The sequence below is a fragment of the Lichenostomus cassidix genome, chromosome 2, assembly GCF_008360975.1.
Source record: "Lichenostomus cassidix isolate B80296 chromosome 2, HeHo_3.0, whole genome shotgun sequence".
NCBI lineage: Eukaryota > Metazoa > Chordata > Aves > Passeriformes > Meliphagidae > Lichenostomus > Lichenostomus cassidix.
This window is the reverse complement of record NC_139482.1, coordinates 140,897,252-141,185,609: the sequence shown is the minus strand read 5'-3', so window position 1 is coordinate 141,185,609 and position 288,358 is coordinate 140,897,252. Positions and strand designations below refer to the sequence as shown.

General features: G+C 40.8%; 3 protein-coding genes across 6 annotated transcripts; 1 reads left to right on the top strand and 2 right to left on the bottom strand.

Annotated features, from left to right (window-relative positions):
* Nucleotides 1-116,443: 116,443 nt before the first annotated feature.
* TRIB1 (tribbles pseudokinase 1) lies at nt 116,444-122,033 on the bottom strand. Its single transcript, XM_085053559.1, has 3 exons — nt 121,393-122,033; nt 120,726-121,018; nt 116,444-118,681 (listed from the first exon to the last, which is right to left on the bottom strand). Exons 1-3 carry the CDS (start codon nt 121,696-121,698, stop codon nt 118,213-118,215), a joined length of 1,068 nt encoding a protein of 355 aa, XP_084909685.1. The 5' UTR covers nt 121,699-122,033; the 3' UTR covers nt 116,444-118,212.
* A 9,017-nt stretch (nt 122,034-131,050) lies between these two features.
* On the bottom strand, nt 131,051-260,507 carry NSMCE2 (NSE2 SUMO ligase component of SMC5/6 complex). 2 transcript variants are annotated; one of them, XM_085053560.1, is made up of 7 exons: nt 260,372-260,507; nt 256,696-256,843; nt 233,435-233,541; nt 199,255-199,408; nt 135,062-135,147; nt 134,619-134,725; nt 131,051-131,473 (listed from the first exon to the last, which is right to left on the bottom strand). In XM_085053560.1, the coding sequence occupies exons 1-7, from the start codon at nt 260,483-260,485 to the stop codon at nt 131,353-131,355; spliced, it is 837 nt and encodes a 278-aa protein (XP_084909686.1). In that variant the 5' UTR covers nt 260,486-260,507; the 3' UTR covers nt 131,051-131,352. The 2 variants fall into 2 exon arrangements, with proteins under 2 accessions (XP_084909686.1, XP_084909687.1); XM_085053561.1 differs by lacking the exon at nt 131,051-131,473 and adding an exon at nt 143,050-143,099.
* Nucleotides 260,508-260,553: 46 nt separating this feature from the next.
* On the top strand, nt 260,554-285,335 carry WASHC5 (WASH complex subunit 5). Of its 3 annotated transcripts, none has more exons than XM_085053557.1 (29): nt 260,554-260,683; nt 261,523-261,796; nt 263,366-263,511; nt 264,555-264,639; nt 264,912-265,012; nt 265,956-266,148; nt 266,702-266,854; nt 269,389-269,502; nt 270,052-270,223; nt 271,056-271,183; nt 271,496-271,625; nt 272,436-272,548; nt 273,206-273,372; nt 274,003-274,078; nt 274,770-274,880; nt 274,994-275,134; nt 276,547-276,627; nt 277,290-277,391; nt 278,022-278,201; nt 278,615-278,739; nt 279,135-279,297; nt 280,058-280,160; nt 280,271-280,350; nt 281,673-281,776; nt 282,225-282,354; nt 282,476-282,572; nt 282,981-283,134; nt 283,756-283,843; nt 284,910-285,335. In XM_085053557.1, exons 2-29 carry the CDS (start codon nt 261,611-261,613, stop codon nt 284,964-284,966), a joined length of 3,480 nt encoding a protein of 1,159 aa, XP_084909683.1. In that variant the 5' UTR covers nt 260,554-260,683; nt 261,523-261,610; the 3' UTR covers nt 284,967-285,335. The 3 variants fall into 3 exon arrangements, with proteins under 3 accessions (XP_084909683.1, XP_084909682.1, XP_084909684.1); XM_085053556.1 differs by having other exon boundaries at nt 260,554-260,692; XM_085053558.1 differs by lacking the exons at nt 260,554-260,683; nt 261,523-261,796; nt 263,366-263,511 and adding an exon at nt 264,129-264,306.
* The last annotated feature ends 3,023 nt before the right edge of the window (nt 285,336-288,358 follow it).

The following is a 288,358-nucleotide window of genomic DNA, read 5'->3' as shown; positions in this document are numbered from 1 at the left end:
ACTCTGGAATTTCATCCTGAATGCTAAATGGTGGCTTTTCTCTGGAGTCTGAGGGATTCTGTTTCACACCTTGGCTTCCTCCTTCTGCTGATGTTTGTCTGAACTACAAAAACACATACAGCAGTACCATGTGTACAAAGTAATTCCTCTGGCAACTCACTAGCAGCCAATCTATGACTATTCAGTCAAGCACTGCCTTTGCTTTACTCTCGCAGCCTTTAGAGTCTTGGAGCTTGCTTGGATCTAACTTCCTGGGCAAAATAACTCTCTGGTAGTAAATACAGCTCACAGGCTTCTGGGCCTCCAAGGGAGGGGAGATGACCCCACCAGACACCTTTGCTCAGGAGTAGCTGGCTGTGACCACACAGGGAGTGTCAGCCCACATCTGTGAGCAAGAGATACAAACAGGAGAGGGTAAAACAAGTCTGCTCTCACCCCAGCTGTGGCCATTTGAAACCCTTTCCATTGGGCCTCTGGGGCTTCCTCAAAAACTGGGAATGAGGTGCTGTAAAATCAGGATCTTCAGTGTCAGATAAGAAATTGTAAAATAAATCATCAAGCCAAAGAGAAAATGACTGTTCCTTACTCTTACCTATGGCAGTTCCTCTTCCTAACCCCCTCCCCTCAAAAACCCTACAGCTGTTGAACCTGCAATTTGCTTTAAACTGGGCATTGCAAGCAGACTGGGTCGACTGGGTCGTCCCAGTGCATCATATTTCCAGGCTGTTTTGCCACAGGGGGGCCATGCCAGCACCACCTCCCTATAGCAGTAAGCTGAGTGAACCCAACCAGAATCAACCCTGGCTCACACCTGCTCTGCATCATTACAAAATACCCATTCACCTGTGAACAGACACAGCAGCAGATTGAGCAGATGCTCAGTCAGAGCCCTCAAATTTCTAAATAAGTGCTTTCCTTGTCTGCAATATTCTTTCAGAAGCAGTACAAATAAACATTTAAGGATGATAGCTAAACAACCTTTCCTCATGTGACTTAGCACTTGTTCTAAATTGAATTTTATGTGTTTGTGTTATACACATTGAGGCAGGGAGGAAAAAAAGGAAGTCATCAGCAGAAAAATCTTTCTTAACTAAATTTTACTCTTTTTTTTCTATCTGTAAGTGAAGCCATTCACTTCTGTGAAACACTGACAACAGCTGCTTTGCACCAGTTCATAAGCAGATTGAAATCCTCATGAACCAGAGAAGAATACGAAAAAAAGAAAAAAAAGTTACTTACCAGTGTGATCAAATTCTTGATTAAATCAGAGCCAAGTGTGAAGTGAAAGTGACTGCAACGGGGCTATGTCACAGCCATGAGGTTCACACAGCTCATCCTGTGTTCCTCAGCAGAACACTGAGCAAGTGGATGCTCAGTGACTGCCACAAAAGGTGGGCTTGAAACAGATGTGAGTGGTTGGAAATTCATGGCCTGTGAAATGCAAGAGGTTGTGCTAGATAATCAGAAAGGACTCTCTAGCATGGGAATTTATTAATTTGTTATAACATTGCTCTTGGATTAGCCACAAGGCCCATCAGGTCACAGAATATGCTGATAAACTTGACAAGTAATCAGAATATATGATTATTGGAAAATGTTCACAGTTGTTAGAAATGAAGCGAAGATGTTCATACATGGTAATTGAAGACTTGGCTTTATGACACCAGATAATTAAAGCATTACCCATTTACCCTTTATGGCCAGTATATTACCATTTATTTTTCAAATGCTTCAAGCTACTAAATATGATGAGGAATTAATAATAAAAGAAATAAAGCGGTAAGATAATTCTACTAAGCCAAGTTTCACATATATAATTGATGTTCATTCCATTACCAGGGGCCAAACGTTCCTTGTTTCACTGACATGAATAGTCCCATTGCTATAGTGGAAGTACAAAGTAGGATTCAGCCTCCAATGAGATGCATATGTGGTATTCCAAGCTTGAATAATATTGTACTATTTTAAATGGAAGATAAATTCTCAAGGATTGAAAAATATTGATGTGGCCCTGTCACTTTATAGAATTACAAAATTAAACATGGTCCAATATTTTGAGTGCAGGCACTTTAAAGCAACAGCCATTACTAGAAATCTTTACCTACATTTCTTAAAGAGTTTGTTAAGAATGCTTGGAATTCTTAAAGTATTCACAGATAATACTCATTTTTCTTTGGCTGAAAAGAAGTATTACAAAGTAAAACCACTCCTGGAAGCTTTTATATGACACTACGTAAGGTAACCAGTGCCCTTTTCGCAGAGCAAAGGTTTGCACCTGTTGTTGTTTTTGTTAAAATCTGATCCAGTTTCCTTGAGGATAAAACAAGACAAACTACATAAAAGCAAGGAAAAAAAGATTGATGCAGCATCTGTCTCAGATAATAGCTCTTTTCCTGTAGCTCACTGCTTTTTCTATTTTTTTCCTTAGTTTGAGCACAGCACTCAGTTTTACAGCCCAATCTGAGACTTTGCAGAATTGTTGTTGTATCAGTCTTGACAAAGTGTTGCTTGTCCAGACTCAGAGTGATGGTCCTGGCTGGCAGATTCAGGCTTTAAAAAAAAGAAAAATAGAAGGAATTAACAGAAGTGATGAAACAACAAGAGCAAGAAGGTGACAAGAGGAAATTCAAATCCTGTGCTCTGGATGATATATGTTAACAGAAGTTTAAAGCCTGCAAACACAGCATATGAGGCTCAAACTGAGCATCCTGGTGAATGCCAAAGCTGTGTGATTCCCCACTGCTGTACAGAAATTTCCCAAGGGAGCATATTAACTCCATACTGAAAAGGAGAACTGAAATCAAATCAACCATCCAGGGTCACACCACAGAGACATTCTTCTTCTCTAAATTTAGTGAAGAGCATGAGATTATGAGTTACTTCATCCATCTGTATCTTTCAATACACTGTATTTCAAACCATGTATCCCAGATCAGTGGAAAGCTAGCCTGAAGGACGATCTATGTATCTTATGGCACCATTCTGAAAAATTTAATAATTACCTTTTCCTAAGGGTGTTCTCTGAAGCTGCAAATAGCAGTGACTGAAAGAAACTGTAAAGTGTTCAGACTTGCAGGCACCTTCCAGAAATATTACAAGCCATGTTTTTATGTCTGATTAAGAAGAAATCTTTTTGTGTTTCTTTCCTAATTCTAGTAGTAGAATCCAAATGTGCTATTCAAATAGGCAGCCCTTATACTTGAAAAGGGATGCAGAAAAGCAGGAGTCTTAAAAATGTCCTGCATGTATGTGAACTGAGGAAAACTTACATTTTCAATGCTGGTACTTTTTGACACCTAAACTCCCTGATTAAAGTCAACCTGGTTTCAGAAATTCTGAGTTCTCACTACTATCCCTAATTTCAATGCTAGCTTCCAAGATGAAGATCCGATATAAAAAAGAAAAATCAAAGGCTAATTCTGTCGTATCTGCACATGGTGTGGCTACTCTCAATGCCAGGAGCAGGCAGGGCTCAACCAGCTCTTCAATAGTCAGAGCTTTGCACTCTTAGTCACGGATCCATGTTTATGCTGAACACCATAACTATATCCCCAGAATTCTTGATGTTAAATTCTGAGTTAAAATGGAAATAGATGCTTTTCCTGCTAAGAACAGAGGCAAATCAAAATGAAGTAACAAAATGAAAGCTTCATTGCTGTCTAGCAAAGCTATTTTGTATTAAGAATTTAGTATACAAAAATGTAGTCATGTTGAGCAAAATATTTGGTATACTTTGATAAGAAGCCAGTGGTAATGGCTTTCTCAGATAATTTAATTTATTTTATACCAATTGCAGAACCTAACAAAACCACAAATTCTTGGCTTTGCATGCATAAAAGAAAACGATGAAAACTGCAAAAGGCCCTGTGAGTTCGCACAAAAAAATCCAGAAAGAATGAAGGAAAATATGAGTAGCCATAAGGAAGCCAAGTGTGTGGATAGCAACACTGAAACTGGGCTAAACTTTACATTTGCACAGGAGCAGCTGTCACTTGCAGCACTTCTCTAAGAAATTTATGAAACAGTTTTGCCTTGGTGATGGGCTACACTCTATCAAGGTAATGAACTTACTTCAATGAGTCTATCTGACCTCCCCATCTTTTCCAGAAAACAATAAACTACTAGTGTCAGGCAAAGAACACAAAGGATGCCCTCTCAGTAGTTACTTTTATTACACTGGCACCAAATAATAACAATTTGAAGCCCAAGCAGGAAGGAATTCTTACCCCAGAGGACTCATATCCCAAGGGTCTCACTTCTGCAAAAATTCATATAGAAATAATTCTTTGGATTTTTAAAAGTAACATTGGCTTGCATGACCAGAACCTGATATGAGACAAGGGTTTTCCACCTCAAATCTCTCTCTCTGTCTCTCTGCAACAGATAACAACTTTGACATCGCCACACACACAGAGGTTGCTCTATCCAACTGCAGATCCAAGGTTGCAGGTGACCTGTGACCTAAACTGAAGTTCTGGGATTTCTACATTTCTGTGCACATTTTTTAAAAATTCCACTGCTGAAATTTTCTGCACTGAAAGTCAGGAGATCTGCAGCAGGTCTGGTCTACTTTCTATTTATATAGTCATAAATCAGGAGTAACAGCAAGGAAACAGTTGAGAACACAGGAGGGAGTGGGATCAGTTTGTGATCATCAGGATTCCTTCAGGACTTTCCATTTTATTTGTTACATTTATCTCTGTCATTTTGACATCAGAATACACAAGAGGAATAATCTGAAGCAACAAGGGACTTTTGTCTCCATTATTTGAGTGATACAGCAGTTAAGAAAGAACCCTTATTCCTTTGGCTTATAAACACAGAACCCACAGCAGTTTAGGAACCTGAAACACCCTGTTGTAGATCTGTCCTTCATTCTGAACTCTGACAGAGTGCAGCCACTCAGATCTTCAGACCTGCCCGTCAGGAAAGGCCTCATGCCCCTCATGAGCCCATGGACTAAATCGCATAAATTCTGATGTTATGAGATTTTCAGAGATTTAACTCAAGCCTGTACTTCAGACAACAGCCTTCCCTCACTTTCCTACAGGCCCAGTCTCACAGTTAGCTTCAAAATAGACCTGCCTTTGGAAACATGTAGCACAGAAAGCTACTCCATTTTCCCTGGTAGCTTAGGGGCCTGAACTATAGCAATGAGACATCCATAAACAAGTCTTTGCTATGCTCCAGTTGGAGCAAAACATTGGACCCAAAGGGCTCTGTTATTGTGTCTATTAAGCATTCCCAGCTAAGGATTTCTAAAGCTCTGCTGAAGCAACTGTTAAACTTCACCAGAAAACTATTCTCTGAGCCAGAGAGGAAGGAAAACTAAATTCTTGAGAAAGGATGATTCAAGACCATGCTCCAAGGGACAATGAATTCTTTACAAGAAGTAAAATAGGTTCACAAGTGAAATTTGTCATTTCTCCTCCAAGAGCCGCAAGACCCAGGGTTGAGTTTCTGAGCAGTCTCAAACCTGAGTCTCTTAAAAGCCTTCAGGCCTGTATAGCAGAACACTTAACAGTCCACCCTCCAAAGGTCTTGGGTTTGTTCCTGATAGCTTTACATGTAAAGATCGATCCAATTACTAGTAAATCACTCTACAGAAGACCACAGAAGAGAGAAACAAAGGGGATAGCTGATCAGAAAGCCCAAGTGGCCATAGTTCCGTGACTTTGCATAGCCTCAATGTGACTGTGGATGTCTTGGGATGTAAAAGCCCAATTTGTGGCTGCAGGAGCTTTGAGACTTTCAAAAATTCCAAAGCATTAAATTTAGGTACTCAGTGCGGTTTTTAAGGGATCACTTTTCTGAAGACTGCACTATCAGTGGTTCTGTAGGTGGTCACTGTTTAGGTGTAGGTGGCCACTTGCCCAGCTAGCAGAAGACCAGGGTTTATTTCCTGGTTTCTCTGCCTCGTCTGAAGCTGGGCTTCTCAATCTTTTCCCTGTAACTGCATTTAGGCAGTGCCCTCATCCATGAGATGGATGTGGGAAACAGATTTGAATTTGCTAAGGGGGTTACCCTATGTGTTAGAGTGCTCTGACTCCTCTGCTTGCAAACAAACACAGGAGTGGTGTTTACCCCACATTACTACCCTCTGTGTTCTGTGGTGCAGTTTGTGAGAATGTATTCCCTGGGTGAAATCCTCCAGCTAACACTGAGAAATAAGAAAAGAGTTTATGACTTTACATGGCACTAGGATGGGAGATAAGCACTGAACTCTTCAGGTCTGACAAGTCAAGACGTTCCGAACAATATCCATCAGTTGATGGTTGGATTGATGAATGGATGGATGGATGGATGGATGCATGAATGAATCAATGGGTCAATCAATCATCAGGATAGAGCCTATCAATTTAGACAATAGCTGAAGTTTTGAAGATGGCCTTTTCAGATTAAGGCCTTCCAGCCCCACCCAGTTTCATGGCATTGTAGTGTCTTGGCTGTCTATTATGACACCAGGAGTTTGGGAGAGGGAATAAAGCTAAATAACATCATCCTTCAGAGAAATCTCCCGATCTCTGGACCAGCTTTCCTCACCTGGGTCAGATAAAAACCCAAAATCTTCTGGGTAACAGCCTGAGCAATAGTTTTCTGAATTTCATGCCCAAACAGAAGATTTTGGGGGGAGGAAGAAACCTTCATTAGGGTGGAGTATTTCTGGCTTTACTATAGTCCTGGCAATAAATAACTCACTCACCACTCTGCTGGCAAAGTGCAGTTCCCCAGGCATTCTTGAAACTGTTACAATGACATATCTGGTAAAGTCTTCAGTCCACCTCAAAAATTTAAAAAGACATTTATTTTTCCCCAGTTCATTCTGTTGTCAGAAGACAAATGCAATATTCCACAGTTCTTCCAACTAAACAGCAAAAAAAAGCCCAAAAACCAGCTATTTGGTATAGAGAAAATTATTTGCTCTTCTGTTTTATCTCCTTCTCCCCTCTTTATTAATCTATAGCAAGGTAGGGAGCATCTCCTCTGCCTTCAGTATCAACACAGAAAAAGAGAGAGTTGAGAAGACAATGCATCTCACCTTGTTCCTCAAACGCAAACCACCTTTCCTTTCTTCCTACAATAAGGTAGGGGCTACATCTTCCCTTTAGGGCATGTTCACTGCTAGTGTTTTTCTTCCAAGTTACCTTGCCCATCTGTTTAATGAAAATTTCCTCTGTTCTCCCTGTTTCTAACCTCAAGCTACAATAAACTAGCTGAGTTTAAGAACAAAGACTGGTAAACTTTTACTCTGTGGTCCTCAACAGTTCCTGTGAAGCTGAATTCCCACTCTCAAAAGAGCCTTAATTTCCAGCCTACTTTAGCTGTCTCATGTTCCCGCCACAGCAGGCACTGCAGATGTTCACACAGATTTTGAGTCAGTTTATTTTTTAAAACGTATCTTTGTGTTGCTGCAAATCTTCAAATTACAGATAGGAAAATCACAATCCACCTTTCCCATGGAGTCTGAAATTTCTGACTTATCTACAGGTTATTTCACCAAAAGCCAAATTCCATGCTGGGGGAGCCTATTTCCCTTTCCTCTTTTCTTGCATAAATCCCAGACTATGCAAATTCAGTTCAAGTTCGCTTTATACTGGTTACTGGCTTCACTCCCATTTTCTCCAAGTTTGTGCAAAATTGAGAGGCAGGTTTGGCCTGTGGGAGTTCCCATGCAGCCCTGCATGAGCATATACTTCAAGGGACGGTCTGAAAACACATTTCCAGTGACAACCCTGCCAAACTTTGAAGGTAATGCTAGACAAGTTCAGTTCTCTTTTCAACCCAACCCAAATGCATCTTGAAAGAGACTACATAGCCGTCTATGAAAATATCACCTAGTTTATTGTCGCTGTTGAGCAGTTAGCAGAGTAATTAATGCATCGGTTCTCAGTGGCAAGAAGGAATGACCTTTATTGTTTTGATTTCATCACATTTATAGAGTTCTCAAAAGTCACCCAGATTGGTCAGACAGAAGCCTTCCCCCAGGCCTGATTGGCCAGGCCTGTACTGCCCAAGTTCTGGGACACTGTTCCAAAACATCCAAACTTTATCTTTATTTACAAAACACAAAAAAACTTCCCATGGGAAAAACTGTGCTAGCCACAGTTTATTGTTAGAGATTCCTATTAAAAATATCGAATGTCAAGGCATGCAAGAGAATTTTAGGCAGTCTTTGGGGAAGGGGGGGTTGGTCCATTTTTCAAGTTTTCTGTGATCACTTTCCATGTATCTTATCTGCAAAAAGTGCGAAATTCTGAGTTCTGTGTTTGCAGTCATTAAGGAACTGAAAGTCACTGCCAAAAGAGTTTTAGCTGGGCTACCAGAAAAATGCAAGATGCTGGTCCTGCTGGCAGACATTCTCTGCTGAGCACTTCTTTCTTGCTCACACTGGTGCTGGAAAGTCCAGTGGAGGCAAGTACAACTTTCTCACAAAGTCATGTTTAACAAATCCAGTTTCAATTAAAAAAAATAATGTTGCACAAGTGGAACTCAAAACAGAAATAAAAAGTCATCTTTGCCTTTTATTAAGTGATGATTGTTAACAACTGAGACCAAGCCCTCCCAGTTCTGCCTCTTCTTGCCTGTGGACCCTGCATACTCCCGACATACATTTGTTTCAACACTGCCATTCAGGCTAGAGAGCCTACTTTTGCTCACAAGGAGACTTGCAGAAAGGCAAAGCTGCATTTTTATCTGGGACACAATTCTTCAGCTCCTTTGTCAAAGAATTCAATATTTCAGTTGTATTTTTCATTTCTGAAAACCATTTCTTACTTCTGAATGATTTCCACTGAGGGTTGAAAACAAAACCTCCATATTTCAATGTGTTTATCTTTTAAGGAGCCTTCATATAGGAACAACTTATAGGGTCCTTAAAATTTTCCACTATTATGAGTGAAAGACAGTTGAGTGAAGGAGTTGGAGCAGAAAACCTTTCTCAAAGCATCTGTTCCAAGACAGAAACACAAAGGAAAGCTCTTGTGGTTTTTGAGAGAGTGTGGGGCCAGCTGGTTTCCAAAGATCATTATCATCCACTTTATCACCATTGCACTAATGGGTTAAGTCCGAATCCCTGGTAGAATCTGAACTATGTATGTTAGGTTGGGGTGCAGAATCAGGACAAAGTTTTTTAAAAATAAAAAAATATATTCAAATAGAAACCCAGCACCCAGTTCCAAAAGATGCCTTTGAGTTAACTTCTAAAAAATAATTGATGCAAAATCCCTAGATAAGTGCTGAAATGCCAAACTCATCTGCTGCTGTCATTGGGCTAATTATAGTGGTTTCTGAACCTCTGCAGTTAAGCAAATGACAGGGTTTCTATTATAAAACTAATTTTTAAAATTCATCAGTGAAAAAACAGCCCTGCTATGAACAAAAACTTACAAGTTAAAAAAATTACATGATTTTGCAGACATAGAAAGCTTGTTTTATAGCAGGAGAAGTAAAAATGTAGCTAATAATTTTGATTAGTAACTAGTTTCAAAATATCTCCTGCTCTGGATTTACATCTAGTATTTTCATGATATATTTTGCTACATAACCCAAACATTTATATTTCAGTAAGTAGGACTGAATACATTTTAAATGGTTTGAATACAATAGCTAGGAAAAAAAAAACAAAACAACAAACAACACACAATTCATTCTAGTAGAAATAAACAGATCATATTTCAAATAAATGTTCAAGCTTACACAATGGACCTCTAAGGCATCCACTATTATTTTTCATATTTTGCATTTACACCATTTGAAAACATCTCCCTAAGTGTTATGCCCAGCATATTTACAAATAATTTGAATATAACCTATATATATTTTCCACATGGCAATATAATACAGATATGATAAACAGTCCTGTCTGCCATGCCTTTCAATATTGGTGTAATCTTCTGGAGTCAAAGAGTGCCAGTCTAAAACATCATTATCTAAATGTATGCTGATAGCAGGGCTCTCTCAACAGCAAGGCCTGAGAGTCTGAGAGAAATGCAGTGAGTCACAAACCCACTGCTTCTAAAAAGAGATTTTCTGCCTAATGATCCCTTACTGAACTTAGCCTTTTCCTGTGCCATGAGCAACCAACAAGCAACATATTTAGGATCATCTCTTACTGATCTCGTGTTCCATCTTGAGCTGAAATTCAGTTTTCAGTGACAGGAACTAAATCAATGCACAGAATAATTTCTGCAAAAGCATCATGCACTGACATATTTCTGACCAGCAATTCAAGTAAATAGCACAGGACTGCTTTTTAATAAGAGTGTATCTTTCAGTAAGAGTGTATCTTTGAAGGACCTGGACTGCACAGTCAGTGTTCACTGGTATACAACTTTCTAGCACCCTAAAAATACAAAGAGTAAAAATAGATCTTTTATTTACTTGCTGTTCTTTTCTTGTGCTTTACAGTTATTTTTTAATTCATTGTGGAAAAAAAACCTCGAAGTGACTCCTCCAAAGAATACTCCTTCATGCCATCAATCAGCCTGCTCCTGAAATTCAAACATCTGCAAGTCCCAGTAATTACATGAACCCAAAACATTCCTCTAGCAGCCTCCACCCAATGAGCTGGTGGCTCTTGCAAAGAGACCAGCATTCTTAGAAGAGGTTACTAATGTCTCAATAAGCTAAAATAACATTTTAATTATCAGGAATTCCCCTTAATATAAATATATTTTTGATTTTTAAAGATTTATCTGTATGTTTATCAAATTTTTTTTGTGAAGGAAGATACACTGAGCCTGGTGAGACCTCAATGATTTTACTTTATATACCTCCACAATTTATGGTTATCTGTTCCAACAATACATTGTGGCGCTTATTTGTTCAAAATAAGTGCATGAAGAGAAAACAGGACAAAAATAAGGCACTGGACTAACAGGTCATTCATCACAAAATTAAATATTCTGAAAATCAGGGTCTACTTTTAATTGCAACACCAGCCCCGTATGTTTATGAGTGTTATTTGTGCACTAAATTATTTAATAATTATGCAAAAAGCCCTGAAATTATGCAAGTTCAAAGCCATTTCTCTTTAACCTTTGTCCAGCATGTAGAGTAAGAAAAATACTTGCCTTTGTGCACTTTTTCATATTCTCTGAAGACTGTAGGTTCACTTTTTCATGCTGACATTAAAGTACCAAGTATGAACAGATTTTAAAGTGTTCATGTACTAAGTAGGGTTCTTGCCTTTTCTTGGTGCCCAGTTGACAGTGGTTATTCCTTTCTCTTGTTTTTCAGGGTTATTTTAATTGACTACTCTAAGGATCTACTCTCCATCATAAACTGAAGAACCAAATCCTGAGTGACAGGTAATCTGTCCCACACTGAAGCAGATTGTGATGAGATAGAAAAGCTCCTGCTTTTTTAAAATTTGTACTGAAAAAATCTGTTTTGTTTCAACTATTTCCTCTTTGACAAGCTCTCTGTGCATGTCCTCAGGTTCTTTGTGATTTGCTGGAGTAGGGATGTTTTGGCCAACAGCAGATCCATTTACCAGACCTCCAGAGAAACCTCAGAGGTTCTCTGGCTGGCCAAAGGTCCTCTGCACAAAGCTCACTGATCAAAGCTCCCTATATAACTGTAGCTCAGGGAAGTTTCTAATCAGGTATAAATGCTTGGGGTTGGGTGCAGCTCATCCATCCTCAAGCCAAGCTGAAATAAAAACCACATGGATGAATGTGGTAAATGCATTCTTGGCTAGGAGGCAGTAGCAGGGTGTGGAACAAACTGTGTCTGAGAGAGCTCATTGCTGTCATCCTTGCTTTTGGTGGTGATTATATGTTCCTGTTCTACCCCACAAACAGGGCAGTAAGGATGCATGAGACATGCTGGACTGAAAAGTTATGAGTTACAACCTAACACAGCAGGGTAAAGTTTTCCCCAGAGGTCAGCCTTATACTGAAATATACCACTTTTATCACCCTGAGCTTTCTGTGTGGAAATCCTGATTTATTAAAAAGTACAACAAGTGAAACCTCAAATTGAAATACTTATATTTGGATCAATACTTATATCTAACTCTATTTTCTTTTTGAGATCTTTGTAAAATACATCCACTACCATCATTCAAGTAAAAATTAAGATGTTTATTTTGTTGAAAAAGAATCCCTCAAGAAATCCAACATTAAATATGTATAAAATTTCCACTCCACTTGAAATTTCAGATTTGCTAGTTTTCCAGCACTCTGCAACAAGTTTTGAAACTGCACCCTTTCCCACAATATAGGAACTCCCATTTTTGCTCTGATCTACAATCTCTTACTTGACATAAATAATACACATATACCCCTTTCATACAACTAATGAACATGGACAGAATGTCAAAAAGAATAGATTATTTTATAGGTGCCATCATTGTGTTCAGTGTTGCCACCGAAGACATCCAGGGAGCACACAAACAATTCAACAGCACGGATGGACCAGTGCACCATAGACCAGTACTGGTGATAGACCAAAACTGGTCATGGTCCAGTTATATTTTCTAGGATGGTGACAGACAGTGAGAAAATATTTACTCCTGAATTGAAACATGAAGAGTTAGCAACAGCCAAATAACAACTGGAATAGGAATTTCCTGGTATCACACTATTTCCTGGCTACCCTAAATGAGCCACAGGCCCAAAGGCTCCTATTTCTAAGACTCTTTCCATACCTTGTCATTTCAAACGCTTTGACAATGATATAGCCAAATACAAAGATATAGCCAAATATACTGGAGCTAAATATGAGGATCTGTCTCATAGGGGCCATTTTGTAGACATAAAATGGATCATCTTTGCTCTTCAGTGGTGGTTATGTTCTTGCTTACCAAATACATTAATTGGAAACCACAGGTTTTGACTCATTTTAATTTATGTGACTGACTAACAGATTGAACACAAGATGGGTGATGCCAATTCCAGCATATGAATATTTGCCACCTGGATCCACTCCATTTCTGATTTAAGTAGATTTTTCAGTGATAAGAAATGAAGCTGCAACTTCTGTATCTTTGACTCAGTAACCACGGAAACCAGCATTAATTATATGTATCACTAAGTTTTAAATGTATTCAAATTTAACACATAACTCTTAAAATATTGAGGTTGTTTTTCTTTTTCTCTCTCACCTTAATATGTTACAGTTTGCCTTCTGGCTTATTTGGCTTATAAGCAGTTTCACTCATAAAAAGATAAAAGTATGTAGGTGAAAATTACATTCATTTTCTTTTATGTAACCAAGAGGTAGAGCAATGTAAATGTTTGATCACTCACTTCCTACCACTGCTGTAATCACATGTGTGGGGTTACATTTCATGTTAAGGAGGTGCCATTTCCAACAGTGAGAAAGCAGCACAGTTCTGCCTCTGACTTTATGGAATAGCAACATCTCCATGGAGGAACACAGTGATGGCTCATGGAAACACGAATATGAAGGAAAGGACACAAGGAGGAAAGAACCCCATGATTTTCTCATTCTTCCTACTGCTGTACCATGACCCCATAATAAATGCCAGAGGAAAAGTTGATTTAAACCTCTGAGAAAATCTGCATTCCCAGACTTGCAAATGACATTTTGGTTTAGTGAACTGCCAAATTCCTAACCCTGTTTGTTCTGTTTTATCAAATTCCATTATTGATGCCCGAAGGATCCTGACCTGCATATTCATCATTTAGGCCATGAAATTTTCAGAGACACATTCATCCACTTCATACCTTTTTCCACAGCTAAATGGGCATCTGCTATCATCAAAATGGGATGTGGAAGCACCAGAGCACTGAAAGGCAAAGGCTGTTAGACCAAAAGCCTTTCAGTTATCATCCCTTTTTAGTCCATACCAATAGCAGAGTATGGAAATGCAATTCTGGTGCCAGAACCCAGGTGGATGACAATGATCCAGGCTTGGACCAGAGCTTCTGAGTATGACCACAGAAATGAGCTGAGAAGTATCTGGGACTGACCCCCGCAAACAGAATTCAATCATAGCAGTGTTAAATTGTGAGGCACAACCTCTGGATGGTTCCAACAAGAGCCAGTTTACAGTTTCCAAACAATTCCCAGACACAGCTCGAGTTCACACAGATCCAGGACTTTTTCCAATGTGTAGTTTGGGTGTGGCTATCCTACTGTGGAGACCAAAGGCATCTATTAGCATGGACACAGCCCATAAGTGCCAAAAACCAGACCCAGATATGATATATCAGTATGAAAGGGACCACTGAGGTAGAAGTTTAACGTGAAGCTCACATGGACTCAGTCATGCAGAGCAACAGGTTTAGTTCTCCATGACATCTGGCTGCTGGTCTCCATCTACATTTCACAAAACTTTCTCACATTGATATCAATCAAACTGAACTGAAGGAACTGCACAGGAGCCTCAGAAGGCTACATCATCCTCCAGGACTCTGTGTTGTCTGACCAATTCAGTGTTTATAACCAGCCTGCTCAGGGAAGAAACTACCCTGGAGTCAATCAGGGACAAAGGTTGTTTGGGTACTTAGGGAAAGGTCACTAGTTTTCCTAGGCTCCTTATCTAGTCAATGCAGATACAGATCCCTCCAGAAGGTGATTTGAATGAGATATTGAAATTCAGCTTCAGTAAAGGGCAGTTCAGGGCTGTGAGCCTCTTAAGACAGGCGAATTTCAGGTGCCTCCCACCACACTTGAATTCCTCAGAAGATTTTAAGATAGAGTTAATCTTTGATCATTTATTAACCTAAATCAAACACTTTGCATTTCCTAATCAAACTTCAACAAGCAACTGCTACTTTAGAATGTCACCTCTAGGAGATGAGACAGAGAAAAAAGAGGAATGCCAAGTGAAACTCTTCTGTTAAATGGCCACAGGCAAATCGGCCTTAACAAAATCTGATATCCATAGAGAGTTTGATCCTCTGTGTTTAATAACACCCAAGAAATCCAGGAAGGAAGAAATACCTGAGGCTATCAACTGAAAAGAAAAAAAACCAAAATAATACTGAAAGGGTTGTCTTATTTTACCCTGTCCTGTTTCACAGAAGTGACTTTAGATCCAGGTGCTGTTTTCTACCTGGTATTATTGTGCCAACATTGTAAATCAAAGATCATGTTTATCCAAAAACAAAGTACCAAAATTATCACTTCTCATTTCGAGAAAATAACAAATTTGAGAAGCAGAAGTAGATACCCCTGAACCAAAGACAGTAGCTAAAAATATACCTTTTCCTTCTTATGCTATTGATTCCTTCACTGGTGTTGATATGCAACATTTATCTTTGGTTTACTTACTTTTATTGGTAGCTTTCAAGACACTAAAATGTGGGCATTATAATGAATCCCCTGAAGCCTATAGGACCAATTTAGTAACCTCTGGAAATGACATAATAGGACTACATAGACCTTCTTATTTATATTATAATAGTTCCTATTGCTAGTGGATGTTTTGGAGACAATTTGGTTCAGTCCTTGTGCCAAGCTGGGCCAGCGATGATTTGTCTTTGCTGAGAGTCAGGGCATTGCACTGGTATGCCAATTGGCTAATTAATTCCTGAAAATACAAGCTGCTCTAATTAAAAACCCAACACATTTTGAAATAACCTGAGTTCCACATGGGGTAGCAGTAGTTGTCACCACTGAATTTTCTCCCCATTTTGAGGGGCCAAATAAAGTTAATGGCCTGATGGTTTACACTCAGCAGCCACAGAATCCAATTTCTTCTCAGTATGTATCTCCATGTAAAAATCAATTCAACTCAGATTCCTCAGCTTAAGAAAAAGATCAGCTGGAAAGGAAGTATAATACTTCTATACTATACTGTCTATACTATCACAGTAGGTGTGAGGGGGAGAAACAAAGAATGACTACCAGCTGTTTCTTACTATACAAAATTTAGAATCAACTAATGAAGTTACCAGGCAATAAGATGCAAATAAGCGAAAAGAAGTTGCCTACCCCTGAGAAACACACACAAAGTAATAATTAAATTACACAGCTCATCACCACAGGATACAGTGGTTTATAATCAAGTTCAAATAGGGATGAGATAAATTCAGAGAGAATCCACCAAACACAAATGACCCAGATGTAGGATCTCCTCAAACACAGTTGTTCTACTTACATACTTGCTGTAAGCATTTGTTACCAGCCAATGACCAAGGCTGAATGGTCATGGCAGGAATTGTACCTGTGGAGTTGCAACTATGGTTCTCTTAGTTTGTCTTGGTCACATCCTCAGAGCTTAAGAATGAGAACTAGTTGTACTTAGTGCTGACACCAAGGGGACTGCAAGTTAGTTTTAGAGACACATTTCCCTCACCCAATGGATCAAAGACCTGACTATGCAAACCTATTCCTAAAATACTCCCAGATGACCACATACCCTTCTGCAAAACCACTGCAAATGCTGTTATGTGGTATCACCATGCAAAGCTTTCTTATTGTACTTAAGAATTTTTAAAAATCTCCATTGGTGGGGTCTTTATTTTTGCTGTTTATTAAACATTTTCTTCTATACTACTAAATCATTGAAGTCCTAAACTCACTCCCTTATTATTTGTCGAAAGAGAAAAGGCTAAGGGGAGAGGGGGCAGAGAACGGGGAGACAGTACAGAATAACTTAGTTTGCCTTCCCTTTACTTAATCAAGAGGGCTATCTCTTTAAAAATCAACCTCTTTGTTACTACAAGCTGCTCTGTACACAAAATCATTCTGTTGTTCCTGGAAAATAACACCGACCTTTCGTGAATTCTAAGGCCCAGGATTTTCCAAATATTTTAGATTTTTCTTTTTTTTTTTTTTTTTAGATTTTTAACAGATTAAATACCTTACATTTAGCTATACTTATACAGCAAAATTGCTCAAATGAGATTTAATGGGACTAAACAATAATGGTATAATGGTGTCTGAAATGGAGATTGCTGAGGAGACTAACTCAGAAGGATTTACCTTATGAGTTCTAGTTCCATTATTTCCTATTCACTACAGGTTGGACTGGCTGCCAAGACTCAGGGATATTAACCCAACTTCTGAACTCACCCCTAATTATCTCCAGAATATCTGACAGCCAACTGAGTGCAAAACTCATTGGTATTTCATCCTATTACAGGAGAAAGAAGTGGGCCTATTGAACTGGTTTCTTTGTCTAAGCACAGTACTCAGCATCTGCATGAATTCCTATTCCCTTCCCCACAAAGCAAACATTGCTTTTGCAGCAAGAGGGTAGCAGCCCTACTCTGCAGTGCAGCTCAGTACTTCATGCCATTGTCTGCAATACATTCTCCTATAAAAGCAAGCTCGAGCCCACCCCTGCTTGAAACTCAATTTAGATAGTGGAATCCTAACAATCCATCCAAAAAACTGCCAGAATCCATTGTAATACAAGACTGTTTCAAGGAGGATTTACAGGTAGAATGTCTGTGGTAGATGGTTGTGTTACACATCTGTGAATTCCCATTGCTGTGCATAATTAGGAGTATTTTCATATGATGCTGCTTTTCACTGTTCTGAGGCACTCAGAGGATGCCAAGCTACTGTATCATAAATCACATTGTTGAAGCAGATGGAGCTCCTTGCTCAGTTAAAACTTAGAGTTAGGCTTAATTAGAAAAGCCTGTGCAGAATATTCTTTATTTCTGTAACAACTTATCAAGTTCTTTATATTGCAAAGCAATTCAGATGAGAGGTCTTTTGAAATGTGTTGCTAATAAGCATTTTTACACTGTATCTTGCAGACGGCTCGGTCACTATACACTGAATTATTATTTCCCACCCTTGTCCAGGCACAGTTACACTGAAATTTTCCTCTCTCTTTCCATCTTCCAGAAAAATTACACAAGTGGCTGTTTCTCTAGTATTGTCCACATAAGGATCTCAGAACTCTGCCCCTGTGAATTATCACAACACTTCTTCAGAATACTAATCTCATTAGCTTTTGAAGAAATTGAGAGCAAAAATATTAACATGAAGATTCTTTAAAAGTTGCTGAAGGTTTGGCTGCTTTTCTTTCTCAGCTCACACTGGCCTCATTTGCAGAAGCACAGGTGAGCCACAAACATGAGCAGTGAACACTGTGAATGCTTCAAAGCTTAGTTAATTTTGCAGAGCTCACATTGGGTCTGTGTTGGTACCCTGACTAAGCTGGTGCTGCAATTCAAACCTGTAAAACATCATTCTGTAATTTTTGGTCAAGGGATGGGCTGGAGAATCCTACACGGTAGAAAATCTGTTTGGTATTTCAAAATCATTTAGAGAACTTAGTACCCACATTGGTTCAGTTTTGCGAGGCTTCATCGCTCGGTCCTGTGGTTGTGTTTGAGAGGTTAGAGCCTCTCCACAGCACAAACCCAAGCTCAGCTGGGTGCGCCATGGTGCAGGCCAGCCCAAAAAATCCCTCCTTGCCTGTAGCAGCAGCACACAGCAACCAAGAGGCTCTCCAAGCCGAGTGCTGTGGAGCAGCTGCAGAGACACAGCTTCTGGGGGAAATCACCTCAGATCCTGCACAGCTAGAGATTATAAAACCCAGTTAAAATCAATGCTAAATGCAGTTCCTGGCTGCACTTGAGTTCTAGAAATAAGATGCAGAGAGACCTGAATTGGATCCAAAGGAATCCAATTTGTTTATTGGTCTTGGTGATGCATTAAGCTGAGTTAGAGAAACAAACAGCATTTCTGGATGCTGAAGCAATGCACCTCAGTTAAGTAGCCCTGCCAGAGCCAAGCAAACTCTTCCTTTGTGGCACTGAGAATCCACTGCTTGGGTACAGGGCAGGGCAACTGAGAGTCAATGCAGAATGTTGGTGCTGCACGTAAAGACTTCTCCCTCCTCCCATCTGTTCACCACATCTGGATGAGGAACCATCCCTCCAAAAACTGGGATCTGTGATCCAACTGTCTCTCCCCCTCAGGCTTCTCTGAAATTTAACACATTTCCACCCTCACAGCAGTCTGGAGATGCAATCTCTTCAGAAGCACAAAGCTGATAAAAGTGACAGTAGCAATGTCCTTCTTCCCCCACCCAATCACACCAAACATAACATTTTGAAACAAAATTGTGTCAGTGTTAGGAGCAAGATTATAGGATACAGGTTGCTCCTCATTCCATTTAAACAAACAGGAGATTTTGTACCGGGATTCTGAGCATGTACTTTCCTTGGCAGAACAAGTATTTTGAGACTTCTGCTCTATTCAGCCCTTGAGGATCCATTTGCATTCAAGACAAAATTTCTTTCCTCCATTTCATGCTTCTGCATATCTGTACATGGCTGCAGCAAGGCCAGCATCCCCTTAAGGGTATTAGACCAAGCCAAAAGCAAAAGAACAGTAAGAAGCTAAAGCCCAGTCAAGCAATCAAAACAGACTTTGCGCTCTGGTATTTCCCAATTTGGGTACAAAAATACATTTTGTACCCAAAAAAAAAAAAAAAAAGAAAAAAAAAAGCTATGTAAAATATTTTAAGAACTGCTGGGAAAAGCAAGCGGGTGAAACAGGCAAGTGCACACAAGCTATCACAACAACCCATCGTAATCATGCTCTTCTCATGTTCCTGCTGTGACCACCTGCAACTTGTTAGCTACTCTCTTGGCATGGGAGAAATGCCAGTTTCTAGCCTCCCACCTTAGCTTCTTCTGATGTAACTTAGGAAATTTTGTCACATACTACCATAGCCTTTAAATGCACATACTGTATCTGACTCACCACTCCTGACCCTTCCAAAAAAGGGTTATGGCTCTCAATTTTGGGATCTGCTTAGCAGCAAAATCAGCTGCTGACAGAACATGATGCATTCTATTGTGATAATAGCTGCAAGTTCCCCACACTCCTTTCTTAACGACTGTACTTGTCACCTATTGTCCTGCCTTCCCTACTCCACATAGTCCTAGCCACGCCCCCAGTTTTCCCTATTGGTTCCTGTACCCTAACCCCACGTGGCCCTGGCCACTCCCTCGGGTTTTCCCTATTGGTTGCTGTACCCTAACTCCGCCCCTGTACCTCCCCTGTGCCCAGAGGTCACTGGGCCTGTGTGCTGTCCCTGCCCCTCTCTGTTTCCCTATAAAACCCCTTACCCTCTGCCATCTTGCTGTCTATGCTCCACGTGTGTTTATGCTCCACATGTGGCTGTGCATGTGAGGCCTTCGCCCTCGAGGCATCTCTGCCTCGGGGAGGTCGTTGGCCTCTGCTGCACCATGTGAATAAACATCTTCCATGGACACAACGCATAGACCCTCCTTGCCTCCTTTATCACCGCCGGTTGTGGAAGCAGACGAACCAGAGCTAGCCTTATGGCTCCCCGGCCGGTGAGAGCGCAGTGTCCAGCCCTGGGACAGAGGGTTTGGAGCACTGAGGCGCTGAACCGGGCTGGGTAGAGAAGCTCTAGGGTAAAGTCTGCTGTAACATCCTTTAAACCGCAACAGCATTCAACAGTACTGAAGCCTAAGGGAACAAAACAAAGGTAAGTGGCCAAGCAAAGCCTATAGAGGTAATAAAGAAACAAAATTATTTACATTGGAAGAAACTACAGCAACTTCTCAAAAACAGATCTGTGAACAAATTAACTTCTCATCAATCATGGTTAGGAGACTGAGAGGTCATGTACCAGTCGCTACTTCAAATGTCAGCCTTTCATAATTCACTGAAGCCACAGACAACTTGTGTTCCAAAGTCTCCAGAGACTCACACCATGGACATAGCACCACCAGCTGTAAAAGTCAAATTATCTGCCTTTCCAGTTCACATCCTCATGAGCAATGGTTCTTCCACATTCGGAGATTTTGTATAGCAACTTCTTTCTTCCATTGGCCTGTTATCTTCCAAAGATCCCCACTGCTCCTCTTCAGGACAATACATCTGCGAAGAGATCTAAGCTGTGAGTTCACAGCACCCTGGTCTCTCTAATATTGTTAGTGACTATTGTCTTTTAATCTTTATAGCCTTTTCTTGCTATGGCACGTTCAGAGGCCTTGTCACAGCCTGATTTCTCTCCCTGGTCATATAAATTCTTCCTCTTCCAGTTTTCAAAAGCTAACTACAAAGATTTCCCACACGTCACCCTTCTTTTCTGGTAAAATATCTTTCCCTCCCATTGTGCAGGAGATGTGTACTTTGGTCTCCTCCACCTGCTCAGAGCTTCTACCTTCCCACTGTGCAATTACGCTTCACAAACTGCTTTAAGCTCTGCAGCAGCAAACCCAAGTGCTGAAAATCCCAGCAAACATCACTGAACAACTGCTTCCTCCAGTGTGAAAAGCTCATAAATGCCAGATATGCCACTATGTGCAGTGTTATCTGCATATCTCCCTCTAGTCTTCACCTCCAAAATAATCCCCCCACCTCTGGAACAGCAGAAGATGCTTAACATCTAGAGCCAGAAGCTGCTTGCCACAAGTGTCAAATTAGCAGTAGAGACTGAATCCTGCTGAGTTTCACTACTTTCAAAAGCTGTGTTCCTCTGTATCCTCTGGCTTTCAAAAAGAAATCTCACCATTCACCCATTGTCCTACCTCATCAATTCTTTTTAATGAATTAAAGCTGTTCTTGCTTCTTCTTTATTCCCTCACAGCAAAGCTCCTTGCCTGAAAAACTATGGACACATTTGCTCCTTATATGTTATGATTTCAAGGTGTCTAGAAGGGCAATTTTAAATTTTCCTTGCTCTATACAGCACCAAACACAGCAGGTCCTAACTTTGTGCATCACTAAGCACTGCACAGTGTAAGCCAAATAATGAATAGAGCTGTCAATATTTAACTTACTGAGCATTTCCCTGGGGCCTCAACACACCTCTCAGAAAGCCCTGCTTAGAGGTTCTTTCACAATGAAGAAAACCCATCCATTTGTTCAACTCATTTTTTTGACTTTTCTGTGGTGTGACCTGCAAAACACCAAAATGATACTTCCATATCAGGTTCATCATCTCTGAACATGAGACCCTCAGCCTTTTCACTCTCTCTCAAATCAAGGCAGCTCATCGAAGTGTAAGACTCCCTAATCTAATATCTTCAGCCTTTTCTCACCACACATTTCAAGTTCAATTAGTGAGAGTGGAGAGGGGACAGTACTGACGTGCAGGACAGGCTTGAACAAGCTTTTTCCCTTTTTCCCCCTGTTGTGGTTTAACCCCAGCTGGCAACCAAGCCCCAGGCAGCTCCTGCTCGCTCCCCACCAGTGAGATCAGGGAGAGAATTGAAAGGGTAAAAGCCTGAAAACTCATGGGTTGAGATAAAGGCAGTTTACTAGGGAAAGCAAAAGCCATGCACACAAGCAAAGCAAAACAAGGAATTAATTCAGCACTTTCCATGGCCAGGCAGGTGTTCAGCCACCCCCAGGAGAGCAGCGCCCCAGCACACATAACAATGACTAGGGAAGACAAGCACCCTCACTCCAAATGTCCCCCACTTCCCCCTTCCTTCCAGTTTGTATACTGAGAATGATATCATATGACTTGGAATATCCCTTTGGTCAGTTTGGGTCAGTTTGGGTCCTGGCTGTGTCTCTTCCCAGCCTCCCATGTACCCACGACTTCCTCATCAGCATGGCCATCTGAAAAGCAGAAAAGGCCTTGGCTCTGTGTAAGCCCTGCTCAACAATAACAAAAACATCTTTATATCATCAGCCCTGTCTTCAACACAGATCCAAAACACAGACCCACACCTGCCACTGTGAAGCAAATTAACTACCCCAGCAGAAACCACCGCACCCCACAGAGTCTGTGCTCTAGAAAAAGTGGGCAAGAGAGATATTTTAATGAAAAGGTCCCTTCTTCACACATATAATTACATCTATGTAATCCTTAAGGAGGTCTGAACATTCCAAGGACACCCAGACTAGTCTAATGGGCAGGAAAAATTACCTGCCAACAGGCTGATTCAGAGAGATGTATTCTTTCACTGAAAAATGAAAATTTCTTCAAGCTAGAACAGTAATCAGATTTAAAAAAGCAGACCCCATGAGCAGAACAAGGCACAGGAAAATAATAAACAAGGGGAGAGAGAAACTTTCTTAAGAATGCGTTTAGCAACTATGCTTCAAGGTCTTACTGAGCAGGGTATGAAATGTAACACAACAGGACTTTTCAGCTTGAGGCAACAGGGAAGGCAGGGAGGGCTGATTCTGCAGGTCCTACTGCTCACTGATGCTGTGCCAACATTCAACAGGGAAAAACCATGGAAAATAATCCCCCTTCAGCTTGGAGCTTAAAAGTCCATATATGAGGCAACTTCAAAATATATTAAAGCTCCCCACATAATTTCCAACATAAAGAAAATTAGGAAAGTCAGGCTTTGTCTTAAAGAATCACTTTCTTCAAATTGAGAAAGTGCTTAAAGTTGAAAGAGTTGTGAGCTAGATTCACAGTGGAAACACACATAACCAGAACTTTTGAAGTGAATTGCACTGAGTTTCCTCTGATGAACATCTACCTCTGTTGTCCTGGTTGCAAAGTCCTGTTTCAAGGACAGATCAACATTTTGGTACCCAAATATGCATTCATCTTTATATGTTCTTTGTTGTAGCTTCAAAGTAGAATTACACAGTCACTGATAAATACAGGGACTTATTTTGCCATATGTGGATGCCTGATCCTGCATAAATAGATTTTTGTTTAACAAACCCTTTGTTTCTTGCTGCTTTGTTGCCCAGGGGTTAATTTTGGCATGCCACATGCTAAGGGACATATTGCTTTGAGTCAGAAAACAGCAGGGATGCTGTTTGTCTGGAATGCAAAGAGAATGGAGCCAATCACTTTCTTATCTACAGAAAATAAAGACTGAGCCCTGTGCTTTGCTGCTGCTCCTGTTCTGAAGGTGGCACTTGGTCTGCCTGGTCACAAAAAACACTGCATTGTTAATGCTGTGACTCAGCCCACGTGTGTTCACTGCAGAGTGATACACACTGTACAACACTGAAGCATGATATCCAGGGGGAGATTCTATCCCATTGGATGGAACAATTAGTGAAATTTTGCAAACACAGCTCTATCCTGAAAGAAGTCTGGCTCACCAGGGTACCATGGGAAACTTGCACAGAATTAGAAAATACTTCAATCATTAAGACTCAATGCATGTTCCCAACTGTCCATGCACAGGGTGACACCATAATGAGTTAGGTCCTAAACAAGACAAGCAAAAAGGCATATATTAGTGGCAAAGAAAATTCTAAGACTAGCCTCATGACTTAGGAGCTGCTAGTGGATTTGTTCTGCCAGCCTTCCAGGTCATTGCACATCAGCCTGGTTCAGGCTGCCAGGCACAAGTAGATCTGAGCTGCTCATGCCCACTAATCTTATTTCCATGTACCATTAGACAGCTCTTAAGAGATCCCAACATCCATGACACTTTAACAGGAGAGAGCTACAGAGCAGGGGTCTAACAATAAGAAAGGGAAAGCTCATCCTGTGCCCTCATATTTATCCAGACAAAGAGATTGCAGAGACAGGTCTTTGGAGAAAAAACAGGAGTCCATCATTTCTGCAGTGTGTGACAACATATTCTGCCTAGTACAAGGGCAAAGTGGCATCAGAATACTTGGAAATGCCACATAGAAAGGGAAATATTAAGATTTCCAGGGTGTGGCCCTCCAGGCTTTGTTTTCTGATGCACAGATTGGAGGTTTTGTGGCACCAGCCTTGTAAAAAGGTGTGAGATGGGACCAGGTGACCTTCACCATTTAGGGAAAAATGGTTTTGTCCTTCAACTAACAGCTTCTTTAGCCAACAGTCAGTTTAGCTGCAGTAGGGAATTAGAAGTGGCCCACATGAAGAATGCCCCTCATAAGGAATCCAGGCAGAGCAGATCAGCCTACGGCTGTATGACTCCCCTGCTCATGCCAGGCCAGAAGCCCTGCAGTTATCAGACAATTCTGCTGCCACCAGCTGTGCCCACAAAAAGCAGCCTTTCTTTGGGACAAAGGGGCAGGATTGTTTCAGCACCACACACATTCCAGCACATGACAGAGAGAAGGGGAGGGTTTACCCACCATCTCCCTTCTCTGCCTCAAGTACTACATGGAGGTGAACCCTGTCTCACACAACTCTCACCAGACCCCTGGATCCCTGCTCATAAGAGAAGCAGCAGGGTGGTGGAGGCAGTCTCTGAAAGTTCCATGTCTCGCTTTGTCCCAAAGAGAGGGCAGGAAATGGGTTCAAATACTTCCAGGGTCCCTCTTTGTCATTCCCCCTCTTCCCATCTCCACCCCTGTAGCTTACACCTACAGAAAGGAGACTGTCCTGTGTTCTTGCTTCATGCAGATATTCATCCTTCCTTTGTCAGAAGCCCTTAGCTTCCTTCTGTTTGAAAACAGCTTTCAGGCTTTCTGGTCGTCCCCACAAAATGCAATCCAAATAAAAAATTCCTATTTCCCTCTCCTAGATTTCTGCCCAGGCTGGTTTTGAGTCCACACTAGCAATGCTAGCACAGACACAGACTGCACAAGTCTACTCAGTTCATGCAAAAGCAGCCAGGCTAGAAATCCTTTAGGATTTTCCTCCAGAACCTGCAGAGTCTTAGCCCTGAACATTTAAGCCAAAGGTCTGGTATTCAAGCGCATAAAGAGGAAAGAATCAAAGAGGTGGAGGTGGTCCCTTTTTTTTGTCTTTTGGGGCAGGAACAAGTATATAGAGAATGAAAACATAACAGTGGGAAAAAGAAGGCTGTATCTCAGGATCTCCTTGCTTGAGTGACTCTAAAATGGGAGAATATGGCTATACTGGCCCCCTGCAAGTCTTGAAAAGGTAGGTAGATTTTGGACCATGCAGGAAATCAGACCTCAGGAGACAAGAATGTGTCTGCAACAGAGCTCAGAGGTTGGCTGAATGGTACATGGTGTATTTATTAGGTTCACAATAGCCTCCAGGCTCATCCCTCTTTCCAGTCCATGTGCTTTCTCTCAGGTGTTTGTAGAGCCCAGAGCAAGTCTTGCTCCTTGGCCCAAATTACAGCATGTAGCATGCCAATTCCTCATGTTCTCTGCTGACTAACATTGTCTGGAGAGTGAGATCAACAAAGAGGAGTGAAGTGTCCATGTTTGACCACAGTGAAGTTCCTGTCACCCACAGCTGCCCAGCTCCAGCTCTAGTTGCATTCCCATTCCCCAGCACAAGTACAGTGACAAAAGTCTCATGCTTTGGGTCATGGCCAAGCGTGAGCCCTCCCAACTGCCCTGATTCACAGTCTCACCCCCTGGGAAATGCACATTCTGAAGGGCAAACGCCTTCAGGGCCCTGGAACCATGTCCCCCAACTGCCTGCCCTCTCTGTCATCTTGATACAAGGCATTCCCAAGCAATGTGTAAATCCATACTGCCCTCACACACCTTTCATTAGCCAGCAGTTTGCTTATGAGAAATATCCACCAAAGCATTGCCATGGCAGCAGACATATCCAATAGGACTTCTGCATGCTCCTTCCCCTCTCCAGTCTATCCCTATCATTCCCTAGCACCTTCACAACCCCATCTGAAGCAACCACAGCCCTGAGACGTGCCAGGAAAGCTGACACTACAAAACCAACTACTTGACTTTCAAAGGCGTCCTGCCTGTGGGGAGCTATCAAACACAGCTGTTCTGGGCATGCCAGCAAAAGCAGAGTGAAGCAACACCATTACTAGGAGTTTAAATCCACCTGATATTGTTTTCAAACAGCCATTTTCCTGGTTGATCTTTTAAACATTTCTGAAGATTTCTATGCTGTCTGAATAGAAACAGCAGCAGCTCCCAGTCCTGAGCAGCAATCTCTGAAATCACACAGCACTGCTCTGAATTCAGCCTGAGCACAAGTGTGTTCAATCTCGAAGGGCTGGTGGACCAGCATCTATGACCCAAACTCTGCTCACAACTTCATTTTATATAAAAAGCCATTGTTTTTCATATTTCTTGAAGCTGCTGGGTTCTCTTTCCTGCCTGCTGTACACATGCAGTACTGAATAGCTCTGGGGGGGTATGTTTACCCTGTAGGGTAAACCCAAAAGGACAATTCAATCGCTAGGAAGCAAAAGGGTTTTACCGTGGGGCAAACCTATCTGAGTGTCACTGACTGATGCCCAAATGGTACAAAGGGTTTAGTCCAACTCTCATTAATTTCAGGGACAGCTTCTTGGCTAAGTTACACACACTCCTTTGAACCATATCTTAAGGCCTTCATCCCCAAAGGAAAATAGCTCTTCAGGCAAAAATTAATGCAATGAATAAAACATTTAAGCAAGATCCTTGAGACTTTATTTTCCCTGTGTGTTTGCCCAGTGGGGGTCTGGCATAAACATGCAGGTCAGAGACAAAGCTGCAGAACAAATAATTGCTTATTACTTCTGCCAACCTTAGGACTAATCACTACATGGATATCTGTACCACTCTTTCTGCCTTCTGCTTCTGACCTCTGCTTTAGCATGCTCTTTAAACAGAGGATTTTGAAAATGAGCTTATGTAGCTTGTCACTCTCCTCTTCCACAGCTTTACAGAGAGCTCAGCAACAAAGTTCTTATGTACCTTCAAAACTGCCAGCCCTGAATATTAACCCATTTCCCATTTTACCTTCATACTTCAGAGTTCTTCTGCACTAGAAAAGAACATCAGTAGACATTTAATTCCCTTTTCGTAATAGAAAAACATATTTCTCGTTCCTGCTGTTATGAAAAGTAACAGATGCAAGAAGCAAAGGTTAAATGTTTAGTTTCAGTAGAGTCTTAGACGTCCAGCCAGTTATCAGTACCTCTTTCTTCATGCTCTTTTTATTTCTCACGTCTTTATTTTATTCCCCCTTCACTTCCCCTGCCAATACAGGCCCTCTCCTACAGCACTGCTCCCTGGCTTAGTGAAGGAAACATTTTGCTGACTACTGAAGAAGAAATTCTAATTCTGTTTTCTTTACAGAAAGACTGGAATAGTCTCCTGAGGAAAGTGCTAGAAGGCCAATTGATTGAAACAGTTAAAACAAGGTATCATGTTTTTCGAGAACAAGTGGGGAATACTCTACAGAGAACAGTCCTTAACTGGCAAGAACTGTTAAAACGAAATGTACACAAAGTGCCTGATGACAGTGGGGTGATGTGGTGGGGTGATGTGGTGGGGTGATGTGGCTTCCACAGGGATTTTCTGCCAGGGAGGGGGGGAATAGCTGCCATGCAAAGGAAGATGTTTGTATCCTCCCATCATCACTGCCAGTGCACAGGGTTGAGGGGACATGACACAAAGCAGATGCACCCCAGCATGTCTCTTCCCTCCCCTTTGCAGCATTCAGACCCTCTGGATCCCTTTTTCCCCCCTGGTCTCCTTCATTTGTCTCTAGAACATGTGTGCTATACTGACACATCAGCAATCCTAACTTTTCTGATCCTGACACCATCAAATTTTGTAATTAGAGAAAAATATGAGAAGAAAAAAAAGAAACTTTAGCTTGTCTACCACAGTTTGCTCCTCCCAAACCCATTCTACCTCCTCTATTTTTGGTGCACTTCAAACTCCTTTTGGAAAGGATTATTCTGGATCAGTACAAATAAACTCTGTCATAGAAAGCCCCTAAAAACAGAAAGACAAATGAAAAGAGGTAAAAACTTGTAGATAGTGCTGTGGAATCAATCTGATGCAAAGTATTCATTAGGATCTAGAAGAGGCTTATCAAAACCAACATTAGCAGGGGAGGTGGTGGTTTTGCAAAGAAGTTACAGGACAGAGAGGAGGAATCAAAGCACAGATCTGCCAAAATCTCACCCACCAGGCATCAAGATCCCCTGAGCTCACTCCTGACAGATTCTTACCTCATGCATGAACAGGACAGTGCTGTGGCTTCTCTCCAGCATCATGGCCTTGTCACACGAGACTGCTAGTGACTCAGGTTCACCAAGCACCTGCACTGGGGACACAGTCTTGGTGTACAAGGGAGGAGCACCTGGAATATGACATCTAGTTGAGCCTTACTCCACATGTGAAACCTTGTTTCATGCTAGTCCCACCTCCAGCCCATTTTATGACAAGATACAGGATGTCTCACCTGCTGGGGGAACAAAAACACACCAAAAATGTGAGCATGGAGCTGTCCCAGAGATAACACTGGATCCCAGACTCAGTATTTCTAAGCAGTGAGTGATCTGTCTGACACTGGTACAGCACAGGAGACCACCCACAAAACACATGAAGATCAGTCAGGCCCAGCAGAAAAACCAAAACTGTAATTAAAGTGAATGCCTGAAGAACATAAGTTCTGTACCACAGCACTGACCTTACAGAAAGTCTTCCTATAATTAAATCAAACTCAACAGCAAATGTTTATGCCATACTGTAATTGGACCAGCTGCAAGTTCTGCAATGATGGAAACCCTTTGAAAAGGTTAGAATTATAATTCTGCAATATGAGCCTATTAATGGACATTTTATCATTTAAACAGTGAGTCAGGAAAAATACCTTTCTTTCTTTCGGTCTCTTTCTTTCTTTCTTCATTTCTTTCTTTCTCTTTCTTCCTTTTCCTGAATTTTGCTGTGGATGCAGACATTGTGAGCAACAGTCACTCATACTTTTTTTTATTTGCAAACGTTCCTCTTCCTATGAGAATAGAAATCATGAGGCCATTTGAAAACAGGGCTTTAAGGCTTAAAAAGTGGTAGTGTCTTGCACAAAAAAGAAAGCTTTGGGAAAAAAAGCTCAAAAGCAGTAGGGTTTTATACTGAATAAAAGCTAGGAATAATAATACTTTTTTTCCTTTCTTTTCTACATGCCACTTTGCAACTTCAGAATTTAGAATTCAAAAATTATTCCTAGCTAAATATAGCCCTGCATTCAGCCCTAGCTGAGGTTAAGGTGTTTCTGCAGGGAACTCCTATTAGTCTGCCATATTCTCAAACCACATCAACAGACAGGTTTTTGTCATTATTAACGTGTGGAGCTGCATTTCCCAATGTTCTTGTAGGAATATGAATCACACTGACATTCAGCAGGATTTGTGCTCCTAGATAATATTTGAAAATTCTACCCATAAGTATTTATATTCAAAATATTGCCTGGAATATATCTCAATAAGGCCACTGTCCCAGTTGCACAGAGTAATGACAGAGTAACATAAATAATAACAGCAAAACCCAGGCATTGCACAGGTGAGCCATGAGGGTGGGTCTCACTGAGGAGGAAGGATGAGCATGGTCCCGTGTGGGATGACAGTGAATCAGCTCACTACAACCCTGACAGACAACAGCAGAGCAGAAATGGCCAGCAACAGCTGGTATTTCAGTGGCATTTCAGCCTGGCACTTAGTGTACTAATTACAGCAAATGGCAATATCCTGTTGCAATAGGACAAGGGGTAATGGTTTTAAACTGAAGGAAGGCTGAGCTAGATTAGATATAAGAAAGAAGTTTTTTATGATGAGGGTGGCAAAACAGTCGAACAGGTTGCCCAGAGAGGTGGTAGATTACCTATTCCTGGAAACATTCAAGGACAGTTTGGATGGGGTTTGAGCAATCTGGTCTAGTGGAAGATGTCCCTGCCCATGGCAAGGGTGGGGTGGACTAGATGACCTTTAAAGGTGTCTTCCAAGCCAAACCATTGTATGGTTATATGGTTATATGGTTCTCTGAAATAACACAGCCCTTCCTTGTAAAGCTCAATCAAGGCTCTTGCACTCCACAAAATATGTGTACGTGGGCATCAGCAGGGCTTTTACCCCACAGGCAGGGCCACAGGAAGGTTGCAGGAAGGGTTGGCTCCATGGGGCCACTGTGACACCTCCTGACTGCAGGACTGGGCTCAGTGGGCTCACATTTGTGCTGTTGCACAGGACTCTGAGAAATAGTAAGCCAGAAAACCCAGACTTCCAAAGGTGGAGTTGGAGCGGAAAAAGGGAATTTTGCAAGGCTTCAGGGATGCACCTGAAGTGCTGCATGCTGGGATGGAGGTCTTGAAAATAGGACAGCTGGGAGATGGCAGCAGCAGAGGATGAGGTAAAGACCAGTTCAATGTCCCTCCAGATCGCCTTTGGATGTCAAAGCAGAGTTTCAGCAGTGAAACAGAGACCACTGTAGGAAAGCTTTCCTATAAGAAAAGGAGTCTGGAGGAGAGGTAAGTAAATCTATGTCAAATGTGTACAAAAGCTGTGGAACTGGAAACAGCAACGCTCTGGGTGAATTAGCATCAAGGGATCTGATAGTCATCTGGAAATACTTGTCTATGATTTATATCGCCTCAAAGTAAAGTGAGAAAGACAAGAAGTAGATGCTGCACAAATATTTCTCACAGGTGGTCAGGATGAAAACCCTCAGGAAGAAACTCTGGAGACCCAAAGAGACCCAGAAGCTAAAAGCAGTCATGTAGAGCCAAGAGAAGACTTTGATAAGCAGCTGTCCTATGTCAGAAAACAGCCTGGACACACAACACACATGTTCCCACAGAAAGTGCTTCCAGACTTCCATCATATCTCCTGCCAGGATGTTGCTGTCTTGCGAGCAAAATGCACCTGCATGGACCACTCTAGCAGGGCAGTGAGAGCAGGAAAGCTAGTTCCATGGAAAGACATTTAAAAAACAGGAAGTTTCCTCTGTAAAACAGGCATTTAGAAATTCAGCTTTGCCCCTGAAACAAAGACACAAAGTTCTTTACACAAAGCAAACATGCCAGATGTTTGTGCAGATATAAGTGCAGAGCAGTGGTGCTTGTCAGTTATAAGATGCCCACTTTGGCTTAAGGGCCACATTCCCTGCAGCATTTACCCATGTTCTGGGTTCCCAAGAGTGGTCTGGATCAGCTTAGCCACAGTAGCAGAGTTACAGCAGCTTATGCAGCCCACAGTAAGAGTCATGGCAAATTCACCTGAGCTGGCATCTGCTGTGACTACTCTACAGCTGATCCAAAAGTGAGCACATGAAAAGCTGCTGAGTATCTGCATGATACTGCTGTAGTGTCCTGGCAAAATTTCCACAGAACAGTAGTGGATGTCCAACAACATAACATCCATTTGTTAAAAAGCAGTAATTTCTGTTTCCAAGTGTTGCATTATTTTTTTATTTACCATCAAGCAAGAGAGACAGGATTCAAATTTACACGTGACTGACTAGATTACCTGACTGATCCACTAATTTCCCTTGGCAAATGAAATGAACAGAAATGTTAATGCTGCACAAGAACTGTATCAGGTATAGCATACCCTTTTCATCTGGACATTGCCTGTATCACATACAGCAGCAAATGGGTTTACTTTCATTAAAGCTCAAGCTTCAATAAATCTGTTGCTCTAGCAAGACCTACTCTGTGTAAATTGGCTTGAAAAAAATTTAAACCCATTTTTTTTCTATTCTAGTTTGCAGCTCTTCCTAAGCCAAGTGACATCCACAGTTTACAGAACCCTTTCCCTGAACACCACAGTGCTAGAGCATTTCCCAGCATTAAAACACCTTTGTCTCACACCTACCACTGCTATTAGGGGGCAAGGTTTTTATATGAGCTCACCAAGCCAAGATGTCAAGCAGACCAGCCATGCTCTCTAGCCATGCTTGATGCACTATATTTGATGCAGTGATTCTAAAACAGCTCCTGAGTGAAAACTGGACCGATGCCCACATCTTAGCACAATTGCCAGGCTGATGTGACCCAACTGGGTTACACATGATTTGGATACATACTGCAAGCACATCACCCTGTTGCAGTAGAAATAAATTTTCACAACTACTATTTGACAGGGGAAGGAGTGTGGTGAAAGGGCTGGGTGGGGCAGAGTTAAGATTACAGTAAATGGGCTGTAATGTCACAGGCAGCAATTGCAGCCATGAGATCAGTTATGTGCCATTAAGAGTGGTAACTCCTCATTTCCTTGTTTTATTCTGGGTCTGCGTCTAGCATGTGGCTGCCTGAACAAATCAGCTTAATGGTGTTTCTCCATCTGTTGGGATATAGTGTGATAAGCTTGTATAATTTGTAAGTTAATTATTTACATATGTTCCTGAAACTGGAGGAAAAGAGAAAACCGTATGCAGAGAATGAGCAAGGATGGAGGAGAAGCTAAGGGACTCAATGACTGCGTTCACCTCTGATCTCACTGCAGCTCAGGGACAGCTTGGTGGTTCCTAAGGATTTTCAGGAAAATAATATGAGTGAAAGAAAGGAATCCGAAATGCAGTCATTTTGTTTCCAGCTAAGAACAACTAATGCTGAAGGGGCTGAAGGATTGTTACCAAGTCCAAAGTTACCCTGCTGAAGCACCAGGCTCCCACGTCTGGAAAGAGGGAGCAGGGGGCCATTGGCATCCCATGCTCCTACTTCCCACCACAGTTCACCACCTGAGGGATCCTGCTCAGGTATGTCCATGGGCCAAACCATTCCTCTGATAAAGGTGCTCCTGGCAAGAAGGTGCTTCTCACTGGCAGTATATATGTTGAAACACCTATCCATTTCATTTTCCATCATTTCCAAATGCAGCATGTTCCCAAGTCTGGTAGAGCAGACAGACTGATTTGGGCCACAGCTGCTGTCCCCTGCAAACACCAGAAGTTTAAGAGCCTCATGTGTCCAATCTGCTTTTAGTCATGGATTTTGGTCACATTTAGCAACAGCTTATGTCCCAAGTCAGGGAGAGGTGGAAACTTATTTTCCAGTTTTCTCCTTGACATCACTTGCCAGAGGGATGACTAAGATATCTTGCTTGTTCCTCACTCCACAGATTACATCCAATGTGAAGTGGAATTTTAACAATTTACCAAAGCTGCTATAATTTCAGAGTTTACCAAAAACAGTTTCTGTGAAAGAAACATATTCCCATCAAAAGAAAATATTTTCCCTAAATCTTCTACAATTTGTTGTTAGCTAATTTCACATCACCCCACCCCTACCCTATAAGTATCAACCTTCAAGACCACTTTGTGGTCAAGAGAAGATGCATCTGGACCAGACTACCCTGAGATGGTACTGTGCCTTGCCACCACACATTATAGAAAATTCTCATAAGAATTCTAGCCTGTGAGAAACAAAGAAAGTATATATAACTAAAATTCCCACTACAATGGTATGTCCCTGTTTGAATTTTACTCTTAATGCAGATTTCCAACCAAAACCAGTGAAACTCATCTTTAACCAGTCAGAACAGACAGCTGACAGTATTTGCTGTAATTCACTTTTCATTGCTGGGAATGAGGATCCTGGCTGGTTCTGACAAACAGACGATGCTGAGGAGACAATGCCACGATACTAGAGAGATTTTCTGCAGTTCTTGCTCAGAGAAGAAATTTTTAACAAGACAAGTAGCACCATCCTCTGGACATCAGTGGGAATCCAGCACAAAGCAAACAGGCTTGGTTCTTCAGGTAGTGTCAGATTCAGATCTCACCATCTGTGGAGTTCCTGGTCTGTGCAGCTCTTACTGGAATTCAGCATGAGGTCTCCATCCACCCTGTGCTCCACAGGCTCAAAAATTTAATTCAGTATAAAAGAAAAGCCACCAGAGCAACAGATTAAAGTTATAAGGAAGAAGAAATCAGCTGAAGAGATAAAGCCAAGAAAAAGCAATATATATCAGGCTGTAAACAGAGGCCTTCTGAGAGCTATTTACCTGTTTTACAACCTGTAAATCACTATCACATTCTCCAGATTAACACAGAATTACTGAGTCAAAGTATAGCACAGAATTTATTCTGAGATTTACATTAAGGAAGGTTTTGACTATGCATGAAGATAAAAGAAAATCTTGGGGGTTTTTTCATATTTCATTCAAGAATTTAAGGACCTTGCAGAGAAAAAAATCCAAATGCTGGGAAGACTTACAGTTCAAAACAATTTCTCTGTCAATAGATTTTAGGAGATCCCAATTTCTTTATAAGTTATTTTGATATTTCTGTTTATTTCTAATCTGTTTGCATGCAACTGTGTAAGAACAAAGTAAAAACCAAGCCGTTTCTTTTAAAAAACAGCCCTAAAAAAATGAAAATTTATTCTTGAACAGAGATATCTGGATTTTTAACTGTCATGGGACAAAAGAAAAGATTCAAATCATCACCCCAGCTGGAAAAATCAATGGAGAGGTCCTGGCAGTAGTTTATCAGAGAGCATCAATAATTCCTTCTTGTCCCAATGATGTCTCTAACAGCATTTTAAATGAAGTAACATGTTTAAATGACAGACTTTGAAGCCTGATATTGCTTGTGCAAGATACAGAAGCAGAATTCATGGAAGAGGCAAAATTCACAGCTCTTCAAGGCACAAGTAGAATGCTAGATAATTCATAGACATTGCACTAGGGGACTTCCACAAACCTTCATTTGCAAAATCTCAGTGCTCATTTTATAGCTGCTACAAAACAAAGCACCTATTGCATAGCCAGGGATAATGACAAACCTAATTCAGATGGGACTGTAAGATCATTCCATTAGGTTTTCAGACAGTGTCCTGAAAAGAAAATCATTTGGAGTTCTAGGAAAAAAAACCAAACCAAAGATCTTCTGACTTGCAATACAGAGCAGAAAGGATATATGGCCTTTAATTTCCCTAACTACACTGCTAGTGCTGAAATCTGAATGGGAATAAGATGATCAGCCTGATAGCTTGGTGTCTTCCTCTGTTTCACAAGATCAGATCCAAGTAATAGCATCATCCTTCTCAAGAAATATAAAAGTATTTCACATCAACTGGAGTCTATTCTGGGACATGTCCTTGTAGATGCTGCGTCTCCAGTTTTGGTGACAGCAATGGGAACAAAAGATGTTCGGCTGGACCCATTCAATGAAATAGCACTCGACTTTTCCTCACAAGGAGTTCTCTGTATTACTGATGACTTCTGCTCCCCCATCAGTACTTCCTATGTAGATGTCCAGCACAGATCAGGCTGGGGTTTGGGGATGGCTCCTTATAAATCTACTTGGGTCTTTGTGCAGTCACAATAATTGATTATAGCAACAGATAGGACTGTGGACCAAACTTGCAATATCTTTTATGTAGGACCACATCCTGGCTATAGGAAAAAAAGCAAAAAGCTCATATTCACAGATGCAAAGGCATTTTGCCCAACTTTGAACTCACTCCAGACATTGCAATCATGAGCAGAGCTCAAAGCACTGCAGTCCTGGCCTCTTGCCAGCTCCCTGCCCAGGGCTGATAGCACAAGCTGCTGCTGGTGGTGACACAACCTCTGAACTGGTCCAGCCGTGTGTTTCCTGGCACAAGACAGAACTTCTTGCAGCACAGATTAGGAAAGCTGAAGACAAGGATTGTTGTCAAGGACAACTGCAAACCACCTGGGCCTTGCATGGAAAAAAGACAGTTTCTCAGTTCTGCTATTCTTTTTGGGTGCTTGTGCACTAATAGAAGGGAGCACACATATCTGTATGAATATATCCAGACATACTGTACCTTCCTCTCACCAGAGGAGCAGACAGATGGCTCTCCCAGCGTCCAGACAGTCTCCTGTCCAAGTGATGCTGCTTCTCTCTTGATGCTGAATGAATGAAGATCCACTGGACCATTCTTCTCCTTGTGCTCCAATCCCATTCTGGAGTGAACTGCTTTAGTGATATGATCCTTATATCTACCATTGCATGGAAATAGAAATGCGTGTCTTCCTCCACCTGCAATGTAATCATCCAAGAACACCCATCCATTTCTTACATGTAAATTCCTTAAATGGAAACCAGCTCAGAGCATGATTATTTCTTCATACAGTCAGCCTAAAAATAAAAACCTAAAGGTGAGGGATTTAAAATTATATGTGGTGCAATGACTGCAGTCATCAGAGCTAAAGAAGACAAGAACACAAGAACTTGAGCTGCACAGTAGCTTCTAGAGAGATGAATGTACTGATAACAAAGCTGAAAAATAAACACATTCTTCTGTCTCACCTTTTCTACTAAAGATGCAGAAAATGTGACAGGTGCCCCATTGTTCATATAATACCTGTGTATTCTTCTGCTATTGACGTTGAGCTCCTATGTACTGTTACAATGCTTAAAGATGAATTTGTTTCAGTTAAGTTAAAAAGGCAGCCTGCCCGCTTCCCATTTCTTAAATGTTACTGTTGTTCAGCCTTCCTTCACAATGGTTTCCTAAAACCCCTCTAATGGTTTGGTAGTTGTTTAAAAAAAAAAAGAACAAAAATCATTTTATTGCCTTTTTTTTTCCCTATAATGTTTTGGCCACTGAAATAGAATCACAATCCCTGAACCACTGATTTGGGGCGATAACTATCCTTAACCAGTGCTGGGAACCTTTGGGCTCAAGCTTCATGGCTCATTACACACTGAAACATGAGAAAATATGATATGGCCTGTGGCTAGCACAGGTCTTTCCCATGAGAAGATTCTCTTGTGTTTTATAAACAAAGATAAAGTTTGGATGTTGTTGAAACAGTGTCTCGAGATTTGGACAGTTCAGGCCTGGCCAATCAGGCCTAGGGGGAGGTTTCTGACTGAGCAATCTGGGTGACCTCTAAAAAGTCTATATATATATTGGATTCAAAATAATAAAGCGCTTTTTCTATGCCACGCTGAGAATCCGGGATTTCTTCTCTGCTAGCGGCTCAACAGCGACAATGGCCTGGAGAGATGAGGGGCTCACTCATTTTTCTCTATGAATGACACCCCTTCCACGTGGGAAGAGGTTGCATTGAGTTCTGTGCACAACTTATACACAGCTCAAGGACCCAGCAGCTTTTATCTGGCATGCTGTAGGATAAAAGCACATAAAATTCTTTCCCCCATTTCAGCAAACCAGAATTCTCCTTTCTCCAGTCTCCTGCTGTAATGCATGCATTGCACTGAAATGGAAAACCAGCTGGAAATCCAGTGATCACAGATATTCTAAAAATGTTCCAAATAATTTCTGGTTTTGTGTCTGGCTGAAATGAGCTGCAAATACTTTTTACCACTTTTCTAAGTATCTAGAATTTCAGTGCATCATAGTAAACATTATAAATTAGAGGGACTGTGTTTGAAATATTTGTACTAGCAAGAGAACAGGGAATGTAACATGTGTTTCTCTTCATCCTGGAAAGGACCACTGAGCTAGACCTGCCTTAGCAGGGCCCCGAGGTTCAGAATATACCATATCCAAAAGCCCTGATTTTTCTTTGAAAAGCAGACTGGAGCAGCTTTGCCTTCACAGCTCCACTCCTGGTCCAGTGCTGACCTGGATGGAGCTGGTAGAGGGAATAGGGAAAAGGAGGCACAGGGAATGTGATGCTGATGAAAGATCATGAGGTCTTTGATCCAAAAAGCATTACCACTTCCCCAAGTAGGATGTTCTATGGTGTTTGTTCTCCTATCAAAAACTTCACCTTAACATCTCCCTGAGAAATTGCAGCAACTGATTTCTCCAAAGGTACCCCCAACATTCATTTCCTCCACTACAATTCTACAATTTAGAGCTGATTTTCTTTGCCCTCTCCAAAACAGCAGTTTGAATTTCTCCAGTTTTATAATGTTACATTTTATTGTCTACTGGACAAGAAGTTTTAAACATCATGATTCTTCCCTTGCATTCATTGCACAGTTACTTCAAATGGAAATTTTTAATTGCTAAGTCCACTTTTTCTCTTCATTGCAGACTGCCCATTCACAGGGTTTTTTGTTACTATTGCAGGCACAAAACTCTAGGTGATGCTAGTAGAGTTGCTGTGGTATAAGAAAAGGCTGAGATTTTCTCATCCTAGAAAACTCCTGTAGCTTCATATTGTGACCTTTTGTAAATCCTCTCCTCTGTGCTGGTCTAGATATATCTCCAAATGCATGGTATTTGAAAAGCAAGAACTCTACATATGCTATCATTATGCTTATTTTTGTCAAGGTCTGTGCTACTCTTTGAAACACTTACAGTAGGCCACAATCCAGCATACTCCTGTAAGGCAGAATCAATTTCTAAGGAAACAGATTAATGTACTAAATATATTTGCATAGTAGTCTGTACAAGCACATTAGTGAAATTTTCAGCAATGAGCCATCTTAGTATTTTCCATGAGCTATTTTGAGCAGAGCATTACTACAGCTCCTTCTGGGGCTGTTTCTGTACATGCAGTACATCAGTCTGATGTACTCAGTGAGGAGAAAGGGAGTCCCATAGTAAACACTGGCCAAGAATCTGAATCCTTATAATTTTGCCAGGCTACTCCAACAAGCCTTTTTCTCGTTCTCATAAACAATAAGATGAAAAGGATTTATCTGTTTACCAACTTCAGCTCAGAATTCCTTTGAAATGTCTGTGTCTACTCTAGGGAAGAAGAAAAAGTTAATACTTTCCCTAACTTCTTTGCATAAGCCTTTGTGTTAATATTCTTCAGCTATTTTTTATTTGTCAGGTCCCTTGAGGCCATTTCTATGTGCATCTAAGCACACCACAGCTTAAACACAAAGGTTTCCCACTTAGTAGTAGTACTGGCAATTCTCATATTGTCAGTACTAGAAGCATTGTGTCCTTTGACATTTCAGTGACACATTAACCTGGAATACAAATGTGAGCGGACAACTGATTCCATAACATAGTAGATTATAATTTTCTTGGAAAAGTGGTTCAACATTTTTAAATTCTGTATGCAGCTTTTCTGCTGGACAGGCAGAATTTGCCATGATTACACAGCTTTGAATGAGGAGAGCACTTTACCATGAATGTTATCTGACAAATGATTACTGCAATGCCTGGAAAAGTCCACTTTAAGTGAAATGTCTTCTATAAGTTACCTGGCCTTAAGGTGACTGTTGCTTCTGCTACTGCTTAGTAGGAGGTACTGATTTTAAACTGCAATGAACTCATTAATCAGACCCATTAAAACCAAACTGTGCCAGCACATCACTTCACATTGAGTGAACACTATACACTATAAAACAGGATGTAAATTTGTAGGTTCCAAATTTTTTTTAAAGCATATTTACAAAAATGGCAGACAGAGGATTGTCAGACTTACTCCAGATCCCCACTCCATGAGGTTGCTCCCTCCCTGCACATCCCGTGGAGGAGCCTTTGTACTCCCAGAGAAGAGACCTAATACACAGAGGCATAAACTCCCCTCAGGAGGAATGTATTGTTCTTCACTGATTGCCTAAGCCTCCTGTATTAGAGACCCTTGACTTAGCTATGACAGGTTAGGCACCAAGTTCTCCACTGCCTCCACAAAACCGTGCTCCACTTTTCTCTTAAAAAAAAATAATAAAAGAAATGAAGAAGAGAAACCGCAGTTGGGGTTACAGAGCTAATGTATTAAGCACAGTTTGAGTTAAAGATTTTAATGAGAAAAATTAACTTAAGCAATCAATAAACCAGATTTTCTAGCATAGTTTGAGAAACTATGTTCTGGATAGGTTCAACTCTTCTGCTTGAATACCTCAACTCCAAAATTTATTAGGGTTTATTAAAAAAGTCATCAGCCAGGTTCATGCTGTGACTGTAGCTTTTTCCTAAATTAATGGTGAACTACTCTCTGCACTCACACATTTTCAAAATGCTATTTCAATTATAGTGATATGACTTGGGGGGGGAGGGGGAGGTTAATAGACCTGACATGTTTGATGAAATTCATGAAAAGGAGTACACTTTTTACAGCAGCAGGCTCCATAGCATCAGTTGCTCCATAATCCCATATTGCCTGGCACACACGAGGCATGTAACTGCAAAGCAACACTAAGGAAGGATCCATTCTGTCCAAATCTTAATTCACTACTACCTATTAGCATGTTTCAAAAGCTTTCTGAATCTGAGTCTCAGTTATAAATTAAATAGTACTATGGGAGGATGAAGGGGAGTTTGAAGTTTTCATTTAAATAGCCTTTGCAGGTAAGATAATTCAGGCTCGCTTTTCCCTGGTGCAGCTGTGTGCAATTTCCAGTCAATAAGCTGAGCAAACGGCCTCTGCTCACAATAAAGCAACCAGCAACAGCCGCAGCAACTGATAAAGAAGCAGAAGCATGTCCTAGCAGGGATTGCCCTTTTCCACAAAAGCCTTCGGGGCCAGGCTTATGCAGGGGAGACCACACACAGACAAGGGAGGCAACAAGTTCCCTGTGGCCCCAGGGCTCCTCCTCCTCCCAGCAACACTGGTTTGGCAGCTGGCATCCTGGAAGAAACCAGCACGAGGTACAAGAGGTGTCAGCAGCCTCCCGAGTCAGGCACGGGTGACAGCATGGAGCCACCCTCTGAAGGGCTGGTGGGGCATGGCATCTCTCTGAGGCCGAGAGCCCTGTGCAGTCCTTTCCCACCATGCACAAGATGCCTTTCTTCTGCCCAGTTTCCTTTCCTGACCCCTTGTCAGTGACCACTCTTCTTTGTCTCATTCTTTTATTCAGTTTCTCTTTCGTATACTTATAAATTACTTATTAATATACTTAAGATTCAGCAGGCCTAAAGCTCCCTTGCCATTAAATGAAAAGCAAAAAGACAGCCTAGCATGGCTCCTTTCTCAGCTGGTTCCCACTCCCCCACATCCTCCTCAGCTGTCTACATGTGCCTCCTCTAAGGCAGTGAGACTTTGTTGTCTCACTGCTTTGGCACAGAAAAGACCCAGATAATCGTCAGCAGCACTATGCAAGTAAGTCAGATGCGACCCAAGAATGGGGTTTGCAGTTGGGATGCCCCATGAGCAGGATGCAAGCCAAGAATGAAATTGCCTGGGTTCTGGTGCCATCCACCACTGGGCAACGAAGCACTCAAACCTATGATGAGACTGCTGCCTTCTTGTCCCAGCAAAACATCAGGTGCTGACTCTTCCATTATGCTTTCTCAGACACTTGTGTGTTATGATACAACCTGTACTTGTGCTTGCAGTTATGAGTCCTAATCAGCAGTGAGGATCCAATCCAGTGTGTGGTTCCCAGGCAAAAGTCACAGCAAAGCTTGGAGAGGCAGGATCAGCCCCCTGGGAGTTTCAAAAACAGCACCCTTCATTAATTTCTCAGTGGCTGTGGTTTTTAAAGGAGAAAAATCATCTCTTTCAACATCATGGTAAAAAAAATAGTGAAATACAGACTTTGAAGTGGTGGGGAAGCACCATTACCTACTCACAGACAGCAGTCTGGTGTTCATTACATTTGATAGGGAGGCTGCATGCAGCAAATGCGTGTAAGGACACGTTTCCTACAGAGAGCAGGAAAAGTGCATGCTTCACACTCACATGCCATATGAGCTGCTTGTCACACAAGCAGGCTAGCTGGCTCCTACTGTCCCCTGCTCTGAGGAGACAACTGCTTATCCCTCTTTAACCTTCCATCTTTCTGAGGTGTCCCAAAGTTGGTTGAGAGTTCATCATGCAGACAGGTGGATTGTCATCCAGCTTTGGTTTTCTCAGTTCAGCTTCTTCTACCAAAATTTGCTTCTTCCAGCGTTCATCTCTTACCCACTTGAAACGCCGAAGTCCTTGATCTAGCTATATTTTATGTATCCTCAGTCTCTGACAGCATAATCAGTAGCTCTGAGTTTTACAAGGAATATTGGATTCATCATGGACATCCCTTATCTTTTCTCTGCTCCTACTACTGTTACGTTGTCCACCCATATGTTTACTACAAATTCTATAGTGCAGGTGGGACTCCCTGAAATACTAAGCTGGCTTTTAAAAGTTAAAAGCTGGGGCAGGTCTAAAGAAAAAAAATTAAAAATCTATATTTAAATGGTCTAAGAAATTCCAGTTCCTACTAAACAATAACAGAATATTAGTTGAACAGATGATGAGTAATAGAAAAAGAAAAGGGTTTAGCTTTATTTTCACATTTCCTGGTTAGTCAAAAGTTTGTTTTCTCCCCTTGGAGACTGCATTGGCATTGTTTGCATTTGATACTGTAGTCAGCCTGCACAGCCTGTTACCAAAGACACTCACAATGATATAGTCACTCAAAAAAATATCACAAAGACATCTCACAGGGAAATATTGCAAATAATGAGAAGACTATGACTAGGGCTTGACATATTGGACTATTCTCTCATTTTCTTGGCTCTGTGGGTTACATGTTTCCCTCCTACAAGCCTGGCAACAAACTCACCTTTCCCACGCAGCCCTGAACAGCCATAATCCTGCAGACCTGGGGACTGCTCAGTTCACTTGAAAATTTCCAGATCAGAGGGCGTGCATTAGGGATACAGGGGAAAATCTCCAATGTTACATCCAGTGTTAGGATGTAAGGACAGCAAGATCATTACTTTCCCACAGGGTTCCCCACTGGAGCAGATCCAGGGAGTAGGATTAACATGCTTCCTGTCTTCCCCAAAAGTGAACCCATCCAAAACCTCTTCAATGCCCCTGTCATCCTCTGCCAGTCCTCACCAAGCCTCCCCACCTGCCTGTGCAGAGATCTGACAGGCTGCGGAATCTCAGGGGGTTGCAGGGAAGCAATTACAAACGAATTTTGGATTCTGGATGAAAGAGTTTGACAACAACTGCTCCAGCCTTTCTGAGGGAAACACCAAGAAGCCAGATCCTAATCTCCCAATCCTGTCCTGACAGTGTGATCTTGCGTCAGTCACTGCCATCTGTGTGTTCAGATTTCTCAGGCACCAAACAAAGCCTGGCTGTGCTCATTTACCTACAAAAGTGTGAGGATGCAGAGTGGATTAATTAGTACTCATGCAGAACTCAGAGAACAAAGTAGCCTTATGCTGCTAAATACCTTCAAGCCAAAGTCACGTCTAAACAGCCAGGTTCAAGGATGGATTTGGTCTATCATTCCCAGGTATTACTTTTCCTCTAAATAAGAATTATTTCATCCTTTCCCAAGTTCAGCACTGATTCCACGAAATAAGTATTAAAATTCCTTTTAAACTTCTTCGATAAAAGTAGAAAGATTAAATATGCACATTCAGAAGGTTGCAAGAACCATTCCAGTAATGCTCCTGTAACAGAACGGCTCCTGTTAATTACTGTATTATCTGTTCTATATACTCTAATTGTCTCCCTATGGAATACTGGGGGGGAAAATGCAGTTTTGTAAGAACCTCACAAGTGGTTGGGGTTTTACCCCTGGTTAAAATAAAAATAATTTCAACAAATTGTCCTTTCTCGGCTTCATTGGGATTCCGGCAGGATCTGAGCTCCCCCTGCTGTTTGGAAAAAAAAAAAAAAAAAAAAAAAAGCAATGCATGGCTGAGCTTGATGAATTCCTGCAATTCCTAATATCGAGTTTCTCTGGCCAAGGGGAGGCTCTAGGGATCCCGCTATTTGGTCTTTGGCTCGGGCTGCCTCATGGAAAGAAATAAGTAGCTAAATATCAGTAAAGGGCCGTTCTTACAGTCACACCACTGAATATGGAAAATATTACGCTCAGGAGAGAAGATAGCTGTGCGTAAAAACAACCATTTGATGTATGAGTCAGAAGACGAGAACATTTATACGAGCCCAAGAAGGTGTTGACCTTAAACCATCCTCTAATCTGTGGCCAGAAGTGGATGCAGCCCTTTTATAGTAGGCAAAGTTCCCAGCAAAGTCCTAGGGCCAGAGCTGAGCCTCTGTGACACTGAAATTACTACGTCCTTTGTGCAAAGAGCAAGTCTGCCCATGGAAAGATGTGCTTTATATATGTGAAAATATTCTGATCTCAGGACCTTGGAAAAAAAGCCCAGTGGCCCTGCCAGAACAGCCCTAAGTCAGTAGGGAGCAGGTCTGCGCTAGGGAATCTAGAGTTTGGGGATGCTCACCCTGACAGAATGAAGAGTCAGGTTATCATGAGCCAAGGGTTTCAAGTCCCATTATTAAAATGCCTCTGGCACCTCGGTGTGTGGTATGAATTCCCCTTAGATTAACCACTCATTGCCCTCAGACTTTTAATTCTCTCATCAAAGAGGCAGACACCTCTGAACTGCTCTTCAGGGGAGGCTAAATTAGATGCTCTGAATCACCCTCTGGAAGAGCCCCTTGTGCAGCCCAGACAGGGAGAACATGGCAAATCCTGAGCCAGCTGAGATGCACCAGTGCCTTCAGTACCAGCCCTTGATCTCTTCATCTCATTTAGTGCTTTTGGAAAAATAATGTCTTTTACTGCTGGTAACCCCAAGGGGGGAAGAAAAATAAAATTTAAAAAATTTAGAAGTTAAAAGAAAAAAAAAAAAAGAAAAAAAAAAAGAATGGCAAGTTCTTCTAATAAGAATTCCCATCTGCTAAAATATTTTCCTGTTTTTCTGGTTGTATGTCAAGTCTCATTAGCCTGTGTTAATGAACTTGTTCCAGGCAAGTTTTGGCGTAGTTGTTGTTTGTGGTTTTGCCTAACACATGTGAAAGGACAAGCTAAGTCTGGCTCTTTTTCAAGTAAGTTTAACAATCAGAAGGGTTGGGTGGGAATACAAAAGGAGAAACAGTTTACACTTTGCAATTCAGTACTTATTCTGTAACATTGAGAAAGAAAACATTTAAAGCTGTGCTCTGCACTTTGATTTGTCCCTCTACGATGGCACAGGGATGAATGACACTTTTAACGGGGAGTCAGTATGGTTTTGTCTACTTTTGAGTTCTGTTTTAAAGAGCAGTAATCAGAAACTATCTCATAAATCCTGCTGTGCTCTTGATGCAGAAAGTATTTACACCAGCACAGACATCTAGACAGAGCCTTGTCATTCCTAGAAAGTTTCAGTAGATTTGACATCTTTGTGCTGTAAACAGAAAGGTCACATACCTCTTTTTTGGGGTAGAATTCCCCAGCTTCCAAGTATACATGGCACAAAATAAGCCAGGTATGAACAGCAGAGGTATCCAAATGAGGGCTGCCAAAGCAAGAGCTTGGCATTATCAATGTTTTCAAGATCTCACCCCAGCTACCCCAGCCACGGCATTCCTGGAATATCAGCACCAGTTTCTGAAGGAAAGAAAGTTAATGACACTAAGGAAAAACTTTGTCTACTGCAACAGAGATGTTCTGCAAGAGAAATTGAAATCTGTAACAGCATCTGGATGATAACAGAGGGGATGAGTCAGCCACACATTGCTACTGCTTGCTCTGTTTATGTTTCCCATACTACTTTGAGTCTCTCCATTATTCATTTTTATTTATTTTACAGCATTGGGATTGCAAAAACTGAGAGCTGTTACAAAAACAAGGTCAATGCCCTGCTGAAAGCAAAGTTTAGCAAAACTATCTGTAACAGCTGATTCTGCAATCCTCATATTGAAAGGAATTGTGAGAGCACAAAAAAACTACCAGATCACAAACTTCAAGTGGAAGTCTAGCTTGATCTTCATCTAACTACTATATGCACCAACAGAAAACTAAATAAGCAAAGGTTTTCACATCTCTATAACCAGCCAGATGTGCAATATGCACCATGTGGGACAGCCTGTTAATAATGAAAAGCTAAATGAAATCTGCACCACTCAAGAGACATGTTTGAAAAGTCTGTACTACTGCCACTGACAGCTAGCAGTTACTCTGGTCCTAGAGAACTGTCTCTTCAGGACAAGTTTTTGAGGCATATTTCTTTGTTCCACCATTATCCAGGTGACAAACTGCTGGTGGAATAGGAAGATGTTTATTCCTATCACCATGTTTCTACCTGTGTTCTAACTCCTGCCTTATAGTCCACTACCATGTTTTCAGCTCCAACAAGTATTTCTCAAATCAATTTAGCACTGTATTAATACCCATCAAAATCCCTTGGTTTACCATCAGGCAAAGAACATCTTTCCAGCCCTATTCCTTCCTCCAGCACAATGGCAAACAGCACCCAGTAGTTTTCTCTTACCACATCTTAATTCATACCTAATAGGCTCCCTTTACCATTTTTTCTACCCACCAGCCTCAGCAGGCACTACAGGTGCTTAACCAAGACCTGAGAACTTTGGCCACATCGCAACACTATCACACACCTTTAACAGACCAATAAAGGTGGCTACACCGCACGGCATATTGGCAGCACACGGAAGCACCAGGAAAAGCCCATAGCATCCTCTAACACAAAATTGTTTAACCTGCCCCAGAGCAACACCACTGTTCTTTACTTAAACCCTTTGGGCAGTTGCATCCAAGTTTCCTAAAACCTGGCAGTGTAAACACAGCTGTGGACTTGCGTTCTCCTGAAGCCTCATTATTGCAGTTCAATTATTACTGGCTTTTCTCCTCCAAGTTTCCAAATTACCTCCAGCCTCTATGTTGTTATAAACTAATTAGGCTTTAATAAGTCAGAAAAGAAGGCAGATTAGGATAATGAGGCCCTGTGATTGATTACTGAGACTGTTGTGGAATATACCAGGTGAAAGGCAATGAAGGAGAGAGTGGATATTTGCAAAGGCTGGACAGGGTTAGGAAAACAGACACTCAGACTAACCCTGACAAATATTAGCCTTGAGTTAAGCTCAGGCAATTCCTCGTAAAAAAAACTTAGCATAGATGCATCATTCTCTTGTTGCAATGGAAAAACCAAAGACTTGGACATACAACGTGTGGGCCCTCAGCGTCTCACCAAACGTGCTCATCTCTCTCACTTGCTGAGGTAGCAGCCTGAGGGGAGCAGTGAAGGCAGTTCTCTGTCCTTTACATCAGCCTGTCACACAGACAGCACAGGAACAAGGAAAACACTGAGCCCTCCTCAGCTTCCCCAGCCTTGAGAGCTTCTAGGGAGGCTCTGAGCCAGCCAGAAGTATGTTTCCCTGCGGCCCACTGCACTGAGTGCTTGTAGCCACCCAGCCAGAAGGTCTTTAGCAAACACCCCAGAACAGAGCCAGCTCTGTGCTCGTGCACAGACGAGCCGTGACTCATGCCCTCTGAATTCAGGCATGCGATTTTATTTCCCACATGATAATAAAAGGGTAGTAACACTCAACTAGTCAGCTCATCCCATCAGCATAGCAAAGGCTTTATTTAATAACCTAATCCAGCTCTGAAATACATCCAGTTTTAAACCAGTTTAAAATAAAAACTTCTCCAAGCAGTTATGGATGAGTCAGTTTATCATGTTGCTTTAAGTGAATTTTGATAAAATGTTCAAAGAAAATTGCTGTCCCTGTGTGAGGCAACTCTGAGTAACAGGGAACGTTTTCAACAGACAGCCACATTTTGAAAAACACCCTAAGTAATTAGATTAAACCAAATAATTTCACCCACCCTTTCTTCTTTTAATGTATCCTCAACACATCTGAAGATATTTAGAACCCTGTAAGTGTTAGTCATATCTGGGTAGAATATAAATATGGTTCATTGAAGCTCTGGTTTATCAAACCCTTGGGTAAACCTGTACAGCAAAATTAAGAAAGAGGGAAACTCCGTATGCTGTGAAAATTTAAAAAAAAAAAAAAATATTTATTCCAGAATTAGAAAGTTCCATTTGGCAACATTAGGATTATGATTACTTAAATATGCCAAGATATCGGTCCCTTGACAAACACATTAGAGACAAATCCTTTTAAGAAGCCAGCCCTATAAATACATAGATTTAACAGGAAGCAGGTAGGCATTGATGAAAAGGAACCTCTTATCCAAGAGCTTTCTCTGAAAAGTATAGCAACAAGGTGTGGCTGTTTGATAGGATGAACTCAGGAGCCAGGACTAAGTCACTGAACCTACACGTTGCAGTAATCGACAGGACAAAGGTTTGCTGTGAAATATAATTGCAATAGCCTACTCTTAGAAATAGCTCTTAAGTAAAGGTCTGTGGGGTCAGAGCACTCAGCTAAGGCACAGAAAAACTATTGTCTATCCCTCTCCAACGTGCATGGTTTTGGGCACATCATCAAACACTACTTTTATTCTGGATCCACCACCCACATTAGAAATAATTGTAAGCTCAGTTCAAAGTTGCGAATATGAACATCCCTGTTCTGCTGCCACATAAGCATCTGAGGTCATGACCCCACATCTTTTGACAAAATGCCAAGTTTTGTGAGGCTGAGTTGCTTCAAACTTTGTTCAAACCTAAACCCAGAATCCAGGTGCTCAGTCACAGCTCTTTCACAGACAGATGAGGTTCCTCAGGGAAAACTGTAGCACCTGATGCGCTTCTTCCAGAGCAACAATCTAATGATTTACACTCTCAGCCAGTAAGTGGGAAGTTGAAAGCTGAATTATTTCTTCTACTATCAGAAACAAAAAGCCCTGTTTGTCCCCTACAAGGATACACATTGAAACACAAACGCTCTGAAACAGAGGTACAGATGCACTTCTACCCTAATAGATTGGGAGTTTGCCTGCAAAGAACAGGCTGGGTTTCAACCTGGGGACAGTTCTGAACAAAACCATTGATTCTATATGCTCTTTCTCAGCCAGCAAGAATAAGATTATCTTCTGCACAGTGACAAGTCTTTAAAAGAACAGAAAGGTGCTATGTTGATACAGCAGCCTGGATTGAGATATTCAGGGCATTTTTCAATGGTATATTATTTGCAGATTTGCAAGACTGGAGGTTCAGGAGACAACAGCTTCTCCATAGCTGCTAGACTAGGTAGGTGATATCCTCAAAGTCCTTTTCTGATCAGAAAAATGAGAATCACAGTAAAAAATTAGAAGTGTGTGCATTTCCCAACTTTGTGGTTTTGTCCCTACTACCTCCCCTCATTTTGAAGTGTTTCTCTGTAGGCACAGGGTTACAGGGAGGCACTTGAATGAACACTTCTGGGGCTTGGGATTTACCACCCACCCCTGTTCTCAGCCTCCTTGACTAATGAGCCGTAGGCAGCTGCATGCTGCATACATTGACTCTGGGCAATTCCCTGCTTAATATACCAACTCTTTGGGGTCATCAACTTTTCTGTGCCTCAGTCCTCATCCAGAAGTGCAGCATAGCCATGAGGGTACTTGTGTACTAGGAAAGTGTTCCCAGGAAGGAGATTCTATGGAGATGCTAAATCCCTTTTTCAAACCCTTCTGATGCATTAAAGACAGTGACAGCTTTGGATTCTGCTCTAATCTCTCTTGTCAGTTGACTTTTAGATTTTTAAGCCTTTTTCTGGGTCTCTTCTTGTAATCCTCCTCTTAAGAGCAATTACAGAGTGGTGGGACTGACTCATGGCACTCGGCAGTTTCTGCAGCACTGTTACTAAAGGGCCACACTTTCTCTGCAATGAGGTTGCTGCGATGCAAGCAGTGAGCTGCAGTAATTAACGTCAGGTAGATACGAAAGGAAAGGGTTGTTTCTATTTGTGAAGAAGCAGGTTTGGCTGAGGTTCTGCTAAGACAGTTCCCACACTTGAGCTGTAAAGCAAATGCAAATGTTTCATAGTGCCCTGAGCAAATTTCCCAAAGTTCAAGCCAGGCCAGCAGGATGGCTCCTGTGAAGAGCCTTCCTCCCCAGCTCCTCCTCAGTTTCTTTGCTGCTCCTGTGCAAGAGAGAGAGGCACCAAGAGCTTCCTTTTCCTGGTGGCCTGCTGAAAATGTCTCCCTTCACACAAACCATGAAGAGACAAGTGAAAGTGTGGACAAAAGCTCAAGCTTTTTTCCATGTATGTAGGGATGATTGTAATTATTAATCACACAACAGCAGAGGTAAATACGATAACTTCATGACTCAGGATGTGCCTTAAAGGTCATTCTCTGTTCCTATCCCAAGCCAAAGGAGAAGAAGGAAAAAAGCCTGTTGTATTCATGTTCTTATTTCTCTCTGAGGTGAGTCACCCTACCAGTTAAACGCTATAAATGACAAACATTGGTAAATAAGATAGGATTAATGATACTTATGACTCAACTGAAATAAACACACATCAATCACAGCTCAGCAGCCTGAAAGAACCTTATGAAAAGAAAAAAAACTGCTCAAATCAAAGACAAGATGATGATTGCAAATCTGCTATTAATAAATATTTTCTATGACAAAGCATTCCACACAGTATTTATATTTCATTATGCACAACACAAACCAAGCGACTGAAAACATTACTCATAACAATTGTGGAAAAAAACTGTGAGAACTCTTTTTTCATTTCTGCTAGGGCAATGCAATTGTGTCTTTTAAAAGCAACAAACTTGCCTTCATATAAAACCCTTTTGTCCCCTGGCCTGGAAGATTAAGCTTCATTCACAGATTTGCACCTGTTTTCTAATGTTAAATCAGAGAAATAGCCTGAGTGACCAGGCAGCAGAGAGTGCCCAGCTCCCTAATTCAGCAAGAAACTGCATGGCATAGTAGGTGTACAGGTGTATTCCCAGTGCATGGAGGAAAGCCTGCAGCAGCTAGAGGTTGACAGATTGGCTCTTTAGCTGCTGGTGAAAGGACTGTAGGCTTTCAGCCCAAGGACATCCCAGGTTTCAGAGCAGAGCAGCTTTCATGGTCTTTGACTGCATTGCTCTTATGGCTCCAGACATTCCCTAAGGAAAGAGCATGAGGAACAGTGGCACAGCACAGTGGCAATGTTTTTATCACCAGCATGTTCTCAGGATATGCTCACCTGTGCACCTGTGACCTCCCCTCTCCAGCAATGGACTGAATAGACCCTGTGCTTCCTACACATGCTCTCCCTCTGTATTTTCATTTTTCCTAGATTAATAACTCTCTCATTCATCAGATAATATTTTTGTCCCCAAGTAGTGTCTTCATCTAACAGGGAGAATACAAATTAAAAAGACTGAGCCAAAATGAAGCCTAGATATAACAGGAATTGATGTGTGGGCTTTCTTGCAGGAGGCAATCATTTTTCTGCTTCTGAAAAAAATCTCTTCCTGATAAAGTCTGGAGATATAAATCTTGCCTCCCAATACGAGGCTCTCACTGAAGTCACCAGCAGGTGTTTGCAGACAGAGGGTAGAATTTGCACATGGGGAAGAATCATTTGCAGTTTGCTTTTCAGAGCAGTTAAGCCTGATCTGTTGGAGATATGTTTGTGAGTCATCTTACACTCACTCACTTTTCTCTCCTTCTGAACAGTGAGAAAACTTCAGTCTAGTAACCACATATCTGCTCTGCAGCATCTTTATGTTTTCTTCTCCAAATACTTTACAGGCAACTTAGAGAGAGAGAAAATTTGCACCCAAATATTGAACAATTTTAGGCCTGATCTTGTGGAACAGAACTTTTCTTCTTGATCATGTATTCCAGAGTGTTTTCATTTACCAGGAAATAAATATAGAGAAAGTTTAATGTCTTTGGGTGTAAATCAGAAATGACTCAAAGGAAGGCTCTAGAGGATTATTTTGTCATTTCTGGCGGTATGTGCCATATATCACATAAACCACAGACTTCAAGGCAAAACTCTGTGCTCATCTAACATGGTATAAATCCAGAGGAGCTCAGCTCAACACACCTGAGTCTCCCCAGTACTAAATTCATCCAGCTGTATTTGTGATTTAGAAGCTGCAAAGCAAATGTCAGTGCTGAAAATGTACTGAGGACACCAAACAGCTCTGCAGTTAACCTTGAGGGTGAACAACTCCATCGGGGACCTGGCTCTGTCACAGGCTCTGTTCTCTAATTTCTTCAATCCCAAATCAATTCTGCCTCTTGCAAGCATACGTTAATCACTTTTCCACAGTTTCTCTCATTTATAAATTCTTTATTACAAGGACAGCCCCTTAGTAGGAGTTAAAAATCTCTAACTAGGTGGAAAAACATCCTTTTCAAGTGCTCTGTTATACAATAAATGCAAGTTAATCTCTGCATGGCATAACTCTGACATTGAACACTGCCCACCTCCTTGCTCTGCTTGACATTAAGTGGCCTTCTCCACAGGCTTTTTAAGCATGAGAACTTTTAGGAGGTAAGTATTATTGGCTATGTGGCCTTGTAACAAAACTCTCCTTTGGAACTTCTGAATGCTTCCCTGGGCAATTGAAATAATTTCAATAGCTCTGTGTCTCCCCCTGAGTTCATACGAAAACAATTAGGTTCTGAGAAAGCATCTACACAGCTGAGCTTACAGTCCAAAGGAATGAGGAAATCTCTCCTCCAGCTGCTGTGAATTTTATGTAAAATGATCAGTGAGCACAGTCCCAAATATAGCTTCTTCCCCTGAAAATAGTTTCTCCAAGTTAATCTCTGGGACTGAGCATTTTGCCATAATTTCTTTCATCTACTTTGATTAAATGATTCTTTATAAAAAGTTTGGGTTTTTCTGAATGCTCTGGATTATTATCAAATCATTAACAGACACTAAATGGAGTTACAAAAAATAGCCATGGTACAGGAAGATGATTAAAATGCCTGTCCCAGGTAAAGCATTATTTTCACCTTTGGGGGGACGTACCACATAAAAATTTGCAACATGAAGAATTGAACACTGATAAAATGAAACAAGTGGTCTATCACACTGGCACAAATGTTACAAGGGGCAAAGGCAGTCACTGGGATCCCATACTGTGAAACAAGTATGTTCAAGCCAAGATCGGCTCCTGCTGCTGCCCTCTGACCTCACCCCTGGTCTCCATCTCACCTGTGCCACTGTGCCTCTAAGAAGCCCTCTCCATCTTGGTAGTCCCTTCCAAAGAGGAATGGATCACATAGCTTGCAATATCAAAACTAATTTACTCCTTGTAATCTCAATTACTGGATATACCAAAACAGTACAGCTGCCCCAGGGTGCACTTGAATTTTGCCTGGGTAACTCTTCTCCTCAGAAGGAGTTGTGAGGACATCTCAGGGCTACTTATGTAATTCGTTTAGCAAACCTCTCTGCATACCAGAGTTGATCACTACATTTTTTCACAAAGTAAAATTTCAAAATTGAAGTATTCTTGTCAAAACATCAGGTTTGAGAAAGTTTTTTTGCAAGAGAGTCATGTCATTTACATCCTGGTTGTTAGGAGACTGGGCAGATGAAAGAGCCAGGTGAAACTCCTTTTCCTGCACAGTTGAGGAAGAGCTGCAATGAAATCTTTTGACCAGGAAGACAGATGGGACTTAAACAAGAGACTCACACTCCAGGCATCGAATGCCTTTTAGATAAGGAACAAAAAAGCAGTCTGACACCTTGAAAATCACTGCAAAACAGAGTAGTCATCTTCTAAGTCAGTTGTGCATATGCAGCAGCCCTGAGTAAAGTGGTTTCATGCAGAGAACAGTAATTGAAAACAGCCATTGAAGTGGTAAACAAAAGCAGAATGCTAAATATGAATGTGCAGTAAGTGATGGTGTAGGTTTTCCTTCAATATTAAGGATTTAAACCCCACAGTGTATTCGCAATAACCCATTCTTGTTTTTAAAACATTTTGTTCCAGATAGCTCAAAACCCTACTCCCTCCTGGCAAAGAGAACAATAGTATTCTATTGGAAGCTGAGGATAACTTGTGTTGGGTGAAAAATTCTGCAAAGTTCAACCAAGGCGCTCACAGGCAAATGGGGTATGTAGCGAGAATAGTGGGTCAGAATCTTTTTCACTTCTTGTCTAAAACAGAGCACCTCCAACAACACAGAGCCCCATAGCAACATGCTCGGGCATTGACTCTGCACTGAGTCAGAGGGAAGAATGCCATTTCATGACTCACCAGCACCACTTATGCTGCATTGTATAGTGCTAAATAATCTAATCTGTCTATCTAGTTGAGGGCCTTTAAAGAGCACTAGTATGCAATGTAAAGAGTTTTCATTGGCATACATGAAAGGCATTAAAGTCTGGATCACACTCAATGGAAAGCTGCCATCATTTCCACTGGGAGTTGGATCAGAGCTTATATATGCAATGCATCGTGTTTGGGAAAGCTCTCTGGGGGGGGAAAAAAGAGGCTTTTAAAATCAAAAGGTAACAGCTATCAAAGACAGTGGTTTCTGGACAAAGTTCTGTTCTCAGGTATTCTGCATTATCTGCAGATGCAGATCTCTCTTTGATGTCGATGAGAAACCAGCTCATCAGGGGAGCCCCACACTGACAGCCACATCTCTCGCAGAGAACGCAGAGGACAGTTGGTCCTGAGCTCCCTGGACAGGCATTGGGTTTCCCGGCACTTTCCTGCAGGTGGCACTGCTAAATTTTTTAACAAAAGTGAATTTTGTGAGCTTGAAGTTCTCAATAATTTAGTAATCTTATGTGAGTGGAAAACTCAAACCGCAGGAGCCATTTCCCTGTCCCAGCAGCATGCCTTGCAGAGGCACAAAGGAGCTTGTGTCTGATGTTCTATCCAGTGAAAGTCCAGGGGAAAAAGAAATATAAGGACAAGACTTGTACTTGTGTCATCAACTGAACGCTTTCCTGCTAGGAATTTAGAGCAGATGGAGAATTCTGGATCTAATTTCCTGTCAAGATGATAATTTTAGGATCTCCCTGCCTTCTAGGTTACACAGTAATGTGGTGTGTCAGAGACGTTCCTTGCCTCCAGTATAAAACTTGTGCTTCTCTTTCACAGCCTGGGTTAAATTAGCCATGCTGCCTACTGTTGACTTCTGCTAGCATTTCCAGTGCCTCACAAACAGTGCTGTGAGACTACTGCAAGTGCCATGTTGCTCCTTATCTGGCAGAAGAATAATTTCTTCTTTTCCAACCCTACTGACAAATCTCAATATTTGCAGCAAATTAAAACAGTCAATCAAGGATGAAAAAATAAAGAAAGGGGCAGTGAGGAAAAAAGGCCTTCTGGAGAGCAGAGGATAATCCACTCCAAGGATTGTTCACCCCTCATCAGCCCTGGGCATCCCATCTCAAATCCCTATGCCACAGGATCTCAGAGCATCTGCACTCAGTGTACAGTTAATGAGGATACAAGAACCACTTCTCAAAACATCTCACCATGCAAGAGCCAAACCCAAGTTGTCAGTTGGCTACTTAGCAAAGGGCTGGCACTAGAAGGGCAGTCCCAGACAAATCCAAGCAAGTATGCAAATGTCAGCAATACGTATCATTTCTTCTGCTAACACTATTTATTTAGTATCTGGTATGTAACTTGTTCTTTGAAGGTCAATACTTTTCTCTTTCAATAGTGTGCACAAATTCACAAGCTTTCAGAGTCCTGCAAAAGTTTGAAGAGCATCATGTGGCAGGAAGTTCTAAGCGTCAGAAATTATGTTACAAAAACATCTCTGTCTTGCATCAGTTATGGATCTGTCACCATCAGTTTCCTTGATCCTTTTTGTCATCAGATGTAAGGAATAGTAACTAGCAGGGACACAAGCCTTTGGAACATCCTACACAGAAAGCCTTGCTCCTGTCCAGGCTATCAGTCCACAGAAGCTTCCAGTTTCTCCCCAGAGTGTCTGCTTTCTTTACTATGGGAAAGGAAGTCAGGCAGGAATCTGAGCATGCCAAAATTATCGTTTCTCTGGTGGCCATATTCAAGGAAACACGGATGTAATAAGCAGAGGCAAGCTTGTATCATGACTGCCCTCTTTGTTCCTTTTCATACCTCTTCTTTTGTAAATGGAGGATCTCTCAAGCCAGCTTCTTATGCCAGCACTGAAAGGGGAGAGGAAAAATATTCCTTCTTCCACTGTTTCAGCTGTACTCATTTGACAGGCACTCAACCCAAGGACGCTTCTTGCCTTCCAAGGTGAAAGCTCTCAAAAAATTAATGCTGATGAATCTTGTAAATTCCCACTTTTAACTATCATCATGGGATTCAAGTATCTGGAGAAGAGATTTGACTTATGAGAGATGGCAGCATTAGCAGCTCAAAAGTTCATTCATCCTCAAGAGCATATATATCAGCTGAAGTGAGTTTCAAAGGACCGTTCACTTAAACTGATTTACAGGTACACCAGCAGACACAGAGACACTTCATTCAATGACATAATTTTAATAGGCCAGGAGCATTTTTGCTACTGCAGCCAAGATCAGGATATTTTCATTTGGTTTGTCAGAAGGGAAGCTTTACTTTGCATGCATTTAGCCTCAGGAATAGAGTTTTCTGACAGTATTGCCAAGAGCACATCATTTTTGCAACAGAGGCAACACTGGGAAAATCATGTGCTTCACTGGCCTTGTCTTGAGCTCAGAAATGCTTTTGTAGCTGTCTCAAAGGACCTGAGCCAAAGTGTCCAGCACAGGTGTTCTGAGTGGCCACATGATTTCAGCACTGCCCTTCTCTGTCCTGAGGCAGAGGCAGCTGCATTGGGCTGCTCATGCCTGCCAGCACTGGGGCAAGGTGCCCAGCTCCACCTCCTAGGAGACAAAGGTGCCTGCAAGACTGCATGCACTGCCATCACATGCAACACTTTGGAAGAGGCTCTGGAGAAGGTGTAAAAATGTTGTATTTGGATATATTGGGTTTCTTCTCAGTCCTGGGGATCCCAAACTACAACAAAACTAATAAAACGCTTCCCAGGCAGCCAATGGTGCAGTGCATCAGCTCACCAGAAAATCACACTCCTAAAGCAGAAGTATGAGCAATGCTTGTGCAGGGCAAGGCTGACGGTGACACGATAGGAGAGAATTTGTAGAGGGAAAGGGTAAATTGCATAACATTCCCACCTCCTCAACAAAGTCAGCACTTCATGGGAAAAATGAGGTGGAACAGTTTTATATTTCTCAGGTGACATTTTTTTCCCCACATTAGAAAAGAGAACTTTTCAGTCCTGGCATTTTCACCTCCAAACTGAGCCTGTAGAAGAAATGTTCAGCTGCTGACTCAGACAAATGTCCAATGCTTTCCATGGGAGTTTCACCCAAGCTATGACTGTAGAATTTGGTCACTATACTATATGAAGTCATTTTAACTCACAACTCATCTATGCCATTGTTCATGTAATAGGTTGCCAAAGCCCATGTTATTCTGATGTCTCCTCAAAGCTCTTTAAGTCAATTCAATTTTTTCTCTATCCCAAGGGTGGTGGGCAAAAAATAAAATAGAGAACTGCAAATGTGAAAGCTAATTTCTCATTTTAACTTCTCAGAAGAGAACAGGGTTTAAGTGTAGGAAACACTAAATATTGCTAGGTAGGGACCGTTTTTGTGGGCTTCTTCTGTAACAATAAGCATTTTGCTGAAATTTAACTATTAGTACCTGTATACTATTGGCTCTGAATCAGAATCATTGGCCCTGTAAAGGATCCCATACCTTGCTGTCACATTAGACTCATGTCAAGCACAATGCATTCACATCATAATTATTCTAACAGCAGAGACATAGTCAAACTTGCTCCCAGATACACAGGGCTCAGCCTGACCCAGCTGATCATAGAAATGCTTCACCCTGGAGCAGGGCGGGGGGGTGGTGAGATGAAAGAATAATTTTTACTCTAGTTTGCCTCAGATGTTTCAGCACTGGGGTTGTTGTACAGCAAGACATAATCGGGTACTTGGATGGCAGACAGCCATGGCCCTCATCAGCAGCATTGAGGTGAAAATTATCGTGCTATAATTCAAGCCCTGTCATGCCTCATTGCTTAATTATACAGTTCTGATTACAACGGAATCATTTTTCTATAGTATGTCCCAAGCTGACATCACTTTGATTAACAACTCATTTATCTGATTACATAGTAACTCAATAACATTTTGAATTGGAAGGAAACCAGGAAGCCCTTTCATGCCCATTCAGCTTCCTAGCTAGTGTGCATATAAGTACCCTGTAATTTTATCTTCTTTATTTATAGCTTGAACAATGTTTTAAGGACCTGGAGAGTGGAACATGCAGTAAGGTACAGAGATTTGAAGATAATAAAAAACCTAAGAGCCGTGAGAGAAAGAGATAGACCCTACAGGGACCTTTAGCATTCCTGCAGTTGGTGCCATCTTCAAGCCTATATACCTAACCATTTGTTCCAGAGGGACTCAGAGGCCCCAGGTATGTCATAGCCCTATTATGTTCTGAGCAGGCCTCTAATTGAGGAGAGTCTGTTTCAAAGAACTCACAGTCTTAGGCTTTGATTCAGCAAAGAACTGAGGCATTAAGTCTCTGACTTTAGGCTTCATTATCATACCTCCTCTTGCAACACCGACTCTTTGTTTTATGACTCCCAACGATTCCCATAATACGGTGCAGTTCAAATCTTCAAAGTGCTATAAAATATAAGTAAATTAAGCTTTAAAACTGCCCCAGTGAGATCAGCAGACAGTTGCTTCAGAAGCAGAAACTGAGTCATAGAAGTATGAAGTGACTTACCCAAGGCCCTATGTTAAATCATTGATAGTAAGTGAAATAGAGAAATGTTGGTTCCTAAATCTCTGTTAGCCCACCACACCTTGCTGTTTTTTCTTGATTCATCCATTTGCTTTAGGAGCTTCCTACATATGCTGTTGGAATAAGAGAAGATGGCCACTGCAAATGACCGTCTAGCCTTAGCCACGGTAGGATCCAGGGCAGAGAACTATGGGCCATAGAAAGCACATTTCAGCAGAAAGGCTGCACACCAGAAAGGGCTGGTTAAGTGAGAGCAGTATGGCACAGAAGTGCACTCATTCCATTGAAATTCCCAGTTGGAGTCAAGGTGGTTGACATAGCCATTGCTTGGTTCATTCCTCCTACTCAACTTGAGCAGCACTTCAGGGAACAGGAATGTCCACAGCAGTGGCTGGCATCTGCCTGCAACCCAGAAGGCTTTCCATTGCCCCATGTCCCCCTACCCAAGCTAAGGCATTGACCAGGACTCTTAAAAAAAAATGTAATCCAAAATTGTTTTTTAAATAAGATCTATGACAACTATGAAAAAAGCTGATTTTTCATTCCAGCTTGTTCAGAACAGTTTTGATAACAAAATCATGCTTTTCTACATTCCACTCAACAGTTTTAGCTGATAAAAATAGCACTCCAGCTTGTAACATCCTGAACAAAGGGATGTCTGCTGCACATGTTAAAGTGGTACTAACACTGCCTTGTATGTTGTTCATTGTCAGTTCATGATTATTATGACTTCTTTTACCCCTTAAATAAAGCTCTATTAAATTTCCAAGGCATTTCCAAAGTCAATTTATGGTGAACATATTCTTATCAACTCTGCATATAAATGTGGTGGAGGCATTTCATAATTTGATATCTGCAGGCTGCTCTGAGTTGCCAAGGCACAGATCAAGGCTCCCATGGTGTGATGTGCTGCACAAATGCATAGGAAATAAGCCATTTGCTGTCAAGGTTCATAACCTGTGTGACAGATCCAGTGCAGCAGGTGTGACTATCATGTTCTCCAGTTGTTTCCTGGTCCAACGTCTGTTTATTGACCTCCCTCCAGTTAATCTGTGAATACTTCCCATTTCTCTCCTTAACTACACAGACATGACATGCAGCCTACTGCAAGAGAAAGATAAAGTTCATCATGTGGATACTCCACTTGCCTGGAAATGTTTTCCTAAGTGCCACTGTGTATGCATTCATGGCAGATTGCAGTTGAACTGAACACAAAATGGCAGCTGCATGAAGACAACATCCTCTAATACATTTAGAGGGATAGCAGGAAGAAAATCATCAGCATTTTACCATCACCACAGCATGAGTTCATGCTGAAATGTAAAAGCAGGGCATGATCAATTTTATTAAAAAGCAGCAGGAAGAATCCACAAGAACAATTTCTAACCTGCTACAATAACACCAGGAACAAATCCCCACTGTACAGCCCATTGCAGTAACAGTTACTTAGCTGTACACAAAGCCATCTGGCTTTGGATTTTGTCCACAACCCAACAATCACGATTTGAAAGGCTGGCAAATGTCTCAGGCCAAAAGTTATCCAGCTCTGAGCAACTCTGGGCAGATTGGGATTATGGAGTGAGAATCACCATTACAGATGTTAGGATCCACAGATCGTGGTACAAATCCAAACCCGTCACTCATGAACACCCATCCCTCCCCAGATCTGAGCAAATTTGCAGTATCCTGAAGGGCTGAAGCCACTGCATTTGTTCTAAACATGCTCTGCTTTCTAATGGGGAATAAAAGACAAATCGCAGTGAAAACATGATTGTGAAAACTGATTGCAGGACCCGTCCTGCTTCACTTCTAGCCCAAGGCGTCAATGCTAGGGGAAGACAGCTATAAACAAACTGCACATAATTATTCCATTATTACAGTACATGCCTACTGCGTGGGTGGGAATTCTTCTCTTCTATCTCTAGCATGTTTCCCTGCACAGCTTCCTCCACCCCCCGTCATCTGTTCAATTAAGTAACCCAACCAAAGGACATTACCTCAATGTATTCACAGGGCCTACCAAAGCAACAGCAGACAATGTTTGAGGAACTTTCAGACAGGTGTGCATTCGTCTGATTAACAATAATAGTAATAATAATAACAATAATAACAGCACTCCCACAACCTCCACATTCTTTACTTCTTTTCTTTGCCTTTCCAGCTATACCAGGTGTAAATAATTTGCATTTTATTATTATTTTTTAAAGAGTAATAATTAGGAAGGGTGTGAACATAGAAGCACACTGCATCTGGCTACAGTCTTTGCCAAACTTTGACTCTTCCTTGCATTCCAGGGTTAGGGTCAGGGAATTAAGAACTCTTGTAATGTGGTGTTATAGAAACATGTACCTCTCAGCCAGGCCCTGATTCTTAACTCATTTATATGGATGAAAGTCAGGGTATCTGCGTCAAATCAGCTGAAAAATATAGAGCTGGAATTGTAAGAAGAAATTTTCTTGTTTCCTTTTTTTGGGAAAAAAAAAGGGAAAATAGAATAAGAGCTTTCTTGTGGAGAGGTTGAATTTGCATATTTATTCTCACAAGTATAGAGTTTTGTTTGTGTGGTTAAGGACAAGGTGTGTTAATTGGGCAAGAATCTACGCATGAGATGGTGACCAGCAACCTCCCTAGAATATCCTAGTGCTTCCGTCAGCTGAAAGGCTTGAGTAATGAAACACAAGTTGGATAGGTCTTACTCTTTCTGTCGAAAAATGGGCTGAACTAACTCTTTGTAGGAAAGATGTTTCCTGAACTTTTATGACCCAAGTCTCAGTGGGCCTGGCTGAAGCAGAAGTTTCAGCTCTCAGGAGTACCACTACTGGATACTGGAAATCCTAATTACTGAATAGTCCTAAATGATTACCTGAATCAGCAGTGTTCCTGAATATTTTGTCACAGAAGTTGTGATTTTCTTCCTCCACTTTGACTAATATCACACCAGCTAGGATGGGTACCTCACCCCACAAGGACAGGCTGCAGTATATTTGCCAGCCTCCCATGCATCTCAGCAATTTGACATTTCTTCTATGTTTGTTGACACATTAGAGACCTTGTCCAGTTTCCAAGCCCTTGAATTCACACTCAACTTTCAGCTTCATAGAATGATAGACTGATGTTATCCTACAATAGCGGGGATATGAGGCAACACCTTGGCTGGCACATCACTGCACTTTTCAGATCTGTACTCCTGCAGGGTAGGTGGGTCATTAACTTCTTCAAAGACTTCATTCCCCTACCAGCTCCCTTCCGACTGAGCCCTACTTTTTATTAATATCTCCTTACGGAGAAAATGTTCATTTCATCACTCCAGCTCACTCCACATGGACTGTCCATACTGCCATTGTCCTGGATAAGGTGCTGCCATTTACAGCTGTGCACAGTGGAGGTAGGAAATGCTGTTTTCACTAGTAAATTATGGTTCCTCCTTTCTGCACTGCTGTAAAGGATTGTGCAAAGCAGAGGGCAATGGAAAGACAGTAGCCTGTTCCCTTGAAGGACAACAGAACACACTGCATCCTGAATGTACAAATCAGCTTTCTTGCCCAAAAAGGAAGAAAACAGGGCTCATGAATCTTTCTGATCCTTCAAAATCTTTGCAGTCAGAAGGTTTTGCCCGTAAACATGCATTACGCTTCTGAAATAAACAGAAAGTTAAGGATTTTTCTTCCTCGTCCAGCACATTCCCATTTTGTGAAAAGAAATAGATCTCAGTACAGAGAAGACAGTTGTCCTGACTTCTGCAGAGCTACTTTTCTCCACCAAAAGAGCAGTATAATTAGCCAGTCAGGATTTGAAATACAGTTTTAGCCTCTAGATAATTTTGTAGAAAAAAAAATTCCACAGCATTTTAAACTGTAGTGAAGGGACTTATTTCTGTTCAGATAAAGACTAAAATTTTGTGCTTTGGAGTTTGCTAATTAGCAAACAAGACTTGTATTGTTTACGAGGTGAACTAAATTTGTGGCAAGACTGGTCAAGGAGGGTGTGACTTTAAAAAGGCCTGCTTTGCAAAGGGCTTCAGAAGACATCTTACTATCACTAAGATCTTCAAAAATGCTGCTCAGCTGACATCTAAAGCTACAGGCAACCAAGTTCATGCCAGAAGCAACCTCTTCCTTATGACACTATCAAGTTTTTTGATAGCATCTTAACTAATGCTCGAATCCTGTCTGGGCAGGACTGAACCTAGATATTCTCCCACTTGTCTCCAAGGCTCCAAACCAATAAGTATATTCTACGTATATTCTGTACATGGACCCAAATTCAAGGCCAGGCCTTGTACAGAAGACCATTGGTGAGACAGTGATTTTATGTTTATCACCATCACATTTTAAGTCAGTCCTAGGTGATTGCTTTTACAATAGGAAATATCTACATTTATTCCCTTTCCCAACAACTCAACAGGTGGAAGAATTAGAAAACAAGTGTCTTGTGTCCAAAATGATAGACCTAGCTCTGAACACCTTGGTACAAGTGAGAAGACATGTCTCTCTCCTCAGTGGGCAAGGATTCTAACACCAGAAGAGGTCTTCATCCCATACAGTCTATACCAAGACTGTTCTGGAGGAAGCTACCCCATTCAAGAGCCCTAACTGTTGAGATCTCCTCCCCCATCTTTGCGTGGTAAGGAAGTCTGAGTGGTGAACACCCCAGGGTCAGGGTGCCATGAGACTGCAGGATGCCTGGACTTTGGGCAATGCAATGTCTGTGAGCCCACAAGGAGTTGGCCCAAAGGGCCTTGGTAGTATTTCACAGAGAAATGAAACAGACTCTGACCATTGCAACATTTGACATCAGAACCTGCAAAGTCAGCTGATTTTATGAGAAACTTGCTGCTGAACACAAGTGTTAGCAACATGTGCTTTGTACTTACACGTGCTTTGAAACAGTAACATCTTAAAAACCAAGCTGAAAATGTTGGTAAATGATTCATTTTTCTCTTTTCCACTATTTTTAAGAAACTACTTTGCTTGTTAGAGAAAACCCTCTCTCAACAATCTCTATTGGTAAACTCAGTGAAGCACATAAGTGCCCTTTTCTTCATTTAACAGCCTCTTTCAACTCCTTTTTCCAGCCTGCCAGTTGACAGAAGAAGCTAAGAGCAGCCGATCCAGTACACTAAGAACTTAGTTCTGATCCTGAGTCTGACACCAGGTTACTGCCTGACCTTCATCTCCACGGGCATCCATTTCCCTCTGTCAGCTCTGTTGTCCCTCACTCTTGTTAGACTAAATTCTTCTACAGAAAGACTGCTTCTCATTAACATGAACTCTTTTACTTAGATTAGTAGAAGCCTGACATAAACCCGAGGGTTTAATGCTTAAATGATGTAACTGTCCACCTAGGGGAATTTAAAGAAGCCAACTACTAATGATACACTCAAAGTTGATCCTCAGGCTGGAACTTCTTTAAGCTTTGGAGCAATAACAAGAAATAACTCCTAACGTTTCATTTTTATGTCTTGATTTTCCAGTTCTGATACAAATGCAGCCAGCAGTAGCTGGATTTCAAGGAGGAGGCCTGTATACTGCCAAGAGAAATGATTTTTTGCAACCCTTATCATTCCATTTACAAGAGATGCCCAGAAAAGAAAAGAAGTTAATAAGCATCTTTTAACACTCAGCGGGCTGCAGGAGAGGCTTCCTGGGAGCATGTGAAGTCTGCACTGTCTCAGCCTTGAATGCACTGTCTGTTAGAAGTGAATTGCACAAGCTCAGATTTCCTCAGAAAACAGCAGTTTGTTACTGTGGGCCTGCAATAAGTTGCTACAGCACTGAGAAATATTCCAGATAAGCAAAATCCTCAGAATGTAATACAGTGTCTTTGCTTTCAGGAAATGTTACAGTGCTGACCCTGCTACATCTGTGAGTCAGGTTTGCATGGCAGGCAACTGGTTCCCGCGGGTGGGATTTCTTCACTCTCCAGAAGTCAGACTCCAAGATCTGTTCTAATCATCATGGGCTCACTATTTTACAAACAGTGAAAAAATTCACAAGCAATTTCACCCCAATTTCTTCTTCCCTTTGACTTAATGCAAAAGATAAAAGTTGTCGAGGTCAAACACATATTCATGTACCCTTGTGCTCTTGACCCAGTAATGGCTTCCTCACACATCCTCAGCACTAAACCTTGAAGCTGAAACCAAGGCCATGATGACTTCCCATTCTGATGCTTGTGTTCACACTGCTCAATTCAAATGCATCCACACATGGTTTTTCAATCTGAGATGCAGACATATAAACTGAAATGTAGGTCATCACTCCTGCCTTTGTATTGTGTGACTGATGTTTTAAAGAGTTAACTTGGAATGGGAGATTCTTAATACTAATGGATAAAAGTTTAAATTATAGCAATAATCTTAAAGTGTCCACATACCAAAAAACAAAACCAAAGACAAAACCAAAATTAAAAACAAAACAAACAAACAAAAAACAATTACCTTCATTTGACTCCTGGAGCAGCAATACTGCACTTCAATGACCACAACTGGAAGAAAATAATCAATTTTTAGGCAGATTCTTGATTTTCAATTACCTTTAAGCAGGGCAGCGCCAAGGCAGAGGGTGAACAAGGTAACAAGGTGACAAAGTGGTTAGGTAACAAGAAAAGGTGAATCTGAAGATTCAGCACTGAACATGCTTTTCAACAATGATGGAAGTCTTTTTATTACAAGACCCACAACACATTTTGCTAATAGAATAACATCTTTTTTTACTAGTCAGTCTTGATTTTTAAGTACTAAAACATGCTGTGAATTTCAAACACTCAAAAAATATATCCCAGAAAATCCTATGATATACATGTGCTTGCCATCACTGTTTGTACTGACAAAATTTGGACTGGCATCTAAATCCAGGTACATCTAAAAGTCTTTCTTATGTTGGATTTCTGAGCCATGTGCCCAGTACACAAGATAACAAAAATCATCAAAGAGACACTAATTTTGCAACCAGGAGTAATAAATCTCATAATCCTGCAGGATTTTTTTTTTCTTTGGTCAACACAGTAAGCTCTCCTTCCAGTTTGATGACAAAGGTTCTGATCCAAGTAGAAGATCCATTAGAAAATTGTCGAGATGTGAAATTTTAGTAACATGAAAGTAATTTTGGATCAATAAGACACACAAGAGCAACACTTAGAAGCAACAGTAGTGAGATCAACAAACTGTTGTTCAGCTGAACACGGCATACTAACAAACAGAAAATGTCTCACGTTTTTGAAGGATTAGGTCAGTGGTATGATTTACCCACAAAAATGAGAAAATAAGCACATAATTCACCAAGTCTCTCTCCTTCTCCAAAAAAGGAACGTGCTCATCAAATATTGAGTCAAAAAACCCACTCATTGTACTCTTCTACTCCAACTGAACTTTCTAGTCCCATTTCAGTTGTTTCCTATAACCATTACTCCGTTTGATTTCTTCTAGTTTCAATTAAGACAAAGTCCAAAAATCTCCAGTCTATTGCCTTGACTTGTTCTTCATGAACTTCACCATAGGGGTAGGACACAGAGACCCAGGTGTAGAGGCCATGGGAAGTAAAGGAGTAGGAGGAGTTTATATGAAGGACTTGTATCCTGGAGACTAAAAAAATATGTCTTTTTACTAAAAGAAAACAGGATCAAGCTGAGTACCACCTGTGTGCACTGATCCAATCCATCAGAGAGAATGATGTGCGGGGGAGAGAAATACTTAAGGAGAATTACCTCCTTGGTTTTAATGTTACCATCAGGACAATTAGTCCGGTTGACTTGCAGGCATCAAGGAACTGAAAAACTAGCATGTATTGCTGTGTTTGCTTACACAAAAAAAAAAAAAAAGAATTCCTTCAGCCAAAACAGTTACTGAGCCAAACGGTATGGCCTGTTTCCAGTAGCCAGATGAGATCACCTGCCTGACCTTTCTGACCTTAAAAGTTATAAAACATGCCTTACCTTGTAGTTACAATCATTAAGATCAGTGTATCTGAAAGTCAAGCCACTTATCACATTGTAAAATTCAGGCTACTACTCTGAAAATACTGTCTTTAGATTCTTTAGGCCAAATATCACTTTCATGAGAATATCACTGAAAACATAGTGAGAGAACCCTGTCATTCCCACCTGGTCCTTCACTACCTACTGAGGTTGTTTCAGGCTATTGCATGGTTTCTGCCCTATAATCTTGTAAACTGTCTAAAATGTCCAGACCACTGCAAAGTTTAATATCAGTTATTCATGTTTAGTGGAAGACATGGAAGACATATTTTCATTTAGAACTTTTTCCAATAATGTTTTTTTTCTTCTTTTTGTTACTTCTTCTTTTTCCCTTTTTTTACTGAATCCAAAGATACAAAGATTTTTAATTGTGGGGGAGAGGGGGGGTGAGGGGGCATGTGTTGGGGGGTGTTTGGTTTTGGCCAGGATAGAGTTAATTTAGAGTTCATTTTCTCCATAATAGCTGGTATGAAGATGTGTTTTGGATTTGTCTTGGGAAAAGTGTTGATAACACAAAGATGTTTTCATTACTCCTGAGCAGTGCTTACACAGAGTCAAGGCCTTTTCTTCTCCTCACTGACCTCACAGCCCACCAGTGGAGGAGGCTGGGGGTGCACAAAAAGTTGGGAGGGGACACAGCCAGGGCAGATAACCCTAATTGACCCAAGGACCCAAGGGATATCTCAAGGGATACAGTATGGCATCATGCTCAGCATATAAACCTGAGGGACAAATAAGGAAGGGGGAAGGATATTTGAAGTGAAGATGCTTGCCTTCCAAAGTCACCATTACACATGACGGAGCCCTGCTATCCTGGGGATAACTGAACACCTGCCTGCCCATGGAAAGCAGTGAATTTCTTCCCTATTTTGCTTTGGTTTACTTTGCTTGAATGTGCAGCTTCTGCTTTGCCTATTAAACTGTCTGTATCTCCAATCCACAAGTTTTCCCACTTTCACCCTTTCAATTCTGTCCCCTATCCCTCTGCAGGGGCAGTGAGTAAGTGGCTATGTGGTGCTCAGCTGACAGCTGGGGTTAAACCACAGGGGAGAAAGCACCAGAAACTGCCCAAGATCAGACTCTCCACTCTCAGCTGTGTGTGCTCACAATGATCCTGCAAAGCACTTAAGCACATGCTCAACTCAGTGCACAGGTATGTCTTCATTGACTTTCCTAGGACAGGTATGCCAGGTATGCAACATCTTACAGGGCAAAGCTCTTCACACAGCAGCACTCAAATGCTTCCCTGTTATAATACAGTTTCTGAAATTCTCATGACTTTATATATTCATCCAAACAGTTTAGTATCTGTTGAGTCAGGACGCCGCTTGTAACCCACTTGGGGCATGACCTCTAGTCTCAGAAGAACTGTCCTAAAGCCCTGTGAGGACACAGAGAGTTTCTGTAGTGATTATATGTCAGCGTGTGACCACTACACAAGCAAGGGAAACCTCCCCTCTCTCATTACTGAGGCTGGTTTGGGCACTAGTCCAGTTCTGCCAAGTCCTTTATCTTCCCATGTAGTTAGTAATCAGTTTGTTTCCACCTCACCCATATTTACTGTGGTAGCTGAACATCATTTCAATAAGGTAAGCAGCTCATTTTGTATTCCCTTTCCTAATTGGAGCCTTTAGGCATCAGATCATGTTTGTGCAAGACACAGTAGAATAGCTCAAAGAATTCCAGTTCTGGTTGATTCGGGTAGTAGAGAGCATGGATATCATCTGCTGCGTTTAAGATAAATTGGTTGCTGTGACCCAACAGTTCAGATGAGTTTTAGGTACCATTTTATACCACTGTGACAGAGCATTCCCATATATCTGAAGTATCTAGCATAGCTCCAGTTTCAACCTATGACTCTAAGCCCAATATAACGAATTAAATAACCAAAGGAGCCAATAATCAGATGTTGCAGGCTAAGAGGTTAATAGCAGAAAATTAGCACAAAGGAAAATGTCATTTTAAATGAGCATGTAACTGTCAGACAGTGGCAGACAAAGACTGCTGGAACCAATTAAATGCACTCTGCTAAAGAACAGAAAGATGATCAAAAATCATACCTTTGTCCAGAATGAAAATTTTTACCTTGCATTCATGAAACCACTTAGAAAAAGAAATTTTAACACTTTCAAACACATGCCATCTCCTATTTTCACCCTCATTTTCCATGTAGACAAGTATTTTCCTAAAGAAACCAACACCGTCAGATTCGTTAGCTTAAGTGACTAGACTACAAGCTGAGCAGTCCTTGAGACTCCATCCATGCTCTGCAGTGAGACAAGACTTCTCAAACACAACTCAATCCCATCCTAAGCAAAGTAGGTTTTGTCACCTGATACTTTTTTCTTTCCCTTTAATTTAATGCTGCCTTGTTCTTTTATAGCTCGAGAGGGTAAATACGAACACCACCATCCCCCGCTTCGACTTTCTCTCTCCCATTCATTAATTTGTATAACTCTTAGTCATCTCTCTCTAACAAAGTAGTCCTATTCTTTTCAGTTTCTTCCTGAGGGAAGTCTGTCCATGCTTAATTATTTTTGTTGCCTGTTCTCAACCCCCCTGTGTTTCTGCTGTCTCCTTTGTCAGGGCAAACTGCAGTTGGTAGTCCTGATTGTAGGGCTGACAATTCACACTGGCAATTCACACTATGCTGACTAGTTGTGCAAGACATTCAAGTTAGGGGAAGAGAAACTCAACATATCTTGCGTAACTAACCAAAACCATGTAAATTACTACTGAATATGCAACTAGGACTGCTCTGCTTCCTACAGCAAAAACAAAAAGGATGGGAACTTCTTGGTAGGCTTTTGTGTACATCCTGCTTCAAAGTCAAGAAGAGCTGAAGCTGTAGGAAGAAGCAGGAGTACTCCACAGGAAATGTAAATACAGTCTGAGACAGGATGCCTCACTCTCTAAGCCCCCTGCTTGACCTGTTTCAGTGTCATGGTTGTCACCTCACAGTCCCTTCTGGATCCCCAAGACCCCTGACTGCCAGCCTGGACATCAGAGCAGCTCCTACCACTCTCAGCAATCAACCCCTGCTCTCCTATTCTGCCAGACACACCTCTCTACTTGCACACCCCCTCTCAGCCCATCTCAGTGGCATAGGCATCCCATCCCTGATACCCTGCCTCATCCCTCCTCAGATCTGCCCTTGCTCAAAGGCAGTGCAGGGCTCAAACAGGCAGTATGTCTAGAGGAGGAGGAGGAGGATGCCCCTCTGACAGACCTTGCCCTAGGGAGGTCAGTATTTGGGCTGACAGGGCCAATTACCACAACTGACCATGTCCCTGACCTGCTCTTCCCACATAAACAATTTTCAGTCTTTGTTCTGAAGGACACAACCAGAACATGGGCCACACTTCTCAAAAATTCTCCCTCAGTGGCACATGAAAACAGATGAAAAGAAAATATCCCATGAAAAGAACACATCCAATGAAAATCCAGAGCTGTTGAAGCCCTTAAAACTGGCCTCATTCCCCCTTTTTTTCCCCTTTTTTCTAAAAGCAGCTGTGAGTTATTGTCTGACTGGATGGCAAATGTGATGCTCTGCCACGCTGTTGAGACCAAATGCAGGCAGAAAGCTGCTCACAAAAAATCATCAACCCATGAGTGACTTACAGGGAAAAAATGTGAGTGATTTTCAGCAGCAAGGCAGTCGCGGGTGTTGATTATTGGCACCCGCAGCGAGACAGCCACGGGAGGGAAGGCTTTCCCATGAACCAGTAGCAGGCTGGTATGTCCCTCTAAGCTGGTTAAATAACACAGTATTGACTCTGCCCCTTGGCTGGGCATCTTAGGTAAGAGTGAATTGTGAAATCCCAGCCCAATATTACCCTCTGACATTTGCTTTTGAAGAAGTTACCACAGAAACCTCAAAAGCAGGTTTCAGTGAGACACACACTCAAAAGGGGTTTGGTCCTGAACCAGCCCTGTGCGAGAAAGTGTATTTCATCCTTCCCAAGGCCCCAGAGCTCCACAAGGATCTTTGTCCCAAAGTCAAACTGCCTTGTCCCCATGGAAATTTCCATAGATGCAGTGAGAGCATAAACCCCCAGAGGGGTCTCAAGCTGAAAAGAGCTGTTTGAAAACACCAAGAAATCGCCATGCATGTTTACAAACCCCAGTCTAGGTCTGGGTATCTGACTGATGAATAGGGATGGCAGCAGATGGCTGCAGGGGTTCCCATCTTCACCTTTGAGCCCTGCCCCTGCTTCGAGACAGCTCAGCTGCTGGTGTGGCACTAATTGAACCACTGTAAATTACAGTCTGGTGTATTAAGGAGAACCAAAGCCAGTGCAAGTTTTTCTGTTAATATTACTGGTCTGAAAACTGTGCTGGTTCAACAGCTGCTTCCCAAAGAGCTGAGCCACCTTCACAGCACGAATGAACACTTCCGAGAGAGAGGTGGGGCAGACAGCCGGCGGCAGGAATCACTGCAGCCATCCCCAGGTAAGTCATCATTGCCCATGAATCAAAGGACTTACAAACTGGATCCAAGACGGGATGTAAAATATTACACATAGCTCTAATAACTCTGGGGGTTTTTGAGCCTCATGATGTATGGCATTCCCCCGTGGCACAAACTAAATCCATGACTGCATGCTTTCTAAGAAGCTTAGGAAGTGATTGTATAAAATTAGTATTAACTAGTTTCACTATTATTAAATGGAAAATTAAAGCTTTCAACACTAAGCTATTCAAGGTGTTTGCTACACGAATGCTCTGTAATGCCCTCATCAACAATAACCATCATTAAGGTTGCTCCTTAAAAGCTGGGGAAAAATGCATAATCTCTTGTAGTATAATCCACTTTCCTAGAGCAGGCATGAATTTAAAAATCTATTAAGAATGGTGTGTACAAAAAGCAATTTCCTGTAAGATCACAGAATAGCTCAGCCCTAAATAGAGCAAACCCTATCAGTTAAGTTGCAAAGCATAATCAGACATATCCTGTCCCAGATTCATAACATCAATTTATCTGTTTGGCTGACTTTGCTTCGCTTACCATGTAATAGTTTGTGGTTCCAATGTACCAGGATACTTAAGGAAACTAAAAACCATGAAGGATGTTTCCTTTGCACCACATTTTGGTCATGTTAAAAATAATGAGTTTTATTCTTCCCTTTTCTCTTATTTTTTGAGCATTTACAGGCTCCAGATCCATTGTGTTACCTCTAGCCAGGCAAACAAGAACAAATTCTCCTTCCTGAGCCCGCTAAGACAAACCAAAGGAAAAAGCTAGTATCACTGCCAGCAGGACAAAGTGCTCCTACCAGAATAAGGGGCAGCAGTTATTGCTGCATCAGAGACTCAAAGACTTGTCCACTTGCAAAAGGAGAAGAAGAGGGTAAAAGTATCCCAGGGCTACAAAGAGGCAGCGAGCTGGTAGGCAGACCAGGGAGCTTTATCTGAGTAGAGCACAATGGAGAGGGTCCCTATAGTTTCCCTATTTTGTAGATGAGAGCACAGGGACCAAATTACTTATGGTCATCTGGTGGGTCAATGGTAGGGCCAGGAACAGTTTTCTCACAGCCTCTGATCTGTACACAGAGTTTTCTAGATTACCAAATTCTACATGCAGTATCCCAAGTTAAATGATAAGGCCAGAGACATCAAGGACAAGAAAGAGTTCAGATTTGCTGCTCTGATGGGGTCTTGATTGCCTTCTTTGCTAGTAGTCACAAGAAAAGAAGAGGGGAAAGGGGCATAAGTTTCAGATTCTTGCAAATATTTGGGTGGGAAGAAGTTTTATTGGACAGCCCCATGTTCACTGAACACAGAGGCAATAAGTTCTCAAAGACAGGGCAGTCTGCCAGCGACGCACGCAAGGTTTTACTGGATGAAGCTCTATTTCAGCAGAAATTAACTGAATGTGAGATGTTTTAAATGAGACATATGACACATATTCTGATTCCATGTCAGGACAGACCTCTGGGCTCCCAGGATTGTCTGTCTTGAATTGTTCTGGGAGTGAGGCTCCCAAACCAGCCTTTTCTCATTAAAACAAGAAAAGCAACAACAATAATTTAAAGAAAACAACTTAATGATTCAGTTATAGCTCTTGGGTTCAGATTTCTGAAATTTCTATGTCAAGTGGGATGGAATGGCCTTGAATTTAAAGCTCTTTTGTGACAAAGAAATGCTGCACCAGCATATGTGCAATATTCACTAGCCACCTTCTAGACAACATGGTCAAGCTTTCTCCAAACACATATTATAGGAGGCACAGTCCTTGCTCTCTTCCAAAGACGCTGTGTAGCCAAATATAGCCCAGAAAGGCAAATCTGAAAATCCTGAAAAGTGCCAACATGAGCAGAGGCTGTGACACATCCCATATGTCAGCCCTTGGGCACTTCTGCCTATGTTCACCTGTAGAAACTGAGGCATCAGGACTTCTCATGATCACCTCAACATAGCCCTTCCCTCTCCCTCACACTCAGTGCAAAGCACTTTCCCTGAATATCCTGGCCTAGATTTTGCCATCAAATATCTTAGTGCCAACTTGCTTTTGATGAAACAGGGTCTGTTCTTTCATAAAAAGAGCTTTAAATAAATCTCCTATGTGAATACTCAGGGTATAACAAGCAGGAAAAATCGGATTTTCAGGAGCCCTCACTGTTGTTTTTCATTAAAATTAGAAGCAAATGCTCCCATTAAACTTGAGGAGAACACTGTGACCAGTGCTAAGCTATTTTAAAATATCCTGTCTGTATTGACTAAAATCTACAGTCTTACTCCAAACTAAAATCAGTTCTGTGCAAGAGGCTTAAAGGAACTAGACTACGAAAAATCCATAAATTAGCTCATAGGCTAATCATCTCTTCAAAGTCCTTCTTATTTGTTTCCTTGGAAATGTAAATGCAGCCAGAAGAAAAAGTCCTCAAGCTCATGAAAGTGCTCTCTCTATAGCTACATGAAAAAGATCTGAGGATTTAAGCAAACGATGAGTGCTCAGTAATAACCTCTTCAAAGTGTGCCCTCTATACTAATGTCCTTGATTGTGATAGTCAGAGGAATAATAAAATTATACTGACTAAGATTTGCTCATTCAAGTGGTGCCTGCTTGAAGCTAATTCTCTGCATGGAGGTCAAATTCAAGCCATTGTAAAACTAATAACCTGATAGTGCTTCAGTTGGTAGGAAACCCTGCCAATGTTTCCAAAATATATGGTTAATGCATTTCTCATGTTTTTTATAGATCTCTCTTTTTCCTATTCAGATTGTAAATGAAGAGGAATGGAGCTTTAGTCTGCCAGATTTAAACCAGCATAAAACCCTGCTTTCACAAGGAGATACCTAATAACTGGTCAGTGGCCTCTGTGAAACCAGTTGGTGGGAACATTTGGAGGAAATTTCTTAGAAGATCATTGTGTAACAGGATTTTAAAGGTCAGAGTATGATGGATTCTTCCATGATAGGCACCACTGAGATTAATGCATTCTAGCTTACATCTGTATTTCCCTTCGTATTTCCACATTTTACAGAATTTATACCATAACATCTAATCTCGGGAACGCTGGCACCGAAGCTCTCTGTTTCCATTTGGATTATTCTACATGACAGGCAGAACCAGAGCCTGTTTTAAAAAAAGCAACACACCTTCTGTTATTTTGCTAATCAGTTACATTCTCGGATTCCCTGATCGTCAAAAAACCTGATGCTCTTACTGAAGTATGAGTTCTTTCCACTCAATAAGCAGAGAGCAATGTTTTAAATACATGTAACTTTTAATATTTTTAGTCCTCTCTAGAGTAAAAACAAAACTGCAGTTCCTATTCTCCATCCCACCAAGACTGAGCTATTCTTAAAGTCTTTTACTATACAAGCGTCTGTCAGTGACTACCTTCTAACATCCCTAAACAAAATCAGACCCAAGAATTGGGCCACCCTGCCACTCTACCCAACATTGTACAAGACATTCTGAAATTGCTTCTTCAGCAAATATATAATCTTACTTACCTCATTTGTCTTTTACTTTACCTCTTTTGTCAGACAAAAGATAGCATGACTGCCCACTTAGATAGTCCTAACTACATCTTCCCAGGAAGTCTAGCAGCAGTGAAATGTCCAAGCTTCCCTCTGGCAACTGAGGCTCCCAAGTCTCCCGAGCATGAAAAGGGCAAACCCCATGCCAGAAAGCCCAATGTCACTTGATCTCCAAAGGGTTATTTGTTGCCCACATCACAGAAACATTTTCACAGTGCAATTCCCAGAGAAATCCCCTCTTTAGGACTTCTGATGCCTTTGCTCAGCCAGCTTGGAGGTCCTTGTGGATAATAAAACAAAACTACAGCATAGGTCCCACCCACGAGTGGCTCTAGGAGAGTAAAGCTAACCTCCCTAGGCACCTTTGCCATCTCTCAAGAGCCTGTTAGGAATGTGGAGTCGCATGTACTTTTCTATTTAATGGGAGAATAATAACAAGACATCTAGAAGCTTCTGCATGCTTACAAAGAAAATAAGTTTAATCCGTGCATCAGGAATTTCGTCCACCCTCTTATTCCAGCCCTTTCCACTAAAGGGTTGGCCTGAGGAAGCCTGACCATTGCCAAGGCACTTGTACTCTCTACACTGGTTTCTCTGAGAGTCCTTCCTGCCCAGATGAGCTCCTCCCGCCCTAAGATGGCAGTGAGCCATGGGCTGCTCCGAGGACTGTCCTACGGGCCCTCCGCTGGGGCTCCCGCTGGGGAGGCCCCAGCTCTGCGCTGCCACCATGTGTCAGACCCCGCTCCGCTCTCACACCCATCCCGGCAGTGCCCACCCCCAAACCGGGACTGTTCCTGGAACCTCAGCCTCCTTCCAGTCAGGGCCTCAACCTCTGCTTGCAGAGGATTCTCCCTGGCATGAAGATCACCCTCCCCACCTTTCACCGACCACACGCAGCAGCAGGATGAAGAATGTCCCTCCCTGAAGCAGCTCCTATCCCACTGACTGCTACAGTCATGTGGCTCAGACCTCTTCCGGTAAAGGGACAGAGGTTCTATGTCCCACATTCTGGCTAAGTGTCTTAAGCACAGGAATATCTGGGTGAAATTTTTAGAGGGAAGTTCTGACTTCGAATGTGTGTTCTGGGATGTCTTCTGAGTCAGGTTCGAAGTGACAAATAGGAGCAGGAGGAATTGTGGATCATGGAGGGGTGTAGGCACTCCTCTACTCAAAGCAAAGCAGAAGCAGAAACAGAAACAAAGCAGACATGCCTAGAAGCAGAGATGTCAGGGACTGCCAGAAGTTTGTTGGTAAAAGCCTGCTGCCTGCTAGCTTTATATACCTCCTAATTTGTAGTAGATTAGTTTGTTTAATGTCTGGGCTTGCTGTTCTCAAGGGCTGAGATTTCAATGCTGAAGTCATTCTGTGAATTCATCTTGACTATAATTAAACAGCTGGTGTACTAAGAGCACCATACCAACATCTGGGAGAGTCACGTTCCAGTTCCTGCTCCAAATAGTTGTTGGTTTTTTTTTTTAATGTGAAACAGAAGCCCACCATCCAGAGGCATTCATAATGATTTCCAATGTCCCAGCTGACAGGGAGTTGCATGCATATCCCAGTGTTCCACCACCAGCCAAAAGCAGATCTGAGCCCTGGCTTCCCACATGCCATAAGTGCTTCCCAGCATTCTCATCCTCCCAGACATGAGGGGATTTTTTTCATATGCTTTTTTCTGAATCAGATTGGACCATCACAGAAAGACAGGTAGAACTACACCTACCTTGTAAATCTCATTAATGAAGAAGCACACCATGGTCTGCTTTCTCCACAGAGTAGTCCAGAAATTCAAACATAGAAGTAATGAGGCATCAGAGACATTCCTGGAAGAAATGGGAGTCCTCAGATACAAAAAATGAGAAAGATGTTTTGAGGGCTTAAGTTGACAATTAGCCATTTAAATGTGCCTTTCAAGCCTATCCCCATACTTCTAGATCATGAGGATTTTTGGTGTACTTCTACTTACAGTAGCTCAGCACCTTTCTACACTACCTGTGTTTGTTTAGTAGAAGAAATACTGATACTGTTGTCTCCATACATCACCCTTGCAAGGAACTGAGCTGAGTACAAATAAGGTCATAAAAAACTGGTAAATAAGCCATTATATCTATTAAATGTGTGGATATAAGTGCATGTATTCAGGCAGGACAATTAGGTTCAAGGCATCATTATATCCTATACTTCAGACACAGATATAACACTGGATCCTGCCTGGAAAAGGTAACAAGATGAAATGGAAAGTGGTTATATGGTTGAGGGGTACTATTCCCTAGCATATTACACAATTACCCTGTTTCCTGGGGCATTATAATTAACATCACAATCTTGCACACAGAGGTAAATACAGGGAGAGTACTTTGTGCTATGTTGCCTGGAGAACTTAAAGGCATTTTTACATAAGCATTAGATTTTGACCTGTGCTTCCTGTCAAAATCCAGTGAATTTGGAGCAACGACACTGGGACAAGCAGAATGTTCAGAAATGTTCAACAACATATTCAGAGCTCTTAATGCACTTCTTCATAATGAGTGGAGCAGAGGAGGGAGAAGTAGCAAAACTACATTCTCATAATCTCTTCTTGATTTTTCCTTGGCTCCTAGAGATACAATCTTAAGAGAAGGGCAGACTAACAAGACAGCATGTGACATCTGGGTGAAAAGTTTCTTGCACCGTGGGATGGTAAGGAGCAGGCTAAGTTTTGAAAGCAGACTCTTTGACACAGGGTCTTGCATTTCGTCTTGCTGTCACACTGTTACCACACCACATCACATTGGGTGACATAACCAACAAACCCTGTTGTAACCTGCCTTAGTATATGTTATGGGAAGGCACCCTGCTGCCTGGTGCTTGTGAGCGTGCTTCAGGAAAAAGGCAATCCTGCTACTTCCCCACATTCTGAAGTGTACCAGAAATGAAGTCAAACATAAAGAGCTGCCATCCTCCTGCTCATCCACAGTCAGCACCAAGCAGTCATCACTTGTCCCCCAGAACATTTAAGAAATTCCACAGTACATAGCAATATAATGCCGTTGAAATGGAGTAACGTCCCATGAAGAAAGAGGCTGCCTGTTGAAACCTACTATTTCATATTCAAGTAGGAGGTGGTATGATAGAGCACACCACAGCAGTCCTGGCAGTGCTCATCAGGGAGGACAAATGAACTTCTCTGTGCTGACCCAAGGCATTTAAATGTTGTCCTCCACAGAAGTTTGCTCCACTGATCCTCTCCGCACCTTCCCTTCTTCACAGCAGTGCTATCAACTGGAAAGTGATACTTAGTAACTACTCAGAACCTGAGAACTTTACCCTTGTCCTTCTTGCTACAATCCCCAGGAATTACCAGTTGCCTCACTTTGTGAATGTCCCTAGTGATGACATTTAAACTAACACTCTCCTAATTTATCTTGTCCTCAGGGGATTTTCAACCCATGTGGACTGTGTTTGTGTATAACAAAATACATCATCATACCTCAAATTAAACACATTAAACTAAATTACTGTCTCTCGTACTCTTTCTCACTTTGTGAACTTCTAACTGTATCATTGTCCCTGACATCTTCATGACCACAGACTCACCTTTAAATTCAGAGAAATAAATTCTATCCCACAGGTCAATAAGCTTCTTTTTATATTTAACAAGCAGGTCTTTCACCTCCAGGTGCCAGCTAAGCCAACTGGTGAGACATTCCCTTGCACCTTGGCATAGAGGTGGATTTCATCCAACAAGAAAATTTTACTTCTCCAGTGAACAGAATTTAACTGCGAGCCATGTAGGCAAAGAGTCAAATTATTTCTCTTCTCAACACCCCCTAAAACAGTTTTTTTTGTCAACAAGAGGTAGTGGAAAGAAAATATCACTCTGTGCAATGTGATGCACAGACCCCTCTGGTATCCACTTACCCCACCAAAGGCATCATAGTGCATAGGTGAGAGCATCTGTAACACACTCATTAAAGAAGAATAGAATATTCACATCTTTAATTGTTTATAGTTTAGGGTGAAAAAATAGAGCTAACAAGATACAGGTCACATTTTCCCACCCAACCTGCATTGCAATGTACTGAGCTCCAACTTGCAGGGTTATACATGTTCTCCAGTGTCTGTGGCCTTGTTCCTCTGCTTCCTTGCTGAATTTCCTCAGTAGACCATACAGCATGACCGTGACAGAGCTGTTGGTGACCTGCCTGGCTCTCTGTCTCCAATAAGACACAGGGGCCATGCAAAGCCAACAAATCTCTGGGTGCTTTCATCAGGTGCTGGGAGCCCTTCAGTGCATCAGGGCAGGCATTTCTCTGCGTGCAGGAACAGCCCAGTGTGATATCAGTGCGAGAGGCACGGGGAGGAGAGCAGCTCACCCTCTGTGTATGCAGCGGTCAATGAAGCAAGCGGCTGTGGGCACTGGAATTAGTGAGAGTTGGGATGTGCAGCTATCTTGGTGAGAGAAGCAGATTGGATTGCAGCATGGGTTACTGTTCGCATATTTGCAGGGAGAAAGGACAGTGGTAAATGTTCCCAGGGACAGATGGACATGACCACAGCCCCAGGTGTATAACCAGGCACCTTCAGGAGCCCCAGGATGCTGCAGCCATGGGCAGGCAATGAAGGAGAGGGGTGCTGTGGGCTTGAGGCCTGGAGGGAGCTGGCCTGACAGTGTTGCCAGGCCAAAGGCCGGTAGTGGTGGAGGGTCTTTACAGTCGACATCCTTCTCAGTTTGAGGCTGCAAATGGGCCAGCCAGGGCCCTCATCAGATGCTGCTGCCACCATGACCACAGACACGAGACAAGGTTGGGATGGTGGCTGGCCCTTGGCCCACAGACCTGGCAGGGCCCTGTGCTGGTGGCACGTGTGGGGTGCTGACACAGCCACTGGGGCCAAGCAGCCATCTGCCCACAGGAGCAGGACTGGGACCAGCATCTGCAGAAAAAAAATCTCTGTCTGCTGTCAGGAGGCCTGCCCTCCTTGCGCTGAGATCTCGTCGGATCACCTCAGAGAAAATGAGTGCCTTGGCCAGCGGCCAGGCGGGACAAAAAAGGATAAGTGCAGGTGACTAAGGCTGTGCCAGACTCCTCTCCCTCCCCAGCAGCGCCTGCCCTGTGCTGCTGCAGTGCCACTCAGACCAGCCATGGGCACCCCGGGACTCAATTCCACAGGGACCCCATGACAACATTTTAAAGGTTGCAATGCCAGTAAACCATCCCAGCTCCAGCATAAAACCCTCCCAGCTGTGACAGGACCCTTCAGGACCACATACTCCCACCTACCTCAGAAGTGCCAGGCTTCATCCAGCCCCTCTCAGCCCTACTTTGCTCCCCAGATTATGCTTCTAATAGGCGGTTTTGGTGAATGTAATGGGAGAAGATTGCTTTTAATTACACTTCTAAGTTTTGTTTTCCACAGCTTTGTCCTTGTGTAGCTCCTACTGCAAATCCCCAGTCTCTACGCAGCCCAGGCTGCTATAATTAGTATTAGGTAATGGATAGCTAGCTAGTGAATTTATATGGGGTCCAAGAAGGAATGCACCCTGAATATTGGAGGCACGTGATAGTTAAGGTCTATCATTTCTCACATCTTCATAGTCTTTAGTATTTTGGGGATTCATTAGAGCAACAATTGCCTCAAACTTGTTCACTGGGCATGTGAGATGCTCATCTCCAAAAGCAGTGAAACAACACTCACGTTTTCCATCCTATTTCTCAGCAGCCTTTATTTACCAATTGCCCAGCTTTCAGAGGCAGCAAGACATACAGGAAAGGATTGCAGAGAAGGCTTACAACCTTCATTTTCAAAGAAATTGAAAATCCTGGGGTTTCTTCAAAATTACAGAAATTAAAATGGTTCAAGCAAATCTGCAAATGATCAGAGGGAAGCAGAAGTCTCACAGCAGCAGAAATTGTATTGAATGTACAGATCATATCAGACACTTTATCAATACATATCAATGCTCAGAGGGTCCCAGATCTCCAGCGTTCTAACCCACATTTTTTGTTCACAAGCCCATGTTTTGTTCACTGCATGTCCACTGCTTTAAGACTAGTACAGCTATATACTATAATAAACATACATGTGCACCTCTATTACATTGTTGTTGTCATATTTCTATCTCATACATAGATTTAAAATATTTTGTGTTCCCTGTGGGTGTGCTTGTTCTTAAAAGCAGAATATTTTACAACATTGCTGTACAGTGTTTTTACAAATAGAAGTATTATTAGTAATAGAATATCCTACTCCAATTTACATTCAAGCATCTTTTGCTTCTGGCTGGGAAAGCATGCTTGCAGTGACTTCACAACCTCTTTAACTACAGCTATACATCTGTGGAAAGATAAAAACAATTTGTCATGATTCATGGGTAACTCTCTCTGCTAATCCTAATAATAGGGTTAGAAGAAGCAATTTGCAACCTACTTTAACTTTTAGATTTAAGGATCTTCAGACTGTGTTTTTCTGCTGCTCTTCAGCAGAAGGGCAAATGGATAGTGAAAGAGGAGCAGCACACTTGGCCATCCAAAGCCAGATGTGTCAGATGAAAACAGGAAACCAATCCGGTCTAAGAGCAGCACCAAACTGTAAATATGCATCTCACTGGAAACAGGTTCTCAGTCTGCAATGTTCTGAGCATACACTCTTATGCTTCACAAATGCCTCGAGGAGGACAGCAAACCTATAAAACCAACTCCAAGCAATATCATCTTCCAAGCTACAGTCTGGCAGTCATATAAATGGCTCAAGAATGACATTCCTTCGTCCCTCACCACTGAGTCACTGATTCCCACATCTTAGCTGGGGCATGGAGACACAGTCTCTTCTGACCCTGTGTTTTATGGTTCCCTGACCCCATTAATGCCTGCACAACCCTTATAGTAATAGAGAAGGAACCAAGCATAGCCTTTGCGTGACAGTGAGCCTCTCATCCATCCTTGTACCTGTATGTCCCAGCTAATGTCATCTCTTCTTCCCAGTCCCCATTATTTACTAGCCTCATGCCTGCTTCTTGCTGCATGAGCGAGACTCCCTGGCTGGAATCCGTCTCCGTAATGCACTGCAGTCATCAAATTGCCATGATGCATCCTGTCAGTGCAGACAGCACGGAGACTACAGCACAGTAAGTAAGGGTAATGTAATGCGGCCACGGGGCCAAGAGGCGCAAGAGGAGCTGAGACTGGAAGCACAGGAAGCCTTCTCCATGAGGCATTAGAGATACTCATGCAGCCACACTGATTAATGCTGCCTCTCCCAAAATGAAATATGCCATCTCAAGGTCAGCGTGAATGAAGAAACACACCAGGGTAAAACTCCCAGCTTGCTCATACTGAAAGAAGGAAAAAAGGAGTGCAGAGCAGAGGGAAGCAAGCAGTAATAGCAATAAAGATTATAGAGGAACTTAATAAGGATTACTGCCTGTCATATAGTAAAGAGGGTAGCTTTTCCTCTCCCTTTTATTCTTTTAATTTTTTCTAAAGAAACAGCCTAGGCTGATGATTCTGCAGATGGGTACTGAACAATGAGCTACTCTCAGTTCAGGAAGTTCCCATTACAGCTAGCAAGCCATGTAGATGAAAGAAAGCTCAAGAGCCTCCACAGGAAAATTGGACAAACAGTACCTGGAGTACGGAAATTGCCTTAAATAGGGACCTCAAAGGGTTATAGCTGACCTTGAAGGCAAGTGGAAGACACTTAAATAATGCACAGATGAGGAAAGAAAGGAGTAATGCAGCACGTGGGGATTTGAACATATTTTTGCCTCTAGACTACTGGCAGGGATATTTTTAATAGTCTGTGGGGGTGAGGTTTTTGCAGGAAGTCCAAGGAGGCTACAGTAATTGGTAATTGCTTGCAGGAGATTTGCTTCAATGACTGCTGTGGTTTCATTACACCTCTGTAGAATCAGGCCCCATCATGTTTGTGAGTGACACCAGCTCACGGCACTGTCTAAAGGCAGTGGTTATTATTAGCACCCATGTACCGTGGATGTACAAGCTTTAGCCACTCAGGCCCAGCCTTTAGGAAGAAACAGCCTGTGTTTAGCTGTGTACATTTGCAATGATTCATGAGATTGTCTGCAATCGCTGTAAAAATAGTAGTTACGCAACTCAGGAGCTACTACTGAAATCCTGACATTATTGGGTCTTCCCCTCTTAGTCACACTCATTTCAATTAATTTCCATGCCGCCAAGAGAACTTCATGCAGAAAAGGCATAAACCTGAAAGAGGAACTGGGGGAGTTAGGAAATGCAGCAAAAGGGGATGATCATTTCTTTGCAATTGTGATGAGGAAAGATTGCAGCTGTTATTCCCCTGTAGAAGTGAAATGTGCAAACTCAACGAAAAGAAGCGAGACAAATCTGTAGAGACTTTTTTTCTTCTTTTTTTTTTTTTCTGCCAAGCTGATATTTTTCTTTACTTTTAAACTGAGCAGCTAAGGCAAGTCTAAAAGTACAAAGCAACCTGTCTTTTTCCACCCGTTCTTTTCCACTCAGCACCTCCTAATGCTATCCAACCCTTTCTCCACTTCTACCTGGACTCAGCGCTGCACTTTTTGCTGCATTCACAGCCTAGAGTGTGTCATCTCAGCAGTACCCTAGTGCGGATCACTTGAAGGATAGCTCAGAGCCCACATAAGCACATTAGGTTTAGCCCAGTCACACATAAAGAACCTGCCAGACCTCATCCACTGAGCCATGGTTCACACCTGGGGCCCTTGTCCCCCACACCTTGGGGATTTTCCCAGCCCAGGTCATACATGTCCACCACAAAACCACAAACAGACAGAGAAAAGAGAAGGGCACCTTTTAGTGCTCACAGCTACTCTAAAAATCTTTCAAAGAAGAACCTGTAGGGCCATAAGATGAGCCCCTTTCCTACACAGGCAAAATAACTACAACTGCTGGTAGATCCTTTAAACACATGGGTATTTGGGGGAGGAACAGCTCTCTACTGTGAGAATCACACAGGGTAGCCCACAGGACTAGGCCATCAGGACAGGGGCACCTTTGGCAGAAGAATTCTGTGAATTCCTGTTCACTCCCATATTAACTCAAGCCTTGTGCTGTTACATATGCACAGAATCACACTGGTGTGAAAGTTCAGCCTCAGCACTGCAGATTGGACTGGATTTGTTCCTGGTTTCTTTTACAAGACATCTGAAATCCAGCTGAAAATTACAGAGCTCTGTGCATTTGGCCCTCTGGAAAGCAAGGCTTTTGGACTGCTCTCTCTCAAAATGCCCATTGGTTGACTCTGGGGTAGAATATCATTTGTGTGCAAAGGAGGCCTAGATCAAGGCCTTCAAAAAGTTCTTGCCATAAAGTTTGATGTGGACAGTGAAGGAAACTCAAATTACAAACTGCTTTATAGGAATCAAATCTGAAGGGGTACTGCTCAAGTCCACAATCATAGTTAGGCAGGTGTTCAAAATGGAATTGAAAAACAAGCAGATGTACCTGGGCCAACTCATCAATCAAATGTGGTGCATAAGCCAAATTTGGGTACCTTATCACAATAATCTAATGTCTGCTTGAATCTCACTACAGTAGTGCCGTGGCTTCCAGATCATTTCTTCACTTTCTTACTCTGGGATTCTTCCTAATACTTCATCCTGGCATAGAAATGGGATTTCAGAACTCAAGGTGCCCGACACAAGCAAAAGCCCTGTTGGCTTCCTAATAGGTTAAGTAAAACTTATACCTCACCAAGCCAAAAGTTTACTCTTCAGGACTACATGGTAGAGGATGCAAAGAGACATGTGGGGTTTTTAGGAAAACAAGAACATAGCAATCTAGCACATATACACAAGACAGTGGAAGATCCTTCATCTGTAACCTGAGGTCTCCAACCTGCAGGTGTTAACGAAAAGGAGCATTCAAACACAGAGACACAGTCAGGACAGAGCTCTGAGTCAAAATGTAAACACTCAAAGATTCTTAAGACCATCACATCAGGCTGGGTACCTTTTACATGATCAGTGTTTCAAAACAATTTACAATATTAGATCACAGCCTCTCAGAGTGCTTGATCAGATAGCAGTGTATAAAGAATGGCCCCTGGATCTCAGGAACCTGCTGAAACAATGAGCAACAGCAGACAGCATTCAGGTGTGAAACAGGAAGATAGGACATGGGGAGAAAAGCTCTTCTCACGTGTTTCCTGTCTTTTCTAGCAATGTGATGCTAGTTAAGGACAGTGGTGTAATCTAGCTCCAAAATGCATATTTCCAAAATGCTCTCCACAGAGACAAGGGATGTAGCAGGTCAATGTTCTTGTTACCCATCTCTCTCCTGATACTGAGACAGAGAAATGTCCTTCAGAGAGATGTCCTCAGTACCCATTCAGTCTTGTCTCTAATGCCAAGAGAGGTGGTGATTTGCATATAGACAGCTTTCTACTGGAAAACTGCCCTTTATTCTAGAGCAGAGAGCAGCCTTCCATTTGTAATTAATGATCTGTGTTATGTAGTCAGCCAGCACTCAGTGCAGTGGTGCCACACAGGCACAACCATTCAGAGGTCATGTTTTTCTATTATCCCACAACTGGACTGCTGCAAGCAAGGCCTCTCAAATTAAAAAAAAATTTTAAAAAAAAAAGTCTCAGAATTGAAGAAGAAAAAGAGAAGACCATGAAGAAGAACAGGAAGGATGACAGGGAACGATACAGATTAAGAAACAGCTGGACAGTTTACTGTGAAAATATTCCCACATGTGAGACAAAGTAACAAAAAGGATAAATCTCATTTGGGCTCCACCTGATTCTCAGTGTAACAGCCTGATTGAGCTCTCTTTCATCCAGAGTACAATCATGGACACTTAGCTCAGGCAATCAAAAAGCCAAAAGTATCCAGAAACAAAACCTGAAGTAACAAAAGAAAGTACAAGATACTGGATTTTTTCTGCGTGTAAGTAAGCTTAGGTAAGGAGCAGACATTCACTGAAGCATCCATTGCCCCACATGTAGGGACTCATGTAAATGTCAAGTACTTCCTTTCCAGTCTGCTCCCAAAAAGGGTTCCCACTGATTCAACACCCAGAAGGAAATATGAATTTCCATGTGGTTTGGGTCCTTGTTCATGAGCTTCTTGCTTCAAAACTCATTGTCAGAAAGTTTTCTCCTGAAATCCATCTTCATACTCCTTTTTTCTAACTGTCTGCCATCTCCCATACCGCATATTTTCCTTCTGTCAAAGGAACCAAAAAATTCTGTTTAGCCACCAGCCATATTAGCTTTCCTTTAAAGCTGGAGTTAACACTCTTAACAAGCAACATGGGGAGCTCAGGGCAGTGGGAAAGAAAGAGAGCTGAGGTGTTCCTGGCACAGCAGTGAGCAGTACCACTGGGAAACACAGAGTAGTGGAGAGCCCTAATGAAATACATTGGCACCAGTATAAACCATTGTCTCTCTGATTACAAAATGGCTGTGTTGAAATGACTGCCAGGCCCTGCTAAAACACCAAGCTCTTATATACCACTTGTCAGCCATCATTTTCAAAGCGCTTTCAGAGGGTGGGAAATGATTTATACAAGGTCACTGAATAGAAGCAAAATTAAACCCCTCTGTGTCTGAATCATCTGCCAGCATCCTAACCACTGAGATACTCCAGGAAACCCTGCCTTCTTTGTCATGTTAGCCATCTACAGCACAGGATATAGCAACAACTACAGCTACAGCTATACAGATGGGACTTCCCCAGAGTTATCAGGACAACTTTAGTGGTGCAGCTCTGAAGCACTACATGTGAGAAGCAGATCTTCTTTTCATGTGCAGCAAAGCAATGCAAATCACAGCATATTTTTTTCCCTGAAATCTATGGAACAGAGGTGCTCAGTAAGGCCACACTAATATCATATTTACACTTAAAGTCATGAAAGCAGGAAACTAATAATTTGTGAGGTTGAAGAAAAACTGCTAACTCTGCAGTTCCATGTGGTTAATGATTTTTCTATGACCTTTCAGTTTTGCACCTCATCTTTTATTCAAACTATTTAGAGCCATAGGGTTTTCTGTGAAACATATATCTGTATCCCGTTTCTTAAAGCACTTCAAGATTAAAGTGAGATGTTTTGGTAAGGAAGTCAGAGGAAGAGGCACTTAACATTTGTCTCTAAGCGGTTTTACAGAGCTAAGCAAGGATTCTGCACAATAAGGCACAAAGGAAGCTGAGGAATAAGGCTGAAGTTCTTGGCTTGCCAAGTAAAATGTCAGGTTAGCCACTTAATCATTCAGCTTTTGGTACTTTGCTAGGCTCGGGAAATGGTTGTCTCAGTTCCCTGTACTGTGAATGGAAAGAGGTAACAATGCCAAATTACAACCTAAACTCAAAGGCAGAGCTATGGAGAACTTAGGGTAACATCTCTATCAACTATAGGAACACTCACTACTAAAGTTGGGTGGCCTGGCTTCATTCCTTTGCCCAAGGTCACCCCTCTTGGGTCCTTCCATTTGCTCAACAGAAGAATTAGGAACCATAAAACAGTTCTCAAAATACCAAAAAGTATTCTTTTAGAGGAACAGACTGAAGGACTGAACTGGACAGGATTGGTGAAAAAAAAAAGGCAAACTAAACTTTCAATAAATACACACAGTATTCAGATGGTGGGAGCTCTGGAAAGCTCAGTTTAATCTACAGGGTATTTGCACATCACATCACTTAGCAGGAGCCAGAAACTCAGGCTGAAGACATCACTTTTAATATCTCCTTGGGAAGCAGCTTCATCTGGCATCCTAACACACTAACTCCCACTGCATAGCCTCCACTGAAGTGCTGTGTATCACTCCCTCAGTGTGCTGGAGCTGTAAACTCATCCCATTCACTCTTCTGGGAACTGTTTTGCCATTAAAAAATGTAAATAATAGTAGCTAAAAAACTAACCCAGAAAAAGCTTTGAAGTTTGCTTACAAACAAAATGCCTTTATAAACTCTCCCAATTATGTTTGTGCTAAAATATTGACTTTTCAGGGAGGTAAATATTTCTTCATTGCTTATTGCATAGAAGCTCATTCCTGCTGTTTATTCACATGCCAAGGCCAGTCAGTACTGCTGCAGAGCATATAATCCCAGGCTAGAGGCTTCAGTACAGTTCCCAGCATGTTCCCCTGAAGTTAGCCAGTGGCAATACTTTCATTAACTTTGGGGAGAGCCAGGTTTTATTTTCCTGCCTGTAGTGTTTCTCTGTGCCTTACAGTGTGCTTCAAAGGCTGTTGTGGTCTTTGGAAAGACTTTTTGCAAGCAGAGTGCTGATCATTCTTGTGTCCTGTTGTTGGACAGTGATGCCTTGCACAAGCCATTCTACAAAGTTCCAATCATTTGTTTTTCCACGGTAACAATCAATTGTGGAGGATATTTGCAGCCGAGTCATTTCCAGCAAGGGCAAAAGGTAACGCCTGTTTGTGCAAGTGTAAGCCATATCCCTTCTTGGGGCTGTGCCAATTGACTATGGAGGGTAATAATTTTACCCATCCTCCTCTCCCTTATATCTTCTTCAGGGTTTTTTTTTTTCATGTCTTATTTGCAGAGCAAGGGAATTCTGAATTCTTTTTTTAATTTTTTTTCCTGCGGCTACATCTCAGAGCAACCATCTCAAATGCTGGACATGTTTAAATAAAGTACCACTATCGATGCAGAAGAATAACCTCTCCTATCTGCCCTAGCAGAAAAGAAAATACTTCCCCAGAAACAGAAAAATAAACCAACCTATTGTATTTCCCTGACAAAGTCACCTCCATATCCTCCAACTCACCTCACTCATTTCCAGCCTCCCAAACATCCTCCCTCTCTGCTAAGCCAGGAAAAGAAGGGCCATCTACAATTCTGAACTCATGCCATTCCCAGGCATGGAGAAGATGGACCAAAACTGGCTTTCTCAATCCAGGGCTCAGGCAGAAGATTGTTGGAGCCTGAGGTCACAACCTTATTCTAAGAATGAGGAAAAGCTCCTGCAGCCAACAAGCTTTTGCATCAGGTTGAAGCAGGGAGGGAAGAGAGCTACACAGCCACATAACTGCTGACCTCATGATGAGAGACACGTGCCCACTGTGTGCAGGCTTGGCAGAATGGAGGCAGAGATAGATCTTCCTCAGCCAAACCCTTCCTCTTCCCTCTCCTGCCCTCAACACTTCTGCAGTTGAAGGGGAGGGTCAAACAGCACAAAGAAACAACAGGACTTAACTAAAGGCATGTTGTAAGTCAGTACTGGAGGAATTGAACCAGCCTTCTGGATATCTGTGTTCTACACAGAGAAAGGTTTCTTGTCATGCTTTTTTCTTTTTTTTCTTTTCACCTTCTTTTTCCCTATTTTCCCTTATACATGTTCTCTGCAATCCCCATTATCACCATTTAACCAGACATGTTAAAGCTGCTCCCCTCAAAGCCCCAGCAGGAGTTTCTGATGATTCTCTTTGCCAAGCTGAGATGGAGGATTTTGGGAAAGGTGAGGCAGATTGGCTATAGTGGACTGAACTCAAAAGTTCAATGAAACACCTGCCCAAACCTGCCTGCTTTCCTGGCAGATAGAAAAATTAATTCAGAGCTAACTCCTATGAGGATGCAGTGGCAGATGTGTGAGATGGACAGATGGGCTGAAAATAAGGAGATCCATACCCTAATTCTCTATTTTTTTCAGATCACAGTCAGGAAATTATTCTGACTACTGAATTTTCCCACATTGCAATATCCCCCTTTCCCACACACTGACACACCTTTATGTAGCATCAGACTTCATGCTTGCAAACAAGACTCATCTGGGGTATGAAGGTCAGGAGCAGTCTTGTCTGCAGGAACATAAAATGGTGGAGTGCAGGATCACAACCTGGACTTCAGGGTTTCTGCAGTTATATCAGCAGCAAACAGAAAACTAGGGAAAACATACTCCTGGTGCTGAATGGAACAGGAGGCCTGATGAAAAGGGCGTGGAAAATGCCAAGGTATTTGATGCCCATTTCACTTCACTTTTTACTAGTGAGGTTTTGCCTTCAGGAATCCCAGGGCCCTGAAATCAGAGGGAAAGCCTGGACCATGAAAGACTTCCCATTGAGGACCAAGTTAGGGAATTTAAAGCAAACATGCACGAGTCCATGAAACCTGATCCCCAAGTGCCAAGGATAGTGGCCAGTGTCATTGTGAGGCCACTTTCAGTTATCTTTGAAAGGTCAAGGCAAACTGGGGTGTTCCTGTGGGCTGGAAGAAAGTAAGTGTCACTACCAGCTTCAACAGGAGCAAGGAGGTAGAACTGGGGAACTACAAGTCTCACTTCCATCAATAGGGTGGTGATAGAGCAAATAATCCTGGAAACCATTGCCAAATATATGAAGAACAAGAAGATGACTAGACGTATTCAGCATGGATTTATGAAAGGGAATTTGTGCTTAAAAAACCAAATTGACTTCTGTGGTGAGATACCTGGCTTGGTGGATGAAGGGACAATAATGGATGTTTTTTATCTTCACTTTGACAAGACTCTTGATACAGTCTCCTATAAAGTCCCCATAGATGAACTGATGAAGTACAGACCAAATAACTGTACAGTGATGTAGACTGACAGTTTGCTCAATTGCTGGATTTAATAAGTTGTCATCACTGTCACAAACCCAGCTGGAGGTCAATCACTAGTGGTATACCCCAGGGGTTGACACTGCAGCCAAAACTCCAAGATATTTGTTGATGACCTGGATGATGAAGCATCATCAGGTGTTGACCCTACCCCTTTGCTCAACTCTGGTGGGACACACTTGGAGTGTTGTGTCCAATGCCGGGTGCCCTGGCCACACTGAAGTGAATCCAGAGAAATACCATGAGGTTGATTAAGGGATTGGAGTATATGCCATATGAGAAGAGGCTGAAAGAACTGAGACTGTTCAGCCTGGAGAAGAGAAGGCTCAGAAGCATCTTATCCATGTGAATGAATCTCTGATAGGGGGTTGTTAAGAAGATGGAGCCAAACTCTTCTTAGTGGCATCCAAGGACAGCACAAGAGGGAATGCAGTAAATTCCAATAAACTGAAAATAAAAAATTGTGGTCAAACACCAGAGGAAGTTGCACAGAGGCATTGTGGAGTCTAAATATCTGGAGATTTTCAAAACCTGACTGGACATGGCTCTGAGCCACTATTTCTAGTTGTCCCCACTTTGAGCAGAGGGTTGGGTTAAGCCATCTCTAGAGGCTCATTCCAGCCTCAGCCATGATGTAATGCTGTGATACTGGATTACCTAAGATATGCTGTCCCATACACCTCAAGTAAATCAAAGCAGAAGGCTCTCTAAAAATGATCCTTCTTGTTTCAAAACAAGGGCCTCTAAAAACAATAAATGGTACCTGTGTAATTCCTGTCCTGTTTGCCTAGATTGTCCTTTAAGTTCTGCTATTGATTCTAGTGTTTCATTACATTTATTCATTTGGTTGCTTGGAGTTTTTCCCAAAGAGTAACCTGAACCTTTTCTAATGAAATTTAAGCCACTCTTACAGTGCACTATACATTTAAGAAAGATTAAGTACTCTTTCTGTATTTGGGGAATGCTGTTGTGCTGCCTTTCCATCTTCTCTAACTTGAGTACAATTTTTTCAGTCTCAGCATGACAACACAACTCTTTCCAGATTTCTGATCATTCCTATTTCCCCCTTCTGGCTTCTCCCCAGCCGACCCAAATCTTTACTGGAGTGCCCCAGACTCAACAGAATACTGAAGCCAAGGCCTCACCAATGATAAGTGGAGCAGAAGGATGACTTCATCTGTCTTGCAAGCTGCATTCCTCTTACCAGAACCCAATACAATGTCTGCCTTTTTTGCAATCCCATGACACAGCTGATTCATGTTCAGCATGTGATCTACTATAACCCAAGAGTCTTCTCTAAAGAGAACTGCCAGCTAAACAATTGTTCCCTGTCCCAAATTTGTCTAGTTGCTCTATTTCTGCTCGGATGTAGCATTTTGCACCTGCAACACTGAGCTCTTCCTTTTTGAACCTATTTCTGCAACTTGTCACAAACATTTTCAATTCTGACCATGGCTTCTAGCACACACTCAGCTTGGTCATCACCCAGCTGGTTATAGAAGAGGGTGAACCAGGGCAGAGCCTTGCAGAACTCCACCAGTACAGTTTTCTATGCAGATGGTGATTAATTTATAGTAAACGATTAATTTATAGTTAAACTATTAGTGTGCCTTCCAAGCACAAGCACAAGCCAACAGTCACTATTACACAGTGACTTATTCTAGAGAGCATTTGTCTGTCATGTCAGACTACACCAAGACAATAATCAAGATGGAAGACCCTTACCTTCTCCCCATCCCCTAAACCACTTGTCCTACTGTAAAAGGAAAGATCTGCTTTACATGACTTGCTTTTAATAAATCCATGCTGACTGCTGCCCATCTTGGGCTTGCAAACAATTCATTAGATAATTTTTTAGAGTTTTCTAGGGTCTGCAAAATGGACATCCATCTACCTCTTCTCTGCTCCTCTGTTCCCCATTTTAAATGAATAATGAGTCAATATTGCCCAAGAATGCCTATTTTATGGAATAGTCCAAAGGAAAAGTATTCAGGAATTTTTGTCAGACCTTCAAGCTGGAACTTCAGGACTGTCCAGGTCTTTGAGACTTTTATTGCAGCTCCAGGTCTCTGATCCATGAGTGCGCTCTCCTGTCTAGCAAAAAACAGAGGACATTGACCTACTTATGCATGGGTAAACTTGAAAAGGGCTTTCAAAATTCCCACCTCTACGTGTCAGTACTTAAAGAATAATGCTGATTAGCAGAAACTGATAGTTCCTGTGCCAAAACCTGGAAAGTTCAAGAATTTTAATGCGCAGGTATCTTAGTACTAGAGAGTAATTGGTTTCAAAATAATATATCTATGTCCTGGCATTTTACTATTAATCTTTTCCTTATTACTACTCTGCTTTATGGCTTTCTTGAGATAAACTGGTACATTATATCATAGGTCTCATTTATCAAATACAGTCTTAAAAGTAAATTATGCATGTTCTTGCAGAATATGTACACTTCCAAGCCAGGCTGCCTTGAGCAGTCAAACCAAATCGAGCTACTCCAGCCTTTACACTGGATCTAATCAGTTACCAAAAAGGGCAAAATCTCCCACTAAACCTTTCCCCTCTCTCACCTTTCCCCTGACTGGCAGGTTTTCCCTCCAGTTTTATACTTGATGGCTCCCTCTCAGGTTTTATTCTCCAGCAGCCCAACTGTCACTGTCCCTGTTTTCCCAGAGATAACATTTCTGTACGTCAATATTCACTATCTATCCATGTCACATTTAGCTTTAATCCTTCCTTAGATTTTTGTTCCAGGCCTTTGCAGTCAGTACCTGTTGCAATGGAGAGGAGGGGGTCTTGCAAACTTGGTTAGGCAACCTGATTGTGTTTGATGGAAGTATCTTGAGTAAACAGCTTGTTATGTACATGGCCACTTGCTCAAGAGGTTGAACATTGCATTACTCATTTACACATGGGATGTTTTGAAAATAAAACCCAATAAAACTGCCTTCTTATCAGATAGTGTTTAACTCATTCATGTTTGCAAAGGATGATTCTGAAATTCCCTTTCTATAGCTCCTTTCCATAGCTCCTTTCCTCTTATGACTGTTTATAAAAGGTGACCAAGCTTATGACTACCCCAGGGAGGTAGCTGTAATTAATCAAAGCACAATTGAGGCACTAACATCCCGCCTATCTGAAATCTCCCTCTAGTTTCAATTGAACAAGGCTTTCTTTTCCACTTCCTAGTCTAAATTGTTGCTCTGGAATGTTAAATATTTGCCACAGATCACTCCAAAGCTGGCAGTACTTCAGCAGGAGATAAAGTGACCTCTGGGAGCTATTTGCAACATTTACAAGAGGTTCTGAAATCCTACAAGGAGGTTAAAAAAAAGGATCTTTGCATAGAATAAGATTTTCTTCATGATTAATTAGTAAGTATTATATTCATTCTGCAAACAGGTAAACTGAATCAGAAAACCCTCAAATTTATCTGCATACCTAAACTAGAGCCAACTGGAACTGAAAAACACTTTCAAAGATTTGACACTAACACCATGATGCCCAATTAAAGGGCTCAAAACCCCACTGGAGTGTCTGTAAGTACAAATGAGGTCATGAGTCTGACAGAAACTCACTTCAATCCAGGATATATCCTGGTCCTGGGGCTGTGCAGAATGACCAGCACAGCAGCAAAGGGTTTGAGTGTAGTCCCCAAGTAAACTGGCTGATCAAGAGAGAACATGCTAAAATGAATCATGTTGCATTTGAAATCTTCCTTGTTATTAATCCGACATGAATTAAAGGGCAATAGGGAATGTAATAGCCTGAGAAATATGAAAAAGGCATGTTTTGCTAATAGAAAAAGTAATCCCATTATGATCCTTAGCGGGAAAAAATAAGGTTTTTGTTATAGTGCTAATTAGTACTATTCAAATAATCAGTTTAAATCACCTGCTGCTATGTTTTCAGTGCTGTGGACCAGAGATCGATAGCCTCATCCCCAGTCTTCCATTTTTAACCATTCCTGTTCTTTTTCCCTCCTGGACTCTAAAGGATTCCACTTTCTAGCTTGGCACTTTTGTCTGAAAAAATAGTTGAGTAGCCAATTTCTTTACTCTCATATCCATCGGGCCAGCTACAACAAGCCACACATTTCAGACACTGCAATAAATATAAAACAAACAAACAAAAAAATCCCAACCTAAATCACCATGGAAATAGCAAATTCAACTACTCCTGTTGAATTCTGCCAGCTTTAAACAGACCCCTGGAGCCAGGCTCTCAAGTATTTACTATGCACAATTACTGATGAGTTTTTTCCTGGTTTTTTTTTTTTATAAGAAGTTACATATTGGGTGCTAAGCACCCACCCTCTTGTAAAACCTGTCATATGCAATTAGTCCAATAAGCAACAATTGTGCAATCCTAATTACCTGCTTACACAAACTTAAATAAGTGGTCACCACCAAAGGCCATGTCTATACTGCTGAAATAAATGTCCCTGGGACCATTTCTGGCCCTGAGGCCAACTGGCATGTCTGTACAGTTAAATTCCCTTATCCATCAAGACAGAGTAGCCATATCCAACTTGTTCATTGAGAGCTGAATAGACTGTATGGACTCCCAGTGCTTTGGAATTGTTTGGAAGCCTGCTGGTTAACACCATCCAGCATTGCACAATGGAACATTTTAACTATTCAATACCATGAATGATTGTGTATCAGAGCCCAGGAATGTGTGCTGCTTAGTATACTAATATGGATATAGCCTGAGACTCAACTATTACCTGATAATTTCATGTTAGATGACAATTATTGTTTTTTATTCAGAAAAAAAATAACTGTCCCACTGTAAAACCAGTGAAGACTGTCTATGCCTCTCTATGGACTTCATTCAACTTGGGCTTGGTTGCTAGAAAATATATATATTTATAGTTCATATTGTTAGTATTTATGTTGCAGATTAGCCAAGGAATACCAGTCAGGGACAAGGACATTTGCATGAGCTGCAAACGCAAAACAAGAAGTGTCTACTTCAAAGGCTGCAAATTCAGGATATATTATCAACATGTATGGGACAGACTGCATTAGCTGATGCAGATGCTGATGGTGATAGATGGGAGCTCTCACTGCTCCTGCTAATCCCAGAGTTGGACACGTGGGAAGCACGGTGTTGAAAGATTCATTTGTGCTGGCCAGGAGCCAGCTCAAGTCCAGATGTAGTCTAGACAAATCAGGCTGTAGCTGCCAAGAGCTGGGGCTTGGGAGCTTGTAGGCAGCGCTGTGTAAATACAGCCTGGCTTCTCCAACCTGGAGCTAGACAGGCCCTGCCTGGCTGTGCCCTGTGGCCGTGCCAGCTGGGTCTCATTCGCTCGGGCAGCTGAACCCTGTGTCATGGCACAGATGTGCTCCTGCCCCAAATCGATCTCCTGCTGCAGCTCCAGCCACTGCAGGCTGGACATGTCCACATTAGAGCAACTGGGTCAGTGTGTAACCACCTGCCTTCAGCCACAGCAGATTCACCCTTTCTGTGCTATGGGCAGCACCACAGGACTGACCAGGGCACAAAGACTTGTCACTGGTGGGGAGAGCCCATGGCTAATGCATGTGGCTAATGCATGTGGCTAATGCATGTGGCTGGGACAAGTTTGTAGCTGCACAAAACTAAATTAGTATTAGGGCTTGGACATAACTGAGGTTGATTTGTGCCTGACCCACACATGAATGAGAACAATATTTTGCCATAGGCATTAGTTTTAATATTGCAAATTATATATTTTATAAAAGGAAAAAGGGAAGGTATTTGCTTTTTGTCATGCCCTTTGAAAATTATTGATTTTTTCTCTCTCTCTCTCTCTATGAAAAACAAAAAAAGCAGCAGCGAGCAATCTGGAAAAATGACACAACTTGGTAGTAGCAGTAATAGAGATTTCTGCATTCAGCATCACAGCCTTGGCTGCTGCTGGCCTACTCACAGCCTCCCAAGGCACTGATTACATTCTGCATACCAATTCATGGATTTCATTGATCTACTGCTCCTGAGAAACTCCTGATCTTGTACCTCAGCTGTGGAGCCCACATCCATGTGAGCCCCTTCCTATGGCTGCAATGTTGGGGGCTGCTGTTGGCTCCAGGGCTGCTCATTCTGCAGCCTTCCCAAGAGCCTCTGCTTCCCACTGCTTCTTCAATAGAAAAGGCCTTTTAATCTTAACTCCTCAGCTGAGCTCAGAACTGTGCATTTTGATGTTCTCCTTTACTGCTTAGGGAGGTCTGAGGCCAGGTGAGGGTTCTCAGCTCTGCCCTGCTGGCACAACTCCATTTTGTGTTCAGGGTTTTGTAGTACTGCTGCAGCTGCTGAGTTTCTGTTCTCAGTAACACCATGTGATGAACCCAGGCTTGCAGTACTTCAGAAGGACAGCTTTAGAGTTGGTTTCTTATTCCCTCTAATTCTAGTGCTTCCGAAGGAGCTCAGAGTAATTAGTATTATTTACAAATATGGCAGGAGATGTCTTTGCATGCAGCACACTGGGGTGTCTGTGCACCAGATGGAAACAGAGGAATGCTGCCACTCCAGGACTCTCCCATCAATCTGGTGCTCTTGACATTTGTGTAAAACTCTGCCTAGAGGAAAAATATTAGAGTCAGGACCCCCACCCACTCTCACAGTGAATTATCTCAATCAGGAGCCAGTACTGAGATATACATTGATTGTGTTTTAATTTAGTTTCAGGTTCACTACTGTGTCAGGGGCTGTGGTGTACTGCTTCCAGGAAAGAGTGATTCCCACACAAACAGGTACCTGAGAGGAAGGAGGAAAACTGGCCATCCACATGTGATGGACAGTATGTGAGTGTTTATCAGATGAATACAAGCACCAAGGAGGTAAAGATGAGTTTTATTCAGCCAAGAGCTATCAGCCCAATCCCTGAAAAAAGAAGCAATCAAGTAATTTCTGGGTAAAGGGATAAATAGTGCCACTCTCTATTAGTGGATGTCCAGGGGCAGGCAGGCAGGCTTTAAAACTGTCTGGATCCACTGGGATAGATATCTCAGGGGTCTAAGAGCCTGAGAAGAATGGCAGCCCTTCCTCTGCCTCCACATCAGAAGATGCAGCACATGGTTGTGATGTCCCGGGCAAATTCTGCAGCTTCATCCTAATGTGAGCAAGGGAGGTCTCCATATCCACCCTTTAGAAATGAGTCCTGGCTATTTTTTCCCACTGTGCATCTGTGCTTTTTTTCTGCATCTCCTGCCACACTGTCTGGGGCTCCAGGTGGAGGTGATTTTGAGAAAAATAGGAACAATAGGGCTTTCCTCATGCAAGGGTGTGGTGAGTGAGGGTATGGAGACACCTCAGCAAGTGCCCTGGTCCTCCAGTGCACAATGCCAGCAAAACCTCCTGCCCAGTCACCCTGCCTCTGCAGGGGTGTCTCTGATGACCAGAAGAGAGTCACAATGCTGCAGCAGCACTCCAGCCCCAGGGTCCCGGGGCTCTCTCAGCCCTGCCACATCTCCTTTGGCTATTACCATGCTCACGGTGAGTGCCAGGGCCTCCAGAAAAGCTGACCATTGCCACTATGAGATGTCCCGGGGCTCAGCCTTGTGCTCAGGGCTGTGCCAGCTGCATACCTGGGCTTTGCTGCAGTTGTACCACTGGAGGAGTTAGAGTTTCTGCTGATTTTCCTGGGCGATTGGCTGTAATTACAGCATGGAGAGTTCCTGATGAAAACAAATGCCAGCATGTATTGTTACAGGGCTGCAGCCAGGAAAGGCTTCCTGATTGCCATCTGAGATCATCGCCTCAGCCACGATGTGGGCAAGGGCTGAGTTTCAGCTCCCCTGCCCCTGAGGACCCCTGCACCCTGGGGGGATTTCTATCCACATCTCCACTGCCTCTGCTCCTGCCATTGTCCCCAGTGGCACCAGTGACAGCCCCAGAGGGACTTGCCTTCCTCAGGGGTGGGAAACAGCCTATTCATCAGTGGGGCAGGCACAGGAGCCCAGCTCTGAAGCCTGTCCTTCCAGAGCATCCCCAGCACGACCCTTTCTGCCCTGTGTTTTGGTTATTAATCATAGGTTTTGATGATTTTTTTTTTTTTAATGAAAGCAGGTCCAGCTGTCAGCTATTCTCGTTCTCTGGGTTGTTGATCCTAGGGGAGATGTCATAGCTGGCAGCTCTCCTATGTCAAGCATAGTCACTGCAGAGGAAATAAAATGAATCTTGCTGCTTTCCAACAGATAATGAAATATTTGCAAGCCAGTTATTTTACCTCTTTCCTCACTTCTTTTTTTTTATAAAGACTCCTTCACCATCACCTTCAGAATAGCTATTGCTTCTCTCCCTGCCATGCACCAGCCTGGTAGAGAGGAGCACCTGGAAGGAGAGTGCAGAGCATCTCTGCTATAACCATCTGATCCCTGAGAGATTTCTCATTTCCTCTCCTGCCTTCCCAGGACAGCACAGGGTTTTACTTGCAGCCTCACAGACAGCCCACAGCATTAAACCAGGTATCAGCTGCTGCTGACAGGCTACTGGGAAACTTTGAGACACAAGCTTTCCTCTGCCAACTGTAGAAACAAAAAACTAATGCATATAATAAATTTTACCTTATCTAGCTTCTCCCTAGGACTGTCTAATAGTCACATCATTATATCCTGCAAGGTGACATTTCCTGTGAATAGTGAAGTTGTCAGGAAAGACAACAAAGCAAGTGAAGTGATAAATTAGGAGCAAACACTTGATGAGCACATTAGCATACAAAAACTTGTTTCTTTAATCTTCTATCAAACATTTAGCAACAGGGTGTGGGGGTGTTAAATGAAGTGCTGTTCCAGTTATTTGATGGTGGAAGTTGATGCATGTGCTGGGAGGAGAGCAAACAGTCAGTGCTGGCCAGCAGGAGTAGATCTTTTCGGCCCTGCTGATGTCAATGCCTGCTCCCTGCATGGAAAAGATGCAACATGTGTTAGATAAGTGAGTCATCCAGGGTCAGGCCCAGAGCCAGCAACTGCTGAGCTCTTTTCCAAGCTCTGCTACTGATTTGCTTGATGGCCTTTGTGGGTTTTTCAGGCCAGAAATTTGTTATTGCACACTCAAACTGCCCCTTAAGAAAGCAACTGGTTTCTTGGCATCCACTGCTTCTCACAGCTTCCTAAAATAGCAGCCCGTCTCTGTTACCTTCCTGCTTTCCTACCTGGATTATGGAGACAATTGCTCCGATGTATCCTAGTGGTGTGCAAACAGATAGGATCTTGCCAAGACAAATGTGTAACGTCATGATCTCTGACTCTTTGCTGTAGCATGGAGATGTCTGAGTCACACAGACTGAAGCTACAGAAACACTGAACTCCCTGTGACTGACTTCACCCTCTCAAGCATCCCTGGGCTGTTGCTTCTCCATTAATCCCCCATTAATATCTACTTTTTTACATCTGTCATTTGGCCAGCTCTTAGCTTATACCCTATTCATCCTGTGTAATGTGAGCTCATTAATCAATCTGTCATGTGGTGGAGAAAGCCAAGAATACTGTGTGAACCAGATCTCTAATCTTGACCAAAGAAAAAGGCAACAGGTTTCTTTGACAAGACCTACCTTCCACAAAATCCTGCTGATTGGCATTGGTCTTATTTTAAACTTCTAACAGCTTGTTGTTGGAGGTCTGAATGTACTTTTGATGATTTTGTTGAGGGATACTGTCCTACTAACCAACATATTGCTCCCTGGACTGCCCCTTTTACACCTCTTAAGTCCCAGAGCTACTCTGTCAGTCTCCCATGTCTTTAGAATTTCCCTAGATTTGCACATATAAGACTTCACCAAGCATTTTAGTCTTCTCCTTTAAGACACAAAGATAGCCAGGCCAGATGATGTAAAAATGTTTAATTTTAGCAGATGCTGCCTCACATCCTCCATTGTTCCAGATGGTAAATGATGTACTCACTCCATCCGCAATATCATAACGGATGAACATCCATCTCCTTCCCAAATGCAGAATACAAATAGCCTTTTTTTTGGGTTTTTTTTAACATAGTTTGTGATTTTATCATCTGCATTTGGCAGTTGATCCATACAGCCATGGGGATGAGCTTGGGAGAAGAGGCAGCGTTGTTCCTGACATGATTACGTGAATGTTTTCTGCATTTCTTTCACTCTCTTGGCTGTTGATAGTCTATTAATCCTTTGGTTTCCTTTTATCAATCACTTACATTGTTTTAACTTGTAATTTATCATCATCGTTGTTCTATTTCCTGTGGGGTTTGCCTGATTTATACATAATTTCTTCGTGTTATATTGCTCTTTCTACATCTCTTCTAAAACAGGGTATTTCTTACTCCACATATCTATTTTTCATCTCCATGATTTCATGATTTGTTGAAAACCTGGTAGAATAGTCTTGGATATTTTCCAGTTTTCGTTAACTACTTCACATTTTACATTTATGTTCCCAGTCAACTATGCCAGCAACAGCTTTAAATATATGCAAACACACACATGCATGAACACATAAACACAGCACAACCTTTACCACTCAGACATCAGTGGACAGCAAAAAAATGGCCATGTTAGTAATGATTTGGATGAAGTGGGAACACCAAAGAAAAGACTTGGCAATGTTTTGTAATGACATCAAAGTGAGAGAGTGCATTTAGCCCACCCTCAATATGGTGAGCAGGCCTTCAGTGATGTCACTACTAAAAAAATTTCGTGATCTTTGTCTCCTGGATGGTGCTCTCTGCTGCTCTGCAGAGGTCTCAGTACCATCAGTCACAGTGAAGTAATGTGATGTACCAGCCTGTGTCTCTTAGAAGTGACAAAGTCTGTCAGTGCTTCTGACAATGACACACGTTCTTCAGGTCTGCTGACTTCACCAAGGGCACCACCATCACTTGGATTTTCTCCTGAAGAGGCTACAGCTAGAAATTTGACCACGAGGTCACAAGGGCTTAACTTGCCCCATGGCTACTGATTTTTCATTGGCAGAAACCCAATCTTTGATGCAATCTCTTCCAGTCTTACCAGGCCATACACTTGTCTATGGCTTAACTGTTGCTCTACCACCAGCTTTGCCAAATCCTCCACCTCCAAGATATTATCTTCATGGACAAGCCCAGATGTCTGAAGCATTAAAAACCATTGATAAAGTGAAGACTGTCCAGTGCCATAGATGTGGAGATCCTCCTCCCCACACAGGGCAGCAATAATATCCCCTTGTGTTTTGGGTTCAACTTTGTTTGTATTTCTGAATATAGAAACATATGGGTGTTTGTGTTCACAGATATGTCTGTGCACACTGCAGTGTATAGGCTGATAATTAGTGTTCTAATCTACTTGAATGAGATAAATCTAATTTGATTATGGTCTGTGGTACAAAAACAACTTCTAATTTTTAGATTGAGTGATTAGTCCTCACATTTCTGTCAGAAGGAGGCTCTCTTTTGAGCTAGCCAGAGCTCTTTGAAGTTTAAGCAATGAACCCCTACTTTTTTAAACTCTGGGAAACTGCTGTTGGCTGCATGAAATGATCCAGCTAACAGTGAATTAAAATCCTGGTGTGGCTTCCTCCTCTGAGCTGTGAAGAGGTGACTGGAGGACTGAACGCCCTGTTCTCTTGTGCAGTGTGGTGGTCTTTTCAGCTGCCCATCAGTATCTCATTTCCAGTTTTATTAAGTGGAACTTCACTCCATAAATCACATCTCGTTACTTGCAGTACCAGAAGGAAGACATTTCCTGCTGGTACTGGGCAAAAATGCTGTGCAGGCTTTTAGAGCTTGGCAGCTGTACAGAGCCCATCCTGGTGCAGGAGCACAGAGGTCCTGGGTTTCTGAGAGCATCAAAATGGTTTTGACTCTGCACCTTTACAACTGACCTGAGTAGAATACATGAGTCCATGTGGATGCTGTTCAATTGATTCAAATCAAGAAGGTAGGACGAGCTAACAGCAGCATGAGAGGAGGACAGCAGACAAGCTGCTCCAACGTGCCCCTGCTAGGCACTTGCCTCAGTGCCCAGGACACCTATGTGCAGTTTGGGGTTGAGTTTCTGTGTGCTTTTCAGGTTGAACATTTACCTGTCCTTCATAACCATATGTCAGTATCTGCTGCATTCCCCCCTCAGTGTCCCAAACTGTCCCCTCAATAGCACAGTAAGCAGTTGCTTTGTCTTTTGTCTTTATTAGTCCCACAGGAGACAATATTGCATTTGCTTATGACCCTGCGCTCTTGCTGGCACAGCTGTGCTCCTGCCAGAGCACGTATTAGTTCCTGAGCTCAGGGTGCTTACAATGTGTTTTGTTATGTGTTGACACAGACACACACATGCTGGTTTACCCTAATGACGTGGGTCTCTCAAAAAACTGAGAGCTAAATTCCAGGTGGCTATGGGGGCTACACAGAGTCCAAAACACTGCAGGATGTCTCCCTGCATCTCAGAGCTGATTTCAAAGGGACAGGGAAGCTAGAGCAGGGGTGGGAGAAGGAAGAAAATAAAAAAGGTGATTTACAGGCCTAAACAGTCTTCTGGCATTGGTAGTCATGATCTCGCTTTCCCTTACCAGCAAATAGTCTTCCCCTAACTGAGCTGCCCATCCTGAGAGTGTGAGGGTATGTGAGCTGCCCTTGGGTGCTGCTCCAAGTCCCTGGTCAGAGTGACACAGGCCCTGCACTCCGCTAGCTTCAGTTTCATCATTCCACACATCTCCTGGCGCAGGCAGGCAGGGGAAGCAAATCTTGGCAGCTGCCTCTGGAACCACATTAGTACTGTACTATAGGAGTTACTGCCACCGAGATGTCCTCATCTTCATCTGGCTCCATCCAAGGGAACCACTGCCCTTCCTCCAGGAGAGACCACAGTAGTCAGCAGCACAGCAGGTACAGAAAGCAAAGCCCAGCATCGAGAAGGGATAGACATCTGCTTCAGCTGGGAAGCCTGGCTGTCTACAAAGCAGCTTAAAAGGTTATCCTAGGTAAAACAAGGCAAACAAAGCAAACTTGTGGGCTTGTTTCCGTGGATACTTGCCTGGAAGTGGAGGCATCCTTTAGAAGTCTTCATAGCCGCAGTGCCATGGATTGTTATGAATCACTTGGGACAAATACATCCTCAAAGCAACAATGACTTTTTAGTCCATTGTAAGTAGCTCATGTGTTGATGTTTTAGAGAATAACATTGCTTAATGTGTTTATACTTTCTGAAGGATGACGCAAGAATGTCTCTTTATAAGGTAATGAGCTCTTGTGGAAAGATCCATATGGCAGGTACAGCATTCACAGCAGTATTATCCAGAGCATCCTGGTGTCATTTGCACAGTTTTTCTTTCAGGTGTTTGGGACACATACTTTATCACTGTTATTTTTTTTACACCAGCAGATATGTGCATGGCATCCTTTTAGAGCCTGTTCCAATTTTGCTTGCCGCAGGGGCAAAACATTTTTCAGAACTTCCAAAAATTTTTAGTAAGCTCCCTTATGTGTGTTTATGTAGCCTTTCATCAAAGACTATAGAAAGAGGCCATGTGGTCTTGTGGCTAGATCAAAGCTAGAAAGCTCCTGAGATCTAATCTGGGCTGAGCCAGTGACTCACTGGGTGGTTTTGGCAAGTCACATGATCTGTTTGCTCAAGTTCTACCCAGCTGAAAAAAGCAGGCGAGAAATACATGTGGAATCCAACCTGAGCTTTCCAGCACAGATGTATTTACAGGAAATAATCTAAATTGATATACCACACATGCAGGCTGGAGTTAATACTCTGTAACAAAGATTCCAGGTTCCTGGCAATATATATTGACTTTGGGCCTGTGGCTCTTTCTTTGCATCTGCAGTTCTCAAACAATCTCAACACATGCAGGACTACCTGAACAAGAGCCTGTATATATGGGTTAATCCTTAGGTTCTCACTCTGCAGTCATGCTTTTCACTCCATTCTTTATCTCACCTCCAGCAGTGTGTATCACACTTTGTTCACTGCACTGTCAAAGGAGTGTGTTTAGTTCTCCTTCCAGGCTGAGAAGTTGAGAGAGTTGGGGCTGTTCAGCCTGGAATAGCGAAGACTCTGGGGAGACCTTATAGCACCTACCAGAACCTAAACGGACTACCAGAGAGCTGGAGAGGAACTCCTTACAATGGCATGTAGTGATAGGATAAGGGGGAATGATTTTAAACTGAGAGAGGGTATGTTTAGATTGCATATAAAGAAGAAATTCTTTACTGTGAGGATAGTGAGACAGTGGAGCTGGCTGTCCAGAAAGGTTGTGAATGTCCCATCCCTGGTAGCATTCAAGGCCATGTTGGATGGGGCTTTGAGCCACCTGCTCTAGTGGAAGATGTCCCTGCCCTTGTTGGAGCCAGATAAGGTCCCTTCCAACCCAAACCATTCTGTGATTCTATGATTCTATTATTTTATTACTCTTTTACCAGAGTCTCTCAGGGCTCAATGTGTGAATGCACAAGTCCTCCATACATGCATACAACAGCATTTTTGCTTTGCATGGGCCTGCAGCCTGTAATGCTGCTCTCAGGTTACCTCCGAGTGGGAAAAGCCCAACTCAGCAGCTGTCTGATCCCAATCTCCTGTTAGTATTTATCCAACAATTTCTTCTGGAGAGATTCTCCACTGGCAAATAATTTCCCTCATGTGTTTTTCCCTTACACCTGTTTTGAGGCTGAGAATGCTAGGAAGGCAATCCTGATCCTAATCTATATTGTAATCCTTTCAGCCCAGCATGGGATGGTGTGAGCAATCTGTTTTCCTGACAGTAGTCATATCTGGAGGATGATTTTGTGCCTGGGGTTATGCTGTCATGTGCAACAGTGTTGAGTCACAGGCCAGGGGGTAGGAAGGGGAGTAAAAGGCTAAAAGTAAAAAGTTCCTACACAAATCTGAGAATTTCACTATTACTGAACCCCTGACATTGTCTGCAAATGTTTGAAAGTTCAGTAAGTTGGTCCTAGGGTGCTTCTTTGCTGTCATTAGATTGGGTGCACCCTCAGAGTCATGCAAGCTCATGCCTCACTACCCCTTTTTCTCCCTTCCCCAGTCTGAATAATCCAGGAGGCTGAGCTGTAGTCACTTATTGAGGCAAGGGGCAGCAGAAGCAAAGTGACCAATGGCCTGGCATCACCCACACAATCCTAAAACACAACCAGCATTCCAGGCACTCCTGGCATCACCAGGAAAATCCCCACCCTCAGGTGCTCCAGTCCCAGGTCTCCCCTCCACATCCTCACTCCTCCTCCCATCACCAAAGCACTGGTGGATTCTCAAGCATGTCTTGTGCCAACACACACCCTAACACAATGCATCATTTCCAGTGCCAAAACATCTCATGGTGCTGAATATGGGTGTTCCCATGCCTCTTAAACCTCCATGGGCTGGTTTTACTTTCAAAAATGGCCATGTTTCTCTTATTTTCACAGTCATTTGCAAGTGAAGCTGCAGCTGAAGAGCCCAGAGCATGTCTCATTGTTGGAAGTAAGCTTTGAAGATGTTTTTGGGAGCAAGAAGAAATTCAGACCTTAACTCTAAATCTCAGAAGCTGTTTTGAAGTACTAAGGAGCCATCCAGATTCATCTGCAGTGAAGGGAAGGGAGTTTTGAACTAAAACTAATCAAAGCACTTAAATGGATTAAAACCCACTCCTACTTAACACCCTGCCACTGGCCATCCTGCTGATTGTATTCTAAACCCAAAAGAAATTATTCATGTGCTTGCCCCAGGGGAAATAAAACCAGTTTTCCCTGAAAATATGCTTGGATTTACCTGATGGGCTGGGACCAGGTTTTGGTAGTGGGAGGGCAGGCTTCAGGGGTGGCTGCTGTGAGAAGCTGCCACAAGTTTTTCCAATGTCAAGCAGAGTCAATGCCAGATGGCTCCAGGATGGACTCACTGCTGGCCAAGGCCAAGCCACTTAGGAATGATAGCAACACCTCTGTGATAACATATTTAAGGAAAAATATTATTGTGCAGATGTAATTGCATCCAGAGAAGAGTGGCGTGAGAACATGTGAGAGGAAGAGCCCTGCAGACACCAAGATCAGTGGAGAAGGAGAGGCAGGAGGTGCTCCTGGACCAGAGCTGAGATTCTTCTGCAGCCCATGGTGCAGCCCATGGGGAGGCAGCTGTGCCCCTGCCGTGCATGTAAATCCACAGGGATGCAGAGATGCACCTGCAGCACATGGAGGAGACCCAGGCTGGAGCAGGGGAATGCCTGGAAAAGGGCTGTGACCCTGTGGGAAACCCGTGACCTGTAGGGAGGGACCTGTGGACCCATGGAGAGAGGAGTCATGCTGGTGCAGTTTCCTGGTAGGACTTGTGACCCTCTGGGGGACCCATGCTGGAGCAGCGTGTTCCTGAAGGAATGCACCCCATGGAAGGGTGACCCACATTGCAGAAGTTTGTGGAGAACTGTTACCCATGGGATGGACTCACATTGGAGAAGTTCCTGGAAGACTGTCTCCCATGGGAGGGACCCCAAGCTGGAGCAGGGGAAACACTCCTCTCCCTGAGCAGCAGCAGAAACAACCTGTGATGAACAGACCATAACCCCATTCCCATCTCCCTGTGCCACTGAGGGGGAGGAGGTAGAATTTGGGATGGAGGAAGGGGTGGGGGTAAGATGTTTGTAAGATTTATTTTACTTCTCATTACCTTGCTCTGATTTTGTCAGTAGTAAATTCAACTAATATCTCCAATTTGAGTCTCTTTTGCCCATGATGGTATTTGGTGACTGAGCTCTGCCAGTCCTTCCATGGGCACAACAGGGCTGCAGGCACTCCTCAGTGCTGGGCTTGTCCTTCCCATCACAGCAGCCACAGCCAGACATCCATCCCCACTGCTGAGGTTGGATCTGAACCCACAGGACTGCACAGTGCAGGCTTACAAGTCAGGGTCTGAAATTTGTAACAAAATGTCATCAAACTCCATTAGTGTTGGCATCTCCTGTGTTCTACTACATATATTAACAAATAGTGGCACAGTAAATTTCAAGATGCAGTGGAGTAATTAAAACAATAAAATCTTTAAGACTGAGATGGTGCCTTTTGTTGTCCACCCACATGAACAGAAAAAGAGATCTTCATATCTGTATCAGCTCTTCAAAAGAGATTCCTGAAAATAGCCTGGGAAAAAGCAGTCTTTCCCTGCATAGAAACAAGAAGGGGCAGAAAGGACAGAAAGTTCAGTCCTCTGTGAGGTTGTAATCCTGTCCTGCTTCTTTGCATCTTCTTATCTCACCCCTTGGTCTCCCCAAAGCCTCTCCAATAAACCTTCCACACTGGGACTCATTGGATCTGAGATAAGAGCAGTTCTTACATTTTGCATGTGGCTGAATTTCACTCCAGTGAGTAAAAAAAACCCAGCAGCTGAATTCAGTAAAAGGAACTTCCCATCTGTATGTCAAGTATGGGAAGAATCGCAACTTCTGCCCCCAGCTCATATGGCTCTGCCCTGGACAGAGAGCCCAGAACGGTGCTTTACTTTGCACAAAATGCTGACACCAACAAATACCATAGTAGTGGAAGTAACTTTAACAAAATCCTGCTGGCTAGCACAGCACTTCTGAACCCCAGCTGCCTAATTTTTTTTTAAGTTGTTTTGAAAGTTAATTGTTGAGCCTCACAAAAAAAAAAAAATTGGAGTTGGGCAAGTATGCCAAGGTTAAATTGGGTCAAATCCTGAAATCCTGACTTCAGGCCAGACTCTACAGTTCCCATTGATTTACACAGGAATGTTGCATGCACTGGAGAATTTCTCCCTGGTTTGCTCCTCAGGCTGTGCTGAATGCTGAGTTTGGATCTCTAGGTTTGACCCAGAAGGATGGCATCACAGTGGGCAGGCCAAGCCTGATTTGCTCCAAATTACAGTGGTTGTGTTATAATTTATGTCAGAGCAAAACTCCTGAGCATATCCTGAATGTAGCTGCATTATAGTACATGTCAGAGCAAAACTTCCAGATATACCCTTATGATCTGGGTGGAGACTTTCTGCATGTGGAAGCAGATACCCCAAGCATGGAAACTGGATCATCCCTGCAGAAGACTTGGTGGGGCTGCTGGGATTTAATTGCAGCTCTCTGCTTGCTCAGAGGCATCTGGTTTGAGTGAAGCCTCTCAAACTCACACCAATGGGGTAGAACCCACATGGGCTCACAGCAGAGAGCTCAGTGCCCTGCTGGTCATTCCCATCCCTGGCTGTCTTGGCTTCTGTAACTCCTTGGCATTTTTTGACACTTTCCTAGTAAAGGAGGAGCAACTGGGATTTGAGATGGCTCCGCTGGATTCATGCTGTGTGTCCTTGTCACCAAGAGCATCCTCAGCTGGCCCATAAAGAAAAGCTCCAGCTCCCTCAGGCTGCCCAGCATAGAAGCAGATATGAGATGAGAAGCTGTTTCTGCGTCATTTCCGAGCGTGCATTTTCTATACTCACTGAGAGTGATTTCTTTTTTCCTTCTTTCGAATGACTGCAGCAGTCTGAATCAAGGTTGTATCACTATCCACATACTTTTTTTGGTTTGGTTGATTTCTTCTCAACTTAACTCCTCCCTATTAGATCTTCAACTGAAGAATTTCTCCCATTGCTTTTGAGGACAACTCCCGTCCCTTGGTAGCTGCAAACATATATAAGGAAAGTGCATTATCCAGTCCATTGGTGGCTTATCCTGTTGGGTGTTTTATGTGACTATCACTGGAAGAATCACAGTGCTGAACTGCACGTTTTCTATGTTTGGCATGTGGTGAGACTAAATAATCCTGTCTGTTACAAAGTCACTCATGCTAGTTGTTTCCAAATGAATCAATAACCCTTTTAAAGCCACAGCTGTGAGACCATCTACTGCTGTGATCCATCTCCCACTGGCTTTTGAACTGCCTACAGCCATACCCAGCATCTGTAACTCTGTGCAAGTCATCCCATTGACTCCAAGAAGAGCTGGGGGTGTTCAGGGCTTTGTGTTTAAGTGGCAAACCATGGACACACTTCCACTCCCCCAGTGCTGGGAGTCCATTGAGCTGGTGTGCTTTCCGAAATGATTCATCCTGACCTTTGCTTGAGACATGCAATGGCTTCCTAGCAAAGATGAACCAGATTTCTGGCAGAAACACTATAACACCATAGCGGAAAATTTCCAGAAATTATTAAATGCACTCATTTGCAAGGGTCAAAAGATCTGGACACCTGTTTCCTGGAAAAGCAGTGAGGAGGGAGGGGGTGGCTCGACCATCACTCAGTTGTCCCAGTGTCCAAGCAAGATTAGTACCTGGGTAAAGAGCAGGTGGCAGGTGCTGAAGACAGCAAGACCGAGATCAAAGTGACAAGAAGAAGAGACATAAAGATTGTATTTCTTTTCTAGAGGCCTCTGCACAGCATAGAACAATGGAATGGTTTGTCTTGGTAGGAGCCTAAAGTATCATCTTTTTTCAACCCCCCTGGCATGGGCAGGGACACCTTCCACTAGACCAGGTGGCTCAAAGCCCCATCCAACCTGGCCTTGAATGCTGCCAGAGATGGGATATCCACAGTTTCCCTGAGCAACATGTTCCAGTGCTTCTTGAGCTTCACAGTAAATATTTTATCCCTAATATCTAATCTAAATCTACACCTTTTCAGTTTAAAACCATTCTCCCCTGTCCTGTCACTACACACCCTGACAAAGAGTCCCTCCCCATATTTCCTGTAAGGCCGCCTTTAGGCAGAGGAAGATGCTGCAAGGTCTCTCCAGAACCCTCTCTTCTCCAGGCTGAACAGCCCCAGCTCTCTCAGCCTGTGGAAGTGCTCCAGCCCACTGGTCATTTTCAGGACCATAGTCTGGAATTGCTTTAGCAGGTCCATGTCCTTCTTATGTTGGGGGCCCCAAAGCTGAATACAGTATTTCAGGTGGGGTCTCACAAGAGCAGTGGGGAATGGATGTAGGTCTGATCAATCTTGCTGTGCCTTCTCACTGTGGAGAGACTGACAGCAGCTCGGGATGTGTGTGCTGGGAGCCCCCAGCAGCTTCTTCAGCTCTAAGGTCACAGGTGCTGAAGGCAGGCACTGAGCCACCTAGACAAACCCATCCTGTAGCCGTTCCATTGAACCTCTGACAATGAGCTGGGAGACCTGATTAGCTTCAATCCCCTTTCCCCGTGCTGCAGGTGCAGGGATTTTGCCGGGAGAGGCAGCCGGCTGTAGTAAGCAATCTCCCGAGCTGCCTGCACCGCTCTGCCTTGTCACTGGGTGAGGCCTTTTCCGCTCGGGCTCTGACTCATGCCCACATGCGTGAGCAGGATGTGCATCACGGGCCAGTCCTGGGTCAGCAGCTCAGCCCTGCCTGCACTCGGCAGCCGAAATGCTGCAGCGATCCAGAGCCGTGCCCAGTGCTGGGGACTGAGGCTGCAGGCGACTCCAGCATCTCCTCTCCAGCACACCTGGACGTCCCAGGAGGGACCATCTCCTGCCAGTGGCTAATGCTGGCAGTACCGTCTGTCTGCAGGCAGCAAGGCTTGCCTGAGGAGCCTGCAGGCAGGGGGGTACCTCCTGTCTGGAGTCCAGACCCCATCCTGACACGACAAAAGCACTCTCCCTGCAAAGCCACCCCTGCCCCTTGCTGAAGGGACATTGCTCAGGGGTTTGGCTGTGGTTGGCACACACACATGAAGAGCTTGGGCCACAGCATAGCATCTAAAGGTGCTCCCTCTCCACCCAAAACACAAATCCTGCTTTTCCCCATGTGCCCAGAAAGAAAGAAGAAGAGGAGATTGAGAAAAATGTTACTAAGTCAGGAAATCATTCTGGAGGAGGGGGAGTAGTTCCTCTAACCTTGTACATGGGGAAAGAAACTATTTGCTGACTTTGCCTTATTTTTTAATTTATTGTTTTGCCAGCTGCTCAGATGAAAGGACAAAACTCTGCCTGCTGTAATGAGGCAGCCAGTCAAGCGTGCCTTTGCAGCACAGAGCATCTGGCTGGGACAGTAGTAACAAGTAGAGAATAGTCCAAAGAGTTCATGGGACACATCCTTTCAAATCCCTCCTTGCAACAGAGAAACCAGACATTTGCTTGTTCTTCCTCACATGAAAATCCGAAATCTCCTGGAGATCATTGTCTTAAGCAGACAGGGCCTTTACATATCAAGTATCACAAGACCCATGATAAAAAATCCCATGAGTTTGCTGATTAAGCCTTTCTGTGCACTGGGCTCAAGTCTCCACCACACTGAGCACTGTGGCTGTCTCTGAAGGCTACTGGCCTGCACAGTGTCACCTTTGGTCCCCAAGGGGAATGAGGGCAGCAAAAAGATCCTCCAAAATTGGGCCATGTGCTCCTCTTCAGTCATTCCAGTCATATTGCTGTTGTTTGAAGCATATTCCCCTTCCAAGCAAGGTAATTTATTGAAGCAGTGCCAAGCTCTGCTGTGGAATTCATTACTGCAGGATTTTGAGACCTTAAGGTACAGATAGAGTCAAAGCAAGGGCCAAGCAAGGCTTCCAATCATGGGAAGGTCCTTGGAGGATGATTAAATACCAAGGTGGGCATCAGTGGGCCACAGTGACATAGAATCATGGAATGCTTTGGGTTGGAAGGGACCTTAAAGACCACCTATTTCCAATCCCCACCACAAGCAGGGATACCTTCCACTAGACCACCAGCTCAAATCCAACCAGGCCTTGAACACTTCCAGGTTTGGGGCATCCACAGCTTCTCTGGACAACCTGTTCCAGTGTCTCACTACACTCACAGTAAAGAATTTCTTCCCAACCTAAATTAACCCTCTTTTAGCCTAAAACCTTACTTGTCCTACCCCTTGTCCTGTCCTGCAGTCCCTGATGAGTCCCTCTCCATCTTTGCCATAGATCCCCTGTAGGCACTGTGTCCCAGTGCTGCAGGGGGTGCCTGATGGGCACCTGCCATACTCCTGTGCACATCTTTAGGCATCAGGCATCTGAACGTGCTTCTCCTGGGGATAGATGGACCTGCTGGCCTGACAGCATCCTGCCTGCCCCCAGACCCAGGCAGCTTGGGCACGGGCATGAGGGTGGGGAAGAGCAGGGTTACCCACCATTCTTGTCAGCCAACAATTTCATACATGCACCAGGTGGGTTTTACACTTTCATCTGACGTTTGAAGGTTGTTGCCCCCTTGCTTTGCAACAGAGGCTGCTGGCTAAACTTTGTGAGCCTAATTCTGCTGCCTTTACTCACTAAAGAGACACTTGCTCACACCAGGTATCCCACTGTCCATCTGCAACGTCATTGTCATTAGGAGTGTGAGTCTTGCACAGTCTTTTGCCCCAAATTATGTGGGTATTTTGTCTCCAGCTGCCAGTACAGCAAAGGAAACTCGTGGTATTTTAGCCTCAGTGAGACTACAAATCTGACAAGTTGAGACTTGACAGGGATGTTATCACAGGGCCCAACAATGGCTTTACACTCAATTACATTTATGGTTTCTGTGATTCATCTAAATGTTTATGGCTTTTTCACTACCAGGAAGTTAAAAAAAGTTTAAAAAAATAAAATCATTAAAAGGAAAATAAAGTTCTGTAATGAACAATTTGCTGGTGCAAGGCTCTGTGTGAGACAGGAAAGAACTGAGCAACTACCTTGGGTGGTGGGGAAGAGTCATTTTCTGTGGTGACTGGAGCTATATTTGATTTCTTGGGCAATGTCAGCTTTTGCATGCTACATTCTTTGGCTAATTGCCAGCGCGATGTGTAATACTTTAGCCACACTGTTGTTACTTAATCCTTTCCTAATCTGCAATTTGCGCAAGAGGAGTAAAATCTAAGCAAAGCCACTGAGAACATCTCTACTAATAATTTATCAAACTCAACTTTTGTTGTTGGCAGGAGACGGTAGTTGATGGAGGTGAATGTTTTCCCACAACAGCGCCGTATCATAAACATGGGGCAGCTGATTCATGCCACACTTATTTTCTGTCATCCACCCTTCGTGTCACCCTGATATTTCTTCGAATGATAAGCCCATGTGTGTGCTCACAACACACCGCCGAGGTCCCAGTTTCATCTCTTTCTGCAAATTACACATTAATTAACCATTAATAACAGTGGGAGTTGCATGCAGAGATCCACACCCGCCGTGATGAGACTGTGCCCTTGGTGAGCAAGTGCCTTATTAATCACCTCCACCTCGGAGCTGAGCTGCTCTGCACCCTGCGACACAAACAGCCCCGCAGAGGGAAGCGCCCGGCCGCTCGCCAGCCCTAATCCTGCCTTAAAGAAAAGCGTTACCTCTTGCTCTATGAATTTTATTTATTTTGGTCCTCTGGGCAGTGCTTGCTGTTGTTAGAAACATGATTGCTTCATACAGTTATGTTAATGTTTGCATTTGACAGAATGTAATTGATACTTCGTCTGCTCCAGTTTCAAAGCCAAATTAGGAAATGAAGTGCAGCACATTAGCTTGTTTAGCTGGTTAAATACTGTAAATAAATACATGCAGGGCAATGAAAACTAATGAGTTTTCTTTAAGGCATTTTCTAAATAGCTGGCTTCATAAAAAGAAAAAAAAAAGATGCTGCTGTGAACTCATATCCTGAAGGATTTGTCATTTTGCTGCAATAAAAGTTGGTTCTGTCTGAAATCTGAAATCTGGATTTCACTTGAGAAAAGGATTTTGGAAGTTATGGAGGAATCATGGCAAGAACGGTTGCAAATTTCACACCACTTTTATCAACAATACTTCTGAGACATATTGCATTTAACAGAGCCTTTTTTTGCAAGGGATTAATTCAGACTGTGGTTGTATGTCAAGTTATTCTTCTCAATGCTTGCTAGAAAAACATCTTTGTAAGAAGTATTTGCATAGGATATTTCTTTGTGCTGTAAAATCTGTGCACTGCCATAATGCTGAATGCTGGGCTTTTTCCCCTGACAGAATGCATGAAAAAAAGTAGGGAAAAAAATCTGGTTTTGTATAAAGAGATAATCTGTTGAGAATCGCTTGACAGAATGCACTCAGCACTGCTGGAATAAAATGTGTTTCTCAGGTTCTCTGTCAGGCCTGCCTTCTGCATTAGAGCAGAGCTAGAGGAGAGCATTGTACTGGCTTTGTGATCCCGCCAAGGGCAATGAATCTTCCTCTTGTACCTCTGTAAAATAACCCTGTTCTTTCTCCCCTTTTCTTTCATAAATACTACATTGATGCAGAAGTGCCTTTGCCTGACTTGAAGGTGTTCTCCTAAAATCAGGGCACTGTTTAGCATAGCTAGAGCTGAACCTCTACCAGTCCTTTTTAACTGCAAATAACCTCAGCAGTATCACCTGCTTGGCAGAGATGTTGACCTTAAAACTGAGCTTGCTGAGCTGGCTGTTTTACCTGGCAGTTTCAGAGGAAGCTGGTTTATAAATTCTGCTATGCTACTTCAAAAGAAAATTATTGAACTGGTGCCTAAAATGCAGCTGAGGTATTGAGAGTTGATAAAAATGTATTTTTAGGATGTAAGATCTATCCTGACTGGGAGGTGGTTCGATGTCGGCTTAGGATGGAGACCAGGATGTTATGAAAAACCTCAATTTTTCCTGTGTTTTTAGCAGCACACAGAAAAGGACTGAAGGCTCACAGCACTTTTCAGAGAGGGCAATTTCAAGGTGAAAATGGTGACATAGTCTGCAAAATACATAAACGATTCATGTGGTCCTCAGCCAAAAGGACCATTTAAAAATAGACAAATTATGACTCTCTCAAAAAGAAATGTGTGCATTGCATAAATCAAAGTTCTCACACCCACCATCAAAGTTTAATCACTTAATATGCTGGTTCTTTCAACACGCTCTGAAACTTTGTATACAATAATACAAACGATGGGGTAACGAAGCAATAGCAATTTATTCTGCTGTACAAACGGATGTTGCATTATAATCCCTAAAGCAATACAGAGGCTGTTTGCAGATGTTACTACAATTTGGCGTTTATTTTAATTGCTCTGCAGTGTAACTCATGTGAAACAAAGTCACGGGATGACCTACACGTTCACCTACTAAGGGTGACTTAACTGCAAGGGTGGGGGGAAACATGTTTTGAAAGTTTTTGAGGTTTCACTAAAGTATGAGCCTCCTGCAGTTATTTTGAAAGGATGCATCAGGGCTCCTGTCCAAGCCTGAAAGCATGGTAGGGCAGGGGGTAATTTAATCAGCCAGGCTATGCAGTGCATATATTTTTACAAGTCTTGCAAGAATAACATCAGTAAAGTAACTTGAGATATTTTGGTGTGACATTCACTCAGCAAGTGCTAAGAAAATATGCTTACTGCACAGATCACTGGCTTCTCAGAGTGGGAGTCAAGGTACCTAATGAAAGTCAGTGCACTTTGCTTTATCACTGACCAGGTCCCTGTTCCCTCCTTTTCACTTTCCACTCCCTTTCTAAAAGCAAAACTGTTTTTAAAGTTCCTCCTGCTCAAGGAGCTGCCTGGAAGCAGTTACTCCGCTGAACAGATTTTAAGCAAAAGGACAAAGTTAAACATGAGGCAAAGTATAAATAAAAATCAAGACTCTCTTCCTCCTCCTTTCCACTTGTGAGCGATGATCTCACCGCTCCGGGTGGATTGCAAGGGTGGCTTGATCTCTTTCAGGAAAGCACATTCTCTAACCTTGATACTGCAGCTATTTATACTTCCCTCTTCTCACCACAAAGAAAAGCAGCTCTAATAATCTCTCCCTTCATTTTTAATGAGAGCAGCATGCAGCCTCTGCGCTGCCTCCCAGCAGCAGGGTCAAGCCTCTGCCCACAAGCTCCAGTTCCCTGTAACACCAATGCTCTTGGCTGCTGCCTCTCCTTCTGGCTGCTCACTTTTAGACATCCGAGATCTGATTTTCCACTGGCTGGAGCATCACATTGCCAGGCACACAGGTGCAGGATGACAGCCCTGCTGTGCCACAGCATCTTCTGCTAACAGGGCACACAGGGAAACAAAGGCACAGACTAAAAGGCAAGAGGGATTCTAAAGTTCAGAGGCAGACCTGTAACTCCTCTACACCTTGTTTATCAGAGGAATAGGATGCCCCATTTCACACAGCCCTGGGGATGCCCCAAGCCCTTTCCACCTCACAAGAGGCAGGATCCATTCCCTGTCCTCAGTCTCCCTGGGGATTCGACCCCAGGCTGAGTTGGAGGAGTTCAGGCTAAAGGCATGATGGAACACATATATAGACCATAGGGGAGCTGATAGTCTCTGAGGCCAAACCCCATTTTTTCAGATTAAACCAAACACACTGAACTGCATTTCTCTTGAGACACCGCAAGAAATGGGGACAAACATTATGAAACCAAGTTTATTAAAACTTTCTACAAGTCAGACTTTATCATCCAGGTTTCCACAGACATATACATATGTACAAATTTGACATAGTGTTTTTAGCTTTTCTGGCAGAATTTTCTACCGATATATACAAATGTACTGTTTTTCATAGAAGGGTTAAACTGTATCACAGATACAAATGTCAAGCAATCATGAGAGGTTTAGTGCAACGGAGAGCTGGAGCGCTCTGCTCTTAATGCTCATGATTCTGTCAAGTTAGTATTGCCAACAATAATTCACATTAAATTGCTCTTCGACACCTCTTATTAGGACAAAGTACAACAAAACAAGAAAACAAAACCCCAAACACTAAGGTATGTACAAAGTACACAGTCCATGAGGTATACATGGTATTCTCGCAATGCGTGGTGGGACTGCAGCCTGCCAGAGTTAACCCTTAAAATGACTCCACTCGAACTGGGTGTGTTGGGAACGTGCATCACCCACCTCACGGCCATTTCAGAAGCCGCACTCTTGCCTAAGGTGAATGGACATCTCTGCATAAACCATTGGACACATGTGAAACAAAGCAGAAATTTCAGGCAAGACTAAGCTTTACTTACCCCCAACCCAGGAAGCTAATCATTTAGATATATTCATTATCCACACATATCGGAAAGGCTATGAATAATCATGCAAAACAAAAAAAACAAAAAAAACAAAAATGGGGGGGTGGGGCTGGAGGCAATCAGCATACCTGAATAATCAACTAAGGGTGTAAGGAGATTTTATTCTTAAGACTAACTTTTTGGGGGGTGGAGGGCAAAAGAGGGGGTGATGTGATATTTTTAAGAGTTGAGCTGGCTGGAAAACATGGCCACGTTTACAGGTACTGTACAAGACACCCCTTATCCCTTTCCAGGGGAAGGCGCCCCAGCCGATAGTGTTAAGGTTTGGTAAACAGATACATTTTGGCACTCTGAGCTAACGAGACCTGCTACTTGACAAGCTCGCTGAGGGTATAAAGTTATATAGGCTACACTGTGGTAACATGAGGCTTAAGTCTATTTAAAATGCTTTCCTGGTCAGCGAATGGAATTGGAGGGGATCTGGCTGGGAGATCCACTGGTTTCTGCTTCAGAGAGAGCCACAGCAGTGATTTGTCTTACGGGTGGATCTAAGAGCTTCATGCCTCTGAAAGCAGGATCAGCTGGAGGAGCAGCAGCAAGCAGACAGCTGGCCGTGGTGGACGAAGACCTCCTTCCCTCATTAACGTGTGCTTACAGTCAGAGAGCTGCTTTGTGAGCTGGCTGCTGGGGTATGCCGAGTCGATTCCCCTTTCAACCATTTCTGTCAGATTTGTTTAGGCAGAGGTGTGCCTGGTTCCCCTCTGCCCCTACACACCGTGGCCAGGGCTCCACACCTCTGCAACCGCTGCAGGAAAGCAGAAGGAGCTGCCTTTCCATCCCACACCCTGCCAGACCTAAGACTCTGCAGCCGAGATGCAACCAGTTACACTGAAGGAGGATGCGGGAGGCAGAAGAGCCAGACAGTTCTCACAAAGCTGCACAGATCCTCCAGGGCGGGTGGGACCAACCAGCAGAGCAAGAGGATGGAAGTCTGAGTACACTTAGGGAGTGGAGATCTCCAGGTTGGCATTCACTTAGACAAGGTCACTTTTCTGACCATACTGGCACTTTAAGATGCTGTTGAGTTTGCAGACATGGAAAAATGAAACCCTATGAAGATGCCGGAGGTAAGAACCGACAAGGTTTTTGAGATTTCGGGGTTAGCAGAAGAAGGAACTGATATCATCACTGTCTCCGTGATATTCTGGGACAATTTGATCCGAAGTTCCCGTCTCCTGGTCTGTATATCCAGGCTCCAAGACTGCCTCAAACCAAGGGTGAAGCAAGATCTCTGGAGCAGTGAGTCTTTCAGAAGGCTCCCGCCGCAGGAGGCTGCGGATGAGGCAGCGGGCTTTGGGGGAGACGTGGTCAGGAATGCAGAACTGTCCACGTCTGATTTTGGAAAAGAGAGTGCTAGGGTCCGAGTCATGGAAGGGATAGCGTCCCACCAGCAGGGTATAGAGCATCACTCCCAAACTCCACACATCGGCCGATTTTCCAGAGTAAGTCCCCGTCGTGTTTAGGATCTCAGGACTGACGTACGCTGGGCAGCCGTGCTTGTCTGAGAGCGCATCGTCTTCGCCCTTGATGATGTGTGTGTCTTCCAGGCTCTCCAGACGCAGCTGAGTCCTAGGGAGGGCAGGAGAGAAAGCCACAGGTGAGGAATAGCAACACACAGTCATGAGCAAGCACAGCAAGCCCCTGCCATGGCCCCATTCTCTCTTGGTTGACACTGAGAAAGGAAACACTTCTTAATTTGCAGCAGAGAAGTTGCCCAGACTCCTGACCATGTGTAATGGAAGTGCTGCTGTGTGCATCGGGCCAGCATTCAGTGACACTCGTTTTATTTACTGGGGATTTTAACTACACAGAAGGCTCTTGAGGAACACCAAGCCACCTTCTACCTACGCAGATTGCAGTGCCACTGCAGGGGGTTAATTGGTGACACAGCACCGTTCAGCCACTATGTGCCGTTCAGGCTTTGAGCAAACAGCGTCCAGCTGCGTGATTCCACAAACCACAAAGCCCAGCTCCCCTCTGCACTGGTGGGGATCATTGCATTTCCTGAGCTTTTTATGTGATTTTTCATTTCAGTTTGTAATTTACTCTTTTTGCCCTTCTGGAGCCTTTCACCGCACCCACCACCTCCCAGGTGGAGACGGGTCCATCCCAACTCCTGTTTTGGAGGGTAAGGGGAGCTCCCATCAGCAGGGAAGCCATCAGCCAGCCCTGGAAGGGCTCTGCACTGCCTGGCAGCCTGCTGGGGTGTAGATATGTTGGCTGCAGCCTGTCCTCAGCCTGACCTCGGCAAATACCCATTGGTTCTGCAAACGGAAAATATGACTCAACGAGAACCGTGGGCCCGGGATTGGCTGCGGGAGCCCTGAAACTGCACCTGTGTGAGAGCCCGCGTCGCCTGCCATTGCTTAACCCTCTTCTTGCCAAATGTGATGCACATGACATCGCCTGTGCAACACGTTATTTCCAAATGAGCAAGACTGTGTGCAACGTAACATTTCAACAAATGTTTCATCTTCTTATGGGAGGGAAAAGCTGCAATAGTTTCCTTCAAAGGAATAGCTTTCCTTACGTGTCAACATATGGCTGTTTCTGTTTCAGAGGGGCAGTGCTGGTTAATTTTCTTATCACATTCATAAAAGGTATCCTGAAGAATCATTAGCCCAGTTAAAAAAAAACAAACAAAATCCCCTTTCTTCTGCTTCAGTAATATCACCTTACACTTTTACGATATTAAGCACAAGTCCATTACAGCTTTTACTCAGTTTTTTAACATTCCATGGGACAAGCAGCTAGTCAAGAGTCAGTTTTGCTGATTAAAAATGTCTTTCTGACTCTACCATGTGCGGTGAAGCACTGCAAGAGCAGCAAACACTCCAGGGGAACACTGAGTTATTTCCCTAATCTAAATTTAACAACTAGATTCTAAGATCTCTTCGGTGAACCTAGGCTTTAGGCTAAGTTTTACTAAAGTGATTTTCTTTGATGCAGGACTTCCAAAGCAGTGTTTAACCAAGTCCCACCTTCCCTCCTGTGTGTGTCCACATCCACGGGCACGGGGGGCATGGAAAGCACGGCAGTGGAGGAGGGATAAAAGCCTCGAAGGACACAGCAGCATCACCCTCACCAGCAGAGTGGTTCAGCAGGGAGACCTTTCTGAAGTGCTGTGGCTCCACCGTGGGTCACCAGGAACTCTCCCGAGGAGGGAGCACAGCTCCAGCTCCTCACACCTCCTGCTCCCCCCGCCGGGCTGCTTCCCCTTCCCGGCACAAAACCTCAGCCTCCCTCCTCTCCCTCTCTGCCTTTTATTCATCTGACACTGAATGAGTGGCACACATGACATCTTCTGGCGCTAACGAGCAGCCGAACTATCATCCCTTTGTCTGTCACTGGGTTTCACTGAACTTCTGCTGAATGAGAGGAAGCTCCCGGCGAGCTTCCTCTCTTTCATCAGTCAGGATCTAACGAAGAGGGAGTGCGCACCGGTTAAATCCGTGACCTACTACACACACGTGATGGGGACCTACTCGGATTGCTCGCAGGTGATGCCCGGCTGACAGGGCTGCTTCCACTCCCTGGGACGCTTTTTGTGTCTCTGCATGTGGCATTCCTCCCTCCCCACTCACCCCAGGGCTGGCTGCTGACAGCCACTTACCTTTCTTCATTAGAGAAGACAAATTTCCTGAGCTTGAGGTCACCAAGTACGATGGCTGACTGGTGGCAGTGAGCTACAGCGGAGACAATCTGCTTGAACAGCCGGGCAGCCTCCTCTTCCCTCAGCCTCTTGCAGCTCCTCACGTAGGAATGCATGTCCCCAAAGTCTTTTTCAAAGAACACATAAGCCTTGGTGTCCCCAAGGATGACTTCGACAACGCCGGTGATGTTTCTGTGTGACGGCAGCTGAATGTAAGGTCGGATCTTGTCCTGGTAGTGTTTGAGGGGGAACACCTGTATAGAGGAAATTAAACCCAAATTCATTCTCAAGGGCGTTGAAAGCTGCAGCTCGCGTAGCAACTCTCCCCAAACAATGACGAGGGAGCTGGAGGGAAGCCAGGGCTCGGCAGGACCGGCAGAAGCGGCTACCGAGACCCTTCCTCTTCGTTTTATATTAAAAGGTTGGGGAGGAAACTAACGCAAACCACCATTCCCACAGCCTTTTGGGGGGAAGGCGCTCCGAGGCAAGCCGGAGTCGCGGCTCGCTCCCAGCGCGGGCAAACCCCGCCGGGGGCTGCCGGGCGTTCCCAGCCGGGAGCAGCGGGAGGATGTCGGGCACGGCTGGCCCCGGGCTCGGCCGCGCTCCCCACCCGCTCCGCTCCGCTCACCTTGCAGCGCAGCTCCCGGCCCGAGCTGACGCTCAGCGCCCTGGACACCTGCTCTCGCTCGGCCAGCGGCAGCAGCAGGTACGAGGCGATCAGGCTGGGACCCGCCGCGCCGCCGCCGCCGCCGGGAGAAGCGGGGGCACACGGCGAGCCGGGAGCGCTCAGGCAGTCCGGGGGGCCGCATTCGGCGAGCCGGGGGCACTTGGCGGCCGGCGCTTCCTCGGCGGGGCCGTCGTGCAGGGGCTGCAGGCGCTTGGCCGGGGCGCTGCGGCAGCGGGCGGCCGGCAGCAGGGACGCGGGGCGGCTCATGGGGGGAGCGGAGCGGGCGCGGAGCTACAGGCGGGCGCTGAGCGCTGGGCGCATCCCTTCGCTCTCCCCGCCGAAACCCCGGGCCGTGTCCACCATCTGCTGCCGAGTCCGCGCTAAAGTAGTTGGAGGCTTTTAAAAAAAAAAAAATTTAAAAAAAAAAAAAAAGGTGATTCTCCTCCTCCTGCCGGCCCTGACGCACGGGGAAATGGGCGGAGGGAGGCTGGACTCGCCTGCTCCGCTCCGCCCGCTGCTCTCCGCGCCCCGGCGATGTCGCGCAGACGGGCGGGGCGGTGCGGGAGCCGCTGCGGGAGCCGCCGGGGCCGGGCGGGGCGGCGGGGACCCCTTTCGACCTTCAATAATTGTGGCGAGAAAGCGAGGTCACCTCCCTTTCCAGGAGCTTCTCGTCCGTACATTTGCAGGTTCCCAGCCCCAACTGTGGCTTTTCACTAATCTCTAAATAACCATCCGTCACCCCAAGGTTTGCATCACGACGCTGTTGTGTGAGCATAAGCGTTTGCTCATAAGCGTGGACGTAACGTGCACCATCAGAAATACTTGGCACCGGGTGTTTCCCATGTTAAAACGATCTGCTGTCCGAAAAAGGAAGAGCTCGGAGAGCCAGGCAGCAGCGAGCAGCTGAAGTGACCTGTGAGGAGCAGAGTGAGAGGAGCTCCACAAGGCTCAAAAGTGTGGGTTTAAAGGAGTTGTAAATAGACTTGCAGCCGGGACTGGTAGTAAATGGAAGAAAAAATGAGACAAAATCAGACGACAAATCATCCCTGGGGAAAAAAAAAAAAAAGCAGACAGCTGTAGTTTTGACAAGAGTGCTTCAGAAGGAAATTCTCCAGTTTTCTGTTTACATATATGCAAATTTCCTGTAATTCAGTGCTGAGGCTTCCCTGATATTAACACAGGGACCTTGCGTTTTGCTGCTCAGTAGGATGAGCTCCTATTCCATTTGGGTTTCTGCAGTCTGTACGAGCAGCAGAGACAGCCCAGGACGGCTCCTCCCCAGCCCCCCAGCTCTGGAGCCCGTGATGCCACGCGTGCAGGTATTTGCTCAGATTCCTGATAGATAACTGCACGGCAAACCCGTGCATGCCTTCAGCTACTTCTAGTGTATTTTAAGAAACACATGAAACTCTTGTGCGGGATGACTCATAGCATAGCAGTCCCATTAATGCATTTAAACATAAAACGCATATGCCATAAAGGGATATCCCAGGGTCTGCATTTCTTTCTTTATTTTTTTTTCCCCAGAAATACAATTCCGTTAATGCCTGCAGATTGTTTCTGAGTGATTCACCACAGCTCTCAAAGCACGCTATTCTATTTGGTTCCCCTTATAGGTAAAACACACGCAAGTATCCATCAGACCTTTTGTTTTACTTTTCCCTTCCTGGAAGTTTAGTGATTGGAATGCTGCTACTGGGTGAATTTAGCTGGTAGGATGCTGCATGTGTGGGCTGCTTCCTAGATCTGAGATAGCACAAGGTGCGTGTATGTGGCAGGGCGTCAGTACCTTTGGGGACCAGGGAAGGGTGCAGACACAGCAAAATAGCAATGGACCTGCCTAAGAGCACTCATGGGCATTACTAGTGTGTAACGACGTCCCCTGTAGCTCTCTCAGAACTGAGACACAGTATGAGCAGGAATGAAGGTGTCAGTGTCCTCACCCTTCCAAAGAGCCCCCTCTCTCAGCTCCTGTGTCAGATCACTGTCCCTGCTGAGGAGAAGGGCCACACTGAGGATCTGCTGCACACACTGTTGGAAGCTGCATCCTTCATCTGCCCAGCCCCTCATCCATTTAAAACCTCTGAGGTCCATGCCACAGGGAGACAGTGGCACCTGAGCACAGTGCTTTGTTCAATCCACTGGCAGCCAAATGGCTGATGGCACCCACTGGTCCTGACAAAGGGAATAAAAGCACCTCTTGTCATCCTGGCTCCCCCAAAAAACACCTGGTGTGTGAGAGGAGAGCAGAGGTACACACAGCATTGTACCCCACAGTCCTGCTGCACTCTCCTGGTGCCTGAGCAGCCTTTTCTCACAGGGATTCCACAAATTTCATACTCGGTATGGGTGTCCTTGCTAACTGGAGTACAAACCTGGGCATGCAGTTCCCCAAAGGCCAGGAAAATATAACCCCTGGGGAATTAATCCCAGAAGCACTGGTGGGTGCTCTCTTCTAGTTTACTGTATAGACAGCTGTCTGCATGTGACTGAGATGAACCACAACTTAAGTCTCCCAGGTTTTTGCAAAATGGGGGCAGTTCTTGACAGAAGGAAAGCTTTGTTGTTTTTTTTAAAATGACTGGCATGCTGTCAGGTACTCAAAGCATTAAAGTCAAGACTAAACAGATAGGTCCAATTATTATTCAAGTTAGTCTTATGTTTTGGGTACAGAACATAAGAAAACGTACACATCCAGACTCCCCTCCATCCCCACCAAATTAATTTTAAGATACAGAGAACTGATTCCCACTTTGGCTTTTCTGGTTTTTCTAATTTGGGCCAATCCCAAAAATGCAAAAAAAAAAAAAAAAGGGATGTCAAAGATGGTGTCTGATGACCTGCATGGCACTCTCTTTCTCAAAGGGCTGAAACTTGTCCTCCTTGCCCATCTCTGCCAGTGCTTGCATGCAAGCCTGGTTTGGTTAGGAACCAGTACTGAGAAGAGGAGAAATTCCAGGAAGAGGTTAGTGAAGAACTGTTGCAAGATTTCAGTATTAGATTATTTTAGGATATGGGGCTACCACACTTGCCATAGCAGCCTTGTGTTTGTTGCAGGTCACACCACTGGCTTTTAAGCATCCAGGCTTATCTCCTGCATTAGTCTCCTTCTGAAATCAAAAGCTATTGCAGGTCTTCCTTCTATTCCCTGCAGAAGCCTTCATCATTCCATCTCCCCCTTCCCCAAAAAAGGCTTTTCAGGATCTACCTGCTTAGCATATGAGATTAATACTATAATGGCAATTCCCAGTTGTGCCTGTGGTGAATTTGAGCCTGAATGGCTTGAGAGCCCTTCAGAATGAACCAGGGCAGGGTTACACATCTCCAGTGGACAGCACTGAGAATCATTGTGGAGCACAGATCAGTGCACAAATACAGACCTAATGCTGGGATAAAACATTGACTCTGGGGACGAGTCCTGCTATCCAGGTGCCAGAAAAGATGAACTGCTGTGAGCCAGCAGAATGCAAGGAACCCTCACTCAGCCCTGATGCTCCACAGGGACTTGGTACTTGTGAGGTGGGTAGGGATGACCTTTGGAAGTACAGTCCAGTAGTCTTCATGCTTGGCAAAGGACAGCAGTGTGCAACAGGCACCTTCCCAATGCTAAGAAAGGCTGAGGAGCTCTCAGTCAAAGGACATCACAGATCATTACATAAAGTAGATCCCACCTTGGAAAAGACCAGTCAAAGCAAACAGGACTGCTTGCCATCTCCTCACTGCTGGAGTCCCAGCTGCTAGGCAAGGATCTGGGACTGCAGCAGAAAAAAGATCCTGTGGGATGTGTATCACAGAAGAGGCATGTCCTAGCAGAGGGAAGGGTCTTGCCCAGCACAGATTTGCCAGAACTGTGGCAAGGTGAATATTGCTTTTCATATGTTTTTCTTCTGTTTTTTAAAACAGACAAGAAGCTTAGTGCTTTTATGAGAGGAAGACTGAAGAATCTGGAATTCCTGGTGCTCAGGCACTGACCTTCCCTTTCCTGTTATTTTATTTAAGGGAATTTTTGTTGTCTGGTTTTCAAACATCTACCTGTCTCACTCTCAGCCAGTGCTTACACTCACCTGAGCAGCTGCTTTGCCTTAGATGCTCACAAAATTATCTCTGTTGCTCCAGTTCTCTGACCCTTTATCTCTATAACTAGAGCAGCCAGAGGCAATGAGAATTGTGTAACCATCTCCCCACTTCCCAAGTGCTTGGGACAGGTCTGGTAACTTTGACAGTATGTCTTATGGGACACACAGAATAAATCTCTATTAGATTAGGGCACTTATAAATAAACTGGCTGCTTGCTACAGGAAAAAATGAAAAAGTCTTTTTTTTGTTACTGGATGAGGGAAGCAAAGCACACAAATATTCTGGCTAACATTAACCTATAAGACAAAATATGAAAAATAAATATCTTTATTTTACAAATTATCTCAAGCCATGTAATGAAACTTAAACTACTGCTAGATTGAAAGCCAGCAATCTAAAACCAGCATGCCATCTACAATCTACTGGTGTACAGAATTATCCTGCACAGATGGGGCTCAAAGAGTAGTCGTATGGCCAGGTGATAAAGAACTAAAAGTAATGTTTTTTATAGCAGAACGGCATCTGTGATAACCCACAACCATCCTCAGACACTGTGCAACTTGGCGGCAGATTCACTGCTAAGATGTAAAACACATGACAAGCACGTAGTGACATCAAAAGGAGTGCAATGTAATGGTGTTCAGATGTCTCCCCTCAAGCCCACACAAAAGCTGCTCTGAGGGCTGCTGTAGCTCAGAACTCTCAATGATTCCCTTTTGATAAGCCTGTTGTTATCAAATCCAAGGAGTCTTATGAGCAGCACCTCCTGACTTTGTTCCTTTGCGAACGGAAGAGCATGAAGGCTTCTTCTGTTGCCTGAAAGACGTGTGAAGGTTCAGGTTTTAAACCTCAAATCCTGTTTTTACTTCAGAAGTTGATTGCACAAGCGGACAGTGAATGAGTGTCTCCGTTTCCCTTGCGGTCAGAGAAGATCCTATTCATACTGAGTTTACAAGCAAACACTTCCTTTGGTAAGCTTCCCATGCGATTCAGTTCATGTGCGTGCTTTCAGGCTCTGTCTTTGGGTCTGGACTAACATCAGAACAGGCAAGAGAGGCAGGCTCTCTTCTCAGCCCACCACAGCCTTTCTGCAGTGCTTTGGAATGATGAAACACACTGTATTTTCTGCACACTGCTGCAGTCCTGTCAAGTCACTGATTATTCATGCATCAAGAGCACATACTTGGGTACCTACTGGATGATGTATACCCATCCCAGAATTTTACTTGCTTAACAATCAATCTAATGTTTTTGCTCTTTATAGTTACTGGCTGGGAGCCTAGAATCTGCTGGCACCTACACACGGGATTCTCCTCTGAGCATTCTGTGACCACATCGGGTGTTTGAAATATTATGTATTAACAGTAAATACTTTATGACCAGCAAGTAAATTATTATTTATGGAAGGCTTGGAGTTTGCAGTCAGTACTAGTCTGTACCTGTGGTGAGGAGCCATCAGCTTAAGGCTTTGGCTGTAGTAACTGAAAGGAAGACCTGTCCTTGGGATATTCTAACATTTTTCACTCCAGGAAGCCCTTTTGTAGGTGCATCTTCTTCACTGTATAACAAAGCACTATCCATTATAAAAATGTTTAGTTAATGGACACAGCAGGATCCATACATGAAGATTTTTAGGAAAGGTGAAGACAGATTCACTTGAAATGGCAGTGAAACTGAAGTTGTACAGTGAATTCTAAGCTAGTTCTGGCCACAATACTAGAGCTATTCTTCAGAAAAACGTCATGAGGTACTTGTGACCACAGGTAGGTAAGACCTTTGTCATCAGCCACTCATGAGGAAACATGAGTATCCAAGAGGACATTGTCTAAAATAAGGCAGTGTGTTGGCCTTGGCTGTTGAGTCATCAGTATCACTTCCTGCAGCCCCTGCTTTTGCTCTGGGTATTTCTCAAGGGAGCACTGATTTAGCCTAGTCTTTCTGATTCTTCTAGAATGAATAAGATCACAGCTCCAGAGCAGTAATGATGAATATGTCCTTGATTCAGAGGAATGTACACTCCTTCTAGCACAAGTGTGCTAAATCTTCCATGAGATGCCTGCCTGATTAGTTTTTATCTTTATTCATCATGGCTCCACTGATTTGAAAACTTCAGAGTCTCTAGTTGTAAAATGGAGAATTCACAGGAAGAATCTGCTCAAGTGGGAGAGCGAGCTGTGCTAATGGCTTGTGCCTCAGGGTACCACTGAAAGCTGTTGTATGTGGATTTCTCTTGCCTTTCTTTAATTCAGTATTTGTCTAGATGTTTATTTAATCACTTAAAATACTATGTGGAACTTCTCTGGCAGGGCAGATTCTCAGCAGTTTTCAGTGACAGATCCTTCTCAGCTACACGGAGGTTTGCTGCATTTGTAAAGCACACCTTACAGGAAAAGAAAAAAACCACCTGACCTCTGAATTTCTTTTTTTTAAATATCATTGCAAAATTTCTGACGTCAGACAATGAGACACAAATTACCTTGTGAACTGTTAACATATGCCTGTTTACATATGATATCTTATAGCCAAAGCAGATTAAGATTTGAAGGTTTAACTGCTGTTGAGTTTCCACTTCTGTGAATCATACAGATCATACAGCTTATTCATCACAGGCACTTATTTTTATTCTTTAACTCTTTCAAGCTACTTCTCTCCAGAGCAGTGTTTAGGGGGAACACAGGACACATGGGAGTGGAGAGATCACAACAGCATAACAAGCCCCAGACTTTGCAAATGAAAGAGCAAAGGGCTGCCATTAACTGCAGCCACCCCAGTGAATCAGTAGTGGTTTGTAACTTACACCAGGTGAACTGACAGGCACAGAAGCCTTCCCCAGTTACCACTGGGAAGTCTGTCCTTCCACCTAGTTAAGTGCCAGCTGCAATGGATGCTGATGGATAACCCTGGAATCTTTCAATTTAAGGAGGAAAATTACTTGTGAGAACCAACAAGAAAAAAACAGCTATAAAAAAATCAACTCTCAAGTTCCAGGTTCAAAGAAAAAAAAGAAATCATTCATCATACTAGGATTCCTTGGATGGTATTATAGTTTAAATTCAGAAATGCCAAACATTTTAGTGAGAACTTCACTAATTTCAGCAAACACAGGCAGTTTACTCTAGCACTTGAATCTCTGTGATGCATCTCTGATTCTAATGGGACTCAAGCACTCTCACCAGCAACCCTGACACAAGTGCCTGAGTATTTCTCTTTTCCGGGATAAGATGGCCATGACCACATTTGAAAAGAGGAATCTCTGCTGATAGAAGAAAGAAACCTACCTCTATTTAAATATACATGCCTCTTCCCCTCAGATGTGATGGCTGTTAAAGCTAAGCAGGTGAGTGCTGCCAAAAATCAGTCCATTTCTTTCAGCTGAAACCAAGAAGGATTTCAGAACTTTGGCTGCACTGCACTTGCTGTTCAGTTTCTGTGATTCACTGATACTGCCTGGCTCAGGCTGGCAAAGGAGAGAAGGAGATTATGTATTTTGAGGCAGGAATATGAACATCCAAAAATACCTTTCCTCTTAGAGTGGCAATAAGTGACTGTTTGACTGTTTGTTCTTTTCATTTAAAGTGTTGCTTCAGATTTGTTTGTTTTTTTCTCCCAGCTGCATCATCTTAAGCAAGCAGCTCACCGTAGTACCTGTGGATTGGCTAACTCAGGCTGAGTGCAGCACTGTGATGGGTCAAGCCTCTCTTTTTCACGTAGGACAAGGTGTAGCCAACACAGCAATCTCCCTCAGAGCATTACTCACTGGAACATGAGGGCAACGAACCATATCAGGAACTGCAGCAATCTAAGGCTCTACTGGTACAAATGCCACAGGTGCAAACCAAACCTGCTGCCACCAGTTTGTTGGTAGGAATTAATCTGGGTATAATTTACCTGTAATATTATGTGTTATTGGAAGGCACACTCAAGCAACCCAGACACCTACACAAACTAAATTTGAGGTGCAACACTTGTGGCCATGGAAAATATATGTACATCTTTGCATCTGAAGACTTGGGAGGCTGGTTATCACTAGGGATTGAATTAGATCCAAGAGGACAGTGTTAGTGCACCTCTGCCAGAAACTACAGAGCTAGTTTAACCAATGCAAGTTTCTGTTTCTGGCTGTTCTTCTTATAAATGGCTCAAGAATAAATTTAACCACAAACTTAGAGATGAAAAAAAAGGACATTCTTTCCCCCCCCACCTTTTTTTTTTTTTAATGCTACTGTTAACATCCTCCCTTGTGGTATTTAACTGAACCAGTAATCGACCTTAAAAACCATAGTTTGAGACCTGATGTGTCTTACAAGGGACCTGATTTTACACACACAAATACAAACAACTACATACTGCTCAACCACCCCCCAGTCTCTTTCAGCTGTTTCAGCTGGGCTTCCATGGCAGAAGCACCCACGCTCACTGCCGAGTTGTGAAAAGATGGACCTCGGGGTTAGACCACATAATGAAAATTACCCAGCCAACTCACATGAAGTGTTTTGAACACAAAAGCCCAGTGCAAGTAATAATGGTTCAGTTCTCTTTTTCAGCTGTGAAATCAGCTTGCAGATTAATATTCTTCAATTACAAAATAACAGTTTTCAGCTTGAAGTGGTTTGTACTCTTAAGTGCAATTTGGGTTAATAATGGTCTATGAAAGGAGAGCTGTTAGCATACAGTAACCCAGAGAGAAAACCTTAGCATATGGGAACCTCAGCTACATTTTACATGAAATGTCAGATTGTAAATTCAGAAAAATTACACAAGAAAATACCATCTAGCCCACTAAGGATCCCAAAGCTCAAAGAAACCTGTATTTTCTGCTTACATATGCCAAGAGATAATTGCCATCTGACTGCCAAGGCAGCTCCTTTTACCTATGGCTGTTTCTAAATCAGGTATATAATGCCTTATCTACTAGATGTGTTCAGATCAATTTAGCCAATAAATAGTGCCACAGAGGTTAAGTTATTTTCTGGATCTGTGCCCAAAAGCATAGATATCTGAAGCTGGTATAAAATGAGATTAACTACTTTTCAGTCCAAGGCATATGGTTACAATATATTTGTACTATCTACTAGTTAGTTATTATTTATTTTTGGGATATTTTAGTTATTGGAATACCTCTGTAAATAACTGTAGTCTTCTAGCCTACAGTATTAAGGTAAAGCCTTCTGGGATTCTCAAATGCAAAAAGCTTGAATTAAATGCTTCTAAATTTCAAAAGAAAAGCCTAGGTTAGGGCAGAGAGTTCAAAAATTATAACAAGGCCAAGATCCTCAAAGCTGAGTGGTTGTTTTCTGTGTCCACAAACAAGGTGTAAGCGTGCAATACTTTCTGAAAATTCATCTCTGAGTTTTGTGTTAAAACATGGGCATGGTCCCAAGCACTGAAAGTCCTTGGTCACAGTGCCCTACTCAAAGTATTCCCAGGAGTTACAGAGACAGCAACAGAACTATCTGCAATACAGAACAAAGCACTCGCTATTACATGCTGGCAGAATCTGCATCTCTAATATGCTGAAGAAACTAGCACACTGACAAGGAAGTTTAAATGCCACAAAACATGCTTTATTTATCAAATGCAAGCCTTTAAAAATTAAGGAAGGTAGAAAAAACCCAAACAAGTTAAACTGGAATTCCTTATATTCCTGAGTTCAAAAAATTCTTTCAGTTACAGCATAGACCTTCAACTTCACCTATAAATTAAACATTTAACAATGATTTACCTACAAATGAAATACTTAGCACTTAACAAATAACAATCAGTTACGCAACCTATGTAGAATCAGCAACTTATCTCACAAGACCTCTAATAACAAATTTTCTTTGTGGCAGTAGCATATCCAGCTCACGTGTCCAGTGTTGACCAGCTTTGTTTATTCTGACTGTCAATCACTCTTTTAAGTGCTTCATCTGGCACAAGATCTGATCCTTTTACATCAACATGGCTACAGCCCATTTTAGGGCATCTGTTAAAAAGAAAAGAGAGACTCCATTAAATTGGAATAATTGTATTTGTCAGAGATAGGCTTTTGCATAACATCTGTTAGCATTATTTTTTAATCTGGGATTCATTCTTTGTCAGTTCCTTGTTACCTAGGAAGGAAGGAAGGAAGGAAGGAAGGAAGGAAGGAGCACAGTGAGAGATGAAGCCTTTCACGTGTAGATCACTCTCTTGCTTCATGCACATAAGCTGCCTGCATCAGCAATGATATCAGCCCTGTATGGACACTTTTCTGTGTTGCTTTCTCTCTTAGCAGTACTCTATGGACTGCAGGTAAATACCTCTTACCTTACTAATCTGCCGTGGAGAAGTTTAATCTTCACTGGCAGATAAACAGGGAAATTATTTTCTAGGGAAACAGATAAAAGGGAATGAGTCTTACAAAGACTCAGTGCTCACTGAATCAGTGGACTATCTAGTTGGTGTAAAAATCAACCTGACCTTTTATGAGCTGTGAAAGCTTAGAAAGGAGAAATGGGGTCAAATTAACAGCCTCTAGATGATAATGAAATGCAAAATGTCTTACAACTACTTGAAACAGCCAGATAAAGACGGGAGGGTGAAAGATATCCAGGGACCCAAGGTCATTTTCCTTTGGCAGTGGCCCAAACATGCACAGATGGTACCTGTAGTCAGAAGTAACACTTTTCCTGAATTTTTCCTCTCTTAGGACTAACTTTTGTCTGAGGTGCTGAACTTATTTACACTCAGTACTCAGAACTTTTACTCCAGATTTGTACACAGCTTACTGTGTTTGTCATAGATCAGTCATTTAATTGCTCTGTGCCTCAGTTTTCCCATTTATCACCTTAATACAGCAATAGCTTGCCAGATTAATGAATAACAAGTGCTCAGAAAGCTTCCCACATTTCCTGTAAGCATAAAGTATTAGTATGTCCTTCCAGGCAGTGGAAAATACTGAGCAAACCAAGAGACGTAAGAGTTGCCTCAAGGAGTGTGTGACAAGTCTATCAGCACAGAGCTGTTTGTACGTCAGCTGAAGGGCTGGCAGGCAGGCACTGCACTGCCAAGGGCACTGAAGGGATCCATGGATTCACACTGGGAAGTACTTGTGAGGAAACAGCCACTCTGTGTCTCCAGAGTGAGCAACAGCTCTGATTCCACAGTGAGGATCCTGTAGCCATGCGCTGCTCTGCCAGGACACCTGCTCCGCAAGAATATTCCTGGCAGGAGCACAGCCCAGCAACACCACGAGAAAGGGACACTCAAATGGGGAACTTGTTGCATCAGCTGGCCTGTCTTCCCACCACAGCAGATGATAGGTTTTCAAAAGTAACTGCATTTTCATGAGAAAGCTGAAAATTACAGTAGGTTGGTCTGACTGGGCAGAGAAAACCAAGGAGTCCTTCTTAATTTAGTTACAGTGAAGCTGTGGCATTGCTGTGTGTGTGCTTTTCTAGCACACTAGAAAAACTGCTGTAAAAATTGTAAGGCTGCAAGGTAAAAGCTCAATGTTAAGAACTGCCAGTGTTCAGACTGCACAAGTAACTTCAGTTTGGGTATAAGGTAGCTTTTAAAGCTAGGTGTTGTATAGCTGATAATTTTTTTTTTAACTCAAGTTTCTCTAGTCTTCCATTTTTTAAAAGGTAAAATTAAATCCAATCATGTGACCCTATTTGTTTTTCAGTAGTGTTGAAACCTTTGATCCACTACAATTTCTCCGAAATTGACATTCTTCTGATGGATTTAACAACACAGAGAAATATTTAGATATTAACATCCTAAATTCAGTTCTGTATCACAGAAGGTGTTCTTGTCATGGTTTTGGGCTGTTGAGCACATGCTTTTTAGCCTCTCCCTATCTTCCAGAACACTCACTTTACTCCAGCTTGTGAGCTATTTCCCAACTCCTGTTAATTTGTCCAGCCAAATTTCTGTCCATCTGTCTTGCTGGTTTTGTTGTTATTCCCAGAATACTGTACCCATTCCACATTTTTCCCTAGACTTCATAATACAAGCAAGGTACTTTCATCTTGTTCTTCTAGCTTTCTTGACGCTGAGCTAGTGGCTGTGAATCCCAGCTGATGCTTGGTTTTATAGCAGTGCTTTCCTGTAGCAGGGAAGGAGCATGGAATAAAAACTCCTGCTCCACCTTTGTAACCCCCATGGAGGACTGTGTAGAGCCTAACAGAAATGCCAGAGCAATGGATGGAGGAAATAAGCTGTCTGTGGCATTATCTTTGGGGAAATCAGGTTGCTGGTCCCTGACAGACCTTCCTGAGCAATCTGCACATTTATTGAGAAGTCCACAAGTGGTAAGTTTCCATGAAGTCATCAACCCCAGAGCATGACGCTCTAGCATAAATGGTGTAAAAACAAATGTGAAATAAATGATGAAATTATATGTCCTCTCAACTTGCCCCTAAAGTGTTAATATTCAAGCCTCTTTTCTTTTTCTTGTTTTTCTTTTTTTTTTCTTAAAATTATTCAGGTTTTCAAAGTTACTGGGGAGAATTTGAGGTTTAAAAATTCAACTTTACATCTTTTCATTCAAAAAAATATGTCTCATGTGGAAAAGTAATGGACTGCTTTAGTGGTACAAGGAATAAATTATTTAACTGCATCACGGTAGGGACTTCACTGCACTGTCTGATCATTCTTAAATTCTCTTCTACCTAAAATGTTGTGGTTTCATACTTCTCACTTTAACACTCAGTTGTTTTGATATTTCGCAGCTGTATTGGAATATAATTGCAAAAGGAGGTGCACAGAGGAAATTTTTTTTTTTACATTACCTTCAAGGCTTGCTACATAAGCAGTGGGAACAAAATCAGCAACTAAATTTTATGAAACTGAGGTCTCTCTTTGTTGGTCATAGCTCTATGAAATCTCTTTACTTCTGTTGTGCAGCTACAAGTAGCTGTAACTTCCCCACACAATTCCTGAGTATTTCCTTACACATTGTTTTCATTAAAAAAAAAAGCTCCTTCACGTGTCCAGTACTAATGAGGAGACTGTGAGTTGGGCAGACACTGAGGTTTTACTTCCTGCAGCTTTGCCAATCCAAATACATTTCCTAGAACAAGTGGAGTAAAATTCCACTTACACAGCAAAGCAAATAGCTTTTCCACACATTCTTTTTAGCTTACCGGACTTTTTTCTTTTTCTGCTTTTGAGTTTGGATCATTTCTAGAATGGCATCTTCTTCATAACTGTGTCCACAGACTTTGTTTCGCACTGGCCTCTTCATTGTCATCTGTAATCAGTAAGGTTTGATTTACAGGAATGGATAATGCCCATGAAAATGCTTCTTCTGAGATTTTACGTGCAGCGGCAGGAAGTGTGTTTGCCATTCACACATGGCATTCCAGTCAAACTGTGGGATGAGGTCCTGCATGGTAAACTGCATTCCTACTTACGTAGGGGTTTTTCCCAAGCAATATTTCTCTTCTCTGATAATGCTTAAGAGTTATTCTATTTTGTTATTAAATATATTGTTGTTTAGCATGTACTGCAGATTTGTAATAAACAAACCAATGAAGAACATGAAATAACTATTTCCCCATCAATTATTGTAGCAGCAATAGCATACCTGTGTAATGGGACAAATAAAGTTCATCTGACTCCGAGTCACAGCTATGTCTTCATCGATTTGTTCAATGGTGTCATTACCATGATCTGATTTATGACAAAGGAGAATTGAAAAAAAAATTATTTAGTATTTAGAATTGATTCCCAATACGTACAATAAGCTAATAAAATCCAACATTTGCCAAGCACTATCTCACAGTGATATCTAAAATGCCACAGCATAGTTCTGCACCACCACATGAACAAAACGCTGCAAAAAATACTGTACTATAATGTCTTTTAGAAAATGTGGATTTTTTTATTGTAACCCCTTTGTATGTATGTGTGTTGTGTGTGTGTGTGTGTGTGTGTGGCTATTTTCAGCCAATGATAGAGAGAAGGGCTGGGAGGGACAGCAGGCCGACCTGAAGATATGCAAAACCTTCGGTATTTATTATGCAAGTTCACCAAAACCCAGTAACACACAGATGAGCCCCCAGAACCTAACAAAGGATGAGGTGGAGCAGATCTGGCAGTCCTACCCTCAATAAAAGTTTGTGTTTGACTGTCATAAATGGGCTTGCTGTATAGCCTGTATATACCGTATACACTTTAAAAGGAATATGTATTGTTTATCATAATGAATAATTTATAAAGTCATGCTACTCTATTTTGATAAGACTATTATTAGTGAAAAACAAAAGTCAAAAAGTGTTACAGACAATAGAAATGTTATTGAAGTAACCTTAAGGAGGAGGAGCAGAATGAAATACTGACAATTCCCTGAAAACACCCCACGGTCCAATGCCAGGGAATGAAGGGCAGACAAATGAGAATAAATCCACCTAGAGCTGGAGGAGGTGCAGGTCCTCACCTTTACCAGAAGAAGAAAGCAAGGTATAAGCAACTCTGTGCACCCAGGGGCACACCATCTAGTGTTCCATGCAGAAATTAATTAAACAGAGTAGAAAGCTGAGACACAGGCACGGCTAAGGAAGAGATAAATAAATAAATAAATAAATAAATAAATAAATAAATATATACACACACATACACAGAGATATATAGCTAAGTGTAGCCTTAATACAATGCATACATGTTGTTTTATCTTCTAGCTCTTCTCTCTTATTGTAAATCTAGGCTTTTAGTTGAATGCATTTGTTTATCTTTGAATCCTATCTGGTTACATCAGCAAAATTAACACCTGCCGTAGCTTTCCATTCCTTTGGGGTAGTTCTGCAATGCCTTTGCAGCAGGGCCCTGGGGTGCAGTCCTCAAGGTGTCCCAAGCAAAGAGAACATTTTTCTCTCTAGCTGCAGCAGCTGCACTCCAAGGCAGGAGTCAGAAACACAAGTGAACACAGTTTAGAATTACTTCATTATTTGCCTTCTGCAGCACCTCAGCCTGGGCTCCTTGTGCTGCTGTTGCACACTATCAGCCAATCTTTGCATCCCTGGTATTTAGTCTTCCACATCTATTAAGGACCAGTGTTTCCTAACTTTTGGTCAGTCCTGCATGCCTGTGTGATACCATCACCTTCCGGATGATACCAGCAGCCATCAGCCATGGAGCAACCAAAACCTCTCCCACCCAGCCTAGGCTGAGCTCGCTGCCCTGTGAGCTAACACAGCTCTGCCTGGGGGGCTCTGGGCACTGATGTTGCAGCCATTGCTCCACCACAGCCCCTCTGGGTATCCCAGGCCTAGTTCTGTGTCTTCCCTTCCTCCTAAACAGAGCTTGCCCTTCTTTCCATTTCAATATTGAATTTCAATATTGAATCCAATCATTCAGGAATGTTTCTGACCCAGGTGCTCTAACCCCAGATACTGGGGTTGGAACTAGATGACCTTTAAGGTCCCTTCCAACCCAAACCATCTTATGATTCTACTCCTGTGAATACCATGGGAATACTCAGACAATCATCAAGGAGATTTCTGTGTTTGCTACTAAGGTCTCATTCTATCAACAGGGTCTGGATGTTGGGGAAAAGGAGCTCAAATGTCCAATCTGAATCATAATTTCAAGGCTTTAATCTCCAAGAATATTAACATACCTTCATCAGATACTGACCACCTAACAAAGGCAAACATTTGCAAATCAGAATGGAAAAGTGGACACAATTTCACTGTGAATACCAAAAATGCAATTATATGGACACCACAAATACACTTGTGTCAGTCACCAGTTTTCAGAAAATAAATCTGTCACATATTACTCTTAGATTGCTCATATATATGGCTTATTCTATCATAAGCACATAGTATTTGAAGAAAGTACAACTTTTGGAGGAAAAAAGGGTTTTTTTAATGAAGTTTTTGAAATAGCAATGGGTGAAGTCCCACTAAGAAAGCAAGGTTAAGCAATATTGGACTTATTGGTAGATGCCAGCTTTGGCATGGGCTGTTTTACTTAAATATTATTGTGATTCTTTTACTATAAGTAATGTCAAAAAGAACAAGAGATCCAGAATGTCCTTAAATTCACATATCTGCAAATTTTGACATACTGCAGCTCTAATCTTTCCTGTGGAAAAAAAATCACATTTTTCTATTTTGTACTTTTGTTTCAACCCATGAATTTGGCATGTCATTCCAGTGTGACAGGGCATCATATCAATGACAGAAAAAAGCATCAGTAATTGCAAGATCTAGGACAGGGGATTGCTTACAAAAGATTATTCTTTTTTTTTAAATCAATATGTAGGTGCCAAGGAAGGTGGGTGAAGTTTTAAAATGGGGGGGCTTGTGCCTCTGACTTTACTTCTAGAGCCCAACACTGTAAGTTAGGCATGTATGTGGCTTTTTCTGGAAGAGTATTCACCTGTGCAGCACCTTGTGACTGCTAAAGAGTCACCACTTCCCTCCTCACTTGTGTGTATGCTTACTTAGGTACGAGCACAAGAATTTAGGAGGCTATGGTGAAGCATCCAGGTTCAAAAATATGAGCTCAAGCTTGGGTACTGGTGCTTCAGCTTCCTCTGAAGGCCTCAGGTCTCTAAATTATGTGAGCGAAATCACAGGCTGGGGTAACTTTTTCCCATGCTGGCTTTGGAGGTGATTCAGATGCCTCATGTTTAATGGTTGAAATTTCATGAGTTAAGACCTACTCCTTGTAGGTTGGGTATATTAATCTTCCTGGACTCAAACTGTCCTCTTCCTGCAAGCTTATCTTAAACACTTCAGGTTGCACTTCATTTGCAATGATTTGCTATACAGTATCAGAGTGGGGCTCTGGCTTCAAGAGGAGATCACAGCACAAATGAATCATTATTTAAAATATTTCCTTTTCTTAAGCAGCTAATATTTTTAAAAACAAATATGCAAGACTGGGATGATGCAACTAATACCTCAAGCATGTCAATAGCAAATTAGCATAAATCAGATAAACCACCCACAGATTTGTTGTTATTGCTTGAAGTTCTACATTACAGGAGAAGAAAGGAAAATAAATTTTTTCAGTGACAGTAAATTTTGCAGAGATTACACAAGATTTGCACAAACATCCTAAACTGGTCAGTAAGATGCACTAAACTGCAGATCTATATCTGTAGACTCATATTTGAAGATGTTTTTATTAAAGCCAAAGGGATTTTTTTACCAAATGAAATGTATAAAACTTTTGAGGATCAAAATTGCAGGTCTGTCTATATTAGAAAGAAATAAAAACACTGGATCATACATATTTCAGCTAAGTCAGGTTATATTTTTATAAAATTGAGTTTTCCTTGCAAATTAAAACCAGACTCAGAAAACACTAAGTTATTGTTCCCGAAATTCAGATGTTGCCTTAAGTAACAGAAGTGCATACATTTATTTTGGTAGTCAGAGAGATCACATTTTAAGTGCCTTAACAGTTTCTAGCTTTCCATTCCAGCCAACTGAAACATGTTATGAGTATTAGTAACACATTTTCCATCTGGATATCTCAGCATGTTTACAGCTGTTGTAATAAAACTGCATTCTTATAAAGGTATCTATTTTTGGTAACACATCATAATGACTTTTGCAACTGCCAACTGTTTTTTTACTTATTCCATTTTAATTAAAACCTGGTATTAATTTATATCTCTATCACTTTCATCTCTTGATAATACTGTGACTAACATGCCTTAGCTCAGTTTTTACGCACTCTGCTGAGAGAGAGTGAGAACTTTTAAGCCAACTTTTAAAAACAGGAAAACCATAGTGCAGAGACATTAACTGCTGGTTTGTGAATTATATTAAGCATAGATAGTATACATGTTACAAATGTATATGTGAATGATGGAGTTCCTCTCCATTGCCATTGTTACTTCTATGACCAAGAGACTGCTGTCTGCTCATTGCTCCCAGTATCAGCAATGCCTCTCCCCAGTTTCTGTTTCTCTAACCTGGCCCTCAGTGAGTACATGTTGCAATGTAAACTGGATTGATTTCTTTCCTTTTGTGCTGGGCTGTTCTGCCTTCTCACCTGCCACCGTCAGACACTAATCCTGGGAATCAAAGGGTAACGTTAAGCATGTGGGATTGAGTCTTTGTGAGCCTGAGCCACCAGACAGACGAGGTCTTGGCTCCCAAGAGGGTCTATTGTACTGCTGACTCCATAGAAATAACAGCAACTCATCCAGGCTGGGAAAAATCCTATCTCTGAGAGCTCCAAGAAAAACATGAATGTTCTGAGGGCAAGTTGGATGCCAAGTGTTCCTGCCAGCAGGGCACAGAAAATAATGAAAGGTGGGGGAGGTGAAGGACATCATCACATCCAGAGCTGTGCCCTAAGAGTCAGAAGGCATTCTGGGGTGAGGAAGGGCCAAGGCCAAGTCTAAGGGAAGGACCTGACACTGCTGAGACCACCATGGGTAATGCTTGGAAGTGGGTCAGCATGCCCATCACTGCTCTGAATTCGGGTCAGCCTTCAGTCCAGAGAAGCAGACCAGAACAACTGTCCAGTGTCCTTCCCGAGGGATGGATCTGCAGTAAGTGCTGTAGGAGGAGTGAAAGAAGAGGGGAAGTACAGAGTAATACCTTCCTGGCAAACTCTCCCAGTCTCTAGCAATTTGTGGCCAAGGACTTCCTGAGTCAGAGGTAGTATCTTCATACTTAATAAGCCTTGGAGTTTTCCTTCAATGAATTTGTCTAAACTTGGAGAGGGGAATTTCAGCCTGGACCTTTCAGCTTGATTAGAGACAGTTATCTTTGCTAGAAAGGTTAGCAACAGTTTAATTTTCCTTGAAAATTACCGCAGAGGCTGCAGGTTACAGTTTAATTTGATTTTTAAGAGGGAAAATAAGGTGTGCAAGCTACAGCTGCAGTCAAACAGTTCAAAGGCTTTCTGCTTTTTGCCAGAGGCATGCGATAGTTAAATTTGCCAACCAAGCCAAACTAGGCTTTGCATTGAAGTGCATTACAATTTGATTACTGGCTGGTGTTGCAATACAAAGTTGATCTAAGGAAGGTGGCCTCTAACACATTGCTCCAGATTGCAATTGCAAATTTACTTGCTCCTGCCCAGGCCAAGCAACTTGCTGGTAATTTAGTGGCAAGTGCTTTGTATATACTCTGTTTGACAGGTACTTGTGTAAAAAGCACATAGATGTGCATTTGGTCAATCCAAAATAAAATGCCAACCCTGTAAATATAAGCCATTCTTATTTTCCTGGAGTGTGAAATACAAATTAGATGAATGAATTAGCAAATTGTTAGTTCCTTTACGTAATAGTGGGGAAGGAAAGGATAGTGTCTTGCACTAAGCAGCAATCCTCTAAAAACTCCTTTAATGCCATCAAATTCATAGCACTTGTATATTTTACAGTATTTTGTCCCACTAAGCTACAGGTCTTTTAAAATACACTATTCTAAATGGAAATACTGTTCCCATTTTACCCTTTCACTACTGGATAGAGCTGCTTGATGCCAGTTTTCCGGAACAGCCTTAAAATGAAGAGAAACTGTGATTTGATGGAAATGTTATTACTTAGAGAAATAACAACTCTTACAGAAATGTAAGTGAAGGAGATTGAAAGATGCAGGTAGATACAACTTGCTCTTTAATATATTAATAACAAAATGTGACTACAAATCCTAGGGGGAAAAACCCAACAAAAACTCCTGCAAAATCTTAAACTCACACACTGCTCAAAGTGACAAGAGATCAACTTTGCCTTTAGATTTCGGGAAATTCAGACTACTGTGCAGTGGAAGCTGTGTCTCTAGAAGAGAAAGGATATCTTTGATTATAAGTCACACAACTCAAACAATTTGGTAGACAAACACAGAGGCAGCTTTGCTGCTCCCTCTGTTATTGCAAAGGAACATGAGAAATCCAAACTTCAAAGTCCTTGGATGATATTTTAAACTGCAGTTTCCTCATTGCTGCTGCCTGGATTCGACCTGAAGAAGCTGCTGGGGGAGATGAAGATTACCTAAAAAGATGTCATGAAGGCTCATCAGTAAGCTCAGAGGAGCTACTATTTCTGGCAAATCTAAGGGGGCCATATTCTTCCATCTTAACTACCATCACCCATGGTGTGTACATGTGCACTTAAGAAGCAAGTCAAGCACCAAAGACTTGCTGAAAATAAACCAAACTGATAAACAGACTGCTTAAATGACCAGGAAACTCTAGGTCTCCATGAAAGCATGCCAGGCATATGACAATGGAGCACAAGTATTAAGGATGCCACAGTATGAGCAAAGCAAGATGAACACTGAATTATCTTATGAGAAAAAAATTCATCAGAGACAAGCTACTAAATTGCAAATATATGTAAAGAACATTTTTATTACTTGGGCTTTCTCCTGCTCTTCAGAAGAAAAAAGGCTAAGTAATCACTGTTTCATGCAGTATAATGTATAAAGGCAATTGCCATGCTTAGAGAGCATCATTTCATGTATCAGAGATGAGAAGAATATCACACGCATTTAAAAAATGAAGAAATTCACTCCAGGCACATGAAAGAAAAAGTTGCAAAAGATGCAACCAGGAAGAAAAAAAAAGCCTACCATTTCATTAGAAGATGAACCACTTTCCATTACTAACATTGTGGTCAGAATCTGGAATGTCACTGATGCAATGCTAACCATCAAATGACATGAACATGTAGGGCTTGCCTACACAGGGAAGTTGTTGCAAAATAAGCGAGGGTGTGAATGCAGAATGCATTAACTACTTGGCACTAACTCAGTGTGTGGACACTCCTGTTCTGCACTAGGAGTGCCTTTTGGCTGTTTAGCCTAATCCACTTCCACACTGGACTTGAGGAAGGCACTGTTAATGCTGGGCTGGAGTAATGAGAGGAGAGCTGTTGGTATTGACAGTGGAGTGGAACCACATCCCTTTGTGCACAAGTCCCTAGCAGTCCCTCGATGGTCTATTCTGTAAATCTGACTCATATTGTCTCAGAAAAATCCACACCAAGTAGTCTCTACAACCAGGAATCTTGTCTATGATATCTCTGAACAAAAGGTAACATCACGTACCTTGTAATCCCTGTGGCTGGGAGTCAGTTTGCCTATGTCAGTATGTCATTTGTGAATTCTTGTAGAAATTCACTTCTGAAAAGGTGAACTGGTGACAGATTTTCAGGTGGAACAAGCTTCTGCTAGAATATGTTCCTGAACAGAACTATTCTAGGGTAACTGAAGGATGGAAAACAAAAAAAGCAGTGAAGGGGCAAGCAGACCAGGTAGCAGTGGTTCCTTGCAGTCCATCCAACAGGCTGCTATGGAACCAGCGAGCAGAAAACCCCCCAGCTACCCTAAATGATCATACCCCTAGATGATTATCATTCAGATTGCTATTTCAAGCTGTCTCTTCACATTCTCCTCACAAGACTTGTGACAAAGACTTCACTGTTTTCCTATTCTGAACAGCTCTCTGAAAACACCTTAAAAACACCTTAGAATAATGTGCCCTGGTGCCAGGAGACTTGTAAACACAGACACATGGAGTTTGTCATGTGGTGGGGCACAGATAGGAATGTTTATGAAGGATATGGTTAGAGTGCTGAAGCTCTAATCCCTGAACACTAACCTGTTCATTCTGTGATTGGCAAGAATGACACCGACTCAGCAGCTCTGAAACTGCAAAGAAAGCACAAGAAAGAACAATCTGTCACCTTTGAGAATGGGCAGGTTTATAGTATAGAAAACCAGATCCACTACCCCTTTCACCCAAAGGAAGGTGGGGAGACAGATGTGCTTCTCTTTACCACGAGAAGACTGATATATAATACTGCTCTTGCATAAGACAAGAGTACAAATAAGAAAATGTGAAAAAAAAATGGTGGGAACATAATACGCTTTTTTCCACTCCTGACATGTCGAAGCACTTGAAAGAAACTTTTAGGTGATATATTTTATTTTAAAATTACTATTAATAAAGACAGCATTTGCAATTCTGTTCTTAGTGTTGCATTTCAACACTTCACAGTGCTTTCTAAAATTCTTACCTACTTCCAAAATGAATTTAACTTATTTAAAAATGTAACATCAAGTGAATATAATTCAATGTTCTGTGAAGCACTATATATATCCACATAACCTTTCAAGCTTTATTATTAGGATATATAAAGAGAAGTTGTGTTCATCGCCCTAGCTTTTTAATAGAGGTTGGTTTTTTTTTTCTGTGTTTTGCATATAAACTTTATCATTCCACTTATTCTGAATTCTGCAGCTTTGCATTGCCTGGAATGCCTCTGGGATGGCCTGTCACTGCTCCAGACACTGGCTGGGGACTTGCTTGGGGCTGCATCTCCTGCTCTGCTCCTGCCTTGGTCACCAGCCCTCTGCCCCAACAACATCCTTAGAAGAGGAATTTTCCTAAAGCAACAAATCCTTTGCAGAAGTACTAACACCCAATTCATTCTTCTTTTGGACACAAATCACTGTAGAAAGAGCTCAGTTATACTACTGTGACCATTTCATTGATGGAAAACTGAGGCACAGGGCAGGAATACATCCAGAACCACTGTGTGCTAGACCATTGTCTTTCCCATTAGACCACACTGCCTCACCCCTGAGTAACTAAGAGTAACTAAGTGTAAGAACAATTTCCAAACACATTCTTAGTGAATGCATCAGTTCCACACTAAAAGCAAAAAATACAACACAGAAAAAAACAGTATCTCCTAGTAATTGCACAATATCTAGTTGTTTATTCTGAGAACACTTGCAATGGAGAACACATGATCATTTTCTAGTAAGTCATATTTATAAAATAATATTTTTTTTGCTAAGCTACATGAGAACAGGAAAAAAAATACAAGTAATTAATATTAAAAAGAAAATAAAACTGAATTGTTGTTTAGGTTTTTTTTTTAAAGATGGATTTACAGATCTGTGATTGCTCAATCATAAAACTGCATGGTTTTAATTTAGATTAAAGCAGGGTGACATATTGCATGTGCGTGTATGACGACATCCTGCATGAACTATGTTGTGCACACTGAGCAGATCTGCACTGGAATAATGCTCAGTAAACTGTTCCCTAAAAGAAACAAAAAATGTTCCTAATTGCAATATATAGGACATCCTCCAAAACAAAGTCACAGTGGGCTTGTGCAGCCAAACATAATGTTCTCATTGGTTAGGAAGAGCTGAACAGTGATTTTTCTCAGCCTGTTCTGTGATGTAAGATTAGGCTTCTTGAGTGGCAGTCAGTAGAAAAAATCTAATGCTAGAGCCCTGAGCTATAAATACTCACGGATTATAACTGCAGAAGCCTAGTAGCTTCTGAAGGTAATTAGTAGATAATTTTAAGTCTGATTGATATTTATTTTAAATATCTTTCTGCAGATTCTCATTTGCCAGGAGTTTAACTGACAGAGTGCATCTTCCAAAATGCTACACGCATCAGAAAACTATTATCATTCTATTGCTGTCATTTATGTCACAAAACATGCACTTCTGACTTCACCTTGACATTCTGCATGGTGAAGACAACAGGCAATCTGGAAATTACTCTGCTTTAAGATAGACATGCTGGGATGACTGAGGGGCTTAACTAAGGTCAAACACTAGGCAGCCTTTTAAACCCTCAAGATCTCTCTGTGTCTACACTTTCTCCTCCAGATCAGGTTTAATAGGGGAGTGAATTGGGATAGAGAAAGGACTTGAACAGCCTCAGCACAGATGTACACAGCAGCAGAAACAAGAATAGCAGAGCAGGACAAGCAGAACAAGGGAAGCTAATGTTGAATTGATGGGACAGCAGTTGCAGTGTCACTGGTGCTTTGTAATAGGGATAACAAGCACAGAGCTAAATCACAGGGCATCCTGCACAGTCTTCATCTTTCTAGCAAAGGAGTTAACGCTACACTCATTATTTTAGTCTTATAGTTATTACCAGAATGAAATAACATTATAGTTTTCCCCTTAAGAACTATTAACTTCCCTTGCACTCTCTGGTTGGTATATAAGCCCCTGTAGAAACATATATAATTCCTACATGTATGCTGAGGAAGATCGAGGGTTTGTATCTCAAAATAAACATTTTAATATAAGTGAAACAATCAAACTGTTAATTACAGAAGGAAACCAAAACTGAATACAAATGAGCTACCCTAAGGAGTCACCTTTTTGTCAGCACTTCTTTCACATCAGAAATCAAGCACAGCCTTACAACTCAGAATTTAGGTTAGTGTTACTGGGACTCTGGTTCGTACAGGTAATTTAAAAGTCCTCCTTCTCAACACATTTGATACAGCTTGTAAAAATATGGGGGAATTGGGTTCAGTAACTGGAAGGAATGGAAAACTTTTAAGGACTAAGTCTATATATAAAGGGGGATTGGAAGAAAGTTGGAGAGAGACTTTTTACCACGGCCTGTAGCAACAGGACAAGGAGCAGTGCTTTTAAACTAAAAGAGGATAGATTAGATTGGGTGCAAGGAAGGCATTCTTTACTATGACTGAGGTGAGACACTGGAACAGAGAAGCTGTGGACACCCCATACCTGAAAGTGTTGGACAGGTCTTTGAGCAGCCTGATTTTGCAGAAGATGTTCATGGGTGAGGGGTTGGAACTAGATGATCTCTAAAGGTCTCTTAAACCCAAATCATCTTCAGTATTTTCCTGATTTCAAGCTTTTATTAGCAGATACCAGCCCTGGCACATAACAGCTCTTTAAAATCAGATACCACCTTGGCATGGCATGCATGCCAATACTAGAACATGCAACACAATTTAGGACACTATTTTTTAGATCAAGAAAATGAAAAGTACTTTTAGTAAAGGCCACAAAGGAAGTCTATCCTTTAAAAAATGAAACAATAGAAAATGCTCGTCACAGACAAATAGCACAGTTAAGCTCTCCCCATGACAAAATATGTTCAGCCTTAACTGAAAAACTGCTGAGATCATACACTTCCTAGAGGTGACCTGCTAATTTTTTCATTGCAGAGCTGATCAAGGTACAACATCCCATTTCACATAAAGGAAAATATCTAAAGTATCAAAAGGACTTTTCAGAGGGCACATACTTGAATGATAACAACTGTTTCTAGCCAGGGAGTGAAGGGGAATCTGGAAAACAGGAGCAAGCACATGCTGGTTTTGTAAACAGAGGAAATGATCACTTCCAAACTTTCAGCTGCTTGAGGTGCTGGCCACCTGTATATGACAAACCTAGCAGGGAAGAGTCACCGTGTTAGTGACACCCACAGGTATGTGGAAAGGGCAGTCATTTAGCAGTAAGCAGAGTTCCTTGGGAAGTGACAGTCTTTGCAATCACGCATTCCTGGGTTACTACATTTGGCCTCTGGCTTGTACAGCACAGAGCTTGAAACCAGGAGCTCGATTATCACTGACAATGCTGATCTGGAATTTCAGGAATGGGTTGTAGTGGGTCCCAGGAAGCAAACAGCACTTATGAAGCGAAGAAGCACTCTATGCCTTTGCCAACAGAGAATGTTATGTTGTTCTGAGATGTTGCAAGAGCATGAAAGCAGTGTGGGAAAAGTGCAGACAGAGCTGGTGCAGTAGGAACTACAAACAGAATCACATTAACCAGGGAGGCAGGAAAATGTATGGAAATTCACACTACTCAGTGCCTGAAAATTTTCTTCAGCAAATTATTGAACAATTGGACTGTAAGCAAGGATAACAAGGTAGTAGGAGGCTGTCAATAAGTTTCTTGACAAATCAAATCACACTGAACTGATCTAACCAGCTGCTCTGATAGATTAACTGTCCCTGCTGGATGAGAGAAGTCAGCTAACCTACATATCCTGATCTTAAATACAGCTTTTGGTGTTTTCCACATGACATCCTACCAAGTAAACTAAACAAATTAGTATAGATCTTCACGTAGATCCAAGAAACAGCACAATAATTAGGCTTTCTTCTGATTAGTTTATTTGCTAAAACAGAACACTGCTGTAACAATCATTACAGTGATGCCTAAAAACCATACTAGAGATTAAACAAGATTGTACAAGACACTATGCACATTCATGAAAAGACAATTCTGGCATTGCAGAGCTACAGTCTAAACAATCAGGATAGATGAGGGAAATATTTCACCAGCACTGTCAGAGATGGGAAACTGAGGCAGAAAAAGATTAAGAGCCTGATTTTCAAATGAGCTCAGCATATTTCTTGCTGAGCTTGCTTGAAATTCTGGCCATAATCAACATCATGGAAATCACTAGATACTGAGCTCCTTTGAAAATCAAACTTCAATATGAAAATTTGGCCCTAGAGGTCTTTTGAAAATCAACATCAAGAGGCTTACCCAAGGTCACCCAGGAAGTCAGTGGCAGGGCTGGGAACTGAACTCACATCTTCTGACTCCCACTCTGGTGCATAACTAATGTCGCCCTGTGTTCTTGGTTTAATTAGCTATGGAGAGATCTCAAACCAGAGAATGCTTTTGAAATGAAAGAAAACCCTTGCAAGTGCATTCAGTTCCCTTTCAGAAGCATCAGCACAATGGGCTTCCAGCAACTCACAAGCAGTAGGGATTTCTAGCTTCTTTAGCAAGTTTTTGTTTTCCTCAGAGAGCCTACATCATTTGTTGTTTACTTTTCATATATAAAGGAATTCAATGGCACACATTTTTTCTCTAATATATTTTTTTTGAATTGCAGTATGCCTCTGCCCCATACAAATATTTTTTCAGTGACAAATCAGGATAGAAAAAGGAAGCCTGCAGAGTGCAAAGGCTCCTAAGGATTAGTAGACAACCTCTGGGGCAAGGAGTGGAGACTTATGCTATTGCTTATTATTACTACATTTTTCCCTAGGTAGAGAGAGTTGTTTGAAGTGGTTTCCTTGCTAATGCAGTGGCAGAACAAACTATTTACTTTGCATGTATATGTGGTTGCTTCAGTACCTCTCCTGCTGTTCCTCTGGAACACCTAAGATGCACTGCAGCAGTCCACAAGTTCTTTCTGGAACATCGAGGTTCTCCATATTTTCCATGGCTTTGGCATTACCCATAGGTCTCTAAGCATCTTCCCTGACACGACTTTGCTGCAGAGCTACTGCAGCCATCTCATGAACAATGAAATATATAAAATTATAGCAAAAGTAGAAAACAAGCCAAGTCTGTAACAGCTTATTATAGTCCAACACATTTAGCTAAATCCTATATGTGGAATTATTTTGTCAAAGACAGAATAACAGGTTAGTATTTCTGCTCTTATTTTTTCATCGAAAGCTTCAGCCTACTTCTCTGTAAAAGGTATAGAGGCTGATCTGTCAGAAGAGCTCTTCAAAAGGAGGAGCAGGTCATTTTCTCAACTCTCTGACCTTGATACGCTCTCCATGATCACAGGTGACTCTGCATTCACTGATAAAAGCCAATTAATTTTGCCCAGCTTTTCTCAGACAGAAACCTACTTGGTGGATAGAAATGGAAACTGTGGCTCATGCTGATGGCTGGAGATTTCATAAAAGAGAAGCTGCTGGGTTCATTATTCCCAGATTTCTGTCAAAAGAAGAAAAATGTGTTTCTTCTTTCTGACTTTGTCTTCTTGTATGCCTTAAGTGCTATTTTCAAATCTGCTGTCTCCTTTGGGACATGTTTCACTTCGGTTCAGAACAGAATCTTACTTCTCTGTCAAAATCACCTTCTACTTTCCTTCTTCATAATTTTCACTGCTACAAGTTTACGTGTCCAGCTGCAAAGTTGTGCAAGTTTAAAAACAACTTTATCTAGAAAAGCCAACAAACACTTCACTAAAGACAAAGCAATAGTTATGGGAAGCAAACAGATGGTGGAGTGAGAGTGATTGTGTACAAGCAACATGTTTGTTTCTACAGATTAGCTAGGCATACAGCTTTTACTTACGGAGCAATTTTAGTTTCTTTTCATCAGTAAAAGGATATTATTAGGGTTAGTTTAGCGCTGGTTTGGGGATTACTAGTGTTTCTACAATGGAAGTCATTGAAGGGGGAGTTTGAGGGAAGGCAAATTTATTTTACAGGGCTTCCTTCCTGCTGGAGAGTGTTTCTCATGAAGGGGTGGCACAAGAAAAAGCAAAGGGACACTCTGGAATAAACAAGTGAAGCTGAGAACCAAGGCTTGCAGTGCTGCCCCAGCAGAGGCGAAGTGGGTGATTCCATGGAGCACCAGCACAGCTGGGTGCAGCAGCAATCAGAAGATCCTTGCAGGCAAAGTGCTCCCAGAGCCTGCTCCTGCAAGAGGCCTATCTGTCAGGTTCTTTTTTTGCCATCTTATCCGTCTCTTGTTTCACTCCACACCCTCCTCTCCTTGTATGGCTTTCTCATTGTCTCCTCTCACTTATCGTGGATGGCGAACATTCTGGGAGAGGGAAAACATCTTTATATAGCAAACAGGCAGTGCTGTAATGGCACTACACACAGAATTAATAATAACTCGTGCAGCATATAAAGTGAAACTTCTCAAATAAGATCAGTTGTCTAGAAGAGGGCTTCTCTTCAGTTAATGGAAAATATTACTGAAAATCTTGGTGTTTAAGGTTAAATTGCGTGCTTAAACAAACCACGACCACTGCTAAACACACAGGTTGCGCCTTCTGGAATGCCGATTGAGCAGGTTTAGGTGGGATCATCCAAAACCTTCACAAGCTGATGAATCTGAACAATTAAGCTCTCTCTCATTACAGGTCTCCAAAGCACATTAATCAGGTCTCCACCAGAGTAAAGTTCACTCTGGAGACAGGAATACATCTTTGACTAATTGGTTGTTTTGACTGGCTGGATTTGGTAAACTGAGGCTGCATTTGAGATATTGGTACTGACCATATACACTGTTATATACTGCCATATAAGTTATGCATTCTGGTGTCTGCATACTGACACAGCAATAGATCTAAGAATGTACATTACTTTATCCCTTTTCACTTTTGACAAGTGTGGATTTCTAAGGACCTTATGAATTACTTTGTACTCCTCCAAGAGAATCACAAATGCAGTGGGTTCTTTTCGTTTTGGTTTAGTTTTGAACTAGGGAATTTGACTTTATATTGCAATCCTGACTATAAAGTGAGCTCCACAAGGGCAGTACCAGCAATCTTGTCAATTGCGTTTCACAGTCATCTTGAAGTTCCTAAATTTGCTGAAGGATGTAAATCCCTCTTTACATATACTGCTGTCATGGCCAACATCTTGAGAAAAATTTTTTTCTAGACTGTTGATCATACAAAATTTAGAATTTAAGTAATACTTAGACAAAGCATATACATGCATGAAAAATCAAATACAATTACAAATATCAAATAATACAATGCTTTTGAAGATGTGGGGGAAATTTTATTTGAAAGAATATAATTAGAACCCTGTTCACACTGATCTAAAACCCTGAAAAAGGGTAAAAAAACTGGTACAAACCTGTCGCATTTGCACCACCCTACTCCACTCTCACTTTAATCCTGTAAACATGTCTGGCATAGGTAGCCACAGGCATCTTTTCTCATATGCAACATCATAAAGATCTAGTTATTGGATGTTTGAAGGTTTAAAGTGGGTTAAGGATTATACTATTGTAAAAGCAAGTCTCTAACTGAAATCTTAAGTTAGCAGTACAACATCACAAACTTCGTTCCAAAAGTAATTAACTATATTGAGATAATATATATAGCTATATTGAGATAATACACAGCTTTTTAATGCTATATGTAATTTTTTTTAATAGAGTACTTAACAGTATTAGAAAGTTATATTCAAATATGATTGGAAATGATGGAAACTCTCTTATCAGAGGCCAACAGAAGATTTAATCCACTGAGCACTATTTGTCATTAGTGCACAAGCAGATGGGTGAAAATGCAGAGACTTATTAACACTTAAGAAATTAGGAAACCTTATAATCAAAACATTATTTTACAAATTGATTTAAATACAGAAGAGGAATATGTTCAGGCAGGTCTTCTATTTCAGACATTTTATTTCCCTTTGAAACTTCAGAAAAAGAAGAGCAAAAGAAGACCACAGACATGTCAATGGTTGAATGGGTGGGTCGGTCTTCCTGGGAAATGAATCATACTTTTCATTCAGTTTTATGAAAGCCTTGCTTCGAGCATGCCTGTAATTACTATTTGTTGCAGTGGCACACCAGTCTGCCACGCAGTCCAGTTTACAAGGATTTGGTAGTTTTCTGAGGGTTTACTGAGGGCTTGTTTTGGGACACAAATTACAATGTGGTTCCCTTCTTCAGCATGCAAATGAGGGCTGGGAGAGCTGATAAAGAAATTTTAGTATAGAATGGTCAGGAAGGTTCTTATATCAGAACCAACTATATTATTATTATTATTATTATTATTATTGTCCAACTTGCTAATTGAAAATGTACAGCAATCATCAGTATAGACTGAGATAACTATCTAAATCATGTGGCCAAACTTAGGTCTGCCTCAGAATCTGGTACTGTAAGGACACACAAACTAACCCAAATTATGGTCTGTCTGTCAGTTTTGGTGTTTTATGCAACTTTCTATTAATGTCTCGCTCGAGTACCTGCTATGTAAAACTGAAAGTGATTCTGCTGTGGGTGATTCCAGCAAGGGTGCCCAGCCACGGTGCTGGCAGAGAAAGCACCAAGTCAGGTGCTGGAGAGTCTTACACAGTGCTTCAGGAAAGTCAGCTGAGCAAAGGAATCTACACCTGCCTCTGACCTTGTAACTGCGAAAGATTCACAGAGCACATGTTGATGACAGCACTTCAGATCTGTCATATTTGGGAGTTTGGTGCTTTTTTCTGCAAAAGCCTCCTACCATCAGAGGTTTAGAGTTCCAAGGCTTTTCTAGAGTCCAAAACTCTTTCTTTCAAAACACCAGGAGACAATAGTCCTTCTTTCAAAATAAGCCAGGAAGAGAAAGCAATAGCAGCAGCCTTTCCCTTTCTATAGTAATTAAGAAGTAGGAAAAAAGTTCAGCTACTCTTGGGTAGTTTGCAGCCCTACTAAGGAAAAAGAAGGGGCCACTCTGACATCTGCTGAAGCTGCACTACTGTGCAGCTGAAGCAACGGATTGAAAATGAGAGCCAAAAACCTTGAGAATGACTTTGCAGCTCCAAGAGCTGCATTCATCTGGGACAAATAAAGTTTTAAGCTTTTCCCTTTGCTTCCTGGGTTATTTCTAATCACATGCTGCCTAATGTAAGATGCAGTTCCTCAGTACCTTGAAAGCAGTACCAGTGCCAATACTTGGCTGCAGACCACTAATCTTTTAGCACAGATGTGTGTATTCTATGGCAATCTTATTTGAACGGTAGACTTTGTGTGCTCATTACAATGAAAAAAATAACAAGGGGAAAAAATTAAGAAAAGAGCTACAAGAACGACACTTGCTTAGAAACTAACTGTGGAAAATATACAGCTGAACTATACCATGTTGACCAATTCATTCAAGCATCCTTTTCTCCTTTCTGCATTTACAAATGCTGGAACACATTTATTAAAAAAGATTTTTTTGGTTTCCATTTTATCTGCGTTTTATGTATTCAAAATATATAAGTTAATTAAGTAAAACTTGAAGCAACATCTCCTTTTAGGCTGTTTCATTTGTATGTAAGCAATGATAGTTCCTTTAGGGGCAGCCTAAAAAAAACCCCAAAAAAACCAAATCCAACATAAAACCTCCCACTGGCTATATTTACAGAACTCTGCTGATTTAACATTTTTGTGTCATAGAGACAATACATGTATTTTATTCTGTCACTAGACTTTTATCAGTGAGTGACTTCAATCAGTCACAACTTCAACTAGTATTTGCAGTTTATACACGTGTCTTTGCTTTTCTAACCTCCCTCTTTTCACCTGATCGTGTATCTCAGCATTCACAGGCTGGGTGGAGAATGCGTTAAGAGCAGCCCTGAGGGGAAAGACTTGGGGGTATTGGTTGATGTGAAGCTCAACAGGACCTTGCAATGTGCTCTTGCAGCCCAGAAAGCCAAACATGTTCTGGGCTGCAGCAAAAACCCTGTGGGCATCAGGTCCAGGGAGGTGATTCTGCCCCTCTGCTCTGCCCTTCTGAGACCCCACTGGGAGTCTCTGGGGCCCAGAAGATTGCTGGAGCAAGTGCAGATGAGTCACAAAGATGCTCAGAAGGCTGGAACAACTCTCTTACGAAGACAAGCTGAGAAAAGCCTGGAGAAGAGAAGGGTCTGGGGTGACTTTATAGCTCTTTCCAGTACTAAAGGGGCTACAAAAGAGCTGGAGGCAGAATTTTAACAAGGGCATGGAATGACATGAAAAGGGGTAATGGCTTCAAAATTCAGGAAGGTAGGTTTAGATCAGATGTTATGAAGAAACTCTTAACCATGAGGGTGATGAGTCACTGAAACAGCTTGCCCAGGGAAGCTGTGGATGCTCCTTTTCAAGTGTTCATGGCCAGGCTGGATGTGGCTTTGAGCACCTGGTCTAATAGAAGGTGTCCCAGCAGTGGGGTTGAAACTCGATGGTCTTCAAGGTCCCTTCCAACCCAAACCCTTCTGATTCTATGATTCTCCCCTATTCACATATCTCAACAGTGAGAACAACATAGAAAGGGCTGAAATACAATTTTTAGGCCAGAATGTACCATTCAAATTTGCACGATAGCCTACAAAATGAGGAATAAAGAAGTAAAAAATACTTAAGCTCTCTAGAATCCAACATCAAACATGAATTTGTGAAATCGCATCATCTGCCTGAACCAGAAAGGCTATTCTGCAACCTGGGATTTCTGCAACCTGGAAAGTCAGGGATGCCTTTACAATGATGACCCTTACTTCTGAGTAAGTCACAGAATCATCGGTTATGCTTTGCAGAACTGTGAGTTTAGTTACTGTATACCTGTTTTATACCACTATCCAACATGCAAATCCAGAATGTAAACTCATCAGAGTCAGAAGATAAAGACAAGTGTGTAAGTAGAAAATCTATAGAAAAAAGACCAACAGCTTGAAATTTGTCAGACACATTATTTGCAAACTGATTTTTAGGCACCTGAACAAAAATGTCTTTATTCTCAGGGTGCTCATTATGCAGAATTTCTTTCACTTGGGCCTCTGTGTTTCTAAGAAATCAGCACACCTACTCCCATGTCTAAACACTGGGTCGGTTTATGCCAGTAAATGCTGTAACAGTGAATCGGCATCTCTTCTAAGAAATGGCATTGCTGGTTACCTCATGCATTGAATGAAACCTTATGGTAAAGCTGGCCCTCAGATTAGAACATTAGTTATCTACAAGCTCAAAAGTATCTAGCCATACATTATTTTCCTGTCTTCATACAAAATGTTCCAACAAATCCACATATGAATGCAATTATTTATACAGCCTCCTTCTGCAGACTTGTGTTAATGATAACAAAATCCTTAAAAGTAAACAGTTACAGTTACCTAAGTATTTTTGGCGTGCAAGAGCATATTAACACAAACTACTGATCTCAGATGGCTCAACATCATTCCTGAAGTCCAAGGGAAAACTATTAAGAAAGTTAAGTATTCCTGCCATATTTTTAAAAGCACGGTTTAAAATGTTTGAACTTCTTCCTAGCTTTTAAATATTTTTGTTCACAACACAAATTAGCATTGTTTGTTCTTAATGATTTTCTCTCAGAGGATTTGCCCTCTACATCCTGCCAATGGCTCATGGCGAAGCTCAGCAAGGCCATGGAGCAACCTCTCTGTCATTTGGGGAGCCCTGCCAGAAGAGGCCAAACAGAAGTTAAGACCTGATTTAACTAAGTCTCGGTTTCCATACAGCTCTGATTAGATCCTTTGGTTAGTTACCTCCATAAATAATATCAGAGAACTATGCTCTGGGGTGGGCAGAGTGAGAGAATGGGAGGGGGGAAGAATCACTATGTATTTTACCTGGTAGATACATGAAGAAGACTTTTAAGTGCAGGACAAAAAAAGTGAATTCATTTGTCCTGCTCAATGGTGAAAGGCCACTTTTCTACAAGTCCAGCAAATAGAAAGACCGTCTAATACTCTCTACTCCTCCAAATTCTCTGCCCTTCTAAAACTATACAAGTAACACATGACTTTGTAAAGATTCCTGGACTTCCCTTAGACCAGAATAATCTTCAAGAATGATGCTTCATCTGAATTAATTAAACTTCACACTATCACAGCGAATTAGCTCCCTATCTTCCCAAATTATGTTACCAAATTTTGTACCATTAATCCTTTATATCACTTCCCTGCAGACTCATAGCGTGAACTTACCAGAAGAAATTATGCGCAGTATTAGAGCAATTTTCAGAAGATGTAATACTGTGAAATTGTAGGGATTCAGACAGGAATTTTCTGAGCCAGCTGCCTGTCTGATATGTATGTTTTGATACCCAATCCAGCAAACGTGGTATAAGTCTATTTTAAGATTAAATTAGCCCAAGACACACAGTAAGAATTACAAAATTAGCAAAATTGTATTGTAAATGATGATTTAAAAAATATCCAGTGTCAGATACTTGGCAATGAAAGGGACACCATCATAGCATGGGTTTGACACTCAGCATCTCTGCTTAAAAGTGGATATGTTAAATGCTTAGCAAGAATAAAAAAAAAATTAAAATTTACTCGTATCTTACTAAATTATTATTACTAAGGAAGTTAATATTTCTGAGGATTTCCTCACAAGCAGGAACTGAGATGCAGGAGGTTCCACTTCAAAGATTATTAAAAAAATATTTCTGCAGGGCTAAGGGAAGATGCTTTTATGTACTGAAAATTGGAAAAGAATCAGCAGTAGGATCCATGATCCCTTCTGGGGATCTTTGTTGGAACCAATTTTAATCAATATTTTCATTAATGACCCAGAGAAATGAGAAAGTGGTGACATCTCCAAGTGTGAGGATTCCATTAATCTCAGGTAGCCAAGTGCTGCCCTGATAATGAGGAACTACACTTAGACTTTACAGAGGTAAGTGGTCAAAATGATGGCAGGAGAGCTTCAATGCAGACAAATGTGAAGTGATTAATCTAGGGAAAAATAATCTGAACTGCGTCTGCACAGTGCTGAACTCAGACCTTGCAGTTAGAAATTAGGAAGGAGATCCTGGAGCTGCCACTACCAGTCCTGGAGCAGCTCAGTGCACAGGACAAGGAAGCCAAGAAGCTGATGGGCATCAGGAAGGGATGGGGAATATGGCACTGGGAAGGGCATTAGGAAGATGGCAATGATCATGTTCCTGCCTGGACATCAATCACTGATGTCCCCCAGTTAGGATACTATGTGCAGTTCTGGTTTTTTGCAACTCAAGGACAAAGTGGATTTAGAAAAGGTACAGAAAAAGCCAACTAAAACTACAAAGGAGAGGGGCAAAGTGCTTTACGTGGAGAGACTAAAAATGCTGAAACTTGTAGCCAACTTGTAGAATTGAGTCTGCAGAGGCTGTGAGTGAATGAAAACAGAGAACCAGGCATAGAAGGGGAAGGGAGGCAGATTTGGGTAACAAGTCAAGTGGCAGGAATGCACATGGCAGATGAATTGGGCAAGAATTAGGATGGTAAGATAAAAAATACTGTAGCAGTTGTGTTGCAGAAGTGGTGGGAGTGACAGGCAGGGGGCTGGGCTGAAGAATGTCAGGAAAATTTGGAAAGGGTAGCAGGACTAAATATCCAAGACTGCAATAGAAGATTTTTTACAAATACAATGTGTTTTCCTTGAGTCTGAAATGAAACTTGAATTACCAGAACCTCAGCACTGGGAAGATCTCTCAGTAATGGCTGGTCAGAAAACAAAGCCATAGACTGTTGCTTTGCTGGTATTTCTTTGTCTTAGTGGCAGGGAACATCATATACCCAAATGTTCCAAATCAGCTGATAACATGCAGGCTTAATACAATTTTATCTTTTCAATCTTTTCTGGACAGTTCCAGGTGAAATAAATTGCCTGTAGTAACATACTGAAATGAAACTTTGACAGTTCTTGACCCCCTGACACCCCTCCAGTGGGTTTTCAGGTATCTTCTCAAGAGGAAGACCCACCTGCACCGTTCCATTTATTGCTTGGAATGGAATACAATTATCCAAAAATTTCTGGCATTTCTTTTCACACACACATACCACCCCCACACCCCCTCCTGCATGAAAATAAGTCAAGTTTGCTAGTTTTCATTCTGAGTCAGAATAAAAATTTGGATTTTTTTCTCAACCAATTCTAATCTTAATATATCTGATATGACATAAAAATCAATACTAATCCCACAAAACCCAACAAAACAACACAACAACAACCACCAAATTAAAAGCAATACCAGTTCTTCTATTTCTTAAGTTCAAGCACTAAAATTTTCCTCTTTCAAGTCTTGTATGAGTTTTGTGTTGTTCTGGCACGACAATACATATGAAGTGGGGTAGTGGGCTAGCAGAAGGTTGGTAGGTGGAAAAGAAGGGAGGAGTAAGGCATAACAATGAGACATATTTCTGAAGTTTTATAAGGCTATTTCTGTGACATTTCAATGAATCATTTTCTAACACCAATAAAACTTACAAAATACTCAGGCCTGTTTATTAGGCATTGCAATAATGGATAACAAACTAAGAAGGGATTCCTTACATCCCTAAGAGAGTTGTCTAAATCCACATATGCTACTTAGTATACAGTCTTCATAGAAATACAGTAGCTTTTGTTCCATTTAAAAAAACCGAAAACTGAAAAACACCCCCTCATTTTGAAACTCTCATTTTTCAGTTGAAATACCATTTGTGGTGAGCACTCCTTAAGTTCAGTAGAAAAATGGGAAGCTCTGTATAATCCTGATAAGATCAGTTTTACAAAACAGTGTGTCTAAACACTGCTTACACGAAGGATTTCAGTTTACAGGAAAGAAAGGAAATCCCCACTGAAGGAATTGCACAAGATGTACCTATTGCAAGGTATAAGGTTATGACATAAGGGTATGTTTTTATTTTCATTTCAGATGACCATATGAACCACAAAGACAAGACTTCAGCAGGTTGCACCCTGAGCTTGTAAACTGGAGTCAGGAGGCAATAAACTCACTTCAGCCACTTTAGACAGACAGATAATTTTAGCATTTGCATGAAAAGGCATTGAAAAAGAGAAGGAACACTTGTAACTATAAAATACAAAACTCCAGGTAGAACATTACAAGATTGATCACTTTTTTTCTTCATAAGAAAACCAGAAATCAGATTATATTGATGAAAACTGTGACAAATCTAGTGCTATGCGCTGCTTACATACTCTTTAATAAAAAATATTCCCAAGCAGAAAATAACATATATGTTATATATAATTTACTATACATACATGGCTGAAAATTTTTCTGAAAGCAAAATAAAAAAACACGGGCATTAAAAAAGTTGAACTATGTAAATATATTTGTGGTTTCTCAAGAATTTAGAAGGTACCCTTCTGACCTCATGTCTAAGTAAACAAATGTACTTATTCGAGCTATTATCAAACTAAAAATCTTCTAAGTTGATTATCCACATCTAAATATAATTCCATTCATATTTATTCATATCTATATTTTTACCTTGAATAACAAAATATTTCATAACAGCAAGTGTCTTCCACCTTGAAGTGCTGGAATTGTGCAATACTCTTCTGCAACATCTTGCTAGAATACTCCTTGACACCACTTGTGTCATGTCCTTTCTTTTGAAAACATGCAATTAAAGTATTCCTCAAAATTTGCTGTCAGTCTTAAATGGTCCTGTATGTTCACTTAGAAAGACATTATCTACCCCAAGTAACCAACATAAACTATTTTCTGTATATATATCTTCCCAAATTATGATTCATTATACTGGGAGTTTTTTGTGTTACATTTTTGTAAGTCTTGGAACCTAGAGAGTAGGATGTGTGATATCAAGAACATTTTTTTACAGGATAACTTTCTAAAGTACGTTATTTCTTTGTTAACAGTATTTCTACATATCATAAAACTCTCAGGCAGCAAGAGAAATCTATCCAGTTGCTACAAAGAAAACTACAAACTCAATTAACTACTTCTTCCTATGATTTTAATGACTACTCCTCTAAAATTCAGTGACATAAAACATCAAATAAATCTTAATAACAGCTACACTGTATTCACTACATGAGAGTTCTCTATTCTCATTCCCATCCAAATATTTCACAATCATTTTGAATAGATGAATGGGAAGAGCTGTTTAACTTTGACAAGGCTATCAGCTCCTAGGAGAATAGTTTAAGATCTATTTAATAGTTTTGATATTCTAAATGCCTTAGACATAACTTCATACATCAGTGGTTTCATAACTATCTTCTTAGATTTTGGTTTTGTTTTAGCTTTTTTCATTTAAGAGCTTCTATGGAAGCCTAATTTTTTAAGGCAATAATTTAACCACTAGCCTTATTTTAGCTTATTCCTCTTATTTTACATTTCTTGTTTATCTTTTCAGAAAAATATATTTGTGCTGTTCTTGTGTAATGCTTTTGGGCTTTTTGTCTATTTCCTGCACTGACATTTTTAAAAAATAAAACACAATAACATTAGACAACTTTAACACCATGAAAAAGAAACTCACTGATTTTACCACTTCTTTTGCAGAATCTAAATTTGGGAGATTAGTGCCCATCCATAAATTCTCCAGGAAGTTATGAAAAGAAGTTATAAGTCTCTAATACATATAATTTATGGGTTTGCTTTTGAAAACCAAGTGCATTTGACTTTACTTGACTCTAAATTACGTTTTTAAAATTGTTTTACAAATTTTGAATTGGTTTACTTGCATCTTCTGAAGGTCCACAGTGGAATACATGGATATTTTAATAACATCACTCTCCCCTGAAGATAACCGGTCATGTGCATTATGAAATAGTCTTTTAATTATACTATTTCATGCCTAAGAAAATACAACATGAAGTCTGTATTATTGTCTGCACAAGAAGGCTGCAGAGCAATAAATAGATCGGTCTACCATTTCATTCTATCATTGTGACTCAGTGTGTGGTTCAGTGTCTCATTCACTAGAGAAGAGACATCAAAACCAGAATTACACAAAGACCCATTTCCTCCTAGGCTCTCCCATGGCATTAATCTGAATTCCTGATGCTGCACTGACTGGTGGGATGACCTTCAGGAAATCACTTTCCTTTCCAGTGTCTGAATTTCCCCATTTGAGATGCCTTTCTTGAGTAAAACACATGAAGACCTAGTGATTAAAAACGAGGTGTATATGCAGTAGTAATTATGTAAAAGCCAGTTATCTTGTACTTATGCTGCCCACAGAGCCATCAGTACACTCATCAGTCTGGACACAATGGACCCATGACAGTGACTACTGCTCTTGGTATTACGTGACTACCAAAGAAGTTATCTTCTGTACAGATGCTGACAAACACAGATTAGCATGAGGAAATTCAACATGAGGTAAAAGCAGTGGACTTCTGCATGTTTATTCATCCCCTGCTATGTGTTCTCAGTGAACCTGCTGACAAGAAACTAATTTTACTCCATTTTTCTCCTGTTTCCAACTTTTAAAGAAACTCAAAAATACATTCAACATATTTAATGGAGTTGTATGTACAACCTAAAGACAAAAATACAAACAGTGGCAGTGAAAGAAAATCACCAAATAATGGGGCTTATTGCTGGTTCTCATCCTAAAAAGCCCAGCAGTGTGTGGACTCCCACAGTGGTCACAGTGATGGACAAAGGAGCAAGAGGGAACAGAGGAGCAGGAACTTGCACTCTTGCCACCCACTACACCCTTACAAAAGATGATCGTTTTGCATTAAAATATATTCTGTAGTGCCAATCTTTCTGAACAATAAAATGACAAAACTGCTGCTAGAAAAAAGGGACTGCTGGATTTTTAAGCATATCAAAGAGAGCTGGTATTACAAAAGACTCAGAAAGGATGTGAAACCTCACTTCCAAGTACTTATGAAATAAAGCATGCCTAATGAAACTTCTGCTAAAAATGAGTAAATAGCACATGATTATACTTTGCTTCTCTATTTGATGTAAACTCTCCAATCTAACAAGTTGACTTCAATTGAGAAATTATTTCTGTGACACTTAGTGTTCTGCCTTAGTTTCTTACAGGATACTTTTGCTTGTTTAATTTAGATTTGGGCCTTTCATTCACCATTTTCTACCTTGTTTTCAGAATATGACTTCAAAATAGGACTACAAGTGTGTAATACTAATTACTTACAAAACCAAACAAAAAATCCCTTTATACCACACTCTCCTCCTTCAGCCATTGCAATGTAATGATAATGAAAAAAACCGGAAAGGAAACAAAACCAACCCAAACATAAATTAGTAGAGGCTGTCAATATTTCTCCCAAGAAGTGTCCCAAAAGAAGCATCAGTCTCGTTGCAAAGGAATAGGTTGGGACTTACAAGATCTGGGCATTATCAAGTGTAACTTTTGGGATTGTGCTTTACAGAAATTAGGAAAAGAACTGAATTTCTCACTGTCTGTTCTGCAGCTATAGTTTATTCTGAGTAGGGATTATTTCTTATAAAGTGTTTGTGTAGCACCCAGTCTGATGGGACAAGCATCTTAATTGAGATGGATAGAATTTATTCCTGTGGAAACTATGAATGCATACATAAATATGAATAGCACAGCAATGGGAACAGATTGGTGGGTGGGGAGGAATTTGAAAATGTATGTAATAAGAACAACAAAGCAATCACTCAAGAAAACCCTCCAAACAATAATGAAGATTTGCTTAATAACTATGCTGACAGCAGAATACAGGTAGGGGGCCTTAGTTTCTACAACTGCAAATACAAATAGGCATATGAACAGGGAAGAACTCAGTGCTACTGACATTGCTGACAGCACAAATACATGCTGCGTTCATGGATTTCACAGCAGATATCAAGATATTGAATTATTTTCCCTTACTTCTAATGTATGTTGCATCCAACTTTTTAAAAGTACAACATTGTTTTTCTCTCTGTAACCCTCCTGTCCTTTTATTGCAGCAAACATCGACAAACGTCAGTTAAAGGTTTATTTATTTCCTTGCTGATTTCCTGTAAAACTTGTGACTCAGCAAGTCATCTGAACCTGTTACTCTGTGTACTGAGAGGACATCGAACACTTTTGCAACTGTGCTCCAGCTGCACACTTTCCACCTCCTTTTTTCTGTGAGCAATGCAGAAGTCATCGCCGAGCCTGGGCTGATCATTACCCTGTGACTAAAGGAGCCCTGCATGTGCAAGTGCACGCACACGCTCCGTGCTGCAGCTGCTGCCCTTCTGTGTGCACCAGAAATGCAGCTACTTTTCCTCTGATCACTACAGAAGAATGTATTCTTTTCTCACACTGATTCTGATGTTCACTACAGTCCTGACTATTAGTCCTGACTAATCCCCTTGCATCACTTTCCTCCGATAATTCTTTTTGAATGAGATCAACTTTTAAAAACACAGATATCTTTTCAAATGCAGTCTGGAATGATTCAGATGTTAATTTCTGAGTATTTACTAGAAATATTCATGAGAGTCTCCTTCATCTATTTTTGACAAACTCCTTCTGTCCAAATGGCTGGCTATTCAGCACCACAGACTTAGGACTAAAATCATTATACCCTTAAATGAATCTTTCTCACATGACTTCTTCCTATTTGGTCTTTGATTTTCTAAAAAAGTTTGGCTTCTGGGTTTTTAGAATATCTTTTGTTTCCTAATGTAACTACATTGATTTCTGGAAGCTACTTATAAAGGTTTTTTTGGGTTTATTTGAGGAGGCATTCAAAATATTTACTTTAAGTTTTGGGTTTAATATTGAATTACCCTAAGCCTCTGTATTTAGAATGAAGAAAGTGCTTCACTCTGCAGGTCTAAACAGAACCTACTTGAATACTGTAGAGCATATCTCTAGCCAAAATAAGAAGATTGTACTCTCTAATTTGTTTTCTTGGCATGATTTATCACTTTACAGGCCTCTCTTCCGTCTTTTCATTTCCAGTCTAGATTTCTTCATATGGGAAAGTATTTTTGTGTTTTTAATAGTTTTTCCTGCCTTTCTCTCTGAACTCTAGCTGCCTTCTCTTTGAAGATAAAATCCCTCTAGATGAATACAGCATTCATGGTGAAGATACATAATTTGTATATAATCTCTCCGTTTCTCCATTCATTTTTAATATGATCCTTTTCCTCTTGTTGTACTGTGATGAGCCTGATTTTGGGGACTCAGAAAAGAAAGCACTCATTATCTTGGGCCCTTCTTGTCCCTTTGTTAGTAACAAAACATCTTGCTGGAGAGGTTTAGGCTGAAATTATTTCTGCTTCTAAAGAAGAAGAGAACAAGCCTGTGATCAAGACAGCTTTATACAAGGACCCTAGTGTATTGCTGATCAGTTCTGGGGAAGGTCAGAGCTCTCCTCCACAGAGTTCCTCTAAAGAACACAAGTGCAGAACAGCAAAACCATCTGACTGCAACACCTACTTGACCACGTGGGCTGATTCTGTTTTGCAGTGTATTTTATACTAACTTGAGTAAGAAAATTTCTTGCAGAAAAGAACTTAATTTCTCCTTCTGTGATGCCTTGATTTTCTGTACAAGTCCTTTGGAAGAGGAGACTGCTGGCTGCCAAGCAGAAGCCCCTTGTTCCACACCTCGTGATTGTGCCCACCTGACACTTCCTAGACATCCAGCAGGCAGACAGGAGGCTTTGAGTTTAATCACACCTATGCAGACTTGAAGTTCTCTTTTCTGTAGGCATTACCCCCAAACTTATGTGTGCTAGCTTGGATTGATCTATGGTAATACTTACTACAGCTCTCACACTTTTTCTTCTCTGGTGAATTTTTTTTTAACAATTTACTTAAAATATAAGTTGTTGTGTTAGGACCTTTTTTCTGAATGGACCCCTAAGTCACCTCAAATTGACTCTCTTTCATGACAAAGTGTGTTACTTATTTCTGTTTATATATCTTCTCATGGTCCATATTTAATTGTTTTTTGAAATAAAATGCTTCTGGTGTGGCATAGAAAGGGGCTCAATTTTTTCAAATCTCATAAAGACTTTATTGATCGCAACAATTTCAGATTTTGTGCCATGGGTCAGGAGACCAGACTAATTCTGTAGTTCAATAGTACTCTATTGAAATTATTCTCATGCTTAGAAAATTCAACAATGTTAACTTGTTCACCACCTGAACACAAATACTTTAAGGCTTTCTGAAAGCTTTATGGGTTCTGGCATTCTAATTCTGAAAATTATGTCTCTGTTCATAAGGGCTAAGTTTCATTTCCACAACTTTACTCCTGTTCAGCAGGCATTTTACTAGAGCTGCTTGAGGCCAAAGTTACTGTGCAGCAATTACTCTTGAGGTGTATGTTCTGCTTTAAGGTATGTACAGAGACAGTCTGACAGGGGAAATAAAGAAAGATTATGGTTAAAAAAGCGATGTTTGAAAGAAAAAGTATCAGCCTGTGACAGAAGAGAAGTGGATTCTGACTGTTCTGACACACTTTCTGGAAGCTACTGTGCAAATCACTTCCGTTTACATCCAGAAAGAGAATGATGTGCCTAACTTCCAATGAAAGCCCTGACAGCTAAGGCCCCCCAATTTGTTTGTTCTTCTGGGTCTCCAGTATCCATCCACAAAATAGATATTACAATAAAACAGCATTTCTTCTGAAGCAGCTCACACATTCCAATTAACATGCACAGTATAGAAAAACCTCGACAGTACTGACTGTGTGTGGTAACTAACACACAGAGGAGGAAAAGAGCCCTAGGAAAACACATTTCAGTCCCAAAGCTGTACTTGGCTTAAAAATAAACAGTCCCAATGTCTCAGCAGTCACACTTTCTCTGACACACACTGTTGCACTAGGAAGATTCCAGAAAAACAAAAACCTTAGTGACTCTATTAGGATGGAAAAAAGACAACCAACAAGGGTATAGCAACCTATCATTCCTTTAAAAAATTAATAGAAAGAAGAAACATTTCTACATTTGAAACAGAGTCAAAGATTTTCTGCCAAAATATTGCTGTCATTAAGTTTTATGCATTTGATTTATTGCTGCTTCCTGCTGCTCCTATTTAAACTCTCCTTTCCAGCAGGCATGTAATCAAAAACATATTGTGTTCCAACAGCTTGCCTGTCATGGCTATTTATAGGAAATAATTACTGATAGAAACTTTAAGAGAAAAATAAAGTCCTACACATGACAATTATTTGGAAAATACTGATCAAATTCAGTTGGATCAACACTTCACTACATGAGCTGAAGTTCAAGGCAGAAATGAGTCACATTTATTTTTAGCACCTATTTCACATTGCCTCACTATGAATCTACAGTGCAGTTGCATCCTAGAATGTTACAGAGTGACATGTGAAGCTGAGAGACATTTCTGTTGCATCAAGTTATCTCATTAGGTATGAAAAAGTTTTCTCTTTATGAACTCTTACACTGGCGAGAGCAGTTGTCATTTGCTCAATATATTTACAATCTATTCTAATAAACAGTGTAAAATGGATCTCAGGCTTGATGACAGCAAAAGTTTTTGAGAAGACATACCTTGAAGTTCCAGGAGTTTGGAATTCATGTTCTGCTTGAAAATAAAATGTGTTTGTTAAAAAGTTCAGTAACATACAATGGAACAAATCACCATGTATGGTGTTCAACAGTCTGCTGAACAGATGGAAATTTAAGGCTGCAAGACTGCAAATTAAAGAGCACCCAAACATTTTCAAGAAGCATTAATACAGCAAGCTTGTGACAGCACCAAACCCCCTTATTTCAAGGCTTTTCAAGACTTAAGCCTCTCATTTTATGATGAAATTGTCAACTGTATTTTTTCAAGCTAGCTGTCTCAATAGACTAAAATTGTAATGAGAGACAATGATTTAAGGAGACATGGCAGAGTGCTGCAGGGCAGACACCACAAGGACATGTGCCTACAGATGGAGCTAATGAAGGTTTCATGTGTTAGATACCCTGATGTGTGGGAAATGGATTCCAGCACAAAGAACTCCAAGGAAACAGGCTGCCAGAATCCACTTCATTAAAAAGAGATGGTGCAACCCTACGGTTAACCTGTTCCTCTGGTAACAGTTAGTAAAAGGAATCCAAACCCTAGTCATATCCTTAAAGGTGCATGGAAACTGGAGAGCAGCTGTGTTGGTGAATCAACAAATTACAGGCAATAGGAAAGTCCATCTGTGAGCTCTGATGCATAAGGTATACACTGCTATTCTCATACCAGCAAAATAAACCACAGACAGTACAAACTGGGTAGTGAGAAAAATTACATCCTAACAGTCCAACACAGAAGATTTTCTGTCAATAGGGCGAGGTCCTAAGAAATTCTGGGATCTTTAGCTTGGCATTTTTACCTGTGAACACATAGTTGTTGGATAAACAGGGAGACACAGAATAAACCTCCCTCTATCAATGACCTTCACTCAGCAGCAGCACTTTAGTTTTTCCAGGGTTGAAAATAAAGCAGCTTTAACACAGCCAGCTGGCAATATCCCCCAAGCATTACTTCACGGGAGATGCTGAACTTACAGGTTCTTCTGAGTAAAGAAAGACACGTCTGTATTTCACCAGCATACAGATGAGCCTCCTTTCTAAATTCTGAAGTGGTGGCTCTACAAAGCATCATAATAAACTACCTGGGAGACAGAATATGGCCTTAAGGACTGCTGCATTTCAAAACAGTTGATGATGACATACAGTTGTCTGCCAGCACCTGTTAAGCCTTTCTTAGAAGTGCAAGAAGAGCAAGAAGAATAGCCTCCAACATATCAGCAATGTCCCTCAGTCACCAAAGCAATAAACCACAATCAAACATTCTTTTAGCCATTCAGCAGAAATGCAATGATGAGGCAACCTAGATCTGAGAGTGAAGAAATTAAAGCACAGACAAAGTACCTAGTACAAAATACACAGGAAAGCCAAACTTGGCCCACAGCCTTTCCAAATGCCCTTGACAGGCAAATTCAAACTACTCTTTATTCTTTTCTTTTTTTTTTTCCAAATGGAAGAAATCTTAGTATTGCTGAAGTCAAAAGCAATACTCTCCATTTAACAGTGCCTGTAATTCATCTGCAGGAAATTAACTGCCAGGCTTTAAAGCATTTTTCCTCTTGGGTAATACTTGGAACATTCATTGACTCTGTAGCAGGATCCCAGCATTTCTGTTCAGTTTTCCTCTTGGTAGTTAAATATTGCAGTAGCTTCTACGTTGCTCCATTTATTTACATTTTTAATAGCAGAATAATAAACTTTCTACTTCCCCTATCTTGATGGCCTTTTTGCAGCCTGAGCTCTTCATGTTTCCTTTGTGTTTCTGCAGCTGTTAGTAAGTGAGAAGCTGCTTTGGATCATTCTGAGTATTCTACCACTTTCTGCTTAAGAAACATGATTCTAGGAATAGACAAGGCAGCTGTCAGGAGATTATTTCACAGATGCACTTGGCATGATGTGAAACCATTTTCAGCTGGCAATAGCTGGAAAAAATATGTAATTCCACCACAGGAAAAGAGACAGGCTTAGGAAAAAAAGATGATGAAATCAAGAGTACGCAACAGGCTCTGCTGAACTGTGTTTTGATGTTCATCATGCCCTTCCAGAATTTAGCACATATCTCAATTCTGTTTAGCTCTACAAGTCCACACTCCCTTTCATGAGGCACCTAATGCAGAGGCAAAAGGAGACTTAACAGACCAAGGCAGGGACTGACGTAAGACTAGTGACAGCCTAGGCCAGTGGCACAGCAAGCTGTGCAGATTTAGTGCCTTCTTTTACATATCAAACTCCACATTTTATAGGGCAATAAAAATATTTCCTTGATTACACAATAGGTGGACATTCAGTTTTGCTGTTTACATCAGGAATATGCTTACGCCCCAGTTTCTCTTGTGTTAACAATTATGAGTCTCACAAGCCAAAGTGTAGAGAACACAAGGTTTTTGATGTTGAACATTCTGTTATCTTGCCATCCAGAGTCTACACTGCAGGGTGAGTTTGATTACAGACAGGTAACATTTCTCACAAGCCTGTTTAATAAGATTAAATCATTTCAGATCACTTTGTTTAGCTGGAAGAGAATAAGTGAGTTTATTATTTGTTACTTTCCAGGTTTATCTGTATTCAGGTACCACCCAGCTGTGCATAGTGTTTTACCTGCAAGTTTTGCTCATGTTCTCCCAGAGTAATTCCTAATCAAAGGAAACACAACAGAAGAAAGATCCTGCTTATATAAAAATTTAATTAAGCACTTTTGCTTCAAATAAGAGGCTTATTCACAGTGCTGTAAGAAGAGACTGAAAATGCACACTATATTGTGTGGATACAGAATCCATAGCTAATCCTATATAAATGCACCAAAGTGAAAATTCCAGAATTAACAAACAATATGTATTTTCTCTTGCATATCACATTCCAGAAAGTATTTGTACTGTAAGCTGCTTGGAGCAGAGACCTGCCACTGTTAATTAGTCTATGAGAACTATATACATAGGGACCCCATTTAAGACTTGTTTTCAAAGTTCCAAGGAACAGACTTGATTTTACAGTTCTCCTATGGATTAGAGGCTAAGAACAGAAAGCAAAACCTCATTTTAAATAATGTGAGTGATTACTTGGGTTTTGTTTTCGTGGGGTTTTTTTTCATTGGTGATTTACGTTAACTCAAATTATAGGACAGTAGTGTTTGGGGTTTGGGTTTCATTTTCAAAAAGGTGTTCACACCTAAAAATCTCCATTCTCTTCCACCTACACCAGCTGCCTAGTATCCGGAAAAACATTCAGGATCACATGTTCAGTACACATCCCAAGCTAGAAACTACATTCACAATTTCTACAGTCATTAAGGGATAAAAACATCTAGAGAAAAAGCTTTTGTTGAATCAAACACTTGGTTGTGGACTACAGAAACAATAATTACTGTAATGCCACATTTTGGTGAACTTTGGGCTATATAATATCTTTTTCTTAGAAAGAGAGGACAACATAATTACAAACTTCCTTAAAACTCAGGAAGAGGAAGTTAAAATCTTCCAGGTGCTCAAATTCATAACTAACTTTAAAAGTGATTTTTGAGAACAAATTATAAAAATCATGAACACATGCCATTATTGTTCCTCCTATTCTGCTGACCACACTGGCTCTTTCAGTAGAACTCAAAAGGACCCAATCCAAATGGAAAAAGACTTGAAATGCAATTAAAAAATAAAAGAAGAACCAGACTGAGCACACATATTTCAACAAAACTGATATTGTGTAAGTTTATAAATCAAACTTAGTTGTTGTTTAATAGTTTTCACATTAATTACTTCCATACCCAGAGCAGGACACCCAACTGAAATGTTCCAACTACAATATGCCTTTGCCCAGATGTTTTCTTCTGAGATTGTTAAGAGGCTAAAATAGCATGTGCAACGTTCTTTGATATACAGGTACATCTATGATTGCTTATCTTTTGAAATAAGCCTCTCCTGTAAATTTAGAGTTTCCATGCAGATGTAGTTGCAGCAAATCAAACTCTGTTCTAATTTGTGATTAGAAAGGGTTCCCACTCCTGCAGCTCTGACCACATTCCCTTTACACTTTCCAATCCATTCCTTCTAAAGCCATTCCAGCATTATCTCTCCCCTGATATCACTTGTTTGTCAGAATTACAGCATTTAAGATTCAAACCCAAACACTCCCTGAAGGAGCTGAATATCCTTTATTCCTATGAATATGTACCATTATGAATACAAAACTATCATGAACAAAAGCATTTCTTAAGAGCAAGCTCAATTATGAGTGTATTTTTCTACAGCTAATAGAGAGCTTTTGCAAAGGCAAGTGTTTTGAACAATAGGCGTCTGCACACCTGGGAAGCTGACTGTCAAACCATAGGCAGTTAGCAAGTACAGAATGTAATGTTCTTTTAAAAAGCTCCAAATGCTTATCTGGACAATTAAATATAATGGACTTTTATGTAGATATATATGATCAGACTGTGTAAAGCACTTGTGAATTTTTCAACTCTGCAAGTTCTGTTTGTAGTTTAGTACCACTTATAACACCAGTCCTGAAATGCTATTTACTGCTGTGGTGCTCTGTGCATCCATGGCGCCCAAATAACAATTTAAAACTAACATTTCTTTCTTCAAGGATTTCCAAGGTAAGACTCCATTCATCAGCAGGCTGTAGGTCAGTGGTTTTCAGTCTGTGGTCTGTGAAGCTGTTTAAGGGGTTTAAGCAAACTAATCTTCCTGAGGCTTAGGCTTGTTTTTGAAGGGCCAACACCTACAAGGTGTGAAGCCTGCATTTGAAATTGGTAACTACTGCATTAGCAAAAGACAAATCATACCTATATTAGAAGCAGGAGGATCTATAGAGCAGCCCTCCTATGAAAGAGAAGCTGTTTACAAGATGCCCAGTATTCTGGATTTTCCTTAATACTCTCTTCATTATTTAGTCCATCCAATCTACTGGATTTACCAGCTCATGAGGCTGTTTTACAGGATGAGTCTAGACCTTTGCTTGTCAAAAAAATGTCACCATCTTTCCTTTTTCTGCTCCAAAAAATGGGAAGAGATCACTGTTATCTGAAACAGGACTAAGACTAACATTCTCTACTGTTAAAATATGGATAAACTCTGACCTCTAATCTTTCCAAAGTGCTACAAGGGGATCATCACAGATCATCACAACTGTACTCTGTACCAGCCCCAAGACTTTGCCTGCAGATACTCAGGTTTTACTGCCACTTTTCTGTTGCACCTGTGAAGAAGAACCTAAAACACTCTTCTGTATAGAATGCAATAAAATAGTAGCACTTTAACAAAAAAGGATTAATTATTAAAGAAAAAGATATATCAATTTCTTTCATGTCCCAACATAAAGCCACCTTACAAAGCTAGTATGAAATAAATTAAATTGATGGTGCTTTGTTCTCTAACATAGGCACAAACAGATCGCATTCAGCAGTTTCATCAGAAATAGTAGTTTAGTAATACAGTAAAATAGGGCTTATAATTTCCCTAAATGGTACCACCTTGGACTGAAACTGACTGCATTTCAGTCAAAAAAGTACATCCAGGCACCAAAATCACAAAGCCAAGGAAAATTATGCAACTTTACCTCCATAATTCTGACAACTTGTTCTTTGGACAGCTCCAGTGTCCATTTGTGCTGTATCAGGGACCTGAAGTTGAGACCAAGTGTAGGGAATAAATTTTTGTCTTTCCTATAAGGTCTGTCCATTTTACTCAACATTAACTTTCTAAAAAGCCAACACATTTGCTTCTGGGCTTAGTAATATTGAGATGTAATCTAGATTGGGCACAAATCCAGAGGGAAGAAAGGAAGATGATCATTCCCTTGCCTAAACTAAATGAACTAAGTGGAGAAAGAAACTTTCTGATCAAAACAGGGTAAGACAGAAGCCTTAAGGAGGGACGAGGAAGACTGGGAAAAGCAGCTTGAGGGGGATGGAATGAATAGAAGACTAGTAGGGAAAGGAAAAGGGAAGTAAGGAAGGGAGTTTCCTTATTCCAAATTTAGAAAAGGAGTGATTTGAGATGACCTATGAAACCTGACGCAAGACTGCAGTCTGCTTTGCATAAACGCTGAAGTCAGTGGGAACTATGTGCCACGTAACAACTCTGATAAACCATGTCCTAGGCTTCCCAAAAGCTACCCAAAACATTTATGGTAATCTCTCTGAATTTCAGTTTCCCATCTGTCAAGTGGGAATAATAATAATCCTCTCATATGGATAATGTAAAAACAACTTCATTAATGCTTGCAGATACTGTAATAATGAGGATCATAAAAAAGTACAACAGAAATACTAATGCTGCATTGGGAACAGGGTTTAATTAGTCTGTAGTAAACAACAAATGGACCTTTTGTTCTCTATGTTTATATCTTAACAGAATGAAATCTTGGTATTTAGTAACTCAGACTATAAGCAATGTCTGTAAGAGCAATAAGTAGAAGGCACTGACCAAGAAGGTACAGAATATGAAATACAGAACCAGAACTGAGAGAAGAAGTAAATTCTGACTGTGTAAATTAAAGGCTATCTGATTGCTTATGTGAGGGAGAAGTAGGAATGGATAAAACAGTAATTTAATTCAGACACATTGTAAGATTGCCTTTGCAGCTTTCATAATTGCCTTTTACCCTCACATTATGTGTGCTCATATTGACGTTCATTCAGGCACTCACAAATCTTCCATACTGACACTGTGTGCACACCTGTATCTATATACTAAGTAAGTTTGAGTTAAACCAATAAAACACATCCAGAACTAATATATTCAGTGTTACTACATAATGACGTTAACAAATTCACTTGTAGCATAAATTATTCATGTACAATAGCAGCTTGAAACTATATTTTTCAATTCTTTTGAACTTAGAATAATCTTAAAACAACAAATGATGAAAGTTCAAACAAAAGCTAATTTTGTTTAATGAACGAACCAAGGAGGTATTGTGAAAGTATTGTGCAACCAAATGCTAAGCTAATTATTGTGAGAACAAATAACTGTTGCCATAGTTACTGGACAGTGTTTTCCATAATCACTTTTATCTCTTCAATAAATCTTTGTGACGCAACAAATAGAAAAAGTTGACTGTAAAATGACTATTATGTTTTGAACAGCATTTAGTTATGAGTGATCTGTCATTGTGCTTGTGTTCCCATGTTTGTCAGAGGACAATAAAAGACAGGTATTTGCTCAAGTTAACAGGGAAACAATTACAGCTACAGCTTGGCTTCTGGACTGCAGGTCAGGTTGTTGATTTTTAGCATAAGACATTTTCTTTTTTTTATCAAACACATTTGTGTTGATTTGTTTGTCTTTAGAATGTAAAGAATCAAGAAGCCTGGGTTGTTCTCTCTTTTTCCCCCACTTCATACTGTGTTATATTTCATGTTAGTTCACATTAGATGATTCAGTGAACCCTACAGTAAATGAAAGCTAAAACCAAAATTTGAGTAGAAAAAAAGTGAACTTGAAAGCCAACATCAAAAGCATATACTACGGCAGAATGAAACAAACTCCCCTGCTCTGACTGAATGCCCCTGTAAAGGAGCCCAGGCTGTATCATGATATAGACTCCACAGCTGGCTTCTGCAAAAAGTGTCCTGGACTAATAAATATTCTATGTTTTCCACATTTTTATGTCCAGAGTTACACCAGTGGATTTATGACTAAATCTAATGTTTGGAATTAATCTCAGTTTGAAAGGTCCTGAGAAAATACTAGTTTTGACTGGTAAACTCCAGATAATAAAGACAAATAGGGATACCACAGAAGAGGCTATCAGCCTCTCAGTCAAATTTTCCAAGTTCAGCATGTGAGCACAGACATTGAAATGAAATCTCCAATATTAGAAATTAAATGTCTTTTAGACATTTGTATTAAATTACATTTCGTTGCTTCTCTGATACCCTGCAATTTCATGTAATTCCTGCCAGCTTACACAGGATGCTGCAGAAAGTCCCACAAGCCAGATGTGGCTTCAAATATGTTTCTGTCTTAAATTCATGAGTAACTGATTATCAGCTAAAGCTAGCCACAAATTCTAAAATGGAAAACATAATGTTGATTGATTTCATACGTTTAATAAAAACCCCTTGTGTATTTATACACCTTTTTTTTCATGTCACCAGTGTGTTTCTGATTTTCTGATGAGTTCCTGGAGGGGAAAAGAACTTCTCAAACACAATCTTATTGTACAAAATGTTCCAAATTTCCAGCTCCAAATGCAGAAAATCTGGCCACTGCAGGGTCCATGAGATTCAAAGTCCTGCTACATGATGAGAGAGGCTCTGCTGCCTTTACAGGTTCTCTGACTGTTCCAACAAGGAACTGTAGGTGTTCCAAGACAGCCCAAAGAGGCAGGAAGAAGGTCTCACAAGGAGAGGTTGTGTTAGAGCAGTCTTAGGGTTCCTGAAGATGAAAGTGCCAGTTTCATAATGTTTACATAAGCAAGAACACCACAGTTCAAGTCAACAGTGGGACACTATGTAGCATTTCAAAGCAGCAACCTGTCAATTTTTTCCCAGCAAGTATTTTCACCATTTTCAATAAATAAGAAATTTTCAATTTTAATGAGTTCAGCAAACAAAATCATATTTTTGGCTGTTTTCACCATATCTGTCAAACACAAGGACAGAAGAAATGAGATGGAATTTACAACCCAAAGAAATTTCAGTTCTGAAAGAAGTCCTACAAAAGGTAGCACTGTTTTCTATCAAGTTTAGATCTGTGCAGATTCCACAACGTCTTTTAAACTTTGCAGGTCAGCTAATAAAACTCAGAACACCACCACTGCTCCCTAAGGCGCCAGCACAGTTCACAGAAGGGATGAGTGGCACAGGCCATCTTCACATTTCACTGATTTTTGCTGCTCCTATTGCCCTCCAGAAGTCTGAATGGCACCTGTACAGCTCAGATCTGAGCCTAGAACTGGGAATCAAAACTCTGTACCATTTATTTTCCTGCTTCTCAGCTGCATCAGAATCTAATGTATTGTATTAAGACAAGAAATGGGATGCATAAAAAAGCATCTAATCAGATGACTAACAGAGGAACTGGGTAACTGAGAAGGCCCAGCACAGAAAACAATCACCTATAAAATTAGATTTGAAAACAGCAAAGAACAAAGAGGAAATCAGTTCTACAGAACTGCAGTAAAGAATATTTTTAGCAGTCCTGCAAGGGACTATTAATGCTGAATTTTGGATCACAAGTCAATGATTCATACATTGCTGGATATTTCTTTCCTCCTTTCCCATTTTTCCAGCCTGGTAAGAAGCTTCATTATTAATTTACCTAAGTTTGAAGGCTCAACTTAAACTAACCTTTAGCACACTTTTCAGTGTTTCTGTAACAAAGCCACCATCTCAACATCAATGCCTGCACTGACACTTACTAAAACTATTTCTCAGATAGAAAATAAAACACTGTATATGTTGCAAGGATAACTGTTTAAACAGACAAATGGTTTAATTATATTCATGTCACCTTGTAACAATGAAACTTTAGAAAGCTAAAAAGCCTTGAACAAATAACCAGTAATACATGCTGCTAGTAGCCTAAATTAATCCTCACAGTCCTTACTCATGGCAAATGTGTTTTGTTAGAGAAAGGAAGGATTGTATTGCAAGAATTGTATTCATAGGAATTACAGTATCAGCTTATTTTACAGCAATTCTATACAGTGGTTGAGAACATTCATTGTTTTAGTCCAGGGTTTGCTGGAGATGGAAATACTTACTGTAGCCAATAAAACCTTTTGGATTTTCTTTTAATATTCTTCAGCTTGTTCATTTGACTACAAGACTGTGCAGATCTAGTGTTGCAATGGATTTTAGCTTTGCTGGTATTAAACTGCAAAGTATTCAGTGTATTACACAGGAATTTCACGAGACAAAAAAATCCAGTCCACAGTCCCTGTTCATGGGAGCACATTTTGTGCTGTGAGCTGTGATGCAGTTCTCAAAATATTTTTGTGCTTTTTGCTTCTTACAGCACTTGAATGCACAAAGTTATAAGGACTTACACAGTGCATTTCAGAGACAGCATCTCTTTCTCTGTGCATCACAGAGACCTTGACTAAGCTTTGAGCACCAGCTTGTAGGTCATATCAGAACATGCTTCTCCAATAACCTGACAGAACAAAATCCTTATGAACCCAGATGACAGGACTGGATAACCTTTGCCAGTGCAAGCCATATCATGATGCCAGACAACCCTAGGAAGCAGACAGCCCATTCAGTGAGCAAAAGAGGTGAAGTGAGGAAGAAAAGTTGAATAGTAACTGAAAGAAGGAATTCAGACTTCAGTGGCTGGGGTGATTACTAGATTTAGGTCAACAGCCTCATTGGAGTGATTCCTAAACTTTTCTTTCATAACCTCACTTCCAGGATTATAGCCCTATTCCCAGTGCAGCTTTTGATAGTGCTCATACTTAAAAATCTTGTCTCTTAATAGTAATTTAAAAACTTTCATAAAATTTTATGAAGTTATTCCAAAGCATTAGACACAAGAGAAACAAAATACACAACTCCTAACTGCACACACTTGCATCACTTGTTTAGTGAATTTTCCCTTGAATTCTATCAGTGTAAATGAAAAGGGGGACAATTCTCTGCATCTTTTAGATAAATAGAAAACATTCTTTGTACCATTACATAAAATTCATTTTGCAAAAGACTTTTTCTAAAGCTTTTATACTATTTTACTTATTTCTTTGCTCGATTAGCTTTTAACCAAATGTAGATGTTTTCCTTGACCTATTTTCAAAGCTAACTAATCCCTAAATCCCCCAGTTATGCAATCCTGAAGGATTAAACGTTTGTCGTGAAAGAGTCTGGATTTGTTTAGACTGAATAAATTTCAGTGGTTTACATACAGTTCATTGATTAAACTACATTCATAGAATGCTGGTTCTTGTCACAGAGAGTCTGCCAAAGCAGCTCTATTTAGATGTATATAAGCTTCTGCTCACAGTTAAACACACAAAATATTAGCATGTGGTGCACCTTGGAAGAGAATGAGGCTCTTTTTATATATAACACTTGCTCCACCTCTGCAGAAGTATTACCATTATATAATATCTATATTTCAGTACCACCTGGATGCCAGCCTGGTCAGAAAACCCTTGTATTAGGGGATGACAATCTCTGCTCCAAAGCATGCAACCTAAAGGGCAAGACAAACCAGGTGGAGTAGATAAACAAGTGGGTTGGTCTGGGGATGGTAGCAAGAACAGGGTAACAAATAATAGGATGCACAGGATTTGTAGTCAGTGAGGAAGAACAATCACAACGTGCCATCTGCCCACCCATAATTAGATTAGAGTTCTCTCTATGCAGTCAGCAGAGCAGTTTTGAAGAGACACTTAGAGGAGAACAGGACCTTCTCCTACGTTTTAGAGCTTCTCCCGTGCCCAGTAAGGTGCCATGACACAAAGAATAAAGATGCCCAAGGAGATGCTCAGGTGTCAAGGGCCTAGTAAGGTAACAAGTTACAGACAGAAAGGGCTAAATCGTCACAAAGGTATATTCTGCTTGTTTTTTTAAGGTTTTGCTCACACAGTAAGAACATTCATTACAAGCCACCTTCATGGTGGTTTAAGCTAACTGGTTTTGCTTCTTATTTATAGTGGGCTGGGAACTGCTATTTCCAGTTACACTATCTTAGGTAAAACCTCAATTTCTTGGCATTGAACAGTTGCTTTGTACTTCTTAGAACACACTGAGATCATCTGCAGAGAAATTAAGATATCTTTATTGTAGGCGTGAACATCAAGAGTGATTTAGTAGAACTGAAAACTTATTTCTTTAGAGTTATATGTGAATCTCTCTAAATGAGGAAGTAATAATATTTTTCTTCCTGAGACGTAGTGATCCCTGCTTGAGTTTCTGTCCTTTCTTCCATAAGAGTATGTCTGTCTCTCTCGGGACAGGAAACCAGAATACATGACCTGCTTTCATCAATTGCTGCCTTCCCCTACTGTAGCAATTGCTGGTTTCAACACTTGAAATAAAATGGTCATATACAATTCACCTTCAAACCTTCTAAATCTGTAGAGTCAGAAATTATTTAATGCATCTAGATTAGTGCCCTTCAATTCTCGAGTGACAAACTTGGGATTTCATTTTCAATTCATTCTGATAAATAAATCACTCTATGATGTGAGCAGGGACTGTGCAGTAAATAGCCATGAAATTCAAGTTTAGCAAAAAGAGTTATAGCATTGCAACATATCTACTGAATATAAACAGCAAAAATAGTACTTTCCAAATTCTGTAAATTTTCTGTAAATACAGTCTTTTGCACAATTACAATGCTCCCTTCTTTCTGGAAATGTAAGTAATTTTCAGTTTCTACTAGGACAGGAAAAACAGCTCACTGAACTTGCAGCCTCCGTATTGCAAAATTCTATATGGATAAGCCAGCTCTTAAAAAGAAAGTCACACTTGTTCACATCACGGGTGGATACCCCAGGCGGCTGCAAAATATGACTGAAAGAAACCATTACCCTGCAGATAACCACAGCTTTACAATAGGTACTGACAGCTGCAGATTTGCTGTATTTAAGACAAAATCCGGGGGAAATTCTTAGCTGTCTCAACTGTGTGCCTGCATTTGTAGCATCCCAAAACAAAAATACTGATCAAGGATGAAAAATAGCTGAGTAAAACTGAAAGCAGAAAAATAAAGCCAACAATTGAAAATAATGCAAATTACGGAAATGAAAATTAAGGGAAACTAAGCATGTCTAAGGCCTTGAGAAACAAAAGGAACTGTGCTAGTACATGTGCCTTGTGCTGGGCAGCCTTGCCATGTTAATACTCATCAGAATATGGCTTAATCAAAACAAGTTAATAAAATCACAAGCAGTGGTGAGCAAGAAGATTAATGCCAAATCTATTTCCTGGAAAATCAGTTCACCAAAGTAAACCAAGAATACAAGATTAATAAAAAAGCAGCAAACGCATTGTATTTTACTTTCCTAACTTTTAAAGTAGGTATTTTGAATCATAAAAACTATGTTTTTTCCCCTAAATCAATGCAGTCACAATATACTGTCAAAGCAGTTAGATTTATTTACTATTACACAAACTGGACTGGACATTAAACAGCTTTTACTGTAGGCTTCATACAGAAGAGTTAAAAAGCCTTGCTGGATTATCAGCAGAATTAGCAGAAAAATCACCTGGAGCACAAGTCAACAGCAGGCAGGATTTAGGAGTACAGTTATAGGACTTATCATTAGGGATTTCTCAGTGTAACTCAAGGCTGAGGCATGACCCTCCCTGTACCTGGTGACACACCACAGGGACACTGCATATCCAGGTCCTCAGCAAGGACAAACTAGACAGAGTGTGCAGAGAGGGCTCTGGTGCCAGGCTGTCTCTCAAGGAAAGGATCTGCTAGGAAGATCTCAAGCTGGGATCTAGGTAGAAGGCACTGCCACTGTGAGAACAAAACTTCAGAACACATCCATTGACCAGAAGAGGAAAGACCACAGGGCTGTAAAGCAGGGAAGTGAGAGACAGGCACCAGAAGCAAGTGAATCCCCAGGGCTGCCACAAGGCTCAACAGCAAAAGGCAGCAGACACAGCTACAGAGGTGGATGTAAACACAGCACGTAACACACACATGGTATTCTAAAACCTTCAGTAAAGAGGGAAAATTCCTGCTTAAACTGGTCCTACTGGTAACTATAAAAGACCATAAATGTAAGTTTAAAGAATAATGGTGCTGGGTCGAGTCCTGCAGTAGATATAGGTACATGCTTAGTTTGTGTATTTTGCACTCTTCAGTGTTTCTGGACAGACTTTGAATTAGTTGATAGTATGCTCAAACTTAATACATGTAACTCGTAACACTTCTAACAGCTTTTCAAATACATTGGTATTTCCTTTGATGTATGCTTAAAATACATCATTTCTGAATGTAAAATTCTGAGAAAAGCAAGCCATTTCTATATTTACTCTCAAACCTCAGCAGAACACTGTACTTTGCTAGATTCTGGAGGAAGAGCAATCAAATAGCTTCCAGTTCTACTTTTGAAGAAAAGCTAACTGAGAAGTAAAAAAGACTGTCAATGTCAAGCATTACAACAGGATCTGGGGAAATGACATTGTCAATGGTTACAAAAGAACACCCACACACCACGTCTAACCAGATGGAAGATGCAATTTCTCAAAAAAAAAATAAAAGTGTGTTAACATTTCTTTGCCATGTTTAGGTCACCAGGTTTCCCTTAAATATTCATTTTCAACTGAAATTAAGTTGAAAACAAATATTAAGCCAAACACATGTGGAACTTTCGGAAAATCATTGTAGAGTAGGGATGGCATTTACTTCAACATTGACTAGCATAAAATCTTGGCATACATAATGATGGTGGGAAGTGCTGTCTGTGGCACATATTTCCTGTAGTGTCTCATTAGCCTTAGTCCATGCAATATGCAAGGTTTTCCAGATTAAACTCTAATGCTCCATATATGAAACATCCCTTATTATTTAATTATTGTTTATTAATTAATTTCTAGAAGGGCATTATGTTTTTTGATTACAGCAGTACCATCAATTTAAAGAGAACTTTCTAGAAAAAGAGCAGGACAGAAACGTTTATTTCAAGTTCAATCTTTTGTTCAAGACTTTGGTTGTTTATTTTAAAGACAGCATCCTAAAACAATTTTTTGCCTAATAACTGCTTTTCTATTTTAAACCGTAAACAATCTGTTCCATGAACTACCTGGGAAAAAATGTATTGAAAAATAGTTGAACACATTTCATTATAATTCCTGGAAAAATGTGACAGTCATTCTCTATAATGAGACTTTTGTATTTACAAAGAGTAAATTTAAATATCATGCTGATCTCCCCTCTCCATACAGCACTGAATGATCAGAATTCATTATGTTGCCTGTTATAATGCTGTTACTTCTTGTTATAATGGAGACAGCACAAAACCCACACCAGAATAGAAGATATATCTGGTAAAACTGAAACATCATTTTACACAAAAATCTTTTTTCTGTTCCTCATACTTGGGTCAGACCTGCCCTACAAAGCTCTGGCTGAACACTGACCGCAGTTTTCATGATCCACTCTCAAAGGCTGACTGACCCACAGAGATAATATCGGAGTTCTATTACTCAGCCACACATCCTAATGAGAAACTTTCCCATTTCTGCACCACAACCACTGACAGGTTGGCTCACAGACACACCTGTCTATGCCTCACCCAGGCAGTCAATGGTTTGTACAGATGGTCTGAGAATACCACGGCCGAGGAGCCAGGGAATGCTGCAGTGCCTTACATTTCAACATGGAGGTGTTCTGGGCTTTTATGCAACTGCACCTAAAGAGGTTAAGGAGCTGTAATTAGCACACATCACCTCTCTGTCACTGCAGCTAATCAGGCTGAAAAATCCCAAGCGTCTCGTCTCCACTCCTGAGCTTCTTGCGATGGAATTTTCAAGCTCTTCTTGCTAATTGCTTACATTGCTTTCAGACTCTCTGGCACCATGGAAAGCTTCCTTTTGGTGTGGAAACAGGGAGGGGGGTTGAAATTCTCACTATGGAAGTGACCTTTTCTCTCTGCTAGGAATCTCAGCAGAGGCATGGAGTTGTCTGAAGACATCTATTGATACTAACAACACAGACCAATTTGAAGGTATATTCATTTTAATTCTCATTGTATTTCAGGGGTAATTCCTGGGCCATCTTTACTGTAAAGTGAACAGCTACTCGAAACAAAATATTCTAGGTGTCACATCTGCTGCCACACTGCCAGCTGCCAGCACAGCTGTGGCTCAGGCTCAAAGCATCCAAATCATGATTACAAACAGCAGGGGTTATGTGATCTGCTGGTGAGTTGTGGTTGTTAGATGCTCAAATCTTACTTGCAACTGATCAGATCAGACCACATGATTGATATCTTGGGGTTAGGATAGCAGCCTCAAGCTTTCCTCATTGAGAGCTTCTCCCAGAGCGAGACCGAAGTGTGCACCTGAGCACACGCAACACATACTTAGTGGATGATGGGCAAGTCTGTAGCTGAAAATGGGCTTAATAGTTACTTTGTTATCTTGAACAGCCATTTACTCAAACATCAGAATCTATATCCTATTCACTTGATGCCTGCTCAGTCTAAATGTGATGTTCTCACATCGCAGGCACAGATTATCCAAGACCCAACCAGCTGCTCTTCCCTGGTTAAGCCACTGTCTGTTGGGCTTCTCTTCCTTGCCTTCCCAGGACTCATGGTAAAATATTTCTATTGCAGGTCTGGCCTTGTCAGCCTGCTCTCTTCAGGCTGTTGAATACTGACTGCATTTATCAGCTTCAGAGTAACTTTCTACTGAAGTAATTTTTAAGATTACATGACTGTTTCACAATATGAGGTACAAGTGTACTTGTAGCAGAGTCACTATGTAGGGAATGTCACAAGCATAAAATCAATTCTAATAGCCAAGAACTAAATACTGTTTAGATGTTTATATCCCTCTCATTTCATATCATGTTAACATGGTTTTATTTTTGCTTTGTGGCTATTCTTTCAACTGAACAATTTTTAGAAATGAGGTGTAATGAGTTCACCTTGAAAAAAAGAACCCTTTTATAAACTAAACAACAAATAATTTTGTTGTGTTGCTATGTCAGATGGATGATATACAAGTTGCTACAGGAAACCATACTTTTAATGTCAGTTACTCAATATCAGAATTAGTTTTTTACAATTAGCTGTATTGCCAACATAAATGCAAACCTTAAATAGATCTGCACATTAGAGATAAATAAAAAGATAGAAAACATAAAAGCTTCTCAATGTTTTTCTAGAGGACATGGTTTAAAAATGTCAAGGACAAAATTTGCTATGAAAAATAGGGCACTGCACTATATAGTCACTGAGTTTTTAAGTTAAAAAACAAAAAGAACCAAGCCAGCAATCTCCTTTTTTACTGAAAGGTCACTGTAATGCAATAGGACACAGCAAGCAGTTGTGAAATTAAGCCCTCCAGAACCTGGTTGCAGCTTTGGAATGTGACCATTGTTGTGCAATGGAATTTGTCACCATCATATGAAAACCTCATTGGGAAATACATCTTTTGTTTACCTGCTCATCACAGATAACCATCAACTGATTCACATTCTGTAGTATTTTACTAAGGCCTAAAACAATACCCAAATTGCAAATGTGATCTTTTTCACCAAACACCTCTATTCAAGCAATTTTAGAATAAGCTTTATACATCCTATATACAGAAGGTTTTCTCTTTTTTTGCATTTCTCTTTAAAGAGGAGGTATGTCAACAGGCTCACAGCCTATTAAAAGCTTCTCTGTTCTTTCTACCTATTTTTACCCACCTAAAAAATACAATAATGATGCTGAGCCAGATATTCAGTGGAATATTAATCACACTAATGTCTCAAGCTCAAGCAGAGGCCTGACCTCTGCTCAGGGGGAACAAGCAGTAAATGCAAATAAACCCACACACCGAGACATCTATACAAGCAGAAGTATGAGCACACTGCTGTAATTACAATCTCCATTCTCTGGAATTCTGGCAAATCTGAGGGCACATCTGCACAGGTGGGTGTAAACAGAGCTCCTCTGCCCATTCCCTTGGTTGAACTGATGGAGACTAGTGCTGATTCAGAATTTGTATAGCCACATTTGCATGGCACTGGACTGACTAGACATAGAGACAAGGCAGGCAGAGGAACTCAATATGTCTGCACATGTCTGCAGACATTCATCCTGAGGTGCAGACTTTCCCCATCCTACAGGGAACAACATAATAAAGATGATAATCAAATTTCTCAATGAGGGAGCTAAAGAGATACTCCAAGTTTATATATAAACTAAAAATATGGCTCCAGACTTAGATTCCTAAATGTGGATTTAGGAAATTAACTTTGCAATATGCAGTGTTGATGCAGCAAGTTAACCTTCCAGTATCTTAATTTTCTCAAATAGCACAGTTGATCTGAAATACACAAGCTTAGTTATTAATTAAGAAGGAGTTTTTAACTTGTTTAGGGAAAAGCCTGTGTCTTCACTTCCATCAACTTTGGTCACTTGACTGCCCCAAGACTAAGGACTCTCATGACCTGGAAGATCTTTTCAATGGCAAACATTTGTTTGTTTTTTCTGGTCTGCAGTTAATCTCAGGGCAAATTTGTCCACTAATACTTCACAAACACACCTGCTCACGTAAGTATAAAAGGTTTGTCATAGATATTAAGTGTGTAAGAAACAAAAAACAGAGGCACTGAAATCTGCTAGACTAATGGCTTTTGAGAAAGGAAAGCACTTGGCAGCTGTTTAGAAATGAGCAATTTAACATTCAGACTCTCCTCAAAAGGTGACAGTGATTAACAGTCAGTTCAGGATCTTGTATGACTATGCTTGTGAATCAACCCCAGACAAACTGTAGCAAAAAAGGGCTATTTTTAAGATTAAAGACTCACAGGACAACCTTAGTCAGAAAGGTTGGTTCTTATAGGGCAAAGTCACGGAAAAATAGTGCAACAGACAAAGAACAGTTTTTTGTGGCCATCTGTAGCTCATGCTGTGCAAGTAATTTAATGACAAATTTGTTTAGCAATAACTATATTATTCACAACTCCACGGGAATAAGGAATTACACCCTAAGCATCCTATCCATTCATTATATATGAAAGAGTTCCTCAGGTTAGATGTACCTGATAAAATCAATTGGAAGGGTGGGGGAAAAAAGCCTCCGTTCTGCTGTTGAAAGCAGTGCTGCACCTGGATATATGCACAAAACCTAATTTGCTGGTACAAAATTCGTGTCACTTTTCTATTGACAACTCACAGACATAAGGGTACCTATACTGCACCTCAAGCACACTTTCAAGACTCAGGGAAAGAATGCAACATGTTCATCCTCACAGCCTGCAGTGGTCAAGTGGGTATGAATTCTCCCATCACTCTGCAGGATTTACAGCTTTCTACGATGTGCTCTCTTTGCTCTATCATGTGAAAATATTTTAAAAAATCATCCTGGATTCATAACTGGAACACAAAGTGATTTGAGAACTGAGGGTTTTCACCTGTCATTTTAGGATGCACACGTAATAGGATGTTGGTTTCACTTCAACAGAGTATGTATTTATGGGGAAAAAAATACTTTGTAATGAAGTTCTCATGAAGTGCTAGCCTGTGATGCTTCCATGTGTTAATCTAGAGCTCAGCACACAGCCTTCTGATCTATCCTAGAGATTCCACGTCACTGCCCTGCCCTTACTCTGTCAATGTGTGAATGTGTACAGAGAAACACAGCATACGTGAGGGGAATAATTTGCTATAGCTTAACAGAGACATTACTTACACGACGTGTATAGGGATGCCCAAGAGATATCATGCCTTAGGCAGCTCCAATCTTCTGATGATCCTCTGAGCAGAAAAACCTCCTACACAGAGCTGTCTTTTAAAAGGCACAGTCTTACTCCTAACATAAATTCTCATGTCTATATTCTGCCTAACATGCCTGGAGGTGGGGCTGAGGCACAGCCTATTCAGTAGCTATGAAGAGATTGCTAAAGAGCATATACCATGAGTAACTACTGAAACCATTTTAATAACAGGGATTTGGGGGTCACTGTCAAAGAGGTAATACAGAAAAAAAAAATCAAAATTCTTTCTCATTTTATACTGTTTAATAAAATACAATCATTTTTCTACTCTACGTTTTGGAAAATAATGCAGTATTATTTTTAGTATGATGGTTAGTCACAAAAACAAAGAAAAAATACTTTAACCTTAGTTAAATTTACAGAACAATTTTAAATTTTAAAGAAGAGTCTTCAATGCAATGATCACAAATTCATGTTGAAATGAGACAGAATAGTGCATATCAGGACAGTGCTTAGGATGTCACTGTTAAGCTTAATTAATCATTCTTATTTGTCTCTTGAGTCATCATAATGAGATTTTTTAATAGGGAAACCACTTCAAGAGAAATTTCTGAAGTTGATGTTCCAGGAGATTAGACAGAGAAAATGCTTTAGCTTACAAAGATCCTGCACAGCACGTATTATTAAATGTACAGATGAATGTAACTTACAGTCTCTATTTCCATAATCTGCAGTTAAAGAAAAGATACATAGCAAGTTTTTTCCCCATACCAAGGGATGTGGGATTTTACATTTGTAGCTGTTTTGAACTTATATTATTAATATTTTCATTTGATTTTTAGTATCTCCTTTGAACACATGCAGAAGGTTGGATGCTGATAGCATAAGATTTTTCTTCAATTAGCATAGTAATATTTTTAAGTTAAAAAAATATGGAAAATATTAAATAATTCCATTATCTATTGTTCTAGGAAAGGAGTTTTAGTGAGAAACAACTTTTACGTGGAACCAAAATTTTAGCATAATGAAGAGCGATATTTGGCCGTGCCAGTGTATTTCAGGCTCTCATCACATGGTTGCCTCAGCAAGTTGCGTTTGGTTTCAGCCCTCTCTCGTTACCCCTTCCCATCTGACTGAAATCAGCTGATCTTTTTAGGCATTCCCACAGTCAGCCAACAAGCTGCTCACTGTCAGATACCCAGCACCATATTTAGGGTGTGCCTTTTACGTACAGAGGCCAATAGGAACACAGTTGCCTCATTTTGTCTGCCCCTTCAGAGCTGACTGCCCTCCCATCACAAAACCCTTGCCAACCCAAGAGAAAACATTCTCAGCCTACAGGCTTAGCTTTCTGATTCCACGTATGACTTTGCCGAAAATGCAAATCAATAATAATAATAATAGTATGTTAATATATATAAAATATATAGTACATGATCTGAATAAAATGTAATTAACTTCTAACATCCATGCAATCATTTCATGATTGCAGCTAAAAAAATAATTCTCAGAATCCATCTCTTCCAGAATCTCCAAGAAAAATACCCTTTGTTTCACCATTTTCTGATTCATTCGACTTTGGAAGCAAAATAAACACATTGCTGTGTTCAATATTGTTGCACAAGAGAATTCACAAGAATGAAATGTGTTCAAAGTTCCTAGAAAAAAAATGCAGCAATGCAGGCTGCCAACTTGTTCAATGTCAAGCTCTAGGCAGTATAGCAGGACTAGCAGTAAATGACTCATAGTGAGTCACGCTTTAGCTATTTTTGCTTTTAAAGTAATGCCAGGCGCTGTGTTAATGTTCAACCCTGAGTAAATTTAGCAATGCAAGAAAACAAGTGTTTCCATGGTTGCTCCTTCACAATGTTTATGGTATATACACAGCCATTAGGCACAGGAATTAAGCCAAATTAAGAATATGGAAATGTTCCTCTTTCATTTACAACTGAATTTTGCTACACTGAGTTTCATGACTCATTCAGCTACTAGTTTTTCCAAGTCTAACAAAAATGTAAAGCCATAGCTAGCACACCACTGTACTGTTAGGGGTCAATAGCCACTACTTTCCTCTAAATTGCAGCCTATGCTGTGTACACTACTGAGCTAGAAGCATGATAATGAAGTACTTTCTTCAGCACAGAACAAGACTCACAGGAAGGCATCACTAGTGAATCTAAGGACATCCATCATGGGTAACATGTTCCTCTATGGAGGAGCCAGCAAAGCTAAAGCCAAAGAGGAGGACTGAAGGGAGGAAGGAGGTTGTGGCATCACCTGAAAAGGGAAAGCAGTTCCAGGAAAAGGAGGAAGAATGTTGACTGAGGCTGAGGAATAGCTGGATAAAAAGAGAGAAGTGGTGACGAGTACGACAGAGCTGGAAAATTTCTTTCCATGACATAGCTGTGATGTGACAAAACTCATCTGCAGGCACAACTTCAATGCAACAATCTACACAGCTGTGTTTTCTTAGGTGAGCAGGTATTAGTGGAATTGTGGAATACAAGCCCAACTAATGTAGACATCTGACAAAACAGATGTAGACATCAAAACAAAACTCTGCTGGAGATCAGAAAAGGAGAATTCAATCTGCATTATAGGAAAAAAAAAGACCCACAAAAAATCCAAAGCAATGGATGCTGCAGCAAAGGTTAGCTGAATAGCTTACTTTGCCCACACTAATAACAGAGTTGCCAAATTATTACATATGCTTGCTAGTTAAACTTTTTTGTTCCCATTTTAATATAGTGATTTATTCATTAGTCTGAAATTGCAGTAATTACTATTTTTATTGTAGAAGCTGATAAAGCAATCAGAAAGCTTTTACATTTTTTCCCTCAAAGGAAACTCTTTAACTTCTCTGCCTGAAGTCTTCCATCCTGTGATAAGCAAGGATTGTTTTTCTCCATGTTTTCCTATCTGACTATAAACTAGCCACTTAGTTTATACTGGAAGTTTAGATAGATCATGATGAACAACCTTCCTGCAAAAAATTCTTTTGATTTCACTAAGTCTTGGACTGACCCTTAAACTTTAGGGAGGGAGAATACCTAAGGGTGGGCCAGATCCAAAAACTGAAAAAAACTACTGAAGTCCAAAATGATGAAAAATTCTGTTCAGTGGCCTCTTAACACTGAAGGCATCTTTCATATAAGTCCCTCCCAGCTTCTCCAGAGATCTGAAGATCTGAGTTGTGTGCTTGCAAAGAGCTGCCCCAGCCTGAATAGCTAAGAATACATCATTTGTCTCACGACCTCTGGCTCTTGAAAGGAGGCACAGCTCCATTCAAGGGGAAGAAGAGAAGGTGCTGATGGAGATGTACAAAATCCAAATTTGCATCTCTTGCTGCAAGAGTTAATTACTGGAGTACACAGTCATGCACTCTTTTCCAATCCTCCCCAGCCCCCTTCCACTTCCAGCTGCACATCCATGGTGGCATTTTGCTTCCACTGAAGGGCTGCAGAGTGCCCTCTGCAGAGCCTGCAGCCGAGGAGTTGCTGAAAAGCCTATGAGCAACAGTGCGAAGTTAGATGTACATTCCAACCCATCCAGCAGCCTTACTCTGATGATGAGTAATGAAAATTGCTACAGAGGGCATGAGACAGGGAAAGCCGACAGCAATGTTTTCCTGGTATTGACCAGTAATCCAGTCAGGGGAGTATCCAGAGAGGAGTCAAACTTAATCTTCCTCATAAGGCTTTTTTTAGGTGCTTCTTAGTGAATTTATTGGCATCACTTCCTGGGAAACTGCTACAGTCACAACACTATGGCATAAAACATAAGCACTCTCACCATCACTCCATTAACTGCTTCTCTCCCTCAACAGGTATTTTTAGTGCCTGTTGGAACACCTGTTAAGCAACTTGTCTTTAATCCTAAAATCATTCACTGCAAGTCTGGTAACACAAATCTACATCCACATTTGAGATGATAAGACACGATAAACCTATCCACACTTGTAAAGCCAGATGCTGTGTCTGAAATCAGAGCTAATAACTGCTGAAAGGTGACAACTTAAGCCACTCCTCAATTGTGACAGAACATCTGAATGCTCCAAGCCTGTTTAAGAGTAAGTGTAGATGCCAACAAAGGCCTTTGATTTCTTTGACTTTGTGTTAATGGTGATTGAAAACAACATCTCTTAGGTTAATCCTGAGAAACAGTACATAGAGAATTAGCACTTCAGCTCCCCAATAACATCAGTAATCATTTGGGAGTCTGAAATTCCTAAGTATACAGATTAGAGCCATGGTCCATTTCCTCTCTAGCTACATAATACAAGCACAGGTGTGCAGCCTCACAGTAAAAGAGATTCGTTCCCTTTGTGTTACTTTATAGTTGGCACATTTTTAGTCAACTTATGCAATACTGTGATTGACATACAGATGTAAAACAGTTTGTGCTGACAGAACAAATTTGTCACTGAACAAAGCTGTTCAAGCAGGTGTGCCATAGCCCTCCTCCTGGCAGCCAAGGCATTTAACTCTAGGCTCTGGCATCCAGTCTGAGGTCTACAGACCCAAAAGATGGGTGTTGCAGTCCTTTAGTGCTTCTCTAGCTCTCTTCCTGCATTTCAGCTCAACATTTAAGATGTTTTGGGGAGTGCAACGAAGATCTCCAGTACCCTAATGCCATAAAATTCAAGTTGGAAAGAAACCATGCCCTACTGTGAGGTTATCAGTGCCTACAGCTTTTAAGAGGGAAACGAAATAATATGGATATCAAAAACCATGGCAAGCAGCCAATGCACATGAACGTCTGACATAGACTTAGAGGATGTTTATTAATCTTGCTGTACACTACTAGTTTGCATGTTATTATATATTGAAGGTATAGATCAGGGAAAATCCATTGATTTCAGAACCACACTGGCACTTACCAAAGCAAGATCTACCTCAACTTGCCGCACTTCTGAAGGACACATGGCAAATAGTTTCAGGACCCATAAAAACACCAAGTGTTTTACTTTCCCTGAAATGGAGTATTCTGAAGTTACCACGCAGTGTGATATGCAGGGATGGATTATTATTTCGTCAGCATTATCTCAGAACTACTTGCCTGTTTCTCCTCAAACATTTTTTGTTCAGCACTCAATATATAATGCATTACTCGGAGTAGTAGATTTCTACTTGAATTAGTATTTCCACTGATCCTTGTGCATACTGATGGCACAATATTCCACATATAAATGACTGAAATGAACACACAGAAAGAGTAAAAAAACCTACTGTCCCTTCAGATAAATATTCAAGTAACAGAAAAAAATTTGTGAATAAAACAAAGTTCTCTAAGTTTAAAGCTCCACTAAGCTTTATTTTTCTCCTTCTTCCTCAATATCCGAACTTCAAAATGAGAGCATCTCCTTTAAAAATTTTAACACTGAGATACTACATTTTTTCTCTCAAAGCTCTCTCTTTCCTCTTTCTTTGACTTCTCCTTGGACTGTTCTTCACCTGTTTTCTTGTGATCACATTTAAAATTTAAACTGTAAACTCATGGCAGAAGAATGGAATACCTGTATCCTCTGACTTTTAAATCTTTTTGAATAGTGGGCAACAGATATAACGGCAAGTAAAACTGTATTTAGCTGACAGAGGCAGTCCTTGTATTTTCACTGTTCAGATACAAATCTGACCAAAATAGTATGTATCACTCTAAGTTTAATCACTGCTGTTTTATTACCAGAAAGCAAAATTCCCATTGGGTATAATCCATCTATTTAACATTTCCAAATTTCAGATACAATCAAGGGTTAGTATCTATCCCTATGCTTCTCACTCATCTGAAATTTATACAGCATTTCTCATGAGTTCAAGTATGGTCACAAGACATGAGATTTTATAAGTTTCCATGTTGCATAACTGGATTACCATAGAGTCAAGAAATACAGGAACTGACTGAATTGAACTAAACTCTATTGAGGGAGAACATCTCCATAAGCCAGGGTGCAGTGCTGGAATAGAAACAATGAGCAATAACTTGGCCACAGACTTATTTTGTTTGAAAATTTCTCACCATTTGAGCAAAGTTCTAAGGTTTTTCGTCATCATTCTGAGAGAAAAAAAGGAGAAAAAATTAATATCTTTTATGACGGCATTTTATTAGATATTGTGATTGAATGCAACATCAAGGGAATAGAAGCAGCATCTAGAAGTTCCCTTCCTGACCTATATATTCATATGAACAGTAAAAATGCCATGCTGGCAGCCATCAATGTGCTCAGTTAAGAGAGAACTATCCCATGGCAGTAACAATAAATTAACCTAAGTATTATCCCTAAGTGTATAATAATAATAAAAAATTATTTCCATGTAACACTCCATTTCCTTTCTAGATTTTATACACTTGGTGCTGACCTGAAAGCCAAGCTGATATAAAACCAAGAATTGCATCCTGAAAAGACTTTTGCAATGGAATAAAATGTAGATCTTTAAAAATATATATGTATAGATTAGATGACAGACATAGAAAGAGATAAGAAGATCTTATCCTCAAGCATCTGCTGATTGGAAGAGCAGATATTTATAACAGGTGAGACCTACAGCTGATGCCCTTTTTGATTTAGATACGTACTCTCTCAGCTAAGTGCTTTATTATAGGGCTAAAGGGTCAGTGTCTCTCAGTATTTCCCTCTGCAGTTGTTACCATTTTTATATATAGTTGAATACACTACACAGAGAGAGAGGGAGATTCCAGAGTTACAGGTCAATCACTTAGTAGGCCAAGAGTCAGTCAAGTTCTGATTTTAAATCACCAAGACTGAAACTCAAGTCTCTCATACTCCAGGTTACTCACAATACAGAAGAGGTGTTGGAGGGGTGGGTTGATTCCTCTTTCATTTTAACTCTGAATTACATGTCAGACCTCTAAATGCCAAAGCAAGAAACTTCTTATTTTAATCAATTGCATTAGAAAGGGAATAATTTCATCAAAAAAACCCTCACCAGGTCTACTGGCAATCAGTGTTCTTCGTTAGTCTACTAACACCATTATTGTTAAGGCAAACTTCTGCATTTACAACATAGCTAATTTTTACCATGGAGAAGTCATTCCACATTGCAGAAAGAAAGTTCTGATGATTTTATTCATTCTGGAGTTGGTCTTTCTTCACAAACTAGCAAGGATACTAGTTGTGATGGTAATTTTGCACTTTGGATATTGTTCTTGGGTACCATTACAGCTCCCATTGCTATACTATGTAAGCATCCTGTTTATCTAGTTTGTTTCTCTAGCTTATCTTTCCAAAAACTGTGAAATAGAGTAACTTTAACTCATTCCATTATCAGGCCCTCATCTCCTAATGCTTCAAACTACAAGTGGGCTAGCTCACTCCTGAGCAAATCAACTAGCTTCTTCCAGGAAACACCCAGACAGGACAGTCCCAAAAGGAAAAGCCATGCCAAGTTCCTCTTCTCAGGATAGTCCTTTAGCCCTGCCCAAAAGTCTGCTCATTCACACAAATACATACTCTTGACATACTCATTGCACTCCTCTAGGGCTGCAGTTTGCCCCCTCAGCATCATACCATGAAAACATTACTCTGGCACACTAAAACACTCTCAGCTTATTATCTACAGCTCTTTAAACTGAAAAAAAAAATCACAAAAACATAAAAATGATGTTTTAGTGCCACAAGAGAAGCAGGGCAATTGAATGTTTTGCACTCAATTGGACATGGCTGATTTGCTCCATAGGGTACCAGCCCAGAGCAGCTTGGATATGAGCCAGTCCAGGTCTCTTCTTGCACAGCCCACAAACACAATACACACATACTGAACTTCAGACATGGGTGTAAGGTCTGGACCCACAAACTTTTTAGCTACATAACTCCCAGTGATCTGTTCTGAGACTGAATGACTTGAACTAAGATGACAAGAGGGTAACAAAGCAAAGAACTAAGCCAAGGTCTCCTAAACTTCAAATGACCTTTCTAAGTGCTGGATCCTCTTTTATTTCTTTACTAGTCAAGGGGCTGTCTGTAAAAAATTTTACGTAAATGAAAAGTGCATATCCCACACACACCACTGAACTGTCATAACACTAATCCCACTTTCAGCTGGAATTTTCAACTCTTGTGCTGAAGTTGTTTTCTCATAATTAGTCAGTAAGGGGATTTTAATTTTTCTTTTACATTGAAAATAATAGGAAAAATACACTAACATTATTTTTCAGCTGATTCTCTGCCAACAGAGCAAAAGTATAGAGACAAAAGTAGGCCAACTAAGAAGTCAGGTACAATTTAAGAGAAACCCAGATCTGCAAATCAGCTATGTGATTCCACACAAGTGACTTCAACTATTTCCCCAAATTTCACCACTGCTGTGTGGTAAAAAGTAAAATTAACTTGCCTACCTCAATGTGATGTTGTGAGGATTAATTGGATGAAACTTGTCAAGCATTATAATACACAGTATCTTGTTGCAGCTTGTTTTCTTATCCTACTAAAAGCAAAGCAAAGACCTTAGCCTTTCTTGGAAACTATGATAGACTGTTCTAAAAATTTAAAGATCACTCCTTTCACAGTGTCATTTTTTCTATCCTAAACTGCATCTATAATAATACTTTCTTCACATCATTATTTCTCAGCATATGCATAGCTTAAAATACATGTATCAACAGGGCATATGGCAACTACTTGAACATTAAATTTAAAATTTTCTCCTTTCAAAATATTTGCTTATTGATAATGACTATAAATCCATCCTAGCAAAATGATACATATTTTTTCCTTTCCAAAAAACTCAGAGACTTTTTTCTTCAGTAGAGATGACAAGAAAGATCCTTACAACTGCAGTGTAGCTGATTTCCAAATAACATTACAGTGACTGGTTTCCTGTGACAAAAATTTGCCTATTGAGTCTCAAAATTATTTGTTCCCCATAAAAAAATATTATCTTTCCTACAATTCACTCCTTAAACTGTTTGGCATAGCCAGCAATGTTGTCATTCACTCAATCTTAGCACTTTGCACAAAATCACTACTGAAGTGTGCATTTGTTGTGTGTTTGCAGAACCCACAGTTATCAAGGATTCCAAAGTGCACGTTATCAGCCGCTACAAAAGGGCTATGAAATCTGTCATCCTTTGTGCACCAAATGTGACACTAAATAACCTTCAGCAAATACAGCAGCGGCAGCTAGGGTCACAGGAGTAGAGATTACACCCTCTGATTAGCTCTCCATAAAGAGTATCAGAAATTTAAACTGATACATGGAGAATAAAGACATCTTAGTTTCATTCTATGAAGGCAAAATTCTCATACTTTCTGCCAGAAGATGCCTTTGATATATACATATATATATGCATATATACATATATGTATATATATATACACACTGGCATGAAATAAAAGGATTCAGTAATACAAGCTCAAACAGAAGGTGGGATTTTAAACTTACAGAAGATACAAAATGCAACATTACAATTCCTGCAGTAATCATGGTTTAGTTCCTATTGCCTCACTCCAGCAAGGTTCTGTACTGTGGTCATGCTCCAATAAGGAAATGAAACATGCCAGCAATCTCACTCAATTCAAAGGATCTACAAATAAAATTTAATTTAAGCAACTTGCTTAAGCATTTCACTTAATCAAAAGGAGATCACTGAGTACTTTGCAGATCCAGGACCCTTATGTGTAAGGATAGCATCAGTTAAGGGCACAAAAAAATCTTCTTTACCACACATGCAATCATTTAGAACTTTCTGGTATTACCAAATTTAGTGAATAGCCCTCCAAGTGCTCAGTTCTTTTGAAAAGATAATGTAGCCACTTGAGGGTATAAGAAATTGTTAAAAAAAGGAAAAAATTAATCAACACTCTATTCTACTGCTTACAGTTTAAGGTTTGAGTAGAAAAATGAAAATGTTTTCCATTAAAAATAAGAAGTGGGAATTAAGGAAACTAAGATAGCTCTGAAAACAGACCAGAAAAATCACTTGCTGTTCACATAAAACCTGTCTGACAGTGTTTTGACACATATCAGAGGTGAAGATTTTTCATCACTTTGCACAAACTCCAGCTAAAGTAGCTGCATAATAAAGGCTCACAGATTTAGAGAAAATGCCTGAAAACTGTCTGAAAGATGAGCAGAACTGAAACTGCTCTGAGGCATGATCTCATCCCTACTGCCATAGAGATGTACTTGCCCAATTTCATCTCTGCACCTTGGCTGCTGCTGAAGTCCAAAGCTAAGAAGGTCTCCTTCCCACAGAACTGCCAAGAGAAGACAAGCTAAAGGTGATACAGCACCATTCTCCTCATGAGTATCAGAGCTATCAATGGCACTGCCTGTCACCTGTCAGGGGACAGGGAACAGCCATGCAGCTTTCTTTCATCACTGTGGCAGAAAATATCAGGAGAGAAAATATATCAGCTTAATTTTCTGTTAAAATAAGGTTGTATTTAACTGCTTCACACTCTGCACTGTACTTAAAAACTGTGTTGAGAAAGTTTTTCTCTTTCAAATCCTACTTAATTTCTAAGTAGCAAGACAATGTGAGAATATATTTCCATGTTCAGCTATTCTAGAATACAAATGTCAAACTCTGCATAAAAGATACATAATCATTAGTAGTAACTCATCCTGGAAGACAAATCATTTTAGCATCTACCCCATCTGCTCCTTTGAGATAGAAAAGATTGGAACCAAAAAAAAAAAAAAAAAAAGAAAAGAAAAAAGGAAACAAAACAGGAAAGCCCCTCTGAGAAAATTTGGAAGGAGTTTTTATGTTTTATTGAATTGACCAATAAAACCAAATTCAAGGAAAAGAACTAAAAACTGAACCACAACTGAATATGTGTTCTTGAAACACGACAGGTATTGTGAATTAAGTTGAGCCTGGCAAGACTAATAGTTGAAAACAAAGTATTAACCAGGTAGTACTTGATGACTTTTTGATACAAGTAACTCACACGCAGACTTTTTACAGTGTGTCCCAAAATCCATAGTCACGTTATAATATGTTGTTAAGATGAGGACAGAATTGTAGGACTCCTGCTTTTGAAATCACAACTCATACAGGAGAAGGTAAAGAACACGCAGACAACTTGGCTTAAGCATGAATGCTGAAGATTTAACAGGGTGACCATAATTTCTTCTTACAAAACAACCCCACCGAAAACACATGTACACACAGTATGTTTTAAAGTAAATCACCAGCTTGTGGAAACTAGTCATGTCTTTTACAGATTTCATGATTCTTCAGCTCAGCTGGTATTGCAACTCTGGAATTTCTGCCCCTGAATCCAATCTTTCTTCAAAGTAACACAATTTTCTACATGGCATATCCCAGAATCAGCTTGGAAAAGACCTCTGAGATCATCCAGTCTATCCAGTGACTGAACATTACCTTGTCAATGAGACCATGCCACTAAGCCACATCCAGTCTTTCCTTAAACACCTCCAGGGACAGCGACTCCACCACATCCCTGGACAGTCCAGTCCAGTGTCTAACTACCCTTTCTGTAAAGAAATTCCTCCTAATGTCCATTATAAACCTTCCCTAGCACAGCTTAAGTCTTTATATGGTACTTTAGATAATATTGACAGTGCTCAGCTATAAATCCAGGCATAGTACTTTACTATGTGGAGCCCATCAGTGAGAAGAGGCTTTTTGCACCAAATGGAGTACACTTGTCCTTTTAGTCTCTTACAAAGATGTTAAGACCAAAGGCCCTCTGAGAATTCCTGTAAGAATGTGTGGTGGGTATCTGTCAGTTTTAAGCTTGGGAGTGTATCTGTGATATTCATTTCCACAGGTCTTTTTAAGGGCTAAGTATGATTGACAAAAACACACAAAAGGAGAGAGGGAGAATTAGGGCAATGGCAAGAAGATGAAATAACTACAATAAACAGAGAAACTGCCCAGTCTTACAGGTTCCAAGCTACTGTATCATGTAGAAGCAAATTTAAGTATGTGAATACAAATCAAGACTCCACTGATCCTCAATCACCCATAATTACTCAAGAATTCTAGAAGCTTTCCTAGTAAAACAGCCTTTTGAAGAGGAAAGAAAGTAGGAAAATAACTTTATATTGGATCAATAGATTATTTACGCAGGAAACAGAACACTAATTCAAGTTCAAGGCAGCAAAATTGTGCTAACTTTCAAAAAATGTAACTTTGAATCTATCTGCAGATCTGAGTGGCACGTAGTTATCCATTTCCAAAGAAAGTGGCTGCACCAGACTGTTCACTTGTATACATGTTCATTATATTGCATCCAGGACTGTTTGTGAAGGCAACGTAACAATTTTCCATTCAGCCTTTTAAGTTGCATTAAATATGGCAATGGGAGCAAATGTGATGGATTTATTTCATCAAAACCAATATAAATTCTACAAATGTCAAGCTGACCCATCTGATCAAAAGTCCTTGCAGTGAGCACAGCAGTCCACACAATATCATCATGCATTTCATTTGGGGCACAGTTTGACCTCTATGAACAACCAAAACAAAAGCCAAGTGGTCAGCCAGACAAATCTGGATTTCAGGCAGCAGTAGCAGAATGATGTCCTCATATTTTTTTAAGAATAATTTTTATTGTGTTTATTTAATTTACTTTTTTTTTCAATAGGGTCTGCCAGTTAGAACTTAGTCCCATTGCTTGAACTGAATGTATCACTAGAGCATACACCCCTTCCTCAGGCAATTACAGGGTGGAAAGTAAATCCAAAGTCAGTTATCAAGATTTTTATCTTCTTAGTTACAAACACTTGGAAATTAGAAATTACAACATAATGGTGGGGCAGTAATAATTTTATGGTTATGTAGGGAGTGAAAATTACACCGTTTTGTGGTCTGCAACTTGGTATGTTCATTCTTAGAGCAGTGTCAAGCGCTCTATTAAACTCAGAGATCAGTGCTAGAACCCATAAAGATGGGAAACGAATATATTAAGCCTTCAAGCTCTAATCCTAGGCAGTCTTGAGATACCAGACCTGAAATTCATCTTGGCAAGCAAGTCCTCACACTCCATAAATCTCTATAGGGAAGCAATCCAAAGTCCAGTGGGAAAATTCTTTCCACTAGTTTCATTGGGTTTTGGATAGGGCTCCAAAAAACCCCCAAAACTCAAGATGAGCTACAGGAGAGCACCCAGAATATAATTTTCCAATGGTATAAATCATTAATCTATGACTCCTGAAGTTCCTGAGATACCAGGTTATGTTGAAATCAAAACGTAGGATGGGAGGGAATAGGTACAGGGGTCAAGGGACAGCAAGCAGAATAATATGATTTCAGAACACAATCATGATTGGGGAAGAGCAACACAAATTGTGTCATAGCCCATGAACTTTCCCAGCACCAGTAATCAGAGTGAAATTTTAATAGCTGTTATATGTGTGGGGCAATAAAAGCAGACAATTTTGTTGGGTTGCATAAATAACTGAACTGTTTACTCTCCAACTTTTCTGATAATTTAAGCACAATTAACTTAAAATTTTAGCACTTGAAAAATTATGTGAATTAAATAAACCAGATTTTAGTAAGTTGCAGTGTTACATGGTGCGTGAACAGAAGCTGTAAACCTGAGAACATGTACAGTAAGCATTTTCCAACAATATAGTTCTATGATTAAAGCAAAGGTCTTCTTAGAGTTGCAACACATCCTAAGTTGTGAAACAGGAGCAATTTGTTTAAGTGACAAATGAAAACAGCTTACCTAATCCTTTTAGAAGATCCTATCAATCAAGAAAATAAATGTGAAAAGTCTTCAAATGAAAAAGACCACCTTTCAAAAAAAAAAGGTGTGATTTTCATATCTTATTCAAACACAGCAGGAGCTGTGTGAGTCTAAATGAAACTACCTGGGTAGTTACACTGTCTTTTTCATACACAGGTATCAATTTAAGTAAGTTTTTAAGAACTCTCATATCAGTTTGAGCCAGAAGTAGCTCTATATTTTAGGGCAGTTAGTCACATCTTACTGTTTAGCAAAGAATCTTCTTCTTCTAAAAAATCAGACTTACATTGTTTTTTCATCTCCTTAAGTTGATCCTTAAAATACATGTATTTTTCATTCATTTGTAAATCTGAGTCACTGTTCTTGCTCTCCATTTCAAGGAATTTTTCTTGTGCCAAGTTTTCTAAATCTGGTAAAATTTCTGGTTTTTCTCGTTTCACCTGTAAGGAAAAGAAATAGAAAGTATTCATTATGACACATTTCAATACAAAGCAAAAGTCATCAAGCAAAAATTCATTAGTATAAACTGCATTTGACTACAGTCAGGCTTCCTGCTCTGAAGCCATAACTTCCAAGCATATTCACTTCAGTAAAAGTAACTATGAAATGTAGATATTAACTTCTCAGTGTCATTTAACTAATTTTCTGGGGTTTTCCCACACTAACAAAAGGGAAAACTGCACCTTGCAGTCAAATTTACCTCTGTGAGTGGTGAAGGCAAACATGCTAACAAGAACTAGCACAACACTGAACATGAATGAAATCAAAGAATACAACTCTGTCCAGAAAGTGAGAGTGTAACAGAAAATCTAAAATAACTTTTGTTAAAAGTTTTGTAAAAACCTCCACTCTCATCACTTTGGAATCAGGTTTACAGAAGCCTTTAATGTACACATGCAAGATTAGTGTGATAACACCACCAAAAGCAGTACAGGTGGGAAAGGAAACCACCTCAATTTATTTGTGCTGTGTGAACAAGAAGCATTATGCCATTCAAGCAGACAAAAACACAGTTTCTTGAAAAGCACTTACAGCAATTACATCTGGAATGATCTGAAGAACAAATACTCAGAAAAGGGAAGTCATCCCATAGACTATACTAAGAAATTCTAAGAACACAAAAAGCACTTTGGGAACCCCCTAAAAACAGTAATTGGAGTTTTTCCTTTTGTTTCTCAAGGCAACATTAAATTCTAGGGAACTGTATCTTTGGCAGGTCTTCATAAGAACTAACTCACAGGTGGTAGGGACTGTGCTGTGCAAGAAGGATCAGCAACAGGACAAAGTTAGAAAGAAGGTGGACATCTGTCAAATTCTTAATGCTAAGCATTTTCTGAACCAGAAAAAGGCCATTTTTATCCCAAAATTATGTCAAAATATCTGAAAAAATGAGATAAGTACCATTTCTGCTGAGCTGCTCTTCCCCTACCACACATACTACATTCTGGCTCTCACCAGACAATGCTGCTATTCGTTGTGAAAGATGAAGAAAATGAGCCTACTGATAAAAAAACTGTCCATCAAATCATTTACAGGTTTAAAAGTTTACAGAGGCCTTGGAAATCCTACAAAATATATTTGATTTCAGAAGCCAAAGAAATAATAAATGTTCATGTAAAAATGGACTTTGCAGATACATAAAATGCCATAAAGACTTTACTGTCCCTTAAGCAAAGCAAAGTAATCCATAGAACTATTACTTCTTCAATGAGAAAGTCAGTTTGACACATTTACTTTAGGCAGATGCGAGTTGTGGCAAGAAAAATAAGAAAAAAACATGCACTGCCAGCTGATAGCATGCAGTTTTCAAAGGCACCTGGAGATAAAAGATCATCTACCACAACATCCAGCAGTAAATGGGAAAGACTCAGGAATATGTTGGTACCAAAGGAGCAAAGTAATTATGAAAGTCTAACAGCACATCATCAGAGATGCTCAGACTGCTGCATAAAGGCAGGCAGGAGTGTAGAGTCCTTATCCTATGAAACCTGACCAAAGGAGCAAAGGAAAACAGAGCATCCTGTGCCCTGTGCAGTGAGGACAATTGTACACACTCCAGTGGTTTGCCTGTGCCAACATCAGAGCACACTGCTGTGACAGAAGGCCTATCACAAACCCAACCCAGCAATGTTCAGTACTCAGCTGGAGAAGAAACTTGGCCATCGAGTGTATGCAAGCCCAAGAAGGCAGTTACTAAATCAAAATTAATTTAAAATTCAAGACATTATAAAAGAATGCTTTGATCTGGATTCATGTAGTGCAAACATATTCCTTTCTGCAACATCAGGCTGTTTTTACATTCTCTCTTTAACATGAAGATAACATGTAGGTACACACAAGAATAGTCCAAATAACAGCCCACCACTAAGATCTGCCCTCATCACAAATGAGAGCACTATGGCCAGATCCCATATAGAAGATCCAGCTGTGTATACTAAAAATAACCCTGAAGTGCTTCTAAGTTGCTGATACTGATACGAAGAGTGAAATAAATTATGTGAAATTAATCACAGGCATCCATCAGTAGCAAAGAAAATGTCAATAGTCTTTTCCTCCCCACAGGGACCACATTACACATTGATATAGTTACATCAGGATCTCTTAATCTTTTTCTTGACTCATGGAAGATTTGAGTATAGATATGCATCAACACAGAATCTTCAATCATACCCTCAGACTGAGAGGTGAAAAGAAGGGCACAGCCAATGTTAGTTCAAACAGCAGTGCTCTCAACTCCAACTTCCAGAATTAAAAGACTTTACACATATGAGCAGAAAAAGGCAGGAACTGTAATTACAGCATTATACTACCAAAAACGACATATGTTCGAGAAGCTGCATTACATCACTCAGTGCTGGTGCCACCTCATCCTGAGTCCTGTGTGCAGTTTTGGGCACCACAACATAAGAAAGATTTAAATCTATTAGAGAGCACCCAAAGGGAGGCCACGAAGATGGTGAAAAGCATAGATGAGAAGCTGCGTGAGGAGTGGCTGAGGGCATTTGGTCTGTTCAGCCCAGAGAAGAGGAGACTGAGGGGAGACTTCATTGCAGTCTCACAACGGGAAGTGGAGGCACAAGTACTGACCTCTGCTCTTTGGTGACCAGCAACAGGACCCAAAGGAACAGCAAGAAGCTGTGTCAGGGGGATTTAGATATTAGGAAAAGGTTCTTCACCCAGAGGCTGGCCAGCCACTGGAACAGGCTCCCCAAGGAAGTGGTCACAACACCAAACCTGACAGTTCAAAAAGCATTTGGACAATGCTCTCAGACACACGGTGGGATTCTTGGGGGTGTCTTGTGCAGGGCCTGGAGCTGGACTCAATGATCTTTGTGGCTCTCTTCTAACTCAGGATATTCTTATGATCCTATGATATGCACACGAATAAACTTTGTCTGTGTCACTCTGGAGCTAGAAAAATTTGCATGAAGACATCTTACTAACCTCAAGAGATTGCTCATATAAATCCCTCCCTCAGCTACAGAAGTATAATCACTCAGCTTGCTGCCATAGGTCTATCAAAGTAAGACTAGCCTGCTAAGGGCAACGTGAACAATTCCATCAGCTATCAAGAGAAAAAAGTCATTCACACCAGCTACATTCCCAATAGCAATACATTATTATATTGTGAGGACATTCCAGCAATGCAGCACATATGACAAAGGCTCAGACAACCATCTAGTACAGAAACCTAAAGAGTCAGATGTGAGAGATGCTCAAAGAATGCACTTTCTTGTAGTTTAACTTCTTTCATGTTTACAATTTAAATTCAGTTTCTGTTCACCACCACATGATTCCTTTCATTAAAATGATTAGTAGAGACACCATTCCTGACCACAGTACTGTACCACACATATGCTATTACTGAAATGCCAGTAGACCTTCTGGAAGGCCAACACATCACAGGTGAATAATAAGGCATGTCCACCCACTATAATAACAAGCAAATACATTTTGCTGTGCACAAGCAACTTCTCTCTGCTGCTGCATATCCTATGCCTTGAAGAGGATTGAGAATGGTCTAACACAAAAACATAAATGAAAACAAATGAAAGAAAATGTGCCATCAGTCCTAGATCCTCTCAGTGGGACAGGATTACATAATTTTATACACTGCATAAGCACAACACCTTTACAGGTATGTTACAGTTTTCTTTAGTTCCCACCACCCACCCACTCCTACTCTACAGATCCGTGGATGTAGGAATGATGAGATCAGTGCAACAAAATGTATGAGGATAATGCAAACATGGGGTACAGCTAAGGGACAAGGCAAAATTATCAGTATTCAGGGCACCAAGCTGGGGTCATGCTCCTTTTTTGTCTCAGCAGCATGTCAAATAAATGCTTACCAGCAGACCCGAAGGCATTGGCATGTTCAATTTCTCAGAAAAAGTTACTTCACATGAGAACCATGAAAGACATGTTAAGCAAACAACTGTTCGTTTAGCAGCACTGTCAGCCAAAACCAGCATGCTAAGTAACACCTTGCAGTCATTAGTCAATCCATTGAGAGCTACATTGATTTTGAAATGGGGTGGAGGCATACACACCCTACAAAGCATCCTGGAAATTACATGTAACGATGAACTGGGAGTGTTCAGGACATATGGTAAAAAGAAGTATCACTCACAACAGCTTGTTTACAGCAAGAGAAAAAGCAAAAGCATCTGCTGTGCCATACTAGCAAAGACCACATGGGTATTTACATGGCAGCTCAGCAATAAGGAGAACAGACATGTTATACATAACATACATATACATACATGATCTATCAGCAGTCCTGATAAGAAAACATATTTGCAAACGCTAAATAAATAATTGTTTAGAAAAACATAGCTGTGGTTTAACTATCAAAAGATACATTTACTCATGGCCTCACATCACACCACCTGGTCAGAGTGATATGTGCAAGGGGGTTTCTGTGTTTGATGGGCAGTGCTTATGGAATGAGCCACTTCATGACAGGTCTTAGACTTCTGCCAATATCTGTCTGTAAGGATACACCTTCCTCTCATGGATTCTTCCACTGGGAGTGTGTCTATTCTATACCTAAACTGTAAACTAAGCCTCCAAAAAATCAGGCTTTTTGAAAGACCAGCTTGCACAGCCTCAGTGAACAGTAAATGAGGGCATTTTAAGGGACAGTCCGGGGAATTTTTATTTCATCAATTACCATAACCACCAAATCGAAAATAAATTATTCTGTTCCAGACCAATCTCAGAACCAGTAAGGTCAAAGGTACCATAGACTAAAATTGGACCAGTGATGCAACGTGGAGTGTTAGGATTCCATGTGCTCCTTTGTCCCTCTGCGTTGTATACCATTGGTTCATTTTGAAATATGCTCTGCTGTACCTCAAAACCTATTGGTGTGTAACCCTCCTGCCAATCTTCCCTTCATCCTCCTGGGACTGGCTCAGAGAGAGCCAGCCCCTGCCCCCTCTCCTTCCCCTTAAAAGGCAGAGCCTGGACGTGCTCGAGGTCTTTCCAACTCTGGGCTGCTAGCATCTCCTCCCTGCCTTGTCTCCCTTCCCCCTTCTCCTTCCCTGCACCCCTTTTCCTGTCACCCCAAATAAACATCCCTAGTAGAACAGAGATGGAGTCCAGTTCTTCCTTAGTCTCACTATATTCCTGCTTGAATTGACGCGGTTAGAAGACTGCCGCCATGCCGCAGAACCTTGGGGGCTGCTCACCCCGGATCTGGTGGGATTTACACGAACCAGAGACCCGGTCCGGGGGGGCAGCCGGCCTGTGCCACCCTCCTGGACCGCAATACAACAGACCAGTCTGCGGTATTAGTCTCCATACAGTAAGGGATCAGTGTCTAAAAAGGCATTAATTAGCATAACCCTGCATGCTGCACTGCAGCATTGAATAATTGTCCTGCCCAGTCCCAAAACACTTCACAAACATTAAAGAATTTAGCCTCAAACACCGATTGTGACATGTACCATGTATTTTACAAATGGAGAGGCTGTGGCATTAAGAGATGAATAACTTGGCCTAAGCTTGCACAAGGAGACTGCAGCAGAACCAAGAATAAATAAATCCCAGTTCTGTGCTTTGAGCACAAAGCCATCCTTTTACATTCTCCTGTAGCTGAGGGAAAGTTCAAATTAACATGTGCATTTGGTTCTCTCTATAAAGAGGCCTGAAACAGCTTGTGGCTGCTTGGCAAACCTTGTGATAAAAAAGCAGCATTCTGCCTGTGACAGAAACACTCCACTGGTCTTTGCATTGCAGTGGTTCAGCATGTGACACTCCATGGTTATTTTTTAGCCTTTTTGTTCTTCTCTCTCTAGCACAGAAGTCCTTTAGCTGCATATTTTTATCGTGTCACTGTTCTGAGGTACTCTTTCTCTTGGCTATCATTTATGTGCCCTAGTATTTGGGAGTTTGCCAGTACCATCCATTTTATTTCTCAGGAATTTCTTGCCATACCTGAACCATGTTGTGGTTTCCTCAAATCCATGATACAATCTACAAGAAAACTATCTTTTCAAAAAATTCAGAATTCTCACCATAGTCTTTCAAACCATGCATTATTTGTTCCCTGTAATTTAATTGCTGCAAAATATGGACTTCTGAAGTTTAATTTATGGATATTATTGACATTTGAGTTTTGTGAGGTATAGAAATATTCCTGCTTGCTAATGAACTTTTAAAAGGCCAAGTCAGCTGACAGGGCAGAATTTCTTCATTTCCCAGATGCTTTTTGTTTCATTTATGAAAGGGAGGGTGATTAGTCAGTCAGTGATACAAAGCTCAGAGGTATGTAGTTATTTAGATATTTATATTCTTTTGGGACAACACAAAAAGGGATATGGTGATGTTTCCATCTAACTCCAAATTCATAATAATTTAGACTGTATTTACACTACAGGATGTGCCTCTGCATGTGGTTATGAAACTGACAGCAGCTGCATTTTTTGAAGAAAAACTTGTATCTCCTGTTGGGACAGAATTTCTCACTTTTGTGAATTTGATATTGCAAAGGACCTCGGTCAAGATTTTTCAGACAGCCAATTCAGGTCCTTCATGATTAGGTATGCCAGCCTATGGCATCCTACAAAGACCCAGTTCAGAACCTAGGAACCTCACATTTTCTGAACTGACATCGCTTTAAAATGTTTGAACCACATATGGACATATCTAAATCTGCTTATTTCAGAGAACAAATGCCAAGAATTGGCTGGCAACAATGGTAAGTGTGTACACTGTCAAAACAGCCTCTGTGAGCATCCTGTATCACAGAGAAAATAACTATTCTTCCTTTATTTATATTTGCTGTGCAACAAAAGCAAACAGAAATGCATGTCACCTTTCTTTCTTGTTTAACAATTCCTACATCCTATTATTTCATCCTTACCTCACTAAATAATTTATTATTGCAAATATGCAGCCTTTCAACACACATATTTATTTTACCGCAGGGTAAGTCAAAGTTTGCTGTGATTATTTATTATAACCAATTTTTTTTCACTGAGAGGGAAAATAACATGGGAGCTAAGTAAATTTGTGAGTTGAGTCACCCATACACTTTGTGAATCATATGAGAACCAACTCAAAGTGAGTCACCACTGTAACTGAATCAGGCTGCAAAATTTCAGCTCAACCTAAACAGTCATTTATTATTCTTCAATGGCTGGATTCAAACCCTTAGCAAATATCAGATCATTTGTTGATGCACAAATAAAACACTGCACTTGGAAACATCTGCAAGGGCAGTCAGAAAGGATATCATCATTCAGCAGCAGGAGCTGCAGTGGGTTGAACACAGCTCAGCTGCAGCCAGGATTGCCTAAGGGCTCACATCTGATTCAGGAGATTCAACACCTCTGTACATCATGGCTGCAGGGCTGGGACTCCGGTTGAGCAACACCTTCACAGACTATTGTGAAATACCAAGAGAGGCAGATTTGTAAGGGCTGACCCACACTTATGACACATACTGCCTATTAAACCAGGCCAGCACAACAGAAAATCACTGTCAGCACGTTTCAAATATCCCCAAACTCTGCCAGAGTAATAGTATGAAGGTGAGGCAGGGTTGCCGTGGTTCCAAAACAGCACGTCAACATAGTGGATTCAGCTAGGGTGTCCCCATAATAAAATTGCCTGTGCTTTCCACAGTTTCCTTTCCCTACTTTAAATACAGCTGGACACGTTCAACCTTTAAAAAGAAAGTAAGCACTGAGGGACACATGCTACTTCCAGGTACACCGGGGTGTATCCAAGCCAACTCTCACAACTCCTGGCACTCAACAGGCATTTCAGTAAGGCTATTAATGGACTTTGGCCACCCTGTTTGCTTGCTGTCTCCTGTTTAGAAAGGAAACCACATATACAGGGTGGGATTAATGGAAATGAGCACCAGGTGAAGAAACAAAACTGCATGTGTGCATGCAAAGTTCACAGCCTGAACAGCATCTCTTGGGGTTCCCATATGTTAGAAGTTTCTACCTCAAGCAAAATGCTCTACCTCTGCACACATTTTAACAGAAAAAAACCCACCCCTGTTTGTATTTTCCCCAGTTACCAACTGTGGGAGAGAGAAGAAGGTGAATATCCTTTTGTTTCTCTCCAAGACCCCTTGTGCAATGGTTTCCAAAGTGCAAAGGGGTAAAAATAAGCAACAAAAGGGGATCTTACAGAAATACCAGTATTAAAACTACCTGCTACCAACAACGTAAAACCAGCTCACAAAAACAACAGTAAATGTGAGGATTAAAGGTGAGGTTTTCCCAAGGTACCAAAGTGAAGAAAGCTCATGGATATTTAGCACCTTAATCCATTCAGCATTTCTGAAAGCCTGCTGCTTGCTGTAAGGGTTGGACTGAATATTCTTAATGACTTCAACTAAACAGAAGTCCGTCTTCATCTTGTTTTCTGTATGTTTTTTCAACATATGAAGTATGAATATGACAAAGCAAAAACTTCCAAGTATTATGGTTAAAGACATGGTGAAGGAGCAAGCCTATCTTCTTCTCCTCATACCTAAAAGTTCTACCATAAACAGAGTTTATATGAAAGTTAATTTTGGCACATTAGAGATACATAGAATCTTGCTCTACGTAGTTTTGCCTGAGCACCAATGAAGATTTGCAACAGCAAAACAACTTAGAAACGTAACTTTATTCTTATAAAAATGTTGCTTTGTTTTAGCAGCATGTTAGAAATGGTGAGGCAGATGGTGCATCTGTTTTGGCAAGGTTGATTCAGCAAATGCATCAGGCTGTTGAACCAGTTTACCAAGCTACTGATTAATTCACGTATTTAGCAAATACATTAACATGGATATTAGAGCTATTTTTCTTTCTTTAATATCCCACTCAAACTGATGGGAATTTAGACATTGATTTCAGTGGGAGCAGAAGAAGGCCCTACGGTGATTTTGGATTAACAACCTGTTTACTCTTGTATGGCTCTGCTTGTTTGACTAAGGATTACTAAAACCCATGTTTTCTACAATATGGAAATTAAGGGCGAAATCCTAAAACAAGTATAATTCAGTGTTATCTTCAAAAACTCCTACAAAGCACTGATTTATGCCAGCTGTGAATCTTATTCCTGTATAAATACAAAGTGCGGCTTATCCTCTGAAGACCTGCATACAGCAATGATTGTTAAAATAAGATGTTTTTTGAGAGGGATGTTTTCTACATTCTTTGGGTATATCTCCAGTGGAAGTCAGGCAGGCTTTTTTAATTTTTATCCCTCTTGGGTTTTCTTCATTCATCTGATGAAATTCTTGTCTTCAAAAAGTTCCTCAGCATGGACAACATTTGTTTTTCATACTCTCCCAAACATCAATGTGAGTCATGTCGTCATTTTTCATTAAGAGTAAATGTAACCTTTACACTTTTGAGAAACAGCAATAAGATATCTGAAGTACAGACTCATGCTTCATTTGAATTGACATTAGTTGAAAAACACAGATCCTGGATGAAACTTGCAGCCTAGACTCACCAAATTAATATATTTTTGCTAATATACAGATCAGGATGGCAATACCTCCATTCTTTAACACAGATCAGTGAATTCAGTGATAGTGCAAAGCTGCACTAAGCAAAAGAAACAGAAAACCAAACCAGTGCAACTGCACTAAGCCCCCCAGTTTCCTTGCAAACTGGGAATACCTACCTTCCTTACACTGCAGTGGGTACAAACACCTCATTTGTCCCAGTCTGTGCCCGGTGGCAGAATTGCCTTTTATTTTGCACTCTACTGTGAATGCCGTAAAGACAAGTCTCTCCTTTGAGCCTTTCTACATATCACATTCTTCCATTATTACTAGTGATGTTTACTTATCCAGCTTCCTATTGGGACAGCCCTCAGTGGAGTTATTAGCCACTAAATCCCAGGTCTTCCTTCCAGTCTTATCCTTCTTGATTTACCAGTTCTGGCTGACAGCTTGCGCTTCTTCCCTTGTCTTGCCAAGCACTATGGGCTCTCCTAGTACACACTCGAGTGATTATTTTCCCTTGCACTGCACACTCTGAAACAGTAACATACCCTTTTTCCTACATAGAGGTCACAGGATATCCTAGTTCCCTAGTTTTTCCAGGTTCCCTGCAGGTAGATAGAGAAGGATGTTTTCAGCTGCAATTCTTTTCCTCCTCTTTGCTTATAGGTCCTATCTTTGTCAGTAATGCAGTTTCAGCGAAGCTTCAGAAGAACTGGATCAGAAAATGAGCATTTCAACTTAGCTTTTGCTCCTAGTATATTAGATTAAGTTGCTATTCCTCTGTAGTTATCAGTTTTTCCAAAGACAACATGTGCTGTGCAACAGCCTGGATTATTCTTGTTTACATTACCACCCTACACATCCTTCCCATTGACCTTCCCAAATCCTTGGAGTCTTTCCACACCTTTCCTGTTATCTATCACAGCATCACGAGGCTGGTTCTTGCCATCAGATAACTGATGATGCCAGTCTCTGTCACTCTGTTTGATTTTCAAAACAAACACATTTGCACTCTCTCTCTCCTGGTCCTCTTGCTGTGGGAAAGCTCCTCACAAACATTTGGGAATATATCTTTAAATCCTTCTTCAAAATCCTTGTTTTAATCCATTTTCCTTTATAAAGATGCCAACAAATGCTTTCATAACTGTCTGATTGTTTCTGTGCCAGCTGTGTGTCCTGCATGACTGAGCCCAACTTCCTGCTTCCAGTGCATCCCTTTTGTACAGAGCCTCTCAAAACTGGGTCCTCAGAACTCTGACAAAACCTGAACAGCTTTTTTGTTATACGTCATTACATTAGCATCTGCATCTGAGCTCAAAACCACCTTGCTTCATACTCTTCACAATAAAGGAAAGCTGAAAAACTGTGAACAGTGTAAGAAGCTGTAATTAAGCACAATACTAGCAATAGCAATACCAAACTGTAAAGTGGACTAGATGAAATCTGGTAGTTGACTCTAGAACAGGAAACACACAAGAAGAGTTTTTAAACATTCAGGGACATTTGTTTTGCAACTCTCTTGCAATTCATACACAATGCCTTTTTTTTTAAAAAAAAGCTAAATGCAAATTATCAATCCAGGTTTAAAATTATGACTAAAAATGAAATCATATTCCAACTCTCCAGCCTGTATAGACTCCTCCATTACACACAAGCCCCTGATTTTGTTGTTGGAAATAATTAAAATCCAACTTTAGATTTTAAATAATTCATATTTAAAATAAGAATTTCTGTAAATGAAACTGTGACTGCAGGAGCAATTTACTCATGTCTTCAAAATGTGACAGCAGAGCAAGAAGAAACAGGAAAAGGAGAGTTCTCATCTGCAGTTAGAAGGCTGAAGGAAACAATCCTGCCTGAGAGTCTGTATGGCAAGGGGAAAAACAAGAGCACAAACCAGAACAATTACTAAGTGGAGTGCTCTTCACATACACTGTTGAAGTACTGTTTGTAAAAGCAAAATAAATGAAAAAGCCTAGCTCAGAATTAAATACACTTTTCTTAAATACACTTTTCTCAATATTGATTTGGCTGACAAGAAAAGGTCTTAAGAGTAGAAATCTTATTTGTCTCTCTAAGAACTTGCAGAGGAAGCCACACCACTATGAGTCTGGACATAATACTGAAAAAAATCAGTACTTTTTTCACTATCAAAAACATTCTCATTATGCTGTTTGATAATCACAGAAATTTTATGCTGTCCATGATTAGAAACTGTCATTTACCATAAGATTTTAAAGCAAAAAAAAAGTGATTTTCTTCTAAACTTATCACTCTGTGCCTGCAGGTATTTCCTTTCTGTTATTTTTAAACTCAATAGATAGATTTTTTTCTTATTCCTCAGTTTCTGCAATGCTATCACATTCTCAAATTCTTTCAGGCTGGTAGCATAAGCCCTATGCCAGCCAACTCTCTTGGTAACACCTCTCCTGCCACTTGAACTTCTCCCTACATCTTCCTGAATTTACAACCCTCTTATATTTAGGTTTTGAACTCATTCTTCCTCTTTCTCATATCACTTTGCTTTCCCTTTTTTAGCTTCTTTTGAAGCTCATCTCATCACCATTCATCACAATTTTTAGAACTGCACTTTGCTTCTTATAACCCTATCAAACTTGCTTTTCCTTCGTTTCTCTGACTCACTGTATATCACATGCTAAACTGATTCCCCTCTTATTACTAGCCCTAATTATGGGATGCCTCCATTCTTCCTTTTATATATTACATTCTCACCAAACACCTGCTGAGTCAGTGGCGAAGGATTTAGGGAGCAGATGCAGATGCAGGTTGCCTCCCCTGCAAGCCAGGGTCAGCAGGCTCAGAAGAGCAGCAGGTTACACTGACATCTTCATGGGGTCTTGCAGTGCTTTCTCTCCCAAGTACACCCACTGGCACCTAGAAATATTTTGCCCTGAAAGTGCTACTGCTGCACAGTTTCTTCACTGTCAGTGATCTCCTTACACTCACCTCATTATAAACTGAAAGTACACCATCCCAAGTGGAACAGTACAGCTCAGTGTAAGTAATTAACCTTGTAATTGCATCTCATGCTTCAACACGGATCTTCCTTATGAGTACATGTCACAGCAAAATATTTGACTTGATTCTACTCTGTAGTTATTCACAATCAGATGAAATTTCAGCTACATCTCAGCCAATCACTTTCTGGTTTGGTCCTTTCCTGTAGTTTAACTATTATCAATTCCCATCATAGAATCATTGAGGTTGGAAAAGACCTCCAAGATCATCAAGTCCAGCTTTTGACTATCATTACCATGTCAACTAAACCATGGCACTGAGTGCCACATCCAGTCATTTCTTGAACACTTCCAGAGATGGTGAATCCACCACCTTGCTGGGCAGCCCATTCCAAGGCTTAACCACCCTTTCAGTGAAGAAATTCTTCCTGATATCCAACCTGAACCTCCCCTGCACAGTCTGAGGCTGTTTTCTCTCATCCTATCACTGGTTTCCTGGGACAAGAGGCTGATGCACACCTGGCTACAACCTCCTTTCAGGGAGTTATAGAGAATGATAAGGTTTTCCCCTGAGCCTCCTTTTCTCCAGGCTAAACACTCCCAGCTTCCCCAGCCACTCTTCACATGACTGACTCTCTAGACCCTTCACAAACTCCACTGTTCTTCTCTGGACTCACTCCAGCACCTCAATGTCCTTCCTGAACGGAGGGACCAAGAATTGGACACAGTACTTGACGTGTGGCCTCACCAATGAAGGGGGACAATCACACTCGCCATAGTTTTTGTGTTCTGCCATGCCATATACAGTCATGATAATATTTCTTGCTTCATTAATTTCTCTTCTTCCCCAACCTCAGCAGCCCATTCCCATGTTCAAGGAATTTTAGTTTTGACAGGAGACACAGCTCATCTCTGAAAAATATAGGGCAACTGATACATGACCTTGTCTGTCAAGTTCATGACAGAACTCCTGAGACAAGCAATGAGGAATCTCATCTTGTTATATAAAATACTACATGCAAAAGAACCCAAGAAGAACAGGACAAACAGCTCCCTGAGGAAATTATGGATTGCAATCAGTAAACAAATGGATCATTAACTGGTCAACCATTTCATTGTTTGCATGACAGAATAAGACATGCCTACTGCAAAGCTGGGTAACCAATCTGAAAAAAAAAAAAGAACACCCAACTCACTGGCAGAAGAAAAAAAAAACCTCTTTTGCAGAGTCACTAACTCAAAATGGAATAATTAAAACTCCCACTACAGAAGCTGCCACTTTGAAGTGGAACTGCAGATCTCTATTTGCATATTAGGAACGCTTGCGTCGATTTCCATGCTCCATCTGGGCAAGAGATTGCAGATGAGGATGACAAGGCTCTGAATTAGGACAAATCAACTGGATGCGGACTCATGAAATCCTGCAGAGATAATTATCAGTCTCAAGATGATGTAATTAGTATATTAGCATGGTTTCCTCCTTTAGCAGTAAATACATTTTAGCAATATGTAATGTCTTTATGTCTGCTATTTAGTGCTATTTAGTATGCCAGCCTTGTTTAAAATTCTTTGCATCCTTCTCTTTGGTCGGTCAGCACTATTGTAACTCCCTACTTTGTCCCAGAGGACTAGAAGAGCAAAAATTCTATGTTGTAGCAAAGATGCAAATTGCTGCACTGAAGCTTTAGAGATCTGGTTACCCAAAGTAATCACCTCCCTAAATTAGACATTCAGACCTTGTATGATGCAGATGATCATCATACATGGATCATCAAAATGGATGGAGAAAGTGTCAAAAAACAGGAATCACAAAAGCCAGCTATGGAAGCAGACTGTCTAAGAGACAGGGAGTTCTATTCCTCTAATGGCAGCGGGTGCCTCCTCCACAAATCCCTTCCTTTAGTCAGTTGCCTAAGCCAGGCAAATCCTTCCTCATAAACAATGATGAGAGAAATCCACATACTATCAGATTTAATATCTCAGTGGTTAAAACAGTCATCAGTAAGGTGAGTGACCCGTTTTCAAATCTCTGCTCATCCCATATTAGCTGTCCTAGCCCATAGGCTATTGGGTATTCACAGGTAAGACATCTCAATCTCTCCTGTTTGAAGTTGTTCCACTTTGTATAACTAATTAAAAGATAATTGCACCAAGTACTTGAACCTGACTCTCCCACATCCCAGGTTATTGCCTAACCATTCAGCTGTGGATTCAGCTTCTCGTTTTGTTTCTTACATCATGTAAGCACTTTTGAAAATCCTGTTCTCTGTATTTTACATACAAATATTTACAGAGCAGAAAGTTGTTTTCATTTCAGAATTACCACTACAAATATCTCCCATTCTTCTCCTATACAGTCCCAGCTCTCTTGCTCAGTGGTGAAAACTAGGTGGCTTTTTTGTTTCATGGTAGTGGGGGATCTTTTTCAAACCCTTTCTCACCCTGTTGTGCAAGTACAAACCCAACTTTTTCTGTGGTTCTTAGCTTTGACTCCTTGCTTGAAGAAGGCAGTGAGAAGCCTCAAGCAGTATTCATAGATAGCAGAATAAAAGGATATTGGTATTTCACAATGATTGATGATCGCTGTTTGGAGTCTAAAAATATGGTATGGGCTGCAGCAAGCACATGATGTGATGAGTAGCTCTGCGCTAAAGAGCTCACAGAGTAAATTATGGACCTGGCACACAAGCAAAGACACAGTATCAACCACACATCGGGAGAAACAGAGATTACAAATCCAGGATAATGATGCACAAGTGAAAGCTTGTAAGGTGTTTCAAAATAAGGAGAGCCTGGCAAAACAGGCATTTGTTCAAGGAATACAAGGGCATTGTGAGCTGATAAGAGAAAGACAGCAGACTAGGGAAGAAATACTTCAAGAAGTAGTGCACATGACAAAGTAATTCAAGGAAGGCTGTTCAACTGGTCTACACAAGCAATACATGAGTACATTTCTTTTAAAGTTATCCCAGTATAAAACTGTAGATCCTTTTATTTTATTTCAGCTTACACATCCTCTATGAGAATTTAAAAAAACAAAATAAAGGAAAACCTACAAGAAAAAAACAAAACCACAAACACTTACAAGAAAGCAAGACTGCAGAGAACACTGATACACTGATGTAACTATTTCAGTTTGTTACTGGCAAAACCTCCCCCATAAACAAAGCCTGAGTTTCAAAATGTGAACTATGGTCTGAGATGAGGGAAAATTTTAGAAATGTTGGGTGAACACTGAGTTAGGAAAAACTAAGAGTGTAACACCAGTATTGTGAAATGTTAAATGCAACAGCATTACACAGCAAGCAGATGAAGAACTGATTTGAAAAAAAAAACACCCAACAAAATGTTGGCTGTGCAAAGACATACGGGCTCATTTATGGCTTCCCAAAATGTTTCTGCAATAGAGCATCCTGTTAGTTTTCAGCTCACAGGAGTTCTTCCCCTTAGCAGAGGCTTGTGGTGATACAGGCAAAACCCCCTAGAACAAAATGTTAGTCTTCTACAATATCTAATTTTTGTAAAGATCTAAACATTTAAATATGTCATTACAAAATTAAATTACTCAGTATAGATGTAATTCAGATGTACCAAAATGCATTAGTCATTCAATAAAAGAGGCACTGAGGTTTTTCTAAAAATACTATACAGAACAATAAAATAACAATATGTATTTACTTTACTGAACGGTTGTTGTGAAAAGCACATAAAACTAAATCTTGTGTAAATCACCTGAATTTGCCTACCCTGAAACTAGGACTGCTAGTTCTTGACCTGAAGCAGCATGGCTAACTCACATCCATCTTCCAACCCCTGTGTTGAACAGCAGAGTAAGAAAGCAATGTGTGATGTGATCCCAAGGCAAACAAACTGGACATGAACTCACTAACCAGCAGCAGGCGGAGCTCCCTGCCAGGTGGGAGTCTCACTAGGGGCAAAGTTAACCTCCATCAGCTTCCTATTCATCCAGAGGAGATGGTGCCCCTTAGGCAACACTACCAACCAGGAGCCCTGCCATCAGGGAACAAAATCAGAAGCAAAGCAGTTGATATGGTGGATGGATTGTAGGGACTGTAAAAGAAATCCCAGAGATGTCACCAAGAGAAGCTGCTCTCATAGAATAGTGAACACAGCACACACCACCAGTGGCTACCACCACAGCCTCCCAGGTACTTTGACAACCTCATTCTCCTTGGAAGTGGTGAGGATACATTCTGCCATCCAAAGCTTAGACTGCTCAGCTGCTCAGTGCTCTTCCCAGGGCAGGCAGCCACAGAGCCACGCTCCAGTCAAGTCACTGCTGTGCTCAGTGAGGAGCAGCCAAGAGAGGCCAACAGTCCTCACTTCAAGAGCCCAGTAGGGCTGCTCAGGAGACCAGCAGGGTCTTTGAAAAAACTTCTCCAAGGTATAAACTTAAGCTCCATTAGAATAAGAATTACCAGCTGTATGCTGGAAATACAACAAAGGAGAGAAGGAACAGCCCAGGAGGATCCTGGAGTGTGTGGAAGAGAACTTCCTGACAAAACTGGTGAGGGAGCCAACAAGGGAAAGCACCTGCTGGACCTGCTGTTATGAATAGAGAAGGACTTGTGGGTGATGTCACAGTTGGAGGCTATCTTGGGCATGGAGATCACGAAATGACATCGTGACAAAGGATAAAGAAAAGACAGAGAAATTTAGTAACTTCTTTGCTTCAGTCTTTTGTAGTCAGACAGCTTTTCCTCAGAGTACCCAGACCCCTGAGCTAGAAGAGAGGGACAGTGAGGACAATAGAGCCCCCATAATCCAAGGGCAATTGGTCAGTGACCTGCTACAGCACTGAGACACACACAAGTCCATGGGGCTGGATGGGATCCACCCAAGGGTACTGGGGGATGAGTGGAAGAGCTAACCAAGCCACTCTACATTATTTGTCAACAGTCCTGACTCAACGGGAAGGTCTCAGTTGACTGGAAGGGAACCAGTGTAACACTGATCCTTGTAAGAAAGGCAGGAAGAAAGATCTGGGGAGCTACATGCTTGTCAGCCTAACTTCAGCACCAGAGAAGGTTACAGAGCAGATCACCTTGAGTGCCATCACGTGGCACATCCAGGACAACCAGGGGACCAGGCCAACTTGGGTTTGTGACGAATGGAGCTAAATGCAGCTGATCACAAGTGGTGTTCCCCAGGGCTCAGTGTTGGGGCCAGACCCATTTAATATCTTTATCTATGAACTGGATGAGGGGACTGAGGGCACCCTCAGTCAGTTTGCAAATGAATGTTGACACTGAGGTAGGTGCTGGTGCATGTCCAAAGGGCAACAAAGCTGCTGGTGGAGCAGGGAGTGTTTAGCCTGGAGAAAAGGAGGCTCAGGGGGAACCTTACTGCTTTCTACAATGCCCTGAAATGAGGTTGTAGCCAGGTGGGGGTTGGTCTCTTCTTCCAATTAACAAGCAACAGGACAAGATGAAAAAGCCTAAAGTTGCTCCAGGGAAGGTTTAGATTGAATATTAGGAAAAATTTCTTCACCAAAAATGTTATCAAGCATTGCAACATGCTCCCCAGGGAAGTGGTGAGTCATTATCCCCAGAGGTATTTAAAAGTCATGTAGATGTGGCACTTAGAGACATGGGTTAGTGGTGCAGTTAGCAGTGTGAAGTTTATGATTGGACTCCAAGCTCTTAAAAGTATTTTTCAACTTTAGTAATTCTATTATTCTATTCTATTGTTCTAAGAAAAAAGGTATGACTGAAAGACCAAGAAGCTGATAAAAACTTGCATTGTTTGGAAGCTGGCATCCCATGACTTCAGGTTACAGGAATACAGCTCTGTTTCTTCTTCCGATTGTCCCTAGCTAACAGTTTCAGAAATAGTTGGGGTGTTTGGGGAAACGATTCTGAGTGGGTCTCTCAAGTCTTTGGAAGAGTATCAGTACTAAAGAAAGCATTGGTGTTAGTGGCTTACGATGCTCCCCACATGAAGCAGAAGAATCCATCCCTATTATTCATGTGAGTCTGCTGCTTGCCCAGAACCTGGAATCACTGCTGCTGCAGACAAATTGCCAACACCTACCCAGCCCGCCAAATTCTACCTCTTGCTGCTATCCCCTGTGGGACAGAAGTAACACAGCCAAGGGAAACCTTGACCAGCTCAAATGGAAGAGAGAGCTCAGAGCAAACATGTGATGACAGAAATCCCAGTGGTGCTCTCTTCAACCCTTGTAGTCAATGGAGAGGCCTGGCTAGCAGATATAACCAGCAGACTGACGCCTGTCTGCACAGCTGCTGTCACCAAAAAGACTTTGGTTCCTTCGATTATAATGCCCCATTCAATGCAGATGGACTATTAAGAAGCTAATGAAAGCCACCTGACAAAAACAGCTCTGTGAAGAGATTACGAGTCTAGTGAGGATGACTTAAAATGAAATTCACTGAACAATGGGGCCTTCACCCAGAGATAAAGAAAGGAAGTAGAAAGTTTGTGTAAGAAAAGGCCACGTGGGAAAGCTACGCATTTGTTTGGAGGGACAGCATGCACAGGCTAACCTTGGATCCCAGAACACAGAGCTTGGCCAACAAACAAGAAGAATTGGAAGTCTATGCACAGTCAGAGTGCTCTGATGCAATCAGGATCACAAAGATTAAATGGGATAGCATCTATGACTAGAACAGTATCATGAAGGCTGTTCAAGGAGGACATGCAATGGAGAAGAATGGCAGTTGCACTTTCTTACAACGCATCTCCTTGTCTATGCTGAGGTCCACTGTGAAACCAGAGACTTATCTGATAGGAAATTTCTGGTCAAAAGCAAAGGCAAAAGAAACATGAGCCATGCAGCAGTGTGGGCCTGTCACACACCACCTGTTCAAGGGGACGATTAAGTGAATAATGCTGTATACAAACAATGACCAAAACCAACCTGGTTACCAGACTTGGTCCTCATTAGGGCCATATGGCATTGTGCAAGCAATCCAGGGTTTTTGTGGACTGCATTGGTGATAACTTTTTAATGCAAATGCTAAAGAGAACAAAGGTAATATCCTATGTGACCTCTGTATACAAACATGGAAGAAAAGTGGCAAATGTGGTTACAGATAGTAGCTTGGGAGCACTGACCACAAGCTGATTGCATTCAGGATCCAGAAGACTGGGAAGGTAAGGAGAAGAGACAGGACTAAGGATTTTATGCAAATGGCCTTTGGATTATATATGAAATGGCTCAGCAGAATCTCCCGGGATGTTGGAGCAAAAGGTGCCAGCTTGGCTGGTAAATTTTTGTAGGAAACTTATTTCCAACTGAGGAACTAATAATACTCCTATTGTACAAGAACATAGCATTTCAGTGGAAGACTCACTGACTAAGCAAGGAGGTTCTTAATGAACTGTAATGTAAAAGGACAGCATACAGCAAACAAAAAAAAGAGTACAAAGGCACTACTTTGCCACGTAGGAACAACACTGGGAAAACCAAAGCGCATTTAGAATGAAAACAAGTGATGGATGTAAACAGCAGCAAGACAGAGTTCTATAAATTCAGAGGAAATGTGAGGATGTTACTGAATGGAGGAGACAACCTAGTGGTTACGCAGATGCAAAAGGCTGAAGTACTGAATACATTTTTGCCTCCATCTTCACAGGCAAAGACTACTCTTAGATTTCCAAGTGTACCAGGATGGTTTGAGAAGAAACAGTTTAGGGACTAGTTAGGAATGAGTTACAACAGCTCATAACTACATCAATAGATTTGATGTAGTCAAATCTATTAGGACAGACATGATTAATCTGAAAGTGCTGAAAGAGTCAGCTGATGTGCCACTAGACCTGCCTGTCATCTCCAAAAAATTGTGATCATTGAGGCAGACCCCTGAAAACTGGAGAAAGGCTAGCACTGTGCCTGGCTTTAGAAAAGGCATAAGAAATGCAACTAGAGGCCACTTAGCCTAACCCCAGCCCCTGGAAGGATTAAATACCACATCCTTTTGGAATCCACCTCCAAGCATGCAGAGAACAAAAAGGTAATCAGCCACAACCAGCACAGACTCCAAAGGGCAGTTCATGCTTGATGAAACTGATGATTGCTTTCTGTGATGAACTGACCTGAAATGCAGATGTGGGGAGAGTGGTGGATGTAATCAAATGGTCTGTTAAGTAGATTGAAAATTGAGCCAGCCAGCTCAGAGGGTAATGCTCACAGCATACACCAGTTTGCCATCCAACTGGTAGCCTGCATCAAGAGGTGTATCATACTACTGAACAGTGGAGTTGAATATATTTAATATCCTCACCAAACACCTGGATGATGAGACCAAATGTACTCTCAGCAATCTTCTAGATGTAACCAACCCAGTGGCATTTGACACATCAAGCAGTAGAGCTTTAATCAAGGACTTTGAGGAAAATTCAAACTGGTAATGTCAAGTTCAAGAAGAAGAATTCTACAGCTTTTCTAGGGGCAGGATAACCCCAAGCATTAGCAGATGCTAGGAACTGACTGCCCTTATAGCAGCTCTGCTATGGTAGATGCCAAGTGAAATTTTAGGAAACTTTTTCACTGCCAGTTAGCAAATTGGATACAGCTACGTTTGGAGCAGCACGGCCAGGAGGACAACAGAAATTACTCTTCTCCTCTATGAAGCATTGATTAGGCAATAGCTGAAATACTGCATGCCATATCAGACTCCCCAGTTCAAGAGGCAGGTGGAGAAACCCAAGCCTGGGAAGGGGCCATGGGTTCATGACTAGGAAGCTGAAGCAGCTGGGTTTTTTTAGACTCATAAACTTGAGCCTAGGAGAGGCAAAAAGCTGTTTGAGGAAGAGTTACAAAAATGGTGGAGCCAAGCTTTCCTCAAGTAATGAAAGCACATATAAAATTGTGATTTTTTTTCTTCTGACAGTGCTATCAACTCAATGTTTTCTTTTTTAAGAAGTCAAACATGCTTTGTTGTCTCTTACCCAGTATCTCCAGTAATAAGCAGACCACAATCACAACTTAGTTGACCATATACATACCCCAGTTGGACCACATATTTATTTTATGACACTGTTGATGGAGATTTAAAAGGAATTTTTATATTCACCAATCCAGGAATCTCAAGGACTGATCTTAAAACTTGCAGATTCTGATTTATCAAAATCAGTAAAAAACCTACCTTGTATTTTACCTAACCATTTAGGAACATATTTTATCCCATTTGGTGTGGTTGAGGTCAGAGCAGGTACTTGAGCTGAAATCTCATCAACTTTATAAGGGGTCTCAGCAGGTGCTCACCCAGAGATACAGTTCACCTCCTCCCATGAGTATTACAAGCAAGATTTGTTATTTAGAGCAAGTTATTAATTTTTTCTTGGGCATTAAGGGAGAAAACTGGCTGCAAGACAAGGATCTAGCTGAAGATTCCTCCCTTTTTTTGGTCCAAGTGGGTGTAGCTCTGCAAACTTAAAGTTGGATTTTATCTGCTAGTACCTAATTATTAAATGGTTTATGTGGTTTTATATTATATGGATTTGAAGCAAGCTTTCAGATTAAGAACTTTTCAATTATGTAACAATGCCCAGAGCAGGAGCTGTTCATTTACCTACTTTTTAAATCATCAAATATATGAGTAAGAACACAGAGATAAATTATTAGATACTCTGAAAACTTTCCAAATATTAAAATTATGGAGGTGAAAGGTAGTTTTTATATAGAATGGCATTCCAAAATAGGTTTGAAACAGAGGATAAATATCATTTATCTAAAGGTACATAGCCATTCAACATAAATTTCACAGTGCAGTAGTGCTTGTGAAGACTGAGTTTTCGATGCAGTTTATTTTCTGCTGCTTGCAGATATGGTACCTCAGATCAAAGACCCATCCACCATATTCTTTTCTCTTTAACAGCAGCAGAAGCAAAAAGCTGGAGCAGGAATCTAATGAGGACCAAACAGAAAGATCTTTCCCTGTTTCTCACCATATACTTTCCCTACAACTAACAACTTGCAGTTTAGGGATTTAACCAAGACAGTGACTGTATTTGAATCTTTGCATCTAACAGCTGTCATGGATTTTTTTCTCCTATTAATTTGTCTAGTAGCTTTTTGAACTCATTAATGATTCTGGTCTCCATAATATCCTGTGGCAACTAATTCCACAATATAATTATTTACTGTGTAAAAAGTTACTTCCTTTTGTTGATTTAAAACCTGCTGCTGGATAATTTCATTAAAGGGCTCTTTATGTGACACACGGTGAGCAAACACTTCTGTTCCATCCATGACTACACACTGCTATTATAGTCACCTCTTACCTGAATTAACTGACAGTTTCTCCTTGAGCAGAAGCCACACCTGTGATCTTGTATAGGTGCTTTTTGCTTTAGCTGGATTTTCCCCTTACTATAAAACACTCTCTTTCTATTAAAAATTTACCAGGTAAATAACTGTTCAAAAGAACTAATATAAGGAGGGACTAATATAAGGAGTTTGGGTCTGAGTTTTGTGGGGCTTGGAAATGGCCACGTGTAAACTCATGCTGAGCTGTAATAATCATTACAGCTACAGTGACCTATGCTGTGCACATAAACCTGGTTGATGGGATTTGTCTGATATTTTTTTATAAGCCTGACTGACAAAGGTGACCAGGCATCTGCAAACCTAACTGACAGATTAAGGAGGATGACTTGCTAAACTCAGGTCTATGAGTTCACAGAGGGTTGCTAGAGACACACATACTTGATGGGGCAGCTCTGTGCAGACGCAACTGATGGGCCAGATTCTCCTAAGACACTGTTCAACACTATTTCCAGTGCTCTGTCAGATTATATCTGCCAAGAGACACAATGCACTGCTGTCAGTGGGAGAAAAGGCAACACTACTGAGTCTTGTCCAAGGGCAGGTGACCAACCAACAACAGCCAACTCCAGGTTAGTCCAAAAGAAGACAAGAAAAGGATTCCAAAGCCTAAGCAGGATGTAGGAGGAGAAGCAAGAGAAAAGGCAGAGAAGCTCCCCACCAATTGAACACCAGCACTCCAGGGAGCAGAGATTGTGGTGAGGGCTATGGCTCACTGTCAGTGGAATTTAGCAGAGAGCAGTGGGGAAAGGTGGGGCTGTTTTGTGAGGACTAAGGGCATACACTGGGGCTGTTAATAGCTGCTGCAGAAACTCCCTCTTTCAACAGACAGTTTTATGAACTGGACCAAACTGCCTCCAGTGCAGCCCAGCCTTTACCTGTATCCCTTGATCACCTCCAACTAAGCATAAAAATATCCATAGAGAAACATTTCATTTACAGCCCACACTTTGTATTACAACAATTATCACACCCCACAAAACCACACCCTGTAAGTTTTCCCTACCAGAGCTGCCATCTTTCCAGCAACTCTTGTAAGCTCACCATTGCATCCAAGCCCTTGCTATCCAATCTTCTCCCCACACAACAGACTGCAGGGGAACAAACAGCATCGTAACAGCTTTGAACAGAGTGGATTAGTACCCAGTTGAACAAACACTGTAAATCGTTCACATGGAAGCAGTGGCAATGCAGTGAGGCACCAACATTTGAAGAGCCCCAGAAGAGTTAAGAGTAGCAACATCACTGAGATTTTAATTTCTTTGGTTTTGTAGAATTTATCAGGTGTGGTATATGTGAGTACATGTTAACATGGGAACTTTATAAGGAATTTTGGAGTGCATCTGATGTACACACTTATTTTCTTAAGTCTTTTATAAAATTTTTCATTCACTGTAAGTTTTAACACACTGGTCTAAGGACAAAAGAAATACTTCAGCTGGTTAAATCAGCTTGCTTAGGCTGTGCACTTAGCTCAGATAAATAAGATGAGAGCCCAGAAATTAGGTCAACTTGCCAACCCTTATTATCAAGCACATTGTTTGTAACTCACAGTAGGTTATCAACAATGGGGCCACATTCTGGAGATACTATGACATCTGGTATTGATTTCTGGCAAGATTTGGGTATTTTTTGAATCCTCTTCTTCAAATTGGAAAGATAATAAAATGCATAGATACTAATAGGCAATTTAAAAAAAAAAAATTTCAGTAGGCACTAAAATGGGCATAGTTACAAACTGCAGCACATCGCAAACACAAAGAAGTCATGCTGCTGTGCTTTCAAATCAAAGCACTACCTTCCCTCAACAGGAGCAATGTGAAATGTGAGAAAGCAAAACAATTCAACATTTGCAGCACAGGTTGAGAGCATGTGTTAAAAATCATGAGAAACACATTATTTGATTTAATGAAATTAATGTCAAAAAGTTGCTCTTGACTCCCAGCACCAAAAAATAAAGCCAAGAAATGCTCCACGAGCATTTGGTTCTTTCCATTTTAACAAAGGCCCCAAATACACAGTTCTGTAAAAGTGAAAACATTTACAAGAAACCATACTACTAAGTCATATAACTTTGGTCTATTCTAAACACGTTGCATGTGCACTCCCATTTATACCTAGTATTGAGCAGCTCAACAAGAAGTCCCAAATAATACAATTTATGAGGCAGCTAGGAATGAGATTCGCAACTTCCACTGACTCTATCTTAGCTGAAATTCTTTAACAAAAACAAATTCAAGGCAGTATCAGCCACAAAAAAAAAGTGTGATCTAGTTAATACTGTAAGCAATATTGTATCTGTGATTCATTATAAATCTGCTGCAAATTTTGCTGAGGGAAAATCTGGGTAACTGAGTATTTTTATTGATAAAATCAGTGTAAAAATATACTAGGAGAAAAAGTAAATGTTTTTAAACGAGTGACCTAACATTTAAAATTTTGGAGAAGGAATATTGAAGTATCCAACATATACATATAATTTCTGGAAACAATTACAGTAATTAAAACAACACTCAACATTTGGAGGGAGATATTTTATGGAAGGCATTCCAGAAACTGCCTCCCCACAGCCACTGATCAGCTTGGGTGTGTTCAACCAACAGGAGAAATTAATTTAAAGTAAAAACCCCTGCTGCTGAGAATCATCCAGCATTTAGCACTCAACCTCCACCCCCTGGCTCCAAGGATTTAAATCCTTGGATTGTCAGCAGGAGCTTTCTAGATGAGACTATTAATTTCAAAGACTCTTTTCACTACTGAGCAACTGAAACTACAACTCCAGTGTTTCCAGTAATAAATTTCATCTACAAAAAAAAATTCTATGATTTGAGATTAAGATAGCTTTTTAATCTGGCTATCTTACCTCAACACCTACCAGTTTCATTACATTTCATAATTTTATCTGCTTTCTCTAGGCTAGGCTAAACCAGACAGAGTTAACTCACATTGACTCTGAAATGCAGACATTCCCTAGAAAAGTAGGAATCCAAATCCCAGAGACTTCTAGTTGCTCTATGTGTGACCTTCTGGAATTTCAGAAAAAGTTCAGACTGCCAATTGCATTCCTCAGTGTTAAAATAAAATCATTAAAAAACTGAATTCAAATAGCTTTGAATTCTTCAGGTAGTAAAAAAAAAAAAAAATCTCTTTACAGACAGTGAGTGATACGGGATGCAGTCCACATGACTGAGATGGTGGTTGAGCGAGACAGTAAATTCAGTTTCAGTATGTCTTGTATGAGATCAAAACCACCACAGCTGCATGACACATTGATTAAATGTAACCCACTCTGCCAATTCTAATTTTGCACAGAGCTATGCTCCATCAGGTAGTGTTTGTCCTTCTGCAGCCAGAATACAGCCAGCATTACCAGTATCATGTGATCTGGCTTATTTGATGAGAAAGTGCTACCAGGTGATTTGGTACTGCACAAATGCAGCATTAATGAACACAGGGCCACAGCCCAAAGTACAGAGTGAAACAATTTGTCAAGGTCAACCACACGAGCTGCTAGTAGACCTGAAAATAGCATCCAGTCCTCCTTAATCCCAGGCTACTTTGCTACCTACTGGGCAGCACTGCTGCCCAACATAGCAAACACACTTTTCAAATTACAGTGTGGTTCTCAGGACTTCTTTGGCACATTTGTTCTTAATACTATCCCTGCTGCCACCAGGTCTACAGAGCTCCCAGCTCCACGTGATGGCCCTAGGTCCAGAACATTTCACTCAAATCCTTATTGCTAACTAGCTGTGGCCCCTGCTGCCCCACTCCTACCCACACAAGCCAAGGGCCATTTCAGCAACTACAGTGTTGACAGTGCAAATATTTAGGAAAATGTTTAGTTTGACCAATGTAAGCAACCGCAGTGAAGTCAAACAAACCTATGCCCATATGCAAGAGTTTCCAGGGTTTATTCTCCAAAAATCAGGACATATTTTTAAGCTTGCTAGGAGACACTAAGACACACTACTGAGGATGTGCCATATAACCCACATAAAATAGAACACTACTCCTACTTGCTGCTCTGTAAAAAAAATATTTTAATTGCAGCTCTCCAAATGTTGACTCTAACATATTACTGTAGAGAACTACACACAGAGATCACTAATTCTCTGAAAATAAAAAAGAGGCTTCCATCAAATGCTTAGCCTGACATACAGAGACAGACACAAAAAAGTAAAGCAAATATTATAAAGTAAATATTGGAATTATGTTGAAAAGCATCTTTGTCCCAGTTTCTGCAGGAAGCAGAGTACATGCCTACAACGGTGCAGTATTGTTTGAATTACTGTTTGGAGATAGCAGTAGGAAGAGCAAGAAATACACTATTGATTAGAAATTATATCAAAGAAATTGTACTGAAAAAACATTAAAATGTTGAAGAACTACATAGCTACTTAATACTAGAAATAAGTTTGCCTGTGAAGTTTTGATAAGTCCTGGGGCATTACATATTTATAGATGCAGAGACATAGCTATAGAATCACATACTATTTTCCCCTACTATCCTGTCCAAGTCATCAGAAGGATTTGATCCAATGTCCATATTTTGCGTATTCTGTAAGATGAATGATCAGTCTGAAGCAGCTTCATTAGTATATAGCAAGTGAACAAGCACTAAAGAGGAATTCCAATTAGAATTTAAGGTACCAAAATAACGACCAATAGGACATCCATTATTTAAAAAAACACCCTCTGAAGACAAAGCAAGTTGTCCAAAAATTTATCTACTATTCAGTGGGAGAGAAGACACTGGCACAGGTACAACATTTTTCACCATGGTTTTGACTTGTTGCTGCTGATGGTGCACTTCATTTCACTCTGAGTGAATTTCAAGATGGAATCACTTGCTTTTACAATTACAGAGTCAGGATAAATGCAGCAAAAGACTCGAAGAGTTCTTTTATTCTCCCTGCCAGCCCAAGAAAAGATATTTCCATTCCATTTTTCTGGTACTCCACAAAGACCTTTCTGAGCAATTCTGTGCAGCAGAAGACCTTTTTGATAAAAAGAAGGTCTCAAAATTTTCATGGCTAGCAGAAAATATGTCAGAATCAAGAAACACTGGTGCACTGCATATGCCAGAGGAAATGCTCTGAGCTCAGGTGAACAGTGAAGGTCACATCTGCACATATGGATATCATCAGTGGATTTTGCCCAAAAGCATGCCGTCAGGACAGTGTAGCAAGAGAGAAAAAGAAGAGCAAAGTGCTTATTAAGAAAGTGTCAGCACCAAACAAGGCTGTTTGTTCCACGAAACTAGAAGTTCCATGTCAAAAACTGTTTCACTGACAACACTGCCAACAGTGCCAGTCACTGTCAGAGAATCCTGAATCAGCTAAAACACATGAATCCCTTGGGATTCACAGCTTTCCTGGTACTTATCCCTACAGAAAACAGCCCTGTCTCTAAAGGCAGCAGCAGTCACTGATGACCCTGCTGGCACTTGCCATATACACTGGACTTGGTCATCACATTAGTTCTGCTGCCACAGCTGTGCTAACAAGGATGGGAGCTGGCTGGAATCACATCCTCTGCCTGGCCTTGCTGTTCCTTAAAAACCCACACTGCAAATAGAGCAACCACTGTAAAAGTGTTTTGTTGGTTGAATTTGCTTTGTCAAAAAAGAGAAACTTGTACATATAGGCAGAGTGTTTTCCAGTAGGACTCCTGGCCTACAAAGCTATGCTGGCAGGGACTGGTTAACAAAGATATTATCTTTTAGGCCCCTTCATTTTTGTGAGACCAAGGAAGACCATTCAAGTCACTGCAGCTTTATACTACAATCTTGAAGTGAAGAAACTACAATTCTGCTAAATAGGCTGCAAATCCAACAGAGACCATGGACTCAACTGTACAGCAGTTTTAAACAGGATGCTTTGCTTTTCTGCAGAAGCTATTTAGATCACTCACAAGCTGCACACTTGGAATATGGCCTACATCACTGAAGGGAATTATCCCTCTGCAGGATTAAAACCTACACAGTTTGCCACAAAGATAACAGACCCAAATACTAAGTAATCTGCTCTAAATTACTGACCCAGTGAACAAACATCTCCTCCTATTCACACTCCACTGAACTTACTAAAGGGAAAAACTATTATCAAAAATACAAAACAAATCTAAGAGTAGTTCCTGTAAATCCTGTAGAGACAAAATAACTCTTGTACAAGGAACATGGTGCACCCCTCATATTTGCAAAGCAAGACTGAACACTTGACAAGGTGTGAAGTCACACAGGCATGAATGACCAACACATCCAGACTTTAAATCCTCTCAAGACATACACTTTCATCAGTTGTATGTAGTAGTTTTCAGATAAAACCCCACAAAGAACATTTTAATTTTACTTCCTGGGTTCAAACTATAATTAAATTGGAATTAAATTACAATTAAAATTGCTCAAATCAGTTTCTATGCAGGATAATGAGAAAACAAAGATGTCAGCAGCCACTGCAATGGTGATAGACACGATTCACCAAGAACAACATGGGAAAGCATTAGCAGAAATAGGGATAAAACCCAAGCACCAATGCAATACCTGATATTTCTCTTCAGCTCTACACCACCTCCCTCCTAGCACCCTTTCAACCAATTTCTTCCACATCTGTCTACATGACCTCAAGACTTCCCAAGCCCATGTCTATTGCCTTTTTGTCTGCCTTTTCTCATTCTGAGTGCTTCCTTCTCTTAGTTTTTTTCTTAAATTTGTCTCCTGTGTGTTTCTTCCACCTCACTACGGTTTGGGTTTCATCCTGTCCCAGTGCTCAGGTTTAGCAAAAGGCAGACATGATTCAAGCCAGACAAACTGATGTTTGGCAAAGCAGTAACTTAAAAAGGAAGCACCAAGCAATCTTTGCCAGAGATGCCATTACCACATTCAACAATTTCCCGTCACCTGCAAAAGAAACAAAATGGCCCTGGTATCTCTTTCCCTAAAGGAGAAGAAAAGAGAGGTGGGAATAATGTAACATAAGAAGTTAGTTTCATCTTCCTTGTTATCTAGTTTGATCTACAATACATTGTAATTAATTTCATCTAGAGAAGTCTAGGGACTTGAGAAAATTTACCAGCTTTTACAGTCGCAAAGAAACCAAACACTTGAAAAGCCAAGAGAATGATCAGCTCACCACCAACATCTGTGCTAATCCAGAGAGCAGAGTGGGAGTGAGGGAGTAGACACAATTGTTGAAATGAAGTACGATGAGATGATACTGGGAAAATAAAAAAACTTTGAGAAAAATGAGGGCACAGCCAAACCTGCAGGAACCAAGAGCCATGACCCAAGAAGCAAGAACAGGAGGACACAATAAATCAAACTACAATGCCAAGAACAACTTTGCTTGAACACTGTGCTCATTAAGGAAATTCAGTAAAATATCTGTCCATAGGCTATGATCACCCCCTTCTCACATAAGCCACTTCCTCACAGAGCATGCACAGTAAAACAAGTGTGCATTGGGTCTTTACGTGAAGACAAGAGAATGCAAAGCCAACGACTACACATTTATGTTGTTACATATATAGAAAATGTCAATATTTTATTGTTCACAGTGTACAAAAATGAGTACCTGACATACTGTTAGTTTTATGGATTCATCACCTAGAACCCATTCCCTGTGCAAATATGAAATAAAATCAAATATGTTGACTCTGTGTGCATTGCTGTCCTGCATACTGGGTGAAAGAATCCCCTTTGGGACAACACAATATGCTGGCATTTTGGCCACTTGAGAACTCTCTCAGACAGTAGGGAACACTTGAGCTTGGGTTCCAATCATCTGAGTCCATTTCAAGAGTATAAAAAAATCCTGCAAGATACTGCAGCTCCATCAATCTTTTGTTGTTACACTAAAAACAAGAGTGCTGTCTGGACTTTGCATGGTAAGGACCTGAATATTGGCTAATTTCTTTTAAAAATACCCATTAAAAATGAAAGAAGAAGGAGAAGCAGGAGTCCAGTCATTGCACAGGTACAAGAAAATCCAGTGGCACAGGGAGTTTCCACAGACAAAGGATTTCCCACAGCCTATTGTTGGAAACACTGTGATTCAATTGCTCAGTTCTTGCTCAACATGCTGCTGATTCAACCAGAAGAGGATGCTGGTATGTCTCACCTTCTGCATTCCACCTACTTCAGCCTAAATCAACAAAAAAACTGGCTTTGAGAAACATGTGACTATATATCATACTAGTTTCTAGTTATTTACATTACAATCCTTTGGTTGTACAATATCATCTTTTTCTCAATGCCATTTAAAGGTACACATAATAAAATAATACATCAGGAATTTTAACTGCTGCTGTCTGCTTATCTTGCTAAATTCCAGCTGGACATGTCACTAGAAGCAGGTGGTTAGAAGGTGAAACACCGAGCATAACATACTTTCAGATTCACAGCTGCATAAGGAAACTACAGACCAGAAAAATCATCAGCTTACAAACTTACAAAATAATCAGATCAAATGTGTTTTGCAGCTGGAGAAAAACCCTGTTAACACTGTCTGTGAAGAACAGTCAGCTTGTGAAAATTAATGACCTGCTGCAACTCCCCAGAAAAAGCCCTCAGGTAAGGAATTCAGATGGAACCAGGGAACAAGTCAGTGTAGGCTATTTTAAACCCAAACCTTTTTCTACAGCTACTTCCAGGTGCAGCCCTAAATTCAGCAACAGTATCTGTTTCCCAGAAGCAGATTTTAAGCTGTCTCTGACAGGTAACTGGAGATGGGCAGTGCAGTTCCAGAGGCATGGCATGCAGCTCGCCTCCAAAATAAAGCATGAGCTGTTATTTTGCAGAGAACAGACTGTAACTCTGTTCTACAGCAGAAGTTATATACATTTCTTTCTCATACTCACAAAGGTTTTGTTCAGGATGCTGGCAGGGGAAAGTACAGACAATTCCCTAGAGTGAAGTAGGAAGCAGAGACAGGAGAAATGTGGCTAGAGGTTAACAGATTAGCCATTACCAAATTTATAATCCATGTAGACTCTAAAACATGTTATATATCTTGGAGCTGCATTTTTAAAACCTTAGGAGTGAAATAACAGGAAATGAGCTTGTTTTAGCAACACAAATCAGCTACGCTACAGAAAAAAAGGGAAAAAAGGAAAACCAACCCTTCCAGGTGTATTTTTTGCACACCAGCACAGATATGCACACAACAGATACTGCTGAATTCAATCCTAAAAATCACAAATGTATCACTGCCCTGCCTAAACCCACAAAAACAACTTCACTTTAGTGAAGCAGTTACACATGTGCTCAACTTAAACCATCTTGAGTGATGCATTTGAAATAAACAGAATTTGAGTGCTTTGTTGGTGAAAACACAGACTTGTTCTTTATAGTCCTAAACTTGAAAAAAAAATGTTTTGCTGATAGATGGAAATAAGTTAAAAAGTCATTGTTGAAAATTACTTGAAATTCCTATTATAACAATAAGACACCAATTATTTAATAGCTTATAATCAAAATATAAAACAATTATGTTTCACTCAAGTCTGGATATACATCATTAATCTCTAATGATGAAGACTATGTTATGATTTACTAGGAAAGCTTTAAAAATCAGGAACACTCCAAATAAAAGGGAAAAGTTCTGCACCATCCAATATAAACTAGGAGGTCTGCAATTACGGTGACAGATCTGAGGTGAAATGTATATTTAAAGACTACATGGGGAACAGTGCCTGTATTTACTGCTGTCCAACACTTGCTGATGGAAACATCGTTTTGAACTCCTTTTAAACATGTATATTTAATTACTTGAATGAAGATTTTTCAGTTAAGCATCTGACTTAGATGACTTAAAAAATATTAAAGGACAACCTTTCTACAACAGAAAAACTATGTAGGCATCTCAACAGAATTAGTGGAAAATTCATTGCTTTGCTCTCCTTCTACTGCTTTTCAAAGAACAAAAAGCAATAGCAAGGCAGGTTTAATTGAAAAGCTCTACTACGTCAACATTTTGAAACAGATTTCCCACCCTGAAGGGAAATCAGGGATGCGCTTTTGCCTTTTCCAGAGAAAACCATACAGAACCGACAGCGAGGAGTCTCTGCGCTGACACACACCAGACAGAGCGCTTACGAAGCTGAGTTCTGCCGGCACCGTGTGCCTCAAACTGAGGTTCGGCCGCTCTGGACCTTCTCTTCCCCATCCCCTTCCCCTTCCCCGCCCGGCTCTGCCGCGGAGCAGCCGCTCGCTCCCGCCCGCCGAGAACGCGCCGAACCCGGCGGGAGCGCGCCGAACGAGGGCCGGGAACGCGCCGAACCCGGCGGGAGAGCGCCGAACGAGGGCCGGGAACGCGCCGAACCCCGGCGGGAACGCGCCGAACGAGGGCCGGGAACGCGCCGAACCCCGGCGGGAACGCGCCGAACGAGGGCCGGGAACGCGCCGAACGAGGGCCGGGAACGCGCCGAACCCCGGCGGGAACGCGCCGAACCCCGGCGGGAACGCGCCGAACGAGGGCCGGGAACGCGCCGAACCCCGGCGGGAACGCGCCGAACGAGGGCCGGGAACGCGCCGAACGAGGGCCGGGAACGCGCCGAACCCCGGCGGGAACGCGCGGCGGGGGCGCCCCCTGGCGGCTACTGCCAGAGCCGCCGACCCGCCCGGGGTTGGTCCGTCCTTGGTCCGTCCTTTGGCCACGGGCAGAACGAGACCCTTTGTCCACCCTTTGTCCGCCCTTGGTCCATGCTTTGTCCATGGGCAGAACAAGACCCTCGTCCATTGAGCAAGTAATCAGCGAGCTCAACCTTTACAGGCGCCAGACAATTCAGTTGGCAGGAAGACAGTGGGAAGCAGGCTTTGAAATATTGGTTCTCTGCAGCCACAGCCATCAGCTTGTTCCCAAAATCAGCTGCCTCACCCTGTCCACTTCCCTCTTCTATGATACATGAGGTGATGTCACCTGAGAGAAGGGTGTCTTAACTACAGTGTCCTCAGTGATTCCCAAAGCATTTCTCATCCCATATTCCCAATGGTGTCAATTTGATGGGGAGGAATTATAAACTCTACCACCCTGTAGCAAGCTGGGGAAAAAAAATTAATAGTTGTACTGGCAACTTCAGTATTTTATACCTGCCAAAGAGCTGTCTTTCCCATTAAGTACCATTTAAATGTAACATTTGTGTCTTTTAAAATATAATATTTAAATAAGGATTTGTTTTCATAACTTTATGAGAAGAGATAATTTACCTGATTTATGGTTTCTTCAAATGCTTTTATATAATGATTAAGTTGTCTGTCCATTGTTGCATATTCTAACATGACTTTTTCCATATTGTTAACATCTTCTTCATCATCTGCAAAATAAAATATATGGAACATGGGTGATCAATTGTATTCTTTTCAGGCAGCATTTTCTCTTCATAAATATTTTATTTACAAGTATTCATGCTGTGAATATCTAAAGCATTTGTAAGTCTCAGCAGGTGTTTTCAAGCTACTCAAACATATACTTTTTTCCCCATTTTGCAACTGTAATCTTTGACATTTCTTGGGTAACCTGAACAAACAGCTTACTCAGAAAGACACTTCCCTGGTTTCATGTGAACGAGAGAGAGTATGTGTAATTTCATCTACCAACACCTAGTCATTAGGCAATCAGGATATTTTCTGCAAAAGTTATATTTCATGACTCATCACATTGCCTCAGAAATAGTCAGAAGAAACTTAAATGCCCTCTCAGTACAGTATAGTTCCCAGCTATAATTAGACCCCTCATCCCCAATAAACACAGCTACAGGAAAATCAAAATAGAGCCAACATTTTATAACACGGGAAATAATGGAAGAATGGATAGCATCAGTGATTCAAGCAATAAAACTTTAATTGCCAGAGAAAATCAATTAACACAGGCCATGTGATTAGTAATTCATACCCCTTTTATTCTCTTCTGCGTTCCTCCTAATTTCACTCCTTTCATCTCTAACTACACCTCTGCTTTCCCATTCTAACATTGCTGTGCATCTGCATAGCTGCGTAACAACCCTCTGCAGATGCTACAGGGCTGAACAGCCACAGCTGACACAGCTGCATGTACCACACCAAATACTGCCAACTGCAGGACAGCCAGCCACAAGCCCTGAATCCATGCAGGAAATTAGGATGTTAGGAAACCTAAGTTTCCACTTCTGCTACTCCCATTTATTCCTACCCTGCAGTTTCCAGGTATAGAGAGAACAGCTGGAAGCAGCTAGGCTCTGAGAAAGAGCCACAAAGTCTGCCATGTAGCATTAGGGGTTGTCATTTGATGGAGCATTCTTTACAAGCAGTTAAGTAGCCAATCTGTGCTGCTACTTTTAGGAAGAGAAATGTAGTAGAGCTTTTTTAATTACCTTTTTTGTGAAGAAAGGAACATGTCCTTCTGATCTGGCAAGCTGGTACACTGCTTAAGCTACTAACTACATTATTACGTTAGAACACAAAAATCTTTCTCTGCAGGGAGCTGACACAAAGTATTGTAAATGGCCATCAGTTTGAGAGCAAAATCTGAAACACATCGCTCAGAGACAGAAGCATCACACCATATGAAACAGTGATGGATCAAGGAGACAAAGGAAAAGTGCTAAGATGTATTTACACAAAAGAAGTTACATAATAAGCCATACTATTTTGTGAACATGGCAATTACAGACGTGACGTTTCCCTTAATTACATATAGGCCTGGTATGTATCCATTTTTCATTAAGTAGATGAATGGATACTGCAGACAGAATCTTGGCATTCCTGCAACTTTCTTTGGAATAATCAGCATTTCCCTCTCCCCTTTCCCTTCCCTCCCACCCAGTTTCCATATCCTATCTGGCAACTATGATCATACTATTTTTCCTTCCTGCTAGGAAGCATATGAAGTGCCTCCTTCAAGGCTGACACAAAGGGCACTCCATGAATCACAGGAAAGGTTTGTGTAGCAAGTAACTGTCATTCTCCTCCCATGGCCAAAATGAATCATATCCACGACATAAAGAAACTACAGTGGCCTAAATATTTTTTAATTTTTTTTAGGGGAAGAGAAGTGCATTGTTAAATACCAAGAGAGCTGTATAAATGCTGTCTTCCCTAATAGGTAAAAAAAAATTTAGGTAAAGAGTAACAATGTTGCATGCAACTTGAGAGATGCATTAAAATAAAACTCAAAGAGGTGGAGCACAGCTCAGGCAAGAGGGACATTAACTACATCCTGCCCTACATTCTTCCTGTACTGACCATTCCACCCATCCACCAGCCTCCTTTAAGGCTCAGTGCTGTTCACTGCTGTTTCCCTGCTGCTGTTCTTTCACACACATTGCACATGCTGGGAAATTGCTGAGCTAACACACAATCACAGCCTGCCCCTGCAGGCACCATGGACATACAGATAGATCTGAAGGCCTGTGTACAGGTCAGTTGTTATCCTTGCCTTATTTCTGCTTACTGACAGATACTAAAGTCCATTTTCTGTCTAAAATTCAATCCACAGGGTGCTGAGAGCTAAGTGGAAATCTCCCATGTTGTTCCCAGACACCTCCCCATCTCTTAAACAAGAATTAAAAAACTTACATTACAGGCTATTCTATTTGCCTTTTAAAAACCCTCACTGTTCTACATTACACACAGCAATAACCTGCTGTGCAAGGCTCCTCTGCTTTCCCTTTCCCTGAAGAGCCAAGAGCAGTTCTGCCCCTCCCTAGCAGGGAGCAGATGCAGGGCAGAGCTTGGGTGCACCTGGTAAGAAATTGTGGGTGACTGTATGGGAGTGTAAACTTTTACAGCTCACTAAGGCAGGGATCCCAGCATCTTCAAGATTTCTTTACAACAGACTCCACCATAGACTAATCAGAACACACCAGTTGACCTGACTGAGGAGAAAGTAATTAGAAAAGAAAGACCTCTCCTCACCACCATCCAACAACTCATTCTCACAAATCCCACCAGCTCATTAGTTCAACAGCACTATACTATCAAGAAGAATTAAAGTTTAATAAATACATCAGGCTTTTGAAAGATTCAAAAGGCATTGTCTTTTATTCACTCTGCAAGCCCTGCTGCTGCTTTTGTTTCATATGTGAGGATGACAGTGGAGATCCATGGTGAAGAGATTCAAGGCACTGACTCTCTTCCAGCACACCATGAGCACACTGACTGCTGAATACCCTCCAGCCAGACTCCAGCTACAAAGCCAGACAACTCTCCAAAGCACTCAAACCTCGCACTCTGCAGGCCAACAACCTAGCTTAACACCAAAATCAAACACTTTTCAAGTGCTTGATCAGTGCCTTTCTGTTATCTAATCAAAATTCATCCTAATCTTATTTCTAATTCGTATCTAAGGAATGCATTCCAAAGTCTCTGCATATGCTTTTAGCTACTGCCACAAAATACCATCGAAGTGCATATTGTAGTCTCCTTGTTATCTAGGCTAAATATGTTGAGTTTAGTAAGCATTTCTTCTCAAGTCATTTCCTTCACCACTCAGAGATTATACATTTTGCAATATTACATTTTTTACTCACAGAAAGCCCAGTTCAAGGTCATAATTTAATTTTCAAAGGCCCATGTGCATCATGTTAAAATTAGCTAGCTGAATATACACAGTTCACAATTATGAATTCCAGCTCACACAACTTTATGATCTTTTATTATAATGGAAACAGGGATATTATTCTGAAAAGTCTTCCTAAATATTAAAGAACAAAATTACATTAAGTGACTAGCAAGGGTTCAATTTCTCACTTCTAAAGAGACCAATCACACTTAGGTGACTTACTGCTGATTTAAACCATAATCAGTCAGGGCTAAGTTATGTATCATGAACCCAAAATGTTGAAACAGAAATTGCAACAACAGAGTAGAGTCAAGTCAGCACTGATTTAATACATCCTGTAGTAACACACATCTAAAATTTACCCAAAACCTGCATTGCCTAACATCTGAGTTCATATTTACTTTAGTATCCTGTAAACATCCACAAGTTAGCAAAGTTTCTAAAAATTTTTCACAACTACCTGTTTCTGCGCAAAAGTTACCCTATCAGTATTTGCTTATTTGTAATATTTGAGTATTACAGCTATCATGCAACCAGTACACAGCAATCTAAGTAAGTATTCACTTCCACTGCAAACGATCTTAAACACAAAATAGTCTGGAATACCATGAAAGTACAGGAAGGCTCCAAACTTAAAAATATAAATGTACTAAAATGAATGCTTAAACACAGACAATGTGGATTAAGATGAATACATTAATTCTTTTATCTTTATAGTATAGGCTAACCAAAGTCAAAATTTCAAAGAAAATAAAGCAGGACATGTCAGTTCTAACTCTGACACTACATATTAATTTGTTTTGAAATTCAAGGCTACACGCTGGTTTTCCCATCATTCAAGGCAGAAGAGGAATGGTATACCATTGCCCAGAAATTTTGACAGTAAATTTCAGACTTTTAAAACACTCATAACACAAACACCCATCATTTGAGCCATTAGCAACAGTGGTAGTAGGCAGTTATCTTCATATGTCCCAGCAGCAGATAAAATACACACTTTGCCAGCAGGTTTCAAGTTACTGCTGACAGCAGAGGAACACAAGCTCTCTGACTCCTTGATTAAGTTCCATCTTCTGGAGAAGAAAATATATTCTCAATTCAGGATAAAGATAAGTATTTTTGCTGTCATTTTTAGTAAGTCCGTCATTTACAAATCTAAAAGTGTTAAGACTCCCCTCTGCACCCCCAATTCTGGTCTACTCAAGTGGGACAGCAGATCTCAAAAAACACACTCAACCAACCCACACTCTTTAAGAACAGATACACAACACACTTGGAGAAGACAGTGGTAGGATGTCCCTCTAGCGTCTGGATGCTCAGCAGTGAGAGGATACAGACCCATGTAGGACAGCACTGTCTCATTTTCCTCCTCTGTCTAGACAGGAGTGAAGCCTGCCACAGCACTCCAGACTATACAGACCAAGAGGAACTTAAACAGGAGACTGATTGATTCTGCAGCACTGACGGTACATTGTAGGATTTAACTCTGTGGGATTTGGTTACGAGGATAAAATAGAAACGAGGGATCTCTAAAGATGGGTTTTAGAGCATGGGAGTTTATTACGAAAGAGCGTGGGTGTGAGAGGCCTGCTGGGCTGCAAGACACAGCTCAAAGCAGGCCAGAGAAAGAGAGAGAGAGAAGCAAAAAGAGAGAGAAAAAGAGAGCAGAAAGAAGAGAGCGATTTGCCGTTTACAATACAATAAATCATCTTCTCTGTTGAATATTCTAATTCTCTTTAACCAATCTAAGACAAGCTACAAACTCTACAGCATTTACATACAACCTATAAGAATCATCACATTACCATACGGGGTTATATTTTAAACCTTAAAAGACTGCTTTTTGGAATCTCTACCAGGCAGGCAGGGTCTGCTCTGACCTTTGGACCTGCCTAGGCAGAGGGCATTGTTCTATCAAGAAGGGGGATTACCTTCAGTAGCCATACCATTGTTTCTTAGTTACTCTTCAACTCAAACCTTGTCCTCATCTCAATTTCGTTTATACTTTCTATGTTCTCAGCATCTTTTGTAAGGTAATCATATCTATAAGGCTTTCTTATTTCATCTTCCCCAACAGTACATTGTCACTTTTTTTCTTCTGCAGATACATGGACAGCTCCTCAGAAAACTCTCATCGAAGATTTCTTTCAAAATCTCATTTCCCTGACCTGCAACATATTTTACCTATCAGCTGCAGAAAGGGCAGAATGCTAACACAGAAAATTCTAAAGTAAAAGAAATGAGAAGCCATATAAAGGAACACCAAAAACTAGAGAAAGTCAAATTAATCTCCTGAATGCAGGTATCTTCACATAGAGAAATGGTTGCAAGTAGAATGCCAAAAATATCTCCGTGAAGCTGTCTGGATAGGGAAATAACCACTGCAATTCATAAGAGAAGAAAAATTATTGCTGATTAGAGGGCCAACAACCATACACGGAATGGCAATTGGTGGAGTAAAGGGGAATTTGGGGCAGTAATTGCAAAATTTCCCTCCATATAACAGTCAGAAGCTACTTACTGCTGAAGCTAGTCATAATGAAACCTCCAGCTTCTCAGGAAATACCTCAACTGGGCCGTAGAGTGTTTGAAGCCATATTTCTGTCACTGTCCCCTAACAAAGAGACTCTTTTTGCATTGAAATTTCTCATGCACACAGAGTTACAGACCAAGCATGCACGAATGATTTTAGAGACCAATACCTTAACCTAGCTACCAGATTCCAGAGAAAGGTAGGTGTGTCTCACGACGAAATTACAAAACGAAATTACATGAATGACAGAAAGAGAAACCTATGCTTGGTGGGTGGCCCAGCTTAAGTAGGGAGTTGGGCAAGATGACCTCCAGAGGTCACTTCCAACCTCAGCCAGTCTGGGTTTCTTCAATATTCAACAACCTCATCTCTAAGCAGTTTTTCTGGAAGATGGTTAAAAGTGAGTTCAAGTTCAAGTCCTCTCAAGCAAAGAAGGAAGTGGAATAAGAGTTTCCGGTATTCCACCAAAGGAAAAACCAAGTAGAAGGGGCAAAATTTAGAGGAGAATGTGAGGCAGGACTAGTAGTACTTGTAAAGGAAAGACCAGCACAGAACACAGGTTGCACCAGAACTATCACTTGTCAATCATTTTTAAAGTTTCATCTTATTTTCTATTAGGCCTCTGTTAAGAAACTGCAAATCAAACTGCAATACTTGAATTTAGGTCAAGCATTTTCTTGTATCTGAGTAAAGTCTTCTGAGGTTGTATTTTGGAAAAGAACAGGCTGGGCTTTTCAGTTTGGATTTAAACATTCGATTTATCCAGCAAGTAATGGGGAAAAAAATCTTCAATTATCCATTTCTCTCTGCTTAGTGTTTTTTTTTAAAGTCAGTTGAGCCAAGAGTGTCTGTGAGATTACAAACTATGCCTGATGAAAAAACCCTTGTCTTGTATTACAAACCATTTCCCTGTAGGCTATGACTGTCTGAAATAGCAGATGAGAGGAACAGATGAGAGTCAATGGCCCAGGAGGCTCCTGCCAACCCCTTGGAAATGAAACCCAAGTACATTATATTGTAGAGAGTCAGAATTTCAATAGAAACAGACCATGCATGGTCTGAACACCCACTTTGGAACATCGCAATTGCTGAGTGCCCAGTTTGAAATATCTCAAGGGGCCAGAATTTTCCAGCAAGTGGGTGTTGCACACATTCTGAAAACAGTCATCTCAGAGTGGACACAGGGAAACTGAGGCACCCAGCATTACTAATTGTTTTTTAAAATAACTGTATTATTCTATACTAATCACAACACTTTTGCTCAATATAAAACTCCATTAAACTCCATTGCCAGCAGAACAAGGCCAACAGTGCTTTTGAAAGCAACTTCTTTACAGTACTTTTTTTCTCCAGACTACCAGGGGAAGGCTAAAAAGCTATAATGATCCCAGTTTAGACATGAGAGCAGTAGCAATGATCTATCTGACCAAGTATATCGGCCAAGGTACCCAAAGAGGCTGCAATGTAAAGAATGGCATTATCTCTGAACACAAACTGACACTATATTGAACTAATGAAATTAACAGGGTTCTCACACATAATTTTATTTAGCAAAACACTCCAACATGCCTTGCTGTATAAAATCCAAAGTAAATTCAACACAAATAGAGATGGTTTAATTTAGGCTGAGGCACAGAAATAATACAAAGACAAACTAAACTCTCATAGAAGTAAACATATTTTGCTATGAAACAGAAAAATAGTCTTTATATATCTAAATATTTTTGTTATTGTAAGCTCTACACTTGATGCCACATGCAGCCACAAGACATGAAGACAGGCAGTAAGTACACAATCTCCCCAAACAAAAATGGGTTTTTGCTTAACTAAACACTGAAGCCTGTAAAATTCCCAGAGTACTTCCCTCCCTTCAGACAAGACACCTGCACTTGACCAGCACCTCCTTTCTCCTTAACTAAATTTCAAGGTCATGGTGAGGTTAATCTTTATTCTACCTGTAAACAGTCTTTCAACAGAAAGACCAATTTAAAGTTAATGAAAACAATACAACTATTAAGCAGAAGCACAGAAAGGAGGATAAAGCATTTCCAAGATGCAACAGTTTTGAGAAGCAACTCAAGCTCTCCACTATCATAATTCTACACCACTGTAAAGCCAGTTTCCTGGCTTTACTGTGATCTTCATCCAGAACTAGTGCTCTCTCTTCAGCAAATGTGTAAATCAGCATTCCTCAGCTATATCCATAAGCCCAAAAAGAACACAAACACAAGTTATGTTGACAGACAAGCAGCAAGAAAACACCAAGGCTGAGTTCGTGTACATTTTCTTTGGCAACGAAGTGAGTTTCACAGGTCATTTCCCCATGCACTCATCCTTGCTGTTCCTCTTATGCTCCTCCTCTGCTCTCCATCAGCCTGGATAATATAGCCTTTCATAGGGTCATACTATAAATTGGATCAATGCAACAATTCAAGCTAAAAACAGCAATCTGTCCTCCAAACCCAAACCCAAGCCCATGGTATTCCATCTGAAATGCAGATATTCAAACAGTTGCAGCAGCTGTACAATTGAGGGGGTAGCAAACTATAGCAGGGTGAAGATGGCGGGGTGAAACTTCCTAAATCAACTCATTTGCCAAGAAAAATGTAAAGGAACCACACCTGTATTTTCAAAGTAAGCACAAAGCATATGTTATCTCACAGAAATCTGACCAATCTCTCATAAAATAAATAACAAACCACCTCCATGTTTTCCTAAATATATATATAATACATACACACACACACACACACACACATCCCTCTCTTCCCAGTGGATTTCAACATATGATGAAAGGAAGGCTGAAAACAACATTTACTACTAATTTTAATGGGAAAGGCTTTTCCTATGACTAATAAAATGTTTCTTGCCTGTGGAGGCGTGGGCTTGTCTGCAGTACAAAATAGAGCCTGGTTCAGTGCCCTGGGCTGCTGCTGCTGACCTTGCCTTCCTCAGAACAAGGGATGGGAGGGCTGGGGATATTTAAAAATAGAGGGTTTAATGCTGTCCTTCTTCTACCCAATTTCTCCTCTCAGAACGTGATAAGGTAACACTGGAATTTGGTAAAATTTTCCTTGGAATATTTTAATTTAAAAGGAACAGCAAAATATTTGTTAAGGTCTTGAATTGCTATGTTGGTCTTTCAGACCACTTTCTAAAATTGATATTTAAAATTATGCATTTTATTTCAAGACTTTTAATGAGTCTTTTATTCTATAAAAGACTCACAGGCTGCTTTATCTATGATTTCCCCTGGAAATTAATATCAGCAAATTTTTTTTTTGTTATTATTCCAACAAGTTCATTTCTAACCTTTTAGGTTTTTTTAAGCACAATTTATTCTGCATTACTCAAGATCTCTACTGGCACATTATGAATTCTGCAGAGATAATCCATGCAGTTTTTATTTACAAGTCAACTGTATTAATGCTTTCTCGTGCCAAAAACCAATTCTTCTCATATTTTAAATTTTACTGACAGGTGAAAAATAAATATTTTAGAGTGAAGTGCAAGTCTGTCTCTAATAAAAGGCATGATTGTTATGAGCCAGCAGTAAATAATACCATTAGGTTTTTCACAAGAAACACTTTGCTTGTATTAATGAACCAATTATATTTCTCATTGCAGAGAAGCTCATTCAAAGAGTACCTTCATTAAAGAAAATGCAGTAAGTACTCAGAATTTCCTCCATTTAGGGGAAACAGGAAATGGGTTGGAAAGACTTTTCAGAAAAAAAACCCAAAAAAATCAGTAAGATAAGAAAACAAGCCCTTTTCACCCAAGACCTTCAAAATTCTCAGAAACATTGCTTCTCTGTACAAAAGTGGAGGGAGCCTAGCTCACAGCTAATGAGTCCTCATCAGAGCTTATTTAATCACTGTAATGTTTCAGTAAATGTAGCTGTCTTGGTTCTGAGCTCAAGCTACCATAGTATCTGAGTCTGGTGCAGCTACATCCAATTTGAAATCTAATTGCACAGAACAGACTTGTGGCACCACAGGAAATGGGAGCCACATGGTGCATCAGCAGTGTCCTGGCCAGGCACGGGGACATGACGTGGGACAGAGCATGGGACAGTCACCTCCCAAAGGGGCTGAGGGCTGTGTGGGGCACAGGTCCCACCCTCAGTCCCTCCCTGCACACAGGTCAGTCCTGCTGCTGTGCAGAAAGCACTCAGCAAAGCTGAGTGACCCCCAAAGTGCCCACCAAAGCTGAGTGAGCTGTTCTGTGCAGTGCACACAAATCCCCATGAGCAGGCTGCAGTGTGCATGAGCTCTAGTACAAGGGAAAGCAGGAGAACACATATCAAACAGGAAGGTAAGGTCAAGATAATCCCCTCACTCCAAGACAATCCATCACTGCTTTACTTCAGCACAGTTCAGCAATCATATTTACATTCACACACACAAAAACCCATAGAATCCAAGCTAAGTTTCCTCAACCAACTGCAACAGCTTCATGCAGACACAAATGAACACTCATCAAGCACTCAAATGTTAACATTACCAACCCAAAATGAAACAGATGGGGGAGGAAAAATGCCAAAATATGTCTGGTTTTTAAATGCCCAGTATTTTGATTAGATGCTTAAAAACTTTTTTTTCCTCTGAACCCACACAGCCTCCCAATCTAAGTTTTGATATTTCTGCTTCTACAATCCTTGGCATTCCTGACTTCAGAATTTAGAGGTGGTAATCAGTAGCCCCAGAGAGAGCATGACTGCTCTTTTGCTAACCAGCCAGGCCATTGGCTGTACTGCAGCTGAGCAGCAAGCTCAGGGTGGGAAAACAATCCAGTTTTATAGGCAGCTTTTGAGACAAATCTGGCTGGCAGGCAACTCCACATTTTACACCACTGTGAACAAAGCAGTGAAGTGTCTTACAACAGAGCTGACACTGATCCACACACATAAAGGAATAAACAAAAGACAAATCAGATTCATGACATACAGCTGACAATAGAAAGGTTGGGGTTTTAAAACCAGAAACACTGATCTGTAAGATTATCAGAAATGTGAAGGTTACAAATTGAATAAGTAGAGATTGATATGAGTATCATCTCCAAAGTTAATTTTTGAGAATGCAGATACTTCCATGTGCTTTGGATATTTTCCAGTTTCTGCTGAAGAGAACTGACAGAGAGAACACAACCAAGGACTAAAGGAATCTAGAAAACCAGTGTCTCATGCAAGCAAAGGTCAAGTGATGCTCCTTGTGCAAAACATCCAATTCAGCATGAATCACATATTGCTATGGCACTTGAAGTGCTAACCATGCTGCAGTATTAAAGCTAGGGTTTCAGAGCCCGTAATTCCTCAAAAGGACCAAAAAAAACCCCAAAACCCCAACACAAAAAAACCCAACCCACATAATCCTCTTACACAGACAAGGCAAAGGCAAAGACTGCACACAAACGTTAAGTGTAATGAAAACCAGCATTTCTTTCTGCCTCTAGCAGGCTTCCTTTGCATAAAACCTCTTCTGTGAATTGGCAGATCTCCCCTTTTTGGCATGAATTGTTGGTATGTGGCATTCATTCTGTTGCTTACATGCTGGTAAGTGACAGAGCTAAATCATTCCATTGCTGAAATTTCATTTCCCACAAAATCCATACAAATTTGTCCTATTACATGGAGCTGCTACTTTGTTATCACATGGAAAATGCACATCTCTGTGCAAAAAAAGGCCATGCAAGTCTGTATTGCCTGGGTCTCTTATACATGCACAAATATTTATGATTTTGAGAGGGAACAAGAATTTGTTTGACAGCTTACAGTACACCACAGATGATGGTCTCTCAGCATGTTTTTTAGATAATGTTGTTATCTTTGTCCATAGTAGGAAAGAAGGAGCTTTGAGAAGCATCGTGGCTTCTCAAGGGCTAGTTTTGAACACAACAGGAGTATAAATTGAAACTGAATGTGGAAATGTTCTGTAACTAGGTAAGAAGTAAAATGTTACCTCTGTTCCAAACTTAAACAGAACTGGTAAACTATCACATAGCTATCAGTCATTGTGTTATTAAAATAAATTTAATTCAGAACCATAGAACTATGCTTGAGATTTGTATGGCTAACATGCACTAGTTGAGAGAATTTTCTCCCCTTTATACTGATATGCTCTTGAATTTTGCTCAATTTAAAATCTGCTTTTCTATAAAAGTGATTGGGCCAAGTCTACACACAAAAGTATATTCAGTGGAGAAGCTGAGACATCGCGCTAGACTACACACCTCTAACAAAGCATGGATAAAAGATTAATCTAAAAATACCAAGAAAATACAGAATTTGAATGAGTTATGGCATACCTCAAAAACAGCTGTGAATTACATCCACACCCACAAGCAATAAACTTCAAAAACTGAAGTCTTGTGAAAATGTCACATTAATCTACCCATGCAGTAAAAAATCTACTCACCCACTGCTTACTAAGATGATTAGTAAGGAAATCACAAGTTAAACTTTATTCATCTGCTTAAGAAAAATAGGAAAGAGGTTGCAAGGTTGATTTAACTCAGAAGATATTATTGTCACTTGACATTTACATGCAATGTATAATTCCATTCCCACTTGCAGTCTGGGGAAAGCCTGTTAAAATTACTTCCTTAATGTGTGAACACTTCTTTGAATTGTGTTCTTTTCATCTGCCACCTTCTCCTTAAGCCAGCTGGTTCTTTTGTTAAGTCTTTTTTAATAGGAAAGTTCATTATACGTAATTTAGGGAGCAGTTTGAGATTGTCACCTTCTATTGAGTGCTACTGCACATACATATTTCAGAGCACTCTGTAGTATCTGTTGATAATGTCAAAAAGGCAAAAGGTTCACACATGTATGCTGAACAACTCTAGCATGGAACTAATCAGAATGACCACATCTATCTTCTCATTTTCATCCACATGGACCAGTCCTCCTTCCATTTATATGCCAGACTACTCTTCCCCTCTGTAAAAGCTAACACTTTTGTGGAAACTACAAAAGTTGCTTACACAGAAACACCATAAGGAAGGCATTCAAATATCTTTTGTCATCTAGAAAATAATCAGCATACTGTTCTGCTTAATCCTGTTGCTGCGGATTTCTTACTTCTCACTTTTCCTTGTCCTTCATTTCACATTTCTTCACCACTTGCTCCTCTCTCCTTCTCTTTTTTCTCACCCAGTTCCCCAGTTCCCACTTTTTTTTTTCCTGAGCATTTGCTAGCCTACCTTTTGATTCTTTCTCTATGAGCAAGTGCTGTCTTCCCAGTGATCACAATCTTTGGGGGTCACCTCTCACTTTTTCCCATCCTTTCATGTAATAGCAGCTCTAAGAGAGTCATAACTGTTAGTATTCTTTTATTGGCATAAAGGCCCATTAGCAAGAAAAAAAACCCAAAAGGAAACAATAACAAAAAAGGGCACAAGGTCCCCAGTCATTAGTAGTAACTGCTGTGTACTGCACGGTTTGGGAATTAACGTAATGCAAACAATGCCTAAGGGTGGCTGGGCAGCAGTGAGTGACAGGAGGTTACTTAGTTACTATGTGCCCTACCCAAGAGGTTGTTCTGTAGGATGCTCATCAGTAATGTCAGAGCCTTGCTCAATGCCTAAGAAGGGTACAGGGATTGTTCTGATTTTTAGATTTTTTTAAAAGGCACTGACCGTATGCTAGCAATTCTGCAGATGCATCCCTGTCTTTAACAGCACACAGTGTATAATTCGGGCAAAGACTCTTTCTAAAACAACAAGCATGAGACTAAATCCTGTTAATTGCATTTTCCTTCAATAAGCTCTCTCAGGATTTCAAAGAAAGAGCAACACAAATTATTCATACTTGGAAAGAGGGACTTACACCAAGACTGACTAAAGCAGCTCGACTTCTGAAGTTAAAGATGTTAAAGGTGACTTGTTCATAATCTACCACTACCATCTTAAAGATTTCTGAACATATTGGGATCTTTGATTATCAGACAGAAATGTAAGATCCAGTGTCTGAAAACTGAAACAAGAAAGAAAACACAAGGTTGAACTGTTTATTCAGTGACAGAACAGATTCTTCAGCTGACCTCTTGCTGAACTGTGGGTTTCACTGTAAATTTTCTTTCTGTAAGCAGTTCTAGTAGCACATTTTTTGAATCAGTGTAATATTTTATCTCGTCACATGCTATTATCATCCCACTAATAAATGCCAGACTACCCTCCTGTAGACATGGTTATGGATCCACTCATAAATTTCATCTAAGTGCAAATCTTCACTTAGTGCTCTGTGTGTATTTCAGTGGTTCAAACCATTTCATATCAGCCGTAATTGTGGTACCACACCTACAGTTGTCATACTTCCTCTTTGTCAATTCACAAAGGCAAGGATGATAGCTTTGCTAGTCTGTTGTCTTCTGCTGCCTTTTATTTCCCCTGAACACACATTTTTCCTACCCATCTCCTATTTTTCCAGTCACCTACCACCATTATGGACAATTCACATTAGTTTTAATCCCTTGTAACATAATATTCCTAAGCACAGATGACATAAGCAAAACCAGAAGTGAATATCTACACAGGAATTTGAGATATTCGTATATCTTCCAAAACACTCCTGACACCTTTTTTTATAAAAGGGAAACTCATGTTTTGTGAACTCCAACAACCTCCTCAGGACCACAGCATGATGCCAGTTTGAAAGCAGTTAGTCCCAGCCTTGAGGACTCAGAAAAATCAGATTCAAGAGTACTTCAGTTGTTTTATCTCATTCATATAATGTTAGTATGTGTTCCTTGTTCTTCTGTAAAAATGGGAAAGAAAATGAGAAGAGAAAAAAAATCTATGAAAATTATAATTAAAAATATTTTAAAGCTCCAATTCAGACCACCAAACCCTGCCTATCCTCCAAAGGATGGTATTTTTCATAGATCTCAGTGTCAGTAAGAAACACAAAAGTCTTACATGCAATTCTGACTAATAAAGCAAACATTCTCCTTTAAATTCCTGGAATTTAATCAGTACATATTACAAGCTTCATTCTTCATTGGAACATCAGTGTGCTATATAACATTGGTGGAAATTCCATAAAACATGTCATAAAACCTGGATTTGAGTCAGAAGTTTTTGTTTTTTTTTTTTTTTAATCTGGAAGTATTAAAAACTTCTAGTAATAAATTCTCTCTTCACTGACCAAAAAAAAGTTATTTGAATATAAAAAAAAGGTAAAAACTAATAACAAGTTCTTGAATTCCTGAAGAGATGAACAAAGAGACAGGCAAATTAAAAAAAAAAAAATTAAAAGTGTCTTGTGTCTATTGGTAGGGATCTGAATGAAGTTTCAGAAGGAACACATCTACACAAGGGCTTCTTTCCTGTTTTGACCAAACACTGAGAAAATTTCAGCACAATGCTTACTTTTTACCCAGATAAATCTTTTCCCAGAAGAAAGGATCAAGAAAAGAAATACAATTGCTTTATATTCTTAATCTTTCTGACTGCTGCCAACCCCAGGTTTTTTTCTACTTTTGTGGGTTCCTCCTCCCTCCATAGTTATTTAGGCACACAATTAGATCACTGAAAGCTAAATACCGATCTACTTAAATTGATAAAAATTAAAGCCTTCAGAGTGAGTTCTTCAAAGCCCACACTACTTTCTATGTATATTGTATGCCTCTACATTTAAGCAGGAGTTAGTGGTATTTTCTTATTGCCACATTTCTGCAGCAGAAATATGATGATAAGAAAATGACAGATTTATATACTACAGAGAATATTTTCATACAGTAAATTACTCAGATAAAATATTCCTCTTTGGCTTTTGTTCAAAGAGGTTGATTTATCTTTGTGCTAAAGAGCCCACACAAGACCTCTGCAGTACTTCACAGTATTTCTCAGCTGGAAGAGACCATCAGGATCATTCTATTCTGATCTCATGCATATCAGAGGCCAAAGAACCTCACCCAGCAATTTCAAGCCTATAACTTACAGCTGTAAGCTCACTCATTCTCTCAAGGTTAACATCACTAGTGCACAGAGGGTCTCCAAAAAGGTCTATACAGCATTTAAATCCCACTTACGATCTATTTTGAAGACTACTGAGATTTTATGAGGTCTAGGACAGAGAAATTTATAGTAATTATGGGTACATGAGGTAACCCTCCAGGTGACCACAAATCTCTCTGACTCCCAATGACCTTTGGGGGAGAAAATTACCCACTGCCTTAGAAAAATACATAAGAAAATTGAGTAAATATTCACACATACATATGCATGTATTTGACATCAGACACTCTGTAAATACCTCCCTACCAAAATCTGTGAAATAAAACTGTGCAGTTTTCATCTAAGCACATAAGAGTTCTTACAAAACCCGAGACTGTCCAGCTCTGACCTTCTGCTCAGGTGCAACCTGTCAGTACATTTCCATGAGAACACACTAAGGAGAGTTATTCAGCAAGCTAAGCTTTAAGTCAAGCCTGGATTTTACCCTGAATGATACTCTCTAGTTCAACCACAACACAGCAGCTTCATGCAAGAATAAAGGTATAAAATGTAGTGAAGTGTATTGATCTAATAATACAAATACTCTATTAATCTTAATCCTCCATTTATATTTTATTGTTACAAAATGCAAGAGTACAGTGTTATGGTACCAACACCTCTAGATCCATTCTAGGAGTGAGTTCCATAGTGCCACAGCAGGTGAAGGAAAAAGGAAAGCCTCTGCTGCCACCTAAAGGGTTTCCTCTTTCCTTCAAGCTGCTGAAGTTGAGGAACAGATACTTGGATGCACTCAGCTTAATGAGCACCCAAACTAAAAAAGAGCCACCAGAACAAACGCATGCTGCTTAATATAATAATACAGCTGCTTAATATAGCTGCTTTCCCCTCACTGCACTGCGTTCTTCTTGCAGTCAAACCTCCAGTTAGGAAACAGTAACAACACTACGTATTTGTTTCTTCCCACTTTGTAAGATTACAGACTACAGTCAAAGTGGTTTTGGATAAACATAAAAGAACACAAATCTTCCATTACAAGTCATATTTTTCCAGATTTTGAAACAAGGCATATTTCCAAATACTTTTTTTTTGGACAGCTTCTCTGAAGAACTGCTTCCAGAACCAACCAGTGTATTCCAGCAATGGGCTCATCAGTGCCGGATATGAACATTGTGAGTAAAGGGAAGTAGAACAAAAAATTAACCCAACCCTCTCTTCTCAAAATTTTAATATTGACTGCAGACCATAGTGCAAAAGATGTAACTTTTTTGTTTTCAGAAAAGCATTTCACAAGAATTCAGCCAGTCTTTTTTGTTTCAAAGAATAAAATAACTTGAAGAAGAGATATTCCAAGTGTTACACCATGTATTCACCTACTTCAAGAAAACATATCTTTCTCATTGTTAGTTGAAAGGTTAAATACCTGTAAAACAATACAAGAAGCACAGCACAATAGAAGAAAAGCATAAATTAAGATTAAAAGCACATCTTTCCTAAAATTATTATTCTTCAGTGAGGGATTTGAAGGGAAGCAAAATTAGTATTTTTCAGAAAGGGAATCTGGAACATTTTACTTCCCATACCACAAAATACCAGTTTACTTTAGACAACAGGAAAAGAACTTCCTCGAGATGGAGGATGTAATTTTGGTGCCTACACTGAGTTTGTGCATGTCACCAATTAGTACCACAGACATTGGTGGAGCAACAAAGTAGACCAGTGACCAAACAGCTTCTGGCAGGGAAAACTTGGGGTTAGAATAAAACTTCCTCTGTGAACACTGTGGTATCATGAGGCAATTCTTGCAGCTTCACAAGAAGCATCTGGTAAAGGCTAACACAGAAGGATAAATTCCATGGATCACTAGCCTCTCTTCATTTTCTACAGTACCTTCTCATAACTAGAAAATATTTTTGTTTAGGAAGTGTCAGTGAAAAGCCATTTATCTTTGACATTCTACACTTACATTCTCTGACAAGAAAACAGAAAATCTACACTTACATTCTCTAGGAAGAAAAAAACTGTATTCCTACAGCTCATGTAAAACTGTTTGCTACTTTTTTCTCATGAGCACCTTCACAGATATATGGGCTTGCAAAGGAAAACCAAGGTCTGATTCCTCATGAGGAGTCCCTGCAACACAGGCCACAGCTTTGACCATTATGAGGCCACTGAGTGGTGGAGACCTGACCAAACTGTCATTCATATGCAATGGAAGGCGGGAATCCTGCATTTGAATTTCCAAGGAAAAATAAGCTAGGGAAAAAAAAAATAAAGAAAATAAATTAACCAAACCATTTTATATTCAAATATAGCTACAGAGTCCATTTTCCTACTGGAGTTTATACCATTCCAAGTAGAAGTTTTAGGTCAGTGACAGAGAAACTTACATGAAAAGGGCCTCTCTCTCTCATGGATGAACAAACTTACAATGTTCAAGCCTGTTTTAGGCAGTTGCAATGGGCTTAGAAAGTCACTGCAAAGAATAGTGGATATTCCATATAAACTCATCCAACTGTCTATCAAAAGGCTGGCAATAATTTCATAAAACAAGGCTAACCACCATGTCGGTATGCTCCACACTCCTTCCTATGTGAACAACCCCCAGTAAAGACTACAGCTGTTCTTGTTAAAACCATTCTAAGTTAAAACCATTCTAAGTTAAAGTGAGCGGTGAGATAAATCAAAGTGGCATGGGTAATCTCACAGGGTTAAATCCCCATGGAAAGAAAATCCTACATTACCAACAACTGTTCAGCTAGTATTGAACAGGCATGATGACACAAGGGGATCTCAATCAATCTGAAGATGAGAAAGCAGTCAGAAAAGGAGGACATTGCACCTGTGAGATGCAGTGCAGCCCACATGAAGAAAAGCAGAGGCAGCTCTGGGACAAGAACAGACAAATGGGATAAGCAGACAGAATTGAGGTAAACCCTGCTGGCAGAGGGAGCATGTTATGCAACGAGCAGATGAGAAGGAAAAGTCAGAGCTGTAACTCTAACTTATCCTGGGACCCATGCCAAAGAACTGTATCACCAACATTTTTAAGACCCGTGAGCCTGTTCTGAACATACAGATGAGAAAAAGAAAAGTGTGGGAAAAAAGAGGAGGAATTCTCACACAAACCCTGACAGTACTACAGGAAGATCACTATGGGAAGATCGCAGCCATGGGTAGCAGCTGACCATGACATTTTCTGCAAGTTTTTGAAGAAAAAGTAGCTCTTTTCTTCTTTTTCCTCAAGTAAGATTAGAGTTCAGCTGCAGTAACAGCTTCCCAAACAGCTATTCCACACTTCAGGGCCTCTATACTTCACAAAGGGAATGTGAATTGTGGTTGGAAGAAAGTCCCAGACATCAAGAAAGCTATCTTACTTTCTACTGGAAAACTCTTTCAGCTAATTAGATAAAACTCTATCTGTTCACACTTTTAAGTCCTTTTCACAAGTTTTACACTAAGTTCTTAACTTGTTTGTAGCTAGCATACTCTCCAAACCTCCCAATTATTTCCCATTTGTCCTGGACAATCCTTCCAGCTTGGGCTCCAGTCCGGACAAAAACACCACCCCATCTAAAGAGCAGCTGCTGGACTAGAAGCCTGGAGATGACCATGAATTAGATTTCTCATTCCAATATCCACAGCTTTCTATACTTTACAGGCCCATATTCTGACAAAGTTCTGCTGATTTCTCGTGAAGAGTCAGCTGAAACTGTCACCTTTGGCAAGCTGACCAAATCAGATTCAAAAACTTTGAGCAAAGCTAGGTATGGATGTCTGTCATGGATATGACAGATTTATCGCAGGCCAGCATATTTTTACCATTATCAGCACACCAGTCAACATGCATTGCAGGCTTTGCTAATTCCAAAAACAGAGAATAAAACTTAACATTCAAGTATTTGACATGGACATCCAGCAGTGCTTTCTAACCCTACAGAACTACTTAAAGTAGTTAAGTAAAGACAGTTCAGCAGCCAAGAGAAGTTAAATTAGCAGTGCAAACAGCTGCTCCTCTGTGTGCAGAGGTGTCAACATGTGGCTTGAAGTTCAATACTTGGAGCATTACAATTGAGAGATGTTGCCGAACAAGTACTTGTGACAAGTGACTTAAGGAATTCTCCTTCTCCAATCACACTACTGAACCTCAAAAACAGAAGGAGGCAAGATTTAGGAAGATGCAAATTATAGTAGAATGGAGATTATTTTACTTGCATTATAACTGATTTTGAACAGTGTCACCTTCAAATTGTCACATCTATTAGGACTCCAGTCCAGCAGAGGACATAAGCACACACTTTATCTTTAAAATATACAGACCCTCGGAAGGTTGTGGGCCACTCATGAATATCAATGTGTCCTTTCCTTCAGTATTTTACTAGGCTGAACCACAGAACATCCAAGAGTATTTTGAGAATAAGCAGGACATACTGAAACCAACTGTACACACACTGTTTTTTTGCTTACATCATTTATTTACATAGTAACTTTTCAAAATACTTCTATTCAACAACAGTGTTCTTTAAAGAAGAGAAAAATACAACCGTTAGACAATGTCAGTTATCTAATCAGCAGAAAGACTGAGAAGAACAAAAGACTTTCGTTTTTGCTCATTAAATAAAATGAGCTTTTAATATGGCTGTTTCCCTTTCACATCCAGTTTGCTCAAACTAATTTTCACCTCTATATAAAGATCCTTAACCCCTTACAGGATCTTTTAAAATTTTGTCTCTTTGCCAGCACATGCTCACAACACTAATGTTCAACACTAAAAGTCAGCAGGCTCTCAGCTGACAGGGAGATCTTAATTAACAATTTAACTTTATGGACATCAACAAAATCCTTTAAAAAATAAAAGGTTTTCAGGATCAGATACATTAAAATTATTCTGCACCTAAATTAATAGCAGTTAGCTATTAATAATAATAGCCTTATTAATAATAAACAGCCTTCTATTTCTAGAGATTGTACAAGTTCATAAATGAGCAATGCCTGACCCCAATATTTAACGCAAGTAATTTCTTTTCATAAATCTATATAGGAGTAGAACAAAATATATATTTAATAGATACACTTTACAGTAAATGTTTTCAGGATCTGGCTTGTGGAATTTCAGGATGTGGCTTCTGGAATTAAGAAAAGAAAAATCATTCACTGAACTACTTCACTGTTTTTTCAGTTACTTATCTTAAGAAGCAAATGTAATTTTTCTCATGTACTTGCTATGAAAAAATTCATTACTATTCCCAAAAAACAGCATTGTCCAATATGAAAGAACAAAGGAACAAAACATCCAAAAAAAAGTGTTTGTAAAATAAAATAAACAGTCACAACAAACTACCTTGCTTTCACTAAACCTGGCAATGAAACCTGTCAGTAGCTGGACAGTTAAATTTTGCAAAGGAAATTAAAGCAAATTGCAAATGAGACGGCAGAAGAACACAGAAATGTATTACCTAACTCTGTCTCAAAATTAAATTAGTATTTTACCTCAGAACATGAAGGCAAAGTAGGATAGACAAGTAACAGCTCTAAGAACAGAAATTGCCACATATGAGATGGAGGTAAGCATTGAACAGACAAGTCCAGCAGATCAGATAATGCTAATTCTAAAACAGTGGGAGTCTATCAAAGTATGTCATGCCACAGAAACCTGGTATCTTTCCTGATGGCATTCTGTAAGGAGCACAAGAACTTGAAGTCCAAGCAGATTAGTCAGGGGAATGAAAACCAAACCTTATAAAAGTGACAACCTTCACTATTTGTTCATTCCATATAAATACATCTGCAAGGAAAGGTGTAAGAGTGAAGACAACAACTGTTGTAAGTAAAAACATAATTCTGTAATACCAGACCAAAGAAGTATGACCTGCAAATCCTACAAATCTGGAATATGTTCTCTGTAGAGCAATGGAATAGACTATGATAATAGATCGCGCTTGGTAATTCTATAACCATGATCCAACAGGAAAGTTGCCTCTGCTAAAATAAAATGTTTTGTGGTCTAGGTAGGAGTTGTTTTCCAGTCACATGACATAATTTAACTGTAACCAGGTATTTCATCAGGAGTAATCTCCTCCTCTTAGGATAGAATGCTGAAAATTGTCCTTTTGGTTACTGAGTTAAATGAACAAAATAATTTTAAGCTTGTAATTAATGTGTCAGAAGCAAGTAAGTGAGGAAGAGACATTTCCTAGGAGTACAAGGCACAGACTTACAGCTGCAGACCTGCACAGTTAAGCTTAAGTTGCCTTAAACCCTTGCCAATAGAAATGCAACAGGGGCTTCTACTGAAAGGTGAAATTATTAAAAGCTTTTAATTTTTGTATAAATAATTAATTTATGTGGTCTGGGCATGAAAGAATTCAATACATTCAATGCATTTCCATGCACTGCTTATGATGAAGTAGGAGAGATGGTGACTGCTAAAGCAGAGGGGAAATGGAACTGGTTACATAAGTTTTACGTCAAAGGGAATCCCCAGCTGACTGTTCAGACAGGCTTTCCATTTCCTCTACCTGCTAGAAATGACATGTCAATTGTCTCTGACAGCAGTATGGATAAAAAGGTCAAAGGAGAGAGAACTGTCACACTAGACAATGAGAAAAACATTCATCATGATTGGACATAATCCTTGGCTTAATTGAGTGCAAGGTTTATAATGCACAGCAGAGCTCTTCTTTTGGAATATTTTTGTTCTCCATTCTCTGCTCTTTATTAAAACTACCAGGCATTTGGAGCTTTAAAGTTTTTATTTTTTCCTAGTCAAAACATTTTCACAGATCTGAGATAGAAAAATGGGTCACCTAATGTTTGTCTTTGAAAAGCAGCTTTGCAATGCCCCTTTTATTGTGAACTAGCAATGACAAGACTGTTAGAAGTAATTAGAGATTTAAAGTACCCAACTTTGCAAATGTCCAAATTGAAGCATCCTAAGAAGGACCTGATTTTCAGCAGAGACAGCATTTAAAAAAACTGCAACTCCTAACTGGTGGCTCAAGCTTTGTATTCAAAATCTTTAGCATTATTTTAATATATTTTACCCTAAATGTCAAATAAAACACACACAAAGTAGCAGTATGAGAATGAAAACTCATTTTATTCACCCACTTAAGAGACCTTCTCCATCTCATTCAGCAATGTTAAAGTTTCTACAAAGCTGTAGGGTAACACCCACTGGAACACAATTAGTTTTGAGTATTACAAAAGCAGGGACAGTATTTGCCTGGTATTTACATTTTCAATGAATTTATAATTTAAATTAAATCTTTCACTTAAGTGCAATGATTGTAATGAAAACACCCTGGCCAAGACAGAAGAGCTACAGCTCCTATAATAAAGACAGATATTAACAGTAACTATGTCAAAATACATAGGTCTAGGACTCATCAAGGACTCACTGTGTGTCAGATTCAAGACACATACAAGAGAGAATATACTTACTGAAACTTTCCACAAGGTCAAGGGCAACCTGAGTAGCCGCATCCATTCCAGAGTTGATGAGGGACTGGCAATTTTTCAAAGAAGAAAGAGCAGAATCAATTGCGTTGAACGAGATTCTTGGACCACCTGACATCTCGAAACTGTTACTCTAGAAATAACAAGAGAACATATTAAAAGCAGTTTACACGCAAAGAACTTGGGAGAGAAAACATAACTGCTAATAGATAGCTAACCATAAAGCAGTGTCAACTGAACCATTAGGGAGCAGGCATGAAAACTGAGCTCCCAAGATGTCAGTAATTTCAGTGAAAGTGCAATTCACCACAGGTTTTCAATTCACCACCTATTCAACATTAAGCAAAACTTCCACAAAAAGCGACTGGCAGTTTTCATCTGCTCATTCCTACTGCTAATCCACAGTGAAGTTCAAACTCCACAATTACATCTGCTTGAAAACCACTCCTCTATTTCAGATCCAAAAGAAGATCCAAAGAAGCCCACATGTGCAAAAATTCATATGGGTTTTCTAGGCATATTATCAATTAGGCTATAAAGAAATATGATTTCTTATGCTCAATTTAGCATCACCAGCAGTTGGCCCTTGAAAAAAAATAATCTAACCAAGGGGCAGTCTACTAAGAATGTACTTGACAGTAAAACGTCTAGCACCATTTTTAAATAAAAGCCCATCTTACAAATGCTGCCTACTTCCGCCAAAGATGCTACAAACTTTTGGTACCCACGTTCCATTAGCACAAAATAAAGTCACACAGGTACCACTGTTTATCTTCCTTACCACGCTCTGGCTTTGCAACACACACCCACAACCTACACCCTTTGGGGATTAGCTGCTCTGTCATTAATAGAACCTTTGAGTGGTTTTGCTTAAGCTGTGCCTATCCACACTGCTCACATCTGTTGGTGTCTTCTCAAAAATCCCCAGCTTCTGCTCTTCCTTCTTCATGGTTTGCCATAACCCACTTGGACAACATTCAGCTACTGTGAGAAACATGAACCAGGTGTGCAGAATTTTATACTTCAAGTTGCAGATTACAAAACTTTTGCTTCAGTTTTAGATACACCAAAATAAATAAAAAAATAAACACAACAAACCAGAACTCTTAGACAGACAGAAATACTGCATTATTCCAGCAGTATTCCCCTAAAGAATAACAAGTATGTTCAAGGACTACATTGAGGTGCCATTGGGGGAGATAGAGAGCAGAATCCACAAACAAATTTGGGGTATACCAGAAGGGGAAGAGTTGTTCTATCAACAATAGTCTTTAACAGGCTATAATCCAACAGCCATCTGGAAAACATGTAAATAGAAAGTACAGTGCTTTTTCCAAGCTTTGTATACCTAAGGTGGTATCTCCCTATACTGCTTTTCCTGAGACTCCAGAATCACACCTTGTGATCCCCCTAAGCTGAACAACATTGCCACATTCCTCACAAGTATCATGCAGACTATGAGACCTGAATACCTTCTGTCTCCTAATGTTTACTTTCTATCTTTTTCTTTTTTACCACTTAGAAAGTGTGCTTGGCCAGTCAGTACTATCTTTTAGTACACCATCTTTAGGTCATGTGCTTCCAGCAACATTTTAACAACAGTTCAACCTCACCACAAATTGAACTTCTTAATTACATGCAAATTTGCCTCCCTTTCTATCCCCTTCTAAAGCTGCATCTTTCCACAGATGCAGCAGGCTGCAACTACAGCTCTAGTTATGCCAGCTCATGCTCTCCCTGACAGAAGACAGTGACTGCTGTCATTACAGACCTTTCAGAGGCTGTCAAATTGACAACAGAAGACAAGGGAAAAGTTCCTTATAGAACTCCCTGAAAGTGAAAAAAAATGATGCTCTTAAAGATTTAGTAACAAATTCATTCAGCTAGTATATTATTTAGCTTTTTTTCAAAGTACTTGTTTGCCATCTCAGCAAGACTGTATAGAACCTCTGTAATCCCAACACACACTATTGAATAGTCACATAAAATCATGTTAGCAGCTTTATCTTTCTAGGCCCATTTTGTGTATCAAAGTTAACAGAGAGAGCATAATTCCCCTCTTGAACTTGGTAAATCTCACTAAGAAGGCCTGCTGCTCCTTTGGAAATTTCACAGATTCACACTGTGAAAGCAGAAATCTGAAAAAAAACCCAACAGAGAAAAGTTTAAAAGGCTCCTCCATTCTTATGAGCAAACTACACAGGAGCATGAGTTATTGGTTATGATACTAAATCATATCGTTGCATTGGTAGTTTCATCTCAATCTGTCCTTGGAAAGTAATTTCTTTTGGATGAATTTTCCTCTTTTGATTTTTAATAAAAGATTATTTTTCTTAGAAACTGGTTACAATCCTGTAACACCCCAGCCTGCTTGACAGGTCCAGGGAAAGGTAGATGGATTAACCCTGGGCAGTGCATGGGAAATACAATGAAGTTCCCAGGAGACTCTGTAACAACTTTTACTTGCAAACCTTAGAACATTCAAGTAGAATAAGGTACTTGACAAAATTTTAAAACATCCAGACAAAATAAGGCACTTCCCAAACTTCAACTCAGCAAACTTTAACTTATCCAGACACAAGAAGACACTTACTGGAATTTCTTAGTCTGGCTTACAATATATTTTGAGAAGGTATGAGACGAAAGCCAAAGAGAGAAAGAAAAGTGAGAGGGAAAGGTAGATAGTCACCACTCCAGGATCCAGGATGGTCTCAGCAGCTGCTAAAGCCCTGGCAGTGGAGCATGCTTGGCACACGTGTTGCTGTCCCTTTATCTCCTCTGCTCTGCCACTGCAAGGCTTACAGGACAGGCCCTGTTTCCCCAGCACTTCCCACCTGGCTGTTCTGAGCACTCAGCTGTTCCTCAGGTCTCCTAGAGACCCCAAGGCAAAGATTTCACTCTTCAACTTTCTAAGTGAATTCTTCAACTTCAGCTTGGAGCTGTCCATCCTACTTTCTAGGAGGGGCCACACTCCTCACTGGAATTGGTTTCACCAATTAAAAAACACCACAGTGTTTAATGCACCCTTTTCTGCCAGGAAGGTCTTCAATGGGTGCCTCAAAGCACATCTCATCTGCAACCCTCAGCGCCCTCACTTCTGGAAAACACAACCAGCGAACTCAGTGCTGAACGGGAGAGTACCGAGGGCATTTATCTTCTTTTAACAAGTGATCAAATGGTCCAGACAGGATGAAGAACTAAAAGAACTTACAGTTTCTATTCTGTTCCTTATTTTAACTATTTGAGGAAATGGCCTAAACTTCCTATGCTTCAACATCCCAAACTATGAAACAGAGATTAAAAAAAAATAGACTTATTTGCTTCTGTAACACCAGCTGTACAAGTGACAAGTGCTGTCCGAGCACAGGATCAGCGGCCAGCCCCAGGCACACTCGGTGACCAGCTGCCACCGAGACGACACTTCCCAGCCCGGGGGTCGGGAGCAGCGCGCGAAGCTCCGCTCTGCCAGGCCGTGTTCCCGCCTCAGCCGGCGCAGGGCAGGCCGGCAGTCCCGCAGCAGGGACAGGAGGGACACAGTCCCGCAGCAGGGACATGGCCCCGCAGCCGTCCCGCCGCCGCTCCCCCGGCCGGGAGCACTTCCCTCGCCCGCGGAGGGGCGGGGCCGGCGGGGACAGCACCCCTGGCCGGCGGCGCTGCTCACCTGGTCCCCGCGGCGCGGAGCGTGGCTGTCCCGCCTTGGCCCCACGCCGCTCTCCCGGCAGCAGAGGAGGGCGGGCGGGAGCGCCGAGCACCGGCGCAGGCGGAATCGCCTCATCAGCCGGCGCCGTCATGTGATGGGAGGGCTGGGCCAAGTCGCAGGGAGTGTCGCCGTCTCCCTCCCATCCTTCCCACCCTCCCTTCATCCCTCTATCCCTCTCTGCCCACTGCCGCCGTGCCCACCCGCAGGCGCTGCCGGGGCAGGGTGAGCGGGGCGGGCACCGGCGGGAGCCGCTGAGGGAGCGGGGCTGCCTGGGTGCGAACCGTGAGTTCGGCGGTGGCGGTGGCGGAGCGGGATGGGGTGGGACGGGACAGGACCGGACCGGACAGGACAGGACAGGGTTCGGAGCCCGTCCCACGCTGCCGGTGTGGGGCTCGGTGTGCGCCCGGCGGGGCAGAGCCTGCGGCGGCACGGGCGACACGGGAGGGCTCCGGGCGCTCCTTCTGGGTCAGAGCTGCTTTGGGACAGCTCACTGTCATCGTAAATTTATCGCAGTGCTTTGGAAGGTTTTTGGTGAAAAATCAAGCCCGCTTATAACTTCCCATCAATGTTTCTGAAGCACAGACGCTTATTTTTGGTGGTGCCCGCTGTATCCCGCAGGAAATATGTCAGCGAGTGAAACTGACCAGGAAATGCAACCACAGCATGAAGCTCGTGCTTCAGCAGTGAATAAAGGAACGGAGCTCTGTCATTGCCACTTGCTATAGAAGTTTTCCTTATTGCTAAAGCCCATTATGGCCCCTTCGAAGTGGCTCTTAAAAACGTGTTATGAAGTGGTTTTGTTTTCCTTGCTCCCATCTCATTGCATGGTCACAATTACTTTGGTATTTGTGACTGTTTCATTCTTCGATAATACTCTTCAACTTTCCTGGTACAAAAGATCACATTTACCCTGCCGGCTCACACAGATCACTTGTCAAACCCAGGGTAAATGCTGAAAATTAATTCTGCGCATTTCTTTCATTTTACAAAGCTGGATAATTTAGATTTCATAAATTGAAAGACTGGAGAGTATGCTTAAAAATCCACAAATGAAGCTATGAAAAATAGGAGTACAAACCACTCTGTGGATGTGTGTGGTTTTGTTTTTACAGGTCATTAATGGTTTCCTCTTCAAGCTTTTTGCTTCAAATAACCTAAAGACAGCAGGACTTCTGCTGCTCTGTCTCATCCAGCTCCAGCATGGTGGATTTTCTGGCTGAAAACAACCTCTGTGGTCAGGCAATTCTTCGGATTGTTTCCTGTGGAAATGCCATCATTGCAGAACTTCTGAGGCTTTCTGAATTTATTCCTGGTGTTTTCAGGCTAAAGGACAAGGCTGATCAACAGAAGTATGGGGATATCATATTTGATTTCAGTTACTTTAAGGTAAATCCTTTTATTGTTAAACTTCTTAAAGCATTGCTGTCCCACATGAGGATGCTTTGGGTTGTGAAACAGCCATTGTTGACTGTTGTGTTCATTACTACTACGTCTTCCAAAATGTTTGATGAGTCATCTGGCCCGTGAACTTTGATAGATAACAATTATATAAAATGTGAGTATTGGATGCTGGGGAGGTAATAGTAGTAGTAGTAGCAGTGGTAGTAATTCCTGCAGGACCACTAAATTATACTTCCACCAGCAGGCTCTGAGCCTGTATGGTTGGTTTTTTCCTTCAGAGCAGTGCCATGGGCAGTATGCCCATCTTTTTTCTGTTAATCTGTAGCTTATTCTTTGCAGCCATGCAAACTGCTTTCTACTTTCCTGTCTGACAGTGCTGTGATTGTTCTTTCACTGGACTTGTCACATGAGCTGAATAAGCGAATAAATAAGTCAAGAAGTGTCCATGGAAAATCCTTATTTCCTTTTTAAAATTAAGCTTGCAGTAACAAGTTCCCTCTGTCATTTAAAAGCAGATAGCTGTAATTGGTGAGAAATACAATAATCTCTAAAGTTGTAGTATTTTTGAATGTTAAGAAAGCATAACAGTGTGCTGTTTTTCAGAGTTAAAATACAAAACATCCAAAACATAGATTTACATATAAAGCAGAGATTAGAGAGTTTACAGATATTTTTACTGTGAATACATCGTTTTTGTAGTCACAATTGTTAGAATTACCTAATGAGGAGAGATTTGAGATTTTGAAAGTTGAGACTGTTTACTTTGGGCATTTGAACTTCATAGGCAGTTTGATGCTTGCTTTTACCCTTTGTTTTATGTAGATATTTTACACAAAAAGAGAAACAGAAGAGCATTTTTTAAAACTCAGATTGTTAGCTGGGTAGTTTCAATTAAATTTCAATAATATTTTCAATTTAACTTTAACAGTATTTTTATTTTGGTGGTGATTGTAAGACTGAATGGTGCTAATGGGAAATATTACAGTGGTAAAGGGTTAGAAAAGTTGTACTATTGCTTTAAGGAAGTCAGGGTCTTCATCCCAATTCTTTTTCCCCCGTGATTGGTAATGACAAAGTTTCTGCATTAATTCAGGAGACAAGTGCTGAGCTAGATCCAGAGTCTGTGAAAAAGACTGGTCTAATATTTTCAAGCAGTTTGAATGTATGAGAAGGTACTAAGCTTTGTGAGCCCTCAGTGTCATGGTTTCTGTCTGAGAAATCAATCAGATGAAATGTGTAAAGGAAAAAATTCCATCAGTTAGCACTACAGAAAGCACCCAGTGCCTTCAGATGTGTTGGGGCTTTACTGAAAGCATTGACTATTCTTTTCCATTGATTACATTGGATAAATCACATTTAAAAAACACTGTGTAAAACGCATTTTTATGGAATCAATATTCAGCCGTAAAGTAGATTGGAAAACTGCAGATCCTTGTTTTGGTAAGAAATGTTAACTCTGGTTGGTATGCGGGGGTGGTTGTACATGGTCTGTGTCCTACTGAAGAGGAGATCAAAGTCAAGAATGATCTCTAAAGATGAGTTTCTTTTTTTCAGGGGCCTGAGGCATGTGAAGGCAAACTGGAAGCCAAGCCTGAGTTACTGGATTTAGATGAAGAATTTCGTGAAAACAACATTGAAATTTTGACAAGATTTTATTTAGCTTTTCAGAGTGTACATAAATACATTGTAGATTTAAACAGGTATGGTATCTTAAATACATACAAATTTTTGAAGACTAGATTACTGGTTTGCCTTGTTGATGAGAACCTTTTTCCTTGGAGACCCAATATACTCACTGAAGCATATTTATGTGCACCTGGAAACCTGGATTGCTGGGGTGAACACTAACTGTTACTCCTACAGTTCCTTGCCAGCTTAATATATGACTTGAAAATATTTAACCTCTCTACCTCATTTCCTCAATTGTAAACTTGAGCTGGTTTTTCTTTATCTTTGAGATCATCCTGAATTTTTTTTTTAATAAAAGGAGACTCCATATTGTTAAACTAATATTTTGTGGTCTTGCTGAACGAAATAGCAGGTAGGGTTTTTTCTTTAACTTTCATTGGCATTATTTTCCTGAACTTAATTTTTCAATGGAGTTGCCATATTCTCAAGTTCACTACTCTGACCTGTGAAAAAAAAAGAAAGATTCATTAAATGCTCTAAGAAAAAGTTCTTGAAAATCCTAAACATGAGAATTGGTTTTATTATTGATGTTATATGAAATGATTAAATGTTTGATATAACTTATTAATAAGTAGTATTACTGGGAAATCCTTTGATAGGAATAAATGTTCTGTTAATAAGGGTGAACATACTCTATTTCTAGCTCTACCTTCCAAATTACAATTGAGAACAATTTATGGTATTTCCAGGAGATATTTTTGAGGTCACTTGAAAATATGGCGGTTTTACTAAATTACTGCATGGCAGCCTTCCCAGGCTGTTACCCATCCATGACCAGATTAAGAGGATGAGCTGTAAGCTACCAGGTACCCTCCAGTGTCTTTGACATACACTATCAGGATATGGAAGGAGACTTTTGCAAACTGGTTGGCACTAACTAGGAGTTCCAGTCTCTCATTTTATAGCTGAGCCTCTCTTTGTCTGAAAAACTCCATGCTGCCTGTACTAGGGAAATGTGCTCTGCATCTGTTGACTTTCAGAGAAAATGTGATGGATAGAGTTCTGGTTTGAGAACAAAGTAGTCAATGACCAAACTTTTTGTCATAATTCCTAGATACTTAGATGATCTCAATGAAGGAATTTACATTCAGCAAACATTAGAAACCGTCCTCCTTAATGAAGATGGAAAACAGCTTCTAGTAAGTTTTGACTAGTTTTGTAATAGTAGAAAATTAACCCAATAATTAAGTGCCAAACTAGACAAAAATATAAGTTTACCAAACGCATGGAAATGCCGTGACTCACTTGATGGAGCACAAAGACCGAAAATCCTCAGCCTGCCATTCTTTCATATTGTGTTGACTACAGAGTTGACATTGGGTTAGTTTGCCAATGCACGTTTTTCTTTAAATGTTGCTACAAAATCATGTTTGTGTGATTTTCTTTCTTTGTTCTTTTTTTTGCCAAACAGTGTGAAGCACTGTATTTATATGGAGTCATGCTGCTGGTCATTGACCAGAAGATTGAAGGAGAAGTCAGAGAAAGAATGTTGGTTTCCTACTACAGATACAGGTAGTGTATATAGGTATGCAGAAGTACTCAAGGCTGAGAAGATGTAATATGAAGCATGTTCAGTAAGCTTCGTTATTGAATTGAGATAAATGGAAATATTGATACCTTTTCATCAACTGGATTTATACAAATAATTCAGCAGAGCTCTCTGAATATGAGTAGAACTCCTTGCTTTAGCTGCGTTTGCAGGTTCAGCTGCAAAATGAGCAACAGATTTTTCATTCTGTTACAACAGACATTTGAAGTCCACAAATAACCTTTCAGCTAAAGATTTTAGGTTGCAAGTGCCAGCTCTGAAAGTGTTACAGGCTCCCAAATGTGCAAGGAAACCTTCTGAAAAGGCCTGATTCGGTGACAAATGTATGGCAAGTCCGACTTCTTGTAGTTACAGTGCTTGATTAGGTAAATCAGTGACGAGTTTTACAGGGTAGGTTGACCTACCCTGTATCAGAGTACAGCAGCTGAGGTCTCAAAGGGTATCAGTGCAAATCCTTCCACACATATAAAATGCTGTTTTGACTATGTTTATGCCTCCCAGTATAAAATGAGAGATTCTTTAATTCTGGAATGCTGAAATGAATTGACAAGGGGAATTCAGAACTTGGGAGGAAAAGAATGAAAATATTTTTTTTAAAAAAGGGAAAAAAAAAACCCCAAAAGCCAAAAAAAATCCTCTCTGAATATAAAGCTCCTTTTTTCTGTTCCTGAGTTCAATTTTCTGTTTGTGCTTTGTCTGCTTACTGAGAATTTCAATATGGACATTTATCAGTGTCCTCCTGTAACATGATGGACATTATCTTAATGGAATAAATAATCAAAAATTTCTTAAGACTTTCATATTTCTTAATTTTCTTGTGAGAAGTGTGTGGTTACAAGGGGTGGGAGAAAAGGAAATTATTAGGTAATACAACTCATATTTTTGTTCCTTTTCTTTATAAAACAGTGCAGCTCGATCCTCTGCTGATTCCAATTTAGATGATATTTGTAAATTGCTTCGAAGCACTGGATACTCGAGCCAACCTGGAGCTAAAAGACCTCCAAACTACCCCGAGAGTTACTTCAGCAGGGTTCCCATAAGTGAAACATTCATTAGTATGGTTATCGGACGCTTACGGTCAGATGACATTTACAACCAGGTAAGTCACTCTGAGATAAAAGGGGGATGTAAAGGGGAATATCAAGATTGATTCTCAGGTTAGTTACTCAACCCTAAAGTGCAGAAAAAAATAAATCACAAAGGTTGTAAGGACTCTTGAGATCAGCTAGTCCGACCTCCTGGTACAAGCAGGGGCAGTTAGAGCAGGTTGCCAGGACTGCATCCAGCTGGATTTTGAGTATCTCCACAAAACCTCTCTGGGCAACCTGCTGCAGTGCTTGGCCAGTCTTGCAGTAAAAAACAACAGTTTTGTTTAATGTCTTATGATTGGACATGTCTTATTTGACTCATTTATGGCATAGTAAAATCTTACTGTAGCCTGTTAAAAGTAGCAGACATCTGCACAGTCAACTTCTGCATTCTGGAATACATCTGGTAAATACACTGCATACATAAGCATGTCCAGCTTACCCAAATATCCTCCTTGCCTCCTAGTATCTATACACTGCACTCTTTAATGTGTCCCATAATATTTTCAGGTAGTTAATGATGTACTGTGTTATGTTCAGCTTTGTTTTGTTCCTTTTTTCTAGGTCTCAGCATATCCATTACCAGAACACCGCAGCACTGCCCTGGCTACTCAGGCTGCTATGCTCTATGTGATACTGTATTTTGACCCTTCTATTCTTCACACTCAACAAGCAAAAATGAGAGAGATAGTGGATAAATACTTTCCAGATAATTGGGTAAAAATTAATTCTACTTTAAAATTTTTCCCTGGATTTAATGTTACAGGAACAATTTGAATTATTGTTACAGTATGTGTTATAGAAAAATAATAATATCATAAAACTAGAATAGATTCTTCTCTGTCCAAGTTTTACTTTTTTCAGCATGAGGCAGTCTGAGTCAAACACTCTGGGTAAGCATGGAAGGCTGTCCTTTAAGTGTCATTTATTGTCTTAAATGCTTAAATGCTTTAGTCAACTACACTCTTAATACCATCAAAATAAAGTGAGTCCCAGAAAAATGTGTGATGGAAGGCGTTTTAGGCATCTTCTAGTCCAGTCTTCTCCTCAAAGCAGGGCTGGCTGACTTCAAAGCTTAATCAGGCTGCTCAGGCCTTGCCCAGTTAGTTTTGGAAATACCTAAGGTGAAGACTACAGCGTGTATGGACACCTGTGGCTGTGCTTCATCACTCCTGTGGTGAAGAATTTCTTCCTTGTATACCACTGGAATTTCCCTTGTTGCAGTTTGTGGCTGTTGCCTTTTGTCTTTTAACTGTGCACCTTTGAGATGTTTCTGGCTCTATCTTAGTCATAACTTCCCTTTCAGTAGTGGAAGACCACAGTCAGATCCCTTGGTCATCTTTCTTCCAGCTTAAGCAAACCCAGTTCTTACATACTGGGTCCCCACAAATGCCTTAGTAGCCTCCTGTTCAATTCATTCCAGTCTGCATGTATATCTCATATTGAAAAGCCCAAATCTGGACCCATTACTCTCAATGAGACCTCATGAGAGCTGACTAGAAAGAAAGATTCACTTCCCTCAATCTGCTGGCTGCAGTCTGTCATGGCCCAGTGTGTGATTACTCTTTGTTTCCATAAGGCTGCATGTCTGATCCATGTTTGGTTTGTCCACCAGGACACTTAGGTCCTTTTCTGCAGAATTGTTACATAGGCAGCCAGTCCCCAGATGGTGTTGTTGCAAGGGTTTGGGTTTGTTCCGAGTACAGGACTTTGTCATTTCTGACCTTCATGTGGTTTCAGCTGGTGAATTCTACCGTTGTGTCAAGGATGCTCTAGAAGACAGTCTTGCTCCCCAACAAATCTTTCCACACTGATATAATTTGAAAATTTGTTTAAGGATCAACTCTGTGCTATTGTCCGAATAACTTAGAAGCTAGAGCTGTCACTACGTATGATTCTATAGACCTTTTCAGATCTAGTGATTAAAATGGAATTACTACATGTCTCAGTACTGAGATTTAGGATTTCTAGAAGATTTCCAGAACCCCTAGTCTGCAAAAAACTGCTACTGAAATAGGCTGGCATGTAAGAATAGAGTCCCTAGGTCATCTATATCAAAGGGAATAAGACTTGACAAAGAAACTGTACATTAATTTGTGTATCTCTGTTGATTTCAAGTTGTATTCTTCTGTACCATAGTGGAACAATGAAGTAGGGAGGGAAGAAACTGTAATAACTAGCTATTTCAGTAGACATTAAAATCGCTCTGTTTCTGGAGAACTACAAGCTTTTTTTTAGAAATGAGAACTTGACGTTGTGAATTTTTGATTATGCCAGCATTTTTATTAACTTGAGTTCATAGTACAAATTTATATTTTTAGACAACACCTATCTTCTTGTGGTCAGATGTGGATGAGTTAACTGCATCATACAAAATACTCAACTCCTAGGCTGATTACAAGTTATTGTTAGCAGTTGAAGTGTAGCCTTTTGAGGAACTGTCATCTACAAAAAATAATGAGCTTCACTTCAACAATATGAGAGAGATCTTCATATCAGCAGACCTGGGTCCCATTTATCTTTACTTGATGTTGCCAGGAGAGTTCAAAGGCTGACAGTGTTCCCCTCAATCTGATCATGCCTGGATGGAGAAATATTGGAGCATCAGTGTTACAAAGTTCGTAATGCCACAGCTGTGTATATCCTTCATCTGTCAGTAAACAAAGTCTTGCATTTTTAATCAGTTATCTCACAAATACTTGTTAGTTAATCACAATTCTGTATTTGTAATCACACTTAAACTTGTGCTAGGGGTCTGAAATCAGTTTCTCTTTGCTCCTTAAAAATCATACTGTGTAACCATAATTTCTGTCTGTTTGTGTCACCGTGAAAGATGCATTACAATTCAATTTGGTCCTTTGGACATCCTCACAGCAAGATTAATTCAGTTCATTTTTCCCTCCCTATCACAGTTTTTCCCTGGTTGCTTTTATGAGTCTTCTTTAGAGCATCATGGAAATGAAAAATAAGTCACGAGTTCATGGGGGAAAAATAGAGTATCATATATAGTGACTGAAAGAACTGTCAGTTTGTTTTCAGAACTAAGCTTCTAATTGACTGTGTGCCTTTTACTTCAAAGTCTTCTTGATTTCCAAAGTAGTACAGGAAAAAGTACCACTACCAAAAAAGTTTCGTTATCTCTTAGATATAACCACAGCACATCCCTTTCTGTCATATTGCTAAATGAAAACTTTGTATTTTTCTTAATAATAACATGAATGAAACTTCTTGTTTCCTGCTTCCAATTTTAGGTCATTAGCATTTACATGGGAATCACTGTAAATCTGGCAGAAGCATGGGAGCCCTACAAAGCTGCTAAAACTGCCCTCAACTACACTCTGGATCTCTCAAATGTCAAAGAGCAGGTACATAAGCCAGAATTACGTATTTTTAGCAAGATGCAAGCTGTATGGGCATCTCAGGTATATTATATGACATCAATAATGCAAGGGTTCTTTCTTTTGCATACAATATATGTACTGTATTGTCTGGCAAACTTAGAGAATATGAGTAGAAATTTTTCCTTCATTTTTAGGAAGGAAGTTCACTAAGTAGAACTGATACTTAATTCATAACAAGTATCTCCATTCTGTGATAGATTCTTGTTGTTGTTCTTTCCTGTTTGGCAATAAAATATTAGTACCATTTTTAGGAATGATTCCTAGAGAGTACATAAGCAAATATAGAAAGCCTACAATTCTGCATTTTGGAAACATTATGCTTCCTGTGAAGCCCCTTTGCTTTAAAGTTTATCTTGCATCCTTTGTCATGCAGTTGCAGTGTATGATTTTGCCTGCTAGTAATGATAATTTTTACAGCACTTTTTTGATCTGTGTACCCTCTATGCTCTGAGGAACACGGTGTATTCCGTCTGAGGCAGGGATTTGATTGATGCAGGCTTTGTCTGTTTCAAGGCCAGCAGATACGCGGCAGTCACGGAGCGAGTGCACACACAGGTGCAGCAGTTCCTCAAGGAGGGCTGTCTGAGGGAAGAGCTGGTGCTGGACAACATTCCCAAGCTGCTGAACTGCCTGCGAGACTGCAATGTAGCAATCCGCTGGCTGATGCTGCACACTGCAGACACAAGTAAGACTTCATGCTGCACTCACTGCTGAGCTGTCAGTCCTGCTCTGCTGGTGCTTCGTTTTGGGGCCTGAGGGAAGTTCAGTCCTGCTGCTGTTGAAGTCAGCAGTTTCCACTGCAGTTTGCAGGAAATTGTTGAGCTGTTCTTTTGCAAATAGTTTCCTAAAGCCTTGTCTGAAACAGCACATGCATTTCCTAAGTTCTTGTGAGCCAAATACAAGTGTAAAAGTTAGTAGGAGAAGTCATGATCTTGTTGAATAATATCCTGCAGAAAACCATTGTTCTTAAGGTTCTACCTAGCTCCAAAAAGAAAGCAGTAGCCAACTTCTTAAATTCTTAGTAATTAACAGGTTGAAACCAAGGTTTTTATTCTGTTGAACTGAAATTCAACTGAAACTTTTGATTAATGTCTCTGATGTGAGTTTGGGTCTGTAAACTGACCTGTTCAGAAATTCCCTTTGTTGAATGCTTGTGCTGTCCTTGAGGCTTCTTGATATGCAAGAGGGCTTCTGTTACACCTCCATGCACTTTTTGTAATGGTTTTAGAAATACTGATCTCTGGGCTTCTCAGTCAGATGGACTAAATTCACATTTAGTTTAGAAACCTGCAGAAATTTTAAGAAGGCTGAAGCACCACAGAAACTTTAATTATATCCTATTCGAAGGAAGGGTTGTACAAGGGTGGTGAGACCCAGGTAAATGGAGAAAAAGTGGGGATTTACATATCACAGCAAAATGGTTTTGCTTTCAAGATATTAAGAAAATGTATTTACAAAGATTGAAAACGTTGGCCAAATTCTGTAACAGTGGGGAAATGTTGTCTTTCCGTTTTCAGCTTCTGATCCAAATAACAAACGACTCCGCCAGATAAAGGATCAAATTCTCACAGACTCAAGGTACAATTCCAGGATCCTTTTCCAGCTTCTTCTGGATACAGCTCAATTTGAATTCATTTTAAAAGAGGTAATGTGCTCCTGACCAGAGTCTTCTAAGATCTCTAAGCTGAAAAAGTCACTGGATATTTTTGTGGGTGACTAAAAATTAAAAAATTTGCGTTGTACTGTTCTATAAAACTCAGTAAACTTCTGTCACTGTATGTCCTTCACACTGTCTGTATTTCTTAATGTTTTTAATTTTGTACTTAATATTCTAGCAAGATTTTGAAGTTATGTATTAATCACTAAGTCAGTTCCATCTGTTTTCAGTATTTTATTTCATCTATTGTTATGTGCCTCCTTGCCAGTTTTGTAAACCAAATGCTTTGGGTTTCAATAGATGTTCAAGCAGATGCTGTCAGAAAAACAAGCGAAATGGGAGAACTATAAAAAAGAGGGATCTGAAAGGATGACTGAGCTTGCTGACGTCTTCTCAGGAGTTAAACCTCTTACTAGAGTGGAGAAAAATGGTAATTATTAAAAACTATACTGTGGGGGGAAAAAGTGGTTTTGATTTATATTTCTAAAGTGATACCAAAAGAAAATACATGAGTCTAATAATGATAATATAAGAACAGTTTTCATGTCCCTCAGCTGCGGAAGAGGTCTCTAACTCTTTGTCTTTTTAGGTTTTCAGTGCATATTCCATATGTAAGCAATATTTAGGTACCTAATATTTAGATGGCCCTGTTTTTAAAAGTATTTTTTATCCCTTTCTTTAGATAAGCCAGCTCAAACCATAAAATATGAGTTCACTTTTCTATGTATAATGAAGTTCACATTACCATGCTCTTATGTACAAAGGAGTGAGAAGATCATGCCCATTAAATTTAGGGATGGTTTAACCTCTTCTCTTATTCTTTCCCTGGCTGTAACCCGGATTTTGATTCTCTCATTATCTTTTCAAACCTTCTTTTACTTCACCTCTACCCTGGGTGCTATTCGTGAGTTCTCCAAGGACTTAAAATCAAATCTGTACTTCTTTCCGAATTCCTTGCTCTGCTTTTTGAAACATCTAATTTTTTTTCCCTTGAACTGGTGTAAAAATAAGGGGTTTTAATGCCCATTTATGTTGGTAGGTGTATTTAATATTGCATGTGACATTTACCTGAGCATTTACTACTTTACAAGTGTACATGTTGAAAGACTAGAAAGAAAAACCTGTAAAAATAATCTGACATGTATAGCTTGTTTGTTTCTTTTGACTAGCAAGTTCCCTGTATTTTTGCTGCATATTGTACATGCAGAGATTTAATTAAATTTTTGTTATTCTTTCATAGAAAATCTCCAGGCTTGGTTCAGAGAAATCTCCAAGCAAATAATGTCTCTGAACTATGACGACTCCACTGCAGCAGGCAGAAAAACTGTGCAGCTAATACAGGCTTTGGAAGAGGTATAGCAAAGACCTTGACAATTTATCTTGAGATAAATTACCTCGCCCTTCTGGAACAACAGCATTTTTTACACCTGCACTGACTTCTGATAGCAGAGATACAAGACAGATCTGCATTTTAACAATTGTTTAAACCTATTCGATCTTTGCAGTTATATATCTACAGTAAGCAGAAGTTTCATATAGATCTTGGTACTGTAAAATAAGGGATATAGTATGAAAGGTCATGCCACCTGTAGCTGAGGGTTAGTACAGTTTTTTGAAAAAAATAATTTAATATTTAACATTATTTAGCAACATTACTCATTTTTTAGAAATTGTGAAAATAAATTCATTTGAAGCTGGAGAGGGTGATATGAAAGGCAGAGTAAAAATATCTGTATTTTTTTTGTGTACGTTTCTTCTACTTCCAGGTTATAAAAGAGTGCTCAGCATAATGTTTCGCAGTATACCTCCTTGAGTAATTTTGTGAAATTCATTGTTAATGCACTCTAAAACAGGCCACGATTTGTCAAGTGTCTTACTGCTTCTAATATCCTGAAGTAATATGTCAGTTGACTGATTCTGTAATTGTATTGTTGCCCTTAAGATAAATTGAAAACAAAAAGATAGAGTCCTTTTATAGGTTTTGTTTGTTTGTTTGTTTTTTAAATATAGGTCCAAGAGTTTCACCAGCTGGAAAGTAACCTGCAAGTTTGCCAGTTTCTGGCTGACACCCGCAAATTTCTCCATCAGATGATCCGAACTATCAACATTAAAGAAGAGGTCTTGATCACCATGCAGATAGTTGGTGATCTTTCTTACGCTTGGCAATTAATTGACAGGTATCTTAGCAGGACCTATTTCTTCCAGTCAGTCACCTTTTGCAAAACTTGTGGGAAATAACATGCATAAATGTTATTAAGACTATAAACTATCCAATTTGAAAACAGTCTTGAAGCATTGTTCTGTGAATTGTTGAGTATATTGAACTCTCATCAACTTGAATAGGAATTAACATCCATCCTTCTCAGGTTGTTAACTGCAGGTTAAGTGATAGTGTAATTTTTTACTGTCTATCCTGTTCTAACCTTAACAGTTTTGTTAACCTCCTGTCTCCAGTTTTAAATGTTCTCAGAATACTGGAGTTTATATTTCAACCAAAAACAAACAAGGAAAGACAAATGCTCAAGAGCTCTATTTCCATGATGGGATTTTGTTCAGCTGCTGCTTCATGACCATGGCTGTTAACACTCCCCAATGCCTCTTCATTTTCCCCACCTACCCTTTATCATATAGGGGTTTTCTAACCAGTATCTCTTCAGAACAAAATCCTCCTTTAGTGAAATTAATTAGTGACCTCCTGTGTCATTTCCACATTACACTGCTGCTGTTGATATACAATTTAATTTAATAGTTGGAAAGAAGAGTTTCAAGGGAAGAAGCTGACTTGTTTTGTTTGTTTCCTACCCCAGCTTTACATCTATTATGCAGGACAGCATAAGAGTGAGTCCATCTATGGTAACTAAACTCAGAGCCACTTTCCTAAAGGTAGGTATGAACAACAGTGAATGTACTTGAACACTGCAGGTCAATCCAAGCAGTTTGTTGAAAAGGCCTTAAGGCTCTGAAATAATAGAAGATACAAGACTTCCTTTTACCAGCATTTTCTATATTCATTTTTTTAGACAGTATTGAATTAATTCAAGGTTAGTTTTAAAGAATATAAAACCAAGTGGTGCATTTGTTTTTCAGCAACAATTATATTGCTGCTGTTAGGCAAATAAATCTTATCATCCAATCTCCACTCATGACAGCTATTTGCTGGAGGCATTGGTGCAGAGATGAGATCCTCTGCATATGGATCAGAGCAGGCTGAAGGAATTAAAAATGTTATGTTGGCTGTGCCCTTTGTCATCAGAAAGCTCTGCCATCAAATGGAAATATTTTCTGTAGAAATAAGAATGGGAATTAACATGAGTGAGAATGTAAAATTACAGCTGAAATATCCCACACAGCTGTTAAGATTTTAGCAATCTTAGGGAAGGTAGCCTTATGGACTGGTTAACTTTCTTGACTCTTAGCAATTTTTTTTTTCTTTTGGAAGGGCTGGTATAACTCTGCTCCTTAGGAAGAATCTGGTACTTTGGGTTGGAGGATAAGGGCCTGAGCAAGATAATTCAAGTGTGTAATTTACATCAGGTAAACAAACATGAAATTAAAATGTTAACTTCCTTTCTAGCTTGCTTCTGCTCTCGATTTGCCACTTCTCCGTATCAATCAAGCGAACAGTCCTGATCTTCTCAGTGTGTCCCAGTACTACTCTGGCGAGTTGGTTTCCTATGTGAGAAAGGTAGGTGCTTAAAAGGCATAGTTGCCTTGTTCTCTAATCACTTTTTCTTAATTGAGGATTATTTTTTAATGAGAATATACTGACTGTGTGTGTTTCTTCCCTCATTTACAAAGGTTTTACAGATAATTCCAGAAAGCATGTTTACATCTCTTCTCAAAATCATAAAGCTTCAGACTCACGATATTATTGAAGTGCCTACTCGCCTTGATAAGGACAAGCTACGAGATTATGCACAGCTTGGACCACGATATGAGGTGCAGTTAAAACAGGGAATTCTGAAAAAGCAAACCTTATAGGTGGCCAACTTTAACCTAAGTTTAAATCTGTAAAGCTCCATAGAGTTATACTTTAACAGTGAAGCTGGATTTGTTGACTTAAAAGTTAAAATTGACTAATGGTATTGTGAGGCTTCATGAGGACTGATGAGTAACTTTTGCACTTCTGTTTGTAGGAGTTTTAACTTCTACTCTTGTAGAAAAGGGGAGGAAATCTAAATAAATTTATAAATGAGCATAAAGATACTTTTAATTTTTGAAGGGGATGGAACGTTGAAAACCTGGGTCTGAAATTAAACCCTCCACTTTGGCATTCTTCTCTTGGAGGAGAAGGTCAAAGGCTGAATAAGTCAGCAGGGTTAAGCTTTTTGCTGCCCCCAAATGAGAAGAGAGGATGGAGGCATGTTGATTTGATCAGATAAAGCTGCTATTGGCCATTTTGTCTATGGTTTCTTTGCTGCGCTGTTATCAGTCTGGAAGAGTGAGCAAACATTAAAATTACATGGTTTTATTTTTAGTAGAGGAAGATGAGACACAAAAACCTGAGTAGACCAGTAAGTGTTTCCCCCAAAGAATCTAATAATCTGTTAAAATGCCAGCATTTCCCAGCAGTTTTTGCCAAGGCACTCACTTGTTAGGTGTTTTCTGCAAACGAGCCATGATCTCTGATTAAGCTGATGTTTAGACCTGAGCACTAGGTTTAGACTCTCTCATTAGACTTTGTAAAGTCAATCTAGCTTGTGTGTGGGTAGCACTGGAGAAGTCAGTGTTCAGTAATGTTTTATTATGAGGAGGTAAGAGAAAAACACCTTTTACAAAAGCTTTTCACTTCTGATTTCTGTTTAATTGTAGAGTCTGAACTGTCTTCTCTATTCTGTATTGTAAACATCTGAAAGGCGAAAGACTGGCTTGTCTGAACTCCGAGAATAGGGATAATAATAATTGTAAATAATTGCAAAATCTAAAGTGAATATGCTACTGTATTTCATCAGTGGAAATACTGAGGTGGACTCACTGTAGCAGCAGGCTTTATTATAGAATAACTACTGTGAGCTCTGTCCCCAGCCTGCTCAGAGGTACCAGCTGAGAGTTTTGTCCATGATGTTTTGTGCAGACAATATATAGCTGGTCTTCCCTTCCATGGTCACTCTGAAGCCTCTGAGAGGTACCTGTTCTTTCCTACTGCTAACACACCTATATTTTATCTGACTAAAAGAGAGGTAATTATTGTACTGTAAGTAAGTTTAGAACAAGATGCAAAATTGAAAGTATATCAGTGCAAATTATTTGAATCTAAAATAGGAAGCTACCACTGGGAAACATGGATATCTTTTTAGAGTAATTATTTATCTATTTGAATCACTTCAATGAATTGTGGTTTTTTATTGCAGGTTGCCAAGCTAACCCATGCGATTTCAATCTTCACTGAAGGTATCCTCATGATGAAAACTACTTTAGTTGGTATCATCAAGGTAATGATCCATTATTTCAACAGGAAGAAGTTGTTTGGTGGCAATTAGCACCTTAGCACAGATTTCAGCACAGTATATGAGACCTTGAGGAAAGATAAAAAGACGAGAAAATGTAAGTTCTCACAGAAATTTTCAGATGGTGATGCCTAAATTGGCAGCCAGATAAGAACTGTATTTTTTCTAAGGTTCTTAAGAACCCACAGTCCCCATTGTAAATAGATTCATCCACCATAGTTGGTGATCTCTAGGAGGTTTTCCTGCTGGAAAGCTTTTCTGGAGAGCTGTTTCTTCCATTGGTGTGAACTGCCCTGCCTACATTAAGGCTACATTGATACATCTAGGAGAACCAGAAGCAAGTGTTCTTAATACACTTCTTAATGTAAACTGGCTTCTTAAAATTGTACAGCCTTCTCAGTGGATCATGAACAAAAGTTGAATATCAGAGCTACAAACCTTTGTCATTCAACTTAAAGAAATCATTTCTTGTCTAGTAGAAGTATGTAAATTTTTATTATTTTACAAGTTCTGGTGGTTAAGTACATCTGTTAACAGTGTTTTCCTATTTATCGAAAGTATTTATTATCTTTCTTGATGCAAAATAAATCCTTTCTATTTTTTATACCTTATCTTAATTTAAGGAAAAAAATGTTTCTTGTACTTAGGTGGACCCAAAACAGTTACTAGAGGATGGAATAAGGAAGGAGCTGGTAAAACGGGTGGCCCTGGCTCTTCACAGGGGCCTCATCTTTAATCCTAGAGCCAAGGTGTGTAATAGCTTGATTTGGTTTTCATTTTTTTGTATCTTGGGTGTGCAGGAGCCTCCTTTATTATGCCACCTTCTAGAAAGTAATTTGTGCCTTTCTGTGCAGATTTGGTTTTTGTAAAAAAGTACACATCTTGAATTTTGGAAGGTTGTTTGGAATGCGTCGTTTGATGCTCAAATGAGTTTTGTTTGTTTGTCTTTTAACACAGAATTAAAAATCATACTTCTATTCTATTCCGAACAGTCCTGTTAATTCGAGATTCACAGTTCTGCCTCTGTCTGTGATGACTGACAGGCCACCTATACCAGATAGACATAGATGTGCAATGATAAAACAAGGAATGCGACTCATTGTTTTGATCCTGTCCAGATTATTGAATCTCCCAGATCAATCAGTAGTACCACCAAAGGCAAAAATAAATACTAAAAGTGGGAGAAAAAAGTATTTAATAAGAATTATTTCAGATCTCAAACTTTGATAAATTTCTCAGTGCTTTTCAGTTCTGTCTGGACCATAATGAAATGCTCTAGAGGTTGTTCTGTAAGGATATTTATAAGCCTTTTACATTTTCTTTGAATTCTGTCTGTTCACAGTTTTGGTTTTATCTTTTTTGTTGCTGTTTGTCTGCAGCCAAGTGAGCTCATGCCCAAACTGAAAGAAATGGCAGCTACAATGGATGGGTTCCATCGATCATTTGAATATATCCAGGATTATGTCAACATATATGGTTTAAAAATTTGGCAAGAGGAAGTGTCTCGTATTATTAACTACAATGTGGAACAGGAGTGCAATAACTTCTTAAGAACAAAGGTGCTAGTCAAATCCAAAACCAGCAAAAATGTTCATAAATGTCTTTCTGTTTGGTTGTTAGAGCCTGTGACTGATGGAGAATATGTACCCATTGTTCATACCATTGTGACTTCAACTAAATGTGCTAACTACTGTGTAAAACATCTGCCCCAGCTTATTCTGAAATATTTTAGCCTCCCCTCTGCAGTAGTTGTACATAAGAAAAGTACCCCAACCAAAATATTTTAATATCTTTTTGTAATAAGATTCATTCTTCTCTTTGCTTTATTCTGTTTATGTAGTGTTCTGTTATGTGTCATTTACAATACCATTTTACAGTGTGCTCCTTTTAAATCAAGCAAAAGGGAAGTTTCTAAGTGAATTTAAAATGTGCAGTGGGAACACTGCAAATTACTCTAAAACTTATTTTTCAGATTCAAGACTGGCAAAGCATATACCAGTCTACTCATATTCCTATACCAAAATTCACACCTGTGGATGAATCTGTAACATTTATTGGTCGGCTTTGCAGAGAAATCCTGAGGATCACAGACCCAAAGTAAGTACTGTGTGTCACAAGCATGGATAGCTCCAATTCCACAATACACAATGCATTGGATAGCTCCAATTCCACCATACACAAACCAAATATACAGCAAATAGTTTTTCCTTAGCTGTCATATCTTTATCTAAAACCAAATTTACCCAGCCCATTCTGTACATTTTAAATATTAGTCTAGAAAAGTTCTGGGTTTAAATTGAGGAAGGAAAACAGTATGTTAAACAAAAGGAGGAGAGAGAAATCAGGAAAGGGTGGCAGAACCCTTGTGGAGAGAGGAATTACTAAACACCACTTGAGACAGTTGGAGGGTCTTTCTCATCTGTCTGATAAAGGAGTATCATGGGAACTCTGCAGCTTATTCTGAAGTAGTTGTTTGTTTATTTTTTCCTCAGAATCACATGTTACATTGACCAGATGAATACCTGGTATGATATCAAAACTCATCAGGAAGTAACCAATAGTCGTCTCTTCTCAGAGATCCAGGATACTCTGGGTACCTTTGGTCTCAATGGCTTAGACAGGCTGCTGTGTTTCATGATTGTAAAGGAGTTGCAGGTAATTTTTGAACTTCAGTTTCTCAAGGGCTCAATGCTTTTATTGTTTAATAACTTGATGAAATAAATAATGAAATAACAAAATAGTGAAATAAATGAAAAATTGAAAAATCTGTTAATTACTGAAATGGTAAACTGAATTCAAAAGCATTTGAAAAATGTGTGTTCAACCATAAAAAGAACAATTTCAGTTACAGATAATAATGGAAGTTGATGCTTTTACGTAATTGGTGCTGTGTAATTCCAGGTTGTGTGTTACAGGAAGCTTTCTGAAGGTGTACACAGTATGCATACTTAAAAGTTGATTTCAGGTCCACTTCTATTTTTCTGTCTAGCTTACAACAGAGATTAGATTGTTTGGGTCTACCATGATACATAAGGTGTCAATTGTGTGTAATGACTGTTTCCCTGATACCTCTTATGTGAAACCAAGTTTTTTTGTTTCCTGAGAAGACTCTAATTCTAGCCTGGTTAAAGATTTTAAGGGAAATAAGTATCAATTAAGACAATTCTTCCTGAAAAATTGAATTAATAGTTGTCCACATTGGGTATTAGATATTGACAAGGGAAATCTTCTAATTGCCCTAACATGGATTAATATAGCTCCAAAAAGCAGCAGGTCTAACTACAGAATTCCTCAACTCTTCTTCTGTGGAAATAGTCTTTCCCTGCTGTTAATACATGTGGTTCTTGTGCCATCAAGACTAATCATAGAGTGCATGTGTGAGGATTTTACTTACTTATTTAATTCTTTTATTCAGAATTTCCTCAGTATGTTTCAGAAAAGTATACTGCGTGACAGGGCAGTACAGGATACCTTGAAAGCTCTTATGAGTGCTGTCAGTCCCCTCAAAGGAATTATAGGTAAGTGCTTAGTGGTTCAGTTGGATGAAAGCAATTGTCTTTGTACACTTGCATTTATTACTCTTTTTATTTGTTCTTTTTTTAATGCCTCACCTTTCTTCTTTTCTCAGCAAATTCAAACAAGGTTTATTCTGCAGCAATTGCAAAAACACAGAAGATCTGGACAGCATATTTAGACTCCATAATGAAGGTAGGTTTGTGTGACTTGTTGTTACTCAGAATTCACTCGAGGCTCTTTGGTTATGTTGGCCCCTCAGTTCAGGAGGGACATTGAGGTGCTGGAGCAGGTTCAGAGAAGGGCAGTGGAGCTGGTGAAGGGTCTGGAGGATAAGTCCTGTGAAGAGCAGGTGAGGGAGCTGGGGGTGTTTAGTCTGGAGAAGAGGAGGCTCAGGGGGAGGAATTTGTCATTCTTTACAGCTGCCTGAAAGGAGGTTGTAGCCAGGTGGGGGTCAGCATCTTCTCCCAGGCAACCAGTGACAGGACAAGAGGACATAGACTTAAGCTGTGCCAGGGGAGGTTCAGGTTGGACATTTCTCCACGGAAAGGATTGTTAAGCGTTGGAACAGGCTGCCCAGAGAAGTGTGGAGTCCCTGTCCCTGGAGGTGTTTAAGGACAGACTGGATGTGGCACTCAGTGCCATGGTTTAGTTGACAAGGTGGTGTTTGGTCACGGGGTGTACTCAATGATCTCAGAGGTCTTTTCCAATTTTAATGATTCTGTGATAGTTTAATCTGCTTATTTTACAATGTTGTATTATATTGACTTGGAGTTGTGTAGCATCACAAGTGAAGCAGGCCTGGGTTTGCAAGAACTGCTGGGGCCTCATTTGTATAGGCAGCTCACACTCCACAGAGTGCTTAGCACTGAGTTTCATAAGAAATAGTTTACCAAAACCAGTCTGGCACTAGAGATCTGGTCTGGGCAGAGTAAGTTGGTGTTTCAGTATGAGGAACTCTGAAACTCCTCACAGTGCCTTGTGACCATGATATGCCCAAAGATAAAGTTTGGAACAGTAGCATTTCCCAGACTTGCCTTGTTCCCACAAAAGGCATTGTACTGTGCTGAAGATTTGAACAAGCTGTCCCATTACTATGGTTCCTTGTCTTGTCTCTGTAACGATATATTGGGACCAGAATTTTCTTTCAGAGTGTTATGAAGGTTTGTTTATGTTACTGGAGTGAAGAGGAAAGGACAGAGAAGGGGAAGGTTGACTGCAATGAGTCTCTATGATGTTTCTTTCTCCTGCCACGCTGACCCTAAGGTTTACAGAGAGTTAGGGAACAGAATACAGGCATTTCCACTGACCATTGTAAAACAAGGAACTGGAGTTTTATACCTGTTACCTTTTTTGTGCCCTTTTCACATGGCCTGTACCTGCTACCAGGGGCTGTGTGTAAACTTCAAGCACTGTGACTATGTCTCTGCTTTGAGTGCATAGGTTAGTCTTTCACTTTACTCTTCCTTCATTGCATTCAGTGTAACACACCACCCTTTTTGTGTTTGTTTCAACAGGTTGGTCAGATGCAGATTTTAAGACGACAGATTACCAATGAATTAAATTATTCCTGCAGGTTTGACTCCAAGCATTTGGCTGCTGCTTTGGAAAATCTCAATAAGTAAGAAGCAAAATGTGCGGAAGAGCTCTGTGTATCACTGTAATAAAATTTAGCAATCTGTAAAATCTAAATTACAGTAAGATGTGGAGTCTGTTTGTATGCAGGTTTTTACTGATCAGTATTTGAATTTTAACCCAGCAAAAACATTAAAAATAAATACTTGGCAAGTAATTAGTTTGAGCATGCAATTTCTAATAGCATTTGGTTATACCTGGTTCTGAAGTCATATTTAGATGAGAAGAAGGAACAGAATATGTGTGGTGCTGATTTTGAATCAGATGCGATGTTTGTAAAAAGATACTCCAGCAAAGGGGTTTTACTCTTGATTGTAACCATTTACAGGTTTTGTATCTTTGAAATGTTTACATTAATATGACATGTAACATCATGTGAGGTTTATTTGGGTATAATTTTAAAAATTATTTATTATAATCTATTTTCCTTTTAGAGCAATACTGGCTGACATTGAAGCACATTATCAGAACCCATCACTACCTTATCCTAAAGAAGACAACACTCTTTTGTATGAAATCACAGCTTATCTGGAAGCTGCTGGCATTCACAATCCATTAAATAAGGTCAGGAATACATTCTGGTCCTTGGTGTAGTTTGGTTTTTTCTATTTTTTTAATTAACTGAGAAAAAAAATAGTATGTAGAAGACCTGTGCTACTCTTTTTTTTTTTTCATTTCCCCTCAGATCTACATAACAACAAAACGTCTGCCATATTTTCCCACCGTCAACTTCCTATTCCTCATTTCCCAGTTTCCCAAACTTCAGTACAACAGAAATTTAGGTAATGTGTAAGTTGCTGTTTGTCTAAATCTAATTAAAACCTATGTGAAATTATCTGTAGAGAAGATAGTAAAATTACCTGCATAGAAAATACACAGTTTCTGACTTTAGTCCATCATGGTCAGACAGTTTTGTTATAATATTGGAAATAAAATGGAGTAGGAAACAGAATCCAAATCCCTGGGCTTCTCATTCTATCCTATGCCTCAGTAAATATCATTATGCCATTTGCCATGGAAGATATGCAGTTGTTACATTAGTTTTGAAATTTTGTGGGGGGGGGTGCAAGCAGAAGGGGAGACAGCAAAAAAATCACAAAGAATATATTACTTAAGTTGGCCTCTGTTCCTCTGCTATAAGAATATGTTCTGTTTCATAAATGTGTGTTGTTTGGGGGTTTTCTGTGCAGGAGTGGTGTGCAAGCGGCCAGCAGATCAAATTGATTGGCTTCCTTTGGTTCTGGGTCTCCTTACCCTGTTGAAGCAGTTTCACTCAAGATACACAGAACAGTTTTTGGCTCTGATTGGTCAGTTTATTCGTTCAACCATGGAACAGTGCACAAGGTATCCATGTTTTACTTTTTACCTAAGTATTACCTCTGTGAAGAGGGCTCTGGTTGTACTATCGCTGCTTTTTCAGTATTTTTTTGTAGCAGAGTACAGTTGACATTTGCAGCTTTGCAGTACTTGAAGGGATCTTATAAAAAAGATGGAGAGTGTTGTTTTACATGAGCAGACAGGGACAGGAAAAGGGAGAAAGATTTTAAACTAGAAGATGAGAGATTGAGATGAATATTAGGAGGAAATTCATTTCCATGAGGGTGGTGAGGCACTGGAACAGGTTTCCCAGAGAAATTGTGACTTATCCATACGTGGAGGTGTTCAAGGCCAGGTTTGATGGGGCACTGAGCAACCTGGTCCAGAGGGAATTGTCTCTGCTTGTGGTAGGGGCATTGGAACTACATGATCTTTAAGATCCTTTCCAACCCAAACCATTTTCTGATTGCATTACACAATAACAACAATATATTTTACTAAATATAAGATTAAAATACTGTTTCTATTTGTAATGGAATCATGTTGTAGTGGAAATGGTGTTATTTGAAGGCTGGCATTTTCAGGTAATTTAATCCAAGTAACTGGTCAGTTAACAAGAGTGTGATCTCCATGGTGGTTTAATTTTAGCCAGAAGATTCCAGAAATGCCTGCTGATGTAGTGGGTGCCCTCATGTTCCTAGAAGATTACATTCGCTACACCAAGTTACCAAGAAAGGTAAGAAAGAATTCCACGTCTCTAAATATGCCCCTAAAAATCCCAACCATTTTGCCTGGAAAAAAGATCAGGGAATGTGTGGTCCCACTCCACTACAGTCAATGAAGGGATCTGTCCAGGAAACACTTCCCTTACCTTCCATTTGTACTATGAAGGAGCCAACATAACAAATAACAGGTCAGGGCCCTGCTGATGCAGAAGCAGCCCTGATTCATAGAGATCAGTCCCATTACCACAGGAATAAATAGGTGAATATTAATAAATAAAGCTTTGTGCAGATTTCAAACGAATCTGTTAAATTTAATCTTCAGTATATATTGCTGGGGGCTGTTGGGAAGGAAAGAAATAAAATAGAAGTTCCCAAATGTTTCCAAGTCTAAACACAGGTCAAAAAGCTAATTAGCCAGTCTAAATTTTGGTGAAACAGTGTATCCAGTCTTTCCTTCCCTTTTTGCCAAAGCCTGATTTCCCAGGCAGCTTCCTTGTCTCACATGCAAGGGAAGTGCTAAAGGTCTGTACTCGTAGAGAGACTTTATTTCAGGTTTAAATACAACTCAAGTACATTTGAAGATGATGCATTATTTATACGTGGTATTAAAAATAAGTCATAATCTCACTTGCTGTATATAGGCTGTACCTCAGTGATCCTTGAATAAGCCATTTCCCAGCTAATATTCACGATGAAGAGTGAGATTCTCCCAGTCTCCTCTTCCCAGCCCCCAGTGCAGTGTGGTAGAAGGTTCCTCTGTCAGTCTTGCAGCTCTAGCTGGTGCCTGTCCGTCTCCCACTCCAGCCTGGTGCTGTGTGGAGACACAGAGGAGAGGACAGCAGCATTCCTCCACTCCTACACACTACCTGTGCTCCTGGCAGCCTCCTCAGAGCCTGGGTTGTGCTGTTCCTTCCTTGCTCTGGGCACATCCAGGAGCACATCCTGATGCCAGGGTGGCTGAGATCAACGGTGTGTGTGCTTGGGTCATCAGCATGTGATCAGATGTGCTTTTTAATGGGTGAATGGAGAACAAATGGTTAATGCAAATGGCTAACTGTGCCCTCCTGTGTCCCTCAGGTTGTTGAAGCACATGTGCCAAGCTTCATTTTTGATGAATTCAGAACTGTTCTATGAACATGGAGAAGGACCAAGACTTTTGTCCAAACCTGAAATGAGGAGTTGGGGCCTAAAGATGAGGCAAGTACAGATGTTCAGAGCTGTGTCTTTTCTGTGCTTCAAGGCAGTGCCTGCAGCTGTGTCTGTGAAATGTAACCATCAGCACTAGTCTATATAACCCTTGTTTAAATTTTGGCTTGATGGCGCAGCGTGTATCTCCTCTAAACAGTGTACATTTTGTACTGAACATTATAAATGCTGCATGCAATTGTATATGTATAAATCTTTTAGGTTTTTTGTTCTGAAGAACTATTTGTGGAAGTTTGACTTTTGTATCAGAAATGAACAATGAAATTGGAAATAAAGGTGTTGGATAGTTTGCCAGGACTGATGATTCCAAATATAATTTGTCTCTTAAAAGACCCATGAGTGAGAATGCATGTACAGTGTAAAGAGGTTTTTTGATGTCTACCTATGTTGTACAGTTAGTTTTCTTCTATAAAGGACACCAAATAAGTACTCACAGCTGAAAAGTTCTGTTAGGCTAATTAAAGGCACAAGTATTAGTGCAACAATAATGTTGGGAACAAGGTCTTAAGTCACATAATTTTCACTCTTGGTGTGTGTACTCTTCCTTAAGGGGAAGGGAGGATGTTAGATGTTTGTGGTTGAAGGGAATGACAGAAGTCAGAGGATCCACAAAACCTTGCAAAGTTTTATTAGTAAATTACACACTTGGCATGGAAATTTATATGTTAGTCCCTGACCTCCTACCTAAGCACACAGCAGTGGGGTTTGGATAAAGGGGTGGGGTGAAAGGTGGGGTGATGGGAAGGGATAGAGAAAGAGAGATAGATTAAAGGGGGAGAGAGAGAAAGGAAGGAAGAAAGAGAGAAAAAGAGATCACCAGTCCTGGCTCCAGGTCTGATCCAGCTGATGGAGTGTCCTGTGGCACATGCATGGGCTTTGTTGGGGGTATTTTTTTGTAGATAAGTTCTTCCTGCCCTAGAGAAAAGTTCCTCTACTGTGTTGTGCTTATCTCCAGAAACCAGACAGAATCTATCTCCAGAATGTTTTCAGACATTGCTTCTGTGCCTCCTGTGGCCCTTTTTCCAGCCACAACAATCCTTGACTATTACCAACAATCCTTGGTTGTTCCAATCCTCCACTATTTTTGCTATGTATGTGTTGCTATTTTGCTGTGTATGTTTGCTACATACACATGAGCCCCCTTACTTTCCAGGCTTCCACTGTATGGAACATTTTACACCTGGCTTAATTATCTTGCACGGGGCTCTGTGGGATTACCAGTGGGGGATGTTACTCTGTCATGGGGACACTCTGGTGATTGTCAGACTGAAAAAGAGGAGGCAGATGGCACAGCTAAAGGGAAAGTCCCATGTTGAGACTGTCCAGCCCATACTCCTGCTTAGAGCAGGGCAGCTGGTAGAGGGTGCTCAGGGCCACAGTCAGTTGGGTTTTGAGTATCCATGGAATGGAGACTCTACAGCTATTAATCATTCTCCATGGCCTTTCAGTGTGTCCATGTCAGTCATACCAGGGAGTCCAGGACTAGACACAGCACTCAGATGTGTCTCACCAGGCCCAAGCCAAGGGAAGGGTCATCTCCTCCACCTGCTGGCAGCTCTGCCAGCAGCTCTGCCTGATGCAGCCCAGAAGGCTGGTGGTCCCCCCTGCAGGAGTGAGCTGATTTTTCTCAGGATTCCATGGAAATCCAGGGGGAAACAACTTTTCCCCAGGAACAACTTTTTTGCCAGATTGTTTTCCAGCAGTTGCTGGACCTCATAACTTTGTATTGGACCATTTCTCTAGCCTGTCCAGGTCCCCCTGAGTGGTGCTCTCTGCTGTCAGCTGCTCCTCATGGGTTTGTATCACCTGCAAACATGGTAAGTATCTGCTGCCCTAGTCATTAGCAAAGACTTTAAACAGTACTGGCCCCAGTATCAAACCTGGGAGTGCATCACCAGAAACTGGCCACCATGGTGCTGATCGTGATCCCCTGGGCCCCACTGTTGAGCCATTTGGTGAAGTTTGGTTTTCCCTTAGTAAATCCATGCTGAGTACTCCCAAGCACCTTCTTGTTCTTTCCAGGTGTGTTTGTTCTGTCACTTTCCCAAGTTTTTCAATGTCCCACAGCTTTCCTCCTCTTCCTCCTTGCTGTTCGCAAAGACAGGAATGGTGTTTGTTTCAGGCTCCAGGATCACCACGACCATTCACAGGGCATTGGGAGTAGCCTCTCTCACACACCTGCCAGCTCTCCCTGCATCCAGGAGCGCATCCCATGGACTCCTATATGCCTACATTGTTTAAATGTGTTCCCCAACCTGGTCCTCCTCTGCTGGAGTGAGTTCTGATCTGTGGGGTTCAGTGCCACTGAGTGATGTTGTTTCACCTGTTATCAAATCAGCTTCTGCAGAAGTTAAACCTTTGCAAAAGCTGAAAAGCCACAGTACCTGGCTTTCAGGGTGGGGAAGGATTTTAAGTTGTTCATTCTGTGCCAGCAGCTGCTGTGCTAGGAGTACAGCCCTTTCCTCTCCAGCAGGCAGGGGTTTGCCCAGTGCCTGGCTCCCTGCCCATCCATGCAAGAGCTGTGATGCCAACCAAGACACAGCAGCTTCCCCTGGCAGCCAATGCCCTCCTGGCCTCCACATCTCCTTCTAGGTGTGCTCTAGGTGGGTGAACAGCACAGGGGTTCAGGCAACACTGACAAGAGCCTCGACTGAGTCAGCCCTGCTGTGCAGATCTGGGGAGTTGTGCTGGGTTAGCTGTTTCCAGGAATGGAGGAAGCCTGAGGCACATCTTTACCAGGAGTAAAGAGTGTCAGCTGAGCTGAGAGTGGATATGATTAACTCAGCGATGGCTGCACTCCTGCACATACACCAGAGGTGTGGCAGGCTGTGTGTCAATCCCTTTATAAAATCTGTACAGCCCATTATGCTCTCCTGAAGGCTGGCACAGCAGTGATCTCCCCTAGAGCCGAGAATCACAGGATCAATTAGGTTGGAAAAGACTTCCAAGATTACCAAGTCCAACCTTTGACTGAACTAGACCACATCACTGAGTTCCACATCCAGTCTTTTCTTAAATACCTCTAGGAGTGGTGACTCCACCACCTCCCTGGGCAGCCCATTCCAGTGTTCAGTTACCCTTTCTGTGAAGAAATTCCTTCTGATGTCCAACCTGAACCTCCCCTGGTGCAGCTCAAGACTTGATGCAGCTTGAACAGGGACATCCCTCAAGGTTACTCCTTGAGACTGAGACCCCTTACCCAGCATCTGATATCCCCAGCAAGGTAAGTAACAGCTTACCTTAGGCCCAAAGTTTTACCTTATTCTAGTGATATTATCCAGCCATTGTTAGAAGGGTAGGAAGTAGCAGTGTATCACTGT

Bases quoted from the DNA above. Each gene is read 5' to 3' on its own strand.
- TRIB1 (XM_085053559.1), bottom strand. From the start codon at position 121,698: ATGAGCCGCCCCGCGTCCCTGCTGCCGGCCGCCCGCTGCCGCAGCGCC. The intron at 121,019-121,392 runs GTGAGCGGAGCG...TCCTCTATACAG, and splicing joins GCCGGGAGCTGCGCTGCAAG to GTGTTCCCCCTCAAACACTA. The intron at 118,682-120,725 runs GTAAGTGGCTGT...TGCCCTCCCTAG, and splicing joins GTCTTCTCTAATGAAGAAAG to GACTCAGCTGCGTCTGGAGA.
- NSMCE2 (XM_085053560.1), bottom strand. From the start codon at position 260,485: ATGAGGCGATTCCGCCTGCGCCGGTGCTCGGCGCTCCCGCCCGCCCTC. The intron at 199,409-233,434 runs GTAAATTATCTC...TTTTCCTTACAG, and splicing joins TTGAAGAAACCATAAATCAG to GTGAAACGAGAAAAACCAGA. The intron at 134,726-135,061 runs GTATGCTATTGC...TACTGATTACAG, and splicing joins TTATTTGTCCCATTACACAG to ATGACAATGAAGAGGCCAGT.
- WASHC5 (XM_085053557.1), top strand. From the start codon at position 261,611: ATGGTGGATTTTCTGGCTGAAAACAACCTCTGTGGTCAGGCAATTCTT. The intron at 276,628-277,289 runs GTAATGATCCAT...TCTTGTACTTAG, and splicing joins CTTTAGTTGGTATCATCAAG to GTGGACCCAAAACAGTTACT. The intron at 281,777-282,224 runs GTAAGAAGCAAA...TTTTCCTTTTAG, and splicing joins GCTTTGGAAAATCTCAATAA to AGCAATACTGGCTGACATTG.